General features: G+C 44.0%; 6 protein-coding genes, 4 long non-coding RNA genes and 1 other non-coding gene across 20 annotated transcripts; 5 read left to right on the top strand and 6 right to left on the bottom strand.

Annotated features, from left to right (window-relative positions):
- Positions 1-31,960: 31,960 nt before the first annotated feature.
- LOC143820801 (uncharacterized) lies at positions 31,961-46,752 on the bottom strand. The gene is made up of 3 exons (XR_013225519.1): positions 46,490-46,752; positions 43,543-43,588; positions 31,961-32,143 (listed from the first exon to the last, which is right to left on the bottom strand). It is a non-coding gene; the product is annotated as an uncharacterized LOC143820801 (long non-coding RNA).
- On the top strand, positions 45,128-45,233 carry LOC143821181 (U6 spliceosomal RNA). The gene has a single exon (XR_013225721.1). It is a non-coding gene; the product is annotated as a U6 spliceosomal RNA (small nuclear RNA).
- Positions 46,753-88,554: 41,802 nt separating the features above from the next.
- On the bottom strand, positions 88,555-102,632 carry KIAA1143 (KIAA1143 ortholog). Its single transcript, XM_077304260.1, has 3 exons — positions 102,456-102,632; positions 96,407-96,557; positions 88,555-89,454 (listed from the first exon to the last, which is right to left on the bottom strand). Exons 1-3 carry the CDS (start codon positions 102,561-102,563, stop codon positions 89,249-89,251), a joined length of 465 nt encoding a protein of 154 aa, XP_077160375.1. The 5' UTR covers positions 102,564-102,632; the 3' UTR covers positions 88,555-89,248.
- Positions 93,381-96,400, bottom strand: LOC143820900 (uncharacterized). Its single transcript, XR_013225588.1, has 2 exons — positions 95,589-96,400; positions 93,381-93,420 (listed from the first exon to the last, which is right to left on the bottom strand). It is a non-coding gene; the product is annotated as an uncharacterized LOC143820900 (long non-coding RNA).
- LOC143820899 (uncharacterized) lies at positions 98,058-102,402 on the bottom strand. The gene is made up of 3 exons (XR_013225587.1): positions 102,337-102,402; positions 101,236-101,416; positions 98,058-100,081 (listed from the first exon to the last, which is right to left on the bottom strand). It is a non-coding gene; the product is annotated as an uncharacterized LOC143820899 (long non-coding RNA).
- Positions 102,633-102,658: 26 nt separating the features above from the next.
- KIF15 (kinesin family member 15) lies at positions 102,659-150,188 on the top strand. 3 transcript variants are annotated; one of them, XM_077304257.1, is made up of 35 exons: positions 102,659-102,779; positions 105,715-105,748; positions 106,548-106,731; positions 108,369-108,445; positions 108,555-108,592; positions 108,947-109,044; positions 109,399-109,578; positions 111,234-111,443; positions 111,530-111,655; positions 116,860-116,982; positions 117,404-117,527; positions 118,276-118,367; positions 118,688-118,897; positions 120,985-121,162; positions 121,829-121,967; positions 123,777-123,918; positions 124,713-124,907; positions 126,610-126,717; positions 127,418-127,523; positions 128,659-128,824; positions 130,425-130,575; positions 132,477-132,562; positions 136,462-136,507; positions 136,803-136,889; positions 138,164-138,268; positions 139,292-139,414; positions 141,334-141,480; positions 142,652-142,753; positions 144,303-144,467; positions 144,787-144,896; positions 145,841-145,913; positions 146,418-146,455; positions 147,380-147,545; positions 147,808-147,939; positions 148,131-150,188. In XM_077304257.1, the coding sequence occupies exons 1-35, from the start codon at positions 102,761-102,763 to the stop codon at positions 148,203-148,205; spliced, it is 4,155 nt and encodes a 1,384-aa protein (XP_077160372.1). In that variant the 5' UTR covers positions 102,659-102,760; the 3' UTR covers positions 148,206-150,188. The 3 variants fall into 3 exon arrangements, with proteins under 3 accessions (XP_077160372.1, XP_077160373.1, XP_077160374.1); XM_077304258.1 differs by having other exon boundaries at positions 102,663-102,779; positions 106,551-106,731; XM_077304259.1 differs by lacking the exons at positions 102,659-102,779; positions 105,715-105,748; positions 106,548-106,731; positions 108,555-108,592 and having other exon boundaries at positions 108,412-108,445.
- LOC143820898 (uncharacterized) lies at positions 144,890-151,354 on the bottom strand. Its single transcript, XR_013225586.1, has 4 exons — positions 151,076-151,354; positions 150,586-150,623; positions 150,468-150,500; positions 144,890-145,868 (listed from the first exon to the last, which is right to left on the bottom strand). It is a non-coding gene; the product is annotated as an uncharacterized LOC143820898 (long non-coding RNA).
- On the top strand, positions 151,229-161,656 carry TMEM42 (transmembrane protein 42). Of its 2 annotated transcripts, XR_013225585.1 has the most exons (4): positions 151,229-151,439; positions 158,377-158,523; positions 159,298-160,183; positions 160,320-161,656. XR_013225585.1 is itself a non-coding variant. In XM_077304261.1 (3 exons), the coding sequence occupies exons 1-3, from the start codon at positions 151,290-151,292 to the stop codon at positions 159,442-159,444; spliced, it is 444 nt and encodes a 147-aa protein (XP_077160376.1). In that variant the 5' UTR covers positions 151,229-151,289; the 3' UTR covers positions 159,445-161,656. The 2 variants fall into 2 exon arrangements, 1 of the variants encoding a protein (XP_077160376.1); XM_077304261.1 differs by having other exon boundaries at positions 159,298-161,656.
- Positions 161,657-167,131: 5,475 nt separating this feature from the next.
- Positions 167,132-193,852, top strand: TGM4 (transglutaminase 4). Of its 2 annotated transcripts, none has more exons than XM_077303945.1 (14): positions 167,132-167,184; positions 175,255-175,434; positions 176,360-176,466; positions 177,199-177,328; positions 178,109-178,227; positions 180,694-180,801; positions 183,323-183,497; positions 184,337-184,475; positions 185,796-185,899; positions 189,580-189,831; positions 190,981-191,283; positions 191,723-191,892; positions 192,331-192,467; positions 193,169-193,852. In XM_077303945.1, exons 1-14 carry the CDS (start codon positions 167,169-167,171, stop codon positions 193,308-193,310), a joined length of 2,082 nt encoding a protein of 693 aa, XP_077160060.1. In that variant the 5' UTR covers positions 167,132-167,168; the 3' UTR covers positions 193,311-193,852. The 2 variants fall into 2 exon arrangements, with proteins under 2 accessions (XP_077160060.1, XP_077160061.1); XM_077303946.1 differs by lacking the exon at positions 167,132-167,184 and adding an exon at positions 173,661-173,679.
- Positions 193,853-196,538: 2,686 nt separating this feature from the next.
- ZDHHC3 (zDHHC palmitoyltransferase 3) lies at positions 196,539-242,464 on the bottom strand. 6 transcript variants are annotated; one of them, XM_077304391.1, is made up of 8 exons: positions 241,896-242,464; positions 236,729-236,913; positions 227,467-227,863; positions 223,232-223,356; positions 220,642-220,738; positions 217,643-217,724; positions 214,183-214,313; positions 196,539-200,078 (listed from the first exon to the last, which is right to left on the bottom strand). In XM_077304391.1, exons 3-8 carry the CDS (start codon positions 227,770-227,772, stop codon positions 199,845-199,847), a joined length of 975 nt encoding a protein of 324 aa, XP_077160506.1. In that variant the 5' UTR covers positions 227,773-227,863; positions 236,729-236,913; positions 241,896-242,464; the 3' UTR covers positions 196,539-199,844. The 6 variants fall into 6 exon arrangements, with proteins under 6 accessions (XP_077160506.1, XP_077160507.1, XP_077160505.1 ...); XM_077304392.1 differs by having other exon boundaries at positions 227,467-227,796; XM_077304390.1 differs by lacking the exon at positions 236,729-236,913.
- A 562-nt stretch (positions 242,465-243,026) lies between these two features.
- On the top strand, positions 243,027-265,830 carry EXOSC7 (exosome component 7). The gene is made up of 8 exons (XM_077304396.1): positions 243,027-245,092; positions 246,876-246,977; positions 249,623-249,717; positions 256,360-256,525; positions 258,427-258,497; positions 261,197-261,317; positions 263,577-263,732; positions 265,614-265,830. The coding sequence occupies exons 1-8, from the start codon at positions 245,036-245,038 to the stop codon at positions 265,716-265,718; spliced, it is 873 nt and encodes a 290-aa protein (XP_077160511.1). The 5' UTR covers positions 243,027-245,035; the 3' UTR covers positions 265,719-265,830.
- Positions 265,831-266,208: the final 378 nt, after the last annotated feature.

The raw sequence follows: 266,208 nt of genomic DNA, 5'->3' as shown, positions 1-266,208 counted from the left end.
TTGTGCACAGGACCACAAGAGCAGCATAAGCCAAGCAGGTTATCCACAGCAAGCCAATGAGACAATCAGGCTCCAAAAACAAGGGCTCAAATTGCCCACAAATAAGAACCAACCCTGTCAGCAAGAGATTCTGAAAGTCTGAGAGTGCACCAGAAGGTAAGGAAAGTGGATCTACTAAGTCTACAGCTGCCTGGAAGGGATACAAATGGACCAGGTAGGCCTGGGCTCCCACAATACAAAGGTCCCCTGCCTCAGCCCCCATATCTGCCATAGCTACCATTAGCCTCGCTACATTGCTCAGAAGAAATCTTGGTATTTTGGTTTAAAACATTCATGTATGAGAGTATAAGATGGCAGTGAAACAAGGGGACCTGTCCCCAGAGATGAGGTAAAGGTAAAGGTTTCCCCTGTGCAAGCACCAGGTCATGTCTGACCCTTGGGGTGACGCCCTCTAGCGTTTTCTTGGCAGACTCAGTATGGGGTGGTTTGCCAGTGCCTTCCCCAGTCATTACCATTTACCCCCCAGCAGCAGGCTGGGTACTCATTTTACCAACCTCGGAAGGATGGAAGGCTGAGTCAACCTTGAGCCGGCTGCTGGGATTGAACTCCCAGCCTCATGGGCAGAGCTTTCAGACTGCATGTCTTACCACTCTGCGCCACAAGAGGCTCTAGAGAGGTACATCAGCTAATTTAGAGTCCAGCGGCACCTTTAAGATCAACAAAGTTTTATTCAAGGTACTAGGCCACTGGACAGACAGGCAAACTGGTTGGAGGAGGAGGCATTCAGGGGTGGGACAACCGCCCTGAGTGGGTGTTAAGCACTGAGTGGCATTTAAGCCATGAGACGCGTGCCTCCTCCAAGGCTTTACCAGAAATATATAGTGGAACAGATGAGCTTTCATGTGCATGCACACTTCCTCAGATATAAAACACAAAAGCTCATACCTTGAATAAAACTTGGTTGGCTTTGAAGGTGCCCCTGGACTCTAAATTTGTTGTGCTGCTTCAGACCAACACAGCTACCTGCTTGAATATATCAGCTCATGTTGATTTTTAAGAGATTCTTTAAAGCACTGATATGTATCATCTAATTTCCTATGAAACAAGAAGAGGGTATTTATATCTGCTATCCTGAAAACATGACACATATAAAAATCAGCAGAAACATCCTCCTTCCCTGTCTTCTTTGTTTTCTTCACTTTCAAAATTGCCTTTAGACCAGATTGATGGAAGCAGCATATGAAACACGTCCCTTTCCTCTACGAGTGAGGAGCTAGTTTGATGCCGTAGCTAGAGCAGCCTTCCTCAACTTTTTTACCATTGAGAAACACCTAAAACATTCTTAGGGCTTTAAGGAAGCCCAGAAGTGGAACAATTGTGCAGAGAATGGTTGGGAAGCTTAGCTTTGTACATACCAACCCAGGGCCCCTCCCCTTCCCACCTCCAAGCCCACCATTGGCCATTTGGGGAGGAGGGCAGGTCAACATGACCATATTTGGCCATATCACCTGATAAACGTTTAACAATTTTTAAAAATATATATTATAAATTAATTAAATCACACCCATTCAGGAAACCCTTCCAGGGCCATCAAGAAACCCTAGTGTTTCACGAAACCCTGGTTGAGAAGGCCTGAGCTACAAAGTGGGTTCCATAAGAGTTGCAGACAGGCCCTGCTGGATTTGGTCAGTGATCCATCGAGCTGAGCACCCTTTGGAACAACGGTGATCAACCATTTGTCCTGGAGGACCAACCAACATAACTTAGAGGCTGAGAGCCTCCCCTACACTTCCCCTCCAGCACTGTGTTTCAGAGTTTTACAGCCTCTGAATATAGAATTATTCACAATAGCTAGAAGCCATGGATGAATTTGTCCAATCCCCCTTTATAATCCTCTATATTTGTTGTCATCACGACACATACTGGCAGTTAATTCCACGGTTTAATTACTTTTTGACTAATGAAGTATTTCCGTGTTCCTCTCCTGTACCTATTGCCCATCAACTTAATTGGGTGCCTCTGATCCTTGATGCTAATTTAAGATTTCCATATAAGATGTTTACAAAACAAACTCTTTCATACTTCCCATGTCTTCCCCATCACATCCCTTATGGTTAATTTGAAAGCTATTTAAGCATTCAGGGCCCTTTCCCCACCGCCAGCCTTCAGCACTGGGGTTACCTCAAAGACTTGAGATGCGGGCAACACCTGCAATTCACACACATAAACAGAATTATGCCCTACTTATACCATTTACTTCAGTGAAAGTGGAAGGATATAACTCAGAATAGCAGTATTAAAGAGCATGTGCCAGAATATATATAGATCTGGTTCTATACTGACTGCTCTTGGAAGGTGGCAAAGCCCCTTATGGATCAGAACAGAATCAACAACAACAAATAGCAAGAAATGGGTGACAATCTCACCATATACACACACATGATGACCTGGAAGTCTCCTAAGATGCATCAGACAACTAATGGGCAAAAATTGAGAGACAATCCTCAGAAGTATCAGGAAATAGTGCTGAGAATAATGGGGGGAAATGACTTGAAGGAATGAAAGTTCTTTTTGAAGAAAAGGCAATTTTACTAGCTAGTGCTGTAAGGTTTCATTGTGAATAGCAACATTCTGGCTAAAAGGACAGAAATTCTGGGCAAAAAGAAAGGTAACTTTTTTTGGCTTATTTTAATGCAGTTGAATGTGTTCTGTATGTGTTGCTTTCAATGTTGTGGTGCACATTATATTTTAATTTATAGAAGATTAATGGATTATATTTATTGTTACTCACTTGGCTCTTGGGCTATTACACACAAACAAATAATATGCTATGGACAGTTGTCTGTTTCTATGTACTACTAGGAGCCCATTTTACCACCACCAATCCTCTCAGGGTCCTGGGACAAGGGACCATCTGAAAGACATGACTCACATATACCGGCTGTAATTGAACTGAATGGCATTGTTTTAATTTTGTTTAACTAGGACCGATTCCGCATGAAGGCGTAAAACCCGCGCCACCTCCTGTTTCCAAACATGCAATAGGAAATCGAGTGTTTGTATACTTCCTCACAGGAGACTCCTCCCATGTTATCCCATTGTTTTATCGCAACTTTTTTCCTCCTGACGAGGTGGCAGAGAAGCAGGATCCTGAAGATGAAACTCAAATACTTTGGCCGCCTCATGAGAAGGAAGGACTCCTTGGAGAAGAGCCTAATGCTGGGAGCGATCGAGGACAAAAGAAGAAGGGGACAACAGAGAATGAGGTGGCTGGATGGAGGCACTAAAGCAGTCGGGGTGAACTTAAATGGACTCCAGGGAATGGTAGAGGACAGGAAACCTGGAGGATCATTGTCCATGGGGACGTGATGGGTCGGACACGACTTCGCACCTAACAACAACAACAACAACAACAACAACAACAACAACAACAACAACAACAACAACAACAACAACAACAACAAGTACTGCTTTATTTGCCTAGTACCTCCTCTTTCCTGGTGGTGGTGGTGGGTAATAGACTGTTAACTCCATGCCCTATAGACTCTAGGCTAACTAGCTAAACAAGTAAACAAGAGGAACCGTGGTGTCACTCTTTCATGACTGAAGGGCGTGGGTAGGTTGACATGACCATATCTGTAAATGTTTAGCAAATTTTTAAAATATATAACAAATTAACTCCCACCCATTTGGGAAACCCTTCCAGGGCCATCAAGAAAGCATGCACTATAATATTATATGGGAGTAGATTAAAGGTTCAGATTGGCCTTGAGGACAGCGATGTCAAAAAAGTATCTAGCAGAAAACAGAACAGAGATTGGCCATGGGATCCTGCATCATCCTTGGAGCTAGTACCAGCAAGATTCAAATTTCTCCCTGCAGGAAATGTTAGGCTAAATGGGTTGGGTTGTCTCTAGATATATTAAACGTTATTTAATCCACACCTAGCATGTAGCAAATTGATTGTCTCCTTTATGCATTTCTGCTCCTGTTTTTTCTTCTGTTTCAAGGACTTCGCAGGTCTATTGATTTTAATTTTACTGTATTTAAGCTTGCATAAAGTCACAGTTGAAATCTTTCCCTACAGTCTCGAGCATGATTGCTCTTCCAGTGTACCTTCCTAATTCCCTTTAAAAGCTTTTCCCTGCAAAAAAAAAATTTTTTTTCTTCTGAATACTTCATAAGTCTGTATTGAGATGGCGCACCATGAAACATTCCAATTACTCTTCTTTGATCCCTGTCTCCTGCATTGTGTTTAGCCAGTGAATATAAAAATTAGCTCCAATTTTAAGCAGTACATCCTTCCCCCAGTTTTACATATTCTGTTTAAAGGGATTGTGTGAATCCTATCATCAGTTTCCCCTTCTTAGGCGTCCTTAATGTATGCATAGAAGCCCAACTGTGATAGTCAACATTGAACTAAAATAAACATTTTCTTCTCGTAGACAAATCTAATTTGAATGACACCGTTATTCTATTTCTTCCATTCATGATTCAACCAGATACACTAATATTAGCTGTTTGAATACCTGTTGATTGAGCAGCAATTGGAATTGAAATGGTGGTTCGAGCCAGCACTTAATATGCATCTCTGTTCCTTGTGACAAACTGTTCCCATGGGCAAATATAAGATTTTGGTTGGATTTGGAAAGCACATGGAGACGGGGCCATTGCCGGTGCAGGACATACTTTGCGTATAGAAGGTCACGGTTTCATTCCCTGGCTAAGAATGCCTAGGAGCTCCTGTACTGATTCTTCTTTGCCCTGATGGCTGGGAAAAGAAGTTGGAATGCTTTATTTCTCAGCAGCCACAAGGAGGAAGAAAAAAAAGTATTCCAAAAAAGCCCAATAGCCTGTTCTGGATATATCATTGTGTTTCCTTGGCAGCAGACACGAGAATCAGCCATATAACACAAGAAGCTGGGCACTCTGTTTTGAACCCACTATACATCTACTAGAAAGTAAGCCCCCTTTTTTAAAAAGTCCTTCTTCCCGCAATTTTCCTTTAATTCCTTTATTTTGGACACATTTACTTCTGGTTCTTTCAAGGCACTTAATGGTAAAGCATCAATTTTTTTCCACTGGGAATGCATTTGTGTGTATGTGGTATGTTCAGGTTTTTGCTGTGTAGCCAACCATTGTCACTACTCCTAATTTTAAAAGCATAACTGCAAAGCAACAACCATCGAAGTATAGTGTGACACAGTGCAATGACCTGACTACAAAGTACCAAATGGTATATTTTGGTACACTGACTTCCCAAACAAGAGCTGGTAATTTACACAAATGTCAGAAGACAAATGGGACCAAACTGTAATGAATTTAGATGGATGAGGGTGAAATGGAGAACACTGTAAAGCAGTGGTTCTCAACCTGGGGGTCGGGACCCCTTTGGGGGTCAAATGACCCTTTCACAGGGGTCACGGCAGGGCAAGCAACTTGGCTGGGGGGGGGCGCCATCTACACAACAGCCTTGAGGGGTGGATTGTAGAGCATTCATCTGTCTGGAGCAGCAGAAAAGACCGAGATCGGCATGGTGGGACAAGAGGCAGAACTGAACTGAGAAACCCTGGGGAGGGAAAGACAATTTATATATGGATCTTCACGCCATTGGTCAGTTTCGGTTTAATTTCTGTGAAAGAACTCTTGCATAATTTTATGGCTGGGGGCCACCACAACATGAGGAACTGTATTAAAGGGTCACAGCATTAGGAAGGTGAAGAACCACTGCTGTAAAGGGACAATAGTCCTTAATAGTGCTTTGACTGTCCACCACAACGGTGTCTGGATTCTACTTTAAAATGGTGTGGGGAAAGTGGCGGTTCCAGTCCTATGCTAAACCGCAGGTTGTACAATGACAGTGCTCAACAATGACAACCAACCAAATCTCAATGCACTATCAAAATGAAAAGCCGCTCCGCAAATGATAGCTGTAGCCATATTTGTCTTCTGCCCGGGAGCGATAGTCTTTTAAATGAATAAAAACCCCTCTATGAATATTTACGACACACTGTGTACTGGCAGTGATAAACAAGAAGGAAGGTACCTGTGAAGTGAATTCATTTGCTACTTTTCTGTCAGTCTCAAGGCAATGCATTCGAAGGGGGTATACATTGTGTTAGCAGAATGTAATGAAACTGCAGCCTTTGTGCGTCTCTTGTTTTGCAGCTGAAGATTAATTTAAAGTGAGGAGGGAACCTGAAGTAGCAGGCCGTTGATGTATACATGAGAGGAGGCAGAAGTCTACAGCTGTAGCAACTTGTTTGGTAACCATTCAGAAGGCAAAAGGGGTATTCAGTAGATGGACTCAAATAGGGAATGGAAGTGGTTAGCATTTTATCTGACAAACCAATTGCCAATCCTTCCTGAAAGAACATTTGCATGGACTGAAGTCAAAACATTAAACAGCATTTTGAAAAGTAGCTAACTTTTTCACAGTGTACTCATTCATGGTACTGTTGTTTTCTCTCCTGGATTCAGCTTCCCCGGGCAACTCCTCCTTCTTTTTCCTTTCCTTTTATTTTTTGAACAGTTATCTGCACTTTACCTTCGCTTTAGTTCAAGGTTTTCTTCCATTCTTCGTGGGTTCTGGGCATGGCCTCCCTGGACCAATCTGTATTCATCTGCGTGTACAATTCCCACTACCACATTGAATCAAGAGTTCTACAAGTGTGTGTAAAAGGAAAAGGTATGGTGATCTTTGCCCAGAACATCGTAAATTAGAGGCCTTGACCAGAATAACACAAAACTACTTTCAATCTTGAGCTGTCAGATTTGATTTTCAAAAATCATGATTTCAAGGTAGAGCAGGGGGCAAAACCACAGAGAAGCAAAATAGAAAGATCCAGGCAGGAAAGGGCTTAGGGTTGTCTATATTGTCTCAGCAAATGCTGGGAGATTTGAGGGCAGAGTTTAGAAAGGATAAGATGTCACTAACAAAAACCATAGAGATATCAGGATTTCCCTAGAACACTACTATGGAAGCTGTTTTCTAGCTGTTTTTTTCTTCTGTGTCTTAACTCTTCAGGGATGGGCTTGTTTTGGTTCATGGAGGGCCTGGTTCATGAGCCTTGAACTATCACAAACTTTTAGGTGCCAAACAAACCAGTTGAGCTAGTGAGGGTTGTGATGTCGTAGAAGGGGGCACCTGGCATGCTAGAGACATCAAATTTGCAGAGCACCTCCCCCTAATGCTCCTCTAAATGCCTTCCAATTTATATGCAGTTTGGGTTTAGGAGGTCCAAGTTATGCCCCCAGAAAAATGCTTTTAGGGGGAAAGTCAGGTGCAAAGTCAAAAGTGTGTAGAATGGACTACCAGCAAACTACATATGCCAAATGCATGGGCTGTAGAATTCTGCCCTTTCAATTGCTTTGAAGTTTGGGAAACATTTTCATTAAGCCAAGACTGTATCCATTCACAAGCTACCACAAACTGATTCATAGGAAGTTCATCCCAGTTGACCTGTCACAAACTTCAGTTCACAAACCATAAACTGTCCAAAATCTGTATCTTTTTCCTGTTTCCTGTAAACTGTCCTGACCCTTTGGGTAAATAAATAAATAAATAAATAAATAAATAAATAAATAAATAAATAAATAAATAAATAAATAAATAAATAAATAAATAAATAAATAAATAAATAAATAAAATTTGTGAGCCAGTTCATGCCCATACCTAGTAGCCTGTCTGATGGACTGTGCTTTTTCAAAGCTCAGAAGTACTGTACAAACAGAGAAAAGGATTGTGAAGGGTTAATTCTTCACAGAAACAGAGTCTTGAGTGACAAGCTGCTCAAAGCAATTTGATTGGTTAGCATCAGCTGAGCAGAGAAAGACTTATATGCTGAGGAGAGGGTCAGTCAGACTGAAGAGGGTCTGATTTCAATGTTAGCTGAGAGTGTTTTAACACAGACAGAGAACTGGGCGGGGAGGGGAGTGGAATTAGCAAGGAAGTTTGGGAAGTAGATGCCCATTGGGGCCAAAGAAAGGGGATATATCTTTTTAAAAGAGGCAGAAATTCCCTACCCAGTCAAACAGGGAGTTAGTTCTGAAGAGCGCAGTGATCCCTGGTCTGGCATGGTTGGAAATTGCCTTTAGAGACCTTGAAAATTAGTTAAAAACTCAAGCAGAATATTGGCGTTTGAAGAGAAGGGGGTTGGTTTGAAGAGAAGGGGGTTGGAATGAGCATACCAGCCTTCCGGAAACCAAAAGAGAAAATACTCCAAGGAAACATAGTTAAGTGTTCGGGAATGACACTGGAAAAACAACTTTTCAGTATAAAGATTTAAGTCATTGTGCAAAGCTTAAGAACTAAAATTTGCCCATGTATTGTTTGACCCAGAAATTTCCATCCCTAGTTATGCCTGACCTTTCCCCTCTATGTTAAATAAAAAATAATTATTATTTTTAAATTTTAAATGCCTCGGGTACCATTTAAGTTGTTTGAGTTAAAGTGGGCTCCTGATTCTTCCCTCAGGTTCCCCGGCTGAGGCAACAGGCAAAATGTCATGCTGTGACACGGTGGGACAGCCAGAGGTGTTCAGAAAGGAAGAAAACACATTGAAACGATAGCTCAGTCACAGAAGGAAAATAATAAAACATAGAGAAAATCTTGCCTCTAAGGGAGAGAAGTAGATGGGGCCATCACAGCCTGCATCAGATCAACATAAAGATTAAAACCAACAAAACTAAATGTTTTCTGAAAAGATAAGTTATCAAGTGCTGATGTATGGACAGTTTTACTCAACCCAAGAAATTTTACTCAGTTTACATAGTCCTTCCCGTCTCCAGTTTATCCACACAACAATCCTGAGAATTAGTTTAGGCTGAAAGTCATGGGCTGACTTTAATTGCAGACTCCCCCAAACTAATATGACTAAGATTATCAGCACTACTTTTACAAATGCTGGGAGATTTTAAAGGCAGGACTTGGGGAAGGAGGATATGACATCACCTCTGAGGGATGCTCTAGGAATCTTTATGTTAACTATCATGGCAATATGGGGAAATTCCTATGGAGGCTGTTTTCCAGCCATTTTCCCCCTGTTCCTCAATTTCTTAAGGACGGTGGATTGGGGCAATGGGTGAGAGTTTACCTGTGATGGGAAGACAAATGGCAAGTCTAAATATGACCCTGTAATCACTACACAAAGTTGACTTGCTTTTATTGGCTTAGGCTTGCATCATAGGAGACTTAGTGACAATTGTACTGCAATTTCTCATCTGTTACACAAATTAGACAAAAATTCCAGTGGACCACAACTTGCAAAGGAGAAGTCCGACAGGTCAAGCAAGAGTTCCAAATGGTGCCCTCATCTTCTTGCACAAATCCCAGCTAACATTCCTAGACTGTATAAGTCTAGGAGGATGGCATTGGAGGGCTATTAACTCAAGAGGGTGGTACTCAGGAGACAGTGCATATGCTTGAGAGGAGTCTATGAAAACCAGAAAGGAATTACTCAACAATGGGGAGAATTTCTGGCTATACTGGCATTTCTGAAGCATTGTTGACATTCCCTCCTGTGGAAAGAATTACTAAGGACAGATTACAATTTTCTCAGAAAGCTTCAAAAGTTTCATGAGCCCCGAAGACAGTTGGCACATTGGCTTAAACACCTAGCTGAGTGCCGATATCAAATTGGACCTCATCCAGGAAAATAGCACACAAGTGCTATTCTCTCCAGACAATCTGGCCTAAGTGGTGCAGCCGCCATGGCTGGGGCACAGATGCTGCTGGCAGTGGCCCCCCAGTGGGTGGCAAGAAGTCAGGGGCACTGGTGGGGAAGCAAGTGGAGCAGGGGCTCAGGCAGCAGCAATGTCCCTCAGCAAAAGACTACCTCCCCCCCCAGGCCTCAGTAAAATTGTCAAGCGTTGACCGGTCCCCGGTGATAGAAAGGTTGGGGACCACTGTGCTAGAGGTCACTTTCGGTTTAAGCTGACTGGATCCTGCAGTCAGGATCTAGCTGCGCATTGGCTGACACAACTGCAGAGTTCCAAGCCTGCCTTAGACCTCAAGATTGGTCCTCGGCAGGTCTCCAGACACAACTAATCCAGGGCAAAACTCACAAGCAAGCCAGGAATCAGCACAGCTCCCTGGCACAACTACCTGATCCAGATAGGCTAGACTCACCCCACCCTGGGATGAAGGGTCAACTCTCTCCAAGAGCAATCTCACAGCTGCTCAGCTTTGGGAAAAGAACACCTCCTTTTGCACTTCTCTTCTCATGCCCTTGTATGCTCTGCTTCCCTGCCAGCGGTTGGTGCCTATTTTCAGTGAAACCTTTCAGCATGAACAGTAGCCAGAGCAGCAAAAAGATTCAAGCATCAGGATCTCTGGGCCATATCTATTCTCAAGCCCATTGCTTGAAAAACCATGACCAGCAAGAAGCATCTCAAAGTAGCCTCCTGAGTTTAAAGAAGCCCACCTGCCCGTCGACCTCCCTAGCCTGTTTTTGCCCATAGTAACAGAAGCCTAACTACCTTCTATATCTATAGCCCTCCATGTGACACATTTGATGCCATCTGCAAATATGCTTGGTGACTCCTAAAAATAATAAATTTTAATCTGTTAAAATACACATTCCAGCTGAGACCCAACATTTCATCTTGGGTGGATTGGCAGATTCCCCACCCTCCTAGGATTTTTCCCCCCACAAGAACCTGGATGTTCATGTGAATTTCACTACTGGGTAGTTCCTTATCTCAGCCCACTGGGAATCCAGCCAGAGATGCAGGAAGATGGGGCTGGTGGGGCTGGGGGGGGGGGGGGGAGAGAGAAACACAGGAATAAATGGAACCTGTCAGTCTCACACAATTTCGTGTTTGATGGCTACAGTCCTAAAGGCATTTTCCTGAGAGTAAATCCCACTCAATTATTGGGGAATTACTTCTCAGTGTAACTCCTTTGGGTTGCTGACAAAATGTGCTTTCTTTTTCAATATATATATATATATGTGCTGGGGAGAACTTGGGAGGGAATGAAAAAAGTGAGCATGTGCATATATGTTTTCTGATTGATGTTTGTTGATGGGGTAAATGCTTTCTAAAGACAGAGGTGTGGGGGATTTAAACTGGGTGGGAATTAAATCGCTGCTCTACAAACCCAGCTTCTTAATTCTCTAGAAGTAGAGGAAGAAGAGACCATAGTTGTTCAGTGTTGAGGGTAAAACACTCTGTGTATGAGCAGAGGTTCTTTCCTCCTTAGTCTTGCTATTCCTTTACTGAAGGATTCTGAGTCACAAATGCATGGACCTGTGTTGTGCTGATCCTTTCATCATGTGTTTCAGTGTTCCTCAAAAGTCCTAAATGGGAGGGCAGTTTCAAAATCAGGGTACATACATTTTGGGGGGAACCAGGCCTCAGAGTCTTTCTTCAATCCAGGCAGCTGCATGGAAGCACTGAACGCCAAGCATGAAACAGGAAGATCTATGATGTATGACGGGAAGAGGAGCAGACCGAGGCTACCTGGGGTAAAAAGGAATCTCCTCTGCTGCTAAGTAGAGAAATAAAAACCTGGAAGGAAAAACTGGAAATGAACTAGTTGTTTACCTCTCACCCACCCTGAGATAGAGCAAAATATAAATCCTATTCTATAATAAATAAAAGACATAGAAGAAGAAGAAGAAGAAGAAGAAGAAGAAGAAGAAGAAGAAGAAGAGGAGGAGGAGGAGGAGGAGGAGGAGGAGGAGGAGGAGGAGGAGGAGGAGGAGGAGGAATTGGTTCTTATATGCCACTTTTCTCTACCCAAAGGAGGCTCAAAGCAGCTTACAGTCACCTTCCCTTTCTTCTCCCCACAACAGACACCCTGTGAGGTGGGTGAGGCTGAGAGAGTTCTGATATCACTGCTTGGTCAGAACAGTTTTATCAGTGCTGTGGCGAGCCCAAGGTCATCCAGCTGGCTGCATGTGGGGGAGTGCAAAATTGAACCCGGCACACCAGATTAGAAGTCCGCACTCCTAACCACTACACCAAACTGGCTGTCATCTCACAGTCACATACAAATTAAAGTTGTGTTCCATTAAAATGTTGGGGTATACAGCATTTTTAAGGGGGTTCTCTTACATTCCTTCTACGTAAATACAGTATGTTCAACTGAGAGACGGAGACACAGTGAACGGTCCACAGTCAGCCACTGGGCTTCATTGCAAAACGAAGACATGAACCAGGATCTGCCAGTCATGGCGGTCTGATGAACTAACCACTGTGGGCGCTGGATGATCAGGGCTGAAACTATCTGGGCTTTAAAGATCAAAGCAAGAACCTCAAATCCAGCTCTGAAGCCATTCGGTAGCCAATGAACATGTTTGGATATAGTTGTAAAATGTCAACTCTCACTTACAACAATTGGTCAGCTGCCTTCTGACCTACCTCCAAAGTTTCCAGACCCTCTGCCAGAGCCACCAAACCCCCAGCGCATTACAAGGATCTAATGTAGATTTCACCAAAGCGTGAATGACAGTAGTCAGGTTTCCAATACCCAACTTGTTTGTCCATATCCCATAATACGCATGCAGATGTGCACAGTGATACTCAACAAAGCCCTCCTTCCTTTCTTTTGAAACCACAGGCTGGGCATATATTAAAGCCACTTAAGCAGCACAAACAACAAACCATGAATATCTGAGGACAGGAAACAATTATTGTACAGTACCCCATATGTATTATTCAGCCTCCTTTAGCAGCAGGGACAACAATAGAACAAACGATTCCTAATAAAATTAATTTTAATTAAAACACCAAAGAGTCACGGGAACATTTCCCTTAATCCTAAAAGACAGTAACGCAAATGACTTCCCGATTTCCCTCTTTCAGCCCAAAGATCTGAGCCTTATTTTCATCGTCCTTCATTAGCACTATTCTGACTGTATTTTGTTAATTGTGCTTATATTGGGATGAATTTTGATTCAACATTGAGATCATCATCTGACCAGTCATAAACCGGTTGATAACAAATTTGGGGGCTGATACAACATGCACTTTGCTTGCAGAAGGTCCCACGTTCAGTCCTGCCATCTCCAATTCAAGAGTCTGTGGTTACAAGTGCTAGAAGAGGCCTTCCCTTCCTCAGACTCTGGAGATCCACGAATGGTCAGAAAAATCACTTCTAAGGTATATAGACCAATGGCCTGAATCAGTCTGTGCAAACTTCCTATGTTGTCTACTTTTAGATCATATCAGCCATGACCAATGCTGGAGTTGGTTAAGGATCTCCTCCCTGAATCTAGCATGGAGTATATCTAGGTGTGCATAACCCCTTTATTTACAGCAGAAAGCACTGTATGAATTGGCTACATATGTTTATGCCCCATACCTGTGCCATGATGCTATCGTGTCTGCATAGTGACAGATGTATCCACTCCAGCACCACCTGGACATCTTTCCCCAATGGAAGAGTCTCTGGACTAGTTGTTACATGTTAAACTACATGGCTTCAGCCCTGTGCGGTTGTCTTTAGAACAGGAGGTAGCAATTTCAGTCAATTCCCCATCCTACTGCAGATCCCCTAAGCTGTTTCTGAGGGTCAACTAATCCCTCCCGCCCCAAGAACAAAATTCAAATGGGTTACAATTGGAGGGAGTATGTACCACTCTGTAGTCACTGGATATATGCCTGTGAATTTCTATTTATCCTAGATAGCATTCCCAAAATGGGATGGAGAGGGTGCAAGAGGTGCCGAGTCTACACCAGGCTTTCTCAAAATAAGAATTGGTTCTTATATGCTGCTTTTCTCTACCCGAAGGAGACTCAAAGCGGCTTACGGTCGCCTTCCCTTTCCTCTCCTACAACAGACACATTGTGAGGCTGAGAGCGTCCCGATATCACTGCTCAGTCAGAACAGCTTTATCTATGCTGTGGCGAGCCCAGCTGGCTGCATGTGGGGGAGTGCAGAATTGAACCTGGCTTGATAGATAGATAGATAGATAGATAGATAGATAGATAGATAGATAGATAGATAGATAGATAGATAGATAGATAGATAGATAGATAGATAGATAGATAGATAGATAGATAGATAGATAGATAGATAGATAGATAGATAGATAGATAGATAGATAGATAGATAGATAGATGGGCTTGGAAGGGGTGGGAAGGGGAGGGGCCCTGTTCATAAAGATCCTTTCTGACTGAGGTTCATTGCAACTGGCATCCAGAGAGGTAAGTGTCAGTGCTCTCATTTTACTATAACTGTATTGGGGAGGAGGTGATGGAGCAACAGATGTCTGCCCCAGCCCTGTTCTCAACCCAGCGGAGTAGACTGCTGGGCTGTTTCTAGTGTTGGGGAGGAGGGGGGAATGATGCCACATCTGGTGGGAGTGTCTGGGTGATGTCACTTCTGGTGACATGTGACTTCCAGGGTGGGCCAGGGAGGTGTGGCCTGCTGACATCACTTCTGGGGTTTCTCAAAGCCTGAAGAATGTTCCAGGGGTTTCTCAATGGTCAAAAGGTTGAGAATGGCTGGTTAACACCGATACTCTTTAGGGTTGCTGCTGACATTTTCAGGGGGCCCTGTAGGTAAACCACTATTTAATTTGAGTGATTTACTAAATAAATACATTTTAACACCCTGTTTTTCTTCCCAGTGGAGAAAACAACCCTCCTTGCAACATTGGTCCGTTATCCCCACAACCATGTGAGATCAGTTAGATGGGGAGAAAGTGACTGGCCCAAGGTCTCACAGTTAGCTTCAGTAAAAAACTCATTGCTCCCTCTGTATGAGACAGCATGCTGGACAAGAAGAACCATTGGCCTAATCTAGCAAGGCTTTCCTTGTGTTCTTATGACAAAATGGAGATCTGATCTTAGCCTCTCAGTTCCTAGTTCGACACTCTATATTGTTTATCTCCAAGTCTTTTAGAGACTCACCTGCTGATTTCTATACATCATACCTTTATTACAGGAAGAAAAGCAATGGGCAATGTTGTTTTTTTTTATAGTCAGTTGACTCCCTTTAAAAAACACACCCCTACTATTTTTTAAAGTAGCCAATCTTATACATGTTTGGAAGGAGTCATTAGCAAGCCTAGGAGGACTTGCTTTTGAGGGCCAAAAGAAATGGGACACTGAGACACCAATTATCAGGGCTTCCAAAGGATTTCTATAGGCAGCTCCCCAATTTGGATTGGGGCTGTGCCAATGGTGCTGGAGTTTAAACATTCCATCACTACCGCCTGTACCCTTCTGTTAGCCTTGCCCCATGCCTAGTATCTCAATCAGTGGCTGGTCATGGAACCCGTCAGCTCCAGCAGAGTCAGGTAATGAAGTGGACTTCTCAGAGGAAAGGGCAACCAGCAGACCTCATCAAACCCACTGCCATAAACAGGTACACTGAAGGAGGCTGCAGTCTGTGAGGAGCCAGCCTTGAATCCACAACCAGGCCCCAGCACAATGGCCTTGCAACCTCTTTGCCTTGCAGCCAGTTCACCTCCCCAGTCAGTAGGAGAAAGATAAGAAAGGAGTTGCAGGACGGGAGGCTCAGTGCCAAATTGGCTGCGCAGCACCAGTGCTCTATCATCACCGAGGCTAAGTGGTTGCAAGAGCAGGGCTGAGATGTCTGGCAGGTGCTGAGCGTTTTGTTAAAAGCAGCTAGCAATGGAGTGGCTGCATGGAATCACCGTGTCCCTTAGTTACTGACCTTTGCAGCCTGCATCGTGAACGGTTTCTCCTGTCTTGGACTTCGGCCTGTGTTTTGGATCTCTTCTTTGGATGGATGGATGGATGGATGGATGGATGGATGGATGGATGGATGGATGGATGGATGGATGGATGGATGGATGGATGGATGGATGGATTTCCCGCCACCCTTGACATGTGGCTTATGGCGGGATACAAAATTTATTACAATAAATCCCCATAAAACCCCATTCAAACAACACACAATATATAAATCATCTCAGGGGATTTCCCCTTAGATTCGATGCTCCGAGTTTGGAATAACCGGTATTTGGACTTTGGACTGGCCTCTTGATCAACTCTGATGGCTAGCTGCTCCCTTTGTGTCTGCCGCAGGGCAGCTGGTTGCATGGGAGTGAGCTCTACTAAACGGAATTGTTTTTTTTTCTTTTTCACAAGAGAAAGATCAATTGATCAAGTCCAAAAATTCTTGTTTGATCAGCAATGTTTGCAATTCCCCCCTCCCCACTGATTTGACCGTGGTGACAGCCCTTCGAATCAAGGCCTGTGCTACAGTTCAGCAAGCCTTGTACTTAAGAAAAACTGAGTTACAACCTCTGTTGTGGGGCAGGAACATATGAACACTCCCACTTTTTGACTGTGCAACTTTGAAAATTGCACTGAAATAAATATTAAGACAAGAGCAGCCAGCACTGTTCTCTCTACTGGCTTGTGTCAGGAGAAAAGAGAAAAATCTTTTGGGCCCAGCAATGACTGTATTCACCTGGAAATGTCCAACTTCATTTATCATGACTTAATCCCCAGTACAGACAAATAAAATCATGATTTCAGTTGTGTTCGTGAAGAATAGCTTCACAGAGTAGTCCTTACCATGTTATCAGTGAACTAACCTTCGATCTATTGGCTTGGATTCCGAGAACATCCCCCACCCCCTGCTTCAGCATCTGTCCTTTCTTCTGATGCCCAGAGTGATCCACAACACATCATGTATCAAGGCCATCTCTTGAACTACTTCTTATCACCTCTGCAGAAGACTGGCATTGTGTGCTGTCTGTCATGGTTTATAAAGCTGTGCTTGTAATTGGATGAGGAAAAAATCAAACAAGAGAAGAATCGAATCATTTGATCTCTGGTGCTGGAGAAGGCTTCTGTGGGTTCCATGGACAGCAAAAGTCACAGACAAGGAAATATTACAGTGCATCAAGTCTGATAGATCACTGGTAGGCAAAATCTTGAAACTCTGGCTCACTTACTTTGGCCAGATCATGTGATCCAACTCAGTGGAGAAAGGAATTATGTTAGGATTGGTCAGTGGAAAAAGGAATTATGCTAGGATTGGTCAGTGGAAAAACGACACCAGGCCGACAAAGAACACAGTGGTTAGACACGATCAAAATGGACACTAGCCAGAACATTGCACGACTGAGGGAAGTGGTGGTGACAGCTGAGCCATGGGATTGCCAAGAGTCAGACATGACTGAATGGCTGACGACACCAACTTTTAATTACCTTGTGGTCCCCAGAAAGATAATCTGTTCCCAGAATACCGAGCAAAAGAGACACACCATTGTTAGAAACAAAACGAAAACACTAGTCTTCCAATTTAGTCATTTCTTTTAAATGTAGTTCAAGTCCCCAAATTGATGGACCAGTGATCTTGTCAAAGATGTGGAAGAAAACAGGGAATTATGTAAAGTTAGTAGTGTATGAGGAAAATTCTCAAAGTGTGTGGCGAGCAACTTTATTATGAGAATCTGTTAAAATAATATGAGTGAGCTGAGCAATAGGGATGAGCACAAACTGTTTCATGAGCCAAACTTTGGCACTAACTTGCCCAGTTTGTAGCCCGCAAACCAACGTTTAAGGAATGTGCCTTCCCCAAACACTTGCTGGACCTTTGCCCAATTTGGTTGTCTGTGCCATTTAACTCTAACAGCTGAGCAAGGTGGGTCTGTCCTCCATTCCTAGCAGGGGGAAGCAAAATGGACCAGTGAAATGGCTTGGAGACATTTCAGCCTAACAGCTGATGCATGCACATCCATTTAAATCTAACTACAGGGTGGGTCTACCCATCAACTGTTAGGTTTAAATGGTGTAAGTCCCCCTGCTGTTTTGAAGTGTGTGGGAGGAAGTGAAATAGACAGATTAAATGGCTGGCAGCCATTAAATCCTTCCTGGGCAATCCTTCCCTTTTTCCTGGCCATAGCAAGCCATGGCCGATTGAAAAGGGAATCCAAACTCATCAGATCTGGTAGGAGAAATTCCAACTTGGTCAAAGATTTGGTTTGGGGGCTGCTCCAAACCAGATTCATTTTACTCCATGCCTATCATTATTCACCGACTATCCGTTATACAACTTAAGACTTAAATGATCCCTGTGCTTGTGAAAGCTGAACATTTTCCAGTAAAGTTCCAAAGAGATAGCAGCAAGGATATACATCTCCATTCATCCTGAAGCACTATTGATGGTTAACTGGCCCATTAATTTTTGGTTTGGATTGGAGGGTTTCACTTTTTGTTGTTATGCCTTCTTTGGCATTCCTTTTAAAGTTCATCCAAAATGTCAGTCCATGAGTCTTTCTTAATTAACATATGGAAATAAGCAAGCAGTAAATTCACTTCTTCTGGAACAGAAACATAAAATACATGCAATTAGTTGGCCTAGTATGGCAAGTTATTTTACACTCTTCATCCTCCCAAAATGCTGCAGCATAGATTTGCTGACGAAATATTGAATTAACAACCAAGGTTATCTCATTTCTATCCACACCTATTTATTGGCTCTTGATTGTACTTTCTGAATATGAAGTTGACTTAAATCATGCTAGACCATTGGCCAATTTATCTCGTTACTTTCTACTCTGACTGGTGGTGGTTCTCCATGATCTCAGGCTGAAAATGGCAGTTCCCAACATGTTTTACATGAGAACCTTTAACTGGAAACCCTCGGGCTCAACATCTGGGACCATCTGCATGTAACACACATTCTCTCCTACTGAGTCCAAGATTGCTGCCATCTCATAGCTTTGTTGAGATCCTGATGGGTCACCTACAATCTCCTCTGGTGCCCCATATAGGATATTCTTCGTATGAGCTATCGAATCATGCACGCTATGGATCTTGATTATTCCAGCAAAAACTTCCCTATATTAGCATATATCCTTTGTCCTGTATTTTATAAGCCAGTCAGGTGTCCTCAAGTGAAAGGGCCCTCAGGCCTGGACAGCGAGTTCTGAGTGTCAACTGGAAGCAAGACCAGGCATACAAGCTTATGTCTAGTGGACTATTTACCCAGAAAGCTTTCCCTTCCAGCCCAAGGCTTAAATAGGCTGAGATGACAGCATCTCCACCTGCTCTGGAAGCAGCACTGGGGACTCATCTTTCCAGGCTTAATCGAAGCCAGAGTCCTGCAAAGGATTACATCCACCATGATCTGGCCCAGGAGTTAGAACATGAGTTGCCAGCCCGGCAGTGTACTTTCCCTGGTTGATCTCAGTGTGAGCTCTCTTCCTCTGCCACTCTCACTGGGTGAAGGCAGATCCTGGTGGATTTGTGGTCTGAGTCCTGGATGACAGTTGCCTGAAAGGACAGAAGGAAGGTCTGTCAGAGGAGTTCCTTCTGCAGGCACCTTAAGGGCAAGAGCTGGAGGATCTCTCCCTGCAGTTCTTCAGTTCTGGAGCAGACACACTGGGATCATCTGCCCTGCAGAGGGCTTCCAAAGGTTCCTGCTGTCCTCCAGGCCATGTCTGTGCCTCCTCAGAGGCTTTCGAGTTGGGATGACAGCCTCCAGGTGGGACTTGGGGATCCTCTGGAATTGCAGCTCATCTCCAGATTACAGAGATGGAGGAAATGGATGCTTTGGAGGGTGGATTCTGTGGCATTGTACCTGTTCTCTCCAAGCTCCATCCCCAAATCTCCAGTAGTTGCTAGTCCTGCATTGAAATCCACACTCCTCCTCGAAACTCATTGAATGACCTTGGCTTGGGCCAGCCACCACCCTCAGCCTAACTCCCCCGCAGCCCTGCTTCAAGGGAAATGAAGAAGGCTCTTTGTTTCTTGAAAGAATGTCAGAATGAAAATCTAATCAATTAAACCATTAAATGTCAAGTAACGCTCAGCTAAGTACTCTAGGTGTAGTGTGGGGCAGCCTACAGCAATATTGCCCCCAAGGGCTCACGACTGGTCTTGCAGCCCTCTGCAGAGGGGCATGCAGTTCGCATTAATTGCTTCCCATCCAAATGGTTTTCTGCTTTTCTACCTAAACTTCTCATAAATACTACGGCACTCCTTCAAAGGCTTCCCTATCAGGCCACAGCAGAGAAGCAGGAATCGAAGCATAAGAGCAGTGCAAATGAAAAAAAAAATCCCATTCTGAAATTTCTGTTTCATCTTTTGAAAAAGTAAAGTTTTGTTTACAAAGTTTCCCCTTCAAAGAAAGAGAAAACCCAAGTGTCTTCAAAGGGATCGTCACTGCAATCTTTAGGCATCTGCAGCTCCGACAGGAGTGAATAGCAACCGGCTCGTATCCATATCCTCATTCTATTACCATTTTGGAACACCTCCAAGAACTAATCTTCTATATTTCGTGATTTCTGTTCTGTGGGCTTGTCAGCAGCTCTTTATCACCTGGCACATGCTTTGCCTTCCAAAACAGAATGGTTGTCTTAGGTCACAGCGCCGTTGCAAGATGGGCACCACGGCAGTGCCGCAGACCCCTGTGTTTTGCAATAGCACTGCACCAGCCCCAGTTTGGAATGAGTCCTTGCAGTTACTGAGATTGTTCCTTAAATTTACAGCAACTAAGGGGGAAACTCCACATTTTGTTTATAGAAGAGGCCTGAAATCCCATTCAGTTCCTCTATAACAATTACCCAACTCCTGGGGGGGGGGGGATATACCCAGAGCCTCTTCCCCTCTCAACAAAAAACTAGATATACGTTACCCATGAATCCAGCCTAGAACTGTCCAAAAAGCCTTTCATGGCTGGGTGGGGAAATCGCAGCAGAGATAAGGGACAGGATGGCCAGAGGGATGTTTCTTTCTGCCTGCAAATGGGTAAAAACCAAAGAGCTCTCAATCTTTTGGCACTTGTCCCATGCTTCACAGCTATTGCCCATGAATGAAGGAGAAGGAGAAGAGTTGGTGTTTATACCCTGCTTTTCACTGCTTGAAGGAGTCTCAGAGTGGCTTACAACCGCCTTCTCTTCCTCTCCCCACAGCCGACATTCTGTGAGGTAGGTGGGGCTGAGAGAGCTCTGACAGGATTGTGATGAACCCAAGGTCACCCAACTGGTGGGGAATCAAACCCAGCTCTCCAGATTGGAGCCTGCTGCTTTTAACAACTACACCAAGCTGGCTCTTGCTAATGAATCCTGACCAGCCCAGGATATATTGCTGTATTTGTTGGCTGAATTTTTGTACTTGTTTGTAAACTGCTTCATATACCTTGGAGGAGAAAAGTGGGGCATGAATCCTTTAAATAGTTAACTAAACAAACTAAATAGTTAACTAAACAAATAGCTCATTAGTATAAAAACTGTATCAGTGCTGTGTCTATCCTGCCAGGCCTTAGTTCTGACAAGGTATTATTGGGTTAGCTTGCTTGCTCTCAATAAACCCAGTCTTTTGCACCAAGTCAAGGATTCATGTTTTTGAGCAATCTGAAGAAACCTCACCGTTTGTAATCTTGGCTGCACCTTCCATTCTTTTCTAATAACACAATCACCTGTGTACAATAGGTAATTCTGCAGGAACATGAGTGGAATTCAGCCCTGATGCCCCCAGGTTATGAAGAGAAACGTTGTATTAAACATTCTAACAACCTGCAACGTTAAAGTTTGAAATGGATGGCAATATATGGTGAAGTATCTTAAATAATATAAAATGACCCTTTGGCTGAAAAGAGCCAGCAGTTGATAAGTTGTAAATTACCGCCTATGGCTGACTGCCTACCTTCAGAATGTACAGACTGATAAGACTGCACATGATTCTTAGTACACAGAGTGGAACTGTTTCCAAAAGAAGCTGATTTTACGAACGAGAAGTTATTTATCATGATTAAAAAGATTGCATTTGCACTTCTGCATGTCTGGCCACTGAGCCAGTTTTGAATATCCCGATTCAAAGGACCCTGTAATTCTTTAAAATAATGAATTTGCTGCTTCCCAGGGAGAAAATTGGTTATCGTTTTTTTTAAAACATACCAGAGGTTTGCAGTACTCAACAGAACAGACAAATGAGGCATGGTCCATTCTGCCTATCCCCTTTCTCCAGTGCCTCCGCCCCACTGAAATCTGCCTTCTGATTGCCTGAGTCTGGATTGTGGGCATGCCACCATTAATTTCAGCAGTCAGAGCAGAGGAATGTGTACATCAGGGGTGGCCAAACTGAGGCTCTCCAAATGTCCATGGACTACAATTACCATGAGCCCCTGCCAGCCAGCCCTGGTGTACAGGAATATGGGAAATAATGTTGTGATTAAGGCAACCCCAATAATTAAGGCGACCTCTATACCAGGGGTAGTCAAACTGCGGCCCTCCAGATGTCCATGGACTACAAATCCCAGGAGCCCCTGCCAGCATTCGCTGGCAGGGGCTCCTGGGAATTGTAGTCCATGGACACCTGGTGGGCCGCAGTTTGACTACCCCTGCTCTATACAGCCCAGGCAAGCTCAACCTTGTCAGCTAAACAGGATCAGCCCTGATTAGTATTTGGATGGGATTTCTCCAAGGAATACCAGTGCTGTGACACGGAGGCACCACTGCTGAACATCTCTTGTAGGGGTGGCCAAGCTGTAGCTCTCCAAATGTCCATAGACTGGCAGGGGCTCATGGGAATTGTAGTCCATGGACATCTGGAAAGCCACAGTTTGGCCCCCTCTGCCCAATGGGTTGCCATAAGTCAGCTGCGACTCAAAGAAAGCTGCGGCTTTCTACCACCACAATCGATGCCAAAGGGATATTGAGCTAAACCACATGGCATCACATTGCACATGAACTGGGGTTTAAGAAGGCATCCTAAGTAGACTGGTCCTCTTCTAAGCTCCTTGACTCCAATAGGCTCAGAAGGATCTAATTCTGGTTAGGACTGCACTGTCAGTTGGGTTTCATCAGATTCTACACACTATTTAAAAAAAAAAATCGCCCTCCCCTTCTTTCCCCCACCTCCCAACATCCTTTTAAATATTTGGAAGCTGTCATCTTGACTCTTTTTAATCTTCTGTTCTCAGGTTAAATGCACCATGCGCCATCCGCTTTCCCTGCTTTGACGGGCCTTCTGCAGCTTTTATCGCCTCTGCTGTTCTCGCAATGATTGTCATCCACTTTCTGGAACTGTAAATACACCCCCTGCACCACATAGCGAATTATCAGTGCTGGGTAGGCAGGTGTTGATCGAACTATATTGATCGCACTATTGCAAGATTGCTCTACAATTACAAATAAGAATATCCACTAATGTCTATCTCTGGATCAAAGTCATTTTATTCAGTGTTGGCTTTTCCAAGGAATAATGTTTATGCACTTGATGCCCGTGGTTCTTAACTGATTACATGTAACAATCAACTGCTTAGTCCATTGACTCTGGGACATAAAGGAACCTCCCCCTTCTGTGCCTTTCAAGGGATGTGTAATATTTTTTGGACTATGTTACTTGACATACTCTATCCAATTCAAAAATATGTTTTAAAGTTGTGTAAAACCAGTCATAAGAAGGAGAATATGGCCAGGAAAGTGTTAGAGCTCAGATGAACCAAGAAAACAGAGAAGCAGGCACAGTCCAAATGCAGAATTGCTCTTTTCATTTAAAAGAAAAAAGGAATCCAAATCTGTCAGATTTGTACAAATTAAATTCCTCTCCAGACAGATGTATCAGTATATGGCTGGTATATGTGCAGCAGGGAGGCCCAAAATTTAATTTAAACTGTATGGTGTATTGGTTAAGAGCAGCAGAGTCTAGTCTATGTTCTGTAGGTTATTTTTCTTTTTGACGATGTGTCAAACTTTCAATAAAAATTCAAAAGCAAAAAAAAAAGAGTGGCAGAGTAAAATCTGGAGAACCGCATTTGTTTCCCCATTCATTCAGAGGCAGGCAGCTAGACACCGTTCTCTCAGGGCTGTTCTCGTGGAGCAGCCCTGTTAGAGTTCTCTCAGCCCCACCTACCTCATGGGGTGTCTGTTGTGAGGGGAGGAAGGGAAAGGTGTTAGTAAGCCGATTTACAGTTCCTCCGGCTAGCGAAAAGTGGGATATAAAAAACCAGTTCTTCTTATCATCTACTTCTAGTTTTAGTGCTAATGGACAGAAAATGGGGGGGGGGGGAGGTTACCATTCTCCATTTATATCTTCATTCTCCTCTGTCTCTCATGCAGTACCCTGGGGCAGTGATGTGATGGAGTACTGAATCTTACTCAATAACTATGTCAGTTTTATAGGATTTTCTCTTTCAAGGCTCCAATGTAATAGAGTAACTCTTTTGTGGTCCGTTGGGACCATGAATCTGGCCAGACTGAGGTGGAGAAGGTCAAGGAGGAAGTTGTATTTGTATATATTATGCTTTTTAAAAAAGTGTGGCTAGCCACCTGGCATTTTTTGGGATGGGGGTGACTCCTGTCTGTGCCAGCATTTGGTTTGCAGGCATGTATGTAACACAAGTTGGAAAATGGGAGGGAATGACCCACTCTTTAAGGTTGCTTCCACAAAGTATTGCCGAAGTGAAAGCAGAGGCATTTGCCATGGCAACCAAGCATCAGGTTTCCTTTGTTTTCTCTGACCCAGTCTTCTTCAGCAGCCATTTCTCCCTTGCACCGTTTTTGGATGTGAAGGGGATCCTGGTGGGTGACTGACACATTGCTGTATTGTAATGCTATAGCATTATGTCAGTTACCAATTTTTTAAAAAGAAAGTCCTCATGTGGAACTGGGGATGGGGAGGGGGGGGAATGGTGGCCCCAGGAGAAAAGTGGAATAATTGAGGGTAGAACCAGGACAGATCTGGCCTTTTGCATCCACAGGTCTGCCACCCTGTTTTCCAAGAATGCCTACTTCAGCCCTTCCCACTGCTGCTCAGCTGGGCAGGAACACGACAGAACGGGGAGTAATCAGCGTCACTCTGATGTAAGGTGAAGCGGGACACCATTGACCGGGAGGGTTCTTGATTAAAATTTGGTCTATATGGAGAAGCAAAAAGTTTCATAGAATGCATAGAACGTAAAAATAGTATTGTAATATATATTTTTAAATTTCAACATTGGTACAATTTGCCAGGTGCCCCCAGATGTCCCTCCAAAAGTGGGACAATCTGGTCACCTTACATTCCCTCCAGCATGACATCATCACCATCGGAACATGCAAGATTTGCAGGGTGCATGTCTGAGCAGAATATACAGAGTGTCCTGCAGAGGGTGTCGGAATAGATCTGTATTTAGCATAGTTAGATCAGGAACTTCCTGATATTTTTCAAATTATCTTCTCCAGTCTCCTGATTGGCTTAACAGGAGGTTTCCTGCTCCTTTGAACATAGTGCCTCCCTGATTGCCCCCTCGACAGACAGAATTGCTACAGACATCAGTTAGGTTTCCCTCTCAAATTTTGTCAGCATTCACGTCAAGCAGTTCTCTGCCGTTCATCAATGTACTGGCAATGCACCAAGTGGGGCTGGAAGTGACATCATCAATTCAACCATAAAGGCCTTCCCTGGATAGCGAGATTCCTACCATCTTTCCCATTAGCACCAAAGCTGGACCTCATCCCTACTGTGGGAGCAACATAAATGTTTCACATATCTCTACGGTAATGTGCTGAAACACACGATTACCAATAAGATTCATCCCAAATTTTTGTGATATCATAGAAATACTGAGGTGACAATACCAGTGCATTGTTACTCGCTTTTCTTTGGGCCTCTGGAAACAAACCAAAGCTTCATCAGCTGCCCTTGCTAACTGCCTTTCAGGTATAAATTTTGGTCTTGTCGAGTCACAAGACTCTTTTCTTCCTTCATCTGACAGCAAGGGCAATTGAGACGTCTTGCTGCTGTGTTTTTATTTGTTCACTCTTTGGTAGAAATTGAATGATAAACTACAACTTTGCCCAGGGTTGCATGCAGGGAAATAAAGAAAGAGGCCATTGCCAGAATAAGCCAAAGACAGCCATTATGTTTTGCAAACAGGATTTTCTCTCTGTTGGGACTAACATTGAAAAGGCTATTTCTTAGACGCTGGCTGTAAAGAGCGAAGGCCGAGTTGCCATATTACTAAGAAATATGGGCATTATCTGTATTCCAGATAATCTACCCAGAGACTGTGGAGCGCAAAACATGACAAGGCTTACATTTTAATTTAAAGTGCCAAGCCTTTGAAACTGTGGGAGAAACGAGGGAAAGGGGAAGGTAAAGAAAGAAATTAAGAGCAGTCATGCAAGATCCAATTACTGGCATATCGAACACGGCCTCTGGTTTCACAGTATCTAACCACGTGACCCCCAAAAGGTATATTGAAATCAGAGTCCAGTAGCACCTTGAAGAAGAAGAAGAAGAAGAAGAAGAAGAAGAAGAAGAAGAAGAAGAAGAAGAAGAAGAAGAAGAGTTGGTTCTTATATGCCGTTTTTCTTAATCCGAAGGAGGCTCAAAGTGGCTTCCAATTGCTTTCCCTTTCCTCTCCCCACAACAGACACCCTGTGAGGTGGGTGGGGCTGAGAGAGCCCTGAGATTACTGAAGAAGAAGAAGAAGAAGAAGAAGAAGAAGAAGAAGAAGAAGAAGAAGAAGAAGAAGAAGAAGAAGAAGAAGAAGAAGAAGAAGAAGAAGAAGAGTTGGTTCTTATATGCCGCTTTTCTCTACCCGAAGGAGGCTCAAAGCGGCTTACAGTCGCCTTCCCTTTCCTGTCCCCACAACAGACATCCTGTGAGGTGGGTGAGGCTGAGAAAGCCCTGATATCACTGCTCAGTCAGAACAGCTTTATCAGTGCTGTGGCAAGCCCAAGGTCACCCAGCTGGTTGCATGTGGGGGAGTGCAGAATCGAACTTGGCTTGCCAGATTAGAAGTCCGCACTCCTAACCACTCCACCAAACTGGCTTGCACTCAAAAGCTCACACCTTGAATAAATCTTTGTTGGTCTTAAAGGTGCTACTGGACTCTGATTTTATCGTGCTACTTCAGACCAACGCGGCTACTCATTTGAATCTACACACATATTGGTGCTTCGTCATCATGGAAATGTTGTTTAGTCATTGTGGCTACGACCCACTGGTGGATTTTGCTTGTTAAAACCATGTAAATTAGTAACATTGGATCACGTGAGTCAATTACTTTATGAGAGTAGAGAAACATTTTGTTCTGACATGTATCTACCGCCCATCAACTTCATTGGGTGTCTGAGTTAACAGTGCTATGGAAGGGAAAATCCTTGCTGTTTGCTTTCCTCATCGTGTGCACAATTTTATAAACCTCTATCAAGCCCCCCGCCGCATGTCATCTTGTCAGTGAACTAAAAAGCCCAGATTTCCTTAGCCTTTCTTGGGAGACAAGATGCCTCAACCCTTTGATCGTTTTGGCTCTTTTCTCCAGTATCCCTTTTGAGATGCAGCAACCAGGACTGAATGTAGCATTTCAAATATGACTGGAATTCCATACAATACTATAGAATGATATGGCAAAACCATCTGGTTTGTAATCAGTTTTTCTGATAATTTCTAGCACAGAATTTGTCTACATTGCTGCCGACAGAACTGACATTTTTCTTAAGCCATCTCTCAGGATTCTAAGACGCCAGTCTGTCCTGGCCAGTCCCCACCCGTTCAGATCCCATCAGCAGATGTGTAAAGCCATCAAGGGTTGGCCCTTTTGTTGCCCACTCACCCAGTTAGAGAGATTGCTTGGGAGCTTCGCGCAATTCTCCTTGGTTCTCCCCATCCTGAATAAACTGGTGACTTCTGCAAACTTTATTGCTTGCTGATCACTCATAAACAAATTAGGTTGCTTTGGTCCAATATCAGCCCATGGGGAACTCTGCAGCTCTCCATTGCAAGAACTATCCATTGACTTGCCCTGTTGTTTAACAAGCTTCTAATCCACGAGGACCCCTCCTCTTATCTCATGACAGCTACGAGGACTCGGGACCTTTTGGTGAGAAGCTTTGTCAAAAATAAACACATAGCACGGCTTCTTCCTCCCACTTTCAGGGGCGTGTACTTCAAAGGAAGAAAATACCCATTATTTTAGGTTCGGGGGGGGGACGAATGCAAGAAAAAGAATCGAATACCCAGTTGACCAGCAACATTACCAGTCTAAACGATAAGCTACTTTTGCTGCCTTAGTGTGGAGATTAGAATTATTTTGTCTGGTATACAAACAATACAGAGCCTCTTGTGGCGCAGAGTGGTAAGGCAGCAGACATGCAGTCTGAAGCTCTGCCCATGAGTCTGGGAGTTCGATCCCAGCAGCCGGCTCAAGGTTGACTCAGCTTTCCATCCTTCCAAGGTCGGTAAAATGAGTACCCAGCTTGCTGGGGGGTAAACGGTAATGACTGGGGAAGGCACTGGCAAACCACCCTGTATTGAGTCTGCCAAGAAAACGCTAGAGGGCGTCACCCCAAGGATCAGACATGACCCAGTGCTTGCACAGGGGATACCTTTACCTTTCCTTTTTTACGAACAATACAGATGAAACGTAGGCTGGGGAGCATACGAAATCAGGAAGCAGCCTTGGCCTCTTCCCTGTCTCTATCTCATGAGATCAACTCATCTCACATAGATCATCAACCGTACCTCTGCTTTAAAAGGGTTCCCCGCTGTCCCCTGCCAATCGACACAGTGGAATGTCTCCCAGGGTCTGCCAGTCAGTGTTTTCGTACACCTTGAGCAGGAGTGGTCAAACTGTGGCCTTCCAGATGTCCATGGACTACAATTTCCATGAGCCCCTGCCAGCGAATGCTGGCAGGGGCTCAAGGGAACTGTAGTCCATGGACATCTGAGGGGCCACAGTTTGACTACCCCTGACCTTGAGCATCTGGGAAGTCCACAACCTTTCAGCCTTTTGAATCCTCAGTAGTCTGCATCGTAGCCTATGATAGGCTGACCGAATCAAAAGCAAACTTGCATCACTGAAGAGTCATTTTCCAATTCCAGACCTTCCAACAACACAATTTCACAGCTGATTTCAAGTATGCTTAGCTGTTATTCTTTCTGGGTTTTCCTTTATAAAATTTTGCGTGCCGGCCAATGACCAAAACCAAAAGACTTTGTCTAAAAAAATAAAAAAGCACCCTGAAACCAGCCTACAGGCTCTTCCCTCACAAACCTCTGTTCACGTGACCTGCAATTCTATAGTTTTATTGACCTTATGCAGAAACAGTCTCTAAAGTGTAGCCGGCAGGACAAATTGTTAAAGTGGACCATCCGTCTTTGTCTGACAAACTGTGATAATTGGATTGTCTGGGAAGGGGGGGAGGGAATAACAATTGGAGGCAAACCTCAGCACAGAATTAAAAGCCAGCCTGGCTCCTGGTTAATAGCGTTGTATAAAAATGCAAAGTGGCTAATGATAAGGAAAGGAAGTTCCATTAAGCCATATGCCTGATACAGAAGGGCATTACTGACCCCCTAGAAAGATATTCAGCAGGAATGGTCAAGCAGAAGAAACAGGTGCGGAATTAAAGGCAAAGCGACAGGCCTGATTTTTCTAAGCCCCTCCATCTGCAGGTTTAATGACTTTGGGTGCCCGAGAGCCAGGGATGGCTGCTGTGTTTTGTTTCTGCAAAGGTCATGCGGAGATAAAGGAAAGAGATCCACAACCCACTGGACAGTTTTGGACAGGCCCGTGTGGCATATTCTTTTATGACGTTTAACCTTCAGAAGTTTGATTTGGTGCGTTGAGGGACAGACACTAAATATAGCCCCATTAGCTGAGATGGAAGAGAGCCGGTGGGTTGAGAAGGGCAGGAGGGATGCTGTGGGCACTGCTCCTCAGTTTGATAATGAGACATCAACATTAGAAGATTAGCTGGCAGAATGAACGAACAACACCCTCTTAATAATGCACACATCGCTATGACAACCAGAGAATTTGATACCCTGGAACAAGTTTATTGTGCCGTATCCAAAATTGGGCATGGGCAGCAACATCTTCATGTGGGTGCCTGTCGCTTGGAGCTGATTTGGTTCCTCGCAGTCCGCAGCCTGGAAATTGGCTCAAAGACAAGTACTTAAGGGCTTGGTGGTTCCGAGGTGTAGTTCACAGGCTGAGCTCTCCTGTCATCTCCTTCCCCCCCCCCTTCCCCTTGTTTACATGGCAAAATTGGCCGGTGGGTTAATGTGTCCCTCCTAAGATTGCTAAATTGCTGTCAAGTATTAATGCTGGTGCATGCTGACACAATTATCCCACTGTACCCCATATAATTAGCAGAGCTAAGCCCAGGCTGCATTAATACCCTGATTAATTATGGTGGAAGGCATAAACAAGGGTATTAATGCTCAGAAAGTATCAGGGATAGCTATTTGACAGCCCATACGCTTGTCTGCAGGACCACTAGGGATTGTGTCGAATCGGGAACTGTGCGGTGCCCCTGACTGTAATGAGAAATGAGAAAACTGCTGAAAAATTGATGCCGCCTGCAGATTGCACAATCCGCTGAACAGCAGGGGGTCGGCTTCTTACATCTCCTGCTCTCGGTACCATATGCTAATTTCCCCATGCAGACCGGAGTGTTAAAAAAGGGAAAGAAGAAAAGATTTCACAAAAAAGGGGGGAGAATGCAAATGACAACACAAAGATCACTGCAGAGAAATCCATGAGCTTTATATGGATTAACTGTGTTGGAGCGCCTGCTCTCGCTTGAGCTTAACCCCTTCAGGCCCACCACCACTGGCTACATTGTCCTTTCCTAGGGCTAAGAAATTTCTAAGACTCCGGGAAAGAAGCTGGAGGCGTCAAGCGGATGGAATGCCTGAGCCTTCCCCAAAGTTCTGTTCTCTTTTTTACACCACCGAAAATCCTGCATGGCCCATTGGGCCCTTGAATGGCCAACCAAAAGCACGGGGTGTCGAAAAAGACATCTCAGGTTGTGTGTAGCCGTCCTTCAGTGAATTGTGTCCCCAACAAGATTGCCCTAGTCTGTCTTGTTGACTAGAGAGCTGCTACATGACTGTCAGGAAACCGGCATGTTGATTCACTGACTGTGAAAAGGGTAGGCCTGTTACTAGGGTTGGGAGAAGTTGGTGTGCCCACTATGGCAGCCAATTTCTTCCCTCTATCCTGTTGCTGATCTAGGGGGTAGCAGCAGCAAAGGGGGGCAGGGGGAGAAAAGGCATCATGCAATGCAGTAGTACCTTTATGGTAGAAACCACCAGGGAATTCCTAGAGTGCCCTGTTATTCTGATTTCCGCTATCCCTGTTCCCCCTGTTCTTCTGGAGATTGCTAGTTGAGCTCCGGCCACCCAATCTATTATGCAGCATTCCTATGCGGAGTCAGTCTAAGACTGTTCAGCACAGGACTGCACTTAGTTTGATATATGTATTTTATTACACTGCTGCATTGTTTGCATGGTTCACCTATTAATGACTGATGTACTAGGGGGTTTCAATATACAGTGCATTTACTACTGAACTCATCTCGTTATAAATTAGACTTGTTTTGAGAAGTTCTGTCAATCTCTGCACCCTTCATACTAATCAATCTTCACTCTTTCCATTCTGTTGTGAACTCAGGTTGCCAGACATCTTTTGTCTGCAATGTTGTATCTCACTTTAAAGTTCATCCTTCCTCTCCATTGTGACAGCCCCGCAGAACATAATTGAGGGTCATTATTGCAGACACAATGGCATTGAGACTGCTCTTAGCTTTTGAAATTTCGATCTGGCCATTCGACTGTATGCAGAAAAGACTCTCTTCTCACAGTGCAAGGCTACATTAAAAGGATTTGAAACCCTTCAACAGAAGAGAAAGAGAGAGAGAGAGACAGACAGACAGACAGACTTTCTATTTTCCTGTTTCAAACCAAACAGGCAGTGACAAGAGGCTTCCATGCCCTACACCTGCCTTGAGGTTAGATGGAGGGAGCCTTTTCTCATAGACTATATGGCCTTTATGCATGGGTGTTTTCCTGCGCTTTCGCTGTGCATGTTCATTGGGTTTTCTTTTTCATTCTGTATCTTCCCTCACTTTCACTGTGCATGTCCATTGGGTTTTCTTTTTCATTCTGCATTGATTTCCTTCCCTTCATTGCTCCGTTTATTCTCCAGTCACTGTTTCCCTGGTTTTTCTGAGAGTGGTTTTGTGCCATTTTCCCCCTTGCTTTGCTCCCAAACTGAAGGTAATTCAAAAGGATACAGATTCCCCCCCCCCCTGCCATCGCCCTTTCTTACCCCTTGGAGGCCATTCCATCTGCCACATTGAGGATATTCCTCCCACTCTGCACCACCCTCCCCCCTTCATTGTGAGTTTGTTAGTGGAGAGAGGTGATTGGTTGGAAAGCAGCTGGTACTTTCTCTCCATTTTAGTCTTCTCCTCTCCTTGTTCTCTTCCTCCTGTAAAGGAAAGAAGTTTTGGCAAGTAGTTTGCAAACAGAGAACTGTGAAATAGGGCTTTTGGAAATAAACTGGGAGTAGAGATTAGCGGTATGCTGGAAAGAGAATGATTCACAGGAGCTGAGTGGGGGAGAAATGACATTCTCACTGTTCTGGGGGTTGTTGGGCTGTCAGTAGAAAGAGAGAAAGCACCATGCAAGTGAAGAGAGCTGGCACAGGGCTTGTGCCGCACATGCCTGGTTGAAAAGTTGCTGTTTCTGGGAACTCAAAATAATGAACTGGGAGGGGTGGGTCCCAGTGAAGAAACAAATTAGAAAAATATAGATGCACTGGGAAACCAATATGGTAATAAAATATCCAAATTGGACTTATATAGAGTGTTCTCTTTGTCTGGAGCGCCACAAGCGAAGTTTAGTTATTATGAGCATGACCTGATACTCCATCAAGAGATTCCTTAATAAGTTGAAGTTGGTCCTTAAATGTAAAAATCATTGTCCCTTGAAAAAGCTGTAAGGCGAAACGCATCGGGACTTGTGTGAAATAATAAGAATAAAGAATCACCGAAGAGAGAAGACTCTATAGAAGTCCAATTTGGATATTTTATTGCCATATTGGTTTCCCAGTGCGTCTATAAGCTTCTGGGAACCCGCATGTATTGAGCCAATCCAAGCTACAGCCACTGCCGCTTTCTTTTCTCCACCTTGAGTTTTTGATGAAGGGGCCTCATCAAAGTGTTCTTCACTGTCAGTCTGCACCAAGGTGAAGGTGAGCATTTCAACCATTTTTAGCCCTCCATTCCTCTGGAGTGACTTCCCAGTGCATTGGCTCTAGCCAAGAAGAAAGGAAACTTCCTTTTGGTTGGGGACAGTTAGTCCTTGCAATATAGTGGTGGCTTCTTTATGCACTCAGTTATTGTCTGTCCACAGGCTCTTTTAGAAGAGGAGTGCCTGTTGTGAATATATAGTAACAATAGACTATGTGCAGTGTCTTTGCTGATCAATAAGCAGATTAATGCCTGCTTAAAGAAAACAGAGGTCATGAAAAGATGGAAATCACCTTAGGAAACATCATTTATCTGACCACTAGCATCTCTAAGCCCACATTTAGATGTTTCTGCAGCAGCTGATCTATCTGACCTTGGGAACTTGTGGAAAAATACTGACCTTAGAAGAGATTAGCTCTTCTAGAGACAAAGGATGGCCTTGTAGTCCAACCATGTGCTTGAATGTTTACTCATAAGAGAGTCTCACCGAGTTTGGAGGAGCTTTACCCCAAGTGGGTGTGCATTAGATTGTAGCCTGTGTGTTGGATGTGTATTGTGTATCTCTGTTACATGAGCAGCGTAAATGTGCATTTGATCCTTTAATTATATTGCAAAAGACATAGTTTAACACCCCCCCTCCCAATTGATTATTAACATGCCAAGAGATGGGAGGGGGAGTCAGAGGATAGGTGGACTGGCCATGGGGTGAGTCCCAGAAGATCTGGGAAACAAACTTGGAGAAGCTAACCATGATATTGCCATCCTGCCAGTCTTCCACAATAAAGGTAGCCTTGCATACTGTGCAGTGAGAATCTGTGTCATTCAGCAAAAGGGGGCAGTCAGTGTGCTCCTCCCTTCAGGGGGACAATTAAGTCACAATGACACGGGCTTCTGACCAATCACACCCTTGTAGGGTTGTCAGGTGCCCACTGGGAATGGGACATGTTCCACCCCCAGCAGGTCTTGACCACAGGCACTCTAGCAGCTGGTGGGAGTTTTTGAGATGTACAAATGGTCTTCTGCCGCCCAGATCATAAGCATCAGAATAGAAATGCTCCCATCCTCTTCCTGAATATATTTGTGGCTGATGGATCAGGGTTCATTCTCCATAGTGCTATCACACCCAGAGGAAAACAAAAATCTCATGTCTGGGCGTGGCTGAATCCAGCTCTGAAATCTCAGAGGGTGAAAGGAAATGTGTACACAGCATGCCATTTTTGCAAAAGTGCAATGCTTCCTAATCAAGAACAAATTCTGTCGCTGTGCGCAGTTCTCCGTGCGGCGCAGCCTAAAGCAATTAAGGCTCAATCAAGAGTTGCTGGCAACAGCCCAGCAAAGCACCAGCTGATGGCAAGGAGATTGTTCTCCTGCTGGCTCCTGTGCCGTGACACGACCATTGATTCAGCTGCATCTGCTCGTTTTCTGCAGGGCAGGCTCATATTCCCTGCCTCCAGGGTTCCCCCCACCACTTCCCTTCAGGCAATGGTTTCTTTGAAAGGGAATTTGTGACCAGACAGATTTCTGCCTATTACTGTAGTCTCCAAGCTCATATTTCTCAAGTGTTCATGACATATTGTTCACCTTAACATCCCCTAGACCTGGTGGCAACTTGAACTTAGTGGAATGGCAAGTCCTTATTCCGCACGGGGAAGTAGAAGCAGAAGCAGAAGCAGAAGCAGAAGCAGAAGCAGAAGCAGAAGCAGAAGCAGAAGCAGAAGAAGAAGAAGAAGAAGAAGAAGAAGAAGAAGAAGAAGAAGAGTTGGTTCTTATATGCCGCTTTTCTCTACCCAAAGCTGTTTACAATCGCCTTCCCTTTCCTCTCCCCACAACAGACACCCTGTGAGGTGGGTGAGGCTGAGAGAGCCCTGATATTACTGCTCGGTCAGAACAGCTTTATCAGTACCTTGGTGAGCCCAAGGTCACCCAGCTGGCTGCATGTGGGGGAGTGCAGAATCAAACCCGGCATGCCAGATTAGAAGTCTGCACTCCTAACCACTACAAACTACCAAACTGGAGAAACCATCCTCCCATAAGTTCATTGCATGGACTTCCATGGGCAGCATCACCTTACCTGTCAAACACACACAAACATGAAGCTGCCTTATGCAGACCATTGGTCTCTCATGATCAGTAAGCATTGCCTGCTCTGGATGGCAGCAGTTTCTCCTGCTTCACAGAGAAAGGTCTTTTACATCACCTCCTGCCTGAGCCCTGTCATAGGATATCCCAGGGACTGAACCTGAGATTTTCTGCATGTATAGCAGATGCTCCACCCCTGAATGGTAAACCTCCCAGGTACCCTGAAGGACTAATGAATTAACAATTGCATTATTTATTCATTTATTTTGCAAATTGTATTCTGCCCTGTCTTCAAAATCTCGGGGGGGGTACAGAATTGTCAAATTCCCATATATAAATTTAGAACAAAACAGTTAAATTAACTAAACCTTAAATATAAAGCTAACAATTAAATATCAAAGTGATGATGATGAGGATGTTAGCCATTCAGTCAAGTCCAGCTCCTGGCAATCCTACGGCTCAACTGTCGCCACAATTTTGGATCTTGCACCATTTATTTTAGTTGTCGAATATTCTGGCTGGTGTCCATTTTGATCATGTCTAACCACCCTGTTTATTGTCAGCTTGGTGTCCTTATTCCACTGCCCAATCCTAGCATAATCGCTTTCTCCACTGAGTCGGGTCACATGATCTGGCCAAAGTAAGTGAGCTGGAGTTTTGTGATTTTGCCTATCAGAGATAGATCAGGCTTTTTGCTCTGTAGCATTTCCTTGCTGGTGACTTTTGCTGTCCATGGAACCCACAGAAGCCTTCTCCACACCAGAGTTCAAACAAACTTATTCTCCTCTTAATATTACATTATTAAATATTAAAATATTAAAATCTCATGTCAGAGTTGTGTTATGAATGAATTTGATGTGTTTGGGCTTTTTCCAAATGACATAATTTGCAGGGTAGAAGGGTCTGGCTTGTATCCAGTAGACAGATTTCCACCAATGGAAGAAGTTATGTTCTCCTGTTTCCCGCTTCAGCTGTAGACCTCTGATTGCCCCCTTCTTCCTCAGCTGTCCCTGGGCATCCCTTTTCCTCAAGAGCAGCTTTTGGAAGCCATTTTGTGATGCAGCAAGAGTGGAAGGCAATTCTGTGTGTGGATGGAAAGTTCAAGGTCATCCAGTCCTCTGAATGTTCACATACACCAATAAAATGTCCAAACCATACATACGCTAAGCTGGGGATGGTGGTGGGGAGAGCTTTCCAAGCTGTGATAACAAGGGGACTCCAAGCATGCTAGATCCAACCATATGATCCATTTCCATGTGGAGGTTCTTGCATAATACTCTACCCTGGATCTGAGGAAAGTTAAATGGACTGAAATCAATGGGGCTTAAGTTAGTAAGACGCAGCATCTCTCACTGATCTCAGTGGTATTTAAATCTCTCTAGATCGTGGTCCATCACTGATTAATTAATTAATTAATTGAATTTGTTCCCCACGACTCTCAGCAGGCTAGCTCGTGGCAGGTTACAGAATAAAACCCCCATAATACAATAAAATTCTCATTAAAACCCCAATTAAAATTACAAATTACATTAACACAACCACAAGCATGGTGGCAAAAAGCAAGCCCTTCCCTGTCCCCTGCCAGGGCAACAGGGAAGCATCTGCTGGCTACCACTGATGGAACAAAAATGTGGCGGTGATGTATCTTCCTTGGGGGAGCCCATGAGATCTACGCCCTGCGCTGGTCTCATCCATCGACCTGCTGCATCATGATACATATCCATCCACTAGGAGTTCTACATAACCACTGACTTTTAAGATTAAAAACCCTCCAGAAAATACCCAGGATGTGGCTGCTCACTCACGTCCACATTATCTATTTATTTTAACATTTATACTCCACTCTTCCATAGCTGCTCAAAGAAGCTTACAAAATTTTAAAATATGCAACCATTGTTAAATAGGCTTTAAAACTGTAACATTCATAATGTAGATTACAATCGATCCCATTTACTCAACCTTCAGGCCTCCTCGTCTTTATGGGAGCTCGATGGTTGCAATGTCTTAGAGGGATTGTTTGGGATGGACTTTCAAGCAGGGATGCCGGCATCTCGATGTTATTTCTAGGCCTCGACCATTAAATATGGGGATGTGAACAAGTTCCTTAAGACTACCCAATGCTTTTAGTGAAAGAGCCTCAGGGAACCTAGCAATCACGTTCATAAAGCCATAAAGTTAGAGTCTGGGAAAACAAACAGCCCAGATTCACTATTAACCATATGCATTCAAAGAAATCCAGGAAAGCAATCAAATGAAATTCATCACATTATCAAAAGGCTCTCCCCTTGCTGGAGAGGCAGCATGTTTAGATAGATTCATTTAATTGCCAAAGCCTGTTCCATTACAGAACAACTGAAATGGCCTTTTTGCAAAGCATGAATGAACTCCAAATCAAAGAGCATCTGTTGCGCCACAGGAGATTAGCGGAATAGTAATGGGGATGGAGCTGGCCAGTTGTCAGTCCCTTTTGCCACATGCATTGAATACGCAGTCATCTGCTTGGGACCCAGCACAGTCAATAGGGCTTTCAGCGCATTTAATTCCCGATGAATTATACCTGGTTTCCATTTGAAATGCATTGATCAGAAGTTCTCATTGTCAGGATCTTCTTATGTGCTTACAGACCAAGGCCAAAGCCTTGGGAAGAGACAGGTCCTATCGCTGGTGAGGACATCTCTTCAAACTCACCTTTTTGGAGCCCTCTTCATTGACAAGTCTAACACATGATTGACGGACCAGCCCGAAAATCCATCAGCTGCTTGGATCGCAGAATAAACAGTTCCCTACTGTGCTGCTCTGGGAAAGATGAGTGTGGTTTGCATTTCCTCCACTCTGGGCAAGCCTCTTCGTTGTCTGTTTCTGGTCCACTTGCTGAACAACAAACTGCCTTGACTGCATTGTCATTGATGTGATTCAGATTCAGTTTATTAGTCAGCCATTGGCCATTTCAAACAAATTAACAATATACAAAATCAGTTAAAATTAAGACATAAAACTGAGAAGAGCATGAGGAGTTTAAAAGCTGTCATTTGAGTTCCTGAAGGTAAAGGTATCCCCTGTGCAAGCACCGAGCTTGCATGGCAGACTTAATACAGGGTGGCCTTGCCAGTGCCTTCCCCAGTCATTACCGTTTTACCCCCCCAGCAGCAAGCTGAGTACATAAAAGATTGCACAGATAAAAACTCAATAATGATTGGATTTTAATCCTGATTGCACAATTTGGACCATGCACGGGACTGTTTCAAGAGTGTGGCAGATTGTGTACGACGTCGTGCATAACTGCATATTAGTAGCAATTAAAATTTGCAACCCTTCTGCTACATTAAACTTGTGCGGAATGGACCTGAGGCATGTTCCTGTGTGTACACCAGGCATCCTGTGTGTACCCCCGCCACCCTGCTCCGCTTTCGAATCTTGCGGGGGTATTAGGCAGACTGAGGTCATCTGCCCCCATCCATCCCGAGGTTAGTGTTGGTAGGAAGGGAATCCTCCCCCTGTTTTTACCCCTGTGCTTGGATCGCTGTGCTAGAGTAATTGTTGGTTTTTATAAGTTTTATTGGGGCTTCCCAACCAGGGGTCTGTGCACCCGGGGGGGGGGGGGTCCATAGGAGCTCTGGAAATGTCCGTGGCCTTTATCCTCCTGCCTTAAAGGACTCGGCCACAAGCTAGAGAACCAGCCGCTGCCATTCCACTCCCTCCAAAGCATGAGTGAGTTCTTTTGTAGTTTATGCGCCTACATACCTACTCCTGCCTTAAACCTGCCTTAAACCATCTCCTGTCTCTCCCCCACTCAGTCTTCCTTGAGCTTGCCTGTTAATGCAGGTGGCAATGTAACTTCCGGTGACATGTCACTTCTGGGGGTGTGGCAGGGAGTCATGGCCAGCTGACACCACTTCCAGGGCTTCTTGAAGCCTGAAAAATTATTTCAGGGGCTCCTCCACAGTCAAAAGGTTGAAAAACACTGATGTGCACCTGGGATCAAGTGCTTCTCATGCTTTTTTGCAAAACGACCACAGAGGACTCCACATTGAACCAGGGCAGTGGTGCAGAGGGAGAGTTTTATTTCACACTAGAAATTAAGCCCACTGTATAGAAAATACAGCGGGCGCTAGTGGGCAGTGGGTGGAGGGAGGAAAGGAAGGTAGGCAGGCAGCCAGGCATAGAGAAAGGGAGAGAGAGAGACAGAGACAGAGACAGAGAAGGGGAGATAGGAGAGTAAGCATTGGAAGAAAGAATGGAAGAAAGAAAAGCAGAAGAGAAATGGATGGATGGGAGCAAGAAAGGAGATTAAGGGTTGGATGGATAGATGGGTAGAAGGGAGGAAAAGAAAGAAAGAAAGAAAGAAAGAAAGAAAGAAAGAAAGAAAGAAAGAAAGAAAGAAAGAAAGAAAGAAAGAAAGAAAGAAAGAAAGAAAGAAAGAAAGAAAGAAAGAAAGAAAGAAAGAAAGAAAGAAAGAAAGAAAGAAAGAAAGAAAGAAAGAGAAAAAGAGGCAGAGAGAGAGAATGGAAGGAAGGAAGGAAGGAAGGAAGGAAGGAAGGAAGGAAGGAAGGAAGGAAGGAAGGAAGGAAGGAAGGAAGGAAGGAAGGAAGGAAGGAAGGAAGGGAGAGGGAGGGAGGCAGGTAGGCAGGTAGGCAGGCAGGCAGGCAGGCAGGCAGGCAGGCAGATAGGTGCAATGGAAGGGGATGCGGCAGGAGTGGAAAGAAGGGGCCGCTGGGCAGGTGTGGGGGGTGAGTAGTGAGGGGGGAAGAGCTAGGGGTAGAGAAGGGTGGGGGCAAGGTGTTTGGGGGTGGGGAACCAGCAGTAGAGTGCAGGGGTGAGTTGTGGGGCGGGGGAAGCATGTGGGGTCAAGAGGGGTGGCTGCCTACCAGTGTCGGCATCGACTCCCACGTTTGTGTGTTGTTTGGGGTCAGTGGCGAGTCTTGCAGCTGGCTGGCGGGCACCTGCGGGTGTTTGGGGTATGCAAAGAGACAGGGCTGCTGTGTCAGTGATGTGGCAGGGCTGTCCCTGTGGCGGGGCCGGGCTGCTGCCAGACAGCTGCAGGGCTTCAGGGTAGGAACGGGACAGGGCCACGGCATCAGCGACACGTCAGGCCTGTCCCCTTGGTGGGGGGCAAAGCCCCCCCGCCACCTCTAGCAGGTGTCCTCGCGGTAAGCAGCCTGGTCATGGCTGCCTGGGGGGAAGGTGGTAGATGTGGGGGGGGGTGGGCGGGTTGGGAGGCTCTTCAAGCCTCCTGACTCATCAGGCCGAGGCCAAGGGTCCAATCACCAACCGTGCTGCGCTCAGCTGGTGATTGGTGCCTTCTCCCTGGAATGATAAGCAGAGGGCTCAATCGGCAGGTGCAATGTGCCTGCCAATTGAGCTCTCCGCTTGTCATTCTGGGGGGGAAGGGGCCAATGGGCTCCCTTCCCCCATCACAGACAGGTTCCACCCCAAGGGCCCTTAGCATTTTATTTATACTGCTTCCACAGAGCAGTTACAGATGTTGTATGCCACCCCAAGATGACAGGCTCAATAGGGGCAACTTATAAGTACCAATCAACCAATTAACCAATTAACCAATTAGCTAATCAACCAATCAACCAATCAACCAATCAACCAATCAACCAATCAACCAATCAACCAATTAACCAATTAGTCAAACCAACCAAATCACCAATTAACCAATTAACCAATTAACCAAAGCAACCAAATCAACCAATTAACCAAATCGATCAATTAACCAATTAACCAATTAACTAACAAATAAATTTGGGCCTAATACATTTTGATCTATAAGATGTGATGAAAACCTTATAGATTGAAACATGTTAGATTCAAGGTTTTTGTATTTGTAGTGTGCATGTTTGAGTGAGGCATGTGTGACCTTTAGGGAAAAGAAATGTTCCTTTTTTATGGTTCTGCAATTACCTTGAGCTCTGTTTAATAAACTGCTTCTTTAATATATTTTTCCAAGAATACAACGGGTGCTAGAGCTTGGCAGTGGGAAGAGGAAGGGGAGGAGTTGTCCAGTCTGTAAGAGCATGGGGTGGAATGTGTGTGTTGTGTGGGAGGTTGTGGTGGCATGGTGGCAAATGAGGGTATGGATATGGAGATATGGGTGTCAAGAACCTGTGGTGTGGAATGTTCATTGAGTGTGGGAGAGGACTGACCTTTGGGAATTTTGGCATAGTGGTTACAGATGAGCTTTCCAGAGCCATGTCCTCAGATATGTGAAGGGACAATCAGACTGGAGACTCTTCTTAGGGGAAGATTACATGGCAACCAATTCCTCCCAGTTTTGCGTCATTTCCCTTCTTGTGTGAATTAGGCCACATTCACCGAAATGCCCCTCTGCCCTAATACACATGGGGTAGTCACAGTACACAGGTGTCCACCCTGTTCCTTCTTTTCTATTTTTTCAGTGTTGATAAAATGTTATGTGCCCACATGCTTCTTTCATGGTTGTTCCTTAGAAGAACGGATTTTTGTACCCTATTGCTTACTACCCAAAGGAGTCTCAAAGCGGTTTACAAACACCTTTTCCAGTTGTCTCTCTACAACAGTCAACCTGTGAGGTATGTGGGGTTGTGAGAGATCTGAGAGAACTGGGAATGGGCCGCAGTGACTCAGCAGGCCTCAGGTGTTTCAAAGCATTTTCCAATTGTCTGCCCTTTCTCTACCCATAGCAGAATCCCCATGAGGGAGGTGGGGTAGCGAGCCTCACAGGGAAGCTGGCAACCCTAAGAGGAAGACTCTCTGTGCACAGCAGTCTTGACCTTAGTAAGGTTTTTTATACTGTTTTTTTATTTGCCAGGCCAAGGTTATTTGCCAGGCCAATAAGACATTACAGTTACCATGTATCTCCAGACATTTACTTGTTCTCTATTTACTGTTTCAGGCTGTAAATATTTATTTAGAACTTCCTGCACTTTCCAAGCTCATAGGACTGATGCTGGTCTGCCTGTCTGCACCCCAGAATACAAACAGTTGCTTGTAAGGGCTGGCCATAACCCATAGGCCAGAAGGGACACTCCTGCACCACTCCCTCCCAACTGCTGGCAAAAATGTCTCCTCTGAAGGCTGGACTCTGAGGCATTGTATGATTTTGAAGTCCCACCTCCAAACCTCCAGGAATATTTCCAACCCAGGGGTAGCCAACCTCCAGGTGGGGCCTGGAGAGCTCCTGGGATTACAGCTCACCTGCAGAGTATAAAGATCAGCTTCCCAGGCAGAAAGGACTACTTTGGACAGGGTTGTGGTAGAGAAGAAATATTTAAGGCCTCCCACACAGGTTGTTGTTGAATTGAAAGACTTGAGGTCTACTGCACAGGGTTGTTGTGCAGATGAAACAGGAGACAAAAGAGCCAGTTTCTTCTGCAGAATAATGCTGTGCAGTGACTTCAAATCTGCAGAGAGTTGCAAAGAAGAAAGACACATGGCTTGGCTGTGTCTAACCTCTGGGCAGAGCAGTATTTTAAGTGAGAAGGGGCTTTTCTGTGGCCTCCCTGTCAGGCAACTGTTTGGCAGAAGGGGAACGTTCCCCCCCCCCTCAAAAGGAAGGCCCTCAGGCTCCCCTGCATTGCTCTCTAAAGGAAAATGCCTCCCTCCCCTCAGTTAGGGCCTGTCAGAGGCTCCTTCGCAGCATGCCTGAAGGGGGGGGAGGGGAGCACTCTGCAGCCTCCGGCCAGCTCTGTCAGGGTTCTGAGGCAATTTGCTGTTAGACATAACAGTTTGGACAGCCTTGGGGCAAAAAGGGCTGGCGCAGCCTCTGTTCTCATCCCCCTTGGCAGCCCTGCTGACCTCCTCTCCCTGCAGTGGTCAGGAGCAGACTGGCAGCCAGACTGGGCTGGGTGAATGGAATTTTGGTCTGTCCTGGTGAGGGGCCAATGGGGAAGGCACTTCGCGCACCTCCCCATTGGCCGCTTGGCCTTTGAGTGGCCTGTGAGTGGCACTTGGAGGGGCGAATCAGGAGCCGCTTTGCGGCTCCTGATTTGCCCCTCTGAGTTTTTATCATGGACAGAGCCCTCCCTAACTCCTCCCCAATAGCCCTTAGGGCTTTATTTAACCGCAGGGGCAGTTAAAGATAATCATACATCTTTTCCTTGAAACTGCAGTTTGCCTTGTGGGGGAACTAAGAGGGCATCCATAGGTTTCCCTTCCCAGGACAAATATCTTTTTCAAGGGGAGGGTTGGGTTGCTTCCACAACAACATGGATTTGGTGGTGAATCTGAAGCTCCCCACCCCAGCCCAGCCCCATCTCTTGCTCCCACCATCTGACCTCATGAACAGAAGGCTGGTCTCAGGAAGTACGATTTCAGCGTATCATATCCACTACCCTGTGAGGCACCTGCTCCAATCCACTGCAGAAAGAATAAGATGGCAGCTACAGGAGCAGCAAAAACCTAATTTATTCTGCCCCCAGTTAGAACCTAGCAGTTAGAAGCCAGATGTTTCAAATGAATTTTATCATCAGGAGAATTTCACTGAAAATATATTGCTGATTTTTTTCCACAAAAGAACAACTGGAAGGTTTGCAAAAACTGCTGGCAAATAATCCTTTTATTTGAGGAAAGTTACCTTTTGGACTGTTGGTTGTAGATCCAATTCCTTTTCATCAATCAGCCTGCATGGTGCAATGGTTAGAGAGTGTCAGATAAGGTAGCGATCCCCAACCTGTGGTCCTTCAACTAATTGGAGGTGGGCCCCGAAGGACGCCTTGTCCCCCCCCCCCGGCCCTTTACTTCATCCCCCCAGCCATTTACAACACACTTCATTGTTGTGGCATGTCTGTATCTTATTTTGAAGGGATGTTTAAACATTACCATAGCGATCAGAGAGCGCTAGGGCAGTAGTTGAGAGTAGAGGAGTAAACTACCCCCCCCCACTGGGCCTCAGTAAAAGGCGTTGAGTGGTCTCCGGTGAGTGGTCCCCGGCTTTGAGTGGTTCCCGGTGATAAAAAGGTTGGGGACCACTGAAAGGAGACCCAGGTTCGAATCGCTCTACCACAGAAGCTCACTGGGTGACCTCAGAGTCTTAAAACAGAGGAGGGAAGATGGATGCCAACCACCTCAGGCTCCTTTTAGGAATGGTAGGATAAAAAATATGGGGAAGCACTACTCCGAGATGAGGATGCCCTGTATTGTAGGATGAGCCCCAGCTCAACAACACAGCATACCTCTAATTCTAGAAACACAACTAGCAGGTGATCAGATCAGATTGGAATACCATTATTGGCATAATGACTACATTCAGTAGTAAAACAGTGGAATATATACAGAGGGTTGCTATAAGAACATTCCCCTTCCACTGAGACAATGTTTTTGTGGGAGTGGCGAAATTGATGCAAGAGAGCATATATTGTTCCACTGCCCTGCTTATGTAGACATTCATAGCAACTTGATTGAACCACTCCTTAAAAAGTTGCCAGAACATCATGAGGTAGATCGAGCAAAGAGGCTGCTAAGTGATGAGTCCCCCCCAGATGACAACTCAGCTGGCTAAGTTTTGTGCCGCCGCCATAAAAATCCGATGGTCTAAAGTAGCATAATTTTAAGTTCTATTTTATGATCTGTTTTAAATTGTATTATATTAAATGACCATATTCTTTGGGTCTTTTATGTATTAACTTCATATAACTTGGTCTGAATGACTGTAATAAAGTTTGAATCTGAATACAGAGAGATAGCAAAATACAGAGTACCAGCTTTTGAATCAACTACACTTCTAAATTATTTGGTCACTATTTGATTCATATGCAAAAAAAAATCTCTAGAAACTTCTAACAGAAAATTAGCTATCCTAACAACAGGGGTTGAATTCTCCTCACTCACTCAACCCCTCGCATACAGCAAGTTTCTTATTTACACCCCATTTACATTTCTTGAAATAGTCCGTGAGGGGCTGGCGATATTTTCAGAATTTTACACAGTCAAATAGAACGTGGGCCAGAATATCCGACACTCTACATCCCTGAAAGCACCGTCTTTCCTCTAAGGGAATTTGTAAGAATCGACCTTTCAGTACATTCGAGGGAAAGATGTTAAATCGTGCCTTGAGGTAGGCCCTTTTAGTTGATGGATCATCTAATATCTGTAAATATGGAGGCATACATTTGTATTTTGGCAATGCACCATGGAGTGCCATGGAGAGAATACACTTCTAATTGTTGAGGCCAAGCACATATACTAAACTTGGAATGATACAGAGAAGATTAGCGTAGCCCCTGCACAAGGATGACTAAAAGGTGTTGCGAAAGACCAGGACCTTTGAGAGCTGCCAGACAAATGAAATAATATTGAACTAGGCGGTCCAGTGGCGCGATGCCAGGCGAAGCAGCTTCATGAGGCTACTCCATGCCATTGTTTTCATATACCTCCTGATAACAGCAAAAGTACAGCTGCCATTTTGCTGTCTGTTTCCCAGCTTGCAGTGGCTCTTCCCTCTAGCCATTATAGAAGGTGCTGCAGGGAGAAGCCAGATGTGACTTTGGGGGTCCATGTTCAAATGCCCAGATGTGTGACAGCACTGCCCAAACAGCTGCTGGAAAGGCAAGGGAATGGAACTCAGGGCTGTAAGCACTTGGGCGGGTGGCAGGATTGAATTCTTTATCTCACACACTCTGTTTCCTTCACCTGGGCTGCTTTAAACCCCGATGGGGAAAAAGACTGCCTTCTGGAATATGGCTGTCTTTTTCCCTCTAAAGTGGAAGGGCTTTTCCATGTGGGACAATGGCAGACAGCTAAACTCTTCTTCCCAAATTCCATGGTTCTGTCTGTAGCCCTGTTGTCTAGCTGCAGTTTGCAGCTGCATTGTGCTTAAAAGAAGAGAGGAGGAGAAAAGCTGGATTTTATAACCTGCTTTTCACAACCCGAAGGAGTCCCAAAGAGCTTTCCCCTCCTCTCCCCACAACAGACACCCTGTGAGGTAAGTCGGGCTGAGAGAGTTCTAAGAGAACTGCTCTGCAAGAACAAATGTAAACGAACTATGACTAGCCCAAGGTCACCCAGCTGGCTGCATGTGGAGGAGTAGGGAATCAAACCCAATTATCTAGATTAGAGTGTACCACTACAACAAGCTGACTCTCTTAAAAGAAACGAACCATCCGTTTAAGCTATCCATCCAAGTTGGTGCTCAAATGTCCCCTTACTGTTTCCTTCTGGGTCACGTATTTATGTGGGCAATTATTTTGAACTGGAAACCACCTTAAACGCCATAGCTGAACTGTCTCATAGGCATAAACAAGTATCCTTCTCAAACTGTGAACTCTCCTACACAAGGAAAGCTAGCATTTCAGGAAAATTAGCTTTAGACTAGCTTTCTCCCTGATGCAGCTGCTTGAACATTCTTCTGTGACAGAGCATTCAAGCAAATGACCATCTCCCTAGACACCAAAGTGGTCCCGTCCAGGATGGACCATGTTTTTTTGCTCTGCAACAGGGCAGCTTTTTGCTCCGCCCCCCTTCCATAGCTTGACAGAATGAGACGAGGCACTCTTATTTCTGCTTGGACACAAGTCCGGACTTACATTTCAACAGAGGAAACCATCAAACAGATGGGACTCTGGAATCCTGGACGGCAGCTGACCCCCATCTTATGTTGCCTCGGTCTGGCGGCCCTTTTTCCTCGTGCTTGCCCCGCCGCTCTTCCCCAATGCTGCAAAGAAATGCTTCCCTCTACAGCCTCTCAACCTGCTAAGTTGCGCCGGCGATGAGAAGCAGGTGACAGCACATTTGGCCGCCCTCCTTTGGTCTGGCTGGCCAGCACATGTGACGGACTCAGCAGAGATCTCGGCAGGGCTGTATCGATATCACCAGAGAGCTGCATGTGGTCCGTTGGCTGCACTTTAGCCGCCCCCGGCTGCAGTCTGTGTTGAAAGGAAACGTCAACTGTGCCGTTTTATCGCGGACTCAAGAACACCCCCTGTGAAATCTCAAGCTTGTGTTTCATCCAGACAGGCCACTTATGCTATAGCAGATGCTCCGGGCATCACCCGACGACACTGACGTAAACCCAGAGGCATCTGCCTGTAAACAGGGACCTGAACTATTCCATGTCCAGCTCGGCAACTCACAAAGTGATTCAGCAGCTACTTGGTTAGCATCTTTGAGTGTGGAGGTGGAATAGAGCCAGTTTGGTGTAGTGGTTAGGAGTGCGGACGTCTAATCTGTCATGCCTGGTTCGATTCTGTGCTCCCCCACATGCAGCCAGCTGGGTGACCTTGGGCTCGCCACAGCACTGATAAAACTGTTCTGACCGAGCAGTGATATCAGGGCTCTCTCAGCCTCACCCACCTCACAGGGTGTCTGTTGTGGGGAGCGGAAAGGGAAGGCGACTGTAAGCTGCTTTGAGGCTCCTTCAGGTAGGGGAAAGCAGCATATAAGAACCAACTCTTCTTCTTCTTCAAACTGCAGTTTCAAGGAAAAGATGTATGATTATGTGAAATAAAACTCTCCCTCTGCACCACTGCCCTCGGTCAATGTGGAGTCCTCTGTGATTGTTTTGCAAAAAAGCATGAGAAACACTTGATCCCGGGTGCACATCAGTGTTTTTCAACCTTTTGACAGTGGAGGAGCCCCTGAAATAATTTTTCAAGCTTCAAGAAGCTCTGGAAGTGGTGTCAGCTGGCCATGACTCCCTGCCACACCCCCAGAAGGGAAAAGCTGCATATAAGAACCAACTCTTCTTCTACATGCAATTGACCCTGCAGGTTCGGTTTGGCCCTTCAAATGCTTAGAATCATAAAATCATAGCATCATAGAAACATAGAATAATGGAGTTGGAAGGAACCTCATGGGTCATCTAGTCCAACCCCCTGCGCTATGCAGGACACTCACATCCCTATCTCTCACCCACTGTAACCTGCCACCCCCTTGAGCCTTCACAGAATCAGCCTCTCCATCAGATGGCTATCCAAATTTCAGAGATGGAGAACCCACCGCTTCCCGAGGAAGCCTGTTCCACTGAGAAACAGTTGAGCCCAGGGCGGGGCCCGCTATTCAATCTGAGATCCCCCATGTCCTTCTGTCCATCTGTCAATAAACAGATCTGTCTCCCCACTCTCACCAGCAAGGCAGTCAGAAGGCTGGCCCTGGCTGGTCAAGAGGGTGACTTTAGCTAGTTTTTTTGCTTGCCGTCTTATCACCTTTAGAAATTGTAATTATGGGTTTTAATGGGTTTTATTGTGTTTTTATTCTTTTATTATGTAAACCGCCGTGAGCCCAATCAGGAACAGCGGTATATAAATTTAAATAATTATAATAATAAATAAACCACTCTGTCAGGAACTTCTTCCTGATATTTAGATGGTATTTCCTTTGAATTAATTTCATCCCACATCCCAGTGCTTCACAGGTGATTGGTTTGCACACTCTTGCATTGAGTTTTGGGAACTGAGCTTTCCTATGCTTTTATGGTTCTGGGTGCTATTGGCTGGTTTTTAATGTTTGTTAAAAATAGATCCCACACTATCCCTGATGTACATATGATTGTATGGAAGTTCTTTAGGATTGTATAAAAGCAAGATATTTTACTGACGCTCATGCCTGGTTGCACATACTGATAAACACAGCAAAAAAATAATAATAATCTTGAAGTGCTTGTACAACTGGCTGTATCAAGATTCTTTTTGTGTGGCCAATCAACAGGACTCCATGTATGTATCAGTGAAGCATCACTGGATCTTGGTGCACATCTGTATGTTCACACCGAGCTTGCATTTTGCAGTGTGCTTTATGTGCAAATGCACATAATCACATGGAGAGGATGTGAGCCAACTAAAGAGAATGAAAACTGGAGCAAATGGTGCCTGATCCAATTCTGGAAGCCATTTTAGAAGCTCTCTTAAGAGGAGTACACTGCAAGACAGAACAGACCCATGAAGTCCGGAAGGGAATGGGAAAAATGTATTCATCTCTTCTACCTATGTTTCTATTTACAGGTTGCAAGTGGTCCTTCAATTCCAAATCACAATGCTTTAAAGCATGTAAGCCACAGGCTCAGTCCTGCAAATATTGTATTGAATTGCTGATGTGCAGTAAATGGATTGCAATTGCTCAGTGGCAGAAAAAAAATCAGTCTGTATTTTCTTAAAGGCGCTTCCTCGTTTATCATGGTTTCCCCTGTCCTATGACTGAGTCTAAGCATCAGCAACACTTTCTGGAGCCAAGCTTGTTTTATCTGGCAAAAATGAAGACCAAGATCGCAGATGTTTGTTTAGTTGTAGGAAGGCAGAATCAGTGTGGTGAACTGGATAGGACAACATTAGTGGCTTGAGAGCCCCACGTAGTTCTTGGACCTGCAATCAGTACCTTGTCAGATCACCACTCCCCAATGCAGGACTCACTCCATGTTCCCAAAACTGGCCAAGGCCATTGCTTAGGGGGCGTGTGGGTGGCAGATGGTTCCCACCTTGAATCAGCTGCTGACAGAAGGACTTGAGGGTGGATAAGCTACTAACTTCCATGGGCTGTAGGCCTCATGTCAAGGATGGAAGAAACCTGCCAGTCCTGACTAGCAATCCCCAGGCACCTCTGCCGCCTCTAGTTATGGTTATACATTTAAGATAAATAGTTATATTGATATTATTGTATCAGTGTATGTGAGTGCTAGGTGAGATGATGCACAGGGTGCACATGGCTCATTTGCCTGATGGTAACTATGAATGGTAACTATGAATGTGCCCTAACATGGATGGCCCAGAAATCTCACCAAATCTTATAAGCTAAACAGGGATGGCCCAGAGATCTCACCAAATCTTATAAGCTAAACAGGGATGGCCCTGGTTAGTGCATGGATGGGATACCACCAAGGAAGGCCATGGTTGCTATGCAATGGAAAAGCACAGCAAACCAGTTCTGTTCATCTCTTGCCTTGAAAGCCCTCTGCGTTGGCAGTTTCTGTGCATGTGGCTCATCACCAACTGTTAAACGAGCACCACTAAGTTAGCGTATCAGACTAGGACTTGGGAAATTGAGGTATAACTTGCCAGTCAACCAGGAAGCTCACTGGATTGCCTGAGGTTAGTTGTAGGGGCAAAATTAAGGGAGGAGAACCATGTAGGTCACCATAATTTTCTTGGAAGGATGGAATGAAACTGCCTTTGACCTGCTGTAAACATAGATAGACAGGATGAAATGTGATTGTAAATCAACCTTGGTCACCAACTGATTCAGAAACAAATTAGAGGTGCCTTTCTGTCTCTCAAATGTGCACCCTGCTGGTAGAAGAGTCACAACAGTATAAGTGGCATGCGTGAATTCGGCTTCAGACTTGATTACAAGGTTTTTCTTTCTCCCCCCTCCCTCCAAATTTAATGTTCTTGTAGGAAGAGGAAAGTGCGAAGCAGTTTGACAGGTGCAGTCTGGCAGCTTTTAGGTGGTATTGCAACTTTCTCCACTTCTAAAGGTGTAAAGGAAAACACCTCCACTGCAATTCTTTTTAGGTATTGCAACTTTCTCCACTTCTAAAGGTGTAAAGGAAAAGATTTTTAACAAATGAGCCTCAAAAGTTCTCCTGGTTTTCTTGCTGCTTGGAAAAGTACAGCATGCAAAAGGGAATCAGGCAAGATTTATTAGCACTGCAACTAAGTCTAGAGATCTTAAGCAGTAAATTTAATCAAGATTTACTATTATTTTCTGATGGATGTGGGGCTTGTTTATGTGAAAAAGAAAACTTCTAAACTGGTTTTGAGATAATCATAATAAAAATATGTCTATATAGGGCTGATCGTCCTATGAATGCCTGTGTGAATTAAGGTCAGGCTGGATTATGATGCTTGAAGAGCCATTAATGGATCTTTACAAATTTGAAGAAGAAGAAGAAGAAGAAGAAGAAGAGTTGGTTCTTATATGCCGCTTTTATGTTTCTTCAACTTGATGACTTTCCCTCCACATTTTTGGCCACATGGAGTCCAGGTGGAGCTGGCTTATCTCTTCCACTTGCTTCAAAAATAGCAAGGATTTCCCACCACAAGCAGATGTCATTATTGATGGGATCACACCACCAATTCCTTAGCAATTGTTCAGGTGGCATTGTGTTACATCAAAGTTATACTGACAGATGGCCATCTTGCTTACATATAGAGAGGTCATTCATTCCATGTGGTGGGCAGTGTGAGTGCCTGAAAGAGTTCTCTCCACTCTGCAAGTATAGCAGTCCACATGCAGAAGTATCTCAACTAGGGGTGAGTGCTTCGGCACGGTTCAGCCACCTTGGCGTTCACTGAAGCCCGAGGCAGCCAGCACTGCCATGGGGAGGGGAGGGGCAGCACCAGTGGAGACATTCTAGCAGGCACCCACACACAGGCACAGATTTCTGCACCTGCGTGTAGCTGCCAGCTGGTGCACCAACACCACCCCTTCCCTCCATGCCACAGTGCTGGCCGCCTTGGGCTTTGGTGAGTGCTGAGGCGGCCAAACCAAGCCAAAGTGCTTACCCCTAATCTTGACTGAAGAATGCCAGTCTTCCCTCAAGTAATGGAATGAAGACTTGTCACAAGGTGATTTTCTGATTGGTTGAAGATGTATGCTCAAGAATCACCATTTGCATCCATCCACAGGAAACAGGAAAAGAAAGAACCCAGGAAAAGTCACCATTACAGCAATTCCGGAATAGAAACTTCCCAGAACAAAATGGTGCCCCAGAAGCGGCAGCATACTGTCATAGAAATATAGAATCATCGAGTTGGAAGGGACCTCCAGGGTCTTCTAGTCCAACCCCAGCAGAATGCAGGAGATTCACAACTACCTGACCACCCACATTGAACCCAATTTCATGCTCAGATGATTAAGGGGGTGGCAGGTTACAGTGGATGAGTAATAGGGTTGTGGGTGTCCTGCATAGTTCAGGGGGTTGGACTAGATGACCCAGGAGATCCCTTCCAACTCTATTATTCTATGATTCTATGATATCCTCCCCCAAAATAACCCAGAATCCCTGGCCAGTTTGACCTGGAGGAAATTTGCCTCCCGTCCCCAAAGTAGTGATCAGCATTTCCCTGGATGTGTCCTTTGAGGCTGTTGTACAAATGCTATTAAAGTGTCCCTTTCTGGGAAAAAAATGTTTTCTTAATAGTCACTATACATGTTCATAGTGATACACAGATCAGCACTACTGCAACCTAAACATTTTTAAAATCCCCCAGCAAATTAGGGAGTGACATTCGGAGAAAGCTGACAATAAACAGGACTGTGACATCCAGATCTTATGCCCCAAAGATAAACATGCCATGCATAATAGCTAATTGGCAATGATTGGGATGGAACAGTTTTGATCATAAAAAATAGGAAAGAGAAGTCCGCATAGCAATCAAAACCACATTAAGAGGCACCACAACACCAAGAACACAATCTTGGCCAATGTAGTGGCCAAACAGCGCAGCAAAAGTCCCAGTGCTGCAGTATCCCAGTGATAGATTGCTACTAAAATGACATTTAAAAAAATTACTTGTGGCTGTACTCCAAGCAATATAATGCTGTTAACATTATGTTTATAAAAAACGAATGACTGGGCACAGGGAAGGCAGGGGGAGGAGGGCTGGTTGGAGGGAAGGGAGTTGTGCTTCCTTGAAAATGGCAGGCCGCAAAAATCTCTAATGTAGCATCCTTCATCAGCAAGAAAAATATGACTCCTAATTGGTTCAAGAAAAAGATTGCAGTAAAAGTAGTGCCCCCCAAAAAGAAGGAAAAACCACAGAAAAATTGAACCGACTGCCGGAGGCACCCAAACATGGCGGAAAATACCAAAATAATCCCAAAAAAACAAAGCAATATGGAGTCAAAGCTCACATGTATGGAAAAGGTAAGGGTGAGAATCAAAAATAAGAGCAGCAGGAAACATAAGCTGATGATATACTGATTATAGTTAATATGTCTACTTGGAAAACTAAATATTTTATGTTATCTAATATAAATTTTATGTTATCTAATATAGGGGTAGTCAACCTGTGGTCCTCCAGATGTTCATGGACTACAATTCCCATGAGCCCCTGCCAGCAAATGCTGGCAGGGGCTCATGGGAATTGTAGTCCATGAACATCTGGAGGACCACAGGTTGACTACCCCTGATCTAATACATTTTGATCTCACCTTTTCTCCAGGGTGCTCAGAGTGGCACATGTGATCCCTCCCCATCTTCCACTTGACCTAGGCTTGCCATGTCCCACTGGCCAACAACAGGGGATGCGAGAGCAAGGTTGCCAGATCCAGGCTGGGAAACTCCTAGAGATTTGGGGATGGAACTGGGGAGGACAGAGATCTCGGGATGGAACTGGGGAGGACAGAGATCTCGGGATGGTCCAGTGCACAGAACCTACCCTCTAAAGTTACTTTTCTCCAGGGCAACTTATTTCCATAGCCTGGAGGTAAGCTAGAATTCTGAGGGATCCTCAGTTCCCAGTTGGACTCTGGCATTCCTAATTTTGCCCTGAGAGAAAGTGATTGCCACAAGGTTACTGGGGAAACATCATGGTGAGTGAGGATCAGAACCGAGATCAGCCAGGGATTTGTCGTACGCCGTAGGCCACATGCCACACAATAATAGCAACATCTATGCATTCTGCTTGACTTCAGTGCAAAACCTGTACATTTTCTACCAAGCAAACCACGTGCAACCTGTGATCAGCTTCTGAGAAACGCAATCAAAATGCAGTTGATGAATTCGGGGCGGGTGGGGAGCATTTATTTGAGCATAACCTTGGCAACTTCACGGAATCAACTTGAGTCCCAGCGCTTTCCCATTGTACAGATGCAGAACATCTCAGACATACCAAAAGAAATGGATTTCAATAAAAGGTTTCATCTTACCAATTTGGTATCTTTTCTTTTCCTTTGAGGCCCACAAAGCGACTGCTGTCTCTGCCTAGCCACAACAATGACATGCTAGTTCCTGATGCCACATACTTAACAAAGGCGAGTGTGGGAAAGGAAGCTGAAAATCTCGCTGAGCTAGAGGCACATTAAATTGCTTCCAACCGAGTGTAAAGAGCTTAGTAACTGAAGTGCAGTAATGGGCCAGTTTGATTTCTGCAGTGTACAATATGAGTTGCAATCCTGCTCCATTAAAGTCAAGGGGAGCTTTGACATCTACAGTGGGGGCTGCACCTCTAATAAGCCCCTTTTCTTATTAGGTTCTTATAAGAATGTGGTAAAGATTCCCTAGGAAAACATTTAAGGAAGCAGTCCAGGTATTTTGTTAAAGATATCCTATCCATTTATACCTCCTATTTCATCTGCGCCCAGGTGACCAAGGAACTGGTGGTATTGGCCATTACGCTGTTTCCCTGGGAGAAAACATTTAATATCGAGAATAACAGCTCCCATTTCTTTGTTCATAGTTTATGCTCCTTTCTGCTTGGAGAGAAAACGAGAGAGGGACCTGTCTGACATAGAAACTAAGGCCCATAAAATCTTCACCGTTATTGGCAGACCTCAAGAAAAGAGAAGATTGCTTTTGTCAGAAAGGCAAAAAGTGGGACTTGGAGAGGCCAGGACTGAGAGGAGAGTAATGATCGGTTTGTGTGGTCCAGTTCTGCTTTTCAGGTTGTCAGGTGCCATCTTTGCTCCAGGAGGAGCAAAATAATCTGGTAGGACTTGGAGCCTTGGGGGCAGAAGCTTGTCTCCTGCCCCAGGGCAACTGTCCTTCCTATCTGCTTGGCATAGCATTGACTCCAGGAGCAGCTTGCAAGGTAGGTCACAGGAGGTCATCACAGTCCTCACCTTTACCAGGGAAGACAGCAAGAGTGCCAGGACTGTGGCTGCAGGACCAGGCAAATGCATAGCAAAAGATTGGTTAGCAGAACCAGACATGGACGCATATGACAGAATCACTGGTTGGATTTGTTTCCCGGAGTATGTGTGAATTTGGAGCTGTAGCTCTGCTCCATTCCAGTGCCCTTTGATAGAAGCACCGTTGTCCACCTCTTCTTCAGGGGCACAGCAGTGGGAGCTGAGATGCTTCTTGTTCGCCATCCGATGAGATGCCACTCGTTGTGTCCCTACTGACTTACAGGAGAACCTTTGCTACTATCTGGCATGGCAGCATTGGTTTGTATTTGGCACCCCAGGAAAACGGCCAGAAGAGTCCTCCCATGCCGATGAACCAGCAATGATTGATACAAATATTGCAGAAAGACCTCATATGTCTGTATGTAAGCGCCATTGAGCAGCAAGTGATTTATGGCAACCCCAGCAAGATCCTTTCAAGGCAAATGAGAAGCACAGGTGGTTGGCCATTGCTTCCCTCTGCAGTCTCCCTTCCTAGTTCCAATCCTGCTTAGCTTCCAAAATCCTAAACATTAGTGGCTCCTAATATTTCTAAAGAGCCACTATGGGTGCAGTGCTGCCCGGGACAAGTCTGGTATCCATCCTTCGCTTCCGCCCGCACAGGCCAATCCAAGCATGGCTGGCAAAGCAGGCCACACCTGGATTGGGCCAGCCCTTGGAGCAACTTGAAGTGAGTCTCATGGTGTTTGAAGTGAGACTCATGGGTCTTGCTGCAGGTTGTCTCGCCACCCCTCATTCTCCGAACTCGTTCTGTTCCCAGCACTCAGTAATCAACTTATCCCACTTGGACACATTTTGGGGTTGTTAAATCCTTCCTGGTAACCTGCAATTAAATGACTCTGGCTGTAAGAATCGCATCATAACACCTGAGAGATTTATGTTCATTCCCAGCAATATTTTGTTTATTCTAAATAGCACCGTTCCATAACTCATTCCCAAGTAGATGAAATCTTACATCCATATAAATAGATGTTAATCTCAAGAAAATTACTGAAGAGCCTTAATTAAGCAGTATCACCTGTCAGGCTGATTAATGGTCCACTCTGAGCATGAGTTCAGCCATCGAGAAAAGCCAGACATAGAATCCTGTGCGCTGAGGAAGTACAGTTAATCACAATTAAAAGCAAACCCTAGCCTTCAGTCCACTGAAGAGACACTTGGGAATGAGGATAATGATATTTGTTTACCGCCAGGGGAGGAGGAGCTTCCAGTGGTCAGTGTCTGGTCAAACTCCTTCCAAGTGTTCCACCATCTGCATTCTACTCACTGTCACATCAGATTCATGGCTTTGAGCCTGATACAGCTGTTGTCAAGGGGAAAGGATTCCTAGCAGCATTCATAATGACTGAATTGCTTTGATAGGTACTATAGACCAGCATGGCCAAACTGTGGCTCTCCAGATGTCCATGGACTACAATCCCCATGAGCTCCTGCAAGCACATGCATCACTGGAAGTCCACTGACTGGAAGTCCACAGAGAGCAGTAGTTTGGCCAGCCCTGCTATAGACTATCTAAGGCAGGGGTAGTCAAACTGCGGCCCTCCAGATGTCCATGGACTACAATTCCCAGGAGCCCCCTGCCAGCATTTGCTGGCAGGGGGCTCCTGGGAATTGTAGTCCATGGACATCTGGAGGGCCGCAGTTTGACTACCCCTGATCTAAGGCAATGAGAGGGCACCAACGACGTTGACAAGAAATATACTCAATGCCCCCTTTAAACTCTTTGGATTCACTATAAAAGGCAGACTGCCCTAATTCAGTGATTCAGTCTCCATTTGCTGAGGAGCAGTAGGAAATTCAAACATCTAAGATTCAAACCCTGTCTGGGTTCTTTGTTCTGGCAACAGCAAAAATGGAGGCTGGGGTGGAAAGAGACAGTGCTCAGTGCCATGATGTCACTTCCAGTAGTATCAGGAAGTGATGCAGCAGTGCTCTACGAATTGCTAGCACATCATGGTATCACTTCCAGGTAGAAGTGGAAGTGACATCATGGCATTGTGCAACATCGCTCCTTTCATTTTTGCTTCTGTGGAAGCCAAGACAGTTCCTGGCAATGCAGTCTTACCCAGAACAGCAAAACAAATAGACCCTAATACAGGCATGAATGCTCCCTGGGTGCTGTGGCTGCTAGGAAGTCCTAAGCTACTCCTACCAAGGCAGCAATGCCCATCATTTCCAAAGAACTGAATCTTTGAAAATTATTGCTTTTTATAACAGCAAGGCTTTTCCTGACCCCTTATATTACTCTCTCTAACTGGCAATCAGCAAGCAGGAGGAAAACACCAATGAAAATTGTCTATTTTGCCAACAAGTTTTTCACCCTTCCCTTCTCTTTTTCCCCTTCCAGTATTTCATTCACTACAAGCAGTTGAGATTGTCTGGAAATACAGAAAAGAAACCTTTAAAAACTATTCTGTGTCTCGTTATGTACAGAGTCTGTGAATTCCAAGAATATTAGGGGATTATTTTAAAGATATTCCCCTGTTGTACATAAGGCTCCAAATGAAAGAGGAGGAAGCAACTTAAGAGGATTTTTCAGGCAGCATATTTGTTATTCATTTTGTTGTTGCCACAGCATGTGGGATTTGTGTGCGTTTAAGATATCAACTTAACTGTGTTCCCGTCACTTTCTCCCTGCAGTTGCCTGTTGATGATGTGCCAAAGTGAAGCTGCAGAATCAAAAATGATTAGGAGGAAACTCTGTTTTGTATACAGGCCAGATATGGATGCAGAAATGAAGAGGACAGGATGTTGTGTGCTGCCTTTTGAAGCAGGAGGGCCTGCTTTCCCAATGAATGGGAATAGGGGGAATTGGTACCCATCAAGATACCAATTTGTTGTTCCTGGCCCAAGAGAAACTCGCCTGGCTTCAACCAGGGCCATAGACTTTTTGGTCCTGGCCCCCACCTGGTGGACTGAGTTCCCAGGAGAGCTGTGGGCCCTGCAGGAGGTTTCTGTGTTCTGCAGGGCCTGCAGGATGGAGCTCTTCTGCCAGGTTTATGGTTGAGGCCACGGTCCAAGAGGAAGATCTGGTGCTCTCCCCCCTGGCATTAAAGGCAGCAGTATGCTAGGGTCACCTACTGGCATTGGGTTGTGGCTCCCTCTCACCATTCCCCTTATTGGATGTTTACCGGGGGATGGATAGTTGATTTATACCGCCATGTTTTCTATTCATATATTGTAATTTTTAGGTCCTGTTTTTAATTTTTAATGGGGTTTTATTGGGGGGTTTTTATTAATGGACTATTGTAACCCACCATGAGCCAGTTCCAGAAGTGGTGGGGAATAAAAATCTAAACAACAACTACAACAACAATAACAACTCATCACACTGACCTGAAAATGCTGGAATTGCCTGTTTACATTTCTGTTAGGTATGCTACATACCACTGTTTTTGCATTGCTAGTTGTGCATTATTCCTTAGCTTCTGAACCTGATTTGGGGGTTCAGGCTATAACCTTTGAAGTTCCAAACATCTTGGACTCATTGTAATACCTTGAGGAGTTCCTTTGCCTACATGAACTTTTTGCCTGGCATCCTGAAATCATTTGGGGACACTCTGCTCTAAATTTTGTACCAGTCAGTGGAACAAATTAATTAATTTATTACATTTTCCCATTTGTATGTCACCTTTCCCCAGAGGGCAAGGATGCCTCAAAACAGTCATTATAAATTACATAAAATCACATAAAAGCAATGAAATCATCAGCCTTAAAAATTACTAATATGAGAAGCATATCTCAACATTTCAGACAAGCCACTCCTTTCTCTTTGGAGAACGTGAAGTGCATCCATATCAGTAGTGGTAGATGTTATTTTATAAGATGGGCTCTTTAGGTAGGGAGGGCAGACTTTTGATGTTATTTCCTGGCCTCAACTGTAAGCCTGGCAGAACAGGTCTGCCTTACAATCCCTGTTGAACTTTTGACGGTTCTGCAGGCCCCTGAGTGTTCCACCAAGCCAAGCCCTGGACTGAAAAAGCCCTGACCGTGGTTGAGGCCAGTTTGACCTCTTTGGAGCCAGGAATCTTGAGCAAGTTTTGCTCCCTGGATCTCAAATGTCTTGGGAGGACATAATGGAGGAGGCAGTCTAGCAGATACGAAGATCCCAGTGTCAGGGATCAGGCTCAGCCAGGCTAGTAGGTCCATGATAAAGGAGAGTCCAGGATTCCAAGGCAGTTGAAAATCCAAAAGACAGATTTATTAAACAGATGGTACAAAGCACAACAGTGTGCCAAGACCCATTGAGCAAAGGTCTTGGCAGATACAAAGGTACAATAGGCTTTAGGTGATTCTTATAGGAGTAACCCCATAAGGGGGGGGGGGCTTTGGGGTTAGGTGGGAGAACAAGAGATACCAAGAGGTGCAAGGTTTCCCAGCCTGGGGCAGATGATCCAGCTTTGATCCTAACAGTTACATTTCTGTTTCGTCTCTGCCAGCTAGACAAGGCCATAGGACGAGATAGTGGCCGAGGCCCTGCTGGGAACTTCAATGGAATGCAGAAGAGGCTAGGAACCAGGGAAGGATTTATGGTTTTATAGTGCTTGGCCTGAGGGACCTTACGGATAGCATGCCATCGCAGGGGGGCATGAATCGGGGTTCATGACACCAAGTCCATAAGAATACAGAGCAGGATCTGTACTATAGGGGCTTCACAACTGTGGAATAACCAATTATAGTTATAATTGCATATCCATCAACTAAAGGTAAAGGTAAAGGTATCCCCTGTGCAAGCACCGAGTCATGTCTGACCCTTGGGGTGACGCCCTCTAGCGTTTTCATGGCAGACTCAATACGGGGTGGTTTGCCAGTGCCTTCCCCAGTCATGACCGTTTACCCCCCAGCAAGCTGGGTACTCATTTTACCGACCTCGGAAGGATGGAAGGCTGAGTCAACCTTGAGCCGGCTGCTGGGATTGAACTCCCAGCCTTATGGGCAAAGCTTTCAGACGGCTGCCTTACCACTCTGCGCCACAAGAGGCACATATCCATCAACTATGGGATAGCTAATGAAGCTTATGGTGCTCTGTAATTTTCTGCTCTGAGTCAGAACTATAAGTCTGCCAGGATGTTATACTTACATTATTTATTTCTGCTCAGATTTAGGGTGTGGAGTGTGTGTTTTAGTTTTTAATGTCAGTATTGTTTGTAGCATCATCTATTGCTAGGCACCTTGGTCTAGTTGTTCCTGATGGTTTCTATGTTTTATTATTATTATTATTATTATTATTATTATTATTATTATTATTATTATTATTATTATTATTATTATATTTGTTACTTGCCTCTCCCCGGAGAGTTACAGCAGATAAAAACCCCGATAAAAACCCCATACAATAAAAGCACAAAATATATAAACATAATTAACAAAACCAAGATAAATCAAGATGTGGCAAAACTCATAAACCTAAACTAACCCAGCCCTGATACCCGTCCTATTCTTGCTTTTTATCACTGAATGCCACCTTGGGCAAAAGGGTTGAAAAGGCAAGTCTGGGTGGCATGAACAAATGCCCTTCTGCACATGGAGAAAAAGTCCTTCAGTGAGTGGAAGGATACCCTTGGATCCAACGCATAATATATATTTTGGAAAGAAATGCAAAGAACTATTCTTCTTACTATTAGTAGTGGTAACACCTTCTGTAAGGTATGTTGTCCTTCCCTTGACCACATTAACAGGGCTATTGACAGGATAGAATCATAGAATAATAGAGTTGGAAGGGAACTCATGGGTCATCTAGTCCAACCCCCTGCACTATGCAAGACACTCACAACCCTATCACTCATCCATTGTAACCTGCCACCCCCTTGAACCTTCACAGAATCAGCCTCTCTGTCAGATGGCTATCCAGCCTCTGCTTAAAAATTTAAAAATGAGAAACCGCTCTGACAGGAACTTCTTCCGGATGTTTAGACGGAATTTCCTTTGGATTAATTTCATCCCACTGGTTCTGACCTGTCTCTCCAGGGCAAGAGAAAACAACACTGCTCCATCCTCTATATGGCATCCTTTTAAACACTTGAAGATGGCTATCAGATCCCCTTAGGAGCCCTGATTTTTGTGGCACTTCCACACACACAAAAATAGCATTATGCCAGCATAATGGTATAGTGCTAAATATTATCATGCCTCCGGCCATTCCTCACCTTCTTACTGACTCACTGTAGTCTGCTGCCTTCTCACGCTTCTTACACTCCTCAAACATTGCTGGAAATGGCGGAAGAGAGCAATGTGGTTTATACGCAACTCTCTTCCGCCTGTCAATCAAGCCAGGCAGCCAATCCCCTTTCTCCTTTTTTTAAAGGTCCTGTGATGCCCACCAATTTTTTAAAATCAATAGTTCTCCCTTGAAACGCCTCTGCATCTAATCATAGATGCATAGTGCTTTTTATAATGCCACCCCTTATGGAATCATGAGTCTTGAATGGTTAAAAAATCCATCTCGTTCCTGATATTTTTTTGGGGGGGGGGACTGTAGAGAGGCACATTTTGTATAACAACTTTGGAAGAAAAATCTTTTTGGCTTTGCCTGTACGCTTGAATTCATTGCTCTAGGCTGTTTGCTTAAAAAAAAAAAAAAAACTTGCATCCCCGGGAGAAGAGAGAAGGAGGTGAGTGCAAGGGTGGGATACTGGAGGTGGAGATAGCGCTTCTTTGCCCCCATATATTTCTTTGGCATGTAGTGTGCTAGTTGTCTGCTGGGGGAAAGTGCTTTTAGTTTGGAGAATCCACTTTATGCAATTCCCCAACTAGCACTTTAAAATGGAGGATGTAGCCAGCCATTTGCTGCCTGCATGCTGGATGTTGATGACTTCATGTGGAGCGGCCAGAATATAACGACTAGCTAAGGTAAGCATTTCAATATATTTAACAAGTGCGGAAAGGCCCTTGTTTTATTCAGACTTCTCTGAAGGAAAGAGGTACAATTGACCATTGGTCTATCAAAGTCAGCATTGTCTACTGCAAGTGGATGTAGCTGTCCAGAGCCTGAAACTGAGATCTTTCACATCATCTGCTAGCTGCTTTTTAAAATTAGAGATGCCAGGGATTGAATCTGGGACCTTCTGCACATAGGCGCTCTACCACTGAGCCGTATCTCCCCCTGGCCATATGGTTGCCCTTCAGAGATCCGAAGGTCCCCATCAGAGCTCATTACTCAGACTGTAAACTGGAGAACTAGATTTGATCCCCACTCCTTCATGTGTGGCCAGCTGGGTCACCTTGGGCTGGTTTCAGAGTTCTCTCAGCCCCACCTACCTCACAGGGTGTCTATTGTGGGGAGAGGAAGCTGGCAATTGTAAGCTACTTTGAGACTCCACAGATGAGAAGAAGGAAACAAAACAAGGGGTAGCTGAAGGTAGCAGCCAACAATACAGAATTTCCCAACTTCAGTGTGACATCTTTTACTTCTTCAATATCTCCACAGCAGACAATATTTGTCTGTGTTCGTTGTAACTTCAATATGGGAGGATAATAGGTGGTTAGAGCCTCTTGTGGCGCAGAGTGGTAAGTGGCAGAAATGCTGTCTGTCCATGAGGTTGGGAGTTCGATCCCAGCAGCCGGCTCAAGGTTGACTCAGCCTTCCATTCTTCCATTCTTCCAAAATGAGTACCCAGCTTGCTGCTGGGGGGTAAAACGGTAATGCCTGGTAATTTTGCAGGAATATTGGGGGCCATTCCGCACAAGGACCAATGTTGCCAAATGTTCACAGAATGCAGAAACACTATATTAAATAGTGGAATTTTGTCATTCCGCATACCTTTATTTTTAGTGGAATATAGACGTCCCAGTAGCGTTTCATTCATTCCCCACAGGTTTCCGGTCCCGCTGGAATCGCAACAAAGGAAGCAATTTTTTTCTGCACTTCTTCCTGCCCCTGGCCGTCAATCAAATAGAACAGCCAATGGGCTGTTGTGTTCATGCTCCTGAAAAGCCCCTTTCCCTTTAAGAACTGTGTTTTTTTTAACCAAACACACCCGTTGCAACAAATATGCGTTCGATCGTTGCATCGGTAAGACCTTTTTGCTGGCGTAGGAGCTGGCAATTAATCGTTTACACGCTCAAGTAGAAAAAAAACCCCCCTCCCACGGGCGTGATTTGTGGCCGAAATTACGAGCAGTGCTGAACAGGGGGCTGTGTTGTGCTTGGGAACTTAGGGAGCTTTGTTTTATTTAAATCACTTCTGAGGAGGGACTTTAGCCTGAGAAGCCTTGCTCGTTCATTGCTTTCCCCAGGGGAAAAAATGGCGATCACTTCTCTGGAAGTTCGGGGCAAGAGTGGGAGGGACTTTCTTTCTACCGCTACATTGAGAACGCACATGTCTTTCACTGGTTTGCTGCAGCTTGTGCGCAGAAGTTTAGCATTTTTTTCAGAGGGAATCCACTTTTCCTGATTCCCCAAAAATCGCTACAATGAAGCACTTTTTGCGGGAGTGTTGCAGATTGTGTGCGACGTCATGCAGAACATTGAATTTGTAGCATTTACCAAAGGTAAGACTTCTGCTATATTTAAGTCGTGCGGAATGGCCCTGGAGTTTGGTGAGGAATGAGGCAGAGTAGAACTGTGGCCTTCCATGGAAATCCTTCAGGGCCAAACTCTGTTAAATTATTGAGGCTCTGTGCACAACAGAGCTGATGTGCCCCAGAAGAAAGGGTGCAGCCCACTCAGCAGCTTTTTAAATGAAAAGGACAGCATATAAAGCTCAGGACTAATGACTGTGTTTCCTCTCTGTTTACACTCCATCTCCTGGGGTGTTTTTTTATGCATAAGTGTGTGCTTTATAAACATAGATAAGCATTTTGTGTAGTTGCAGGAGACTAAATCTTAACGTTGTTTCCCACTTTTGTTGCTACTCCTGTGCATTGGTTCATATAGTGCTAATTTTGTTTGGTACCGAAAACTGAAGCCTCTCATATTTTAATTGTTCCCTTTCTCCCAGGAGTGTTTTCCTAGTAGTAAGCCTCATTTTAACCATTTTGAACTAGGGCTGCAAAACTACACTGTAATCATGCACGAAAGTGGTCAACATGCCAATGGATACATCTGTTAATCTTTGTGTCCGCTGGCTGGCTTGCCGTAGCATGTTCCAATTCTCTCATTTTGCCCCTGCCTTCGGATGTACTGCACAAGCCAGGAATGAATTGACTAAAACTCCTGCGAACTAGAAATGCTACAAACTTCAACAGGAACATCAGCGAACTTAACTTTCTTGACTCGCTCAGCTCAGTTGAGGTGAGCTCTTGATTGCTGGTGACGTTTATCTCATGCAACTTTGTGCAGTAGCCACTCTTTCAACATACCCAGCTGGGTAGCTGCATTTGCCCCACCTGAGAGCTAGATTTTCGTCATTGACAGTTGACTCACATTTCCCCCTGAATCATGGCCAGGTCATTAAAGAGACGGCTCTTGTATTTCAAAGCAGGGATCCGCTGCAGTTCATCACCTTTTGGCACCAGCACAGTTGGATGCATCCTTTGAGGATACTGGCAAGATTGCATCACCCACTTTGTGTGCCACGGCAACCAGTGAAATGTGTCAAGAAGCGAACAGAAGAAATGATCACAAGGTTTGCAGGGTTCGTGGGTAGATGCAGAAGGCACAGAGACACTAGTAGTAAGCCTCAGTCGAAAAAATCTGAATGTCCATCACATCTGGATGTCCATCACATCTGAATGTCCATCACATCTGCCTAGGGTGGTGGTGGGGGAAATCCTAGCAATTCCAATAGGCCATGTTGTTTTTTCCCCTGTAAGCATGCTGCAATGTGATAATCAAATCTCCTTTTATCAAATGCCTGGTGGTTAGCAATTTAACTTTGTAATTTTACAAATATTGATTAATTGATCCACAGCTCTTTCTGATATATACTATACACTGCATTTTATTGAGCCGATGCTTATGGCATTACTAAGAGCCCTCCCATCAATATTTTAAATATTTAACTCTCCTTGGTGTTGCTTGCTTGGCGCTGAGTGGCAGTCTGCTCATAAAGAATACTCTGCCCAGAGAATTAAGGTCATTAACACAAATAGAAGCCATCGAATGATCCAAGGTTTTTGCTTGCCATGGGTATCCAACCTATTATTGGGTCCTGTTTGGTGAATTCAGCTGCAGATCTTTCTCACTCGTTCGTCCTTTGTGTATCAGGAATATTCTAAAGCAGCGTGTGTGTCCTTTGAACTAAGCAATTGCACAAGCTTTGGGGAGGAAGAATGTTTGCCACCTCTCAGACTATTTTATATATATAATAGTTATATTTTAAAACCCCACTTAGGCCTCAGTTGAAGCAGCTGAGATACAAGCCAGCATAACACAGCTACCTGAAAGCTGAGCCAAAGGCTACCCCAAGTTAAGTCTTTTTAAAGCCTTATTGATTTCTGTGACAGACTTTTTCTCAAGTGTTTGACTCCCTTTTGGAAATGAATGGCTAGATTACAAGGCGATAACTTTGGCCAGATCAACGTGGTACAGTGATTAAGAGCAGTGGACTCTAATCTGGAGTATCGAGTTCGATTCTCCACTCCTGTACCTGAAGCCTGCTGGGTGACCTGGGGCCAGTCATGGTTCTCTCAGCCCTGCCTGCCTCACAAGTTGCCAGTTGTGGGGAGTGGAAGGGAAGGCAATTGTAAGCTGCTTTGAAAGTCTTGAAAGTAGAAAACAGCAGGGTATAGAAACCTTTTCTTCTAGATCCCACCTAAATTCTTAGCCATAGGCTCAGTCCAGATCCAATCTAGTCAACAGAACTGTACATAGTAATTCCAAAACACACCAGAATTCAGTTTGAGTGATTATTTGTAGTTCTTGGTGTGCCTTCTCTGTCTTATCCAGCATACAAATAGCAATTCCAGAAGAACATTTAAGTCAGTCTTGGAGAACAAAGATTTGAGTCCAGCAGCACCTTCAAGGCCCACCAAGTTTCATTCAAGGTATGAGCTTTCATGTGTGTGCACACCTCCTCAGATCCAATGTCATGGAATGGAAGTAATCAGTTCAAACTTACAGGTAGAATGCGAGAGTAATTTAACATACAGCATAATGAGAATGGTTAGCAGGGTCCAGAGATAAATAGCAATCCAGCAATTGGGATTTGTTTGTTTCCACTGCACAGGAAACGTTTGGCCACAATAAAAATGTAAATGAATGCATTCAGAGAATAATAGGCAAACAGATAAGTCAGTTGCTGACGGCAGTAGCAAAGATCTGGCCCCTGGACTCTGAATTTGTTCTGCTGCTTCAGACCAACAGGGCTACCCACCTGAGTCAGTCTTGGAGGTTTCAATGGTATTTCAGCAACATAGCAGTATGCCACAATTCCTGGTGATCAGAACTCAGCCCTGAGCACAAAATCCCATGTCCTTACATGGCTCTGTCCCGTGGCCACTGAGTAGCAGGATGTCACAGCTGCTATCACTTTCCACGTCTTTGCATAAATGAAGACAGTTGAGTTCTTATATCATACTCTTCCTCCCTGTGATGTGTCATATCATTTACCTCACAGTGAGATGTAATGATGATGTACTTTTCCCTGCCTCTTCCTCAAGCAGCTAATGATGCCCAGCAGAGAAGGGAAGAAATACATAAAGTTGGGACACCACAAAGAGAAGACAATAAGGGGCAGAAGACTGTGAGGGGCAGATGTAGCCCAGGAATGCCAGTCTCCATGGCTGCCCCATGTCCTCTGCAATGTGCATTTCTTCCTTGTTACCAAGGCTTCATATAGGCTTTCAGCCTTTGCTGTTGCGGGCACCTGGATCCTTTAACAATATCTGCAGCTTGGTTTTGCTGTGTGCAGACAGAGGTTTAATCTACCACAGGCCCTCAATTAACTCAGAAGCTCCCAGCTGTCTGGCTCAGGGTGAGAATCAATTAAACAGCTCTCGGATTGTGTTGTGCCTATCCAACAACACAAGGGCGGTGGTCGAACTACGGCAAAGCCATCTTGTCTGCTTTTGCAAGCTCCCTCACCGTTGGGCAGGCCAGAGCACAGCCGATCTCGCCATGTCCCTCTCTTAAATTCTTCTGTGTGTCTTGGCAGGAAAGAAACCACTACCTTGACCCCCCATATGGCCTACAACTTGCAGAACCATATGTCGGTGTTTAAGAACAATCTGACGGGAAAAGAACACAGCAGGCCTCCTTGAGGTACAAGAAATTCCGTTGTCAAATCTGAATTGGGGGGAGGGGGGCAGAGAGAAGTAATAAGACTAATACAAAATCCACATAAAGCTGACATTTTTATCTTGCTGCTTTCCATAGTTTATTCCATGTGACTCTAAAACATAATAAAAAAACCCTAAGCAGCAGGTGCTACCGTCGATAGGGGGGGGGGAGTGGGGAAAAAATTACGCACCATGCAATTCTTGGGCTGAAAAACCACATGAAAAACACACTGCATTTCCAGAAGCCTCTTTCTTGTCAGACCCCCTGCTAAGATGAAAGGTCATGGAAAGAAAGAGAGGGAGGGGGAGAGAGAGAGGAGGGGGAGACGGTAGGTATTTGACTGAGAAGACAAACGGGAATTTAATACAAGCCAACACCGGCAATGATAGACCAGGGTGATTATATTCTTTGAATGCCAGATGTTAGGCGCTTTCATAAAAGAAGCCTAGATATAATCCATTTAAAAATAAATAGAGCCTAGATAGATTTCCCTGGCTGCAGAGAAGTTTTGGGGGTTTTACAGGGGAGAATTCTTTTTTTAGTGGAAATTGAGGCATGGGGGGGGGGCGCGTGTTCTGAGTGCTCCATCCTCTGGTGACGTATTGCTGCCCCCTGCAGTTTCTCAGCATCACAGCAAGAAGGTTTCTGTGTGTGTGCCTGGGGAGGGGGAACCAAACAAAAAGGACGGCTGGAAAAGCAATCCAGGCTCCAGCTGTGAGCGCTGTAACACCTCAAAGAAAAGAATCCTAAAGACTTTACCTCATGAGACCCACCCCAGAACTGTTCTTGTTCTGCACCTTCAGAAAGGCCCCGTTCTCTGTATTTTCACGTGGGTGTCCCCACTGAAATGGCTATCAATTCTCGTCATCAATTTGGCATAGTTCCCCGGGCTCTGAGGAGGTTCAGCATCGCTGAGAGCCAGTATGGTGTAGTGGTTAGGAGTGCGGACTTCTAATCTGGCATGCCGGGTTCGATTCTGCGCTCCCCCACTTGCAACCAGCTGGGTGACCTTGGGCTCGCCACGGCACTGTTAAAACTGTTCTGACTGAGCAGTGATATCAGGGCTCTCTCAGCCTCACCCACCCCACAGGGTGTCTGTTGTGGGGAGAGGAATGGGAAGGCGACTGTAAGCCGCTTTGAGCCTCCTTCGGGTAGGGAAAAGCGGCATATAAGAACCAACTCTTCTTCTTCTTCTTCTTCTTCCTGGAGTTGTGCTGCCAATCAGGTCTAAGACAGGCACTTTTCAGCATTATCGCTGGCATTGGACCTTGCCAGGGGTGGCCCAAGGCCCAGGAAGCATTCTATCTTGTTTAGAGCAATAAGGTTTCATCTGAGAAGAATTGACTGGAGAATCGGTCCATCATTACCGCTTTATTGCGCTGCATGCAACTGAGTGATAGCATTACAAAATAAGTGGGAGATGATAAAGCATAATGCAACAGTATTGTATGATGGCTGGTATGGGGGAGATAGTCTGATCTGCTATGGTTCATGGTCGGCACAATAAAGCCTCAATAGAAGGAGGAGGAGGAGGAGGAGGAGGAGGAGGAGGAGGAGGAGGAGGAGTTGGTTTTTATACCCTGCTTTTCACTACCTGAAGGAGTCTCAAAGCAGCTTACAACCACCTTCCCTTCCACTCCCCACAACAGACACCCTGTGAGGTAAGTGGGGCTGAAAGAATTCTGACAGGACAGCTCTGTGAGAACAGCTTCTAACAGGACTGTGACTAGCTCAGGGTCACCCAGCTAGCTGCATGTGGAGGAGAGGGGAGTCAAACCCTGCCGCTCTTAATCACTATACCAACCTGGCTAGGACCAGCCTGGAGAATTCTAGCATCCTTTCTTTCTACTCCTCCCACTTGACAATTTTATTCATATTCAGTTATTCTCTGATTAGGAAACTCAGGCCAGAGTAGATGAGGCTCCCAGGAAACATTCCATCCAGGTCTTGACCAGACCAAATCTTACTTAGCAGTATTAAGGTTACTCTGTTGTGTGCCTTCTAAACCTTGGTCCTCAGTGGGCCTTGCCTAACTTCCTGTAGCTAAAACCCTGGTCCTAAGTCTGCACCTCATCCTGTGGCAATTGGTATTTACACATTAATTTCATGTACCAGTTTAGGTATGTGAAATTTACTCTTACACATATTTTCTCTGAAAAAGAAACAATATCTGGGTAGCAACTTGTGTTGGGTTCAAGAGACACTTCAATGGATCTGTCCGCAGCTCCCAAAATGCCTTTCTTTTAAGAGGCAGAGCTTCCTTGAGCAATTAATTGCCCTGTTTTCAACACAGAACAGCAGAAATTAACAGCATTCATTTAAAACCAGAGATGAAGTGCTTTTCATGATGAAGGTAGACACCTGCCATTGTTGTAACACTTCGTTAAAATCAGGGTTTCTTTTCCTTCAGAACGTCCCCTGACAGCTCTTGTGACTTCATTGGCTATAAGGAGAATGTGAATCTGTTTCCAGATTAAGGTATTATGTAAAAGAACAGTACATTCACACAATGTCTGTGTTGAAACTAATTTAGCTGTATTTTTATGAGAAGCAGTGTCATGAGAGTGTAGGAGAAGGGGGAACAATACGTAATTCTCTCTGTACCACTCAGCCACACTTTACATGCATTCATAGTGTAGAACTCATTACATTTGGTTGGTAACACATAAATCTTATCCTGGCTACCAAATAGATCAAACAGAGTTGCCGTGGAGTTTTCTTTCCCCAAATCTCACCAAATGTTGCTGCTGCCTTATGCAGAAAGGATGTCTGTTATAATTATGTTCCGCACCTTTGGCTTTTTTTGTCTCTTGTGTACATCATTTTATTTGTTTTTCAGTGACCAACTCTGTCAGGCTTTTTAGCATTCAGGCAAACGTACAATCCAGCATCCAGTTCAAGCATCTCAGCAGTATGCCAGGAGGAGATGCAAGGGGAAGACTCCTTTCCTTACACAACAGGGCACTGGGTAACACATCTTGTGCAATTGCATCTGTGGGGCTCCCTGGCCCCTGGAATCTGAATTTGTTCTGCTGCTTCAGACCAACACGGCTACCCACCTGAGTCAATCTTGGAGGTTTCCCCAGAGAAACAGACTATGCAGAGCTAAAAGTGCTTGTTCCCTCAATGATGATTCCTGGCCTGCTCCAGGCCAACAATGACTTTTAAGGATAATTTAGGAGAATTTACAACCCAGTAGACATGCAGATGTGCCTCCAGATTAACTTGCAGATATGCTTGTGTGACCGGTGCTCAAAATAATCAATGGGATGTGCGTTTTAACAGGAAAATAATCACATACACTAAAGGGAAATCTGCATGCAGCTCCTATCAGCCCAGGAGTCAGTCGGATTAAGCCCAGGAGTCAGTCTGAGGCACAAAACCGAGCCTTGTCCCAGCATTCTGTTAGCTGTCGGCAATTTATACTCTGCTTCCAGAAAAACAGTAGACAGTTTCCCCATGATAAATGTGAGCAACAGACTAGGAGGCAATCTACCCGGTTCAGTTGTGTGGATCTCATCCATCACCACCCGGGCCTTGTTTGATAAACTGAACCGAGGAGGCAATCGGCTGAAATAGAAGTAGCGACAAATTCTGTTCTAACTTAACTCGGACGTGTTTGAAGGTGAATCTGAGCCTTGTTCAAAGAGAAGAAAATTCTCCTCGAGACCTCTGGGTCACATCCAGAAAACTCGTGTCGTGCTAATAGTGGGGGAACTTACTTCCGTGTGTGCAAAGTGAAAGCCCGGCAGCAGAGAGGAGAGAAAGTCCCTGTTTTATTTTAAAAACCGGCCGTTCTGTGCCTGATTCCCTCTTCTGTACCCTCCACGCATAAATGACTGACATTGCCTGAACATCGGATTAGGAAGGCTTTAATAGACATCTGTCATTCGTATCCAGAAATACATAATCTCTTCTGCAGGAGGTTCTGATCCAGAGCTTACAGCTATCTTTGTTTCAGCTGTGCAATCTGTGTGAGTGACTCCTATGAGCGTCTGAGGCAGATCTTGCCACAGTGAACTGATCTTACCCTAGTGACCGAGGGACTTGGGATGTGTGTGTGTGTGTGTGTGTGTGTGCATGTGTGTGGGAGGATAGATGGGCTTCCGGACGTGCTTCTCAGTTGCCAGCGGCTCATTTAGAAAGCAGCCACACAGTTGCTTTACGGGCTAGGCGACCCCGATCATATTACGCCCACCCTGTGTTCTTGACATGGGTTAGTTTGTAGAGTGAGGGCTTGGATGTAAGGCAGCCGTGTTTGTATGGAGGACCCTAAATAGGACTGCCTGTATTCAAGGCCTGCTCCTGGAATCTTGCCGCAATGGCACAGAGGCTCCCGGACACCACCTGCTCTCTGGGAATCCCACTGTCGCGCCTGAAGCCAGCAGGTGATCGGGGCTCTGCTGGGGCATCCGTTCATCGCCCCTCCCCCAGCGTGTAGCTCTCCCTTCCAATTTGCCTCTGTTCCTACTTTCTCCTCCTTTAAAAATTGGTTTCTACATTCCATAATCCTTACAAGATAGCACAATGTCTCAATCCCTTGCTTTCTCCTTTTCCCTTTCATTAAAAAAATATTTTTTAAGATAGCTTGACTGTGCTTTGCTATTATTAAAACAGAGTTGCGAACATCGTGTTGGATCCAGCCAACTTTTACAATCGTTCTCACTCAATTCCCCTCCAGCCCCATCAAGGGTTGCCAACTTCTGGAGACGTAGGACAGAGGAGGTGGGTAGAAGAGAGACCTCGTTGGGTTATAATGCCTTAGGGCTGCTATTCTCAATGGGTCCATGTGGCCCCCTGGGGGGCCCTGGCACATTTGAAGGGAGCCAAGACTGAAAAATGTCAGCAGGGGAGCCCAAAGGGTTTATGTGGGGCCCTGGTAACTGAATGCTTTTTGTCATGTATGACATCATTAATTGCTAGAAAGTTCAACCTTGGTCAAGGGAAAGAAAAAGAAGCCATGTAATCCATTCCTTTGTGCATGCTTGAATTAATGCATTTGAGGGGGGGGTGGAACCCAAACAACAGACTTCTCTTGGTCGAATTGTCACACATATATGTAAAAGAGGAGATGAACCAATCCTAACGGCGTTCGCAATAAAGAAATATTTTTTAAAACTTGCAATGTCCTTATTCAATGTCCTGTCACCAGTCGCCTGCCGATTGGGCCCTCCACTTGTCAGTCCAGGGCCAATGGGCTCTGTCCCCCATCCCGGACTCAGCCCAACCCCCTTGCCCTTATTGTTTTATTTATATTGCTCCTGCGGAGTGGTTACAGATAATGGCTGAGTCCATTATATATTTTGCTGTATTTACAAATCTTCCCGCCTTCTGTTTTTCACATATATGTAAGGCAAGGTACACCAAGTAAAGGAATGGTAACCTGTCTTAAAGCCTGCATATATTCCACTCAATTGGACTTAATGGTTAGGGATGGGCATGTACCAGGAAAATGCTGTTCGGTATGTGGTTTTTGGGTTGTGGTGTGGCCCAGTTTACAAACCACAAACCATCATGTACTTTTAGTGAGGCCTTTTTTTGCTGAGGCCTTTTCTAGCCTACCTGATTGGCCAGCCTACTTCAGGGGACCCTGGAGCCCGAGAAGAGCTCCTTAAAGGAGGGTTGTGACCAAAAAAGGTTTGAAAATAGCTCCCTTAGACCCCGCCCTCCAAAGCAGCCATTTTCTCCTGGGGGAATGACCTGCATATTCTGGAGATCAGCTGTATTGCCAGTACATGGCCAGGCTCCCCATCCCAAGCAGACCCAAGATTTTTCAGAAAAGCCTTTTTGACTAGTCTATGAGGATGCCTCATTCCTTTTTCACAGCAGCAAACTAGGTCGGGGGCAACCTATTATTATCAAATATTATATTCACTTCAGGATATTTATTAATATTGTTAAAGTCGCGATCCAAATGAATTAAGCACATTTTACATTTAATTGACTTCCAGGGCATCTGAGTGCTGGAGGGAGGCCCAGCTTAGCCACGCTTGTTAACAGTTGCTGCGTTTAATAATTTCCTCCAGAACAGGTGTGTGATTGCGAAGGATTACTACAATGTCGTAATTGTTACGCACAAAAGCCCAAGCTCAGCATTTAAAAAAAACAAAACAACTCCTGTTGATTTCCGTAAGGGGATGTGAACTCATTTTCATTTTAACCATATAAATGAAAACCTTTCCCAGAGTCATGCCCAGTATTGTGATAACAAATGATAACTACAAAACTGAGTACAAGGAAAACAAGGGCGTCAGCACATCACCATCCTGGAGGAACCCTTTTTCCTGGGGAAATCTGCCAGTTTTTCAGAGTAGAGTTGGGGCAGGAATGCAGTGAAGGCAGAGCGATGGGTTTGATGATGTCACTTCCAAAGTTGCCACCATGTTTAGGCTTCCCCTGAAAATGGAATCCCTATGCTGGCCATGCTGCCGAGTCCCCCCATCATGTCTCCCTCCACTCCTGCTGATTGGGATGGCCTTGGCGTCAGAGGTTCAATGTTCAGTTCATGGTGACAGGTCCTTCTCTGTGGTGTTACCCTTCCAACAGAAAATCCTCCTCTTGAGACATCCTTTGCTACTGACTTTATTGTTCCTTTAGGCATCAGGTAAAGGTATTTTTAGTCTCCTGAGCTGTTGATGTTTTACTGCTGTTTGTGGTGCTCCTAGATGAAGTAATACATAGAATTTTTGTTTTGGGTATTGTGTTGGATTCTTATTTTCCCCCAAATTATTGTTAGTTGCCCTGGAAATATGGTTGACAACTCTGAGATGGGAACATTCTTGGAGATTTGGGGGTGGAGTCAGGGAAGGGAAGACTCTTGTCTAACTGGGCCTTCTAGCCCTTGCCCAAAGTTCCTTGGAACAATCAGAGTCCATGACAAAAGGAATGGTAACCTGTCTTAAGGCCTGCAGATATTCCATTCAATTGGCCTTAATGGTTAGGGATGGGCATGAACCAGGAAAATGCTGTTCCGTATGTGGTTTGTGGTTTGAGGTGTCCCAGTTTACAAACCACAAACCATCATGAACTTTTAGCTGCCATCAGTTTTCTTCATTGTCTCACATCCATACATAGAAATGAGAACTATTATGGCATGAATTAACTTTAGCTTGGTCGCAAGCAACACATCCTTACACTCAGGAATCTTTTCTCACTCCTTCATGTCTGCCCTTCCCAGTTTCAATCTCCTTCTGATTTCTTGGTTGCAGTCTCCCTTTTGGTTGACCAATCTGTGAGTAGATGGAACATTTACTGTGAGTCCTAGTGGAACATCTGTGAGCTGGCATTTGGATGTTCCATTTGCTCATAAAAGTATGAAAAATGTAAGTGAAAAAGATATAATGTACATTTAAAATGTAGGTATAAAAGTCCTAAAGGTATACATCTGTGATCTCGTAATCAGATAGCAAACATGAAAGGCACATTGCATATGGCTTATTCTTTAGGTTCCATATCAATTCTAGGAAGATGTATTTCATGTGACTTTCATGTTTACTTGAATTGTGCAAAACATGGCACTATTTCATTCCATGTATTTTGGATGTTATTTGTAGACTACTTGCCTGTTTGGTTACGTCGTAGCTGCTACAGTATTGTTCGCCCATGATATATCATCCACAACCTTGTTTGGAAGATAGTTCTATATTGTCACATAATTGTTGGGAAATGCAAGCAAAGGAATTATGCTAGCAATTTATAAGATAGTAACATTTATGGAGTTGGACTGAATGAGCAAGTCGTAAATAAAGTGACCACGTTGCTCTCACCCAGATTCTCTTGGCTTGGTTGCTTAGCACTGAGTAAATCTCATCTTTATTGGGCCAATTACTGTAGCTTAGGGATATGGAATGGTATGGCATAGCCCAGCCTTGTCAGATCTTGGAATGTAAGCAGGCTCAGAGGGACCACCATAGAAGACACTGCAGAGGAAGACTCTGGCCAACTACCTCTGCTCATCTCTTGCCTGGAAAGCCCCTTGCTGGGATTGCCATAAAAGTGGTTGCAACTTGGCAGCACATACATAAATTCACTATTGCTTAACGATGGCCCATTTGAAATGATACAACAGAAATATAAATATTTATGACCCAGTCCCTTGCAAAAGTTCTTTGGCAAAAGTGCAGACTCCACTTTTGTGGGAGTGGTGGGCTAGAAATCTTAATAATAATAATAATAATAATAATAATAATAATAAGAAGAAGAAGAAGAAGAAGAAGAAGAAGAAGAAGAAGAAGAAGAAGAAGAAGAAGAAGAAGAAGAAGCAGCAGCAGCAGCAGCAGCAGCAGCAGCAGCAGCAGCACATAGAACTTCACACACAAATCTTTCTAGACCAGGCTTTCTCAACCAGGGTTTTGGGAAGGCCCTGGAAGAGTTTCTCAAATGGATGGGAGTTAATTAATTTTAAATATATCTTTTAAATTTTTTCAACATGTATCATGATATGACCATATATGTTGATGTCAACCCACTCACCCCCATCCCAAAATGGCCAGTGTTGGACCTGCAGGGGGTCGGAAGGGGAGGGGGGTGAACATGTATACAGCTATGCTTCCCAACTATATTCTGCACAATAACACCACTTCTAGGGTTCCTCGAAGGTTCAAGAATCTTCAGGGGTTTCTCAATGGTAAAAAAGTAGAGAAAAGCTGTTCTAAACCACTGTAATGTTCTAAACAACAATGCCTGCATTATTTACTTGCTGCCTTTATATGCCACTTTTCTTCACTGTGAATCTCGAGGCAGTGTACTTATGTTTCTCAGCTAGTAACTAACCAAACAGAAACCCTGATTAGTTTCAACAGTGTTTGAGTGTCCTGTGTTCTCCAACCATACATCCTATTGAAATTAGTATTATTATGGGGAAGAAAATTTCTTTTGTTCAAATTTGTTCCTCTTACATTCTTTGAAAATAAGGATTTCTCTTTGATGGGAAATCAGTGCACATTTTTGTAACTTTAGCTTGAGCATCTAGAATCATAGAATATTAGCATTGGAAGGGGCCATATAGGCCATCTAGTCCAACTCTCTGCTCAACGTCAGATCAGTTTAAAGTATTCACGATAAGTAACTGTCCAGCCGTTGCTTAAAGACTGCCAGTGAGGGGGAGCTCACTACCTCCTTAAGTAGCCGATTCCACTGCTGAACTACTCCAAAATTCTGAAATTTTGCAGTCCTCTCTTCGAATTTCTGTTTGATCAAAATAGGATGAACAGAAACACACTCAGCATTCCTAAAAAGACAAAATCGTTGGATTTCAGGGAGAAACTCGGTAAAGAGTTATTAAGAGAATAGCTCATAACCATGCTAACTGAAATCAATACAATATGCATGAATATTTCACCCTAAATCCACTGTAATTACTTTCAGTGTGGTTAAAAATTACTAGTACATTAAAAGTGACCTGTATTCATTGTTTGTGCATGTACTTAAGATATGTTCATATAGGTTAGCTTCTTAGAACCAAGGGCGAAACTACATGCAGCCTCCAAAAGCAAGAAACCCCACCAGGGCCATTTTGGGTTGAAAAAAATGATACAAGGATAATAATAATGATGATGATGATGATGATGATGATGATGATGATAAGAAGAAGAAGGAAAAGAAGAAGGAGAAGGAGAAGGAGAAGGAGAAGAAGAATTGGTTCTTATATGCTGCTTTTCTCTACCTGAAGAAGGCTCAAAGTGGCTTACTATCACCTTCCCTTTCCTCTCCTCTCCCCACAACAGACACCCTGTGAGGGAGGTGAGGCTGAGAGAGACCTGATATTACTGCTTGGTCAGAACAGCTTTATCAGTACTGTGGCAAGCCCAAGGTCACCCAGCTGGCTGCATATGGGGGAGCGTGGAATCAAACCCAGTTCACCAGATTAGAAGTCCTAACCACTACACCAAGTTGTAATGAAGCCCTGTAACTTTGTAACAATCTGAACCGGTGTCCTGTAGTATGTGGGAACTTTGTTCATAGATCCATCCATCTGACTGAGGCAACTGAGAATTGGGTCAGGAAAACAGTGATCCAACTTGTTAAAAATGTGGTATTTAGTTGGGCCTAAGATTCCTTCAAGTAAACCTCAGAGGCATCACTTTGTTACCTTTATATGAAGGATAATTCATTTGTTCTTGTTCAGCCAACTTGCAGATGGTGTGACTGGTTCCTCCAATTTCTGTTGATCTTCCAGACTGTATTTTTTAAGTAGTTGTTTGATTGTTGGATGAACATTTTAAATACTCTGACTTGCCACCCAACGATTGTCTGTAGCTATTTATTGAGACCATAAAACTGATTTAAGTTTTTCATATGACTCCATAAATTTGATGTAGGACTTATAATATAAAATTGGCATGAGTATGACTTTAAGTTCTTCATTGTAGACAGTTGGCACGTCAAAGGAAGAAAGCATGGGGGGAAATTGGCAGCAGACCCTCTGCTTTGATTTCATCAGACAGCATAAATCAAAACAGATTCCTATTTATTTACACTGTGAGTGACTCCCTGGCTAGTATTTACTAGAAACAGTCGGTATAAAGGGGCTCCCAAGATGCTATTTGCTTCTGCTGTGTTCAGTTATCCATTGCATAAAAATGAGAATGTTCAACACATCATATAAATCCTTTGCAGACCCACTGTGTAGAAAAGAAAAAAGAAATGTTTTAAATGGACATTTCAAATCCCACTCAATTATTGCCTTGAATTGGATCCATAGGTGACATGACTTTGGGGGGACATTTCCAGATATCATGTATCCTAAAGAATCAGAACTCTTCTTTTCTCCCTTGCTCATTATATGCTAGTCAATCAATCAATCAGTCGCTTTATTGCAATCCAAGGTCAGCATACAAACACACCCCAAGAAACCCAGCTGTCATTCACACAACAAATGATAAAACTATTAATATCATATAAATCTATACATAAAAACAATAAGTTTACCGGGAGTTGGTCAGTTTCTTCTGCCTTATTGAGCAAGCCGCTGCACAATAATTTGCTACGTTCAAAGTAATTTTGGTAGAACTATCAGCCAGGAGAAGACGAGTATAGAAGTGGTCAGTTCTGCCTAGGAATTTAGGCAAGATTGGCAAAATATATTGGTTGAGAATATCCTGGTAAAATGCTAGTCATGTCATCATAGTGTCGGAAAGGTGATGGCTTGTGCATACTTTCATGAGTGTAAAGACCAGCTATGGTGAATTCTGTCTATTTTACTGAGTTTATGGAATGTCGCTTTTGTTTTCTCTGCCTTGTGTTGCACTTCCTCTCTGCCTGCACATAAGTCGATACCTCCAGAAGGTCTCTCTACTACTGGAAGACCCACAGTTAGTTAAAGCTTTCTGGAAACCTTGTGATAATTTCACGCAACTCTGCATGTGTGAGTTGAGATGACACGTACCCGCTGCTTCTAGCAGGAGACCTTCTGCCAATCCTTTTTGGTCTTCACCACTGCTCAAATAAGCAGCATGGGAAAATGGGGAGGGGGAAATGGAGTCATGTGATTTCATTTCTGGTTGAAAACCAGACATGATGTCACCATGATGGGATGCCCTCAAAGCCTGCCAGTTCTCTATGGCAGGGGTAGTCAACCTGTGGTCCTCCAGATGTTCATGGACTTCAATTCCCATGAGCCCCTGCCATGTTGACTACCACTGCTCTATGGTCAAGCCACAAAGATCAGTGGGGTTCCTAAAATGTCACTTCTGGGGGTTGGGGCTAGAAATGACTAGATGTTGTGGTGATGCCTTTTCAATCCATCTTCACTGTCAGAGCCTCCTACTGCCAGGCCTTCAATTTTAGCCCAATGTTCAGGAAATACATTGGCTGAAGCAGTCTGTGGACAGTGAGAAAAATCCTCTGCTTTTGGATAGCACAAAAGAAATTCCATGGGAAAGGAGAGGCAGGAAGGCTTCCATTCTACTAACATGGTTCATTTTCAGTGTAAAAAAAACAGCATGTCACTATATCAAACATCTATGGGTCCTCCCATCAACACCCCGCTGCCAAGACATCCAGCCTGGAAAAGATCTACGGGTCTACCAGTCTCTGGGTAGTAGGACAAATTGAGCCAGTTTGGTGTAGTGGTTAAGAGTGCGGACTTCTAATCTGGCATGCCAGGTTCGATTCTGTGTTCCCCCACATGCAACCAGCTGGGTGACCTTGGGCTCGCCACAGCACTGATCAAGCTGTTCTGACCGAGCAGTAATATCAGGGCTCTCTCAGCCTCACCTACCCCACAGGGTCTCTGTTGTGGGGAGAGGAAAGGGAAGGTAACTAAGCCGTTTTGAGCCTCCTTCGGGTAGGGAAAAGCAGCATATAAGAACCAACTCTTCTTCTTCTTCTACTACTACTAGTAGTAGTAGTAGTAGTAGTAGTAGTAGCAGTAGTAGTAGTAGTAGTAGTAGTACTGTTTCTAAATGCTGCTAATTTGCTAATATGTTTTATTGTTTAATATTGTATTGGCATAATGTTCACTGCCCTGAACTGTTTTTTGGGAGGGTGATACAGAATTTCAGTAAATAATGACACAAATAGTTTCTTCACTTTCTGTAACAATGACAAACAACTGCATGTGTAAATCACAGGGGAAAAGGAATTGCAGGCCATCTAATCAAACCCCCTACTCAGTACAGGAAACTGAGAACTAAAGCATTTCCAAAAGTCTTTTCAATCTAGTCTTGCATTCTGGAGAAGAGAACATATCTTTGCTCTTCCAGCTGGCAGGCCTTTGAGTATTTGAAGAGTGATACGATAACATTACAAAGCCCAATCAAAACAATGAAGTACAAATACAAATAAGACAATATTTCTCCAATGTTGGGTACATAAAATTGTAAACATGGTCTACTGAGTTACAATAAGAAAAGAAATGGTGTATCAAGGTGGAGACTCCTGTAAAAATGCTTTGGCTCGGATCTTCCTGGAGGCGAAAATATTTGAAGAGTGAAACTGACTCTTCCTACAGGGCCAAATCGTTTCTTCGACCTTTCCTTACAGGACTTCTTTACCTGACCCTTTTGTTACCCTCCTCTTAATTCATTCCAAGTGTGAAACCCAGAAACGGACACAGTACAGAGGAAGTCTGACTGGTGCAGAACGGAACGGAGATGTCCCATTTTGTGACTAGATCATTTTGTTCTGATTGCTACATCAAAGAGCTGGTTCAAGAAATGGGATGTGCCTTTTTGATGTCTCTGGAGACTGGCCAGTACATGAAAAAGAGGCAGGCCTCCAGGACAACATGATTAGTCACAGTGGCTCTGAAGTGGACAAGAGGGTGTGTGATGAACCCTACTGAAGAAGGATAGGCAATTGTGAGTAGATGCATTTTCTATCCACCTATATTTCAGCAAGATCAAAAGGTGGCTAATTGCATGCTTGGTGCACCAGTACCTGACATTTATCATTGGCAGACTCAGGTGATTCTTTTCCTCATATTCAGGATCAACCACCAACTTGAAGCCTGGGGGAACTGTACAGGTATTGTACTGACACAGCCATTATCTATTGAGATGGGGTACCACACAAACACAGCAACCATCTGGCAATCTGTGTGCACAAATCTATGTTTCCATTAAGCGCTGCATTCTTCTCAATTATGCTCCTTCAGTCTACATTTCTCTGTTTCCCTGTAATACAACTCAGCTTTTTAAGCATTATTTTTCTCCCCTCAGACGGCCCTCCACCATCTGTGCCTCCCATACAATATTCCTAAATAGTCGTCAGACAAAGCTCTGTGGGTCTAAACATGCTGGGTTTTTCTTCTTCTTCTGCCTGCTGCTATCTATTTCCCCCCATGGTTTTCTGTTCTGTTCCCTTCCGTTTATTTATACCCTTTTCTCCCTAGAGAAATACTTCGCAATTTGATGTAAAAACTGAAATTAGGCAATAATCCCTTAATCTCTATGGAGTTTCTACAATGATATACTTAAGCATTACTCATTATAGAATAGCAGCTTATTAGAACAGCATTTATTATTTTAAAATCCAGATCTGGATGTGGCAAAACCCATTTTTGGGGGGCCAGACGGCCACTGCTTTAACGAAATGTGAATTCAAATGTGACCCGTTATGGCATACCAGGATAGGTTTGAAAAATGAGACAGAAATGCCCTCAGTGGGTTGGGAGATTATGAAAGATTTTGTGTGGTTGGCCGCACCAAAGATCATTATGATTTAATAATGTCACACCATCTGCTCATAAATTGTACCTCGGTGGGTCCTGACCCCCAGGGATGGCTTGTGGGGCAACAGGCCATTTTCATAACGGGGTGGCGGCTCAAAGGAGAGTTCTGCCGATGGGCATCCCTGCCTTTAATCCTTATCCTAATTCGGATCACTCTCCTCTGAGAGCAGCATTTCCAATTCACATTAGTTTAATTTGCCTTAATTGAATTCACTTCAATTCAATCCAGACTTCCATAATTCACTTTGTGTTTACTGTGACTTCATGAAAATGAAACAAATCATTGGGGAGTGGGGGGATGGAGAGTCACTCCTAGCAGCAGTAAACTCACCTTTATACAATGATTCCATAAAATAAGAAGGTAGAATGTAAAGCATATGAAGTTAGAAGTTCCTATGCTCATTAGGAGAATTGTTGCAGGTTCATGTATTGTACATTATCCTGTTTGCTCCTACTCAGGCAGTTGATTAACGGTGGGGGAGATGTCCACACCCACTCTGACTGGATCGTGTATCTAGGTAGAGTTGCCTTTCTGTTGGGAAATTTCCAGAGATTTGTGAGCAGTCTTGGGACAGTGGTGTTTTGAGGAGGGGGAGGAGCTCATTGGGGATGCAGTGGAGGGATCCACCCTCCACATTTGCCATTTTCTCTGGAGTAACTGATCTCTGAAGCCTGGATGTCAGCTATAATTCCAGAAGAACAAGTTCCACCTGGAGATTGGCAATCCTAGATCTAGGAAACTGCATTTTCTGGCCTTTGTGACAGAAGTTGGTTTATATATCCCACTTTTCACTATCCAAAGGAGTCTCCAAGTGGCTTACAATCACCTTCCCTTCCTGTCCCGAGACCCTCTGAGGTAGGTGTGGCTGAAAGAGCTCTGAGAGAACTGTGACTGGTCACCAAGAAAGCCTCATGTGTTTCAAAGCAGCTTACAGTCACCTGCCCTTCCTCTCCCCACAACAGACACCCTGTGAAGCAGGTGAGGCAGAGAGAGTTCTGAGAGATCTGTGATTGGCCCAAGGTCACCCACCTGGCTGCATGTGGAGGCATGGGGAATCAAACTCAGTTCTCCAGAGTAGAGTCCTCCACTCATAGCCACTGCACAAGCTGGCTCAATACACCACTCTTACCCTGGCTGATAGCTCTTGTGTGCTCCCACTGTACTGAATAACCTTCTGCTGTCCATAACCCTGCATATAGGTCTGAACATTGTTGGCAGCTACAGATTTGCCTGCCCTAGCTGGAATCTAGGAACTCTACCTACCTGTTAGACTAGAGACTGGAGATCTTCCACTTGCAGCTCCTGCTGCTGCTCCAGCTGCCAGCAGGGGAGAGGGAACTAAAAGTTGCCCTCAATACATCACTCCCAAAGAAAATCTGGAAGCAGAATCCTGCTTCCTCTAGGAATCCCTGGATAGAAATCTCTCCAGTATTACCATATACCTGGCATTTCCAGAAATCACATGCCACTGCACCAGCACTGCCCACTATGTCCTTACCCTTCTCGGACTCCCAGCCGAATGGTGGCTTCTTCAAGCCCGGGAGGATGTGATGTGGAAGAAACTGCGGTGTGAATCTTCCACAGTGAATGCCTCTGCATTTGAGTCTGTGGGAGCAACTCCTGCTGTTACCTGGCTGGTTATTATCAGTTCATGAAAACAGGAAATCCTGAACATCAACGACATTCATGAATGCTCAGCCAGAAGCAGAATGGGGGAATAGCAGAAGACATTCATGTCAGATAAAGCCCATGAGGCATAGCTCTGCAGAAATCCCTTGTGTACCCCCCCAGCCCATTTAAGCAGCAAGATAAGTGGCTTTCTGCTAGTGAATTCAAGATTAAATACCAAAAGAACAGCATCGACAGGGCTTATTATGAAACATGGTGCCATTTGCAGGGGTCAGTGAAGGTGTTTGTAAAAGGCTACATGGAAAGAGCTCCAAATGCTCGAGATGCTGCCGTATGAAAAGAGCCACATCTGTTCAATGTCTCCATGGATATCGCTGCTGTTCTAACTGGTATGAGGATGTCGATTGCAAATGAGCTTACCCGACTGATTTACATTAGGATACGATAGCTGGATCCATAGCTATGTCTTCTGAATCATTTCACATGGGCAATAGAATCATAGAATTGGAAGGGACCTCATGAGTCATCTAGTCCAACCCCCTGCACTATGCAGGACACTAATAACCCTATCGCTCATCCACTGTAACCTGCCACCCCTTTGCCTTCACAGAATCAGCCTCTATGACAGATGGCTATCTAGCCTCTAAATTTCCAAAGATGGAGAACCCATCACCTCTCGAGGAAGCCTGTAGCTGCCCTGGCCTCTGCCATTCCACTAAGACAGTGGTTCTCAACGTGGGGGTCATGACCCCTTGAGGGGTCATTCAGTCTCTTCCCGGTGGCAATAGCTGCGGCAGCACCAGAGCTCATAGAAGCTGTGGAGGAGGCCAGCGCCTCAGTGAGTGCTAAGGCAAGCATGTGCACGCATATGTGTGCTTGCGCCACCACCGCCCCTGCTGTAGGGGTCGCGGCATTAGGGCAGTTGAGAACTGCTGCACTAAGACCACATGGGGAAGAGATCCACTTTGGAGGTGCCAGTCTTCCCCCTGCGGTAGGCTGCATCTGTGGTCAATTGCCTACTTAAAGGGATAGCCTAACTGTGACTGAGATGTCAATGGACTACAATTCCCCTGCTGGCAGGGGCTCATGGTAATTGTAGTCTATGGATATCTGAAGAGCCGCAGTTTGGCCACCCCTGTTCTAGAAAAGGTGGATAATCTGCAAGATAAATGGGCTCTTCAAATATGTTACTTTGCCGTGAGATTAGGAAAAGGCCAGCGTGGGGACACTGTAGCAGATGCGCTCTTTGCTTTGCGTGTGCGTGTTTATGTAGTGGTGCGGAAGTTAATGAAGTCTTTTGCCTCCCTACCCAAACCTGAGAGCAGGTAACTGTCATCAGCCCTGGAGTTATTACCTGGCTCCATTTCAAAACACTCCGTGAGACTGCAATATCATCTCTCTTGCGCTGTGCCAAAGGCATGCCTCGTGTCCTTGAAAGTAAAATTGTCTGCAGATCGCATAGTGAAGCACTGCTTTGTTAATACAGTGTGACACAAGAGAAATAATCAACTCAAACAACTGTCAAGGCTGGCTCATTGCAAATCATAACAGGATTATCCATTAAAAGGAGACCCTGTCGGTGTGGCATGTTTTTCATTAAGCAATCCGTATAAGCATTTAAATCACAGCTCGGTAGCAGTTTTGTGCTCCAAACGCTGCCCATACAGACAGACGCGGAAGGCTTTCAGGATATCCACAGAGCGCTTTGTTTTGGACTAGGCACCTGCCATGGATTGTGGTTTCCCAAAGGTAAGGCTCCACATTGAAGAACAGGATTGGTTACAGATGTAGTTGAAACAAAAGAAACAGGCTTCTTCTCATTTTTCTTTGCAATCAGACCTATTAGATAGTTCCAGTAAGTCATAGAATCCTAGAGTTGGACTGGACCTCCTGGGTCATCTAGTCCAACCCCCTGCACTATGCAGGACACTCATAACCCTATCACTCATACACTGTAACCTGCCACCCCCTTGAGCCTTCATGGCCTTCTGTTCACATATGCAATTACAGCAGAATGTAGGATAGCAGCAGAGACAGGAGCAGAGAGGCACTTGCAACGTGAGTGAAATTTGGTTGATCTGACAGGTTTAATGGATACATTTTTGTGTGTGTAGTATAATCAGTCCTAGGGACACATCATACCTATGGCACTGTGGGTACACAGCAGCATGCAGGGGAAGAGACTGGAATGCATTCCGATCACAGATCCAAACTCTGAGCCAATGCCTAACCTGTAGAAGTATGCTTTCTTTCCCCACAATTTTTCCTATGGACACAGCAGGCTCCTGAAGATGTAAACAAGTCCTTTGCCTGTATGTGCGAATGGGAACAGTTCCATGGCTAGGAATTCTGCAAGCAACAGTCAGAAGGAACTTCATAGATTTTAGGCATCTTTATTGTTTTGGGCAAGGGAGACCTAATGGTTACCAAGAACTGCCCTGGTGGACTGGACTAATAAGTCATTTCGTTCAGCATTGTTTCCCACCAGATACCCCTTCTAAAGAGGGTTCTGGAGACAAAGTGGTCAGAGGTACACTGCCTTTGAAAAACAAAGGCCAACAGTGATAGATCATTAATGGTTCGATATGTTGGTATCTCTTTGAAAGGCTAACAGAATGGCCATCTCTACATCTTATGGCAGGGACAGGAGCTTCTGGAAGTTGATTAGGCAAGGACATAATTCCTGTCCTCTCCCCATCTACTTTGTTGGGTGTCTTGAGCTCTGACTATATAACTGAAGGAAAGGGAAGAAAAGCTATCCACTTTCTCCATACCATGCGCTTTATAAACCTTCCTGTCCTCCCCTGACAACTGAACTCAAAAGCCCAAAAAGTCTGTAAAAAATGCTCCAGCCCCATGACTGTTCTGATTGCCCTTTTCTGCATCTTCTCCAGCTCAGTTGTTTCAAAGAGGAGGTGACGACTGAGACAGTATTCTAAAGCAGGGTTGTCCTAATCGGCGTATTCACCCTGACCTGCATGGTCCAGGCTAGCCCCATCTTGCCAGAGTGCAGAAGCTTAGTTAGTACTAAGATGGGAGACTTCCAAAGAAGTTTAGAGTTGTTCTGCAGAGGCAGACAATGGCAAACCACCTCTGCTGAACTCTTGCCTTGAACTCTCTAGTCAACCTGTGGTCCTCCAGATGTTCATGGACTACAATTCCCAGGGAATTGTAGTCCATGAACATCTGGAGGACCACAGGTTGACTACCCCTGCTCTAAAGGGGTCAAGCGGCAGCCTCACAGCCCTCTCTACCACCAATAGGTAAATTGAAACTACCCCAGTTCCTACCATCTTTTGACAGGTGTTCTTGTTTCTACCTATGGTGCCTTTTTCAGCCGTGTCATTTCTTTGCATGCCTGAGGCTCCCCATCCTCAGGGCTTGATGCAGATATGTGCCTTGGGACAGCAGGTTGGGCTTCAGGGTCCATTACGGCATTTGCCGCAGTTTTGAGTGCTTTTTTGTTGCTCCTGCATGTTGTTCAGCACCATGAAGAAATGCCACTCACCTTGGGCAGAGAGCACAAAGGACCAAAGGGTCCAACAAGCACCGCTGGCTCTATTTCGAGAACGAAAGTGGCATGCTCAAAGCGACCACGTTTAAATACATTTGCTTACTAGGCTTGTAACAACCGATTCTGCCTAGGCAGGATCAGCTTGACAGCTTCACTCCCCCTCCCGCTCTCCTTTCAAGGTAAATTTAATTCCCTTTGATCTCTTGGCCATCATTCACCCACCTTGATAAACACTGCGCTGGCATTGCTGTTCAGTTAATGTGAGCTACTTTGCAGGCTGCGTGGGAAAGATGCATGCAGAGCATTTTGTGCTGGGGAGGGGGGGGGGAGAAACAACCCCCAGCACACAGAATTTCTGACAAACTCCCAGTTTTTTTTGGAGAGTACTTTTTATTCATTGGTTAAACGGGCAAAGAGTCAGGCAATATATTGTGGGCTATAATCATAAACAATATTTCTACAGTCACATTCCAAAAAATAGAAGTCTCGTTGGCATTTTTAAAAATCTCCATCTTCTGGAGTTCTAAGCAAGCAGGGACCCTCGGACAAGATGCGCCAACCTCCTTAGCCTTGCAGCCAATGATGCTGAACTCCAGGGTCCCCCTCGTCTTCCGCCTGCTCTTTCCAGATTTCCCTCTTTTGCTCCACCCATTGCTTTACGTGCTGAGCAGGCCAATGCTGGGTTAGAAACTGGGCCTGGATCTTAAAGTGCCTTAGAGTCTTTCATGGTGGAACCACAGGAGGCCTCCTTGCACTGGAAGCAGGCCCCACCACTAATGGAAAGGGAACCCTGTTAGTTCTGTGTGCTAAGCAGGCATGGTTGATGGAAAAGGATTCTCCCCATTTGATGAACTTTAACTTTATTCCTAGTATAACCTCTCAGTCCCCTTCCTTATCCTGAAATCAACCATCCTTTTTTTCTGATAAAATTTCCCAAGCCACATTTTCAAGTATGGGCTTCCTTTTATGTACAGCACACCACCCTCTCCTCAATCTGTCTCCCCACTTGCCCCTTGTATCTGCCAGCTCCAAACTGGGACTCTGCTTGATCTCCAGGTCACCTTTGGAGCCGAAACTGCTGCATGTGCAGTTTTCCCCAATATCCCCTCTCCCTCAGCCCTGGGAAGAAGGCAGAGCTACATCTGAACTACTCAGGTGCTGCCTGTGTCTTACAAACGTTAGAATGGCCAACTGTAGTGGCTGCTCATGCACATACCTGGTGCTTACTATTTTCCCACATCTATTTGCAATTTCTGTGATCACAGTGGGGTAGCGAAGCAGCATTTCCGGTATTAGGATTAGGATGTTTTCCAAGCAAGCATTAATCGTTTTCAACAGAAATTCCTTTCAGAGGCCTCTCCCCCTGTATGTGGTTGAGGAATCTACCCTGTCAGGATATGCCAGGTGGTCAAGTGGAAGATTTCAACATAGTTGTGCATTTGTTTCATAATGTCAAGTTTAGAGAGCCAGCTTGGTGTAGTGGTTAGGAGCGGCGGCTTTTAATCTGCTAAACTGGGTTTAATTCCCCGCTCCTCCACGTGCAGCCAGCTGGCTGACCTTGGGCTTGTTACAGCTCTGATAGAGCTGATCTCACAGAGCAGTAATATCAGAGCTCTCTCAGCCTCCCCCTACCTCAAAGGGTGTCTGTTGTAGGAAGAGGAAAGGAAAGGTGATTGTAAGCCGCCTTGAGACTCCTTTGGGTAGAGAAAAGCAGCATATAAGAACCAACTCTTCTTCTTCTAACTTCAGTCATACAACAGATCTAGCGAAGTGGCCAGTCCATGCAAGGGGAAAAAAGAGGGGCAGGAAGAGGCCAAGTAGATTTAGCAACTGTCTTGGGACACTTTGGAAACAGGATTTCTTTTTTCAGGACCAAGTATCAGGATGGGTTTGGGGGACCCTGTTTGGGTAGGAAGGTGGCAAACATTTTTAAATAACCAAAATAATGGGGAGACCAGCCTACATTGTCCTGCTCTCCTCGATTTTAACCTCAAAGCAACCTTGTGAGGGAGGTTATGTTGAGAGCGTGCAACTGGCCCAAGATCGCCCAGCAAGCTTCCACTACAGAACGGGAATTCAAACTCGGGATTGCAAAACCCACTACAACACACCGGCTCGATCTTTTCACTGGGATCTTTTCAAACTTGTTTGGGGTGTGCTACAGCAGGGGTGGTCAAACTGTGGCCCTCCTGATGTCCATGGACTGCAATTCCCATGAGCCCCTGCCAGCAAATGCCAGTTTGACCACCCCGTGCTACAGTTTAGAATAAAAGAATCATCATTCAGAATCTGAGACATTGTGTGAACCTGTTAAAACAACCACCCTGAACAGACAGACTGAGAACACCGTGTTTATTTTCTTAAGAACACTGGACCAAAACTGGAATAAATAGGAAATGACTTTGCCCTCCTTTAACGGTGGTATTAAAATACCAACTAAACTAAAAACAGCTGTTGCACACAGCAACTTTGTACCAGCTCCCTAATGAAGCTTTATATGGGTAACCCTGCCATATGCTTCATAGCGTGGCTACAGAACACACGGCCCTTATCCAAGCACTTTTCCACTTAAGGACATGCTGCCGCACAGTTTTCTGTACTGAAAAATCAATACAGTGGGATCAGCAGCATCTCAGCAGTTCTTTCTGTCCTCAGAGATACAACAGAAAACTTTTACCAGAGCAAAATTTTACATTTTCCAGGGCGATTAGGTATAACTGGGGGGAAAATGAACATCCAAATGTCCATATTTGACAACAATGAAGTTGTTGAAAGGGGGGGGGGGATGGAATACTTAACAAAAATCAGTTTGCACATATATAGCATGTGCACTAGCAAAAGATTTCATGCTTGACATCAAATGGATGGAAAACTAGATGGAATTTTAATTTTGGAAAAAGCTTCCAGAGCTGTACTCCCAACTTTTGCGGAATTCACACAGACACACACGCACAAAGAGAGAGCGGCATGACTAAGAGTCAAGCACTCCTTCTCTCTGCTTCCATTATGCATCCAGATTAATTTTTTATCTAATCGTCACTTTCTTCCTCATCAAATGAGAGCAAACTGCTATTTTTCACTTGCTTGGATGTATTTTGGGAAGTTGGAGAAATCATCTTTGTCTCTTTTTTCTTCTTACTTGAGCTGGCTGTCAAACCGGAATATTTCTCTCCTGATGGACGCTTGGAAGGCTTTCGAAAAACAATTTTTGCATCTGCAGGATCAGGTTCATCATCTAAAGCAAAAACAAATAACTTTTTAATACAAAGCAAACCTTCTCCTCTTTCCTTTTTTCCCCTGAGATAACACAAATCAGCAGAAACTCTCAAGTATAAAAAAATTAATCTATAAATACACCCTCAGTCCCATTTCATTGTTAAGTAATAATCAACCACAGAACTATGCAAGCCATCATAGGGTCAAGATGCCTTACTGTTTTGCTCCCACTGTTGCATGTTGACTTGAGTAATCCTGTTCTCAAGAAATTTCTGAAATGTTTCTAGCTGCCTGCCCTTGGCCCACCATATTTAACTAAGAGAAAGAAACAAATGGTGCAAAAGGAAAAGGATCTTTAATGGCTGAAAAACCCCTATGCGTTTCATGTTCAGCTTCATCAGAAGGAATTTACTTTTCGATTCCTTTTCAACTCCTTTCACTGTTTCAAGGGTACATGAGAAGGAACTGAAAAGAAACCTAAAAGTAAACTCCCCCTCCTAACGAAACTCAATACAAAACACGTATGGGTTATTCAAGCCTTAAAGATCCTTTTGCTTCTGCAACATTTGCTTCTTTCTCTTTGTCTTGCCTTAGTGCAGCTCCCCCTTTCTTTTCACCATAGTTCACTCCAAGCAAAAGCAGAATGTCATTTAATATGACAGTTGATATGGTTCACAGCAGGAGTTCATGAACATAAGACACCCAAGATGGAAATCCTAAAGGCATTTAATAGGAAGTAAGTTCTATTGAATTCACTAGGACTTATTTTCAGTACGCATGCTTAAAATCGTGCTGTAATCCACTTGGGAAATACTTTTAGAGGGAGCAAAGACTATAATTACTTTAAATAAAATCATATCTAGGGATGCAAATAGCTATACACTTGATTGCAGCATTTAGATTAATTTTAGAGTGAACTGTATCTCCAGCTGGTATAGTCTGACGGCATAAAACAGTGATAAGAACAGGACGATTTTTGCATTCTGCATTGCTGCACCCATTTGTATGATGGGCCAAGGAGGGCACTTTTTACGCTTCCTCCTTTTGCAAGAGTGGTTCATCAGGGATATGGTTAGGTTTCCATATGGTGTTGATATTCTGTGGAGTATTTGCGGCAGGGATGGAGATAGACAGACAGACATAAAAGGAAACATTTCTGAAGGAAGGAACCAGTGAATTTAAGAAACGTTCTAGAATTTTTTGATCCAACGTCTTACTGTGAAATCAATTTGTTAAACTCCTCCTCTGACATAAGCCCTGGCTGTAACAAGTCCATAGCTAAAGGCAATAAAAGCATCTTGGCTTGAAGTAGCCAATGGTTCATATTGCTTCCTCAGAAGCAACATTCCACGGGTCACCTTGTTCTAGCCAATGAGAGCAGTCTACTAACACCGTGGCACCAGGTTCCATTCACCAAAATGCCCCCAATGAAACAGAGGCTGGCTACAGTGCAAAGGGTGGTTGTTCAAACCTAATGATAGTAGAGACAAGGTCATCAATAATTTAAGTGAAACTGAAATATATTAGTCATTTGCCAGTGGAAGTTTGCAGAGACAAATTCTTGAGACTGGACGCCTGGGATAGGAAAACCCTGCTGAGAGACTGAAGCCCCTCCAAAACTGTTCTGCTCGGTACAAAGATCCACTGCCGCATGCCGAAATGTCTTGCAATTTAGATGATTTATAGACGACAGAGCATTAACGCATCCAAGCTTCTCCCGGGCAACTCATTTTTCTTAACTAAGTAACAGAATGTTTTAAAAATCAATTGTGTAATAGAAACTTGCCAAAAACACTGCCGCTGATTGATCCTTATTTAATAATGCACTCTATGCCCTTAACACCACTATTATCCTGAGGTTTATAATAAACCGCGGCTGTAATGGAACATGCTACCTTTTTCATCTAGGGCTGTCAGGGAAAGCTGTGAAAAAGCTGATTAAACGTGAACAAGGCAAGGTACAGAGAATACTTTTACTCATAATAGTTAGAGCATTCTAAAAGCAGTTCTGGGATCTGCCACACATTTTCAAGGAGAACAGAATTTGGTCCTAAGCTGCTTGTATTGCATTCCTGCTCTAAATTATTACTATTATTATTGATGATATCGGTGTGGGGGGTGGGGGAGAACCAGAGCAGTGTGATCTGGACTCTCATTATTCCTTTTCTCCCTCCTACCCAAGTTTCTGGTGGACTGCAATGAGATGCCAAAGTAGAAGAAGAGTTGGTTCTTATATGCCGCTTTTCTCTACCTGAAGGAATTTCAAAGTGGCTTACAGTCACCTCTCCTTTTCTCTCCCCACAACAGACACCCTGGGAGGCGAGGCTGAGAGAGCCCTGGTATTATTGATGAAGAGTTGGTTCTTATATGCTGCTTTTCTCTACTTGAAGGAGTCTCAAAGTGACTTACATTCGCCTTCCCTTTCCATTTCCCACAACAGACACCCTTATGAGGGAGATGAGGCTGAGAGAGCCCTGAGATTACTGCTCGGTCAGAACAGCTTTATCAGTGCCATGGCTAGCCCAAGGTCACCCAGCTGGCTGCATGTGGGAGAGCGGAGAATCACTCAGCTTGCCAGATTAGAAGTCTGCATTCCTAACCACTACAACAAACTGGTGTAAGGTAGCTCATGGCTGTGGGAGAAGCACAGCAGCTGGGCTATGGCCATTGAAAGTATCAAATATCATTTTGGATTTTTTGGATTGGCCATGGACTGCACAATCAGAGCAGAGGGGAAAAAATCCCAAGGGGGACAAGCTCTAAGGGGCTATAAAAATCTCTTTAATGTGCCTCCCAACACATACAAGAAGTCTATTCTTTTATGCGACAACAGCAGCAAGACTGGTGGAAAATGCAGGAGCTACCATCAATAGAAGACTGGTTGAGCAAATTGGCGGATCTCGCCAAGAAGGCTAAATTGACATTAATTGTTAATGGAAAATCAGAAGGAGCCTTTCAAGAACAGTGGGGGGTCCCTACTTGAACTATTTAAGAAAGTAAAACATACGGGGAAAGGAGGGGGTTCTAATATGCTTAGATTATAAATAATTGATTCACAAATGTTTATTATATGTATCTATTATGTTTCTATCATTTTTGGAAACAATAAAAAATTATATTTTAAAAATCTCTTTAATGAAACACTGGGGGGGGGGGGTAGATCAGACCCCGAAGTACAAAGAAAAGACTGCCAGCAGACCAAGCAATCTTCCAGTTTGGAAGACTAGGAACACGTCATGAGTTTGAATGCTCCTCCCACCCTTGTGCCCTGTAATTCCTTTCCTTCTTTCAATGACAGTTTGAAATGGTACATCAGCTGGCAAGCTACACTATGCTTTCGAGAGCCCGGTTTGCCTGTCAAGCAGAACCATAAGCCGCAATCAAAGGGAGCACTGCAACTGCAGACAAACTACAGTTTACACCCGCCTTAGCATCATGTGTAATGACAAATTGTGATTGGCTAAGAAAGAACGAGAGAGAGAGAAGGAGTCTAAGCATTTGCCCCACTGGACGTGAGCCAAGCCAAAGAGAAAGGAGCTACAAAGGATGTGCTGGCTCTTGAAGCTCCTTAAACCTTTCAATTGGAAACAGCAACCAATTCTAGGGAACACTTTCCTCACTCCACATCTGTCAGCACTGGTGAGCAAAGAAATAAATCAGTGAGGAATGACTACAGGTAAAGGCTTATGCAAGCAGTTTACAGAAGGAATGAAAAAGAGAAGATGAGATCCTAAATCAACTCAGCTAACATGTTGAAGGAAAGCAACTTTGATTTGTGAGTGCTTGCCAAAAAAAAAAGAAAAAAAGAAACCTTCCTTTCTCCCAGGAATAAAATATCTCTCACCCATTTTCCAGATAGAAGAAGAGTGATGTTTCTGCGACACCCTATACTTGAGCCAATGACCTCCAAAAACTGATGAGTTCTCAATAAAAGTCTGGAGTAGAATTTGTGGAAACAACAAATGCAGCATGAAGCATGAGAAGCCTAGCAAAAAAAAAAAAATCCGAGCCAGGATTTCAAAGGGGGAAATTTCCATACAAAGTGAGCTGACAGCTGCATTTAATGCATAGAAATGGTTGGCTTCAGAAGAGAAACAGACATCGACTTCAGGGTTTTTGTTTTTTTAAGAAAGAACATTACGAAAAATAAGACAGTCTGGGCAGGGGGGAATCTGATAAAAATTAATGCATTTAAAATAAATGCCAATGTTCCTTGGGGAAAACAGAAAATAAGTGAGATGTACAAATCCTTTTAACAAGGATAACCTTGTCCATCTGGATTTGCCATGTGTCATTCAAGTTTCCTTAACATGCACAGTGGAAGAACTCAGATTGACAATGTCCCATTGCAATGAAATGACTACTGGAGGTCATCCCTTCCTCTATGCTAGGAAGGGGACTTGGAACACGCAACATCTTGTGCGTCATAAGCCCTCCCTGGGCCTATGCGTGTTTACATACATGCAGTGTGTTTGTGTGCATGTAAACTGTGTTCTCCTCCTCCATGCCACTATCTCAAATTAGAATTCAGCCTCCTGAGTTACTTGCACTCGAAAGCTCACGCCTTGAATAAATCTTTGTTGGTCTTAAAGGTGCTACTGGACTCCGATATTATTGGACTACTAGGAAAGTCAGCCTCTGAGCAAGTCCAAAAGACAGAGTTTCCCCGGTTACTTTAGCCCTCCCACTGTGCATGCATATTTGAGCATAAGCGAAAGCTTAAAACACACATGGAGGAGTCTGAATCACATTCAGCTCAAACAGGAAAACTTTTATGGCTGCAAGTTGAGCAAGAGCAGGACAGCTATTCCTATCTACATGGTCTGGGCTGCTGTCGCATTGCGAAGGAATGTGAGGCTCTCTAGGGCTCAACTACTAAAGTGCACGGAGAATGGGACTCAGTCACCAGGGAGCAACCCTATATTAAATAGGGTAGAAGGCTGGATTTCTGGGCTCCTAACCAGTAGCTCTTTGAGGAGCAAGACATGCCTCATATTGGAGCAAATTTTGGTAGTCTTTGAAGTGTCCCTGGATCCTGATTTTATTTTACTGCTACAGACTAACATCTGGAATCTATCCCTGCAACAGTAGAGCTCACCAAGACTAGCATCACATAAAGCTATGGTGAGGCCTCATTTGTGGGCAGTTCTGGCCACTGTATTCCCAAAAGGATATTGTAAAGGTAGAAAGTGTATACTGGAGGGCACCTCAGATGATCAAGGGGGTCTGGAGCACCTTTCCCACGAGGAACAGCTGCTGGCCTGTGGTTTTTCAGTCTACCAAAAAGTCAACTAAAGGGAGACATGATCAAGGTTTATAAAAATATGAATGGGGTGGAGAAAGGGGACCGAGGGAGATTTTTCTTCTTCTCCCATAATAAGCAGGGGCAGCCAACGAAATTACTGGGAAGCAGGTTCAGGACACACAAAAGGAGATGTGAAAGCCGTAATGGCCATGAGCAAAGATGGCTTTAAAAAGAGTTAGAGTTGTGAAGGAGAGGTCTATCAATGGCTACTAGCCATGGTGACTGAAAGGAGCCTCCATCTACAGAGGGAGAAAACTTCCGAATACCAGGTGGTGGGCGGTAGCAGCAGGGGAGGGCCTCTGCCTCTATGCCCTGTTTGTCACCCCCCCTCCGAGCAGTTGGTTGGTTGCTGTGTCAAACAGTATGCCTGATTAAATAGACCAGTGGCCTTTTTAAGTGGGTAGCTGCAAGCAGCTTCCTATAATTCCCTCCCTTACCATCTCCATGTGGTTACTTAGTCCCTTATTCAGAATGCCCTCCCAACCATGCTTTCCCCTTACTATGCTGGGACAGTGACCCTAGTCTGCTTACAGATCTCTGAACTGAAAAGTAGATACTGCAGTAGAGAGAACTACATGCTGGTTTCCCCAAAGTCAAAAGTAAACTAGCATGCAGCTGCAATGGCTCACCAAGGCTGCCCATCACTAAATGTCGTCATAAACTCTTTAAGTGCTAAAGCAGCAGTCAGGGTCACAGGAAATGTATTTCGATGCCCTAGCAGATAATGAGTGGCATATGGTTTAAAAAGAGAGAGGGGAAAACCCCAAGCAAACTGAACAAGACCAGAATAATAATATAATTTGAATGAGTAAGGACACTTGCTGCCAAGTTTTTGGACTTATACATACATTACAATCTCCCAGGGGCCAAATGTACTGGAACAGCAACAGAGGGAAAAAGCAGTTCTTCTAGAGATTATAATGAATATCTGAAAAAAGGCATTATATACCAATTACCATTCTTCTCCTTCCATGAAATTGTATATTTTAAGAATTACCTTTGACAGCCCAGTTATTCTCTCTAGAATTTAAATGGAAGCATAAACGTATTTCATAAACGTATTTCAGCGCCTTATTTAATACACTCAGACTCTTAACTTCAACAAGCGAGCTACCCTTACAGTGCCACAGCAGTAACATTAATAAAGTTAGCTCCATAAAGGGAAGGCTGTTCAGATTCTTCTTCCCCAACAGGAAAGATGTAACCATGTCAAACTGGTGCGTGTTCTTCACACAAATGGCTCTAGAGAAGATATTGCTATTCATGGAGTCACACCACTGGTACATACAGCCGTCTGCCCAGATGTCACTACCATCTCTTCTGTTTACTGTTGCTATGCTCCCTCCTTCCACCCATCCCATGACTTGTCATCACAAGGCGTTGGGGGGGCTGAGAGAAGGCACGCCCATGCAAATTCCCTAGAGAGCTGAAATGGCTACAGCAGCTGCAACTTGGACATGAGAGAGAGGTAGTGAGTTCAACAGCAACCGGAAGGGACAAGGAATCTAGATACGTAGGGATGGACATACGCCCCCATATAAAGTTACTGCCAAATTAGAGCACCAGTTGTTTTGCTGAGCACTCTGAATGAGAACTTACATGATCAAAGTCCACACCTCTCTCTGCTTGCTGTTTAGGGGAGAAAAGTGAGCATTTCCAAATATACCTGTAGCTTTGGAAGCCTCTTTTATCTCTCTCTTAATCTTCGTTGCTTCTTCGGCAGTCAGATCTCCTTTCTTTAGTACAATCACCTGTGGCTGTTCATCTTCCTTGTCACTGTCAGCGTCATCCTCTTCAGGTACTGGGAGCTGCTCCTTCTGCAGGGAACACAGAAAGGCGTATTATTCAGACAGTCATCCCAGATACAGAGCTCTTAAGGAAGAAGGACAAAGAAATTGAGAGAAGGAGCCAGGGTTAATATAGCTAAAGGAAAGCCTCAACAGTTGGCAAAATCAGCTCGGAGCATAAATTACAAAATGGCAGGGAAAAGCCTGGGCTAGAAGTTTATGGCAGTAGTGGAGAGTGCTGCCAAATTGCAGCTAGCTTATAGCAACCATAGGTCAGCCTTTCTCAACTTTTTTATCCCTGAGAAACACCTGAAACATTCTTCATGCTCTGAGAAACCCCAGAAGCGGCACGATCATGTAGAATAGGGTTGGGAAGCAGAGCTGTGGGCATTCCCACCCAGGGTCCCTCCCATTCCCACTTCCTCCAGGCCATCACTGGGCATTTTGGGAGGGAGGGGCAGATCGATATGACCATATTTTCTCATATCACCCAATAAATGTTTAGCAATTTTTAAAATATATATATATAAATAAATTAACTCCCTCTCGTTCGGGAAGCCCTTCCAGGGCCGTCAGGAAACCCTGGTTTGAGAAAGCCTGCCATAGGGTATTCAAGGCAAGAGACGTTCAGAGGTGGTTTGCCATTGCCTGCCTCTGTGTTGCCATCTTGGACTTCCTTGGTGACTTCTCATCCAAATAATAACCAAGGCTGACCTGGCGTGGCTTCAAAGATTTGACATGTTCAGGTGTGGCTGGACTATACATTATTCTTTTATGAGCAATGTACTTTTTTTTAATGGGAGGGGGGTCTCTTAAGAAAGATTAAACCTCCTGTAATAATCGTAAATGGACACAATATTTTGCTAATAGCCAAGGAAAAGTATTTGCAGGTATCAGACATACAGAGGCAAAGAACATTTGGTGTCCGGCTGACAGCATCTCACACTTCATTCCTGCCATGGACTCACTTTGCAGCCTTGGATAAATCACACTGACAAGGCCCTACCTTATTTCATTTTGTGGAACACGATCCTAACACAGTAAAAAAAGCAATTTAAAACATCTTCATAGGCCTTTTACAGCCCAGTCTTAATGGGCCATCTAGAACCCTCAACCAATATCAATCCTACTTATTTCCAAAAAAAATACAATTAGATTGCAATGTTAAATTGAGAAGCAGTAGTTCAAATACGTAATCTCACACAGCTTGTTTATAGAGATATATTCCAAAAACTTTAGCTTCAGTGTAGTTCTAATTACTAGAAGAAGGAAAGTTGGTTCTTATATGCTGCTTTTCTCTGCCTGAAGGAGCCTCAAAGCAGCTTACAATCCTCTTCCCTTTCCTCTCCTCACAACAGACACCCTGTGAGGGGGGTGAGGCTGAGAGAGCCCTGATATCACTGCTTGGTCAGAACAGCTTTATCAGTGCTGTGACGATCCCAAGGTCACCCAGCTGGCTGATTGTGGGGGAGTGCAGAATTGAACCTGGCTTGCCAGATTAGAAGTCTGCACTCCTAACCACTACACCAAGCTGGATTGTAAGAAATTAGAGTCCATTTGATATTTTGGAACCTTTTAAAGTTAGCTCTATTTAAAACAAATCTATTTGGCTGGGAAGATCCTGCTACCTCCTCTCTTCCTTTTTCTAGCATGAGAGAAACTACACAATGGATGACTGAATTTTGGGTTTAGGTTTAATTGTACTTTATTTTATAGTTTTATATTTTACTATGATTTAATCTACCCTGAGTTGCACGAGACAGGGTGGAAAATAAGTATAATGATCATTTCAGTCTTCTGTAAACTGCCACCAACCAGTTTGCCTCTAAATGGACAATACTGACAATTTTATTTATTGTATAGTAAATAAACAAGCGAACAATACTGACAATGATGAAGCCTATGCAATCCGGCTTGGATATTTGTGCCCTTTGATGTTTTTGCACCTTCAGAACATTCACCAGCACCCGCAGTACAGAAAAAAGGTGAGCCCCCATGATATCAAGTGCAGGCCTACAAATTGCTTTTTATCACACTGCATAGCACTGTCAGAGAAGTGTCAATATCAAGGCAAATGTAAATCTTCTTCCCCTTTCTAATTCTGTTTGGTATTTTTCAAAGGGGAGGGGGGATTGAATTCGAAATGAGCTTCTCTCTAACCCACTGGTTGCCAATCTTTCCGTGTCTGAGGACCCTTATTTAAAGTAAAAAAATGTTGTGGACCACCCCACATAACTCTAGTTGTGGTATTTTTCTATGGCAATTGAGAAAAATACATAATGACAAAAAGCTACGATGAATTCTCTAGCACCTTTAGATTAATTTGTAGTTTAGCAAAACAGCACCTACAAATATTTAAAAAATAGCATATACGTGTCAGACATATTAAGGTTCACTCAGATGCCTGGAACAAAGGGTTTCTTGTTTTAATTACCTCCTATCGACATAGATAGTACAGACCATGGACTTAGAATCATAGAATCATAGAATAATAGAGTTGGAAGGAACCTCCTGGGTCATCTAGTCCAGCCCCCTGCACTATGCAGGACACTCACATCCCAATGGCTCATCTACTGTAACCTGCTACCCCCTTTGCCTTCACAGAATCAGCCTCTCTGTCAGATGGCTATCTAGCCTCTGTTTAAAAATTTCTGTCCCTCTGGGGCAAGAGAGAATAATTCTGCTCCATCCTCCATATGACACCCTTTTAAATACTTGAAGATGGTTATCAGATCCCCTTGACTTGACACAGTCAAAGAAAGCTTTGTATTTATGTATAGTTTGGCGTTATTGGAGCACCTTCCTAGATTGATCTCTTTACTAACAGTTGGCTGTGATTCTACTTACAGGAATTTGCCCAGATACTCAATGAGCTTTCAGTCCTTGAATGAGTAATCGGCGGATTTTTTAAATCTTTGATTTTAACCCCATTTTTTAAAGTGGTAAGGCAAACAGGATTCACTGGGCAGGTGCCCACTGGGGGCTGCACTCTTAAGGTTGGGCCCATCCTGCCTGTGTGGAAGAGGGGTTCAGGGTGGGTGAACCCAGTTGGGGAGGCATGGCTGCAGCGTAGCAAGTCAGCTGGCCAATGAAGCCCAACACACGGGAAGTGAGGGGAGACAGGGCCACTGTGGAGGCAAACCTGGGGAGAAGGTAGAAACCTACCCAAACTGGATGGATTCGCACATCCCATGCAATAACTCTACTGCCCCAGGCTTTCCTAAACCTCACTTGCAGAAGTTTGTCTCGGAAATCCCCAAGGAACTGAAATCTCACAACCTCTTTCAGCCCACCAACTACAGAGGCATCTTGCATCTCAGGGAACCTTGCAGCTTACCTGCCCTTCTGGAGACAGTTGTTACAAATTGGGAATCACCTGACAACACAAGCTGGTGTTGTATACTGGTTAAGACGGTGGTCTCTAATCTGGAGAACAGGCTTGATTCCCCACTCCTCCACATGCAGCAAGCCGGGTGAACCTGGTCTAGTCACAGTTCTCTCAGGGCAGGTCAATTAGAATTCTCTCAGGGCCCACCTACCTCACAGGGTGGTGTCTGTTGTGGAGAAAGGATGGGAAAGGCATTTGTAAGCTGCTTTGGGTTTCCTTTGTACAGTGAAAAGTAGGGCATAAATAAACAGCTCTTTTTCTCTAAAGGCCTTCTGGACAAGGACCCAATTTCCTGAAACCCTGGGGAACATGGCTCAGAAGAGACCAAAGCAAAGAACCACATACAGGTCCTGAGACACTTGGTATCAGTGATTTGATGGAATTTATCCTGCATAACAGGTTGCACATCTAAAGACAAACTGCAGAATAAATTTTGCATTGTGCCCACATTCCCTGCTTTTGTTTTGAAGAAGAATTCTGGGGAACTCAAAACATTATTTCTGACCAGTCCTAGTATAAGACACATCACTCTTCTTAATTTTGGAATTTGTTCTCTCTATGCTTGGCCCTTCACTTCAGAAAGCTAGCTCTACCTGCACTGGCGATACCTTTGCTATGTTGCAAACCTAGGAAAGCAGCTTGTCATCATTTTGAAACTAGTTGTACACTTTCCCGTGTATAAACAGAACCAAAACTGAGACATTAGTGCTTAATAATAACATTTACAATTTATGTATGGCTGAGAGAGAGAGAAAATCATTATCTATCTCCATCACAAGTACAGAATCAGAGAGCAGCAGTCATTCTGGATTAATTAATGAGAGATACATGGTTTAGATCTTAGAGCACACACTCAAGACAGCTTAATGTGCATTGATTACCCCTTAAACTAACAATCCTTAACTTACAGTCAGAATAGCTGAAAGCTAAATTTCCACCACTCTTTAAATGCATGTACATAAATGACTCTAACAGACTTAAAAAAAATAAACCACAGAACCATGTACTAATTATTAAAGTTTAATTGCCCCAAAATAATGATATATGAGATCTTCAGCATCTGCTCAGGGTTACATGCCTTCTTCTTTCACATTTTGGATGGCTGACCACTTACAGCAAGCTTTCTCAACCAGGGTTCCATGCTGACCCCCCCCCCAAATGGCCGATTATGGGTCTGGAGGGGGTAGGAAGGGGAGGGGCCCCGGGTGGGCAGGTACATAGCTTTGCTTCCCAACCTTATTTTGCAGTATCATGCCGCTTCCAGGTTTCTGGAAACCTGAAGTATGTTTTAGGAGGTTAAAAAGTTGAGAAAGGCTTTACCCTGTGCCTTAAATAGCTTCAAAAACTCAGCATTCTGTTTCCTCAATATGCCAGTGATGGGGAAAGCTACTCATGTTGGATTTCTCCAGAAGTCCATCAGTCACTGTAGGTCTGAAGAGGATGCTTTCTGAACATAAATCAGTTTACTGTGGCAGGTCTTGCAATGCTAGGCATTGTCCACCTAAAAACAATTTTCACTTAATTCAGTAAGATACTCTTCCAAGTACACACATGTAATATTGGGACCACCCTCATATTTCTACTATTTACTGATAACCTCAGTAGTGTACTGACTAGAACAAGAGTCCCCAACCTGAGGCCCACGGGCCGCACGCATCCCCCAACCTCTTTCCGTGTGGCCCTCCAACCTGCTTGCCTGCTGTTATCACCCTCAGACCCATCCTGTTCTTCCTGCTTCAAGAGGCACCCTCTACTGCTGTTCATCCTGTCCCTTTCTTGCAAAAAGGACAATGGCAACATTGTTTGTTTTGGTCTCCATGGTTCCATCTGTTTATTTTTGATCTAAATAAGTAGGTTAATAATTTTGTTGCATTTTGGTTTAAGATGCGGCCCTCTTTAAGCACTGGGCATGCAAATGTGCCAATGTGCCAAAAAGTTGGACTAGAATATAGGACTAAAACGGGGAGGCCTGTGTTCAAACATCCACAGCGAAGCTTCCCAGGTGACAGATGGTCACTGGTCTATCTTGGCTGGCTGCACATCTTGGTGCTTTCTTTCATCCCCTGCAGCATTATCCTTTTACCTGCGGAGGGTACAAATCAAACCTGGGCCTCTGGGCTGTAAGCAAAGCTGATCCCAGACCAACCAGATCTCCTGGTTAGCAATCTTTCATATCACACCCAACGCAGTCCATTTTTAAACAAGACATTGCACTTTCTACGGGTGACCCGGAGATCCCCTGAAATCAGAGCGAACCTCCAGGAGACAAAGATCAGCCCTCCCTGGAAGAAATGGCTGCTTGGGAAGACGGACTCCCTTCGCATGAGCCTCCACGAAGGTCTCCAGGTATTTCCCAGCCCTAAGCTGGCAACCCTAAGCCCTTACACCAACCAGCAACACGGCGCCTGACTTCAGGCCTACCTCGCAGGGCTGTTGCAACAGCACAGCGGAGGAATGGCGCGCCCCGCACGCCGCCCTAGGCCGGGATACAAACAGTCTGCCGTTAGCCGGGGTGGGCGAGCGCAAGGCGGCCCCGTTACCTTGGTGTCCACCGTGGGGCCCTCCCGGTAGCCGACCTGCTCCTTGAAGCGGCTGAGGAAGGCGGGCTCGGCCGGCTTCACGTACGACACTTGGCTCCTCTTGCTCATGGCGGCGCCGACCGGAGGCCCACGGCAAGCAGGCCCGCCCCTCTGCCCGGCCGCCGCTCCGCCTCCATGGCGTCAAAAGGGGGAGGGGGGGAGGGAAGGAGGGCTCTTCACGCCGCGCCAAATTCAAACCGCCGCCATTTTGAGCGGGGGCCGCGGCCTCCGGCGGAGGGCCAGAGAGAGGGAGGCAGGGAGCGAGGATGGCTCCCGGGATGAGAGGTAAGGCCGCTTCCCGCTTCTCAGGCAGCCCGCGGCGGACGGGGGCTTCGGCGCCTCCTCTCCCTTTTATAAAAGGCCCCTCCGTTCAGGTCCGCCCTGTTTAATTAGGAAATAGGAAATGGCGATAGGTCTTCTTCCCACCTTTGCAGGCTCTTTTTGAAAAAGGGGGTGAGCGCGAAATCCTGCCGCCCTCCCGCGCGCATCCCATCCCATGCACCTGAGCTCAAAAGGAATGGCTGGCTGTTTTAGCAAAGAACTGATTCGCCTGAGGAGCCGTGTTGGTCTGAAGAAGCACAATGAAGTCCGAGTCCAGTGGTACCTTTAAGACCAGCAAAGATTTATTCAAGGCGTGAGCTTTCGAGTGCAAGTCTGAGGAAGAGGGCTTGCACTCGAAAACTCACGCCTTGAATAAATCTTTGTTGGTCTTAAAGGTGCTACTAGACTCTGATTTTATTTAGCAAACAACTGTCATGCTGCATGATTGGGGTATTGTGACACAGTTTGCTCATTTGCTACTCATTTACTTGCTCCTTCTATCTGTACTGGTGTGATCCCCATTGTATGAGGAAGAAGAGTGCCTGTGCAGGGAAGCTCACGCCTTGCATAAATCTGTGTGGGTCTTAAAGGTGCGCCTGGACCCAAATGTTGTGGTGCTGCTTCGGACCAACACAGCTACCCACCTGAATGGCCCTTGCAGTAAGGCTCTCGCTTCCGAGGAAACCCTCATGTCGGTCTCTGTGATTTTGCTGGTAGGTGAGGATTGATGCCCAGAGATCATTTCCAATGGGTAGCCCTGTTGTTGTTGTTTTTAGGATTATTTATTTAATTATTGTTTATTGGCTGCTGAGTTGCAGCTGACTTTTGGCAACACCTCCTCCTCCGGTTTTCAAAGCAAGAGGCATTCAGGGGTAATTGGCCATTGAGTGGTCTCCCCTCCAGATACTGACCACAGAGCACCCTGCTTAGTTTTTGAGATCTGACAAGATCAGGTTTGCTTGGGCCATCGTCCACATCAGGGCCATGTTACTCCGCTGTGCAAAATGAGACGGGAGTCCTGTGTCACCACAAAAGCTGATACAGTTGGTTAATTTGCTCAGCTTTGCTCTAAAGCGTGATGGGAATAGATCTGGCAAAGTGTGCATGCACATGAAAGCTTAGATCCTGGAGAGAACTTTGTTAGCCTTGAGCCACTGGGCTCCAACTTTGTTCTGCTGGATGCCACTGGATGCTTACTTTATTCTACTGTATAAGCCTTGATCAGCCAGGTGCATGAATTCCCATCCAGAACTCACTGGTGGTAACCATGGAGCAAACAAAACAAAATATTAATATTTCTGTAACTAACAAGTCTGCATCTTTTAAAGTCCTGTTAATAGGTCTGATCTGGTATTCATACAGTGTTTGTTGTGTGTAATGTGTTTAAAGTAAGTGAGTGATCTGGGTTAGTCCAATCTCATTGACCATCCATCCAGATGACAGCTAACAGGATTTGCTCCTTTTACCCCTTCACTTCTCTCCTGTGAGTTTACTTGGAAGTAATGTACATAATATTGTATGCTTGATGTACTCAAAACTGCTGCACTGAGCAAAGATGAAATTTAAAAAATAATTTTTTTTTGCTTCTTATTGCTTTTGTGCTCTGGACATTTTAAATTGGCCTTGTGCTGCATTTTAGAATCCCTTTACAATGGAGGTGGCATCTTCATAGCCACAATGAAGCTGTCACATCTAGTCAAGCACCCAAGAGACACTACCATAAGAACCCTGCTGAAAAAGAGTAATTATTGCAATGACATTTCTAGACTCCATATAAACCAGATGCCAGGAATTTGTGAAGCTCTGTCATAAGTATATATATTATTCTGACTGACGTTCAGATGTAACAAATTCCAAGATGGTTTACAGTAAACACAAGCCAAAGCACTTTGTAGTCAATACACTTGAAGTCTCCAAATAACAGAAACAGAACATGTGTTAGAATAACATGTATTAAATAAAATATACCACTTGTAGGGCATAGCTTGACTTTACATCAGTCATTCTTAATCAAGGTTACTAGTAACCCCGGGGTTACTCCAGTTGGAGGGGAATTTAATATATATATATATGGCTGACGGTAGGCTATTGTAAGCAAAGGGATTCAGATATTCAGAGAAGAGAGGACTGTGTCCAATGCCAGAGAGTCTATCCTCCAATGCAGTCATTTTCTCCAGGGAAACTGAACTTTATAGTCTGGAGATGAGCTATAATTCAGGGGATCCCCAGGTCCCACCTGGAGGCTGGCATCCATAGCAAAGAGCTACTACACCTGGATCCAGTGCAGTCTACACAAGGATTCCTTTCTTCCCAGGTTTCCCCGTGTCCTTGCCACCATTTCTGACCTGGGAAAATATATTCTAAGTCCTTTCTAGGATTGTCAACCTCCTGGGGATGCCTAGAGATCTCCCAGAGTTATCAGTGATCTCCAAATCACACAGATCAATTCCCCTGAGGAGAATTGCTGCTTTGCCTGGTGGGCTTTATGACAGATGAGATGAATGAATGCTTCTCGTTTTTGCTCAAGTAAGGTACTGCACACAAAATGATTTATTTAACAAGCATTTTATTTTATTAGTGATGATGATGCCGTGTACACTGTAAACATGCTACTTCTAGGGGCATGGCACAGAGGTGTGGCTAGATCGCATCACTTCTGGGTTACTCGAAGCCTGCAGAATATTAAGTTCTGAAATTAAATTATTCGTCCATTTTTACACAATGCACATTTTGCATTGAATCCAGGATGGACAAGCCTAGTTTACCAGACATCTCTCTCTCTCTCTCTCTCTCTCTCTCTGTTTGTGTGTCACACACACACACACAGAGCAAGATTAGCAAGTAACAAATGTTTGTCCTTTTTACTTGCACCCCCCCTTTTTTTGTTTTTGTTTTCTAGGTGATTCACGTGATGCGGCATTATCTCCTTCTAGGTAAGCATTAATTTTTGTGTGCACAAGCATGACTAACTTTGCAAAATCAATGTAGGATCCAAACGTAAATATACATAAGGTAAAGGTAAAGGTATCCCCTGTGCAAGCACTGGGTCATGTCTGACCCTTGGGGTGACGCCCTCTAGCGTTTTCATGGCAGACTCAATACGGGGTGGTTTGCCAGTGCCTTCCCCAGTCATTACCGTTTACCCCCCAGCAAGCTGGGTACTCATTTTACCGACCTCGGAAGGATGGAAGGCTGAGTCAACCTTGAGCCGGCTGCTGGGATTGAACTCCCAGCCTCATGGGCAAAGCTTTCAGACAGCTGCCTTACCACTCTGCGCCACAAGAGGCTCTTAAAATATACATAGTTCCAAGTAAATAAGCAGGAGGTTTCTACCTCCCTTGCCAGGAACTGGTTCCCATTTTAATGTGTGATGGCACAAGTTGTTTCTTAGATTGTGGCAGTAAATTTGAAGGGCTACCTGTGGTTATATTGTTTTAAGTTGGATAGCCACTTATTTCCATAATAGTTGCATATATGGGTAGAACTTCTACGATGTTTTATGTAAAGCCCAACAACATTTCATTTAAACCGCCCTAAGCTGTACGGGATAGTGGTATAAAAATCTAAGAAATAAAATAAATAAATAAAATAACTTCAGAGTAAAATAAAACTTCAGAGTCAGTTTACCTACTTTTGTCTGCTTTCAGGGTCAGAATAATTTGATGGAAGTTCAATGTTATAAGTAGTATACCTGCTCTACAATCATGCTAATGCACATATTTCTTTCTTTAGCAGTGAAGGAGATGCTATCAAAGTTTACGTGAGGGTGCGTCCTCCTCCAGAAGGATCTGTCCTTGCTGATGGGGATCATGGCTTGTGTTTATCTGTTCTTTCATCAAGCACTATCCGTCTGCATTCAAAGCCTGAACCTAAGGTCTTCACCTTTGATCATGTGGCCAATGTCGACACAACTCAGGTATATTTGCTAAAATTTGCCTGTCTGAAAATGATTTGCACTAAGAGTACCTAAGAGGCTAACCAAATTTCTAAAAACTTAGAACAGATACAACATAGCAAAGTATTTCTATTCACAAAGTTCTGAGTTTAAGACCAACTGAAAAATCATGACAAACAGTTTACCAGAACTTGTCTTTGGGCTACATCTGAAGAGTTGATAGGGGTGGGTAGAAATTCAGATACTGCTGAATATAATACTCTTGGAAGAGTATTATATTGGAATGGAAGAGGTATTAAATAAGTCTATGCTATGCTTGGTGTGTTAAGGACTCAGACTGGACCAGAACCTATCTAAATAACTCAAAGTAACTGTTGGATGACTAGATTTCTGAACTTTGTCATTGGGTTTAAAGTTGACAATACCAAGTTTATAATGTGGAATATGGGATGGACAGTTATTTTTAATTTGTTGCCTTTTTAACCTTATTAAACTTTACTGGACAGTTCAGATCCAGTGACGGAATGTTATATTTTTGACATACAAACACATACAACATGCAGCTTTTTATACTAAATAGATAACCATAACCTTTTAAATTACCATGGTGCCACTGAGCTTGTCAGGTTGCCTCTCCATACCACAGCCAGCCCTTATGCATCACTCTGCTAAACATGAGGCACAGTAGCTCAGGTGAGACAGGGACTCTCTCACTGCAGGAGAGAAAGCTCACTGTGGAGAAAGAGGAATAAAATTCTCATCAACAGCCCACATTGGCCAGGTTGCTTTTTTCCTGGATGGTTACAATGGTGGTAGTTTTACTCTCTGTTCTGTGCAGCCAGTTTACTCTCCCAACAGCTGCCCAGGTGCTGTGATGACAGTACAGAGCCTGTGGAGAACGGGGTGTTAGAGAGAATGGTCCTTAAATCCCTTGCATGGGCCCTGCAGAGGCTTGAACTTCTTGCAACATACCTACCCTCTAGTCCTTCAGATGTTACAGGGTAGGAACCACTGACCACCCAGTTTCTCAGAACAGGGAGCAGGTGCCAGATAGAGAAACAGTGTTCAGAAGAGCCACAGGCCACAATATCAGTGCTATCAATGGAAAGACCGATGTTATGCCTGCTGTATTTTTACTACTATAACATAAACTAATAATTTTCAAATGCCTAAAATAGCTAAATGCTATAAAAATAGAGTCCATCCCTCACATTTTAAAATGTATTTGTTAAAGAGAGACAAAAGTAGAGGGGTGGGGGGAAATTAAGTGAAGGAATCTGACATGACAGCTGAAGGGAACAGTGGTTGGAAGTAAGGAGATCTGATTGTACTCTATTAGTAAGATTTATGATATGTTAATTGCTATTGTTTTGGTAATGGCCAAGTTCATTAAGTACATTCGCATAATGACTCCAACCTATTACTTGCATACCATTACTTGGAAGCACATCTCATTGATTTCATTATCCCGTGTGTAATAAAAATTCTTTTATGTCAGAAGAATTGCTCATATTTTATGAAAAGGGTTTCTGAATATGGGCATATATATTTTGTTTAATGAAGAGTCTTCTATGCTATGGTATGTATCAGCATTCTATTAAGTCAAGCTACTTTAATCAATATAAAATATTAACACCTATTTGAACTTTTCTGCTTAGGAATCAGTTTTCTCGAGTGTGGCCAGAAATATAGTGGAATCATGCATGAATGGCTACAATGGAACCATTTTTGCATAGTAAGTTTTAAAGCTTTTATTCTCTGTGTATTTGCAATACTTGAACTGATCTGTGGCAGGTTATCAAGTCATTTTTATTCTTCTCTTTTCTTTTCTTTTCTTTTCGAAGTGGCCAGACCGGTTCAGGGAAAACATTTACCATGATGGGTAAGAACTAACAAATTCACTTATACTTATGCTTAAACTGTATTTCTATTTGGACATTGGAGAACCTCCATAATACGATAAGATTATAACTACCTTCATACTGCATAGAGGATGTGTTTAACTTCTCAGCCAGTTCATATGTTGACATTTTAGCAGTGTTACTAGTTCTTCTGATCTTTCATCCAGGAAAACCATCCTCAGGTCCAAACTGGATATGATGTCATTCACATGGGGATAATGGTGCCATTTTGAAGCCTACTGTGGTCAATTTCAGGCCTGCAGTGCGGCAGTATGAGGTGCTTTTGTCTCTCCTTAAAAGCATTAAGAAGATTTGTGAAACTTTTTTTTGTTTAGGACCACCTGATTCCGATAATTTCACTCATAATCTTAGAGGAGTAATTCCCCGGAGCTTTGAATATCTGTTTTTTCTCATTGACAGAGAGAAAGAAAAGGTAAGCCTTCTTTTAAAAAAAATGACAGAAAATTCTTAATTGCCAGCTGGTTAGTGATCTGTTTGAATTAGTAGAAATACAATACCTTTCACCCATACTTGAATGCCTGCAATTGGGGGCAGGGGGGGAATGCCTAGGTTGCCTGTGATATCTAGGGTGTTACCTATTTACTGATGGAGGCAAGTGGTCATACAGCTTGTTACTTTCTCATAGTCAGAATGAGTGGCTGTCTGCTGAGCAAGAAGGTGACAAACCTTCTTATACATCCATTTGTTGCTTCTCTTGGTTTGAGACCAGCTAATATTAAGTACCTGTTTTCTGTAATCAAACACTCCCCCCCCCCCCCCCCCACAGGCTGGTACTGGAAAGAGTTTTCTGTGCAAGTCTTCATTTATTGAAATCTACAATGAACAGATATTTGACTTGCTGGATTCTGCTTCATCTGGATTATTACTCAGAGAGCACATCACAAAAGGGATATTTGTTGACGGTGCAGTGGAACAAGTGCTGACTTCAGCTGCTGAAGCATATCAAGTAAGCCCTGTTTTATTAGGGAGATGTAGATATGGAGTACCTCTGTGCTGTGTTTAGAACGACACTAGTTTAACGTGGCAATAATGTCTAAAGACTGTGGTGATTACAAAGATGGAAGGAATCTTATACGACTTGAGTTTCTTACACTTCTATATCTTGTCTTTTAGGCTCCTGCTGTTTGGAATTGTCTGTGATTTAACATAAGCACAGATTCTTTCATACAACTTTCCCCCCCTCATCCTAGAGGTTTTAACCAGCCAGGATCCAAAGGGCTGCTTATTGTTTACCATTTTCAGCTTTCTGCTTACAGTAATGATCACCTGAATTTCTTTGAAAAGACAACCCTGGAACTCTCCAGAAAAATACATCCTGATGCTCAAGGGGTTGGCAGTGACTAGAAATGACAGTTAGCATTTATTTATTTGTTATTTGTTTGTTTGTTTATTATTGGGCTTGTATACTGCCCCTCCTGGCCAGCAAGCTCAGGGCAGTTAACAATGGATAAAATACAATTTAAAACTGGAACGGACTAACCCCATTCAACCCAGCCCAGCCCACCCCACCATGCAATGGCTGGAAGTGCTACCTCCCACCATAAGGTGGTGTGGTTCAAGAGGGGGGACCCAACAATGTTCTGCCACCCAGCTTCAACCAAATACCTGGTGGAAGAGCTCCATCTTGCAGGCCCTGCAGAACTGTGAGAGCTCAATCAGGGCCCTTAGCTCTTCCAGGATCCCATTCTACCAGGTTGGAGCCAGGACTGGAAAGGCCCTGACCCAGGCCAGGCAGACCTCTCTTGGGCCAGGGACCACTAGCCTATTTAAACTCACAGAACATAATGCCCTGCTTAGGGGCATAAGGAGTTAAGCAGTCCCTCAGATATACTGGACCCAGACCGTGAATGGCTGTAAAGGTCAAAAACAGAACCTTAAACTTTATCCGGAACACAACTGGAAACCAATGCAGCTGCCACAGCACAGGTTGGATATGGGCCCTCCATGATGTTCCAGTGAGGACCCTCGCAGCCACATTTTGAACCAGCTGCAGCTTCTGGGTCAAGGATAAGGCCAGGCCAGCATAGAATGAGTTACAGAAGTCCAGTCTGGATGTGGCTGCTGCATGGATCACTGTGGCTAGGTGTTCTGGGGGCAGGTAGAGTGTTAATAGCTTCACTTGGCACAGGTGGAAAAACGCCAGCTTGGCTACCTTTGTGACCTGAGCCTCCATGGAGATACTTAGTATGTCTATGGAGGTCTTTTAAAAATCTTTTCTAACAGAAGTGCTTCCAGTAAAGTACTGTCACGGGACCCTAAACTGAAGGTTCCAGCTTAGTTTTTGTTGATAGTTGGTGGAAGAAACTGATATAAAACCTATGTAAAAAAGAACTTTTTAAAAAAAGTGGGAACTGTAGGAAGGCTATTTCTTAGATTGCCTTTTAGGCACAGAGGTGGAGAATATGGGTCATTAAATATTGATCCATGGTTTATTAGTCAAATAATTAACATTGTTTGGCTTGCTTCTAGACCACATTTAAGACCAAATAGGAGCACATTAAGATTAGTACAATAGTATCTCCAGACATTTAGATATAGCTAATTACTGAGGTTGGTTTAGAAATGGATTGTACCATATCGTTTCTGTCTTCTCTTGACAAGGTGCTAACAATGGGCTGGCGAAATCGTCGTGTAGCATCTACCTCAATGAACAGGGAGTCCTCAAGGTCGCATGCTGTTTTTACTATCACAGTGGAGTCGGTGGAAAAGAGCAAAGAAGTTGTGAACATTCGATCCTCTCAGCTCAATTTGGTAGATCTGGCTGGGTCTGAGAGGCAAAAGGATACTCACACGGAAGGAGTTAGGTTAAAGGTCCGTGGGACAAGCATACAACTTTGGGGCTTTTGTTGTTTTTTTTTAAAGATCTCTTTGAATCCCCTCTTTCTTTCTCCCTCTAGGAGGCAGGTAACATAAACCGATCATTAAGCTGCTTGGGCAAAGTGATCACAGCCCTTGTTGACATAGGCAACGGGAAGCAGAGACACATCTGCTACAGGGACTCTAAACTCACTTTTTTACTACGGGTAATGTATGCCATTATCTTTTGCACAGCTGGTTTCAAAAGAAGAAAAGCTAGTGATGGTTAGATCATTCTTTTATGAAATGGGCAGGTGTGCGTGAAGTCTGCTGCTTGTGGCTATTCCTCTTGGAAGTCGATGAGGCAATCAGAAATATTAACTGATTCTATACATATGGAAAGCCATGGAATGATAACAGGAGGCTTATTGTCTCCCTTGTCTGTTTAATTGTTTGGATTACCCTACCTAAACCCACAAGAGCCTAACAACTACAGGCCCGTGTCTCACTTAGCGTTTCTGGGCAAGATGATAGAAAGGGCAGTCGCAAACCAACTGACAGAATACCTGGAAGAAGCTTCGGTCCTAGACCCATCCCAGTCTGGCTTCCGGCCTGGCCATGGGGTAGAGACAGCGCTAGTCGCCCTGACGGACGACCTCCGTCGCCAGTTGGATCGAGGCGGGTCGGCACTGCTGATATTATTAGATCTCTCAGCAGCGTTCGACACAGTCGATCACGAGCTTCTAGCTCGCCGCCTCATCGATGCTGGAATACAAGGGACAGCCCTTCAATGGCTGATCTCCTTCCTCCAGGATCGTGGACAGAGGGTTGCAATAGGAGAGAAAACATCAGGCCGCCGGCAACTTACTTGTGGAGTCCCACAAGGAGCGGTCCTCTCTCCTATCCTATTCAACATCTTCATGCGCCCTCTCGCACAGCTGGTACGGATGTTTGGGCTGGGTTGCCATCAATATGCAGATGACACCCAGCTCTTCCTCCTGATGGATGGCCGCCCTGACTCTCCCCCAGAAGCATTAGCCAGCTGCCTGGAAGCAGTGACGAGATGGCTCAAGCAGAGTCGTCTGAAGCTCAATCCTTCAAAGACGGAGGTCCTGTGGCTAGGTAGGAAGGGCCCATGCGAGGAAGCGCGCCTGCCTACCCTGGATGGCGTGCAGCTCTCTACGGCTCACTCTGCCAGGAACCTAGGCGTGATTCTGGACGCCTCCCTGACAATGGAGGCCCAGATCACAAAGGTAGCGCGGCTGGCATTCTATCATCTCCGCCAAGCCAAACTACTAGCGCCCTACCTGGCCCCGGAACACCTAGCCACAGTGATCCATGCGACGGTCACCTCTAGACTGGACTTTTGTAACTCGCTCTACGCAGGCCTGCCCTTAGCCCTGACCCGGAAACTACAACTAGTTCAAAATGCAGCAGCCAGGATCCTCACGGCAACACCGTGGAGGTCCCATATCCGGCCTATTCTCCATCAGCTGCAATGGTTACCAGTTGAATTCCGGATCAGACTAAAGGTTCTGGTAATTACCTTCAAGGCCATACGCGGTCAGGGCCCAGTGTACCTGAGGGACCGCCTCCCCGCCTATGCCCCCAAAAGAGCTCTGCGCTCTACTGCCTCCAATCAGCTAAGGATCCCTGGCCCTAAAGAAGTCCGTCTGGTCTCGACCAGGGCCAGAGCATTCTCTGTTCTGGCCCCTAACTGGTGGAACGAGCTCCCAGAGGAGATCAGGGCCCTGACGGAGCTTAAACAGTTCCGCAGGGCCTGCAAAAAGGAGCTCCTCCACCAGGCATTTGGCCGAGACCAGATGTAATCTACAGCGACCAAGGGCCCCTGCTCCCCCCCCCCCACCCCCCTCAGAATTCAATCAATAAGCCACCCCCCTCAGAATCCCATCAACAAGCCCTGGACCTGTTTGTGTTATGATTGTTTATTGTTATACTGTGTTGTGTTTGGTTGCAATTGTTGGTTATTGGTGTACATGTTCTACAGACTGTTTTATGTATGGTTCTCTGTTATAATGTAAACCGCCCTGAGCCTCCGGGGAGGGCGGTATAAAAGTATGATAAATAAATAAATAAATAAATAAATAAAATGCAAAAGTATGTTGCAATCCAAACTAAAGAAACTTTTAGACTCTGTTGCATAGGAGAGTGCTGCCCGTTTAGTCTCCAAAGTTCAGTTATAAACATGTCCTGATTGTAGACACACAGCAGACAGACAGAAGTTTCTCAACATCAGAGTTTGTCAGAATACAGTTCTAAGGGTCAGATACCAGTTAGACGTAGCTTCAAGTCCAAAGAAGAAGAAGAAGAAGAAGAGTTGGTTCTTATATGCCGCTTTTCCCTACCCGAAGGAGGCTCCGAGCGGCTTACAGTCGCCTTCCCATTCCTCTCCCCACAACAGACACCCTGTGGGGTGGGTGAGGCTGAGAGAGCGCTGATATCCCTGCTCGGTCAGAACAGTTTTATCAGTGCCGTGGCGAGCCCAAGGTCACCCAGCTGGTTGCGTGTGGGGGAGCGCAGAATCGAACCTGGCATGCCAGATTAGAAGTCTGCACTCCTAACCACTACACCAAACTGGCTCTCCCAAGAAGAATCCCAAAGCAGAGGGCCTACAACAGGGGTAGTCAAACTGCAGCTCTCAAGATGTCCATGGACTACAATTCCCATGAGCCCCTGGAAACCAGTCCAGATCACAAGCGGCCAGTTGGCAGACATGTCGCTTCCACACATCCCACTCCTTTGTTGGCTGCTTTTAAACATCATACTAAGCAGCTAGCAGCCATTTCAACCCTGCTCCTGCAAATACTCCTCCTCCTCACTGATGTGGAGCCAGTCCTGTGCTGCCAGTCTGGCACTGCACCTTCTGTCTTACAGTTCCCCCCCCTCCCCCATCTTCCTCCTGCGCTGTTCCCAAGACTCTGGAGAAAGGGGAGGTAAACCAGCCGGTAGGTGACTCTGTTGCCAACTCAGGGCTGAGGGACTATTGCACAGGTACTTGGCTGCGGATTTGTGTCTGGCTCCTCAGATAGGGTCTCTCTCGCTGGCTGTGGGTCAGGTCTGCTAATTACCTCGTCCTCAGGAGAGTCCTCTGTATCATTCTGCTCTGTTGGACAAAGCATATTTATCATTGTGGCAGCATTGTTGTTCATCAAGTACAGAATTGTTGGTTGTCAAGCTGAGTATGTTTTTAGGTGGGTTTGTGTATTGTCAAGAGAGTGGTGCGTCACATTTGGGGATCTTCAAGAATAAATGCAAAATAAGTAGTGTGTGTTAAAACAGATGGCATTTCTTTATTTTGTAATTGCTGCTTAGTAAGAGGAACGTTGAATTCATCATGGGAAGCAGTCAGGCTTGTAACCAGTGCAAGGTTTATAGAAGCTCGACAGGTTTTATGCTGTTGAAAGTTCAGTCGCTTTGAGAGAACTAGAAATCCAAATCTAGCCTTGGAGTGAATCCAGAATTCTGCAATTAATCAGAAGGTATTCATAATAAGTAAAAATATTTTTTTTCTGATTTATGAGACTCGGTGTAACTTTCATCATTAAAAACCCAGATAACAGAAATAAAAAAACCAAGATACAGAAATAGTACAGATAAAAAAGGTAGACAAAGCAAATAGAGCCAGTTTGGTGTAGTGCTTAAGAGTGCAGACTTCTAATCGGGTGAGCCGGATTCAATTCTGTACTCCCCCACATGCAGCCAGCTGGGTGGCCTTGGGCTCACCACAGCACTGATAAAACTGTTCTGACCGAGCAGTGATATCAGGGCTCTCTCAGCCTCACAGGAAAGGGAAGGCGAATGTAAGTTGCTTTGAGACTCCTTCGGGTAGAGAAAAGCAGCATATGGGAACCAACTCTTCTTCTTCAGTAATATCAGGGCTCTCTCAGCCTCACCTCCCTCACAGGGTGTCTGTTGTGGGGAGAGGAAAGGGAAGGCGACTGTAAGCTGATTTGAGCCTCTTTCAGGTAGAGAAAAGCGACATATAAGAACCAACTCTTCTTCATTACAATGTTTGATTCTACTCAAGGGTTACTAAGAGCTCATAGGAAAAGCTCTGCATTAAAGAGGTTCTGGATCCTTTTCAAGGTTGGAGAGGGGCTTTCCTCTTATCCCCAGACAGTCTGTACCATAAAACAGGAGGTACTACCAAGAAGGCCCAGGCAGAGGTAGTTCTTACTGCTCTGAGTGAAGGAACGGATGATAATCCCTCATGTGACTAAAGTTGCCCTACAGGCACATAGGAATCATCCTTTGCCACTGTAAGATGCAGCGAGCAACCCTTGTTCAACTGGTGATAGGCTTTAGAGCTTCCCCCACTCCCCTTTCAGAGGACTCTGTGCATCAGTGGTCCTCACTCCGCAACTCAGGCAGCCATAATTGCCATCTACTAAAACAGCCCACGTTTACTTTGATTCCTGGTATGAAGTCTGCACTCAAGGAAGGCTCTCGGTTTACCTGTTCTTCAGGAGATGACTGTTACAACGTGGGAGCCGCCTACCAAGCACAGGGGTAATACATAGAACATTGCAGGGGTTAGAACATCCAGAACAATTTAGAACAATTTAGAACATCCAACAGTGGTTCTAAATTAACAGAATTTCAGTGGCTTTGGTTAATGATAATATAATAAGAATGACAACTTAGACAAAACCCCCAGGGAGGTCAGGCTGGTTTAGGTCATGGAAGTGGGTGTCTGAGAGGGGACCAATGGATGTTGTTGGGGTCGGTCAGACTCAAGCAATTGCCTGGTGGAACAAGCTCTAAAAGTTGACTTGCACTTATTATGTTGCCACAATAATCAAGGCAATGGAAAATTATCCAGTGTGGCAGCTTTGAGCCTATGCTGCAGCATAAGGTCTGGGATTTTTCTTTTTAAATAAACATTTTGATAATTAGAGATCCAGTTAAGTGTTCACATACGGCTACATGAAGTGGTTTAAATGTGGTGGGAGATCAGTTGTCTATGCCTCTTTAATCTTCTGATATTCCATATGGTTAGTGGGCAGGTGACCTTTTTGATGCTTTTTACAGTCTTGCCGCAGCACAGAGTTAAGTGTGCGCTATTTAACTATAAAGCTTGGCATTTATTTTTGTTACAGAAACCAACTTTTATTTCGTAGCGGTGGGCTCCATAGTGTGTTCAGCAGTTGACTTCTATGTTTGCGTTATCAGGTACCAATGGGAAAACGGCTCATCGTAGCTAAATATTTTCCCAGTAATGCACAGTGACAAAGCAGTTGTTTCCCGCTTTGAAGCATTTTGTCACTGAAGACACTCTGTCCCCTTCTCCTTCTCTCATCTCCACAGCAGAATGCTGAATTTATAAAAGAGGGAAAAACAAATCTGCAGAATGTATTTCAGGCTGTATTGGGGGAGGGAAGTTGAAATCAACTTTCATGTCTTCAAACAGGATTCCCTTGGAGGTAATGCAAAAACTTGCATCATAGCAAATGTTCATCCAGGATCCAGATGTTTTGGTGAAACCTTGTCCACTCTTAATTTTGCTCAGAGAGCAAAACTAATTAAAAACAAGGTATGTTGGATGATATGATGTAGTTCGAGAATTTTGTAATATTTTCACCATTCAGTCACCTTTTGGTTTGCAAATATATGTGTACATACAAACCTTTAAGTTTGCAAATAATTTACAAATAAGAAAAATAACCAGTCATACACCCCCATGGCGGCAAGAACACATTCAAATGTCTGCCCCATCAACTCAGTTGTACCATCTGTTCCTACCACGAGGACCACAAGTATTTGTTTGTTTGTTTCATTGTTTATTTGTTTGTTCGATTTATTTCCCGCCGCTCCCTGAGGGCTCGTGGCGGTTACAAATTTGTTAAGACCCCATAAACAATAAAAACCTCTATATAAAACCAGCAAGATATCGAAGAAACTCAGCGGAAAATCTTGTCCCAATATGATCAATTTTTTTAAAATTTCTGCTTAAGGCGGTAGTAAACGAAGACACCCAAGGAAATGTAAAACAGCTCCAATCTGAACTGAAGAAACTAAAGGAGCAGCTGGCACTGCTAACTTCAGAGAAATATTTGCATGATGCTTCCATTTCTATAGGTAAATCATCTCTTTTCAAGAATTAGAATAAGCTGTTAAAATAATACTCCATTTTTTGGTGGTGTGTGGTTTTTCTTGACAATGCCCCCTTCGCTAACTAAAAAAACAAAACAGCTTGAGATGTAAAATGTTAACGGAACTATTGGCATGCAGTGAGTGTCACAGAACTAGGATACAAGTTGGCAGGTATTTCTTAGGGGTTTTTTTATAGTTGCTGTTTTATTTCACTTTCACAAAGTCAAGGATGCAATCTCTGTCGCTATTAATTGCTGATCTCAGACAGTAGTGCAGTTCTGAGAGCACTGAGGAACAAAACACAGTCCTTGGAAGTGCTTCTTACGATGTTTAATGAAACATACTCCCATCATAAATGTGCATATTCTTCACTGCCAGAAATTGGCGTGCTTATGTACTATATAAGAATCTGTGCCTAATTCTACATGTGATTGGGGTGCAAATTGAATTTAATAAAGCGGGGCTGGGCTGATTCTTGAATGAATATGGTTAAGACTGTGCTTGGTTTCATGAGATCTAAGCAATTGGCAGTCCTTTTGTAGCTGTGGATTAGGGAGGTATGAAGCTCCCCTTATTGTAGTCATCTGTTCTTTATCATCTTAAACATATTGACTGTGTTGTCAGGAACAGCTTAAGTTTATTTTTAAAAATCACAATCTCAGAGCAAGTGTTAGAAAGTTAATTCCCTCCAAGAGATCACTGTATTTAATATCTCTTTAACCTTCTCTTTAAGCTACCATTCCCCATGATGTGGAAAATATGGATTTTATGAACAGGTTCCTTGAAGCTATGCTATTCTTGGAAAAATCTGAAAGTGAAAGGAAGGTAAGAATAGGAATGATACCCACACCATCTGACGAAGGTAGGGCTAAGCAACGAAGCCCTCTGGGCCCTGGCACAAAACATTCCTGTTCTGGGGAAAGAATGAAGCTTTAAAAGCTATAGCTTTCTTTTAGATTATCATATTTTATTCATAAAATAAGCTTAGGTCACCTGGGGGGAAATGGAAGGATCATTTTAAAAGGGTGGTGCTTTTTATTTCATCAGGTCTTCCAGTGATCAGTACCTAACCTTGTTTGGCGGGATGGATGTATGATTCACATGTTTCTGTTGTGTCTTTCTAAATCAGCTGTCTTTATTTTAAGGTGCTGTTAGGTAAAGTTTCCCAGCTAGAAGATCTGTGTGCTAGAAAGGAGAAGTTCATTCAGTCCAATAAGATGATAATTAAATTTAGAGAAGATCACATAACTCGCCTGGAAAAACTACACAAAGAAGCTCATGGCAGCTTTCTGCCCCAAGAGCAAGAAGCAATCTTCAGGGAGCTGAAGGAGGAACTGAGGACTCTCAGAGAACAGGTAGTCATTTATTGTTAATTTCTGCATTGCCTTTTGGCACACATGTACCTCAAGGTGGCTTGCAGTATGTATTAAGCATCAGTGCAAAATACAATTAGAAATGTGTGGGGAGGGGGCATCCCATTCACCCTGCCTTTCCTTTCCCCCCCTTCATTCCCCTTGTTTCCGTCTCCCCCCTTTGCCATGCTCCACTCTATCCTTCCCCCTTCTAACCCAGAAGCAGAACAAACATTTAGTTACCCCCCTGGCTTGTTTTTGGCTAGTGGAAGCACGTTATTTGCTGGGAAGCTATGGAGGAGATTTTTTTGTTCCATTGATGTCAGGGGGCAGTTGGAAGAAGCAGTGTTTTCTCCTTCTTCACTTGCCTGAACTCTGTGCTGATGGAGTACAGCTGCAGTGCATCATTGTCACCTGGGGGGGTGAGCCACCATGCCTGCTTCTCTCCCCCCCAAACACACCCCAAGTGGAGGCAAGCCAAAACTCTTCTTCACCTGTCTGATGGGCAGATCCCCTGCTGCCCTCTTCCTTCGTGCCTGACTGTATTCAAAGAATAGTTCCCTGCACTTGCACAGTCAACTGTTCTCTGTTTAGGGCATTTTCTATCCTCTCCTCCACCCTTAGTAGCTTTAGGACCTTTCTTCAAGACTCTGGCTTACCCCAAGTTTGGAGAAACGTCTATGTTCTGTCAGTGTGGCCCTGATCTGCAGAGAGAGAGGGGCACATTTGGAAAGCAGTATATAGACAGGACTGAAAATGACAGAATGACAATAAGGAAGTGGAGCTCAACATTAAAACTTGCAGAGCCAACCTTAAAACAAACATAGACAAAATTAATTTTATGGCCTTCGTAAGAGCTGCCAGAGGAGCAGCATTCCGTAGCTTGGAACAGACTGTCCAGTATCCCCACCCCTCAAAAAGTGACACGCCAAGTAAGTGCTCAGTTCAAGCTTGGGGAAAAATGGCCCTTCGAGCATCTTGCTCCATCTGTTTGGGGCTTTAAAGATCACAGCAAGCACTTTGAATTGCTCCTGAGAACAAATCTGAATCAAAACAGGTATAACATGGTCCCTGCATGGTATGTACCTGTGCAGTTACATTTTGGAATAACTGAAGTCTCTGAGAACTCAAAAGATATCCCTGTGTAGGGCGCATATAATAGTCTGCTCTGGCTGCTGCCAGAGTAGCTAGTAGGCACTTTAGCTGCTGTCATCACCTGATCACTCAGGAACATGGAAGAGTTCAAAAATTCCCCAATGCAGTTCTGGGAAAGGAACCATCCTGTTGTATTAGAACAGTGATCTATGTAGTTCAGCATTCTGTCTCAAACCAGGGCCAGCTGGTTGCCCCAGGAAAGGCACAAGCAGGCAACATTCTTTCTCCACTTGGCCACATCAGATGGTTCTCGAGAGTTATGGTCTTTCTAAACAGGCTAATAGCTGTAGAAAAGCGCATGAGTCCAGTAGCACTTTGAAGACTAATAAAATTTGTGACACAGTATGAGCTTTTGTGAGTGTCTGAAGAAAGGGAGTAATGACACATGAAAGCTCGTACTCTGCCACAAGCGCTGCTACCCATCTTAACCAATCTCCATGGAAGGCTATAATAGCTATTGGCCTTTGTGACTAGTAGCTATTAAACGTTATCGTTCTGCACTTAGATAATGAACAGTACTAAGGATTGATTAAATGTATTTCCTTCTCATCTCCATTACATTAGGGATGAAAAGTGTATTATGAACACAGCTCTGTGGTATTATTGAGATGTGGTTTTAAAATCCAGCCAATTTTCGCCTGAGCTATATGTACAAAAGTTAGTTTTGATCTTTGTGTTTATTTATTTATTTTACTTATTACATTTGTATACCACCCACCCCTGAGGCTCAGGGCAGTTCACATGGAACATAAAGCCACAATACATTGAACTCAGTTTTGTTAGTATCAAGCAGACTCTTTCAAAAGTCCAATTAATTAGTGAGTCGCTTCTCTTTCTTTAATTTACAAGGTGACTGTAAATGAACCTTATGTACTGTACAGGTGGAGCATGTAGTATAAACAGATATCTGAATGTTTTAACCTGTGAATATACAGGTGGAGCATCATCCACGAGTAGCAAAATATGCCATGGAGAATCACAGCCTCCGAGAAGAGAACAAACGACTTCGTTCCTTACAGTCAGTAAAAAGAGTCCATGAAATGGATGCTCAGGCCATGGCAGAACTTGAGAAAGCTTTCTCCGAAGCTTCAAGGAAAGAGAGCCAGCATGGAGGTATGGAAATGAAATCAAGTATTTTATACATGAAATTTCATTTTTAGAAGTGTCAAACTAGCACGGTGTTACTCATGAGTTCATTTTCTCAAATCAGTGCCCACGAAATGCATTGGTACTTTATTTGTTTTCAGCCAAGTGGGCCTTTGCCTGAATTCAGTTTCATCTTGTTCCCATCACATCCTCTTGATCACAGAATGTTTCAGAAAGGAGAACTTTTTTTTGAGGGCTTGGCCAAGCACCCTGAGGACTCTGAAGCTCATGTCAGTGTGGGAGATGGGCCTGAAACTTCCCATAGAATTCAGAAATGTCTGGTACAGAATCTGGCATCCAAAGAGGATTGGATAGAGCTTTTTTATTGGTAAAAGAATTCTGCAGAATTTTCAGAGCAAAAAAAAAAAAGCAAACTTGAGGTCACTCTAGATGTTGATAAATTATACCTAAATGTTGAGAAATATATACCTATATTCTAGATATTGTTTAATTATACCTAGTTTGAATCATTGTATCCAAGCAGGTTCTTTTCCTGTGATGACAGAAAAAAAATGCATAGCTTTTGATTCTCCAGGTTTTAAATTGAATGAAAATGTAAATATAATATACGTTCATCTTTAAAATGCCTAAAGAGAGCAGTAATCTTATAGTATATTTTTTGGTCCCTAACAGGCCAGCAGTTATGTCCTTCCACCATGTCAGCAGGTAATTCTGCAGCATCCGTTGAAAAGCTAAAGGAGCGTCTGCTGCACACGCAGAGTGAATTGACAAATTCCCAACAAGAATATGAAGAATTTAAAGCTCTAACAAAGTAAGCTGAACCAGTATCTGAGATTTTCTCAGGATTTCTTTTTTTTTTTTGGGGGGGGGTAGGTATTTCTTGAGAAAACCCCAATATGTTTGGGGAGCTGAAATATGCCTGGAAAATACAAATAGGGTGTAGTTTCAGCTTGGGTAGATCCAAGTGCATATTCCTTGTGATAAGGTCCCTACAATCTACTCCAACATCTCAGCTGCAGCATTCTGTGTAAATTGCCACTTCCAAACACTTCTAGGGCAGCTCCATATTAGACCACCTTTCATGGACTAAAATTAGGTGTCACCAAGGTATTCATTGTGAAGGCCAGATTTTCTCTGCCCAGGTAAGGATGCAGTTGGTTCACCAGTCAAAGTTGGTGAAAGGCACTTCTGGATACCTGTTTATTCGACAGTAGGCCTGGGCCCAAGAGTACCTCCAAGTATTAAATATACCACGTGGAGCACACAGGTTTCTTCATCTTTCAGTTCCTACCGTAAACCCCATCCTGGCTTGGGTCTATAGACTTTTTAGTGGTCTGTAGACAACAGACCTCCCAGAAATGGAAACCAGGACCATTTCATTATTGTGTTAGGCACCGACAGTGAGCAAAATGGAGGCACGTTGCCACTCAGTACTGATTAGGAGAAGGGGGAAAAGAAAGCTGAGGCACAAGCTGATTACTGACCCTAACAGCAAACCTCATAACAAACTTGGCTGTAGAGAGGGGACTTTTGTACTCTTGGACACAGGCCTACTGTTGAATAACCAGCTATCCAGGAGGTACAAGGAAGAATCCTCAGGAATGGATCCAGACATTGCAGGAAAGGTGACTTGACATGGACCGTGGCTTGTCTCTTGCGGGTGGAGTGGCCAAGATGCTAGGAGAAAGTGATATGATGGAATTTCTGCTGTGTGTGTGCATATAGCGTCCCCTTCTGCTGTCTCGGTAGGTGCCACAGTGAAAAGTGACAGCTCCAGGAGGCTGGCTGTCCAACAGCTTGGGTTGTCATTGCCTCTATTAGGTGGGACTCTTTTCCAGATGGGAAGTGGTTCCTGCTTGTGGCCTGGGAAACAAACTCTGGGAATGCACAGTCTTAGCCTTGACTTGGCTCTCGTGCTCGTATCCTTCCAACAGCATCAGTGATTGGAGCTCACTTGCATAGTTCGCTCTTGACCTAAAGCATCCTTTTCTTCTGGGAGCCACAGCTGAGTTACTACTTCATTTGACTGCCTTCCAAAAGTGAATTCAAATTTATTTAAGATAGCATATAGCCAGATGCAAGCTTAAATGGACTCTGGGGAAATGGTAGAGGACAGGAAGGCCATGGGGTTGCGATGGGTCAGACACGACGTCGCAACTAACAATAACAAATAGCCAGAAAGTAATATACGTGCATATATTAATGGAATAAAAGTGTAAAAATCAATATTGATACATTGAAGTTAGTTTTAAATAATGGAATTCCATTTTTGACCACTAATTATCTTTGAGCATGCTCTATATGCAATGGCGCAAAATTTCTAGGTAAGAGAAGTATTCAGCTGAGACTTGAATATATCTCAAGCTTGGAAGTGCTAAATACTCTGGGGTGCACAAAAGGTCCATTTGACTCTCTATGTCCTCAATCCTTTGTTAATTACAACTCTTTGCCTTCCAAAAGTGAAAAATACTGGACTCCCTGAGTGATCATACTCTTTGGAAGTAAGAAACCCAGTAACCACAAAGATTTAGTCTCTAAGGTGCTGCTGAAGTTGAATCTAGCTGATTTACTGCAGATCCAAGTAGCTAGCCTCTGAAATTGTATTCCTTTTTGTAAATAGGAAAAAAATCAGGGAACTGGAGTTGGAAGCTCAGTCTCTGCAGACGGCAAACCAGCATCTTGAGAGAATTTTGGAAGCAACCAAAGCTTGCCAACGCCAGGAGGTTTCTCATCTTAACAAAATGCACAGAGAAACTTTAAAGGTATGCAATTATGTTAATGACAATGAGATGCTGCTAATTTATGGTATATGAATAAATAGAGGAAAGCCAGACAAGTTAAGCTATGTCTCTGGAAATTAATCTCTTAAAAATAATCTATACAAGATTCTGTCATAAAGGAATTGTGCATGGTAAATATTCATTTTTGGAATATTGGCACTGTCACCAAAATTAGGTATGGGATGAGAGGTTTGTAGGTCATATGTACCCTATATACTAGTGTATAAGCCTAGTTTTTCAGCACCTTTTTTCACACTGAAAAAGCCCTCCTCTGCTTATACGCGGGTATATATGGTGATTGAAATAAAAGCCTACTCCAGCCAGCCAATCGTTGCTCTGGCATCATGTAGGACATCAACGGTTTGACTGAGGGACTCTGATCTTCTTTTCCTTTTGCCTTCACTTCTTCCTCTTCTTAATCATTTTTTCCAAACTATTCTTTTGGTTTCTGTGGGTGAAATGCGGGGTACAAAACCCAGCATCTATTCATCCTCTTGACTTTTCTGTATTTGTTGGGGGGAGGGGGGCTGGATGGGAGAGCCTGTGATGATGGAGCATTTCCCACCCTAGGCTTATATGCGAGTCAATAAGTTTGCCCAGATTTTGTGGTCAAATTAGGTGTCTCTGCTTATATGTGGGTCTACTTATATGTGAGTTTATGCGGTATGTCCTTATAGGAGTGGCAGGCTTGAAATCGAATAAATAATAATATATACAATTATTCCTATAGCTGTTTTATATTTGTGTAAATAGGCATAATTTTATACGTTTTACAGAACATAACTACTCCAACTAAAGCTTATCAGCTAAGATCTCGGCTGGTGACACGACTAACACCTGAAATGTTGAGCCAGGAATCTATTGATATTCAAAGCCCAGGAGAGGTGGATGATATTTTGAATGAACCGATGCCTCCTGAGATGAATGAGCAGGCATATGAAGCTGTTTCAGAAGAGCTCAGATTGGTGCAGGTAAAGGGTCAGAAAATAAAACACAGTCTCTTCAAAACTGAGAAGCTGTAGATCAGATCCCAGCAGTTTTACACAGGCAGAAGACCCCCCCCCAAAAAAATAAATAAATTATGCCAGGAATCATGGAACCTTTTTGGCCAAAATCTTAATGGGGTGCAGGGAATGCAGTGAGGATGGAATTTGGATGAGATAAACTGGAGAATCTGGTAGGATCCAGCCCAGAATTACTAAATTGGTTTGGTGCTATAAGTTAAAATTAAAATCGGAACAGGTAGGGTTAGATCAGCTTCTCAGCATCTCTCTCGGGCTTTTCTGAAGTTCTTTTTGGGAAATGATGACCAAAGATAATCCAAAGGAACTGGTGACATGCAATTGTTAATCCTCTGCCAAAAAAAAATCTAAATGATGAATTTATGTGCATTAAATTATTGCTAGCTGTTTTTCTCTGAGACCTTTTACATTATTATTCTGTCAGATCCCAGCTAGATTCACAGCACTCTTGGACAGTTATTTTAAAATGTGATTTGAATCTCCCTGGGGGCTGGGTACTAGAAGGCTTTCTCAGGGGTACCTGGTAGTGCTCATTCTGACTATGGGATCTGCCTAAAGCCTGACTGAGTAACCATCCAGTTTTTGAGGGAAATTTTTTGTATGTCTGAGTTGTCCCTGAATGTGCTTCTAGATAAGGGAGTAAGTATCCCTCACTTGCTTGTTCTTTTTTGTTAGAATCACATATCTGGCCTGTTCAAAACTGATACGGCAGAGGGGTGAGAAGCACTTGGCCCTTCTGATGCTTTTGAACTGTTTCCTCTGGGCTTGAAGGAGTCCCCTGGAGCGGACAATTCAATTGGATGATGCTGAGTCTGGAGGATGTTTAATTTGGATTTGCTCTGGCTGCTGATCCAGGCCAGAGTTCTAGAGAACCTTGTTGGAGTCTTATCAGATTCTGCATGGAGTTGCTATTTGGATTGGGTATGGGGTGGCCATGACAGAGCTGCATGTGTGTTTGAAGTATCCAGGCTCATGTGAAAAGATGTCCAGACATTTGCTGCCTTTCCCCACCGCTTTACTTTGCAAGCTGGGATTTCCATTGCTCATAGGCATTAATACCAGGAAAAGAAATCCCATTGATATGGAGCCAGATCTCAGCAGACTTCCTCCTTTGGCTTTCTGAATAAATGACTCAGAAAAGTACCATTCCTGATACTTGTTTCCTTAAGTTGACTTGCTTCACTATCATTGTTACAAGCTGATATTTTGGCAAAGAAACAGCACTAAGTATTTGTTTGAGCCATATTAGTTCTTAGATCTAATCCCGATGACCCTCAGTTTCAAAAATGAAGAAAACTGTTTTTGGGGTGAGGTGTTGGGGCACTTGCAACTGTTTGTAGTCTTGGTAGAGTTTACAACCTATCGGTGTATGTATGCCACAGCATTCTGTGCATTGTCTAGGTCAGGGGTAGTCAAACTGCGGCCCCCCAGATGCCCATGGACTACAATTCCCATGAGCCCCTGCCAGAAAATGCTGGCAGGGGTCATGGGAATTGTAGTCCATGGACATCTGGAGGGCCACAGTTTTACTACCCCTGGCTAGGTAAACATACACATGACTGTAAGGAGTGAACAAAGTTGTGTTAAGATAAGTTAGACTGTTCTTGAATTATAATTACACTTTAACTTTTTCCAATTTCCCCTGTTACAGGAACAGTTAAACACACTTCAGATCAAGTTAGATGAGGAAGAAAGTAAAAATATAAAACTTCAGCAGCTTGTATATAAGCTGGAGAGCCGATATACACAGATACAAGAGGTGAGAGACCCATTGAATGGGCTTAGAAGAAGGACCGGCATTGGGGTTAATGGTTCACCGATTTGACAGAAAGCTCTGCTGTTTAAGCCACCTTTTTGCATGAAGACTCGGTCCAGTTTCTTGATGTTCGCTTATTTCCTTGCAACCCTGAGAGCCGGTTTGGTGTAGTGGTTAGGAGTGCGAACTTCTAATCTGGCATGCGAGGTTCGATTCTGCACTCTCCCACATGCAGCCAGCTGGGTGACCTTGGGCTCACCACAGCACTGATAAAGCTGTTCTGACCGAGCAGTGATATCAGGGCTCTCTCAGCATCATTTATTTCACAGGGCGTCAGTTGTGGGGAGAGGAAAGGGAAGCAGAATCTAAGCCGCTTTGAGACTCCTTCGGGTAGAGAAAAGCGACATATAAGAACCAACTCTTCTTCAGTAATATCAGGGCTCTCTCAGCCTCACCTACTCCACAGGGTGTCTGTTGTGGGGAGAGGAAAGGGAAGGCGATTGTAAGCCGCGTTGAGCCTCCTTTGGGTAGAGAAAAGCAGCATATAAAAACCAACTCTCCTCCTCCTCCTTCTCCTTCTCAACCAGCTGTTTTCAGCTGACATATACTAGGCTATGCTCTCTGTCTATAGATTTTCTGACTTACACATTCCTACACTGCGTTGTCCATTACTGACTTCCCTTTTTTTTTTTCTTACCTGAAGCTTTTGTCATCTGAAAGAAATGAATGGCAAGCTGAAAAGCAAGGGCTTCTTGAAAAGACAGCCACTCTTGAAAAGCAGTATCAGGACTCTCAGGGCCAGGCTGACAGTAAGTCTGTATGGTGATATTAATGTTTCCAGTTTCACTGTTTTTAGAGTTGCAATACAGCCTCATGGTGCGCTGATTTGGATAGTAGTCTTAAGGGGAGAAGGTCATCTAATGGCAGGCAGTGCTCCAGTTCTTGAATCCTGGCTGTGTATAATTAGAACATTCACCGTTTTCCTGTTAAATAGTTTTAAAGTTTTGTCCTATTTGATTACATTTGTTGCTGAAGAAGTGTAATATGAAACAGGGGTCACATTCAGATTCCAGTATTGGCTCTGCATGCAAGATTTTCTCTTAATTTGAATTTCTGTTATGTGGTCCTTGGCTTGTAATATAATACAGTGGATTATCTTTGGGCAAGATTTGTAATATAAATGAATTATTACTCTTTCAGTCACAGCATGTGCTTTGGCATTTTTTCTTTCAGCTCTTTTACACTGTGGCTCCCTGTTTTTTTACTAATTTTGCTCCTTTTGTCGGCCCGAATGTATTTCTGATGTCGGGAAGTGGTGTTTGAGATTAGAGTTGATAAAAAGTGGCGTTTGAGATTAGAGTTGCTTTAGGATGCTTAGGGCTAATCCTGCGTTGAGCAGGGGCTTGGACTAGATGGCCTGTATGCCCCCTTCCAACTCTATGATTCTATGATTCTAAAATTGCAGCCCACAGTCCCAAACACACCGGTTGCAACTTGTTACAAATATCTGGGGGAAAGACAGGCTTTACTTTCCAGAATGGGGCAGGCGGGCTTTGAATTCAGCATAGTTTTTTTTTAAGTGAAATATAGATAAAAGCTACTGAGCTAGATGGAGTTCCATAGACAATTTCTCTTGCTGCAGAGAGAGGCCTTTAATGGCAGCAGAGCTGATTACGCTTGCAGAACAAAAGCTGAGTTCTGTAATTTTGTAATACAACAGCACTCACATTTTGAAGTGCATGCAATCTTCACTATTCTGCCGAGGCAGTCTTTTGCATCTTCCACAAGGTTATTATTTTACTTCTATTAGACTAATGTTGCTTGAACCTGCACATATATTGCCTCCGTTTTTCAGGGAGGTGTTGCATCAAAGTACTATTAATAGCTAGCTACTTGGCAACTTTTACAGTACATGGATTTTAGAGGATTTTGTATGTTTAACAGTACTGAAGAGCGAAGTGTGCGACTTGCAGATTGTTCTGCAGTCCGCAGATAAGGAGCTGTCTTCTGTGAAAATGGAGTATGGGGCTTTCCGACTAAAGCAAGAAAAAGAAATTAGTGAACTTTCTATGCGCCACATGAATGTGCAACTTCAGCTTGACAGCGTCAGGTAGGTTAACATCATAACTGAAATCTGCTACAGCACAAGCTCCTCACTTCTGATTTAGTTGGGAGTACATCTCAGTGAAGTGTGCATAAGATGGTAACCTTCCCCTTCCATGTGAGAATACCGAGAGCCCAACTGAATACTGGCCTGGCCTAGCTTCATCTCACTGTTGGCAACTTTATTCTGCTTATGCTGGGCTGATCTGGAGACTGTTGGCAACCTTATTCTGCTTATGCAAGGCCGGTCTGGAGACTGGCATTTGCCAGATTGCTGGTCTCCCTAATAGAATCCAAAGCAGATTGCAAATACAGTAACATCTTGGTGTAATGGTTAAGAGTGGCAGCCTCTAATCTAGAGAGCCAGGTTTGATTCCTCACTCTTCCACATGCACCCAGCTTGGTGACCTTGGGCTAGTCACAGTCCTGTTAGAGCTGATTTCACAGAGCAGTTCTGTCAGAGCTCTCTCAGCCCTACCTACCTTGCAGGGTGTATGTTGTGGGGAGAGGAGGGGGACACTTTAAGATTCCATTGGGCAGTGAAAGGCGGGATATAAAAACCAACTCTTCTTCAACATATTGATACGCTATATTAAATTTTTCTTAGACTGGAATTCTGTTTAAGATCAGTGTACTGGGATATGAGCATTAATGTATTATTAATTAAAAGATACATGTTTGCTGCAACAATATGTGGTGTTATCAATGAAACACGAATGGCAGAGAAGAATGCTAGAACAGTACCATGGTATTATGTCTAAGCCCTGGTATTGTAAATACCCAAGCGGTGATGTTTATATATATATATATTTTAAACTCTTTCCTGGTGAAGAACTCTAATATTTGAATAAAATCCCATCCTGCTAATATTGTTAAAGGCACTATTTAACCAAAATCAAGAATCCTGTTTCTGTCTAACATGACTTTAATAGCATCAATTGTGTTTAAATACTGTAAAGAGCAAGAAGCCATGGCTACTATCCAAAAAGATTTAGCAGCTAGATAAGAGGCTTTCGGATTGTGCTCCAGAGCTTGGAGCGACTTGGAATGTTAGGAACTTGTCAGTAACAGCTGAAAAGCTGCTTTGAAAGACAGGTTGCCTGCTGCTACTGAGCTTTCATTGCCCTGTGCGGCCACAAGAAAGTGTTGTCTGTATTCTGTGGTATGTCAGCTATGACGTTGATGGTGCTATCGGAAGCAGTGTTGTGCCTTTCTATGCCCATTAGTTCCCGTTAACTTAGAAATCCACAACTGCTTTGGATGGCGCTGTATGATGCCTAGCTCTTGTTTTGCTTTATTTATTATTTAAATTTATTACTTGCCTCCCCCCGAAGGCTCGAGGCAAGTTACATCTTTGATGTATGCAGTTGATTCACTCGTGCCACAGAAGCCTTTGCAACCGAAATGGTTTCTTCAACAAATTGATATGGAAAATGGAGAAGGACAGATTGACACATTACATGGCATTGTGGAAAGTCCTTTTTTAAAAAAAATTGAATGAGGTTTTTAAAGAATGGGGAGCTTGACTGCCCATGTAAGATAACTGAAAGTCCTGTACAAGAGCACATAGCCTGATGACTAACAATGTAAAAATTCCTTCACTGAAGACTGGAATATGAAAAAGTTCTTGAAGGAAAAACAAGCCTGCAAGATGACTATGACAATCTCCAGGAAATATTGAAGTTTGAGACTGACCAATTGACTCAACAGCTCTTTGAAAGCAAGCAGGAAAGTGAAGCGCAGAAAAGTGCATTTCAAGTAAGTGCGGGATAGTATACAGAATTAACCTTCAGTTCTCTGATCTGTATACTATAAACTTACAGATGGGATTTGTCACAGTGGTAGAAAAAGGGGTAGAGGAGTGGTCCTGTTCTGGTCCCTTCCATCCACTAGGACAGCGGTCCCCAACCTTTTTACGGTTGAGGACCGCCTCTGGGGGTGGGGAAGAGCCAGTGGCCCGGGCGCCATGCATGAGCATTTTCGCCACTATGGGGTGCTAATACGCATGTGCAGAATTGCCGTGCATGTGTGTTTTCGCCAGCAGGGGGGTGCTAATGCACATGCACAGCAGCTCCACACATGCACATTTGTGTCTGCCGGCATGCCGGCAGCTGCGCCTGCCTCTTCCCCCCCCCCCCCTCTCGAATCAAGAAGCTAGCTGGGCCGCAAGCGAAGCGCCCGCATTGGCGGCAGCTTCCCTCGCGGCCTGGTGAACTTCTTGCTGCGGGGGGGGGGAGGTAGGTGTGGCCGCCGGCAGCCTGTTACTGAGGCCTTGATGGCCCGGCACCGGGCCGCGGACCGGGGGTTGATGACCCCCACACTAGGAGAGAGAGCTAATGTGCACCAAGACTGTGTGTGCGTACTCTCTCACTCACTTTGTTGGTGGGTGGATGGGACAAAGGAAACCGCCTCTCTTGTCATTTACTGCAGTGGTCCCCAACCCCCGGGCCGTGGCCCGGCACTTCAGCAGCGGGCTGCTGCTTCCTCTCTCCATCCCCCACCCCCCACCACCCGCAGCTAGAAGCTCGCCAGGCCACGAGCAAATCGGCCGTCGAAGCCGCTGATTAGCTTGCGGCCCAGCAAGCTTCTTGCTGCGGTAGGTCCGCGTGTGCACGTTTGCGCAGGGCTGCCATGCATGCGTGGGCCCCCGGGTCGCCCTCTCCCCCCACCCCTTGGCAACGGGCCGCAACCTGAAAAAGGTTGCTGATTTACTGTGTGTGATATCACTCCCTTTCCATGTGAACACTGCTGCAGAGACTTAACTTATGTGTTGAAATTGAGGCATCTTTATAGTTTGGTGCAAAATAATTTGTACAGAAGCCAACAAATTCCAGGAAGAAAAGAATTTTTCTGTGCTGCTTGTCTGTTGCATCGCATAAATATAGAGAGTTCTGTCTGTATTAAGGAAGATCTACCACCATATTGGTGACCAGCTTGACACCCGGCTGACAGTCAGCCGTGGTGGGGTGAGGGTTGATTTTTTACCACCATGATTTATATATTGTATGTATTTTGATGGGATTTTATGGGGGGTATTGTACTTGGGGGTCAATTTTTGTAACCCACCACGAGCTGCATGTCGAGAGTGGTGGGAAATCAATCAATAAAATTTTTTGAAAATGCTTAGGAAGCAAGGAAAGGTAACTTAGATGGAACAGTCCCAGCACACACATAATGTTGCCTGTGCCCTCAAATATTTTGAACACAGACTTCAGCTGCAGGAAAAACTGGGTCAATTCATAAGGGAGCTGCCTCATTCCAAAAGGGCTGATTTGAAGCAATTACGGATGGAGCAAAATCCAGCACAGGATTCAGTAGCTTGCTTCTCTGTGTCCTAGGGACAGTCAGCTTCTTACTAAAACAAAAATTCTTGCCTATATCAGCTGTTGCTGGTAAAATGTGAGGAAAAGCTGTAGGATGAGACTAAGATAATCCCAAATATTTGTGGTTCCATTTGCTTTAACACCTGACTTTATTTAATAACGTTCTTGTGTCCCATCTTTCAGTACCAAAGGTGGCATGCAATACTTAAAGCAAACGGATGCTAAAAAAAAATTGCTAGTCACGTGCTTATGAGCCTTAAAGGGAGAACTAATTATTTATTTATTTATTTATTTATTTATTTATTTATTTATTTATTTATTTATTTATTTATTTAGAATATCTTAGCCCTGCTGGAAAATGAAAAGGAACATAATTTGAAATTGACAATGCAGTTACAAGAAGATAAAGAACTTAATTCCAAGTAAGTATTTGCTGACTTCATTTCCATTTGACCTTATTTCCATCGTTGGCTAACGTTTAAATTAGTAGTTTTCCATGCGTGACACTTTGTGAAGGAAATCCCTGAAATATGCTGTGGCATTAGACCACCTTCTGTGGGTGCTTCCCTGCAAATGGGCAAGGTGCGACTGCCCTGTACACATGCTTTCTCTGTTGTGGTCATCACCTTGTCAGTGTTCTGACTGAGGAGATCAGGAGAACTCCTATGCTTCTTTGATTCCAGAAACTATATGAAGTGGAGCTGTTCAGGAAGGTTCTTTTACAGAGGTAATAGGGCTATACTGGAATTGAATGGTTCCGGAAGGCACTTGGGAATGGAAAAGGGATTGTGGACCATCTGCTTGCCACATATATTATCCCGCGTTGTTTTGTACAGATGTGGTACTCTTTTTTTGCTTTGTCTGCACTGATACCATAACTAATACGCTACCTTTAATCAGATTTGTGTAATCCTAGTGCATTGCCTATTACATTGTCTCATCATATTGATTGTATGGGTGTAACACTTGAGCCTCCGTGAGAGAGGGGGGACTGCTATGAATTTGAAATTTCCCCTCATTTAATTATTCTGTATTTTAATGCCTCCCCCCCCCCCCTTTCTCCATCCTGACATATCAGGCTGGGCTGATGTGTGACCTATACTAAAGTAAAAATAGGGATGACCTGTTAAATTGCTTTGGCTGCAAACTGCGTCACTGAGACTTTGCATGTAAATGAGCATTTTGAACCTCTGCACAAAACCTGTTTTAGGTGAAAGGAAAGACTGGACTCAAACCCCTTTAAAATAGAGACTGTGGGTTGTACCACACATGACAATCGTCCATGTGTTAAGGCAAAAGTAAATGATGGGGAGCGATTGGGATGGGTGGGATTAATCAACCCAGGTATTAATCAAGAAGTCAGCTCTGCAAGGTGGGGCACTTGAAAGCTGAGTTCCAAAAGCAATTACACTGACAGAGGTAGCCAATGAATGCCCAAAGCACAAAGAACAGCACAGGATAAAGGTATTAATAGAAATGTGCCGGAATATAAAAATATAAATGCAGCAAGCAGCAAGGAGAAAATAGCTAAACTGAGAAGCTTTGGTTCTCTACTCCAGATGTCACCTGACCAGACTGAGTCACAGAGGGCAAACAGAGTTTCAAAGTCCAAGAGCAGGCGTTCTGGCCAGCAAGGCAGCAAGCTGGTCCAGAGTCAAGAAGTAACTCAAAGACCCCAACCAGAACAAGGTTGTAAGACAAGGAAAGGGTCCAAAGCAATATGACCCAAGAGATGCCAAACTGCCAGCCATGACCTGATTCTAGTTGGCCAGTTAGATGTGTTGCTAAGCATCCAACTTGGCAAAAAAGATGCGTTGCTAGGCATGGGACTTGGCCAATCAGGTGTGTTGCTAGACATGTTACCATGTCCTATATGGCTGTATATAGTCACAATTAAGCAAGCCACTTTCCTTGTGCCAATGAGGTAGAACGTGAGGGCAGACTTCTTTCCTAGATCTGGCCTTGAAGTTGGTCAGCTTTAGTGATCTCATCTGCATCCGTGACACACTCTCCCGCCCAAAAAACTGCAAGTCATTAAGCTCCCAGAGAGAAGCATCTATGATTTTAGTAAGCCTAAAGCCTGAAGCCAGAAAGCTAACTTTGAAAGGCCAAGAAGCTGCTGGAAAGCAAAGTTTCCGGATGTTCCCCTGAGGGCACATAGCAGCCGTGGAAGGGGCTATTTGCAAAATAGGAAAGAATTAACCCCACCATCCTCATGTGTCACACCCCGAGTCTAAATGTTTATCTTTTTTCTCAATATCACACCCACCCCTGTGACTGCTTTCAGAGGGGAAATAGCCCATTAAAGATCCTGCTGCAGATCCTACTGCATAGTACATGTTTTGACTTTGGTAAGGTCATGCGTGCACTGTAGCCGGTGGTTTATGAGGCAACCAAATGTGTTTCTACTTATTTGATATGGGAGAGTCTGGACCAGCCCGTTTCACCATGCTGTTGCCTGTAAAGCAAACAGAACCAAAGTTTGACTTGAACCAACATACTTTGCAGGTCCTGGTGGTTTTAGCTAGATTAATGCTGACAACAGCACTGGAGAGCAGAGCTTGATACTCTTGGGAGGAAGAGGGAGAGGGGACAAGGTTTACAGAAAAAGATAACCTAAACTTGCCGAGAGCAGAAATTGGTGTGATTTTTAGTACCCAAGATATCGATTCACATGAAATATTTCTTTTCTAGAAATATAAAGGAATATAATATAAATATAAGGACATGTAAAAGTTGTCCTGAAGATTGTTAAAGATATTTCATTAATGCATGGTGGGTTGTATCCAAAGATTCCATCCCTCTTATGAAGGAGCTTTCCTTCAGCAGAAGAAGTGTGTTCCACTGGAGGAATGATTCAAGTGGGTTGGTCTGAATCAGCAGAACAAATTTGGAGTCTAGTGGCACCTTTTAGATCAACAAAGTTTTATTCAAGGCATGAACTTTCGTGTGCACGCACACTTCCTCAGATACAATGTCATTCCATGTGCATGCACACGAAAGCTCATACCTTGAATAAAACTGTCTCACACATTTTGTTAGATTGCCCCTTATATGAGCAGTGTCGGGATGACAGCTTTGTTGCTTTGCTGGGAAACAAGCCTTCTGTAAGTAAATCTATGTATGACCTTGCAATTTCTGCTCTCTGACAAAGACCCAGAGGTAACCATTTTAGTTGCCGAGTTTTAACCTAGATGCTTTTATAATATGCTGCCTACCTTGTATTTTATCTTTCATAGTTTATTTAATCATTTTAAGATCTGTTTGGTTATGTAACCCCATGGCCTATTTTATTATTTTGTTGAAATTTTAAACCCTATTTTTACATGTCTTATATATATTTTATATAACTCAAAATTTGTTCCACTGGAAAAATGTCTCTTCCACCAGAGGAAAATGCCACCCATAGTATGGAACGGAACCTAAATCCAGCTGTGTATAAGCAAAAGCTTTTAAAAGATTGTGGGCTATCCATCAGTGAGAGAATTTCTAGTTGGCCAGTTAGAAGACTAATCCATTTTAAAGGTGCATATTATGAAGCCATCCCTATATCCAGTTTCTTGAGATACTGAAGACAGTATAAGGGACCTAATTTATTAATAAGCAAACTGTTGTTGGAAAGAAAAGCCAACTGTAATTTTTGTCCTCTATTCTAGTGACTCATCAGAACTAAAATAGCTTCAGAAATAAACAGCTCTGCCCTTAAGCTTGCAGCCCTACTGATTAAACAACTACAGCTTTGGTTGAGAGCTTCCCGTTCTGCAGCTCTATTAACAAGATAAATTGTTTTTATTATAAAACGGCTTCCCTTTGTGGAAGACGCTTGGTTGCTTCAAGGAGCAAGGATAACTAAGTGCCTCTACGATGGCTTGGGCTGCAAAAGCACGAGGTTGCTGCTTCTCTGGAAAATAAGAACAGCTATATTTTAATAGCAGTCATAAACCCTGCCATCCAGCAATCTTAATTCCTTATTTGAGCATTCATTTCTGTTTGTTAGGAGCCTCTTGTGGCGCAGAGTGGTAAGGCAGCAGACATGCAGTCTGAAAGCTCTGCCCGTGAGGCTGGGAGTTCAATCCCAGCAGCCGGCTCAAGGTTGACTCAGCCTTCCATCCTTCCGAGGTCGGTAAAATGAGTACCCAGCTTGCTGGGGGGTAAAACGGTAATGACTGGGGAAGGCACTGGCAAACCTCCCCGTATTGAGTCTGCCATGAAAATGCTAGAGGGTGTCAGACCTGACACGGTGGTTGCACAGGGGATACCTTTACCTTCTGTTTGTTATGAATGACATTTCCTAAGAAAAGCTGATTCCCTTCTCTTGTAGGGAGTTGCTGAAAGCTCCTGAGGCGGTGCCAAGATGTGACCAACAGGTACAATGGTGCTTATTCACAATTTGAATACTGAAAACCTGAATCACAAATAATGGCATATGGTGGCTGTCTGCAAATCTAGTTTGTTTCTTCCGCCATCTTAATGTTACGTAATGCAAAGTTCACGAGAACAAATGAAAGATTATATGGTTGGGCGCTTTGGCGTCTGAAGCGGCCATTCGCGCCCGAAGCAGTGCGGGGAAGGCAGGCGTGGGATCTGGCTGCTTCAGGCATGGACGGCCACTTCTGACGCCGAAGCACCCAACCCTAATTGCAAATACCTTTTATTTTTAAGGAAGTCAAGCTGCAGAGACTAGAGCAAGACTTGATTGCTGCTGAAGATGTTATTGCTTCCCTGCGCAAGACAAATGATGCTGAGAAGGTAGGCCCGTAATTTGTGCATACTCTTCCTCCTCCACCCTCCAGAGCTAGAGGTCGTTCTACCAAGAAAAGGTTTGTGCAGGTCCAACTGCAAAGGTTTCACATTTAAAATAAAATATAGAATTTTGCTTGCTATATTAAGTATAAGTACCGAGGGTCAAGCAAAACTATTTCATTTCTTGAAGTGTGCTTCCTATCAGCTTTATCTGCTCTAAAAAGAGAGAGAGAGAGAGGAAAGGGAACCAAACTTGGAAATAGTTCAGTATTTATTCAATTAAATTAAGAGTTTTAAAACTTCATCAAAATTGAATCTTCCTCAATTGAGGGGGGCGGGATTAGATCCTATTTTTTCCGAGTATGTTCTTAACCTTTCCATCGCTGGATCTCAGATTTCCCTTTTGTTTGGTTAAGGGAGTAGAGATGGGAGGAACATGGTCAAATCTTACTTGACAGGTTAGCTGTTTGGCATCTCATAGACTATAAAGACTAGCTTGTCACTACCTCTCCATATAGCCTTTTAGATTGCATTAATTAAGAAACAGAAATGGAACGGAAAGACATCAGAGATGAGCTAATCCAAACAGAGAATCTCAGTACGGTCTCAGAGAAACTTTCTTTCTAATGGTGACCAATAGAGTTAAATTTAGGGCTCCACTTAACTTTGGCTAACTTTTAAAACTTCTGAAGTGAGTAGCATCCATTTGCGGTGTGAGATGTGATAAACCCATGTAGCACATCTCAGTATAGGCCAGTGGGACATACCAGTAACAGAAATGTTATAGCTCTGGTGTAAGAACTATAGTTCAGTCACCTGGCTGTTAAAATAATTGGTGCTGGGATGACAATTTTATTCCCTATTTTAAAAACTTGCTTCACCATCAGATTGGAAAGTGCCTGATGCAGAATATTTTCTGTCAACATAATTCCACTTTTTGACATTGTTAATGTATGTAGTATTTATACTTTGTTTCTGACTCCTAGTCTTGTTTCTTATCAGATCTCTTATTCTTTCTGTGGCACTCCCTTTATGCTGTGTGATCTTCTCTGAGTCTCAATGAGGAAGGCAGACACGAAATGAAACAAACTCTGTTCTCACACCACGATTACTGTTTTGAAGCTGTGTGGTATTTTTAGCCAGTTTGCCTATCATGTGTCATCCGGATGCTGATCCAAGGAGATGGGAGCAAGTATCTGGAATGACTCCGTTACAGACATCTGGACGTGTGTACGCCATAACAAAATTAAAACTAATACTATGATTTTTCTGTTTCTTAGGAAGTCGTGACTGACCTGATGAGCCAGATCCAGAAGATGAGGATGTCTGTCAGTCAGAAGACAGAGTGCATAGAAGGGCTGACGAGAGAGCTGGAGGATCTGAATGTACGTTCCGTCCTTTCCCAAAGGGCCTAAAGAGCAGGGGGCACAGCAGCAACAACAGAAATTTTAACATTTCAGGAGCCATTGATACCAAAGGCTTTTGATCCCTTGAGTATTTTGGGGGAGCGAACTGTGTTTTGATGCACCTCTGTAGACTAGGAGGCTGTCTTACTGGCTCTGAATAGTCCATTTTAGAGTAGATACCTGTTCAGTGTTTCCTCTATTTTCCTCCCTACTGAGTGAAGAAGTTCACAACCAGATCAGAATCTAACTGCTGTCATCTGAAAATGGACAGTGGGCAGTGCAGGACTCTGCACGGCTCCAATTTCCTACTGAGCGGAGCTTCCTGTGTTAATACTGCATGGCCACTCACATGTACAGCTTAGAGCAGGCTTTCTCAACCAGGGTTTTGTGAAACCCTGGGGTTTCTGGGCAGCCCTGGAAGGGTTTCCTGAATGGGTGGGAGTTAATGTTTTATATTTTTAAAAATGTACTCAACATGGTGAAATGACCATGTATGGTCAGGTCGACTGCCCCCCCCCCAAAAAAAAGCCAACGATGTGCCTGGAAGGGGAGAGGCTGTGGGCAGGCATGCTTCCCTATCGTATTCTGGATAATTGCTCCACTTCTGGGGTTTCTCGAAGCCAGAAGAATGTTTCAGGGGTTTCTCAACGGTAAAAAAAGTTGAGAAAAGCTGGCTTAGAAGGGAACAAAGAGTAAAAAAAAACCTTGGATAATTGCTTCCTCATGAATAGATAAACTTATGGGTAGTCGCCTGCATTTTAGAACATATTTGCTGTCTGTTCCTCTTGCATCATAGCTAGTGACATGATGAGTTTCTTTTCCAAACGGTTGTGCTTATTCTTCCTGACTATGGTGAACGTAGTTTCTTCTAATTAGTTTGGCTTGATGATGTGGTACGTGTTTGAAGGACTACATTCAGCAGATTATTTACCAGTTTACAATGTCTCAGGTCTAATACATGAGTTTTTCTATTCTCCTAATTTTACGTTCTTATTTCCTTAGAATAAGTATAGCTCTGCTTTAGCTATGAGAGAAGAAAGCAAAGCAATTATAGAACTCCAGGAAAGACAGATTGAAGAGTTGAGAGAGACTGCAGAGAGGGTGCAGATTGCTGACAAGATTGAGGTAAGATCGGTGTCCTTTCACTCCATGCGTACCTTGAATGGTTGATTGAAAAAAAAATTGCATCAGATGTCTCGTACAAGAATCATGTAGCTCATCTGGAAATCACGTAGCTGGTGTTCTTTCTGATGTATCAGTGCTTCACCTCCACTGTCTTAAAAATCAGATTTCAAATCCTTGTGGTTTTAGTGAAGGTACTTAGTTGGGGACAGTGGCAGCACTAATGAAAAGACCACTAGGCTCTCTTTGTGCCTTCTGAAATTCCCCTGGCTTCTTAGCTCCTGCTCATCATCACGTGCATAGAATATTCTTATTCTTACTTTGTGAGAGAGATCCTTATTCCAATTTTCCAGAAAAAGGTGATTTGGGATTAGCTTCTGCAACATTCCTGATGTTATCTACTGAAAAGTATGTCCCATATTATTCAGTAGGACTTGCTCTAAGCCAGGTGTCCTTAGGATTGTAGCCTTGGTCTATCCAGAGGAAGCACAGCTGGACTGGATCCTGAAGCAAAATGCACACTATGCTCAACTCCCACCTCTCTCTTTGTCTCTCTCTCTGTCTCTCTCTCTCTCGCATTGCAGAACAAATTTGGGTCTTACCAAACAAAAAGAGTACTTAGTAGGGTTGGGCGCTTCGGCGTCTGAAGCAGCCATTTGAGCCTGAAGCTGCCAGCATCACGGCGCTGGCTGCTTCAGGCGCGAACAGCCACTTCAGATGGCAAAGCGCCCAGAACTTAGGGCTGGCAGTAGTGAGGTCTGACTGCTGTCATCGCTATGAGTTCTGCAAAGCCTAGCTCTAGACTAGTGGTCCCAACAGATAGCTCCTGACCTACCAGTAGGTCTCTGGCTCCTGCAGAGTAATTCATGCATCTCCTAGGACAGGGGTAGTCAACCTGTGGTCCTTCAGATGTCCATGGACTACAATTCCCATGATCCCTTGCCAGCGTTTGTTGGCAGGGGCTCATGGTAATTGTAGTCCATGGACATCTGGAGGACCACAGGTTGACTACCCCTTTCCTAGGAGACCCCCAAAAGATTTTTTTTCCATTATTGAGAAGTAGCTCTTGTTGGAGAAAAGGCTGGTGAGTGTTAGATTAACTATGTGAATTTTATGAGGAAAACGGCTTCCAGAGATTTCAGAAACAGTGACTGACTACCAGGTCAATTCTATTCAGGGCTGTTTAGCTGTATTCTTACTTGTCTCCTGGGAAATTATTATTTAAAGTAGTGTTTGCAGATTTATTCCAATGACAAGGATACTTGATTTCCTTTCCACCTTAAAAAATAGTCCGCATTTATTGGAGCCACAAAGCGGTGACTTCTGTTGCTGTAACACCAAGACATGGTAGTGCTTTTCAACTCTGGACCAAGGGAGATAAATGTTCCCTTGCTAGTCTTTGGTTACCTTGTACCCGTTCCATGGTACTGCTCTAGCAGTAATTAGGCAAGTGAGCACCTCTTTGTGCACGGTCTGGATGATCGACTGTATAGAATTAGGACTTCCGTGAACTGTTAAACTATTCCATATTGTGTCAACAAAGGCAGCTGAAGTATATAAACATGTGACATTCTGAACTGAAATAGGCTTGTTTTTGTTCTTTCAAGACCAGTTCGTTTTCTTGTGCAAGAGTTTTACTTCCATTGACTTAAAGGGTATAGCTCTGCATAGGAGGGCACTGTTGTGGATGCAGAATTCTCTTGACATGACTAAATGTTGTCCCCACTTAGTTAGTAATAGATAGTTTAGATAATGTCCATTGTGTACAAAATGCTATAGCAAAATTAACCTTTGTGACTCTCTAGGCCCTGTAACTGTGCATTTTGAAGGGTAACAAGAAACATGGGAGGACAGTGTGGGCTATTTCCAGCTACTGGGTTATTTATTTCTTTGCTGCTGTTTGGCCTTCTGTTTATGTATAGAGAGAGCTTCTTTGTGAAGATTTGAACCACACATCTGAGCAGCTGAGCAAGTTGACAGAAGCTTCCAAGAAACATGCAGCACTTCTTCAGTGTGCCCAAGAAGATCTGAACAGAAAAGAAGCAATAATCCAAGAACTTCAGGAACAGGTAAGTTGTTGGTGGTGTTTTGTTGTTGTTTTTGTTTTAAAGACGAGGAACATACATTGTTGATTGGCATGCATCCCTTACTAAATAGTATTCGCTACATGGGAAATCCTAAGCAGAGTTGCTACTCTGAGAAGTCTCTTACAGTCGCCTTCCCTTCCTCTCCCCACAACAGACACCTGTGAAGTAGATGAGGCTGAGACAGCTCTGACAAGACTGCTCTGTGAAAACAGCACTATCAGGGCTATGACTAGCTCAAGGTCATCCAGCTGGCTGCATGTGGAGAAGCAGAGAATCAAACCCAGCTCGCCATATGCTCTTAACTACTACGCCAAGCTGGCACTCTATCTTTCTGATATCCAGCACTGCTAATTCCAGCTGTTGATACTTACATGTAATGATAGCTGTTGACAAATATTTAGAATAAGCAAAACTGGTGTTTGGGAATCTGCCGTCTGTGTGTGAGTGCGTCTGTGTCTGTGCGCGCGTTTTAAAATGAGAGACCAAAGTATTTAGTTTCATGGAAACCTTACTTTGACCTTACTTTGTTTGAACAGTCCACAAACCATTAAGTCACAGTAATGTATAGTGTGAGAATGCTTCCTCTGACCTTCAATACGTACAGGAACCAGTCTTCCGACTTAAGGGAAAATGAGATGTTTGTTGATTTATCTCAGATCAGTATGAAAACCTTGTTTCCCCAGTCAATAATCACTCGCTGTTTTAGTTAACAACTTTTAAAAAACAGTAATCTAACTAAACATGAGGCTATAACCTCACACATCACACTGACACACCTAAAAGCTATTGTAAGTGGCAGTACATGGCAATTCTAGTCTTACCTGAATTAAATCTAATAAATCCAAGTTCCAGGTCTTTTTAACAAAGGCATGTGAGTAAAACTGTATCTCAACAGAATCCAGATCTGAGAGTTCACACATCACACAGTGTTGGGAGCACGTTTAGAGCGTGTGGAGAAACATATTCTGCTGAACTGGATGTTTCATCATGCTCCTCTGGGTATACTAGTGATACCTTTTGCAAACGGAAAGTTTAGCATAACAATACGAGGCACTGGCTTCACTAAACGAGCTGTGACTATTTAACCAGTCAAATATCTCAAAAGATGCAACTTCAGAATACTAGTTATTCAAACTTTTTTTTTTTTTGGTAGCTATCAAAGACGTCAGAAGAGTTAGCAAGCTGGAAGAGTGAATATGAATTTAAAGTACACCCAACAGAATGTTTCATGAACTCTGTTGTAGCCAAGTCACAGGTATGCTATTGGCTTTTATTGATATTTATATACATGTGTGCATATTTAGCTAAATATTATTTGTTTGTTTGTTTATTTATTATATTTATATACCACCCTCCCCGGGGACTCAGGGAGAGATACTGGCATAACAAGAGAAAGCATTAGTGCTAGCGATCCTCCTGTATCTCGAATACGACCTTGCTGTGGGACAACTGCCCTGGTCACTCTACTTGAACTTATGCCAGTGTACTCACAAGGCAAATGTGTCCCTTGTTGCTCTGCACCTCTCAGCTCCTTTTGATACTTCCAACCATAGAATCCTTCTGGGTCACGTGGTAAGGATGTTATTGGGAACAGACTTAACGACAGCTCTATTTGTTTCTGTCGGGCAGTAATGAAGAAACTGCTAGGGGAAGAAATCGGCTAATTTTTAGGGTACCACAGGGCTCTGTGTTGCCTGCCATGATTTTAGCACCTCTACATGGAAACCATTCTAGAGATCTGAATGGAGGCATCCTCAGCAGGTAGATGATGCCCAGTTCTCCCCACACCTTTCCCAATCTAATTATTGGAAAATGGTGGGTTCAGTGAAAGGCTTGCTGTGGGTGAATAAACAGAAAGGTAAGGTAGGTGGTGGTTAGAAACAGGGTCTCTTCTGTGGTGGCACCCTCCCCTTAAGACTTGCCCAGCACCTACTTTACTTTCTTGCAAATCTTTTTTACCTGGGGTTTTATCTTAGCATCTTTTCCATGGTCTCCTCTGTTTACGGACAGTCTTTATGCTGCTTATGTCTTTTTTTCATAAACCGCCTCAAGCCAGAACTCTGAAGAGGTAGCAAAGCTGTACTCTAAATAAAGTGGATCTGGGAATATTTCATTTGTTCTAAACGGGGCTCTATTTCTGCGGAAAGATCAGGTTCTGCAGTTTCTGGATGTTCTTAGGTTCACCGAAGCCTCTGCACGGGCGAGTAGCAGAGACAGCCACAAATCTTTTCTGCCGGCTTAGACTGCTTCGATTCCCAGAGAAATGGGGCCTGACCCCACAAGTTACTCATGCCTCAGTAACATCCAGCTTGGACTAATGTTACATGCTATATGTGTGGCTGCCCCTGAAGATGGTCCATAGGTTTCTATTGGCACAAAATACAGAAGCCAGAATGTTAGACGTTGGCAAAGACACCTTAGAAGCCTGAGACACCCTGTTTATCGACTACACTGGTCACCAATTTATTTTCACACTCCATTCCAGTTGCCGGTAGTATTGGAATTACTTTATGTACCTGCTAGAATTAGTGTCACAGATACATTTTCAATGGTTGTTGATCTATCTTCTCTTGGTAAGTCACCTTTCCTAGGAGAGTAGAATATATTAAGTACATATGTAAAATTTAAAGAAAATCAATAATTGAAGCTAAAACCATACTCTAAGACTAGCTCAAGCTGTGGAACCGAAATTTTTAAAGTTTTGTCTTGCTTTATGTGAGATCTGCATTTCTTTAATTATAAACAAGTTGCAGTGTTCAGAAGCAGTATCCATCTCAACAGGATTGTTCTTGTTTATTTGCTAGAGCCCGAAAACTCCACCAAACTTTGACACAGATCTGGCAAAACATTTAGAGACACAAGAGCAGGAGATAGCAGACCGAAGACTCTCTGCAGTTACCTTGGAACATCTTGTATCTGAATTAAATGAAGAAAGGGATGTTAAAAATAATGAAATCTTGAGGCTGAAGGTATATACTCTGTGCTAATAATAATAATAATAATAATAATTTGTCATTCACTGTAATGTCCTGTATTTTAAATGCACTTTCCTGCCATCCCAAATATGGAATCATCTTGCAGAGTCTAAGGCTTTTCTTTAATAATCAAACTGCTTGACAAATGCCTAATAATAATTGGGTTCTATCTTGGCCTTGAAAGTACTTTTAATGTTTCTGTTGGGCAAAGCATGCCCTTTCAATAACTGACTTCAAGAGTACTTAGGAAAACAGTTTTAAAATACTTTTTTCAAATCTACTAGATCCTTTTCTTCCCCCCTCTTTGGTTTAGGCTCAGTTATGCGAATTGGAAAACACCCGTCTGGAAATACAGGTACTAATGGAAAACAATAGAAATCTACAAAGCCAGCTTGAAGAGGCGAGAAGAGGAAAGAAGACTGGGTAAATACCCGTTCGAGATTTTTGAATCCTAGCCTTTCTGTTCCTAGCTTTGATGCTACACCAGATCTGCTTGTATATAGTAGTCCATTCTAAGTATTCTTAGTAGGTTGACTGGATTGTTCTTATATGGATCATAATACACATAGATCCATGGCTAACCGAGGAGTTGGGGGACATGAAACAGTGGGATGAGGGCTAGAGTGGTGGTGTCAAAAAGGAACATGCCAATTCTGGTTGATTACAGCCTAGAGCCCATTTTTAAGACTCTCACAGTAATGGCAGCAAATCCTGCCATGGTTTCATCAGCACAATGTAGTCTAGCTAAGTTCTTTGGTTCTTATCAGTGGCCCTTGTGGAGAGAGGGGACTTGACAGCCAGATGTGACCTTTTTGCAAAGTGTTTTTTCGGTAAGCCTGCTGTCGCCTAATTATACCATGCTTCTACCGCTTGTGCCCAAAGCTACGTGGTGTTAGGAGATCACTGCATTTGTTCCTATTCCTCTAGCTTGTTGGGATCTGCAAGGTTCCTTCTTTTCAAAAGCTTGATAAATCTGCTGGGTGGGAGGTCTTTGGGAGGTTTAGGCCATATTGTTACCAGGTACCACATCTAGCTCTGCCTCTCCTTTCATCTGTTCCCAAGGAGTCATTCGATTGTCTGGACCAGCACTTGAAGGCAATGCTGGGGAAAACAAACTGAAATTTAATAAGAGATGTGCCTTTGCTTAGGGATTCCCTTGGTCCAGGTACGACCTGGCTACAGTTAGGTATTTTCTGGTAATATCCAGATTAGACTATTGTACTGCAGTCCCCATGGGGTGACCTTTGAAAAGTAATGCAGGCCTACCTTACAGAGCTGAAGCAAGCTAATGGGACTAGGAAAGGCTTTGAACTCACAGAGTATCACTAATATAATGCAATTATTTCTCATTCTTGGGTATTTTACAGTAGTCCCAGGCACCCAGATCTTCAAGCTCTGCATGAGAAAGAGAAGGAAATTAACAAAGAGAGGACAGCAAAGGTATTGTGTACTTTTGTACAACTGTAGTAAGCTCATGTATATGAATTTCATGCCAAAATCAATCAGGTATGGTGTACTTTTGTACAACTAGTAAGCTCATGTATGTGGCTTTGGCCATGTATATGAATTTCATGTTAAAATCAGTCGTTTGTAGTTCATACAGCTTTATTATATTAATATTTTCATAAATTATGAAGAGTTAAGAGACTTAAGATTCAACTTGTATTTTCGATAATCACCACCCAAGCAGCACACTGCTTCACTGGCAGATATTGCAGCATTGCACATTTGTGTTTGCAAGTGAAATGAGTGTGTCCCCATCCCACATAGTGCAAGTCACATTTCTTCTGTCTAATCCAAGCCACAATTTCCAGTAGATGCACATTACATCATTGACTACTACAGAAAACTCAACAGTGCTACTGTGAATGTTCATGTGTCCTGTGCTCAGAATGTCACTAAAGATCCCAGTCACACATATATGGGGCTTATCTTCTTTTCCAGACTAAAGCCATGGAAGATATGCTGGCAATCAGTTCAGAGTAAGTTAAATATTTATGATTACAAGTAAAATGTTAAATAACTAGTACACAAGTGTTAACAGTTCATTTGCAGCTAAGCAGAGTCTGTACAACAGAACACTTTTTTTTTAATGGATGTGCCAAAGCACAGTAAAACTGCTTTCTGAGATATTTGCTTTCAGCCAGCAGAGAGCAGCAAAAATGTCAATATTTGCTAGAGGGCAACTTTCTTTAATGTATTTGATATATACATGTTATAAAGTTTGGCCATTGTGAAGGTGACATGAAACAGAAAATTGTATAGAAATAGGTGCACAATTCTATTGCGATCTCCAGATTACAGCAATCAGCTCACCTGGAGGAAATGGCAGCTTTGGAGGGCAAACATAATGGTATATCATAGATTCAGGTGCATATCCGTGTTGGTCTGAAATACCAGAACCCAATTTGAGTCCAATGGCACCTTTAAGACCAACAAAGCTTGTCACTTGTGGGGATGCTTCCATGCTTGGGTGGAGACAGATGGGGCTAGCAACAGGTCTCTTTTAATTATTTCTTTGTTATTCTTAAAGATGCCATTGGGCTCAAATTTTGTTCTGGTATATCATAGATTCTAGAAATCTCTCCCCACCTCCCAGCATTGTCCCTGGGAATTTCCCAGCCCAACATTAGCAACCCTTAATGCTACTTTAATTTTAAATGTTAGAGGAAACCACATAAGCAATACAAATTAATACTATCAGCAGTGTCTGTGGAGCTGTGAACTTTTAACAAATATGCAGCCTCATTGCACACTTTGCTGCAAAGTAAATTCAACCAGGTTCAGTGGCAATCCTGTCCCTACAACTTTGCTGTCATGTCAAGTGAGAAATCTCTTCAGTGTGACAGATGAGTTCCCAATTAATGCTTTCAATTACAAACTTCTAATTGCAAACGTTTCCACAGATTGGAAAAGGCTAGACGGGAAATTGCAAGCAAGGACACCGCCTGTCAGGAGATGATTCTGGAGGTGGAACGGACAAGAGCTTTGGAGCTGAGAACTTTCCAAGAGAAAGAAGAAATGAGATCAAACCTGGAAGAGATGTATGAAGAGAGAGTAAAAATGGAAAAGGTTTGTTATTAGCGCGTTTGGGTAGCAAACTATTATAATTTGTTTGTCTTGAGATCATTTGGTGATGATATATAGAGGACTGGCCGCCAGTTAAGATGCTGAAAAAAAGCTTTTATGCTGTGAATGAAAGGGACCTCAAGTACAATTGGAGAGTGTTAAAAGTACAAGTGGAGAGTTGTACACAGTATCAAATAAGCTACTGCAAACGTGATGACTTCGACAACTACATTATGATTTCCTTGTGCCAATCTTTGAAACACAGGAGATGTCCTTGCTGAAGAAGCAAGTTGAGTTCCTCGCTGAGGAGAACGGGAAGCTGGTGGGTCACCAAAACTTAAATCAGAAGATACAATATCTCGTCAAGCTAAAGAAAGATTATGCTAAACTGATGGAGGTAGGATTAAAAAAGACTCAAATTCTTTGTGATTTTTTTTTTAATTGAGTTTGGCACTGCTTCTTCCAGGAAACTCCTGGAAAAGCTAATGTACATTTGTTTAGCCCCAAGTTTTTAAAATGTAAGTGGTTTTGTTCATAGCATGGATTCTAGTTGAATACTGTTGTCTCTTTTTCATTCTGTTACAATAGGAAGCTGATGCCCTCCGTGCTGAAAATGCATTTTTGAAGGAAAAAGGTGAATGTTGCAAGAATCACCCAGATTAACTGTATCAAGAAATGAAAACCCTTCCCGTTAACAATAAGAAAAACAAGGCACGAAGCTTGGCTTTCTTCACAGTGGCCAAAAGTTCCTTGACTCAGAAGGGAATTGTTGCAATCTGTGCCACATACCAGGTGGTAGCTCTGATGAAAGTATAATTACTCCGGATGATCTGCCAGTTTTTAAACAGAAATGTTATTCTTACTTGAGCCATTTTATACTGTTCCATTAAAATGCTGGAGATGCTGGGAAATGTCACCTTATAGCTTTGCTTGTTGCTGTTAGAATTTTTAGGCTTCCTCTTCCAAAAAGCACAGTGGAAATATCTCACATGGAATTCGTTTTCTATTTTTTTTAATCCCTGTATTTCAAAATGTTGTATATATTGAGAAACTTTGTCTCATTACTGTGGTGTGATGATGCTTTGAGCAAATGTGTTGTTTTTATTTTTAGTAAAGCAAAAATATTAGTTGAATATGATGCTGATCTTTAATACTGTGGGCAGTATAAACTTGATATTGTACTATATATGTTCTTTCTTGTAGCCTGTCCTTTTCTCTGGAATTCTCTTTTCCAACAGCACACTGCCTCCCCGTCAATGTAAAATAACTACTTCCCAACCCTCATCAAGAATAAATGGCCACATTGTCCTCCAGCCAGGAGACTGTCTCGGCTGTTAAAATTGCTCTCACGTTCGTGTTAATGGAATGCAGTAAGGCTTTACTGGAGATTTTTTAGAGTCTGTAAAGAAGGCACAGACCACGGAGGCAATAAAGCTATTGATCTTGTGAAATATCATTGAATTCACTCTTTAGTATTGACCTAACTTGGTCCTGCAAAGTTTCACTAAAAAGTGCATACTTAAATATGGAATATGGGGTGTAAATAGTAGGGGGATTTCCTATTGGATTAGAAAGTGTTGAGGATGGATGGTGATCTTTCCAAACCATGGCTTTGAGAGCAGGGATGTCCCTGTGGGCTTGTTCTCTTCCCCACTTTGCCTTGCACACAGATCTCTTCTAAATCAGGGTTTGAAGATGAGCAGCAGCTATAGTCTGCCAGATTTGGACCTGTAAGCAAGCGATAAAGGAAAGGAAGCTGATTCATGCATGGCAAGGATAGGCAGAGACTAAAAGGAGCAGGCAAGCCCTTGACATGCTCCTGACCTTCCACTGTTGGTGGACTATCTTGTCTGAATGAGGCCTACGTTGAATTCAACGATTTAATAATGAACTTTATGAATGGAAAGACGTTATCACAGGTTGCAGCTTCTCAGATTGCTTATTTTTTATTTTGTACTCAAACATCGCATGTAGCAGTTCAGATTAGCAATATACATGACTAACCCTACAACTACACAAAAGAGAGGGTATTCTCAGGCAATTCTGCTTTTGAATAGATATTCTGGGCCAGAATTTAAAGCAAATAGCAGCCTAAAGAAAATATTGATAGGTCTGTTTCAGCCAAGAGGCTTCATGAAATTTTGCAAGGCAGTCACCATTCCTCCTTGTGGGACTATTCATTTATGGCCTGAAGGCTTGTAGATTGGCAGCCTGTAGCACTACACAATTAACATTGCCTTTTCTATACTTGGCCAAGGTGGGGAGGTGGTTGGTTTTTAGTTTAAACCAAGAATGGCTGAGGTTCTCTTTTGCTAGCTTGTTCAGGCAACAGGAGAAAATTACCTTTCTCATTGGAAGATGGTCATTGCTTGAACTCTGCTGATGCAGAAATTCTACATTTCTCATTCAATGAATGAAGCTTCCCATTCTGGAGAATTGTGACACTCTAAAGACAGACAGACTTAATATGAAAAAAAAAATGAAAGCTGTTGCAGTGCCACAAGGCTCTATTTTGTTTCTTACAACAGATCAGAGCTTAATTCACAAGATTCCATGGCAGCTATGGCAGTATTGTAAAATTCTGTAAATGTTTTCTATGTTTGATATGGGTTGTTGTAATGCTAAAAATTAAACCTTTGAAGTAAATGCCTCTTGAGTGATTTTTTTGCTGTTAAGATTTGAAAAGCGAGATTTGAATTTTAATATATTTTGTTTCTCCTTTGTATCTGTGGCTTTAGGGTTGCACGCTCCAATGCACTTAGGCGAGCACCAAGGCGGCCAGCGGCACAGAGGGGAGGAGTGGCTGTGGCACATCAGCAGTGCTTCAGTGCTCACCAAAGCGCGCAACCCTACTTGGCTTTAGGGATTCCATGCACATTCTCAGAAGTACTTTTTTGCCATAGTTATTTAAAAATATTTATATACCTGGCGTTCTCAGAACCAAAGATCGCTCTCCTCCTGAAAATGGAAAGTATAAATGTAAGAAATAGGGAACACCTACTAGCTCTGCACTCCTTCCAGTCTTTCCCAACCAACCACATACCTTGTTTGCTCCCTGTTTCCTTCCTCAGGATATCAAACCTAGAAATTGAAAAGATCATTAGTCATTCCTTTCACTGGGAAGTTAAGCTTGATGCTTTTACCAACAGAATGTGAGGCTAAATAAATCCTTCAGCAGCTTTGGACAGGGTCTCCATTGACTAAGAGGAACTATTTGTGAGCTAAAGTAACTCCTCATTTTCTTTGCTCCTCTCTTCCTTCTAGAAGAGGGAGGGGTAGGCTCACACTGACCCCCCTTTTTTTTTCCCCTTACTGACAGTTTGGCTCTACCCTAGGCTGTCTACCCGTGCTGCAACTCCTGAACAGGACAGCCTGCTCTCCCCCTAAATTGTCCAACACCCACCAGTTTCCACCCCACAATTTCATGGGAATAGTCCAGGAAACAAAAAGCGAATGCCCCCAAAACATGACATTTATGTAAACATCACCGGGGGGGGGGGAATGGTAGAATTTTTAGGTGTTGCCTGCTACACCTTCAAGAAGAAAATAAGCAGAGAAGGGCTGGCAAGCCAAAGCTGGTAGAGAAGGGTTTTAATTGCAGCTTGCCCTAGCTGTAAAGCGAGGCAAGGCAGCCCAGCGCCCTCTTCCGCCTTCAAAGCCTGGCCGCTTTCAACTCCGCTCTCACGTGATCCAGCCAGACCCGGAAGCTCGAGCACGTGACCTGGGGCGCTCCCCCAGGAGCCGGCGATGGCGGGCGGGCGGGGGTCCGCGTGTGCTGCCCTGGCCGGCCTGTGGGGGGCGCTGGCGGCCTGCTCCGCCAAGCTCGCCCTGGGCGCGGGTTACCTGCGCGGAGTCTGCGAGGCGGGGCTGGGGGCGGCGGCCGGCCCCTGCGAGTGGGTAAGAGGCGGGACGGGGCCGTTTCCTGGTCGCCCCCGAGGCAGGATTGCTTTCTGCCCCCCTTTGGCGGGGATCCAGCCTTTCTGGGCCGCGCAAGAGTGGGCCCCTTTTGCAGAGGGGTGGGAGGGCACACCTGGGCCCTGCATGGCAGGCAGCAAGCAGCGGTGCGCTGGGAGAGGGCTTGGCATTTCGTAGCCCTAAAAGAGCTCGGTAATAGCTGATCTTTATAAGGGACCCGGACATCACTGTCCTTTGGGTTAGGATCAGCCAAAATTTTAGGGAGCAGCGTGCAAGGCGATTCAGAATTCTTTATTAAACTGGATAAAGGGTGTGGGAGAGAAAATAACACCAGGCAGCTTTTATATGCCTCCTCTGGCTTTTATATGGCCAAAAGGCAAGAGTTAAGCTCTACACATGCGCACACACCTCTCTTCCCACTGGCCTTTGGTACATCTTATTATGTTAGTGCATGTTTTTCCCACTCATTCCCCAAAGAGCTCAGAGTAAACATACATAATTTGGCCCCCCTCCTCTATTTTATCCTTACAACAGCCATGTCAGGTGGGTTTGATGGACAGAAACTTGGTTGGAAGGTGATGTGCACAAATGGAAGTGCAGGTAATGTCAGGAGGACAGCGGTTTTCTGTGCCTAAACCCCCCCCCCCCCCAAAAAAAACCCAGCACATTTTTCTGACTGGAGGAGAAAATCAGCACCACTGTAGTCCACACAGACTGTACTAGTGCTGTGGGGTTTTTTTGTTCCAGTATCGAATAAATAGAAATGAACTCTTGAAAGAAACAGAATAAGGGCAGGGAAAACAGAAAAGCAACTGGAACTGGTCAGGACAAAAATATCCAGGCTTGCGAGTAATAATTGATCCAGCCAAGCATTGTGATACCAACCCTTGTATAGACTGCCCCTCTTTCCTTCTTCTACTGAGCTTGGTCTACACTCCTTTTTGAAGCTGGGTGTATTAGGAAAATGATTAGCAACCCCTTCCCACTCTGAGGACCAAATTACATGAGGCAGAATCCTGGGATTTGTCCAATATTTTGCAGAGTGAGGTCACCACCCAGCAGCTCTGTTTTCCATTAAAAGAAATGACACAGGGCAGAGACATGAGCCCCTTCTCTCTCTGCACCATGGCCAATCAGACTCAGCCCCCCTCAGTGCTGATAAAAGGAGTCCCCCGTCATGGCAGGGTAAACTGCGGGACTCTAATTCTCATTTTGGCCCTGTGGTTTAATTTGTAAGGACCTGAGATAGCAGAAACCTGAGGGACAGCCATTCTAGAGTGTGCATTTTAAGACTTTATTTTAAAACAGATTTTGAAATGCACTCTCAAAAGGCATCTTAGCATCTGTCACCATCTGGGGTTATCATTCGTCCGTTTTGTCAAGTCTGTGATTATAAGTGGAGATCTTTAACGTTGTCAACCCTTCTAGGCTGACCCTGGTTAGTTTCCCAGATCTTACAAGATCTGGCTAACCTGGGCTGCCCAGGTTAGGGCAAATAAGCAATTGCCACTGCTTCATTCATATGATGATGTCAGCCATTCACTTGAGTCCGAGTCTTGGCGATCCTATGACTTCTTTGAGTTGTGCAATGTTCTGGCCAGTGTCCATTTTGATCGTGTCTAACCACCGTGTTCTTTGCCGGCCTGGTTTCCTTTTACCACTGACCAGTCCTAGCACAACTGCTCTTTCCATCGAGTCAGATTGCACGGTATGGCCAAAGTAAGTGAGCCAGAGTTTCGTGATTTTGCCCACCAGTGATGTATCAGGATTTGTGCGCTGTAGTATTTCCTTGTTTGTGACTTTTGCTGTCCTTGGAATCCACAGAAGCCTTGTCCAACACCAGAGCTCAAACATACTGATAAATGAATTTAAGTAAAACTCAAAAAATAGTTTGCTCTCTAGGCAACACACGCTTCCATACAGCAAAAGAAAATAAGAAAATCCAGCATAACTATCTAAAAGGTAAAGGTAAAGGTATCCCCTGTGCAAGCACCGAGTCATGTCTGATCCTTGGGGTGATGCCCTCCAGCGTTTTCATAGCAGACTCGATACGGGGTGGTTTGCCAGTGCCTTCCTCAGTCATTACCGTTTGCCCCCCAGCAAGCTGGGTACTCATTTTACCGACCTCAGAAGGATGGAAGGCTGAGTCAACCTTGAGCCGGCTGCTGGGATTGAACTCAGCTGCCTTACCACTCTGCGCCACAAGAGGCTCTTATAACTATCTAACACCTTTCAAACAAAACGACCAACTTTCACAACCATAAGTGGCTACTGAAAATACGAGAGATTGAACTAATCTACATTTTGTAGTCAGGCTTATGTCCTTGCTTTTTCGTGTTCTGTTCAAGCTCATCCTTGCTAAGCAACCCAGAGCAATTCTACATTTTATTTCCATACTGCAATTGCCACTCTGATCAAATGGTGATTCAAGAAATATGAATTATTTTGGTTTTACCTTTCTCTTTGGTTGTCATACCTTAGCAAGTGATGATGGTGAAAAGCTTTACCTGTTTGGTTCCTGCAGATTACGTACTGTCATTTGGTTTCTTAGTAGAAATGTACCCCAAAGCCATCCTGAGAAGCACTATTCAAGATGTAGCCAAAAAAGAGCCTCATTATATACCAAAGCAGAGACTGAGCCCTATAGTAACTTACTGGAAGCAAATGGTCTAGAACTAATTGAGCACTTGGAATAACCCACATCAGCACCAGTCTGTTTTCCCAGCTGGGTAATGAGTAACTTGTGGAACTGTTTCAGGCTGAGGGGAAAGTTGCAATTCGAATGAGCCCCGAGTGAACACGTAAAACTGGCTTATACTCGGGAATAGTTAAAGAAATTGGGGGACCTTTAGCACCAGAGCCAGTTTAAGCATTGCATTGTCATCATCACATAAGGTCAGTTGGCCAAATACTATAAATGAGCTAAGAGCTGAGAGAAGAAGGCTAGCTTGGATTCTGGTGGACTAAAGAGAGCCCGTTTGATGTAGTGGTTAGGAGTGCAGACTTCTAGTCTGGCATGCCAGGTTCGATTCTGCACTCTCCCACATGCATTCAGCTGGGTGACCTTGGGCTCGCCACAGCACTGATAAAACTGTTCTGACTGAGCAGTGATATCAGGGCTCTCTCAGCCTCACCCACCCCACTGGGTGTCTGTTGTGGGGAGGAAAGGGAAGGCAACTGTAAACCGCTTTGAGCCTCCTTTGGGTAGAGAAAAGCGGCATATAAGAACCAACTCTTCTCCTTCTCCTTCTCCTTCTCCTTCTCCTTCTTCAGGCCTGGACTATGCTTCCATTGCAATGGACAGCAACATAGAGAATACTTGAGCCATTAACTTTAGGCCTGTAAAGTTGTGCTATCTAATGCAGGTTTTAAATGTGTTAGATAGTTACGCTAGCTTTTCTTGTTTTCTTTGCTGCATGGAATAGTGTATTGCCTAGCGATCAAGCAATTATTGAGTATTATTTAAATAAATCCCATAAATTTTACAAGGGTTGATTTCTTGTGTGCACTGGCCCTGGGAACCCCTGGGGTTCGGGCTAGGAATCCCTGACAGAAGTCCAACAGCAAATCTTTCATACGATGTATGCTTAGCTTCTCTCCTCCCTTCCCTGACTTGTACTTGAAACTGATTTGAACTTCAGGCACAAAAGCGTGATGGCCGCCCCCCTTCGACCGAAAGGCATCCGAAGGTGTGGCCCAGGGCGTTTAATCCTTTTGCAGAAGCAACACCTAGCTGTTATATTTATTTAAAGGACCGTTTGTTTGTGTCCATTTCATGATTGATTCTCCCACTCCCTTTCTTTCTCATCTGGTGTTTTGTTGAGTCCACCTTATGTAAGCTTGCTTTTAGGCATACCTGTGAGGTTACCCCTCACATGAAAAGAAATGACAAGGCCTGAGCTATTCACAGGGATTTTCAAGGTCATCGGTGTTTGCAGGTTCATCTCTTCTACTACCTTGGGGATATGGCAAGTAATTTGGGGGACAGAGATGGGATAGCTATTGAGGGGGGAGTCAATCACTGGGAAATTCCTTTCCAACCCACACCACGATTGTGGGATACTATAGCCAATGGAGACTTGAGCCCACCAATTTCCCTCTTCCTTTTAATTGGTTTTGTTTCCTTGTGTTGACTCTCAACTGCCCTCAACATGTTGTGTTTCCTAAGGTTGCTGGCTTCAGACTGGAAGATTTTGGGGGTGGAGCCTGAAGAGGGTGGAGTTTAGGGGAAGGAGGGACCTCAATGGGGTATAATGCCATAGAGTCCACCTTCCAACGCCGCCATTTTCTCCTGGTGAGCTGATTTCTGTCGCCTAGAGATCTCCTGGGATTACAGCTGATTTCCTAAAATAATGTAAAAATGGTAATTATTTATTATAGTGCACAATTAAAAACAGAATAAAAACTACATAAAAACTGTACAGAACTAACAGCGCATAAGACCAAATGCATTTTTAGCAACATGTTCATGTCACTTCTGTTAAAAGCCTGAAATTGGTCCTGGTCACTTGAAACGGCAAAAAAACAAACAAAAAAACAGCTCCTAGGATGCCAAGCACAATTTACTTAGTGCTATTGGCCCTTGTTCAAAATAAGTACAACAGTATTTGTCAATCAGAGTTTCTCCATAGAAGGATTTTGTTGGAACGTCGTATTAGAATTGAGGTGGGATTAGCCATTTTTGGAGAAAATGTTATTTAGCAAAGCTGTTTCCTGAACTCTACAAGAAAAACCCTGCTAAGAATTAGGCTAAAGATTAGGCCACTCCTTCACTTGTAAAGCATCCAGAGTATGCTGTTTACATTACTTGTGAATAGTACATATTCTGCTCTAAGGTGTTTGAGGTCAACTTTTGGGGGGGACCCAGCTGAATCTAGGCCAGGCTTTCTCAACCAGGGTTTTATGAAACCCTGGATTTTCTTGACCGACCTGGAAGGGTTTCCCAAATGGGTGGAAGTTAATAAATTTTAAAATATATATATTTTAAATTTGTTAAATACTTATCTTGTGATACAACCATATGGTAATATCAACCCACCTCCAGGCCCCTATTAGCCAAAATGGCCAATGATGGGCCTGGAGAGGTGCCCTGGGTGGGCATGTACACAGCTATGCTTCCCAACCATATTCTACATGATCGCGCCACTTCTGGGGTTTCTTGAAGCTCGAAGAATGTTTTGAAAAAGCTGGGGATTCAGAGATCATGGAATACATATTGTGACCGTGGTATACTGATATAACTGCCAACTGTTTGGAAAAAGTCCCAACTCCCCAGTGGCAGGTGTGGAAAATGACTGCTGGTGATAGATACAGAGAAAATTGCTGCCTTGTGGGTGGGAAAATCAACTTTCCCACCTACATGGTAGCCATCTGGGCTTACTGTGCAGCAATGAGGATTTGAGGAAGATCAGAGAGGTGCTGGGGGAAACCCCAAGAGGTACACGAATGCAGCAGTCTGCTGTTGGGAAACCAGGGGGAGGCAGAATGATTGCCAGCAGCATGAAACTCAGGAGAAATAACCTGTGTGAAAATGGGCTGTTAGAAATAATCCAGGCAGAACTTGATTGTGTTTTGCATGCTTAATGAAAATGTGTTCTTTCGTGAGCAAGTACTCTGGTTGTAGCTCAGATTGTACTGGCCTTAAGAGCTTAAAAATACCCCCTTGTTCTCAACAGGCCCAACTCCAGGTGTCCTGATTGTAATGGCACAGGATCAGTAGTCTCTTACTTGGTCCTTCTCTTCCTTCCTTTGGAACAAAATACATAACCTGACTGAATCTGTTGGGGCTTAACTGGCAATGCAAATTCCAGATTCAATCTGTCCCTTTCACAAGGCTCTGCACCATCACAGTGCCTTCCTCTCCGATTTATTTTTCAAACACATTTCAACCTGCCCTTTCTCCAGGGACTTCAGGGCAGCACATAACGGTCTGCCATTTTACTCTGGTAACAGCTCTGTGAGGTCCATTGAACAGAGAGAGTAACTGACCCAAGATCACCCAGAAAGCTCCCATGGCAAAACAGAACCTGGATCTCCCAGGTCTTCGTCCAACACTTTGATCACCACATGAATCTTATTTCATGAATGACTGAAACATTTTAAGAAACTAAGGGCTTATACTTTGTTGACCTTGTGCGGATCATTCTTGAAAGGGGTGGGAAGAATCATAGAGTTGGAAGGGACCTCATGGGCCATCTAGTCCAACCCCATGCACTATGCAGGACACTCACAAACCTATCGCTCATCCACTGTAACCGGCCACCCACTTAAGCCTTCACAGAATCAGCCTCTTCGTCAGATGGCTATCCAGCCTCTGTTTAAAAATTTCCAAAGATGGAGAACTACCACCTCCAGCCTGTTCCACTGAGAAACTGCTCTAACCGTCAGGAACTTCTTCCGGATGTTTAGTCGGAATTTCTTTTGAATTAATTTCATCCCATTCATTCTGGTCCGTTCCTCCGGGACAAGAGGGAACAGCTCTGCTCCGTCCTATATGGCAGCCTTTTAAATACTTGAAGATGGTTATCAGATCCCCTCTTATTCGTCTCCTCACCAGGCTAAACTGACCAAGCTCCCCCAACCTTTTCTCATATGTCTAGGTCTCCAAACCCCTCACCATCTTTGTCACCCTCCTCTGGACACGCTCCAGTTTGTCTACATCCATCTTCAACTGTGGTGACCAAAACTGAACACAGGACTCCAAGTGAGGCCAAACCAGAGCAGAGTACAGCGATACCATCACCTCCCGTGATCTGGACATGGTAGTCCATTAGATACAGCCCAAAATCCCACTTGCCTTTTTAGCCACCAGGTCACACTGTTGACTCACGTTCAATGTATGGTCTATTAAGACTCCTAGATCCTTTTTGCAATAATATGGTGAAAATATATCTTCCCTCCCCACTCCATTGTTCTCCAGTTACCCATCATACTTCGAGCTGGATGTGGTGGTCTGGTGATTGCGTGCAATGCTGTAATGTGGACATTCTTTGCCAAAGCCTTAAAATACTCCACCTCTTCAGCAACAGCGACAGTAACGTCAACTGCTTCCAACTTCATCTCTTCCGTAAGTACCTGCTGCTCACATGATTAGTGAGAACATGCGCCAACGGCATGCATGTGAATCCAGACTAAATTTTCCAGTGTCAGAATGACCCTTTCCTATTCCTGCACACATACATTGCGGCCCACTGAGAAATGCTGCTTCTGGGGGTTAGAGTATCCTGGGGAATAACACCAGGAACGGTATCTGGCTGTAGAAATTGCCAGTTCAGTGATGATCCAACCCAAACTGTCTAAAAACATTTTTGGAAAGGAAACATGAATATTAAAACCGCTCTTTTTATGAACAGCTAATATTACAACCGCCGTAGTGGTTTAGAAGGAAGTAACTGTAAGGCTGGGCAGGGCTCACTATATTGTATTCTGTTATTGTAATTAACTTGTTCTTCAAGAGCATAATAAGTGTTTCAGATTTCTAGATCCCAGAATTAAAATTAAAATAGAAGCATTAAATGTTTCTGGTCAATTTGTGAGGGCTGTGAAAATTCCCAGGTTCCAGAATCAAGAGAGTTTTTCCCAGCTTTATTTCCTTCAAAGTAAGCCAACCTTTTAGCTGTCAGGAAGCATCCAAGTATGCGAAAAAATATATCATCTGGGCCTGAAGGGCCCATTTGTTTTGGTTTACAACAAATGCCATGCATGGTTGGAAATTCCAGATTAAAGGTGTTTAACTGAGCATAGTGCGAATCACAATTTATTATGTCCGGCCATGCAAGCTGGAAATAAGAGGCTGGGTTTTAGCCTTCGATGCCACTGCCAGATTTTCCCTTTCTTTCAGGCTGCTCTTGGCTATTTGCTGTTTGAGGAGACTCATGCCCTATTATGGTGGATAGGGATCTCCATTACACTCTTCGGCCTTCTGCTTCTCCACACAGCCCCGCCTCCACCACAAGAACAAAGGCATCCAAAGGAAAAGAAAATCTAGAAACCTAAAAGGACCAGACCAGTGATCCATCTTGTCCAGCACACAGGACCCAACCAGTTGTCCAGGACAACCAAACAACAGAGCATAGAGCCAAGTTCTTCCCCTGATGTTGCCTCCTAAGGGGGTTTACTGCCTCTGGATGTGGATACTCCCTTTGATCTTCTTGGCTGGTAGCCATTGATGAACCTCTCATCAGTCTGATTCCCTTTCAAATCCATCTGTACGACCCACCTTCACTACGTGCACCAACATGGAATTCCACAGTTCAGTTACCTGTTGAGTGAAGGGGCACTTCCTTGAATAAAAAGAGCTTCAAAGGACTTTTTGTTGATGTCACGAACATGAAATCACACCAGAACAAAAGCAAGACTTCCGGATTTCTCTAGCAATGGTATCTCTGGTTTCGTTTACATTAATGGATTTACTGCTGATATTAGGAGGCTGAGTGCTGCTGAGGCCAAGTCATGGTTGTGGTAAACTCCAGCGCACCCATCCATGAAGAAAGAGGGTTGTTGTCAGCTCTCAGGTATGCTTTGGGGGTTTGGGCAAACAATGAGATTTAACCCAGAACTAGAAGACTTGGAGCTTTGCGAGGCTCATCAGACCAAAGTTTCTTTCTCAGTTTAGGGCACCATTCTGTCTTGCAGAATCCCTTGGCTGGGCTGCCCTTTTCAAGTTTTTAAGAGACATACAACTAATGCTGTACATTCTGTTCATGACTGAGAGGACTTGTGTGTATGTTGTACTCAAGAGCAGGGGTAGTCAACCTGTGGTCCTCCAGATGTTCATGGACTACAATTCCCATGAGCCCCTGCCAGCATTTGCTGGCAGGGGCTCATGGAAATTGTAGTCCACGAACATCTGGAGGACCACAGGTTGACTACCCCTGCTCAAGAGACTTGCACATGGGACGTGAGCTGGGATCGGTTCTTCTGTTCCAGTGCACCGCATTACCAATTAAAAGAAATGAACTATCCTTGAAAGAATTTGGGTAGATGCTTCTTGGAACACTGTTTTGGTATTGTCATGCAGTTTCTGTTAAGCGGCATCTGTAGCTAACTAAGCCACAAACCTTTACCTGTAGTTGTGATTTTACCGCCATCTTGGTTTTGTATGGGTGTTATTTTATGGGTTTTTAAAGATTTTATGTAAACCGCCACAAGCCGGTTGAGTCCAGGGCCCATTCTGCACACATAGGTTAATGCACTTTCAATGTGCTTTCACAGCTGGATTTTCCTGTGCAGAACAGGAAAATCTACTTCTAAAGTGCGGTGGAAGTTGACTAAAACTTAACAGACCCTGAGAACAATTAGAACAATTTCCTATATTTCCATTTAATTCTAATTTATATTTTAGCAGACTCATAGTCCAAGTGTTTAACATAATGTTATTTTATGAGTAAAACTCTGTTTTAGCCATATATCTAACTGTGCAGAACAGGAAAATCTACTTCTAAAGTGCATTGAAAGTGCATTATCTATTGTGTGCAGACTAGGCCCAGGAGTGGCCGTCTAAAAAATTAAATATAAATATAAATAAATTAGTATAACTTTTTAAGGCATTACGTTGAGATACTGTCAGGTTACGCGGCCTGCACTGCACGTGACAGGCTTGGTAACATCACTGGCATTAACAAATTGTGCACAAAAGGCTGTATCTTGAGGTTGTAAACTCTTACAGGAAGGGCAACACCTCTGTTGACGTGTGCATCCTCAGCTTGGCAGCCTGGCATGGTATTGTGACCAGGGTGTCAAAAATGCCAAGTGCTTTAATCCCGAGGCTTCCACGGGCACTTGACATCGTCTTTTGTCTTGCATTCAAAAAGGCGGCCATCTCTGTTCTCCGGTGATACTGACCCCGATTTGCTCCCCCATCCCCTTTTGTGGCCACGCATTGGAGCATGAAACGTAAACCAGAAAGTCCAGTGTGTGGTGCATTCTGTTGGTATAATATACCAAGTGACAGCTAACAGCGTGAAGTTGATCAAACTGATCTAACTGACAGGTGCTGATCATGTGAGAAGTGTCAGGTGGACAGGAATGACACAGCACAAATGCTTCTATTGGCTGGATAGAAAGCTGATGCAATACTAGAGAAGGTTGCATGTACATAGGTTGTGTATATAAGGAGTGATGGGGAAGCTGTCTCTCTCTCTCTGAAATGCCATTGTGCGCGCAGCACTCTGCTGGATAACATGTAAATATTCTGTACATAAAAGGTTAAGAAACCTACAAACCTGTGTTGCTTGTGTTCATCTGTCACATCACAGTGACAAACCACTACAACGGCTTCCGCTTCACAGCAACGCCAACACATTCCACTAGGCAGAGTGGTAGTGAAAGACAAATCAGGAAAACCTCTCCAAGAGCTCACCTTGTGGATGCAGTCCAAGCAAGGCCTACAGAAAGGCAATGCTAGGGGGCTTTCACATTGCCTTAAAAATGTACTTGCGTCAACTGATGTAAACATGTGTTTTTTCCCTCATGTCCTTCATGTTCACACACAACTTCATGAACATCCCAGTGCCAGAGACCCTGCCCTTCCTACTCCTTCCAAGTCCATCATTGGCTACTTGAGGTGGCAGGTCAACCTGCCCAATTAAGAGTTGGTTTGGGTTTTTTCTTTAATTAAAAATGTTTATTTCCTCTTCGCTCAGGGCCAGAAACAGCAGGCAGAGGGTGAGAGAGCTCTCCCCAGCCACCATTTTGGGGGGAAACCATGTCACGGTACTCTAGTTGGGAAACCCTGCTGAAGAAGAAGAAGAAGAAGAAGAAGAAGAAGAAGAAGAAGAAGAAGAAGAAGAAGAAGAATGCAAAGCGTTAATGCAAAGCTTTTCTTATGTGCTCTTAGTAACCTTTGAGTAGAATCAAACATTGTAATGAAGAAGAAGAGTTGGTTCTTATATGCCGCTTTTCTCTACCGGAAGGAGGCTCAAAGCGGCTTACAGTCGCCTTCCCTTTCCTCTCCCCACAACTGTGAGGGAGGTGAGGCTGAGAGAGCTCTGATATTACTGCTCGGTCAAAACAGCTTTATCAGTGCTGTGGTGAGCCCAAGGTCACCCAGCTGGTTGCACGTGGGGGAGCGTAGAATCAAACCCAGTTTGCCGGATTAGAAGTCCACATTCCTAACCGCTACACCAAGCTGGCTCTTTTTCGGTAGAGAAAGGCTTGGTCATACTGAGTGTGTAACAAAATTTACGGAAAAACAAGTTATTATGCAATGTATATAGCATTTACCTCTAGCAGAAAAAGAAGCATCTCTAAGCCAGGTGGGAAATCTCATTAAGATAAAATCAACAGAGCTTCGTATCAAAAGTAAAAACAAACTTGCTTCATCTATGCCAACAATTTCCAGACTTCTTCAAATATGCCCCCTGATGTACTTTAATCGCATTTGCACACGGAAGTGAGGGATCTGGAAATTCCTAGGCTGACTTGAGGATGAGCCCTTTAGCAGCTGATCAAAGGCTGCAATAATCCAGGTTGCCTCTTTGGAATTTCCACTAAGACACTGCAAGTCCTGTGCCTGCATAGTTGGAAGTGAGTTTATTCCATTCTGCACAAAGTAAATATTGGGTCATCTCCTCTTAAAGGCGAAGAGTTTGAAAATTTCAGGCACTGCAGAAACCTGGATTTGCTCCACTCAAGGCACAAGAAGATTCTGCTGTCTCCTTATGTGATGGAGAGCATATAATTTTTTTCACATAGCTCTTGAGGTACTTGTAAGACCGGCCCTGTGCTGACATATTTGAAATGTTCTCCTGAGGCCAGTCTTTGGACACTTGTTAACTTTTTCACTATGTACACTTATCTTTATCTTCCTGATTTATTGCAATATGAGTTTTAAGTCTTGGCAGTGTCTTGCTTTGTTCGATACCTGAAGTTCAAGGAAATAAGGTGGGATACAAATGCTTTCAATAAAAAGCATTTATTTTTAAATAATTTTTTTATTTTTAATTTTAATAAATTAAATTTAAATAATTTTTTTTAATTTTTAATTTAATTTATTTTTAAATAAATATTTTTAAATAAAAGTCATAAAGAAGAGCTGGCTTTTATACCCCACTTTTCACTGTCCAAAGGAGTCTCAAAGCAGTTTACAGTCGTCTTCCTCGCAACAGACACCCCATGAGGTAGGTGAAACTGAGAAAACTCTGACAGGACTGCTCTGTGAGAACAGCATTATCAAGGCTGTGGAGAGCCCAAGGTCACCCACCTGGCTGTGTATGGAGGAGCAGGGAAGCAAAAGGGGCTTACCACATTAAAAGCCGCTTCTCTTAACCACTATGCCGCATTGGCTCTCTATGTTCTTTCCATGGGTTGGATTTCATAGAGGTGCCATCCTTCAGTTGAAGAAGTCTCCACTGGATAAAAAATGCCTGCCTTTCTTTCTAATTCTCTGTGTTTCTAATTCTCACTTTAAAAACTATTTAAAATTTACGAATTAACCTCAGAACCTACTGTGCTTCTTGGTGGCATCCCAAAAGAGAGCTGGCATCCTGTGCCTAAATACCCACTAACACCTTTTTGCTTCTGTAGCACTGGCTCTCAACAAATGTTGTCCCTGAGAACCCGCAAGCCTTTTCTGTAATCATATGCCAAAGGTGGGGAGGTGTTTGGTCAATAACTTTTCTTGCTCCCCTGCCAAATCGTGCAATAAACTTTGTTCCCAATCAATATTTGCTCAAGTCATTAGCAACATAGTTATCATCGACACTTTTCTGATTGCTAGGACATTATTATTTGCACTAGGAGTTGTCGGTTTCTAACTATGCCACTGCAATCTTGACTGTCTAAAGAGATCTATAAATAAGGCTGTTGAAAAATCAGCCACCTGTAGGAAACCACAAGAGAGGCATCCACCACCATTTGTCCTTGTAAAGGTGTATAAGCCAACTATGAGGCAGAACCCTCTGTGAAGGATCTCTCTGATGGGCAGGACCAGCCTTAGCAGAGTTCTACCCTTCTCAGGTCATCACAGTCCATGTGAAAAGTTGGAAAGGGTGTAACTCTGCTCAGCAATGCACTTTGGGTCTTTAAAGGGGTGGGAGGGGAGCAAATTAGATTGATGCAACATGACTGGTGGTGATTTTTACTTCCTCTCTCCCAAATCTTATTCCTGATCTCCTGATCTTGCTATTTGCCTCTGAAGGAAAAAACCATGCAAGTGGGGATTGTACATCTGGATGTTAACTTATCAAAATCCAAACTGGGGAGGGTGTGGGGGGAAATGTTACCAAAAACACACATGTATCGAAGACGTGTGTATATTGCAGTGTGGAACTGCTTTGTGAGAGGTTGGTAATATAGTGAATGGATTGTTTGCCAATGTTTACGAAGTAATTGAACGCTTTAGAACTCAAGGCAGACAACAAGTAGTTTTAGTAAAATAATGAACAATCTTTATTAGAAAGAAAATAATTAAAAGAAATAGACAAACAGATATCTGGCACAGTAACAATCAAATGGATAGGAAAATAAAAGGAGGGGAAAGATTGCAATCAGTATGTTTACCAGTCCTGGAGAGGGTAGAGGCAGAGGGGGAACACGACCAGCCAACAGTATGAAGGGTGTTCTGAATGGGTCCCAGATAAGAAGCACATTTTGGCTTGCCAAAGCCAGAGTTTATATAGGTGTTTGGGAGAGGGGGTTATACTGAGCTCATGATGGGGGCATGATAGGGGCAAGGTGAGTGCATGATGGCATTTTCCATGGATAGGAAGTTGGGAAATGGCCTGGCTGGGACCAGATGAGCTCAAAGAAAGGGAACCATCAAATTTCAATGGGTCTAGCTATGGAGGTGGGGGAACCAATTTCCCCTGACAGATTGTCTTAGAGTGAGTCAGAGGTGAGAGACATAGTTGATTGCCTAGAATCCTCTAGGCAAACTTGACTCTGCCAGCCATTAAATCAGCAATTCAATGGGGTAGGGGTGGAGGGAGAGAGGAAGGCAAGATGTGTCTTGGTCTGTGGCTTGGAACAAGCTAAGAGTGACGATGGATTCTAGCCCAGCTGGGTCTTGCCAGACCTTAGCAGTGTCTGGCTTTCTACTGGATAGTTGAGGGGTGCCACTGATTGTTGGGGACAGCATGCCAGTCTATTGAGTGGGTTCCAGCCATACATAACAGAAACCACTGTTTTGTTCAAGTAGTTAACTCATCCAAGCTGGGGGGAAAAAGCAGTAAATGATTTTCAGATTTGGCCTTTATTTTAGCATGCACACTTTATCTGATACCCAATGAAACAAAATATCCTCAACCGTTACATATAGGTAGAGGGGAGGGCATTTATTGTCAGGAAGTGAAGATGCATAAGAGATAATAGGTGAGACTGGGTTAAGGCAGGAATCAAATTCAAATGTATTTGTAATGCAGCTCCAAGCCACCTGTAAAACCTGCAATCTAATAAACTGTGACAATGAATGAATGCTTAACAGTAAATAAATACTTGGAAATGAAACGTTTAATACAGAATTAAACTAAAAACATATCAGGGTTAGTATACCTAAGACACGACAGATTCCAGTAACATGCTTTTGGCATAATTTGCATGTTATGGCACAATATTTGGGAAATGTCAGTGTTTCCTCTGGAAAGGACGCTCTTAATTTCTCCTTCCTCAGAGTCAACAGTAATCCGGAGCAAGGGGTGGGTGGGTGATGATCTTACTGCAAACTCCCACATAAAGTGAAAGTCTGAAAAGAATGTGTCCGAAGGACTCCAGTTCCCCACGTACTCGTATACAGATTCTCTTTGCTTTCGGAATCTTTTTATAGTGCCCCTAAAGCAAAAGCAGTAATCAAGATCTGTGAGTTGCCAAAAATAAGCATAGAAATACTCGAGTCAACAAGCTCTTATGCATCTTCTCTCTAGCCAGCCCTTCCTGACAATTAACCACCATCATCACCACCACCTCCGTCCCTCTCTCTCTACCTACATGTAATGGCTGAGATATTCTGGGTCACTGTATCTGATGAAGGCTATCCCCTGAATCAAACTTGGCTGGTCTTAAAGGTGTCACTGGACTCAAATTTTGTTCTGCTGCTTCGGACCAACACAACTACACACCTGAATCTATCTGGGGAAAGTGAGGTTGTAGATATGTCACTGATAGGGATGCTTCTCAGTTGGGCAGCACAATGCCATCCTTGAGTCCAGAGGCCAACCATAAAGCTATGTTGGTCTTAAAGCAATCACTGGACTCAAACTTCGTTCTGCTGCTTTCAACCAAAATGACAACCCATCTGGATTTGGACCGACCGGCCTTGACTCTGAAGGGGATTTTTCTGATGGGTCCCTCCTTCTGAAGCGTTTCATGGCTGACTGACACGGGTATGTGTGTGTGTGGGTGAGAGAGAGAGAGATTCTGTAATTTCTGCCATTAAAGCCCTTCGGAGTGTCTGCATTCCGCTCTGCGGGTAATCCGTTTATTTGTAAGGGGAAACAAATGTTTGTGGCTTTCAGTTGTTTGGGGGATAAGTCGCCTGTCAGAGCTACACCTGATTTGTGTCTTGTAGCCACTTAAGGGCTTTTTAAAATGTCCAAGGTAAAGCTTAAGCCATTCCTTTGCACCAACTCCCTCTTGCCAAACACCACCCACCCCTTTGACATTGTATACTTTGACACCTCCAAGAATCTGATAAAAGGGGCAGGTTCCTTCAGCAGAACATTCTCCACGCCACTGTTGCCTTTGCCATTGGTACAAGAACAAAGCCCAGGAAGGACCATGAGTCAGGCACCTGGTAAGTTCAGGAAAGAGCTCCGGGGATTTGAGGTTTTGTCATTGAGCACCTCAGTGGGTGATCAACCCAAGAAACACGCTTTGTAAAAGCTGTTGGGGGGAGTATCTCACCCATCAAATTAAATGGGCAGTTGATTTTGTGGGTTTGTACTCATTTCTGAATAAAACTTGGGATCTTGGTTCTTCTGATGGGCATAAGAACCTGCTTTCTTTATTGTTTAAAAGATTGCTGCAGAAGCTGAGAGAGAGAAAACCGCAGAAAGGACAGTAGAGTTTGCCTATTGGCATGGCAAACACTTCCTAACTAGTTTAATTTGCATTTAAATTATTGTGCTAGACCAATGAAAGGTCAAAAGAGAAAGCTAACTTTTTAGTCATCATGATTTCATTGGTTAAGGCTTTTAACCCCATGCCCACTTGCACATAAACCTAATAGGGACACTTCTGTATAGATGTCTTTAGTATTATGTTGGGTCAGTGCAATTCCTATGCAGAGCAACTCTAGACTAAACCCATTGGTCCCTACTCTGGTCTAAACCTCCCCCCCCCCTGAGGTTTTCCTTTTATGTGTCTTCTGCATCATATTAACAGTTGCAAGTAATCCGCAGCCTTCTACCTGAGAGATCCTAACAATATTAGGCCTCCTGTATCCTTAACAGTATTTGTAGGATAAACCATTTCAACAGGGAAGTAAGATGTCAAAGACCTTCAAGGACCTGGGAAATTTCCTTATTTGCCTCAAAAGGTTTTATGAGCAAAGATGTGAAAGAGGGGTATTATTCCATAATTGTTAGAGCATCGGACTTCAATCTGGAACAACTGGGTTTTAATTCGTCCCTTAGCCATAGAAGCCTGCTGAGTGACCAGGGGCTCATCACAAGCACATGCAGCCAGCTGGGTGACCTTGGGCTCTTCACAGCCTTGATAGTGCTGTTCTTACAGAGTAGTCCTGTCAGAAGCTCTCTCAACCCCACCTACCTCACAGGGTGTCTGTTGTGGAGAGAGCAAAGAGATTGTAAGCTGTTTTGGGACTTCTTTGGGCAATTAAAACTGAGGTATAATAAACAACTCTTCTTTTTTTTGACCTACCCTCACCAGGCTGTTGTGAGGATTATGTGGAGAAGGTGTGATGATGATGTGAAAAGCTGATTTGGTTACACAGTCAGGGAGAAAAGCAAGATATTGCTTACAAAACTCTCCTAATGTCACTTAAATCGTGACATATGATTCAAAGGAGGGGGCAGCTGGATCAAGGCAGTGGTACGGGATCAGAGGAGTTCTACTTTCTCCTCTTGCAGTATTTTCTGGGTAGAAAAGGTCCTTCTAAGAAGTTGATAGCCCCACAAGGGAGAAAAGGGGGGATGCCGTAATGTGGAAAGCTGGGTGATTTGCCCAACGTTCATTACTGATGTTACTATTAAATGCTATTAAGTTAGCATGTGGGCAAGGAGTAGAAAAAGTACTGGAGGCCAAAACACAAAAGTGATGTTAATAATAAGAATGTTGTTAGTAGGGCAGCACTGATGTTAAGTGGACGCACACTGTCCAGTATCTGTTCCACTTAATATTTCTGGTAAGGCCTTGGAGGAGGAGCGAGTCTCATGGGTTAAATGCCACTCAGTGCTTAACACCCACTCAGGGCGGCTGTCCCACCCCTGAGTACCTCCTCCTCCAACCGGCTTGCCTGTCTGTCCAGTGGCCATCCAATCACCTTCCATCCCCCACCCCTGACCACCCCCTCCCCCTTCCACTTCCCTCTGAAGCTCGGAGGCTGCAAATCCCTGCCGCATGAGAGCTGCCCCTGCTGGTGAGTTCCATAACAGCTGCCTGCAGCCTTTCCAGCTCCTGGAAGGAGGCCATCCAGAGAGTGCTTCCCCACTTCACCTCCCTAATCTAGCACCCATTGCATTCCCGAATGCAACGGGCTTGGCCCCTAGTCAACAATAAGAATGAACATAGTGGAAAGTAGCAATGGACAAATAACCAATATCAAATACAAGCTGTGAGAATGAACGGCATCTCAGACTAAAGAAAAACCCATTACTAAGAAAAGTGCTACTTCCTAAGAATAAACCATGCATCCCAGAGAGCCGGCCCAGATTTGTTTCAGTCTCTCTTCCTTAGAGTTGAAAGCTATGATGTACATGTTAAAGATTTCCTGGAGCAAACACCATGTATACAATATGCCCTAAATGTTCAAATATTGAACCTGAAAGGATCCTTTGCCCCAACAACGATCCGAGGCCTGGGGACCAAGCCCTGTGAGGAAAGGCTGAGGGACATGGGAGTGTTCAGGCTGGAGAAGAGGAAGTAGACAGGGGACATGACTGCTGTCTTTAAGTGTCTGAAAAGTTGTCACTTAGAGGAGGGCATGGAGCGGTTCCTGATGACAGCAGAGGATAGGACCCGCATTTATGGATTTAAACTACATGTAGAACGTTACCAGCTAGATATCAGGGGAACAAAAATTGACATAGTAGTTTAGCAGTGGAATAGGCTGCCTAAAGAGGTGGTGAGCTCCCCCTCACTAGTGGTCATTGAGCAGCGGCTGGACAGGTACTTATCCTGGGGGATTTAGGCTGATCATGCACTGAGCAGGGGGTTGGACTAGATGGCCTGTATGGCCCCTTCCAACTCAGAGATACTATTCTATTCTCACTCCATAGGTCAGATTCTGATAGATGTGTTTTTAAAAAAATCTTTAATACCATGCCAAGGAGAGCTGGGTCACTCTTCACTCTTCCAAAACCAGAGCCCAACTGGCCGCAAAGGCATTAGCAGATTATGGGTGGCATCTTGGCCACATTGATGCTTCTCTTTTTACCCATTGGGTGTCTTTGAATGAATAGAACATAAGGCTGACTTTTGCATCTATGCACCTCTATGGACCATCCATGCATCTTTGTCTCTATGCACCTCTGAACCTGCAAGTAATTTTGATTCAGGGAGCCTATTCTACACACAATAGATAATGCACTTCCAATGCACTTTAGAAGTAGATTTTCCTGTTCTGCACAGGAAAAATCAAGCTGCCAAAGCACATTGAAAGTGCATTATCCTATGTGTGCGGAATGGGCCCAGGTCACCGGAAAGTGAGATCTCTCTTCGGCAAAAGGCATCACCTTGGCTATGGATGTTTGTTCAGGGTTTAGTGGCGAGTAATCTAAACAAGTTCGTGCAGGAATGAAGAGTGACAAGATGCATTTACTGTGGTTGGTCTCATGGAATCCAGAAAATATGCTGACCTTGTAGCTTGTTTCGTAAATGCAGAAGTTTGTGGAGAAAATATTTGAAGGGACTGCCGTCACGAGATCTCTAAATAGGCGTTTTCAAGATCTTCCGCCCCCAAATTGTTAAACTAACCCTAATTCAAGGTGAGAACCATCGGTTTCAAACAATCCTTAAAGGTTACTTCAGGGATTATTTTCAATTTCTTCGGTCACCTTGCTTTGTTTTGCCCAAAATGAATGGTAAGCAGTTGTCTGAAACTACGTTTAACATAGTCGGACATCATGGAGTAGACAGGTTGGGTATGGGAGTCCTTGCCCTGCGTCAAAGATGTGAGTTGTCAGTTTTCATTCCTGTGCGTACAATAGCCAGTTTCGATCAGAACTGCGGCATGGGTAGTGTAGGGATTCAGCTCCTCTGTACTGTTTTCCCAGCCCATTTAGTAGTACAGTAAAAACTGATCCACACATGCAGGTGGATGGCTTGATAGTCTCCAGTTTATCCAAAAAAATCCACATAGAATGGAAATGTTGAGACACAGCGCCAGTGGCAATCCCCCACATGCAGCCAGCTGGGTGACCTTGGCCTCGCCACAGCCCTGATAGAGCTGTTCTGACTGAGCAGGAATATCAGGGCTCTCTCAGCCTCACCCACCTCACAGGGTGTCTGTTGTGGGGAGAGGAAAGGGAAGGCGACTGTAAGCCGCTTTGAGCCTCCTTCGGGTAGAGAAAAGCGGCATATAAGAACCAACTCTTCTTCTCCTTCAGTAATATCAGGGCTCTCTCAGCCTCACCTCCCTCACAGGGTGTCTGTTGTGGTGAGAGGAAAGGGAAGGTGAATGTAAGCTGCTTTGCAACTCCTGGTAGAGAAAAGCGGCATATAAGAACCAACTCTTCTTCCTGAATGAATGAATGAATGAATGAATGAATGAATGAATGAATGAATGAATGAATGAATGAATGACATCACCATGGCCAGGCTCCACACACAGCTGAACTTAGTGAACATGTACAAGTGAGATGGCTCCAAGCAGCTGGGGCATAGCGGGAAGCTAATGCACAAACCTAAAACATGTTCCCAAGCTGCTTATCAGAGGGGGAAGCATTCTGTCTGACATTGCACTCACATAAGCAACACGTAAAGGGGCATAATGAGTCTGTCAAAGGGAATTAGGATCCCTGCAAAAGATGTGTGCGGTCGGAATGAACTGCAGTCCTCATGTCAACGTGTTTCTGTTTCTTGCAATGCCTCCGGCTAAATCATAGCTCTGTTTAATTTACGAAGAGGAGTGCCAGTGATTAAACTTGCATGTAGGTAATGCCTTGGAAACTATGCTGTCCAGTCCCAGGTGCCTTTGTGTAGTAGTTAAGGGCAATGGCTTCAATTCAGGTTCAATTCTGTGCTCCCCCAAATGCAACCAACTGGGTGGCCTTGGGCTCGCCACAGCACTGATAAAGCTGTTCTGACTGAGCAGTGATATCAGGGCTCTCTCAGCCTCACCCACCTCACAGGGTGTCTTTTGTGAGGAGAGGAAAGGGAAGGCAATAGAAAGCCGCTTTGAGATGCCTTTGGGTAGAGAAAAGCTGCATATAAAAACCAACTCTTCTTTTTCTTCTTCTTTAGCGACTCAGTTACGGGGAGGAGGGAAATGTTCTTGTGCTAACTAGCCGAGGTGTTGGGAATCCTGCATGGGATGAGATGCCTGTCTCTTTTCTTTTGCATATAGGTGCTTAAAGTGAGCAGGGACTCTCAAGCTTCAATCACTGGTACAATGTTAGGGCAAAGAAGTCCCCTTCCACAGCACCACAGCCACAATCCTAATTCTTTCCCTGAAACTTTTTTTTTTTTTGGCTAAATGACACATGTGAGCATAGATCTCCAGCAGCACATGTCATTTGACCCTCAGCGCTTTGGCCATCCAAGTCTCAGGTATGGCATCATAGAGAGCAGTGGTCTCCAGCCTTTCTAGACCCATGATCCCCACTAAGCTGTGAACACATCAGAGCCCCGTGTCATAAAGAGGACAGATTTATGACCTCATTGGCAGCCTCATGGCAGAGAGCCTGGACAGCCAATCAAGGGAGTTGGGGAAAGGAAATGGAAGCCAAGATCTAGACAGCAGGCTGTAATTAATGAAGCACCTCTTCCCCTCTGAGTCTCCTTGTCTCAACATCTTCCCAGCATGGAAGCAAGCAAACAAAGGCCAGACAGAGGGCACTGTGGCTCACCACATAAGTGCACTAACAGCATGTCCTCCTGGAGGGCAGTAAAAAAATGACTCTGGATGGGCTCATGAACCATTTAATGGCCCCAGATACAAGAAACATTAGATTCCCAATATATCAATTGTGAGGTCAGGTATGGCCACAACACACTGTGAGGTACAGTTACGACCATGACATACCAGACAATGTATTTTAGGAATGCCCAAATGTGAACAAGTTCTGTGCTGCCCTTAATGCATTTGCCATGTTTGTAGCAAAGAGACCTTAAATGTGGCCCAGGTTCTTAGAGCAGCTGGCTCTTTCTGGACATGAGGATGCATCTTAAGGGCAGTGTCACTTTAAGAAAAACCCAGCTGTCTCTGGAGCCGCAGAGGAGGAAGAAGAGTTTAAACAGAGGCTGGAGAGCCATCTGACAGAGAGGCTGATCCTGTGAAATTCCAAGGGGGTGGCTGATTACAGTGGATGAACGATAGGGATGTGAGTGTCCTGCATAGTGCAGGGGGTTGGACTAGATGACCCAGGATGTCCTTTCCAGCTCTATGATTCTATGATTCTATAAGAGTGGGTGGCTAGCCAGTGCTGGCAAAAGAGACAGAATGGAGGGGGCAACTGACTTAACATTGCCGTGGGACATCAAAAGGCCATGCTTGCCTCTGTGCTGATTTCCCAAACAGATTCTAGAACTCGGCAAGAGAGAGTTTTAACCTCTGTCATATGAAACCAAAAGCCCTTCATACAATTTGAGCTTTCCCCCTAGTTAGAGCAGAGCCTCGCTGTGATTCCATTGCCTGGCAATTGACGCGCATTCTAATTTGCTTGGTTGCAAGTGCTTCCTGGAGTCTTTCATTAATGATTTGTTTAATCACAATCCTCTATTGTGAGATGGAGAGTTTGTTTTGTTAACGTTTGAAGGCATTATAAAGGCAGCACATTAAGTCATCAAGCTGTCCTTTGTGACTCCTAATGTAGAATTGTCTGTACATGCTGTGGCTCAAGTAGGCTCCTTACTATAGATAAACTTTACTGTGGCCTACTATGCATGGGTATTTCCCCTCACTTTCACTGTGCATGTCTGTCGGGTTTTCTTTGTCATGCAGATTTTTCTCCTTTTAGTGCTCAGTTTCCGGTTGTTGTTTCTCTGGGTTTTCTAAGAGTGCAGTTGTATCAATTTCCCCTCTAGATTTCCCCTCGAGAGCCAGTTTGCTGTAGTGGTTAGGAGTGCGGACTTCTAATCTGGCATGCCGGGTTTGATTCTGCGCTCCCCCACATGCAACCAGCTGGGTGACCTTGGGCTCGCCACGGCACTGATAAAACTGTTCTGACCGAGCAGTGATATCAGGGCTCTCTCAGGCTCACCCACCTCACAGGGTGTCTGTTGTGGGGAGAGGAATGGGAAGTGACTGTAAGCCGCTTTGAGCCTCCTTCGGGTAGGGGAAAGCGGCATATAAGAACAAACTCTTCTTCTTCTTCTTCTTCTTCTTCTTCTTCTTCTTCTTCTTCTTCTTCTTCTTCTTCTTCTTCTTCTAGATTCACTTTCAAGCTAAAGGTAATTCAAAAGTATACAATTTCCCTTGGATTTCCCCCCACCCTTTTACTGTCCCTTGAAGGTCATTCCCCAACTCTTTAACTCATTAACTGTTTACGCACTGGGAACTTCACTGCCCCAGCTCTCGTGCAGGAGCACAAATTGGGGGCAGATGAGGTACATCGGACCAAATGCTCCACTGTATGGATACAGGAAGAGGTGGGGCAACCTACCACAACTTAAACTCCAGCCTGCAGCCCAGCATGAATCCTCCAGTGTGTAAACGGTTATTGAGTCACCCGCTCTGTACCTTCCATCATCCTCCCTCCATTGGTGTACAAGCTTCATTTTTCCATCATTGTTATAAATTTTCACAAATGTTTTGACAAGCTGTATAGTCTAGTGATATGTAACTATGCTAATCTTGGTTTGCTGAATTAAAAAATTAAATGACGGGGGCGGGGGGTTAAAAGGAGCTTTACAAAGTTTTGTTCCCTGCCGCTATTGACTTGTAAAGGGGATTGAACAGGAGGCAAACAGCAGCATTCCCAGTGCAGAAAAAAAAAAAAGATTCCAATGCTATATGCAAACAAAATCAAGGTGGGGATCATCAGAACAGAATGAAGTTGACATGAGATATAATGAGAGAGAGAAATTGGCATGAGAAGCCTAAAGCTTTGAAAACATTTTTCCTTTTAATGCTTTAGTGAACAAATTTTGAGAGAAGCATTTTGGAAGCCTAACAATGAAGCTATAGTCCCAAGAATGAGGGAGGAATGTCTTCCATTGAAGACAATGGGAAATAATAATGAAATAAAATTATTAAAACAAAAGAATGGTAACAAGAGAAACAGGAATGAAACAAAGCCATACAAAACAACCCAATATAACAAAACAGTTATTTTGGGGATTAATAATAATAAATACATTAAATTAAATGGAGGGAGGGAGGGAGGGAGGGGAAGAATGATTGTAAGCAGTTTTGGGTCCCTTTTGGAAAGCAAACAGGGTATAAATGAATGAATGAACAAATAAATAATTTAAAAATCTCTCATTGTGTCTCTCCCCCTCTCTTCTTTGTCATCACTTCCAGGAGCTCCTCTGAAGGCCGTTGGGATTGATTTCCTTAGAAAACACAACTCCTGTCTCCACCACACCAGTGATTACAGTAACTCCAGTCTGATTGTGCGGCGTGGGCAGGAGTTTCAGTTGAAGCTGACCTTCAACAGAGAGCTGAAAGACCAGGACAAAATCACTCTGCAGCTCAGAATTGGTAAGGAGACCATGTTTTTTGGTTCACTATAACATCTCAAGGTGGGTATCAAGAGTTCTGTTCCTAATGGGTTCCATATTCCATTACATGGACTGGACCAAACAAGTGCAATCAAATTTACACACACACCCTAAATTAGAAAATCCGATTTTTAAAAATCTTCTGTAATTTACATATTGCAGATAGGTTTATTGGAATCTGAACATTTTTCACAGGGCTCAGGTGGTAGGGAAAGAAAAATGAGGGGCCACTATGGAACAGAAAATTGGAATCAGGGGATATATTCCAGGAGTTTATTGTTCGTAACCCCGTTATGTACATCAAGACACAGGCTAAGGTGGTGGTAATGGGGATAGTAGTACTTGTAGTATTTATTAATACTTCTTATTATGGTGGGGCTTGCAGATAGTTTATCAACTGGGCACAGGATAAGGAAACGCTGTCTAACAATGTGTCAGTACTCCATTCCTCAGACTATCCCATTCTTTCTTTCCAAGGAGGCAACTCAACAAATCCCCCTTTGATATCTCAATGAATTCTTCTTCTCCACTGCCACCACCACCAACATAAGGAATAAAAGGTTGATTTTCCCCACCATAGTTTTACTGAGAGTCTTGTGACTTTGACATCAGATGCTAGTTTTTCTGCTCAACAAACAACTGAATATATTGTATGGCGATACTTGTAGCCTTTCAGTAGCTGAGTGTTTGTAATACAGAAGAATAATGTAACCAGGCAGATCACTGTTCTCTGCCCTCCACACACACATTCACAGGGACATCCTGTTTCTATCCAGTGGGAAGCAGTTGCTGGTAACCTGTGCATTCGAATACCCATCAAAAATAGACAGTGCAGAGCAAGGCGGCTCCCATGCCATTTGCTGGCATGCTGTAACATTACCCTTTATGAACTTGAATTCTTCCAGGTGAAAAACCAAAGCAATCCAGTGGGACTCTTTTATCCCTGAATGCAAGGTCAGGACAGGAGGTCAACCGCTGGTGTGCCACCATCCGTCAAGCCAACGGGAAGGAGGTATGTCGTCTCGGAGGTCATCTGGCACCAGGGTGGTGTCGCAGCTAGGATCTTGGAAAACCAGGCTCAGGTCTCCACCCTGCCCTGCAAGGTCTCTAGGTGACTTTGGGCCAGTCCCTCTCTCTCAGCCAGACCTACCTCACAGGGTTGTCAGGAGGATAAATTGTTGGAGGGGAGAATGATGTGCGTTGCCCTGACAGAGGCGATAACACCAGCTTGGTGGAGTAGTTAACCAGTTTAGTGTAGTGGTTAGGAGTGCGGACTTTTAATCTGGTATACCAGGTTCGATTTCAGTCAGAGTAGAAGAATATATCCATCTTGTTGTACTGAGAGCCAGTTTGGTGTAGTGGTTAGGAGTACAGACTTCTAATCTGGCAAACTGGGTTTGATTCTGCACTCCCCCACATGCAGCCAGCTGGGTGACCTTGGGCTCACCACAGCACTGATAAAGCTGTTCTGACCGAGCAGGAATATCAGGGCTCTCTTAGCCTCACCTCCCTTGCAGGGTGTCTGTTGTGGGGAGAGGAAAGGGAAGGCGACTGTAAGCTGCTTTGAGCCTCCTTCGGGTAGAGAGAAGCGGCATATAAGAACCAACTCTTCTTCTTCCGATGCTGTGCTATAGATCATAAATGAAATGTGATCAATGCTCTATTGAAGCCCAACTCAGACCTGTCTGTGAGAGTCGGGTAACCAACTGCAGGTGCTACGTTACGACTCTTGTCTTTCCCACAGTGCCTGGTTGTTGTGACCAGCCCAGCAGATGCAATTGTTGGGAAATACCAGCTGTGTGTGAAAACGGGGCCTAATGTCTATCAACCTGAGAAGAGCTTTATCTATGTTTTGTTCAACCCTTGGTGTAAAGGTAATCAACCCAGTCTAAAGACATTTCATTTCTGCTACATTCTAAGATGGTGTGAGATGATCTCTCAAGCCACATAATGCTATTCACTCCTGGGCTGAGACTCCCTTGGGTTTTGATGCTGCTCACCATTTAAGTGTAAGGAAATATGTCTTTTGACAGAAAATTACACTTCTAGAAAACAGGTTTCCTATCCGGAACCCTGGCTCAAATTAAACCAAGCCTGGTAGGTTTTCATAAAAGACCTTTGGGATGTCTCACTGCTTTCCTTTCTCTGGAAATGGCTGAACTAGGACAAATCCACCTCCTGATGCTGAATACCTTGAACACAGCTGTTTTGTATTCCAAGATCAGCTGCTCCCATTGGAATTGCAGCAATGACCTGCTTGAAAGCACCAGTGTAAACGGCCCAGAAATGAGTCATTGAGAACTGTGCGCTGGATTTGCCTAAGCTGAATAATAACGGCTCTGTTCCCAGAGGCTGTGTATAATACAGGGTTCCCAATGCCAATCTCCAGGTGGGCCTTAGAATTCTCCTGGAATTACAATTGATTTCTAGACTACAGAGAGCCCATGTTCTGGACAAAATAGCAGCTTCAGAGGCTGGACTTGATGGCATAACATCTCTGAGGAGGTCCTCCCCATAGAAACCCCACAGTCCCCAGTATCCACCCCAAATCTCCAGATATCTCCCTATCCAGAGTGTAAGAATGTCTCTCCCCAGCCAGTCTAGCTGTCAATTGACTGACAAAGCTAGCGGTATTCTCATACCTTTGCTTTTAGCCGACTCAGTTTTCATGCCGGATGATGCTGAAAGAACCGAATATGTGCTCCTTGATACTGGCTATATCTACGTTGGATCACCCAAAAATATATACGAGAGGCCTTGGAATTTTGGGCAGGTAAAGAAAACCCCACTTATTTCTCATCCATTCATTGTAAACAAGCGTTGTTATTCTGTTTTGTGAAATAAATCTGACTCTTAGATGGATTAATAGGGTCGAGTGATAGAATCTGCTTCATCCACTGTTGAAACAGAATGGAACCATTCAGCACCATGTCTGGAGAATTGAGAGTCCCAAGTCACTTCTGCACGGGAACAATTCCTTGCTTCCCTCTCACTGCCCCTATGAATGCAAAGGCTTCTGCTGCACAGGGTCCCTGCCCCGTCCCTGTGCTTCCCTAATGCACCTGCCGCTCCCTTCCACCTGCACCACCAGCAGGCTTTTTGCCTTTAAAGAAAATCATAGATTGCTACTGTGTTTTAAGGCTATAACAACAGACCTACTGACAATTTTCTCGTAACTAGCAGAAATTCCACAGGAGGTGAGAAAGAATAGCAGGCAAATGGGGGAAAGTGCCAGGTGGTGCTGGGGGGGGGGGGACTTAGCCATTTTCATCTAGGCAATTACAAAGCACATAAAATATTTCACCGCATGGCCCATAGGCTGTTATATTATAGGGAAGGGAAGGATATCAGCCCATCATTGGCCATTGGGGGGGGGAATTGACATGACCGCATATGGTCATAACGCGGATTAATGTTTAACACATTAAAAAATATTTTACAATTCCAGGATCATCAAAGAAAGCCTGATGTAAGGAAATACAGATCTTCCCAGCTGCACTTTCTCCTAACTGACTTTATGATACAGTCTTTCCTGAAACTTTGTACTAAATGTCGGGTTGGAGAAAGTGTGGATGGGCAAGGTAAGATTTCCTGAAAGCTGTAGAAGATTTCCATAAAGATCATACCAATACAAGTTTAGGGAAACCCTCAGCACAGCCAGGGAAAGCACAGGAGGCTGGCAGAAGCACAATGAATGAATGAATGAATGAATGAATGAATGAATGAATGAAGGAAGGAAGGAAGGAAGGAAGGAAGGAAGGAAGGAAGGAAGGAAGGAAGGAAGGAAGGAAGGAAGGAAGGAAGGAAGGAAGGACCAAAGCCAAAATGCAGCCTGCTGTGGTTTGAAGGAGCAGGTGGAGCAGCTGTGCAGTGTACAAGCAATTGAGCTAGGACCTAAGATTTGTTGTCACCATGAAGTGGCTTTGGATAATTAGGTAGCCCTCTTCTTCTTCTCTTGCCATAGATCATAGATTATTAAGGTTGCTTATGAGACATCAAAGGTTACCATCAATGAAAAGAATTGCTCCCTTATCCATAAAGCATTGTTCCTTGACTAACAGCGATGTTATGGTAGCAGCACAGTGATGCATGCAGTCACAAATATCTTGTGAGCAAACTATTAGCTTTGCTCTCCAATGCTCCAGGGCGTCTGTCCGATCAAATATGGCAATGAGGTGAAAAGAAAATGTTCCAAGATCCTGCCACCAGGTGGCAGTAGATCACTGGCACATAGTTGTCTATTGCCAGAGCAAAATGGTCGAATGTTCCTATTTTTATTATGTATACAAATTTTATGTATAAAAAGGGAGCTCTGGTCACAGCCAAGGAATTTGTTGTCTGCACAACCTGTAACCACCAGCATCGGCCTTAGAGATAGTTGTGTTTAAAAGCAACAAAACGCTTCCAAATAAGAGTTTAATGGGTGTATCTTAATAGGGAGAATTTAAACCTCCACAGCCCCTTACCAATAGAATCAAAGTCCAGTAGCACCTTTAAGACGCACAAAGATTTATTCAGGGCATGAGCTTTCGAGTGCAAGCACTCTTCCTCACACTATGATCTCCTTTCATGACTGTGGGAATATAGAACAAAAATTATTTCTGTTACATTAGTAAACTGTGTCACACATCCAAATACAGCCAATGATAATTCTTTACCAAAACAGCCAATCAATTACAAGATAATTGCCGGTAACTATCTTATCCCAAGGCCAGGGAGTAAATTCAACATACCATAACATTACCATTACTTTACAGTCACATTATCACAGTATCACAAATAAAATAAGTTGTGAGGAATATGGATACTCAAGTTGGGATAAAATAGTTACCTGCAATTACCTTGTAAGAATGTTTCACACTGGCATGGGCACAGATGGGGCAAGCAACATATGGTGATGTGATAGCCCCTGATCACTTTCACAGACCAGTTTTATTTCTCCCATGTTTGTGTGAACGACAACTGAATTTCAAGGGGATTGATTGGCTGACGAAGTACTTGCACTCGAAAGCTCACGCCCTGAATAAATCTTTGCTGGTCTCAAAGGTGCTACTGGACTCTGATTCTATTGTGCTACTTCAGACCAACACGGCTACCCATTTGAATCTATCGTTATGGAAGGCACCTCATTTAGCCCCTTACCGATGTTCACGTACCAATGAAATAAGTAAACTCATCTTTAAAAACGATCAAACTTTGCTTCCTACTAATTCTGCTTCCCCCACCCAACTGTACACAGTTTGAAGAAAATGTCTTGGACTGCTGCATCTACCTTCTGGACAAAAGCCAACTCAAGCCGACTGTTCGAAAGGACCCCGCTGTCATCTCCAGGAGCATGTCTGCTTTGGTAGGTGCTTCAGGCAACGGCTGGCCTCAAGTCGGTCTCTGTTAGTTCATGGAGAAGGCAACTCTTACGACCCCTACCCACGCACGACTCTCTGGTTACGGCTGCCATGGAAAATCACATCTCACTGTAGACCAGGGGTAGTCAAACTGCGGCCCTCCAGATGTCCATGGACTACAATTCCCAGGAGCTCCTGCCAGCATTCGCTGGCAGGGGCTCCTGGGAATTGTAGTCCATGGACATCTGGAGGACCGCAGTTTGACTACCCCTGCTGTAGACATTCCATGCCCAGGAAGTCATGTTTAAATGCATCAGTGTGTGTTTGCACACCATGTGCTGTAATTTCCTGCATGCTTCATGTGCCGAGACACCTCGATGCCCCTCCTTGAGCACTGAAATATCACTGAGAAGAGGACGAGCCAGAATGGTGGCAGGGCCGAGGAATGTACTTGCTGCCTAGCAAGAGCACCATTTCTCTTCTCCTACAATCATGGGGATGATTTAAAACGCCATTCATTTATGCCACAGCAGCTTTCATTGAAGGAACATAATAAAGCTGGGGTTTAGGTAGAACAAGAAATATTCTAAGAACACCAACAATGACAAAAAAGCCCACTTAAATTATGAAAATGGCCAAGTGCTGAAAACGGGAAGGGGTGACCTGCTTAATCAGCCTGAGTCCTGCTTATGACATAGCTCCCCGCTCCCCATTGGCTAGGGAGAATCAAGGCGTATTTGGAAATGCTGCAGCCCCACCTAGTGGGGAAGCCTAGCTACTGCCCTGAGTTTGGCCCACAAGTCCAAGACCGGTTCCGCATGGAGGCGCAAATCTTGTGCTGCCTCCTGCTTGCAAATGCATGGTTGTAAGCTGCGTGTTTGCACACCCCTTCATGGGAAACCCCCTTCCATGTTTTCCCTCTGCCTTGTTGTGGCTTTTTGCCTCCTGACAAGGCTGCAAGGGTAAACAAGCCAAACTTCTCCCCCCGCCCTCCCCCCTTGGCTTGTTAATCACAGCAAGCCACCTATCACAGCACAGCAGTTCTCTCGCGGACTGAACCTTCCTCCCCCCCCAACCCGAGCCCTGAAATTATTGTTATTATTTTTAAAAGGCACTTCTGCGTTGCTATACTTGATCATCCTTTCCCTGTTCATTCCCCATCTCCAGAAAGCACAAACGGGGCTGCATTTTGCCTGCCTGATTTGTGAGAGGCTGCACGTGGTAACTGGAGCCCAAAGAGTCATTTTGTGTAAACAATTGGCTTAAAAACAAAGTGCACACTCACCTGGATGATTGGGAGATGGCTGCTTAATTACCCCCCCTTTCCCCATACATTCCCCCATTCATTCCCCCACCTCCAGAAAACACAAACGGGACTGTGTTTTGCCTGCCTGATTCCAAAAAGACTGTGGACACATTAAAGAAGATTTTATTTTACCTTTGACAATGTAGCTTTGTGGTCGTGCTGCAACGCAGACCACCCCATTAAAAAATAAAACTCAGAGCAGGAAATGGAGAAAGGAGGATGGGTGTAAGAGCAGGACAATGTTACAGAGACTATTGCACCTTCCCCCCTCCATACAGGCTTGCCTCTGGTTGCTCACTGTTGGGATGTGAGATAAAAAGTGGCAAATCCATTTTTTGCAGTTTGCCTCATCCGGAGGCAAATCTGAGCAAAACTCGAGCCAGCTCCTGGAATGCAGGTGACATCGTGTAGAGGGGGCTCTAAAACCTGCCAGCAACCAGAGGCTGTCCAGGGGCAGATTCCTTGTGTGGAAACAGTCTCAGTCATGATCAGAAGACTGCAATTTTTCTCATCATTTGTGAAGCATATTTTAGAATGAGCGCTGGATTTCCTCTCTTCTCTTGCTGCTGATCAGGCAATGATAGGACAAATCAAACTCTTGTTGAGATGTGCAGAAGGGCTTCCCAAGCGTTCCCAATTCTTTTGAGGACACAGTCCCAAACATCAAGGCCACAGAATAGCAATTTTCCACTTCTCACCAATTGCCTCTCCCTTGTCCTATACACGGTCAAATACAGAGGAAAAAACTAAGAATGGACAGCTAATTTATCTGCGGGTAGTTGTGATTAGAGGTATCTACTTGTTCTGCAATTGCGAGGCAATTTGTATGCAGGATGTCAATCAAATTATTACGTGCAGGACGGATGGATACTTGTGAAACTAGAACGCTGATCCATGGCTATGGTGTCAATTCATCATTACCCCAGCCGCTCTCATTATACAGAAATGTTTTCTGATCTTGACCTTTCGAATTCAGAATTGTAACTCCCCAAATTGCAATTTACTTCCCAGCTTATTTAAATAATAAAAATGTGCTCTTTTTTGTGTTGGGAATGGAAGGCCCAGTGTGATGTCAGATGGGGAGGCTGAGAAGCATCCATCAACTGATGTTCCAGCCATGGTACAGTTGTTCTGGAAGGCTGCCCAAAAGACAAAGACGAGGGAAGGGGTCAAGTTTTGTTTTCTTTGGCTTTGTTCTTTTGACGAGTGTGTGTTTTTAGGTGAATGCCAATGATGATAAAGGAGTGCTTTTCGGCAACTGGTCAGGACGCTATTCGGGTGGTACTTCTCCACTGGCCTGGACTGGAAGTGCCCCAATTCTGCAGCAGTATTACAAAACCAAAAAATCTGTCAACTTTGGTCAGTGTTGGGTTTTCTCCGGAGTGCTTACTACAGGTAGGACATGCATTTCAGAGATATCCTACCTGTTCTGTGAGTTAAACAGACCTACGGTGAGAGCCAGTGTCCCTCTGAATACATCCAAGAGGGTAAGGCCTTCTGGGCCTTCTTGCCTCAGAGGGACAGACCAGAATGAATGAGATGAAATTAATGCAAAAGAAATTCCATCTAAACATCAGGAAGAAGTCCTGACAGTTAGAGCGGTTTCTTAGTGGAATAGGCTTCCTCTGGAGGTGGTGGGTTCTCCATCTTTGGAAATTTGTAAACAGAGCCTGGATAGCCATCTGACGGAGAGGCTGATTCTGCGAAGGCTCAAGGGAGTGGCAGGTGACAGTGGATGAGAGATAGGGTTGTGAGTGTCCTGCATAATGCAGGGGGTTGGACTATATGACCCATGAGGTCCCTTCCAACTCTATTATTCTATGATTCTACCTGGTTGGCTATTAAGTGCAACGGGATGCTCATTCAGCAGTTGCTCTGTTGTGAGTTCACTTAACCTCAAGGACAGGTCCATCAGTTGGTATTAGCCAATCAATGATTCCACGGTCAGAGGCAGTAAGTCTCTGAATTCCATAGCTCGTATAATCCTCTCAGAGGATGGGGTTCTCAACTGTGAAAAAGGGTACTAGGCTAGATGTACCATTGGTCTAATCCACCATGGCAGCTCTCATGTTCATACATTCATGGTAACTGGGCAACAAACCCAGTCCCTTTCATACCATGTCTCATCCCTGATGCAGCCTCATCATGGAATTGTAGGCTGTCATGAACAATGGGCATAAAGCGATCTGGGAAAGTGAATGATTGAAAGTGGATACCTTATATCTGTATTTCAGTGATGCGAAGTTTAGGGATCCCAGCCAGAAGTGTGAGCAACTTTGCTTCCGCTCATGATACAGAGGAAAACCTGAAGGTTGACATCTACTTGAATGAAAGGGGAGAAAAAGTAGAGGACTTAACGTCAGACTCTATCTGGTAATCACAATAAGCAATTGAAGTAATCTTTTTCTTGCATTCTTATTCATGGGGAAATATAATTGCTTGGAACCCACTTGGAATTTTCACAGGTGGGGAATTTTGCCAAATCCCACTCACAAATCCTGCTCAAAGAACCCTCTGCAACCATGTGGGGGAAGAGTTGGAGGTCTCTGGTATGAAGGGGGAACTTGTGAAAATCACTCCCTACCCCTGTGCTTGTGTCAGTTCCAGGCTTGATCCAAGCCAGTGGTTGAGGTTGTGAGATAGACATCTTTTTATAAGGTTGACATCTCCAGGTGGAGAAATATCTGGAGGTTTTCATGATGGAGCCTGGGGAGGGCAGAATTTAGGGAGGGGAAGAAATTCAGCAGGGGATAATGCCTCCAAAACAGCCATTTTCTCCGGAAGAACTGATCTCTGTCAGCTGGAGGTCTGGGGTGATTCCAGGTGGATGGCAGCCCTATATTTTTGGCAATGCACTTAATACAAACATCTGCACCCCTTTCTCTTTTGTTCTGTGCAGGAACTTAGTGAAGTGAGGTCATAATAACTAATTGGATATTTCTGTGCCAGGAAAAGACTGTGCCCCAGTCCTTCCAGGGTATTTTTAAATCGAAAGTGACAATCCCAGTTCTACATTCTCACAATGCTACATTTTCGTCCTGACCTCCCAAGAGTCCTTGGGGCTTCTCAGAGCTTCTCTTCCTTTCTCTTTTCCTTACAAAACCACTCCTAAAGGGCTCTAGACGTGTACAGACTGGGAGGGAAAATCATCTGCTTGCCCTGACGTATGCGGGGAAACTTTAACTGGTTTACGCATTCAGACATTTTGGAAAACCTTTAACTTCAAACAGCATGGAAGTTGGGCAGCACACAGTACCCAGGCTCCACCAAGCAGCAAACAAGGCATGGCTTCTTCCTTCAGTCAGTCGAAAGGAGAAACTGCCCTTCTCTTCTCAGTCCCGAGGCATCCCTTCTCAGCTGCTGATCACAAATGGCTTTACTTGTCCCCATATTGTAGCTGCAGCCCAGAAGGGAAGTCAGGCCTCCTCGTGCTTCTTCTCTGCAGGACAATATCTCTGCAGCAAGCTCTTTGAAATCTTTTGTGGAAGGGGGTGGGAGACCTGGCTTAGTGACAGAGCTGGTGCTTCCCCTGGGAAAGATTCCCAACAACAGCCCTCTCCACGTGGTTTGTACTGCAAAGTCAAATTCAAGACCAGTTATTCTTTGGAACTGGTTGTATGGTCTAATCTGTATGAGGACAATGTGGCATCGCAATAGAGATGACCTTTCTTCATTTGCAATACCTGTGCACAGGAACTTTCATGTCTGGAATGAGACTTGGATGAAAAGGCCAGATTTGCCCAAAGGCTTTGACGGTTGGCAGGCAATTGATGCCACTCCTCAAGAACTGAGCCAAGGTAAGACTGAAACAGGAAACATAGAAATGCATGTAGTTAAATTGGTCGAGGTAGGAAAGTAATCGAGTCGTGTACTGATTGATCTGATCATCTGTGCTGCGGACACACACATTTGATGAATTGCTGAAACCCAACTCGTTCTGTCACTTTACTGAATGCACAGGCCAAATTCTTCCCATTGGGAATAGCCCTTAGGGGATTTAGAGTGTTGTGCCAGCGGGAGGTCCGGGCGTAAAATAGTGGCTTGCAGCTGAAATTCTGAGGGAAAGCTCTACTCTGTCCCCATGTGTCTATGCGTGCTGTAGCACTAAACCCACCAACCCCAATAGGATAAATGGGGATGAGTTCCCAGGAACGACACTCATGTTCCCAGGAAGTACACTCCCTTGTAATCTAGTAAACCTCATGGCTGGTTGCACGAACTCATGGGCCAATAGCTACAGCTGAACAATATGAGTTGAAGAGGTGAAAGGGAGAAGCCAACCCTGTTTAGAGCCATGCACACAGAGTCACAAGCACTCATGCATACAAACTCCTAACATGAGTTCCATTGCGGAATTCCCGTTACATCTGCACTCTAAGACACATGTTTCCATGGTACTTAGAGATACAAGATGGTGCCTATGTGAGCTACCAGAAATCTGTTACCCAAATTGGAGGTCTGCTGAATTTTAGATGGGAGACTTAGCAAGTCTCAAAGTAGAGATTTAGAAGAGGTGGAATGTCACCAGTGTATATCAGGGTTATTCCCTTAGAAACTCTCAATGAACCAGACTGCAATAAATGAAAGTGCTTATTATTAAAAGGTGATTAAAGCAACTAACAAACTTGCACACCAAATCAAAGTAATGCATGCAAGATTAGATAAGCAGGGTTGAGAGGGTTTGATAGGAAAATATGAAGGGAGAAAATATAAAGTATAGCTACCTTCTCGATGTGATGAAGTCTTTGGAAATGATAGTGAAGCCTACAAGAGTGTAGGGCTGTGCATATTGGATCCAAGAAAAAACACAGAGATAAAAGTTCTGGTGTATGACTTAAATAGCAAGATGTGGATTTTGAAGCTAACGTTTGGTGCTGTAGCTCCTGAAAAAATATCCTTGAAGTTTTTATGTGTGTACGGCAAAGGAACTGGAAGCATGTCTTCATGTGCATCTCAGCTTATATGGAGTTTGTTGTCATGTAGCCAGGACAAGTACACTAACCTCCATTTTAGATGAAGTGAGACCAAATCAGCTCAGTCTACACAAAGGAATGCTATTTAGTATTCCTTGCAACATAATAGTTGTTTCATGTCGATGGCTTCTCGACAATCAAAAGTTCCAGAAAGCAGTGTAGGATGTGTCACCGTTGGCAGAGCATGCTCAGCATGTCTTTGCTGACTGTGGAATAAGATTCTCCTCCCGCTGCTTCTGTTTGCCCAAATGCCTGTCTGCAATGTCAGTTTCTATAGAGATGGAAGCAGGATCCCTGACAGCATCTCCTAGACTGAGAATTGCAACCATAGCTACCAGGAGCGAACATGCAAAAGAAGTGTGTTTTTTTTTTGATCATCTGAGAGACTGAGGGGAGGTAGAAGGAGAAAACTTATTGTTTTTATGGTTTTGTATGTGTATTTTAGCTTTGATTTTAATCATTTCATTGATTTTTCATTTTATTTTTTTAATAATTACATTTATAGTCCACCTGTCTGGGTCCTGCCATCTCGGGGCGGGGTACATCACATGACAATAAGAGTACAGTATAAAACATGCAATAAATAGCTTAACATTTTGTAAAGATGCATCCCAATATCTTCAGCAGTTAAACTGACAGCTCACCATCATTAATTAGTATTTATGGAGAGCTGATTAACTGGTAGGTCTCTGCATCAAGAGAGGGATCAGTGGGAGATGACATACAGCAAAGGAAGCCTATATGATACTGGATTGTTTCCTGTGTGCTGGCCTCAACCATAAGGCTGGCAGAAGAGCTCCATATTACAGGCCCTGCAGAACTGTACTAGTTCTGTCAGGGCCCCTGTGTTCTCCAGGAGCTCATTCCACCAGGCAGGGACCAGGGCCAGATGCACTTCTTTGGGTCTGGGAGTCACAAGTTGGTTAGCTGTAGCTGATCAGAGCATTCTCCAGGTATGCAGGTCCCAGACTGCAAGTAGCCTTGAAGATTAACACCAAAACCTTGAACCAGACCTGGAACTCGACTGGCAACCAATGCAGCTGCTCCAATACTGGTCTTATATGGGTCCTCCATGGTGTCCTTGCGAGGACCCCATCAGCCGCATTTTTAAACATTTGTAACTTTCGGATTAGAGTCAAGGGTAGGCCTGCATAGAGTGAGTTATAATAATCCAGTCTACAGGTGACTGTTGCATGGATCACTGTGGCTAGGTGTTCCGGAGACTTATAGGGTGCTAGTAGTTTAGCTTGGCAAAGATGGTAGAATGCTAGCTTTGCTACTCTAGTGATTTGAGCCTCCATTGACAAGGTGATTTTTATTTGGTTTTAAAGGCATGGTTTTATTAGGTATATTAGCTATTCTGGGGGTCATGATGAGGGCAGAAAGGTGGAGTATAAATTTTGTAAATAAGTAAACAAATTTGAATTTAACCCAAAATGTCAGGGAACCAAAGAAAGGGGCAAGGTGAAAAGGAAATGTGAGGAAGAGAATGTCAGAGCATTACCAAAGTTGACCCCTCCGACAAGAGCTCTTCCCTTGAATTCAGAGCAGTATCAAGGCCCATAACGGAATTGAATTGTACTGTATTTTTAACTGTCCAGTTGGTTTTATTTGTTTTAATGTTTATATGTTTTTAAGCAGTGCTGTAAGCCACACTGAGCCTATCATACAACTATTATAAACAAAAGCAAACAAACAAATAAAATTAATATCCCCCATAACGCAATTAATAAACTGTAGCATCCAGCATACAAGGATACAGGCAATCCATAATTCCATGCTGTACTATGTTAAGACATGAAATCTGGAACCACTGAACGTTTTTACCACCATAGACAGAGCATTGGTTGGGGTTCCATCCTTGCTCTCTGGTCCCTTTGGACTCAAGCAGTTGATTAGTCATAAATTTTGAGATTAGTCGTAGATCTAGGCTCTGGGACGGCTTCTTTTCACACCCATCTTTTGTATATTAATAGGAGAACTGCTGGACAGTTTTTCTGACATGTTCGAACTTGGGTGGACAAGGATGAAGATGGGGATGGGGAATATGGATGTCTGACCCTAAATTTGCACCTGTTTGTCATGTCCAACATCGGAGTTCAGTCGCCATTAATTATTATTACCAGTCTTTAGGTGGGAACTGGTGATCTCCTGGGATTGCAACTGAACTCCATTTACAGAGATCAGTTCACCTGAAGAAAATGGCCAAGGTAAACTCTATGGCATTGTACCCCATTGAAGTCCATTCCCTCCTTCAGTCTCCAGGCCCAAAATCTCCAGGTATTTCCCAACCTGGAGCTGGCAACCCTATCATTAATCCATGTCTACACCTAGTCTACTTTGCTATCCAGCTAGGACTTCCTTGTTAAAAGGTGTACATTCCAGGTATTTCTATGAACACAAAAATTTACTGGTCACAAAGATGTTCCCGTGAAGACCACACCGTGGGCCAATGCGCTGTTCTGATAATAAGAACGAAAATTAACATTTAATCTTCTCCACAGGGATTTTTCAGTGTGGCCCTTGTCCTGTAAATGCAATCAAAAACGGAGAAGTCTATCTTCCCTATGACTCCAAGTTTTTGTTTGCTGAGGTGAATGCAGACAGGGTCTTTTGGCTTGTAAAGGATGTGGATGGTGAAAGCCAATTGGTCAAGCTGCGTGAAGAGACCAAAGTGATTGGGAAGAGCATCAGCACCAAAGCAGTTGGCAAGAACACCCGCGAAGACATCACAGTTCAATACAAATTCCCAGAAGGTGACCATTACATTGAATGATTTCCCTCATATGGTAGAAAAACAAGGCAAGCTTTCGTGGTCATGTGACTCTTCCAGATTTGACAGGGAAGTCACCTGACAGTTGAATTAGCATAGGCATTTGTAGGAGCCACAAGCTTCTATTGCTTTCCATTTGAAAATTGTATGGATCTTTTCTTAAAAGGTAATGATATGGCAGTTGGAACTCTTTCCCACCTCCCTGCTCTTCCGATCTACATTTTAGTTTGGTGTTAGGGGTGAAGAATCTAGAGCTTATCTGATATTGCTTGATATTTATGAAGTTGTGATTTTCTTCTTCTGTGAATAAGACTGCCAGCTCTTGATGTGCAGGAGAATAATTGCTATGATCCAGTCCGTGGGGTCTATGGACCACCTTCCCCTTGCTGATTGGTCATGCTGGGACTCACAACTTTTGGGTTTTCCAGCTTTCAAGGACAGAAATGGGAGAGGTCACGAAAGAATGAATACCTGCCCTGACATGATGTGTCATACATCTCCTGTGACTTTTTTGAAAATATTTTTTGTTTGACAAGCAGAAATGTTGGTATCTGTGCTGTAGATCTGAACTGTTTAAGGCCCATAGTCTCTGTTTCCCATATCAACTAATAAGATGGGGGACTTCAAATGGGAACTTCTCCAAGGGGACTTTTATTATCTGAAAGACTAAAAATTTTCCTTCAGAAACCTTGAGTAGCCTTAAGTCAACTGGTCAATGTCAACTCAGTAGTAGCTATAATATATTAAGCCCAGGCGTTACATTGTTTTTGGTGTACCTTTCAGATTTATTAGACTGCGCACCTCAAATATTATTTGTGAATTAGACAATCAGTCATGTACTATACTGGTACACTCATCAGAAAGCCAGCTTGGCTGCAGCTCCTGTTGATTGTACAGAACAGCAACTGCAGCTCTGCTGCCAAGTACTGTGTAATGGAGTCTGAAATTTTAATTACTGATCATATTCTTTGAATGGAATACAATATTTTGCATAGCCTGCTGGAGATTCAGTTGGCATTCCTCCATCTTGAGATACAGTGGCTGGCCATACTATCTACATTTGGTAGACAACGGATGGGTAGCTGTCATAAAGCTGAATGTTGACATCAGGATCTTCTGGTATTTCTTTCAGATTCTCTGGAGGAAAGGAAAGCAGTCGAAACTGCTTGCTCTTATCTAAACTCTAACAATCTGGGTTCCTGTGAAGTTACACCTCCCCTAGAGCCTCTTAAGGCTAACCTCCAACTTGGGATGGAAGGCGAGACAACCTTGTGGCCAGGGAATCCCATCGATCTGAATATTGTTGTAAAGAACGAATCCGCAGGCACGTGGACCGTGGACCTTGTTGCCTCTTGTCAACTGGAGTCCTACATTGGAAAAGTGGAGGCCAGCCTTGCAACCATCAAGCAGACTATCCAAACAGAAGGCAAGCCTGGTATGTACAGTAAAACAGCATCCATGTGCTCTTTCTTATGATGTTGCTATCTACATTAGAAGAGGATGTCTTCATACATTGTCACAGAGAGTCTTTCTTTGATAGGAACACAGTTCTTTGAGCCACAGATAAGGTTGTCTACACAAGGGCCTTTCCCTTTATTCCACTTCCTGGTAGGTATACCTTTTCCAATTGGAAATGGAACACATCAGAGAAGGGAGGAAACATAGGTTTCCTCCACTATTAGGAGATGTCTGATCCATGAATGACTTGTACAGGTCCATACCCTTTGCTTTGTGGTCCTCTCCCCAGTTTTCCTGGCATCTTCCCCTTGCAAGAAAGGGGCACCATCCCAAACTGTTTGTAAGCCAGGCACCATGTTTCATTCTTGCCTTGCATGTTTCTCTTGCTAGCTGACTCTGCTTTGTCTTTGGCACAGCTATTCAGATCCCTCTGAAAGTAGCAACTGAGTCTTACCTAAAAGCACTGATGGCAGTAGAAGATGAACTTTTGGTCAAAGTCAACATCATTGCGGAAATTCGGGAAACCGACGAGAAGCTCACAGAAGAGCTGACTTTGACCTTCCAGTATCCGCCTCTCAAAGTGGAGGTAAGGCATTAAAACTGGCAGTCACTGCTGAGATCCCATATAGTTGGAAAAACTAAAGGTAGAAGAAATGGAGATCTAAATAAAAGTCTGGAAAGAAGCACCAGGGAAGACGCCACAACACATGACCTGAGCCATCAGGTCAAAGGTTTGCACATGTGCCCTACTATCTGCCAGGGATATTCCTGGACCAGCAGGAGAGAAGCAAACATGGGCAATGCTCATCCAGACCTGGGTGGGGGGTTTCATTTGTAAGTGGGGGGGGGGGGAAAGGTTCTTTCCTATCCTGCTCAGTCCGGCAACGTTTTGAAGGTGCAAAACATCCATGCATGGACACCAAAGGTTATTAAACAATCTTATTCATTCCATTTAGAGGCTACATGTTTTCTGTACATTCTTTAATCCTATCTCATTTTCTGTTGCTTTGTCTTTGTTCTGCAGATGCCAGAAACTGCCAAGGTTAATGAAGATTTTAAGTGTGCATTCATTTTCAAGAATACACTCTCCATTCCCTTGGAAAACTGCAAATTGCATGTAGAAGGCCTGGGCATCTTTAGAATGGAAACATTTGATCAAGGGTATGAACCTAAAAGGAACTGCTTTAGGCTGAATCTGACCCAGAGTTCCAGTACAGTGAGAGCAGTTTAGGGATAGGTCAAGTTGTTCTCTTCTTGGCTTCATAGTTAATATGTGTATGTGTTACGTGCTGTCCACTCACAGCCGTCTAATGGCAACTCTATAGGGTTCTCAAGGCAAGTGGTTAAGAAAAGATGGTTTGCCATTGCCTGCAGCTGCCAACTATTCCTTGGTGATGTCCCATTCACATAACAACACTGGTTCACTTCCAAAATCTGACAAGATCGACCTAGGCTATATGGTTACATCCAGCTAATGGCAGCTAACGATTCTATAGTAAAGACTTTCTATATTACAGAGAACCTTGTCTCCCTCCTCTGTATCACTCCAGTCCACCAGTGAAGTTGATAAGCAGTAGAATCATAGAGTTGGAAGGGGCCATACAGGCCACCTAGTCCAACCCCCTGCTCAATGTAGGATCAGCTTAAAGCATCCACGATGAGCATCTGTCCAGCCGATGCTTGAAGTCCACAGTGAAGGGGAGCACACTACCTCCTTAGGGAGACGATTCCTCTGCTGAACTACTCTGACTGTGAAAAATTTTCTTCTGCTGTCTAGCCAGTACTATTCTACATGACTGTGGGTCCTGTATAAATAATATGCATCTTTTTTTTTTTGTTTTGCTTTCCCTTTTCCTTCTTAGGGATGTGGCTCCGGGCAACATCTTTAAATCCAAAATCATCTGTGCTCCGAGGAGAACAGGGACCAAAAAGATTGTGGCCAAGCTCAACTCCACCCAAGTGAAAGGGATCACTGTGGAAAAGCTGATTACCATCACGGAATAGGAGCAGTTCCCAAAGCCAACGTGTGGGGGGGCCAGAGGCTTCCACTCAGCCTTATTGACACCGCCTACAGCTCAGATGGCGAACCCAAACAAGAGAGAGAAAGAAACGCTAAGAGAATTTAAGTGGCTTAAGGGTATAGCTGTTTTGATTCTAGCTAATGGGGACTTAATCGAGATTATTCAAATCTGCTCTTAGATGTGTATAGGATGAGTAAGAACATGTTCTGTGGAATTTGGAATGGGCATTATATCCGGGGCTTTGGCAGGGGCGGGAGGAGTTGGCTCTGTTTTCCTTTAGCAAACAATTTATGGCTTTGTCTGTGGCTAACAACATTAGCTCCTTCTTGTCCTTTGGGCTGACGTAATGGCCTTGCCAGCTGCTCGTTCTGCTGTTAGCATTTGGGTCCGCAAAACGCTGTGTTATTACGAAGCTGCCTGTCGCCTGCTTTGCTTCATTGTTTGGTTGTGAAGTTTACCCAGAGCTGTTTCTATTCTGTGATCCTAAATAGAGCTCTAGCTATTAAATGCAACATTAAAAAAAAATGGAATGGTGTCGTCTCTTTTCTCGGGCTTGCTGTTTCCCCACTGCCCTTCGCCTGACAAGCAGGCAGCCCAACTCACAAGCTGGTTCCTTTTACCCACTGTGGGAGACTCCTATATAAATGCATTGCCCTGAGGCTGAACTTTCAAGAAGAGAGACCATGACCCACCCGTCTATCTGAACTTTGTCTCTTGCCAAAAACACAGGCTATGCCTATTGAGATCTCAAGAAGCCAGATATGAGCTAAGCTGAATTCCCCGATCGCTTTGGTCTTTACCCTTTCCACTGATTAGCAGAAGCTGAGGGAAGCATGTATATTTGCATAGTCTTCAGGTTACATAATTCTGCCTAACTTGGTAGAGCATTAGTAGCCCAGGCACACTGGAATCAAACACATTTTCACCAGTAACCATTCACACAGGTCTTCAGAGTCCTTTGTATGTGTGCTGTCAGAGCTTGCAAGCTGGCATTTATAAACGCTACATATACCTGCATTCCTTTCTTGGTTTGTACATCTAAGAGCCAGCATGGTATTGTGGTTAAAGAGCAGTGGACTCCTGTCTGGAGAACCAAGTTTGATTCCCCACTCCTCCACACATAGTCAGCTAAGTGACCTTGGGCTAGTCACAGTTCTCTCAGAGCTGTTCTCTTAGAGCTCTCTGAACTCCACCTACCTCACAGGGTGTCTGCTGTGGGGAGAGGAAGATGTTTGTAAGCTACTTTGGGACTCCTCCAGGGAGTGAAAAGTGGCGTATATAAAACCAGCTCTTCTTCTTCATCATCATGTTTCCAAATTTTAAGGAGAAGCAGTGGCAGGGAGGGATAATTTTATGTCTTATTAGGGATACCATATAGCTGGCTTTCTCAACCAGGGTTTCCTGAAATCCTGGGGTTTCTTGATGGCCCAGGAAGGGTTTCCTGAATGGGTGGGAGTTTCATATACATACATACATACATACATACATACATACATACATACATACATACATACATACATACATACATACATACATACATTACATAACCAGGTGATATGACCATATGAGGTCATGTCAAATGGCCAGTGATGGGCCTAGACATGGTAGGAAGGGGAGGGGCCCCAGGTGGGCATGTACACAGCTGTGCTTCCCAACCATATTCTGCACGATTGTGCCATTTCTGGGGTTTCTCAGAACCTAAAGAACGTGTTAGGGGTTTCTCAATGGTAAAAGAGTTGAGAAGGGCTGCCATATAGTCATATGGACTTTAACCCCAATACATGTTTGGATTCCACTTCCATGGAAGCAAAAGTGTGTGTGGGGGGGGAGTTCAGTGATCCCCATCTCCTGCGGCAACCACAAAAAACCACAATAAAGGTTGGCAGTGAACTGCTCCTGCCGTCAGGTTGACTTAGGACGAGGTACTTGCCCTTCCAGGTAGGGATTTAGTCTGGCATGTTTGCTCAGGTTATCACTAGCTAAAAGGTCCTCCTGTGTTGCCCTTCTTTCATGTCTGGATTGCAGGAGCAGATCTGCAGCATGTCAAGGAGCAGATGACCCACTCTGCAAGATCTATTTATCGTATGGTGTGTGTGTAGTGTAGCCAGGAGATCCAAGGATTGCTTGGCAGCCAGGCCAGGGACATTTGGATGTGGTTTGCCATTACCTCCCTCCGTGTCATGACCCTTAGCGTCCCTTGGAGAGGCTACCACCCTAATCCTTGCAGGTCCCCCATCCAAATACTCACCAGCCCTACTTAGCTGCCAAGCTCTAATGGGACTGGACTTGCTTAACAAGAGCCACAGCCTGAATCAGAGGGCCTTTTAGATCAGCGCAACTTCTGTGAGGTACATGCAGAGTATACAAAGGCTGAGCGAAGATGCGGCATTAACATGAATTGATCTTGAAAGACTCGGCAAGAAGAATCAACGCAACCATCGGGAACATACGAGAAGGCAAGACTGAGATGAAAATATTGATTCTTTTAATAAGTAGTTACTCACTGGAAATCAGAAAATAAGATACAAAGAGCCAAAACAGAAACCAAGAGCCGTAAATACATACACTCTTTTTAATTGCATAGTAGGAGGAACGCTCCAATAAATGGCTCGCTGAAACACAAGAACGCCTGTCTTCCTATACGCTGGGTCCCAGCCCACTGTTTATTCAAGCCTTTGAGCTCACGGTTCCAGAATAGCTGCGTCTCGTGTTTAAGACACCCCGTTTTATTAGAATGCAGCACATTAACGCCCAGGCTGGATGCAAAACAGCAGAAGCATGCAGGACAACGCTGCCTTCCCTCCCCCAAGCGAGCAGGTGAGGACCTGCAGTTAGGCAAATACTCCTAAATGAAACGTGTGGCTTTGGAAGGCAGGCGGTTCTGTTGGGTTCAATGAGGTTTCCCACAGTCGTAACCGGTACACCTAGAAATGTAAACACTGCATCCCAGACACAGGCTATTTTGGTCTGAAGTACCTTAAGCACCAGCCTGCAAGGTTTTCTGTCCGAGGACAAAAAGCAGCAATAGTCAGAAGCGGCACAAACAGAAGTTTTGGTTAATATCAGGTTCATTTTGGTATTTTTTTTAAAAAAATAAAGCCTTTAAAACAGGGGTAGTCAACCTGTGGTCCTCCAGATGTCCATGGAATACAATTCCCATGAGCCCCTGCCAGCATTTGCTGGCAGGGGCTCATGGGAATTGTATTCCATGAACATCTGGAGGACCACAGGTTGACTACCCCTGCTTTAAAAGAATAGCCTAGCCCCAGATAAGGCACTTTCATTTAAGCAGAGGAAGATACATCTAGCAATGATGTTCCGTCAGAACCTCAGTTGATGCTTCTTCCTTGGCTGTTTTGCTTCCACTTCACTGCCTTTATGTCCCAAAAGTGCATAGGAAAGAAAGTAACAGAGAAGAGAGCCAACAGCAAGCAGAGAACTGAAGGATCTTCGAGCCACCTCTGCCAATCATAACCATAAGGCCACAAAGCTACAAGGAAAACCAGTCTCTTTTTTTGCCTCCCCCCAAAATAGGCAACATCATAGGAGAAATCTGTCAATTGTCAGATATCCCTCTCTTTGTTTAAAGGGGAATTATGCTCCTTGACAATATATCCTAATATTGTCGCATAATGTTATTTATAGACTTCGAAAACACTGTGACAATTATGAAGTGCTGTGTTCTCCTGACTAAGCATATAATAACTGCAGAAATATTTCCAACAGGGAAATTCCAAAAGGCCATTTTGAGGTAACCAAACACAACAATAAATCAGCATTTCTCACAGGAATAATAATTTGTTTTAAAAAAACAGAGGGGGGTAATTAGCATTTGTGTTGCTATTTGTGTTACATAATGAGCAATAATAATTCATCTTACTCTGAACTGCTTGTCTGCCCAGTGGCTACAGCAATACAATTCAACGCCTGATCTGCACCAGGCGAGGGCAGATTTCTGAAACCGATGTGATTTTACCCCTCAGTCGCCCAGAGGACATTAGTGACAATCGCAATCAGGAGTCTGCATATTCCACAACATGGGAGCTGTCCAACTTCACAAAGATTAGTGCACTGTTTGTAAACAATTCGGATAAATAGCTTCTTTCACAAATGCTAATGTTATAAAAATACCCAAGACCCAAATATAAGCACAAAGTGTAGTGGTTTCAACTTTGCCACACAACAGGGATAGTTAAGAATACTTATGGACAATCGCTCAACTCTCTTTGGCCCTAGAAGAGTACGATAACTAAGTTGTCCGAGTAACGTTAATTAAGTAGGGATGGGGCATTCATAATTTTCAGAGGCATTACACTGGGCCATCACCTTTCTCCCTGTAATTTGAATCAAGTACTGACTTCTACAGTACCTGCAGAGTTACCTTTTATAATTATTACCTTTCTTTCCTTTATTTATTCCCTTAAAAAACCCCAGAAAATGTCACTTTCTCCCCTTTCCTAGCTACACCACCTCTCTTTCTTATCCCTTATATCATCACAATCATGCTTTAGAGCCAAACAAGTGCTGAGCAGCTCAAGTTTTACAGAGGTTGGGTCCAGGGTTCCCATCCTGTGTGACAATGAGACGGAGTTGCGGGTTTTCCTCCCCATGTTCACAGCGCCTAATTCAGACTGTGAGTGTGGGGTGTGTGGAGAAGGTTTCCAACCTTCCCCTCACACACCATTCTCTGGACCTGGAACAGTCTGAGGAATTGCTAGTTGGCCTGTTGGAGAAATCCACCAGTGTTACCTTGAAGGACTGCACTAAAGCAGGAGACAGGGGAAGAAGCCCAGCCCTCCACCAGTTCTTTGGTCAGTCCACTCTGCAACAGGACAAAGAAGAATCCTCCACACTGCTGGGATGGGACAAGGAATGAAAGGACGGAAGCAGCAACAGTCCCTTCCTGCTTTATTGGAGACTTGACAAAGGTAAGCACACTGGATTAGTGCTTAATTTGATTTCAGGCTAGTGGTATTTCTCCCTTCTGAGAAAACATGCAATGTTTGCAAAAGTCTCTTCGTCTTCAGACTGAGCACCTTTGGTAGCTTTTTAGCTTCTTCCATGAAAGAAAAATTTAAAAGTAGCCTTCAGCCTTTCGAGAGGCTATGGTTCCATATTCTAATTAAACAAAATTTCAAATTTTTATAAGTTTAAGTGCTTTAGGCAATATTTAGGCGAAAATAGGAAAGAGTTCTGCAGGAGGACCCAGGGGAATTGTTATCAGATGCACCCCCACAGAAGTTAGCATGTGGCTGGAGGCAGTATTGCCCAGACTGTTTCTGACGCTCTCTTCAGTTAGCCAAGTAAGAAGGGGGAGAGAGAAGAGAGGCTGGTGTTTGAGAAAATCAAGCACAAGGCTTCCTAGTACCAAAACACAGGCCTGTCAATCCTGGCCTGTCTCTCGGGTATAGCAGCTAAAGTGCTAAATAGGCCAACTGGTGAACACCCATCTGCTAAGCAGCTTAAGTAACAAATACATCGTCTTGGACAGAGAACAGAAGAAGCTGAAAAATCCACTCAACCAAAATGAGATATCCTTATTTTCCAAGAATTTATTGTCCTTGGTACTGAGATGAATTGGTCCCCTTTGGAGGAGCGTTTGGTCATGGCCATGCCATGCCAATGTTCATCAGCCAAGCGACAGACATAAACATATTTTCCACTAGATAGCCCTCTTTCAAAAAGCTGCACAGCAACTTTCAAGCTTATTCTAAGGCTACAGCTACTGGTGACGAAAGCACCATCTGAATTCTGCAAACTGTACCAAACAGGATACGAACCTGTAAGATGCGGAAATCACGGATTGACCTTTCAAAGATCAGCAGCCCAGGACTTTTACACACCATTACCAGAACATTATAGAATATATCACCATTACTATCTATCTATAATGAACAATCACCGATATTCATAATGCTGCTTTGGCTAAAAAGTGGCCATTGCACCTCATCTTTATTGTTCTTCTGATCAAAACTGGTCCGTTATTAGCAAGAAAATCAATTATTTCTAGCAAATGAATATTTTGTTCCTTCTTTATGGGTTTGTTTCCTGCCCTGTCTTTGGAAACTCAGGGGACCGTTCGGAAAACCAAAAAGGATTTCCATGGTCTCTCAGAATCACGCTGAACCTGAAGTTTTGCACTTGCCTTGGGTTTCTTGGCCAATCTCCCCCTGCCATGAGATCCACACAAAGCCCCAAATGAACTAGTGAGAGAGCTACCAAACTCAATAGTTCTCCTGGGAAATAATAGTTATTGCCTACCTTTAGAAAAAAATCATTAAATTTGCAAATGCTTTATGTTGCATAGGAGGGTTACAGTAGTTGAGTTAAATGGTTGTCATCAGTAGATGGACATCATGGGAACCTGGTTGCACGGCTTCATTTTAGTACGGTCCTTGGCTACAGGGAACACTGTTGCCTCAGCGGCTTCATGCATCCCGGTCCCTTACAGCTAAGTCTCAAGTGCACAGATTTCAAAAGCATGCCAACACCATCAAGGGCACTTGCCATTACTCCGTTAACACACTTGCACAACGAACTCTTGATCAGAAAGCTGCTCAAAGGCTTCCTGGGCTGCCCGGTCAGTTGGCGCAACAGTTGCTGTGCCCGATGGCGGGGCCGGCTCGCAACCCAGGTCTGCACAAGGACTGCACCACCGCAGGGAAAATTCGCCCCCGAAAGCCAGTTTCATCCCTTCCCAGCCGACGACTCTTTCCCACGTGGGCTCCTGTTTTTTCAGTCGCTCAATGCCCTGGGGGAGACAAAAACAGGTTGATTTGTTATACTTAATACTCTAGAGCAGGGGCTTCTGGGAATTGTAGTCCATGGACATCTGGAGGGCCGCAGTTTGACTACCCCTGCTCTAGAATTTGGCATGTATGTGCCATGTTATCCTGAGGGACTATCAGGAACATGAGCTTCCACAAAACAAGAACAGTCTTGAATCATAAAGAAAGAGAACAGTAATGGCTTGGTCAAGAAAATATTTTGGCGGTAAAACCTCTCAAATGGTATGCAGAAGATTACCTTATATCATTCCAGTTCAGGTCTACTTAAACTTGCCTACAGACATTTTAGGGCTACACCTGGACTCATGTTGGTATGATCTGCTAGCAGCTGCAGAATAAAAAGGCAGCAGAATCAATTCTATATCCCACGATCTGCCAACATTGTGCCTTTTCAGTGCTTTGTTTCCAGGTTCTCTGACAGAAGAGTTTGCTCTAGGACTGTCAGTCAGCTCCAGAAAAGCAATTTATCATATAACTTTTAATCGAGCTGCTTAAATTTGTACACTGGTAGGAGTTCTGAACCAAAAAAGGGCTCTCTTGGCTGCTCATGAAAGATGTATAAGTTACAAGAGGCAATACCTTAGAAGAGCTACTTCCTCTTCTGTAAGATAGAAGATGGTGTCCATAGCCCATAGTTTTTGGTGTAATGGTTAGGGATGCAGACTTGTAATTTGGCATGCCGGGTTCGATTCTGCTCTCCCCCACATGCAGCCAGCTGGGTGACTTTGGACTCGCCACGACGCTGATAAAACTGTTCTCACTGAGCAGTGATATCAGGGCTCTCTCAGTCTCACCTACCTCACAGGGTGTCTGTTGTGGGGGGAGGAATGGGAAGGCGACTGTAAGCCGCTTTGAGCCTCCTTTAGGTAGGGAAAAGTGGCATATAAGAACAAACTCTTCATCTTCTTCTTTTGTAAGAATTTCCAGTTAAGAATCTGGGGAGAGAAGAAATCTGCCACCTGTTTGATCAGGGGCCTTTTAATATCAATTAATCCAACAATATTTGCAGCCCAAACTGCTATCCTAATAAAAAAGATGTTTAAAAATACTTCCCCATGATCAATAGACAAAAGGTGTATACAATCTCCCTCTACTACTGGAGCTTTAAAAAAACAACACTGATTTTGCACCACTTTCTTCTGCTGATACATTTGGTTGACTTTGTATTTCATGCCCCCAGAAACCGAATCTCAAAGGGTTCTGCCATACTCCCCAAACCAACCACTTTTCACAGCATCTCACTTATAGAAGAACAGGAAACACAGCCATTCAGACACAAACACAATAGAGACAACCAAGACACAAACATGACATGATAAACAGCTAGGTCTCTAGTCTAGACACACCTTTTCTCTTCTTAATGGCCACACCTCCTGTAAAATGCCAATATTTGAACATCAGTACAAAGGTTTGGATTGAATGAGACAGGCCTTCTTGGAGTTATACATGTTCTTTTAACACAAGCTTTCTACAAAATGTTAAACTTCTGTTCCCATCAAAACAACCAGAAACTAAAGTCTGATAGGAATTTCTGAAGTAGGACAGTATACCCAGATTTTATGTTCAAAAACCTCTTACTCCTGGGTGGAGTCACAGAATACAAACATGGCCCCAAGAAGCAGATCAAGGTGATTGTTAAAAAAAATCTAATGTATAAAGGTAAAGGTATCCCCTGTGCAAGCACCGGGTCATGTCTGACCCTTGGGGTGACGCCCTCTAGCGTTTTCATGGCAGACTCAATACGGGGTGGTTTGCCATAGAGCAGCCTTTTAAAAACTTTAGAATGTGGAGGAGCCCCTGAAATAATTTTTCAGACTTCAAGGACCCCTGAAAGTGATGACAGCTGTCTGCACCCTAAGCCCCCCTTTTGCTCCTTCCCCCCCAACCTTTACTACTACTACGTCACTTCTGCCTCTTGTAGGCCAGAAATAACAGTAGGAGCCGAGAAGACAGCCCAGACACTGCTCCCACGGACCACCAGGGGTCCAGAGACCCCTGGTTGGATATCCCTGGTGCAGAGGGTGGAAACAACAGTCATTCACAGAGCTTTTTTTTGTCCCTGGAAAAAGTAGTGTATGAAAACAAGGCTTCATGTTGCTGAAGGTTACCAATGACTCTTCACCAGATGGTTAACTGATAACAGCCAGCCAGTGTGGAGTGCTAGTAGAATCTGGAAAACCCCAGTTTAAGCCCCCATTGTGCTACAGAAGAATCCTGGGTCACCTTCAGCCAGTCACAAATGCAGGATAAAAATGGAAAAGTAAAAACTGCTTTGGGTCTCCACTGTGTAAGTAAGCAAGTGAATTAATTTGAGCACAGGGATGTCAGCCTCCAGGAGGGATTTAGGGATTCCTGGGATTACAGCTCATTTCCAGACTACAGAGATCAATTCCCTTGAAGAAAGTGGATCCTTTGAAGGGTGGACTCCATAGCATTGTACCCCATCAAGGTCCTGTCCTCCCCAGGCTCCAACACCAAATCTCCAGAAGTTTCCCAATGTGGATCCTGCACCCCTATGAGGACATACTACTTACAGAAGGGTTCCATTACCCAATTGGAAAGAACTTACCTCGTGCCAGTATATGGAGTTCAGGGCAGCGTAGATTGCTCTCCCCTTTTCAGTTTATGTCTACAAGTCAGTGAAGTACAAGAGGCTGTCAAGCCCAAAGGGACATTGTGGGACAGCAGAGATCTTGCCAAGGTCACAGTCTCAAACTAGCTATTATAGCACACTACCTCAGATATTCAACACTATGGAACAGGTGCTATCACAAATAATTGTTATTTCAAATATTTTTTTAAAGGGAGTTGGCAGAATATGCCACAGGCTCCCTTTGCCTCTGGGGTCTTCATGTGCTGTTTTCTTGGCCCATAAAACTTGTCAACTACACATAGAGTGGATTTTAGATTCAGGTGGGTCGCCATTTTGGTCTGAAGCAGCAGGACAAAGTTCGAGTCCTGTGGCAGCTTTAAGACTAACAAAGTTTGGTTTAAAGTATAAGCTTTCTTCGGTTGTGCACACTTCTTCGGTTAGTGGGTTTTAACTCCAGGCGGAAGGGATAAGCTACCAAGATGATATCTCTGGATGCAAAATGGTGCTTAGGTCAAAGAAACACAGGAATTTCTAGGCTGTGATTTGATGACCTAGGGCAGGGGTGGTCAACCTGTGGTCCTCCGGATGTCCATGGACTACAATTCCCATAAGCCCCTGCCAGCATTTGGGAATTGTAGTCCATGACCATCTGGAGGACCACAGGTTGACTACCCCTGCCTTAGGGCACATTATAATTCAATATTGTTGAACACAAGACATGATCCTAATAACAAAGATCATGTAGGGTTTAAAAAAAAAAGAATCCAGGATAGATTATCATATTTTGGTCCCGGTTTCAAGTTCCGGCTAGTAGGTAAACTATAGTGCACTAGCACTAGTGTGGGAAGGTTACTAGGAGAAGAGGGAAGCCAGCAAACACCATGCTTAGGCACACCGAGGCAAACTAGTCTACTGTTATTCTGAACGACAGACGCCAATCGGGACTTTGTAAGGCAGCTCCCACACAAGCTGTTTGGGCTGAAATGGTCACCGTACATTTTTGTGGACAGTACAACTGTTGCAGCGGCCAAATCCTTTTTTTCAGACATAGCTTACAGTGTTATTTTTGGCATCTGCCTGCCCAGTGGGAACTGGCAAAGGGCAACTGAGGTCCGGATTGGGGAGTGGTCAGATTTAGTGACTTAATTGTCAAGGCCCTGCCCCTTTACGCAGCTACTTCAAAAATGACTTGTAACAGGGTCCTTTCCCTGATTCCTTCTAAACAGGGGAGGATTGCAAAGAAGAAATAAGATGAAGAAATGATTAATTAAAGGACTCATTACGCTAATAGCTAAAACAGTGAGCTTGGGTGCGGGTGGGGACACATTGCTTGCAAGTGTGCATTTAAAAATGGTTCGTTCTTTTACTGTACAGCAGTGAGACGGCATGACTGACAGAACAATGAAAGCCCGTAGAGGCTTGTTGGGGTTTCAAAGACCAGGAAATGAATAGAGGGCTGCTTACTTTAATGGTGTGGTGGGAGGGAGAGATGCAAGAACTTCAATTATTGAGGGATTTGTTGCTTCTAAGGGTCAGTTCTATTAGCATGTAAAAATGCAACTCGCAGATCAATTAAGGAAAAAAACCTCTCTGAGCAGCGCTGGACGAATTTGGCTCAAAGTGATTACAGTGCTGAACCTCTCACACTTGGAGAAGTGGGTTTTGTTTGCATAGCTCGTTTCCCAAAGTTGGGAAAGCTCTCCTGCAGCAAAGGGGGCAGGAGTCCTTCCCTGGAGACAATTGAACAGGGTTTCCATAATGTACGTCCACATGTATTTTCTATAACGATGGCTATTGCAGGCTTGTAATGGGACTATTAAAGGTAAAGGTATCCCCTGTGCAAGCATCAAGTCATGTCTGGCCCTTGGGGTGACGCCCTCTAGCGTCTTCATGGCAGACTCAATACAGGGTGGTTTGCCAGTGCCTTCCCCAATCATTACCGTTTACTCCCCAGCAAGCAAGCTGGGTACTCATTTTACCGACCTCGGAAGGATGGAAGGCTGAGTCAACCTTGAGCCGGCTGCTGGGATCGAACCCCCAGCCTCATGGGCAGAGCTTTCAGACTGCACATCTGCTGCCTTACCACTCTGCGCCACAAGAGGCTCTAATGGGACTATTAAGTGTGGATAATTCCACTTCCATTGGAGACCAGATTAATACAATCGTTGAATGATCCCAATGAAGAAACTACAAACATTGGTAGTGTCCATATTGATTCAGTGGGTTACTCTAATTGAAGGACAGATAGCTGCTGAAACTCTTGCAAATGCCAACTAGCTCCCAAAATGTGCTAAGGCAAGCCATGACAAGACATAAACACAAGTAGTAAACTGGAATTCTGCTAGCTGGAGTAACACCAGAGGCTTTTAAGCAGAGACTACATGGCCATTTGACAGCAATGCTGATTCTACGACTCGCTATGAAATTAGCTGAGGGAGGGCAAGAAGTGACAATCTGGAACTCAGCTCTTGTGGCCCTTTCTTATATGACCAAGGAAAGGCCAGTCACCACTTTGGGTCAAGAAGGAATTTTCCTTCAGGCCGGATTTAACCCAGGTATTCCTCCTGAAGGTTTTTTTCCCCCTTAGTCTGGCCACAGAGGAGAGGTCAGTGGGGGAGTATGGGTAAATTTCCTGCATTGTGCACTGTAAACTAAACATGAGCAGGCAGTATGATGCAGCGGTAAAAAAGGCAAATGCCATTTTGGGCTGTATCAACAGAGGCATCACATCAAAATCACAAGATGTCATAGTCCCATTGTATACGGCACTGGTCAGACCACACCTGGAGTACTGTGTGCAGTTCTGGAGGCCTCACTTCAAGGACGTAGATAAAATTGAAAGGGTACAGAGGAGAGCGACGAAGATGATCTGGGGCCAAGGGACCAAGCCCTATGAAGATAGGTTGAAGGACTTGGGAATGTTCAGCCTGGAGAAAAGGAGGTTGAGAGGGGACATGATAGCCCTCTTTAAGTATTTAAAAGGTTGTCACTTGGAGGAGGGCAGGATGTTGTTTCTGCTGGCTGCAGAGGAAAGGACACGCAGTAATGGGTTTAAACTTCAAGTACAACGATATAGGCTAGATATCAGGAAAAAAATTTCACAGTCAGAGTAGTTCAGCAGTGGAAGAGGCTGCCTAAGGAGGTGGTGAGCTCCCCCTCCCTGGCAGTCTTCAAGCAAAGGTTGGATACACACTTTTCTTGGATGCTTTAGGATGCTTTGGGCTGATCCTGCGTTGAGCAGGGGGTTGGACTAGATGGCCTGTATGGCCCCTTCCAACTCTATGATTCTGTGATTCTATGATTGAACTATAATACTTGGGCAACCCCCCAGTTCTTGTGGCTGTGTTTTTAGGTAGTGAAACATGTTCACCAGCCTTGCTCCACAATGAATCAGTCACATTTCACTTAACTTTTTGTAACTTTTTCACAATGTGCTAGCCAATTGAGACTTGGGGCCCTAACTGAACTATCGAAGTTCCACCCGGCCTGTAAAACGGCGCTCTCCCACCAGCCTTAAAGTTGAGGCCAAAGTAAGCTAATACAGCCAACAAAATCTAAGGGCCTCTCCCCATTCATTGCCATGGTATTCCCACCAGTAAACCAAAAGGTGAGTTCAAAGGGGAAAACCAGGGCACTGCAAGATTTTAATTATTGTTTTAATTGTAATTTTACTAGCACACGTATGTATGTTGTGTGATACGAAAGCCCCCCCCCCCAGTCTGCTTGCAGTTTCACCTTCCTTTAATGTTATTGTTGTTATGACCTTACTGTTACTTGAATGATGTTACCTGTACTATTTTATTGTTTCATGTAAACCTCCCTGAGCCTTCGGGGAGGGCGTTATATAAATACAATAAATAAATAAATATAAATAAATTTTCTGAGGGTTTTTGTTTTTGTAAATGGAACTAACTTGTGAATATTTCAGCTTTTTATAATCACTACTCCTGTATCTTGGGAAATTTCCAAGGGTTTGTTTTTACTTTTCCCAACACAGATTAATTGTGGGGGAAGGGGGACTATTTTACAAGGGTGGCCTACATGTTCCTTTCCACCACCAAGTCAAGTTGATTTTTTTGCTCTGCGTGTGTAAAAGGTCCTGTACCACAACAGAAATCTTTGATAAAGTCCTACTAACACACCATCCTATGTTTAAATACCTCTGCTCTGCGATTCATAATACTGTAGCTTCCAATTTGTCCAGCTCGGAATTCTGTCACCCCCCCCAAAGGATACAAAACCATTTTCAAAAATGATTTTCAAAGAGCTTCAAAGGAAAAAATTTAAAATTAAATATTACTTTGATTTAAAAAGTGTAAAAAAGGATAGGTTCATAGGAAGCCCAATGCATACATTAACACACAATACACTTTGTTTGGACTAAATTTACATACAAAATAATGCAGAGATGAACAGAGTAAAACATAGATCCAGTTGCAAAATAGTAAATCCAGGGTAAAATAATATATACACACAAAAATGTATATAATTTGGCTGTGTTAATAATTCATGCAGTTGACAGAACAGGCTCTGGCTTATACCACAACTCATAAGTACCCCCTCCCCCCAAAAAAGACTCTTGATTTAACAGCAGAATTTGTCCAGATTAAAATCCACAGAAGGCTATTTAATATTATCCTGAAGATTGGACCATCCTGTCCCACCAGCCATACCCAAGTGCTTGCCAGAATGCATCTCCAAGGCTGCACATCATGTATTTATTTATTGCTTGATTTATATCACGCCCCTCACTTACGTCCCAGAACAGCTAACGACATTCTAGTTTCGATACAATAAGAACACTAGAAGTAATATAACAGTTCCCATTAAATACGAAAAATAAACAATAAAGCGTTCAGCACCTGGTAGAAACCAATGACCATCCTCCTTAGATATTGATTATAGACAATGGCCAATGACTTTACACCCAAGTTCTAAGTATTTAGTCTTGTCCTTCTATTACCCTGGGCTGGAATCACCCCCTCCCCAAAAAAGACAGAGAAACGGTGTTCAGAAAAGGTTTATTGCATTTGTGGTTTTTCCCCCCCAAATGGAAGCATTGACAGAATTGAAAAGATGCAGCATTCACATTACTTTCAAAATGAGACAGATCCACCCTTTTCCTCCAGTGGCTTCCCTCCCACCCCATGACTTTGATTCTATTGAAAGAATAAATTCAAGAGCATAGCTTATTTTGTAGTTCTGTTTCGGGGGCTTTTTCCCCCACAAATTACTCTGATGCTTTCCCATCCCACCCACGCATACACCTGTGATTTGAAATATGCAGCAAAACCCCTGCCCAAATACAAAAGCATTATAGACTCAGTCAATCTGGGTGTGATCAGTTTTACCCGTTTTTAAAGGAATGCCCTCCCTACACTTCCAGCTCTCGGGTTCATGGTATGCATGACGTTTGCCAGCCAGAGTCATGGCAGAAGGCATGCATGAACCTTTAATACTTGACATTTTCCCCAATGTAAAATATATAATATGTATAAATATAAAGGAGAATAAACATTTACAGAGCTATAAAAGACTGGGAATGCTAGAGATGGGCGGTGGGGGGGGGGGTGAGGGGTGAGACACAACACTGACACATCTACCAAAACTTTCTGTGCTTGGGTTTTAAATCTGGGCCTGAAAGTTACTTCCACGTGTGAACACCATTCATTAGACTCTCTAATCTTTTGTTTGGATTAAACCAATAGATGTTATCTGGATACTCCAGGGGTAGTCAAACTGCGGCCCTCCAGATGTCCATGGGCTTCAATTCCCATGAGCCCCTGCCAGCGTTCGCTGTGTGTCCATGGACTACAATTTTGCATTCACTGGCAAGGGCTCATGGGAATTGTAGTCCATGGACATCTGGGGGGCCGCAGTATGACTACCCCTGCTCCACACATTTAACTCAAGGTTCCTTCCTCCATCCTCAACAGTAAGGCATTAAAATCCAACCATACAAAACACCTCTATGGTTTAACCTAGGAAGATAACATTTCCTGCTAAACAGGAAAAGCTATGATGCCAAACTATGCATGGGAGACACAAACCATTTGCTGGAACCAGGAGCATTCAAAATAAGATGGTTTTAACCATTTGTGAAAAGCAAGATCAATATTAACTGGGACCCTTGCCACATGGCCCCGCCTTCCATCTTTCCGTTGTTAGCACGTGATGCTTAAATGCAAGCGAGGGGGAAATACCATAAAGAAAGAGACCCACTGATGGAAGCATCATCTGTCTTCAAGAAATACGTGTTTATTAAGGAAGATGGGGCTGTTGGCTTAGGCGGTCTCAGTTGCCGACTGTGGTGGAAGACGACTCAGTCAATATCGGTGAGTTCAGAGGAGAGATTCCCCTTTACATTAGTTATGCCATACAGAAAGTAGACGAGGGGGGGAGGGGGAACAAACAAACAGGCCAGTGAAGTTAACAAGTTAAAAAATTAAAGAGCTTCAGCCACCGGAGAGAGAGAAAGAGAGAGAAAGAAAGAAAGAATTACTGAAATTTTTCAGAATACAGGGTTGCTGGCTGTTTTTCTTTTCGCTGCAGTGTTCAGCCGTTTAATAGGCTTTTTTAATATAAAAAAAGATTTTGCCTTTTCCTTTGAAACATTCATGTAAAATGACCGTAGTGCTGTAAAATGTGGTTTTTGTTTTAATGGAAATGTTGTTCAGGAATTCTTAGACCACATACTGATATGGGTCTGCTTTGCCTTGGTCTGGAGTAGCAAATGGGCTAACCCAAACTATAGAGAACGGGTGGCCAAATACTGCTTTCATGTTCATCCATTTTGTTTTTTTAGCCCATCTTCTCTCTTCTTTTTTCAATTGTTCTATTCCCTGAAAACAGAAATATGACATTTTCAGTCAGGAACTCGATTCTGAAGTTCTGGTTTCGGGGAAAAGGACCCCTTTTAAAGCTACCCTGGTTGGACCAGGAAACAAACAGATTCATTTCCTGAAAGTCTCCCTCATTTTTTTAAAAACTGTTAAAAATAAGAAAAATTCCCCCCACCACAATCCATAAATAAAGCTGAGCGAACAATCAACACAAGTGTTCATGATATTTCAGGGGAAAGGGACAACGCCTTCATCCCAATAACAGCTTTTGAAGGCAGTTTTACATTTGTATGAAGAGACCTCCTTATTTTCCCCCTCCTTCAAGAGTTGCCAGTTTCTGCACTAGCATTTGAAAAAAACAGCCCAGTTTTAGGTATGACTTTTGAAGCTCCTAAACTTCAGACTGGGTAAACAGGCTGACAGCAGAGAAAAGAACTGAAGGATAAAGTATGAGCATATTAAATGGTGAGAAAAGGATCACACAGTGTTAGTGAAGGCTAAAATACAGGGCTTTTGAGCAACATATTGTTAGTAAATTCCTTCAGCGTTGTTCACATTCAAAGACGTATTCACACATGCAGAGCTCTTATAACTACAAATGGGGTGGGAGGGGAGATGCAAGAAGTGTTGATAATGGTATTTTCCACACAGGCTAGCTTGGGAGAAACCTCCATATCTTCCCTCACCCAACCACAGTAAAGTAAGAAATCAGAGTCACAGTCAAAAGATGACACTCATGAGATATCAAGATATAAACCACCTAAGAACAGTGACCATGACCCTAATTAATTGAACATATAAGGTGCCTAGAATTTCCAAGAGGGTTGGATTTTAATTTGAAAGAAAGGATTGTGAAAAATGAGGGGACAAGTCAAAAAGGAAGCCCAATGAGGAAGTCAGGAAAATCGATACCCTTCTGGAACATTGGAAATTACTTAAAACTACTATCAGGCCTTAGATAAAACATGTCCCTCAAATTAGAATGGGTAAGGACACGCCCAAGAGGATGCCACTATGAGTAAACAGCAGTGGCAAAGGGAATTCCTTTGAATAGTGCCAATTTTGTCCAGATCAAATTGAAGCAATGCATGAATGAATGAATGCTAGCAAAAAACAGTACAAATCAATAAAGGAAGCCACAAAGGAAGCTGAGATGCAAAGTGTTAAGATATAAGCAAAGGCAACTAATGTTCCTTTGCACATATCATGAGAAAGAAACCAAAAAATAAACAGTGCAATCCTAAATAGATTTAGACCCTTCTAAATCCGCACAGTTTGTTTAGAAAGGTGTGACCCTGTTTAGGATCGAACTGGCTGTTGTAAAAGGATTACTGAAGGAAGGCAGAGAGGCTGCAAAGAAATGAAATTAAATTTGTACTGGTCATCAAAAAGAAGAGTTGGTTCTTATATGCTGCTTTTCTGTACCCGAAGGAGTCTCCAAGCGGCTTACAGTCGCCTTCCCTTTCCTATCCCAACAACAGACACCCTGTGAGGTGGGTGAGGCTGAGAGAGCCCTGATATTATTGAAGAAGAAGAGTTGGTTCTTATATGCTACTTTCCTCTCCCCAAAGGATTCTCCAAGCAGCTTACAGTCACCTTCCCTTTCCTCTCCCCACAACAGACACCCTGTGAGGGAGGTGAGGCTGAGAGAGCCCTGATATTACTGAAGAAGAGAGTTGGTTCTTATATGCCGCTTTTTTCTACATGGAGTCTCACTGACCGATTATGCACGGGCTGGAATGGCTATGATGGCAACAACAGAGCTGTAAAGAATGAGCAGTATAAGAATCCAAATAAATAAATAAAAACAAAATAAATCCACGGGCCTGGGAGCACCACAGGTGCAGGTGAGGGCTTGGTTGGGCTAGCCATGTGCATAATCAGAGGAGCCAGGCTTTCGGGCCCAGCTCCTCCCCCGACCTACGGTGTCCCTGTAGGGACACTTCTCTCGCCTGCCAACTCCGTGGAGCCATGGGGCTGACAGAACTGTCCCCCCACCCCAACCATGGTGGGAGAGCAGCATGCTGCTCCCCACCATCGTGCAGTGGGGACCCCGTGCCCCCGATTCCCCCCGTAGCTGCTGCCATGGCAGTGGAGCACTCCCGGCGCTTCCGGCCCTGCGTTGTGTTTTGGTCTTTTACAAAACCATCCTGCATAAGGAGCCATGAGCTAAGACACCTATTCCTGTTACGGATTCCTAACAGTGAGCTGCATTTGTTTTACAATGTTAGGACCAGTGCTCTTTAACTGAAGTGATCTGAAGTCAAGGGAGCAGTAGCAAATTCTCCATGGTTTCAGAAGGCACAAAATTATTCAAGAAAGTGAAATCCAAAGCAGATCATGGAGAACTTCAAAAGATAACCCTATGGACAGCTTGGTGGCAAAAGAGCAAACACAATTCAAGTGTATGTAGCACACCATGTCATATGGTGGCAAAAAATTCCAGCTTGGATCCACACTGGTGGTGGCTGAATTAGTTGTGAGTGTCATGGCGGACAGTTCCCTGACAGTGACAACGCAGCATGCAGCCAAAAGCAGAAAACTCATCAACGGAAATTATCCGGGAAAAGACTGAAATGAAAATGCCAGTATCACAACGTCTTTTGTGTAAGTATATGCTGCAGCCATACATGGAATGCCATATGCCGTTCAGGTGACCCCAGCTCTAAAAGGATTTAACAGCACTGGGAAAAAGAGCTACAAATTGTAGACACACCTCCCACATGAAGATTTTTTAAAATCTTATTCACGACAGTCAATAAAAGGAGAAGTTTTGTAAGATTATGATTTGTAGGGAGAGAATCTGCCCCCCCCCTTTCTGTGGTGGTTAGCAGAATAAACTGATCAGTAGCACGGTCCATAAAGACAAAAAGTAATATTATTTCACACTATGGACTTCAGTGTTACAGGGTATGGTGATAGCCATGTGATTTAGACAGATTTCTGACAAATAGGTATATCACCAGTTTATTTGGCTTCATCAGCTCAACAGAATCTCTATGTTGTCAGACAGTCCGTCCCCCCCCCCCCCCCCAAATTACAACATAATGCTATTGCCTTTATGTTCTGGCTACAGGTGCCCTTAGTCTGATCCAGTAGAGCTCCTCTTATATCCTTAGGCCAGTCCTGTCACACAGCACAATCAGCCCCAAGACGAAAAAGAAGAGCTGTTTTTTTGTACCCCGGAGAAAGAGAGGAAGGAAGAAGAAGAGCTGGGTTTTTTTATACCACGCTTTTTGCTACCCTAAGGAATCCCAAAGCAATTTTAAGCGCCTTTCCCTTCCTCTCCCTACAACAGTCACCCTGTGAGGTAGGTGAGGCTGAGAAAGCTCCAAGAGAACTGTGACTGAGTTCACAGGGCAGGGGTGGCCAAGCTTTGGCTCACCAGCATTCGCTGGCAGGGGCTTATGGGAATTGTAGTCCATGGACATTTGGAGAGCCACAGTTTGGCCACTCCTGGATGAGAACAACGTAAGTCGCTTTGGGCCCCCAAAGTGAAATAAGTAAAATAGAAATTAGTCATCTCAAACTACTACCCCTAAGCAGCATTGCACCATTTAAAAGTACACGGCTCAAGTCTGTTTCGGATTATACTGCTAGTGAGCTGAATTTAGGCAAATTAGCTTTGTGGGAAGAGATGGGATTCAACAGCTGCTATTACAGATTTAACCAAATACAAACTCACTGGCACAGAGCTGCTGGCTTTAGGGGGAAAATACACCCTCTCCTTCCCTCAATTATTTCACCTAAGGATGATGAGATAATTGATGATTGTTGCCAAGTTTCTAAAGGAATCTCCAGATGATCCCCTTGAAATCCACTTCTGAATTGCCACTCAGCAGTTATGCCCTGAAATGGTTTTCTGAAGTCAACAGATACGACCAGTTTGTTTTTGTTGGCCTGCTTTGATTTCCACTGCAGAACATTCTCCAGAAAACCATTCAAGACAAGCTGGATATGCTGCAAGAAGCGATGTCTTTCGACTGCAGCACGACCAAAGGTAGAAGAACAACCAATCCCAACTGCAGGCATTTCAAAACACTCCCTCTTCCTGTCACATATTAACAGAGTTTATTAACGGATGCTTGTCTCTCTTCCGTCTTTATCCAGTCGGACTCCTTGCAGGTGTTCTTAGCACCGCCTGCAAAAGTACCCCAAACACCACACCACTGCTTTCCTTTAGGTAATATCTCAAGAGTTGTAAGTACAGATTTCCTTTGCACCTGCATAAAAACGGCTGTGCCCCACGTTTCCCAAGTCATCTTCAGATAGCACCAGGTAAAGGTGTGAAGAACAACGTTCAAAAGTGCAAAATGGGACTTCAGAAGGGTAACCTTACTGGACATTTTTGAGGGTTTTCTAAAGTTTCTTTATTATATGGGATGAAAAAGCGCAAGGCAATCCCCACTTTCAAAAGAGCATGAGAGAGAATTTTTCCTACCTATCGGAAATACATTTGGTTACGTTTTACATTTCTCCTTAACCAAATGTTCAAAAATAAGCCTGGCTTCTTGGCACGGTATCTTTTTCCGGTTATTGTGTTTATAAAGGCCACTACTTGTCTCTGTGCCCAAGACCTTTTAAATATAAAATGAGGTGCAGAGAGAAAGCAAGAGACCAGGAAACACTCACCGTTTCGTCAGTGCAGATGGAATGCACCTGTGTTCCAAACATTACGGACGTGAAGATGAGAAAGAGGAGAGCCTCAAAACACAGGAGAATGAGGAGGATCACAGTTGTCGGCGGAGAGAAAGAACTGCACTCTGTGAAGACATGACATGGCAAAGGAATGAGTATGCTACAAGAAATGAATAAAGTATTTGGGAATAGTCAAGGTTGTGTGTGTAAAACATTAACACAAGGAACAGTATAATCCCTAAAACATAACTGGTGATGGAACTGGAATAAACAAGAGACAAAAGTTCTACTTTTGAGAGCCAGTTTGGTGTAATGGTTAGCAGTGTGGACTTCTAATCTGGCGAGCCGGTTCTGATTCCCCACTCCCCCACATGCAGTCAGCTGGGTGACCTTGGGCTCACCATAGCATTGATAAAGCTGTTCTGACCGAGCAGTAATATCAGGGCTCTCTCAGCCTCACCTACCTCACAGGGTGTCTGTTGTAGAGAGAGGAAAGGGAAGGTAAGCCGCTTTGAGACTCCTTCTGGGAGAGAAAAGTGCCATATAAGAACCAACTGTTCTTCTACTACTACTTATACGAAGGAAAGAGACCGCTATAATCAAATATGTTAATTCTGCATAACATATACAGGTTCCAGAAAGCGAGATTTTTTCTGGCGTGGAACTGTTTATTTTGTACAGAATTTGGGGGGGGGGGGAGCACAGGGAATGGATATGACCACATATATCATCCCCCCCCCCCCAAATCTAGTTGTTAAGACGGCACACCAAATAGGGGCATGATTGGAAAAGTGTCTACTGCAGCCTTTCTCAACTTTTTTATACTTGAGAGACCCCTGAAACGTTCTTCGGGCTCCTTTCCAGGGCTGTCAAGTTTCACAGAAACGTGATCTACGATTTAAAACAAACAGACAACCTTTGGGCTGCCACAGCTAGCACACACCATGCTAGCTTGGAGAGTTATTTCCAATGATGCAAAACACTAAGAGGTAATCATTGCCGCTACTGACCAGAATACAAATACATGCTGTGATGGTCCACAGGTTCCCATCCTAATTAAGTGCTCCCGTGAGCTTTGCCTTAAGTGTGCTTTCTAATCTCATGAGGCTTCATTAGCTCCATGCTATGAATCATTTAATACATTCTCTATCATCATAGACCGGGCTTTCTCAGCCAGGGTTCCATGAAGCCTTCTTGACGGCCTTGGAAGAGTTTCTCAGATGGGTGGGAGTTAATTAATTTTCATATTTTAAAAAATTTATTAAACATTGAAGGGGAGGAAAGTTAATATATCCATATGTGAGAATTCTCATTATGAGAATTTCCTTGGGAAACCTTCCCCCAGCCACCCTACAGCTCTAATCTTGTCCCTCCAGACTTCTTTTTGTTCCCCACGAGATGAGTTTCTGGAGGATGCCAAAACTTCTGTTTTGAAGTGGTATAAATCAGAGAGCTCAGGGTTCTTCATGGATAGCTTAGAGCAGTGGTTCTCAACCTTCCTAATGCCGTGACCCTTTAATGCAGTTCCTCATGTTGTGGTGACCCCCAACCATAAATTTATGCGGGTGTTCTTTCACAGAAATTAAACTGAAACTGACCAATGGCATAAAGTTCCATTGTTCATGATTGTATATAAATTGTTGTTGTTTTTTCAGGGTTGCTGCTGGAGCGACTGGCGGCCAAGCGCAGGCACCTGCAGGAGGAGCGGCAACAGTGGTGGTCCCCCCCCCCCCCGGCCAAGATCCTTGCCCAGATCTCCTGTGAAAGGATCGTTCAATCCCCCAAAGGGCTCCCGGCTCCCAGGTTAAGAACCACTGGCTTAGAGAAATGGAGACACTGCCTTCAGAAGTGTATAGAACTAGATGGAGGATACGTCGAGAAGCATTAGCTTCACATTTTGATATTTTTGTTTAATAAAGGTTTCTATTATTTTGTAAAAACAACTAAGCGAAATCTAGCCCCAATTTTGCTTGCCACTGTTCAAGATTTTGTTCTCAGCCTTCTGGAATTTTCATGATGAAGCAGGGATGGATCCTGCTTCTTCACAAGCACTTCCTCGTTTCTGCATGAAGAGTGAAAAGTTGACCTTTTCACTCCGTCTGCTCAATTTCCTTCCACCCTACAACCCTCATCCCATGCGGCTTTCATATCTGCGGGTCCTACAATTCTCAGCATAGCTTTTCTCAGTAGGGAAATGAACATCTTCCTTTATTACCAGCACAAATGTTACCAAACAGAAGAAGAGCCTTACTGGATTAGACCAGCAGCCCATTTAGTCCAGCATGGTGTCTCAGACAGTGAATTCCTCTAGAAGTCAAGCAACAAGGCACAGAGGTCATTTCCCTGCTGGTTGGATCCGACTCTATTAATAAATCTACCGTTTTATTCCATACAGTATGTCTACAGCTTTTTACTGCACCAGTTTAATTGTTTTTTGATAGTTATCTTTACAACAGATTTATGTAACGAACTAGACCAGTGATTCCCAAAGTGGGCGCTACCGCCCCCTGGTGGGTGCTGCAGAGATCCAGGGGGGTGGCGATGGGCCACAGGTGCATTTGGGGGCAATGAATAACTATTAAAATTTTAAAAAATTAATTTCCAGGGCGCTGAGTAATATTTTTTCTGGAAAGGGGGCGGTAGGCCAGATAAGTTTGGGAACCACTGAACTAGACTGACCACAAACTATAAAGGCCCATAATTTAACATGGGACTATTATGGGCTTTCATGACTAAACCCATGTTTCATCTATTAAGCTCAGTTCCTGTATTCAGAAGAACTTTTCACGGTTCTTCAAGAGCCAGTTTAGACAGGAAGAACAATATTCCACCGGACATTTGGTTGAAGCCGATCAACAACATCCACCGGGGCCCCAAGCACCCCCCTCATGATCTGAACCCAAACCTCAGCATATTTTGGAGAAAGGCTGGATCCTATAGGAAACACACTGGACACTGGAATTGATCATCTGGTCTAGGACCTGCTTTTGGAACATAAGAGGGCTCAAATAACTTTATCTGGCCTTGCGGTCCATAGAATCGATTAAGGTCCATAGTGTCCTACATAACATATTATATCATTGTATGTAATGGAGCAAACTGTATATTTTGGCTCATGGGAGGGCAGTATAGAAACATAAGAAATAAATAAAAATAAATACATTTACTATAGGTGGGAAGATAAAAATATTCTATGTCTTCTTAGGCAAAAGCCAGGTACTCAGATTTCCCAGAGTAATGACTGGACCCATATTGGAGGAAGAGGAAAGTGAAATCCCAAACACTTCTGGTTGTTGTGAGCCCATCTTAAACTGCACCTGGAAGAACAGATACATATGCCCTTGCAATAGCATTGGAGCCATTTCAATATGTACGGACCCCGTTCCAATTTACAAACATCTGCAGGAATCTGGAGTCCAATCAATTTGAAAGCATCATGTTTGTGCATACTCACTTGTCCAGTCTTCTTCAAAACAATACAGGAAGTGAAATCCAACCATGATTAGCGCATGCAGCGATATCAGTGCTATATACATCTGAAACACAATACATTATGAACAGTTGAGATGCAGGAAATGTCCCCTTTCTGTGCACAGTTCTATCATATCAGCAATACAGCTAGAGCAGGGGTGGTCAAACTGGCTCCCCAGATGTCCATGGACTATAATTACCATGCTGACAGGCGGCTCATGATGATTGTAGTCCATAGACATCTGGAAAGCCACAGTTTGGCCACTCCTGATATAGAGGAACACCAGCTAACAATGCATGTTTAGAAGTAACCGGCTTACAAGTTGGATCTTGATTAACCATAAGTGAAAGGATGCTCAGAGGGGCATATCTTTGCTGTTGTCTCTGACCACAGCACTCCCAGATTGTCCCGCCTTTCTCTTGTCCAGTGTGGTTGATCTAATAGACTTAAAATTAAGAAAGTCACTCCCAAGCCTGTTTATAATGAAAATATACAGTGGATCTTTCCAGTGAGTATTATATTGTTCCATAACAAAGTCAGCTGCATTATAATCATCCCCTCCCTTTGCCACCCCAATTCCTGGCAGGTTCCCCATGCTTCCTTCTTAGATCTGAGTACATTAAAAAGTTGCATACTTAAGGTGGAAAAAAAGCAATACTCTGAGAGTTCAATATACCCCTTTTTGCCCAGATGGTGTGCCAATTTTTAGCCGCAGCTGAAATCCAAGATGGCATTCAGGTCAGATAAACCTTCTTCCAGCCCTCATGATTAAAGACGCCCTTATCTTCAGCCTCATCTCCTAAATTACTTCAGCTAGAGAATGAATAGGCCTGTGCATACCCAGTGGGAAAATACCTGGAGTAAACTGACTGACTGAACAAGAGGTCCATTTTCCCTAACAATGCTGAATTATGTGATAAGAGCAGAGAGGGAGAAACTGCTACTCTTTCGCAATGAATATCATACTATTAAAGTAAATGAAGAGTTCCCCGTCATGCTCCAAGTCAGATGAGAGCCTTTTGAACATGGGCCATGTTTGCAATTACAGGTCAACTACCAACTCAGCAGTAATGTGGAGTAATGTTTGCAATTTATTGTACTCTTGAGGCAGAATCAGAAACGGAAAGGGTCAGAGCAATCCGGCCTGACTCTCTACCCCTAAGGCAGTGGTTCTCAACCTTCCTAATGCCCTGACCCTTTAATACAGTTCCTTATGTTGTGGTGACCCCCAACCATAAAATTAGGCAAGGGTTCTTTCACAGAAATTAAACCCAAACTGACCAATGGCGTGAAGATCCATTGTTCAGGATTGTATATAAATTGTTTTTTTTCAGGGGTTTCTCAGTTCAGTTCTGCCTCTTCTCCCACCATGCCGATCTCACTCTTTTCCACTGCTCCAGACAGACGAATACTCTGTCTCGATCTACCCTGCAAGGTTGTAGTGTGGCATCTGCAGGAGGAATGGCAACAGTGGCGGCGCCCCCTTGGCCAAGCTACTCACCCTGCCACGACCCTTGTGAAAGGGTCGTTCGACCCCCAGGTTGAGAACCGCTGCCCTAAGACCACTACCAGCCACCATGCCAATCCTTCTAAAACAAAAAAATTCTAAATGTCCATTTAGTTCTTTTCTACCCTACCTTTCTCCTCAGTGGAAACCCAAAGCAACTTGTATTGGTATCTTTTCCTCCATTTTATACAACAACCCTGTGAGGGAGGTTAGGCTCAGAGTGTGCAACGGACCCACGATCACCCAGCACACTTTTATGGCAGAGTGAGGATTTTAACCTGGGTCTCCCAATCCTTGCCTGACATTCTAACCACTCTACATTGTTTAATCAGCTAATCTTATTGCCCCAGCCTCAACCAAAGACCTGGCAGAAGAGCTCAGTTTTACTCTTGAGGCCTGACACTGTCATGTTTGGGATCTAGCAATGTAATGGGCTGGAACCCGGTCATCAGATCACAGCACTGGGAAACTGGGAAAGTTCTGTCAGGGCCCACAGTTCTCCTGGGAGCTTGTTCCACCTGGTCGGGGCCAGGACCAAAAAGGCCTTGGCCCTGGTTGAGGCCAGGTGCACTTCCCTTGGGCCGGGAACCTCCAACAGATTTGCGACCGCAGAATGAAGCGCTATGCAGGGGCATAAGGAGACAGGCGGTCCCTCAGATATGATGGACATAAAACTGGACATAAAACTAATGCCAGGTTCACTTTGACCCATGTGGCCAAAGCTGGAGTACTCAATAGGGTCTTTAGTTTTAAAACGTAAATAGTTCTTTGCAGTGTTTTTAATATTTCCTTTTTATATGCTTTTAATCGATGTTTGCCACCCTGAGCCTGTTGCCAGGGAGGGGCAGTCAATAAATATAATTAATAATGATGTAGTAGTAGTAGTAGTAGTAGTAGTAGTAGTAGTAGTAGTAGTAGTAGTAGTAGTAGTAGTAGTAGAGATTTAAGAAAGAGGTACAAACAACATACTAATTTGGAAGGAAAAAGCAAAAATCCACAGTCAACCAATCACGCCCAGGGTTTCCAGTCTCTTAGTATTTTCTTGACAAGTGATTGAAAATGAAAAGCCTGGTATAATCGGAACCCTTGTGTTCCTTTGCTGCTACACAATGAACGAACTGGGGAGGAGGGTTGCTTTACTGAAACAGCCTGGCCAATCTGGCAGACTTGGAGGTGGGGGGAAGAGACATTCTTTGTTAAAAACCAAAATGGTTCTCTATTATTGCAGTGTTTAAAATGTTTTACAATCAATAAAGTAAAGTTAGGCATGCTTCAGATGGCTTAATGTTATTCTTTAGCTGCATTACTCAAATGAGTAGCGGTTAACAAATCGTCACTCTTTCCACTAGCAAAAAATTCCACTGTAACCATTTTCAAAAACTCAACATCTTAAGCCATTGAGCAAGTCCCACTTGAAGTTTCATTGCTCCAGCATGAATGTGAAGGACAAAGAAATACTTTGTGAGACACTTACTGTAAACAGTACAAAGTACTTCTGGTTATTCTCTCCTACACAGTTGTTAACCCACGGACAGTGGTGATCCATTTTCCGAATACATCTCTTGCAAACACTAACAACAAAAAAGATAATTAAACTTCACAACCTGATCTGGAATCTCAGATGTTTAGAAAATTCAAGTATCTTACTAATACTTACTAAAGCACAAGGAAAATACAGATATCACCAAAAGCTACGGAGTTACCTAAACGAATGTAACATTTTTGGCACACATCATCATCCACAACTGAAGAAATATCAACTAGTTTTAAAGCAGCATTAAAAAGTGGGTGGGGGGGGGAAACTTGGATGCAATGCCTTTGAACGGCATTGCGTATTTTGCTTGCAACAGGCTGGGAGCGGTTCAGAATAATACTCCCATAGAGAATACCCAAAGCCTGGCCTCTGTTACCGATGAAATTCTCCCACAATCAGCTCTTCCCCTGGATTTGTGGTTCCGTACTAGTGTTATGAGAGGAGAATCAACAGTGTCTGAAACTGTTCCTTTGCAATCGATTTAATTCATTTCATTGCAGCCCATTCAACAACAAAAAAACACTCAACAAACTCCTTCAAAGAACAAACTGTCATACAGCAATGCAAGGATTTAAAAACACTGTTATAAATTTTAAGCTGCAAAAGAGTACGCAGCTGTACTCTTGTGCGACCCAGAAACAAAAAGAAATAACTCCTCTGTGTGTCCAAAATGTATTTAAAAAATGCACACAAGTTTGGGGGGTTTTTTTGCTATTGTCAAGTTGCAAAAGCATACAAGCTTCTCAACACTGAAGAAAAAACTGCAACAAAACGATTTACAATTAAATTTTTCACACTTCTGGCTGCTTGTACAGGAGTATTATCACTTCTGGGGAAAGCAAAAGCAAATAAAAATTCTCTTTCTGGAAAGTGGATATTTTATAAGTGTATTTAAAAATCCTCAACGGATAAACGTTTTTCTTGCACAAAATAGATTAATTTTCCTTTTGTGCCGGACAATAGCTATTGAACAACAAAGGTTGAGTCCAGTGACACCTTTAATCCCAACATTCTGGGTATACGTCTTCATGAAGTGTGCATGCACATGACAGCTTAACCTCAGAATTAAACTTTTTGGTCTTAAGGTGTCACTAGACTCAGACTTTGTTCTATTGCTTCAGGACAACGCTATCCAGCTGAATTGAACGATAACAGTCACTGAACCAATTGCATATAGCCTTTATTTTAGATATTTTGAAATAATATAATGCTTATTGTTCGCTACCTTGGGAGCCCAATTGGGATGAACACGTGGCACGGAAATATTTAAAATTAAAAAGCAAAATAAAATAATGGAATGGGGACACAATAAGAAAATCACATGACGGGAAGCCATTCCTCCAGAACCTTCACAAGCTGCAGAACAAGGGGACAGAAACTGAAGACCGTAGAGAGCCAGCTTGGTGTAGTGGTTAGGAGCGCTTCTAATCTTAATTTTTAATCTGGTGAGTCGAGTTTAATTCCTCACTCCTCCTCCACATGCAGCCAGCTGGGGGACCCTGGACTCAGCACTGATAAAGTTGCTCTGACTGAGCAATAATATCAGGGCTCTCTCAGCCTCACCCACCTCACAGGGTGTCTGTTGTGGAGAGAGGAAAGGGAAGGCAAATGTAAGCCATTTTGAGACTCCTTCTGGGAGAGAAAAGCGGCATATAAGAACCAACTCTTTGTCTTCTCCTAGAACAGGGGAATACTGGCAGGGGCTCATCCATGGACATCTGGAGAGTCACAGTTTGGCCACCCTGCAGTAGAATGAACCATCCAAGGTCGGGCTGCAAGGTGGGTGACAGATATAATTTTCAAAGAATCTTCTGTGGAAGTTGGCTGTGGAAGTTGAAAACAAGCACATTAGTGAGAGTGGCCTTTCCCCACAGTCCTGATTTTCTAGTGCCATTGAGTTTTTTGCTTCCTTTCCCCCCAAAGGCAAGTATCCACCTGGACTCAGACCAGATCAATATCATTCTGCCCTTTCATTTTACTTGCATCCGGTTGTACTTCGTTCATTCATCCTTGCTCCCATGCTCCTGCCTTTGTATTACACAGAAACACACATGAAAATCAGCACAGGAATCCGTAAAGGATGAACGGCGAGTATGTAAAGCAGGGCACAGGCTTCCTTCACAAACAGATCACTAACATCGAAAGTATCTAAACTACTATTTTTTTGGAGGGGAAGGAAAACTTCTCACCTGCCTGCTGTTTAGGCAGGCTTAAAGACCCTTGGAAAATTCGTTCATGTAAAGCAGGTGTAGTCAACCTGTGGTCCTCCAGATGTTCATGGATTACAATTCCCATGAGCCCCTGCCAGCACATGCTGGCAGGGGCTCATGGGGATTGTAGTCCATGGACATCTGGAGGACCACAGGTTGACTACCCCTGATGTAAAGCACAAAGGAAGGAAGGAAAGTGGTCTCCTGATAAAAATAAGCCACTATAGGCTGGGTCAGTGCAAAACCCATGATCAGCACGCAGAGTATAATAATCCCGATGTCATCAACATGACAGACGACAAGAGCAGATCTTTCCGTACCTGCAGTGATGTGCTCTATCAGGTTTGATGCTACAGCATTTGGGACACTTGTAAACCACTTGTCCTGGCTTCAGCTGTAAACTCTCTATGAACTCTTTCGTTGCATTACCTTTGGGCACTGCACCCTGGAAAAGAAAGCAGAAGACAACACTCTCTCGACATCAGAAGCTTCCACATTAGCGAACCACTACATACAAAGGGTCAGCACAGCCTCAGACTTCTCTACACAGCATCGAAGTTTTATACAAGTTTTACACACACATAATGAATCAGATCCTGGGTCTACCCTACAGTCTAGTATTGTGCTAGGCGAAGGCGGTCAATTGGCGGTCTTCCACATCCTTTGTTACCTGGTCTTTCTAGATACGCTGAGGATTGAACTTGGAACTTTCTGCAGGCCAAGGAGAGACTCTGCAATGGAAAGGACTCCAATAAAGAACTCGCATGGAAGACTTGGAATTCTCCAAAAGGGTTTTTTTTTTAATTGCTTGCATCACAACCGCAAACCTCTGTTACATGATGAAAGGAAGCTACCCACATGCAGTGTAGAGGTCTCTACATGCTTAGAGAGTATAGACTTCCCAAACATGCAAGGAAAAGGACTTTATCAAGTGATGCAGAAAAAATAAACTCCCCAAACGGTTTTAGGTGGACTTGAAACGGATCCAAAAGGGGAAAAAAATATTAGGAGTTGCTGAATTTAAAGGGGAAAATTAGGGGGGGGGGAGGTAATCTGATCTAACCCCTGACAGGAGAGACTTTGAGGGGATGAGATTTCCAAATTGCCCCTCCTCTTCCTGGCATTCCTCAAAGGACCTCAGTCTGTCATTTCTCCACAAACAGTACCAAACTATATGGGGCGTAACTCCAGAGGCCCAGACTTCAGGTAAACATTAGGAAGCTAAGGATTCTCAACTTAGCCTGGCGAGGAGGCAACTGAGAGGGGACCTGATAACCATCTTCAAGTATTTAAAAGGCTGCCATATAGAGGATGGAGCAGACTTGTTCTCTCTTGCCCCAAAGGGACGGACCAGAACCAATGGGATGAAATGAATCCAAAGGAAATTCCGTGTAAACATCCAGAAGACGTTCCTGACATTCTCAATGGAACAGGCTTCCTCAGGAGGTGGTGGGTTCTCCACCTTTGGAGATTCTTAAACAGAGGCTGGATAGCCATCTGATGGAGAGGCTGATTCTGTGAAGGCTTAAGGGGGTGGCAGGATACAGTGGATGAGCAATAGAGTTGTGAGTGTTCTGCACAGTGCAGGGGGTTTGACTAGATGACCCTGGAGGTCCCTTCCAACTCTAACTTTAATGGCAGTACATTCATTGCCCAAAGCGAGTGGGGAGGCTGAAGCAGTTCCCTGTCTGAAGGTCTTCCTTGCCCTTTGACCTTGTGCCTTGCTGAACTTCAGAAGTGCTGTACTTGCACATGGCCTTACAAGCAGCTTGGGGGAGGGGACCCTTGTACACAAAAACGGTATCGGTTTTACACAAAACACGGTTTCTAATTACTGGTGACACACTTTTCTCATTTAATGAGAAACCCCATTGTCTCGATTTCCATTTATTAACTGTCTTTTTCCAGCACATGGTTTATAGTTAAAGGGAACTATTTCACAATTAAATTATCTCCTACTCTGTAACTCCTACCTGGGAGATTGCAAAATATTCTTTCCCAAGACAGCGTCTCACAGGCAAGGCATTAACAGTACAGCGTTTACTGGGATTTACAGATATTCTTTTCGTATTCAGATAAAGAAACATGGTCGATTCACGTTAGAACCTCTTTCACATCCTGGATAACCAAAGAAACGATGACAGAAATCTTGCCAAACAACTAGTTCAGTGCCATTCTTAGTACATAGAAAGAGAAAGTGCACAACACTGCAGGGTTCTTCTCTGTATAGCTGAAGTTGAGGGGACCAGGAAAGTTAAGCACGTGGAAATCCGGCCATAAAGTGAAAAAGTGATCATGTGGCACTGCCTGAAAACAGCATGTGTTTTCCGTGGTCGTTTTAATGGCATCACAGAACAAGAAAAAAGCAGCACTGAAATGGGGAGGATGAAACTGCCATAAGCAAATAGGAACTGGTTGATATATATTGCTGCTCATGTGGATCTGAACCTATGCAGGTGCATTTTTAAACAGCAATTAAGGACGATTCAAGTACTTAAAATTACTTCACATAAAGCAACTCCATCTATATGAGGAGGAAACATCTGACCCAACACATCCCTAATTATCAGCCTCACTTTCTAAGAGCAATTTGTATGAATGCAGCAGTTATATACTGCCACCAGTAAACAGTACCTATAACTATAGGCATGGTGAAAAAAAAACATTTTAAGCACGTCAACACTGAATCTTCTTCAGGTCTATACAAGAGTGTACAATGTTCCTCCAACTGTACAGTCTAAAGCAGGGGTAGTCAACCTGTGGTCCTCCAGATGTCCATGAACTACAATTCCCATGAGCCCCTGCCAGCATTTGCTGGCAGGGGCTCATGGGAATTGTAGTCCATGGACATCTGGAGGACCACAGGTTGACTACCCCTGGTCTAAAGGAGCTCAGTATCCTCTGAATGAAACCTTCGCTCACACAAAACATAATGAGATTTGGAAACCTTTCAGAAAAACTGCTCTTTTCACAATAGTGAAGAACACACCCAGCATGAAATATGACAGGTCGAGGGGGGGGGGGTTTACAAATTTTGGACATAAATGACCCCTAAGAACTATATAGCAGAGGCACAGTATGCGTAGTGAAACGGGAAATTTCCATCGCCTTGACCCAATCGGGTTTCCCCCGTTCATTTTCTTCTCTAGCACTGTTTAAAATACTTGTGCCTCAGAATAACAGTGTTCAGAGGGAACAAAAACAGATTCCATAAATAAAGAACTCAAAGATAACATTAATAGGTGGAAAATTTGCTCATTTATTGAAGCTTGAAAACCACAGCCAGCTGAAAGATTTAAGGCTTGGGGGGAAAAACTCAACCCACAGCTGGTTAAAACTTCTGCACTATCAATAACAAATATCTAGTCTACTATGAACATGAAAAGCGAGGGTTTTTAAAGGGAACATTTTTATTCGCCATCCAATTCTGTTGCAATTCTACCTGTCTGCCGAGACAAGAACGCAAGGCTGGTTTTTCCAGCTTTTCGGTTTTCCAGGCCCTGACATGCAATTAATTTTATATGTTCTACTGATTAAGAGGGGGGGGAGGACTCTTACCTGCATGGTCCCTTTTTTCTTATTGCAAAGAAACTGCTCACTCAGCAAAAACTAAAACCCCGGGTCGTCCCTCTTTCTCTCAAACTTTGCAATTCCTTTTGACAACAAAGCATTTACTAACAATCGAAGCACAAATGTTGTTTGCTGTCTACAAAGCACCTGTGCCACGCTGACAAAGCAGAAATCAAAACATGTTCAACTCTGTAATGCCACCCTAAGATTTGGACTCATTTATAACTATCACAACAAGCTAACATACAAAATGTCTGGCAGCATCTGACTACCCTCCCTCCCGCAAGGGCAATTTCCAGTCAGATACAAAAGGAACAATTGCCTTACGGCAACCACGGTTTACCTTGTTTATTATTATTATTATTATTATTATTATTTATTGGACTTATAGCCTGCCGCTCCTGCAAGGCTTGCAGCGAGTTACATATCGTAAAAACACATAAAACCCCTAATACAATAAAATCCTCATAAAACAACAAGCCCAATCAAGCAACCCACCCGATCCAAGTGGCGGCGAAAAATACAACTTGACCCAACCAAGGGGAAGGAATAGCGACCGCCAGTGTAACCCTGGTGTGCCACAAGACATGGTTAAAAGAAAAGAAAAAGCAGTAGGGCTTTCAAAAATGTCACTCAAGGAAGTTATAGTCGCTGGAAACTCTACCACTTGGACACAGTTGATGCCCCTAAAATAACTTATTTGATGCTCAAAGACCATAAAAGAACAATTTATTTTTAACACAATAAAATCAGAGTCCAGCAGAACCTCATGCTTTGAATAAATCTTTGGTGGTCTTAAAGGCGCTACTGGACTCTGATTTTATTGTGCTACTTAGACCAACACGGCTACCCATTTGAATTTATTTTTAACAGTATGATCAGTTTTAAAACACATACAGCCACATACCTATACATAATTAAAATTACCCAAAAATACCAGATAAGAGAAATGGCAGCTGGCTAATGTAGCCAGCCGTACACTTACTGGGTCTGTTAGCATAGCTCGAAGATGCGAGGCCAGAGCCAGGAATGCCAACGTGTGGAATACTACGCCGTTGATAGCACTGTAAATATAGTCTCTTGACGGAATCAGCATAACAAAGAGGACTACAAAGTCAGCATAGAAGACCAGAAACCAGGTGATGACCGCGCAGGCGATACCACAGCCATCTCGAATAAACCACATTGTTCCCGAGGAACCGTGGGTAGGAGGCGGAACGCACTGGTCCGGCTGGAGGTATTCCGGTTTCCTCTCAATATCCCTGAAGCGGTGGACTGGAGAAATCATCATAGGCTATAATGTCCATTCTTGGATCTGAAAAAGAAGTAAAATAAAAATGGTCCTCCGCTTAGCAAACTCATCTCATTGGGGGGATTCCAGACTGCAGAAAAAGGGAGGTGGAGAAAAAAAAAAGGGAGGGGGACAAAGTTTAGTAAACAAGGAAAGAATGATAATGTCTATATGGCATTTCCCAGTCAAAACATTTCAGTATGTTGCATTAATCTTAAAATTAATACGGATAAAAATCATTAATCTACTGTGAAAATGAATCCTGTATCAACATAACCATATAGCTGTTTCAATCCATGGTTTGGAGGATGTCAAACAACCTCTAAATAGAGCATTCCCTCCTCTCATATGGTATTTTCTCCCTCTATTCCCATCCCTCAGAAACCACAGTTTGTCATTACACATTGAGAAATTACGGTTTGTTCACATCACAGACCACCAGGATATCGGACTTGCAAACCATAGTTTGCTCAGCTTGCATGTGAGTACACCATGAAAAAAGGACGGTTCGAAATGAGTATAATAACAGAAGAAAGAACCTATCCTAGGCTATAATAAACAACTCCACAATAAATGTAGCTAAAAATGTCTTTTCTTTTAATAGAACCACCAAAACGGCATCCAGATTATAACCGTTTTCAAGTGAGTTTTCATCAGTGGTTGTTTTTCAACTTAATGTTTGCTAGTGAAGTCTTTCAATAGGATCAATTCTTCTTGGCAGAATTTAAATAATATATATATGGCCTTTGGCTCACAGGTACAGGGAAGATTAGTCGAAAGAACAGAAGGAGAACTTTTTCTCCCACTCTCAAAATCCTAGAAGGCAAGGATACCCAAATGGAGTTGATCAACAATTGATTCAGGATGGACAAAAGGAAGTACTTCTTTATGAATGACAATAATGTGGAATTCACTGCCTGTGGGTGTAGTGGGCCATCACTACATCCTCTGGCAGCACATGCAAACCAACTGATGGAATACCTGGAAGAAGCTTCGGTCCTAGACCCATCCCAGTCAGGTTTCTGGCCTGGCCACAGGGTAAAGACACCGCTAGTCACCCTAACAGACGACCTCCGTCGCCAGTTGGACCGAGGCGGGTCGGCACTGCTGATATTATTAGACCTCTCAGCAGCGTTCGACACAGTCGATCATGAGCTTCTAGCTCACCACCTCATCGATGCCGGAATACGAGGGACAGCCCTTCAATGGCTGATCTCCTTCCTCCAGGATCGTGGACAGAGGGTTGCAATAGGAGGGAGAACATCAGACCGGCGACAACTTACTTGTGGAGTCCCTCTCTCCCATCCTATTCAAAATCTTCATGCACCCTCTCGCACAACTGGTATGGAGGCTGAGTTGCCAACAATATGCAGATGACACCCAGCTCTTCCTCCTGATGGATAGCTGCCCTGACTCTCCCCCAGAAGCATTAGCCAGCTGCCTGGAAGCAGTGACGAGATGGCTCAAGCAAAGTCATCTGAAGTTCAATCCTTCAAAGACAGAGGTCCTGTGGCTGGGTAGGAAGGGCCCATGCAAGAAAGCGTGTCTGCCTGCCCTGGATGGTGTGCAGCTCTCTATGGCTCACTGCGCCAGGAATCTAGCCGTGATTCTGGACACTTCCCTCACAATGGAAGCCCAGGTCACAAAGGTAGCGTGGCTGGCATTCAACCATCTCTGCCAAGCTAAGCTACTAGCGCCCTAACTGGCCCCAGAACACCTAGCCACAGTGATCCATGCGATGGTCACCTCTAGACTGGACTTTTGTAACTCGCTCTGTGCAGGCCTGCCCTTAGCCTTGACCCAGAAACTACAGCTGGTTCAAAATGCAATGGCCAGGATCCTCACTGCAACACCATGGAAGTCCCACATCCGGCCCATTCTCCACCAACTGCAATGGTTGCCAGTTGGATTCCGAATCAGACTACAAGTTCTGGTAATTACCTCCAAGGCCACACACGGTCAGGGCCCAGTGTACCTGAGGGACCGCCTCCCTGTGTACGCCCCTAAAAGAGCTCTGAGCTCCACCGCTACCAACCAGCTAAGGGTCCCTGGCCCCAAAGAAGTCTGCCTGGTCTCGACCAGGGCCACAGCATTCTCTGTTCTGGCCCCCACCTGGTGGAACAAGCTCCTGGAGGAGATCAGGGCCCTGACTGAGCTTAAACAGTTCCGCAGGGCCTGCAAAAAGGAGCTCTTCCGCCAGGCATTTGGTTGAGACCAGACATAACCAACAGCGACTGAAGGGCCCTTGCTCCCCCCACGCCCCCCCCCCCCAGAACTCAGAACTCCACCAGTATACTCTGGACCTGTTGCACTGTTTATACTGTTATATGGTTACAACTATTAGTTATTATTATTGTATGGTTACTCACATGTTATAATCTGTTTCATGTACTGTTCTTATGTAAACCGCCCTGAGCCTCCAGGGAGAGCGGTATATAAATATAATAAATAAAATAAATAATAAAAATAAATAAATGCGGCTTTAAAAGCAGACTAGATACAGTCATGGAAGACAGATCCATCACTGACAACTAGCCATGGTGATTATAGGGAACTTCCATGATCAGGGGCAGTAAATCTTTGAATACCAGTGCTAAGAGTAAACATCAGGAGAAGGTGTTGGCCTCTATGACCTCTTTTGGCCTTCCAGAATAACTTCAACTGGTTTTCTGTCTAAAGGGTTTTAAATATTCATTCCCTAAAAAAGCTTTGTTCTGCCTTACTCACTCTCTCCCCCTCAAAAAAGATTCTGTAGGATCTGAATATACTGGACACTTTGATTTTTAATATTCTCAAAGTTAACATGTATTTTTTTCATTCACTGCTTTGTAATTTGAATCTTCCTAGCCTAATCTTATAGCTAATTAAGATATCACCTGCTCTAAGCTCCTGCTCCTTTGTTGCATTCTTTAATACACTTAGTTGAGTAAACTTCAGCTTGTGTGTCTCAAATATTTCATTCCCCCCCCTAAAAATTCAGTTGATGTAATCTTGTACAAGTCACAAAACTCATTTTCATATTTAAGGATAACTGGTGCAATTAATTAACTCTGAAATCAATGCTGTGTTTAAATATTCTGAGAATAAAGCTACCTGCTAACTTCTTAATGGATCATATTTCCTTTTACTAAAAATGATGAGGAGTTAAAAGTAAGTCTATATTCCTTATTACACAATATTTTCAGAATCAGACTCAATAACGATTTCAAATTAAAGAAGGTGGTCTCCATAGTTCTGTAATTCAATCTACAGTCAACATTTAAGGAATATAGTAAACACAGAAATATATATATAGTGCTAGATGCAGTTCAGTTACATTGCTGCATATTTTATGAGAAATGCAAAAATCACTAGCACAAATATGTTGCTAACCAGGAATATAAAATCTAGAACCTGCTCTTGCTTTTAGAGAAGCAGGATATAAATTTTCTAAATAAATAAATAAGTTGTGTAAAGGCCCAAAACAGGATGGTTTTAACATAGCAGGCATACTGTTGATTACATGATCCTCAGACATAACAGAGACAGACAAGGATGATCCATCTTAGAGTTCAGCCAAGTGACACAAGAAATAGGTCAGTGCAGCAAGTTCAACAGCTCATTTGTCACTGGCGCAATGAAGGATTCTCATCACAAAGAAGCACTGCACAACCTCATAAAGCACTAGAAGAAGAAGAAGAAGAAGAGTTGGTTCTTATATACCGCTTTTCTCTACTAGAAGAATCTCCAAGCAGCTTACATTTGCCTTCCCTTTCCTTTCCCCACCACAGACACCCTGTGAGGGAGGTGAGGCTGAGAGAGCCCTGATATTACTGAAGAAGAAGAGCTGGTTCTTATATGCTGCTTTTCTCTACCTGAAGGAGTCTCAAAAGCGGCTTATAGTTGCCTTCCCTTTCCTCTCCCCACAACAGACTCCCTGTGAGGTGGGTGAGGCTGAGAGAGCCCTGATATTACTGCTGGGTCAGAACAGCTTTCTCAGTGCTGTGACTAGCCCAAGGTCACCCAGCTGGCTGCATGTGGCGGAGCGCAGAATCGAAGCTGGCATGCCAGATTAGAAGTCCGCACTCCTAACCACTACACCAAACTGGCTCTCTACAAAATAGGAAGGATGCCTCCATTAATGCTGAAGGAACATCCAACATGGAGTATCTTACTTGGGTGTAAACAACAGCACAAACATTTTATGACTTTTGTTCTTAATACTTTTTGTTCTTAAGACCCTCATGGATCTTCCATCCCAGGACAGGTGGCAGAACATCAACAGATTGTCAGTAAGGTGTGTTTAGGGTTGTGCGCTCTAGCGTGCTTCGGCGATCACTGAAGCTCAAAGCGGCCAGCACTGCAACACGGACGGGAGGGACAGTGCCAGTAGCAGCAGGCACCGGCTGGGCAGACGCTAGCACCCTTCCCCTCCATGCCGCTGGCCGCTTCGGGCTTCAGTGAGGCGGCCTATGCACACTGGAGCGCACAACCCTATGTAAGCATCACATATCAGTGGGGGGAACAGGGAGCACAACCACATTTCTGAGTGACAGCTAGGTGGGGGATAAAGGTATAGGAGCTGGAAGAGTCACTCTCTCAAATCTGCAGCAGAGCGCTTGTGGCCACATACTTATTAACGTCCTTCGGTGTCTTTTCGCTCTTCATAAGCCATGATCCAACAGGGGCAAAGTCAACGATGGGTGTCAGAATCCCCAGGTATTTCTGCCATGATGTTATTCTGTTTATTCAGATCAAAGTCTCACAATGGGCTTCATTTACTGCTCCCCTTGAAGGAGCATATGCAAAAGCATGACGGAATAAAATGTTTTTTACTTCGCCCTCCCCGTCTGCTATATTGGTTGTTTTGCTCTGTCTTTGGTGCAGCCATCCCTTTTCTCCTGTATATAGGGATCCATTCCTATTTGCTGCTTATTAATCTCAGCCAGCTCGGTGTAGAAGTTAAGAGTGGGGGCCTCTCATCTGAAGAACCGGGTTTGATTCCCCACTCCTCCACATGCATCTGGGTGACCTCCACATGCATCTGGGTGACCTTGGGCCAGTCACAGTTCTCTCAGAGCTCTCTCAGCCCCACCTACCTCACAGGTGCCTGTTGTAGGGAGAAGAAGAGGAAGTAATTGGGAGCGGGGTACAAAAAACAGCTCTGACTTCAATGTGGAATTGAGAGAAGGTTGAAAGGGTCCTTGACTGTCTGCACAACAGTGCAGGAGGCAAACTGATCAGGGTTCACAATCTACCCATTACCGCTGGTGCATGATTCACCAAAAAGCCAGAATGAAACTCATGAATGTAGCAAAGGGGTGGGCAGATGGAGAGATGCTAGCCAAAATGACTTGGGTTTGAGTCAACATCAAGGGTCCATTCCCAGTGATTGGGTGCAAGAGTGAATAATCTCCACTGCGCTTGGGACTTGTTCCATTGCTGCCTTATGCACAATTTGTGCCAGGAGCTCATGCATATTAAGCCTGTATTTTTCCACAGGGCTATACCCTTCTTGGCAGTCTTCGCCACTCAGCTGTATATGGTTGGCTTCAACAAGTGGGCCATTAGAGGATTCCATTTTCCTGCTTGCTCAGCTGGGCATGTGGTTCAAAATAGAGTCTGCAGTGAGTTCTTGCTTTCCTACTACTACTATTGTTCTACTATCAACTTTTTGCGGGTCCAAAGTTGCTCCCCAGATTCCCCCTTGGTGTGATCTGGATACCCTCACTTTCATTTTTCACCCAACGCTTTTCGGGTGTGGATGGGTGACAGGAACACCTTCTGTGCATGTTCTGCTACCTGTTCTGTTGCTGCTGTCCGAGTGCCAGAGTACCCCTTGCCTTGCAAAATGCTCCTCCATGTGTCATTCTTGACCTAGGACTTGAATTCTTGCCTGGAAGCAACCATGGTCTTCCTGTGAGGCTCTCTCTAACAAGCAAGCTTTGGAGGCATCTAGTTGACATATAGGGTTGGGTGCTTCGACGTCCAAAGCAGCCGCTAGTGCCCGAAGCAGCCAATGCCATGTCACGGGGGGAGGGGGGAGGCACGGGCATTGATGTGCTGGTTGGTACACACATGCAGGCACACAATGCCTACGCTTCCCCCCCCCCCCCCACGCTGGCTGCTTCAGGTGTGAGCGGCCGCTTTGGAAGCTGAGGCGCCCAACCAACATAACTGTTTCTTATTTATTTAGATTGTTATATCCTGGTTTTCTTCCCAATGGAGACCCACAGTGGTTTATGACCTCCTCCTCCTTTTCTCCATCTTACCCTCACAACAACCCTGTCAGTCGGGTAAGAGAGTGACTGACCCAAGATTCAGCAAATTGCCACGGCAGAGAGGGGATTCAAACTACATCTTCAGAGCCCCCAGGACTGCTATAGTTACAGAACTTCTAACAGGCAGGTCATGCCCTCTCTACGTTGGAAGGTGCTATTTCCTATGTTTGTTCCTTGTGAGTGTGGTTGACAACAAGTGACAGAGAGGTATACCAACATGACTGTGTTGGCCATCGACTAACATACATGGTGGGGAACAGGGATGTCATCAACGTGCTCCCCTGAAATTAGATTCCAGTGGAGCTGAATATTTTTTGCCATATTTCCCCTCTTTTAGGAGAGTACAGGACACCAGCTAACTATGCCACTGCATGAGCATCAGCCATACACATGACAACATTCAGGGTGTAGGATTGTTCTCCCTGCATTCTATGTATGACTCCTTTCGTAGCTATCAGGTTTGTGCAAAAATGTTTCTTATTGCAACTTAAAACTCAGTGATGAAATGCAACTGGTTCACAGGGTGGCAGCAGAACGGAATCTGTAAAAAGAATGAAAGGAGCCTTCACTGTGAAATTGTGCGTATCACTGGGATTCCTAACACGGTTTTACTAAATTACACAGCATTTTGAGGATCATTGTCAATGATGGTACGCTATAAGCAGTTGTATTTCAGTCGACTGCATCAAACTCAGAAATACCGCAGCAGAAAGGGTCAAATGTCAGTATTCAAATTTAGGGTTGATCTAGGTGTCTTCTCTTGGTTCTAAATCAAAAAGGAGACAGTGGATTACACCAAGTGTTCAAACAAATATGAACATGTCTCAAATTCTGTACCTTTGAAATGTGTGTATCTTAGAATTGTCTCCAGACACCTTGGAATCAGCTCCTCCCCAAAAAATCCAGGCAGCAAATTGAGTGATTAGAAAACTGACCGAATACATTGCTTATGTAACAAAGCTGAATAATTGTAATTTGAGTCATTGGGTAGAATAAGAGTAATTTAAAAAAACGCAGATTAACAGAATGATTGTTGCTTCTAAAAATATTTACAATAGATGCTAAAGTATTTTTCTTGCTAGCGACCAACCATGTGTCTTGTTTACTATTTGTGATCACTGCGTTATCTTCATTACTTTACCTGGTCCTATGGTAACATAGATACACAAAATCCATCCTCAGCAAACTATCTAGTGACAATCGCATTTGTACATAAAATCCATTCTCAGCAAATTGCCTAGTGACAACAGCAGAGGTATCTTATTACAAAGTGACTAGTCTAATCTAAGTAAACAATATATATTTCTGAAGTGCTCGAGCAGAAATAAGTGCAACTGTGTAAAGAAAAATTCAAAAGGTGGGAATCTTTGAAATTCAAAGCCAAGCTTTATTATGTCTCTCTCGCTCTCTACATAACAATTCTCTCCATGCAGATAGCATAAGACAAATGGCTATACATTTAACATCATAGGGGATTGTTGCACTGGGGGGGGGGGGAAATCACAAGCACTGCTTTTACAGCAGACAAATTTTGATGGACATCTAAAACAAGGACTAGTTTTGTGACCCAGCCCCAAATGCTTCATTTCTGGAATGTGCAGGATATAGCTGTATCCTTAAGTTCTGAGGCATCAGCAAAGTTACAAATGTAATGCTAGTACTTCAAGTACATTCAGATTTTCGGAGTACGATTGAATTTTATTTGTAGTCTATTTTCCCCTCTAAATGTCAGCCTGCCTGTGATTGTAGGTTGCATACACATGCAAGGAAGTCTGAAATGTACAACTAGTATCTTCAATATGCCCTGTGAATTACTCAGTTACCTTCCAAGAAAATGCAGGGAACAATACAAGTGATTAATCTCAAACTGGAGCTGTTTACCATGTCCCCCCATAACAAGATACTTCATTCTCAATCCGAGCAAAGTCTCTTGATACGAAGTACGTTCTTGCGCATGAGCAAACTACCATGTGGAGTGTCAAGATAAGTGCTAGCTAAGAGCTTCCCAAGCTAGGACTGTTCATACAACAACAAAAAAAGCATCAAAATAAAGGGCTGACATACAACAGTACACTACAGAGTGGGTAAATAATTGGGGAAAATCCATGCAATACCAACCCACTGGATAGATTGGAGCAGCTGGGGGCACCCTCTTTTGGAACCCCTGGACGTGGACCCCGTGGTCCAATCATTGTGAAATTCGGAGGGGGGCCAGGGAAGAGCCTCCCGGAGCTTCCCTAAAAGTCTGGAGGCTGGACTGGAATCCCCACCCACAGGCCCCGAGAAAGCTGGGAACGCTGGACTTCCCATTAAAGTCAATGGCACCATTGACTTTAATGGGTGCCGAAGACAAATCGGCCGGATTGGGCCCCTGGTAAATAAGCCTACTGGCCATCCACATTGATCCTTGAAGCCAGTCCTTTCCTTGAAATCCTGGGTGGAGCACAAAAAAAAGCACAGCACGCCTGCCTTCCAGATAGGTTATCCTGCAGTTTGCTATCAGTGGAGCAACCTGCCAACACAACCCAAAGCCCCCCTTGGTCAACCCTGTAAAGTGAGTATGTCAAAGAACAACTCTCTTCTGTCATCAGACTTCCCCCATTTGCCTATAGTTTGACTGGCATTTGACCAGTGTGAAGATGAAATAATCTGTTTACATCAACTGGCAAAAAAGATTATTAACAGACAATACTTACAATCCTGCCAGCTTGGTGTAGTGATTAAGAGCAGCTACCTCTAATCTGGAAAGCCGGGTTTGATTCGCCGCTCCCCCACATACAGCCAGCTGGGTGACCTTGTGCCAGCCACAGTCCTGTTAGAAGCTGTTCTCACAGAGCAGTCCTGTCTGAGCTCTCTCAGCCTCACGTACCTCAGAGGGTGTCTATTGTGGAGAAAGGGAAGGTGATTGTAAGCCGCTTTGAGACTCCTTCCGGTAGTGAAAAGCGGGGTATAAAAACCAACTTGATCGCACCAGCTTATTCTCAACATGGGTTCCACACTTAGATTCCCCCCTACTTTACTGTTTGCTCATTCATCATAGTACTGGGACTATTTTACCAATGCCAGAATGGGAGACTCTTTTTTAAAAATCAATTCTCCCTTGACCAATCTAAACACTACAACAGTATTGCTAATTTTTCCTTTACATATCTAGTTGTGGCACTCCAGGATAATTTACTGTAATTTTATAAAAACTTCCATAAACAGTGATATGTTCACCTGTGTCTGTAGAAGGAAAGTTTCAAGGTACCACAGAAACCACAGATTTATAATAGCACGAGTGTCCAAAAGCACTCCTGTTTTGCCTGACCAGAATGAGAAAATGCTAAGTAAATCTAATTACAAACTGAAGCACACTTAACAACAACAAAAAGCCACCCTAATTTAACAAAGTGAAAAATTAAAGATGATGAAAACATAAAGTATACTCAGTAACCTACGTGCTGATCATACATCTACGGCTACGCAACTCACAGCTAAATGGGAAACATCTACCCTTTGTAGTGAAAGGACAATCTATAATCCTTGAGATACCTTAATCTGTTCATTCCATTTCTGCAGCCTTTCAAAGCACTCTTTTAGGTGCATTGACTGCAAAACTAGAGCTGCCATGTCTAAGGAGGGTGGGAGCTTTCCTGGGATACAGCTTCTGCCTTCCCTGGTTCCATACTACAATGTTAAGCAAGGGCTAGGGAGTAGTGAGGCTATGCAAGGCCAAGGTAGACTCAACTGCGTGCTTTCTCAAGTTAATTTCATATACCAAGCCTGCTGCTCTCCAGTCTGGACTGACACAAAGATCTAGCTAGACTGATGGTGTGGAACTGGTGAAGATCGAGTATGCTGAAACAGAAGACCTAGCACCAACAAGTCCAGATGGGTAGTCCTACCAGCCTGGTTGCAGCAAAATTAAAACAGGGGCTGAGCAGCACCTTAAAAGATTAACAGTATTAATTCCAGGGTTTGTGTGCACGCACACATGTGTTAATTCACTGGATCAGACACAACCTAACGTATGAAGTACCCTCTGCCTCACACTGTGTTTCACGTTTTCTTTGGTTTTTTACTGCCAGTTTCCCTCATATTTCCTTATGGCTGCATGATACCAAATCACCAATGAATATCAGCAAGAGATGACATGTGTGATTGTCCGATTTAGAAAATTACAGCACTCCCTCTCCAAAGGACATGCTGAAGGTAGCTTACAAAGTAAACTGTGCAAACCCCACAGAGATATCATGACACAGAGAACCACTCATGGTTACGGTTCCCTTAACCCAGGGCTGCACCTTCAACAGACACCCAGGTCCTCTGATGAAGAGTTCAGTTTTGATGATTAATGAGTTACTATAACATTTCACAATGCCGTGGATGATTTTCATAACTATGAATGTCACTGAATAGTGAGTATTACTTCTATGCTGGAACATCAGGCGGACATAGTTTCAAGGTGAAAGGAAGAACTGGGAGAGAGGGAGGGGCAGGGCATATTAACAGCAAATACTTTGTGTAAAAAGTCAGATGTGAAAGGTAGTTGTGGTAAGCAGGCAGCAGGCCAATTCTTCCTGACTGGAGAGGGCCTCAGTCAGGGATGGAATGGAAAGCAAAAATGGCCCTGGGAAAGGATCCTGGACAAAAGTGAGTAGGGAAAGAAGAGGCCAGGTTCTACCACTTACAAGGCTGGAGCCACCTTGCAGACCTGAGGCAACTGCTTGCTTGGGACTGGGGTACTCTCATCAAGGGGGTGGCCCACCGGGTCCTCAGTGGCCGTAGTGCATGGATTCCAGGGACCCCTGGGGCTACGCAAGAGCCCCCCAGGGGTTATGCAGCCTTTCTCAGAAGTTCAGATGATCGCTGGCATCACTAGAAGTCACTGAAGCCCACTTCCTCTATTGCTCTACAAGCTTAGTCTCTTTTTCGATAATGGAAACGGTAAATAATCAATTGATTGGCTGACTCCTGCATCTTACGTTCACATCTCTGAAGGGGCATGTCACCACCGCCAAGGTTCCTCGAAGCCTGAGAAATATTTTGGGAGATAGTTTCTCCATGGTCAAAAGGCTGAAAAGGGCTGCCTTGGTGGCTGACCCATCCCTCTCTGCAGTTACAGAAGGTGTCTGCCCTTGAATCTATCTGGAGCAATGCATTCAAAAGCAAAATAACTTTTCAAACTGCCAATTCAGTGGAATGAACTAGGATGATACAATATCATGTGGAGGGCAGGCAACCTAGTGTTTCCGATTGCTACTGGGCGTGAATTCGAGTGCGTGCAAGTTACACGGGGGCCAATAATGCTGAGGTGACATTCCTGTCCCATGTTGGACAGGCACAGCGTAGGAGAACACACAATACTGGAGCACACTGCAAAAGCTGGCAAGTATAGCTTTGATAAAGGATCTCCTAGGCTAGGATGAGCAACCCATTAAGAGAGCCCATGAGCAAACAAAAGAACGTCAAAGCCAGACAAAACCCCCCCCAAAAAAAGGAAGTTTGTGGCACTTCAGAGATTAAAAAATTTATTGTAGGCAGGAGTTTGCGTACATCTGACAAAATGGGCTCTAGTTCACGAAAGCTGATGAATCTACCTTCACAATAAATGTTAGCCTTTAAGATGGCACCAGTTTCCTCTTTGTTCCTGCGTAACTAACACAGCTGCACATTTGGAATTCATAAGTAAACCGTTATTAACCATTCCCTGAATAGAGGAAACTTTTCTTGGTTGGGTTACAAAAGGACTGAACAGAATTCTATAAGACCGAAAAGAACGGGTGGAAAGTTCTCCATTTACAACTTGCACACTACAAATAAAACTGGCGCACTCATTGTTTTTGTATAAGCTTTATACAGCGACATCACACCTTACTCTGAACTTTTAAAGCATTTAGGTTAATTCTAACAATCAGATCGGCATTCTGTGCTTTTTGAAGAAGAGACTTCAGGATTGTTAAAACATGCTACTTAATACAAAAATATGCTTAAAGAAGATCATGATGACAACCTTTCACAGGATTTAATGATTAGTAAGCCATAAGTTTAGGAGCCTCTGAAAGCTCTGCTCATGAGGCTGGGAGTTTGATCCCAGCAGCTGGCTCAAGGTTGACTCAGCCTTCCATCCTTCCGAGGTCGGTAAAATGAGTACCCAGCTTGCTGGGGGGTAAAACGGTAATGACTGGGGAAGGCACTGGCAAACCACCCCGTATTGAGTCTGCCATGAAAACGCTAGAGGGCGTCACCCCCAAGGGTCAGATATGACCTGGTGCTTGCACAGGGGATACCTTTACCTTTAAACCATAAGTTTACAATTCAAAATCTGATTCCTGCTTCAGCATGAAAGAAGCAGGACTATGGCTCATTCTAAAAAGTATCATTTATCACAGCAAACATGTTCGGATTATGGAATCCTTTCTAACGCAATCAAAATACAGTCAGTAAGGGAAATAACTTAACATAGAAAACTCTTTTTTGAATGAAGTGGCATTTTAATCAGGCCCACTTCTATTGACTGAGTACCCATCTGCTGCTGGATCCATTAAATGGAATTAAACCTGTCACCTGCCATGTTAGTGGAGAGACTTTTTCCTGATTACAGTTAATTTCAACAGGATAAACTGAAATAAGGTCATGGTTGAGGACCCGCTGACTCCCTCTCAAAAATAACAGCCACTTCAATACTCTCACTTTCAGCAAGCGGCTTGTGTGGCAACTTCTCACACAGCGGAGCACAACGCTACACAACAAGGGTGTGACCGGATCAGAAATCTTGTTCCAGGTCAGCTTTGGCTTTGTTCTTCAGTGCTCCTTCTTATAGATTTCTGGTTCTCTTCCTGCCACTAAGAGCACACCTTGATTCTGCCCTGGCCTTCTGCTCTGCTCAAAGGCAGCATATAATGTTCCAAACATCACCCATGCCAAGTTTTTATCCCAGCCACAATCCTCTAACTGGGACACAGTGATGGGCCCCGTCACTCAATGAATGTAAGGGTTCAAGGGGAATTTGGATGCAGGTCGTTTGCACCACTTAAGTTGACTTGTCCCAGGGCCAGGATCATGAAATAAATACAAGCTTGGCTTCTGCAAAGGGAGATCTGAAAGGGGTGCAAGGCAGTCGGGTCACCAAGCTTCAACCCTGGCCAGTTCCCAAAGGGAACCTTTGAGGGATGCTCTCCTTAATTTTTTCCTTGTTGAGGCATGCTGAACAGGAGGAGCAGGCCATAGAGGAGCAGGAAACACCACATGCCCTGAGCGCACAAAAGCGGGCCCATCTTGAGACCCTCACAACTGGGACACACACCAGGTGAGGAGTTTGCCCCCCCCCTCCACCCACCTGCAAGAGGATCTGGGGTGTTCAGCATTGCCCCTCGCCTTGGCCAGATGAACATGGCCGGGCACTGCTTGGAGCAGGGATAGTCAAACTGCGGCCCTCCAGATGTCCGTGGACTACAATTCCCATGAGCCCCTGCCAGCGTTCGCTGGCAGGGGCTCATGGGAATTGTAGTCCACGGACATCTGGAGGGCCGCAGTTTGACTACCTTGGAGGCTCGTGGGATGCGCTTGCCTGGCACAGACGGAGGCGCCTTGCAAATCCAGCCTCCCGCACCGGTCCTGACTGCGCTTGTTCCGCCCAGCCCTGCCGCCGGGCTTGACGGGTTGGAGCCCCAAGGCCGGCCTCCCTGCCTCCCTCCCCGACTTCCCCTTGCCAGGCGCCCTGCCCCACGCCCCCGCGCCGCTTGCCTGGCACCCCACCGGCCCCAGCCCGCCTCCCAGCCCGCCTCTGCTACATGCCGGGGGGAAGGGCCTGGGGCCGGCTGCCGCTGCCTCGGGTCGCCCGGGCTCCGGCGTCCCAGCGCTGCCCTCCCTGCGACCTACCCAAGCTGGTGCTGCCGCAACACGCTGGCTGCCGTCGCCACCGCCGTCGCCTCCGCTCTGCCAGCGGCGCGCGCCTCCCGGGTCAGCCTCGCGACGCCCAGCGCCGCGTTCCATTCGCCCCGGGGGAGCCAGCGCGCGACGGCCCGGCCCGGCCGCGGAGGGAGGGAGGGAGAGATCCAGGGAGGACGGACGGAGGGAGGCTCCTTCCCGGGCAGGGCTCGACCTGCCCTCCCCCCCACCCGCGCTCTCGGAGAAGGGGCGGAGGAAGCAGGAAGTCCGCGGCGCGCCAGCCCCGGCCGCACCGGAACGCCGCCCTCCTCCCGCGGAGAGCCCGCGATGCGCGCCTGGGACGAGGCACTTGCAGGGCGCTTTGGCCGCTGCTGGTGTCTCCTGCGCGGAACAGTCACCTCGCCTGCCAAAGCGCACTAAAAGGGCTTGATCCGACGTGTGCATCCGACGCGTCCAAGCAAGCAGGCAGGGGACGGACACCGTCATGAGTGCTTCAAGGATTCGCGGGGCACGGAGCCCCAGAGCCAGGGGAAGGGATCGCAGAGCGCCACTGCCGCGGAAGCAGCCAGGCTGGGAGCCGAGGGGCCTTAAAGAGGGGGAGGAGGGAGGCCAGGGCCCTGATCTGTGGGGAGGAAGCACTGCAAGGGGCCCCTGGAAATGCGGCCCTTAGCACGTGCTGCATGTACTGTAGGGCAGGGGTAGTCAACCTGTAGTCCTCCAGATGTTCATGGACTACAATTCTCATGAGCCCCTGCCAGCATACGCTGGCTGGGGCTCATGGGGATTGTAGTCCATGTTCTTCTGGAGGACCACAGGTTGGCTCCCCCTGCTGTAGGGAGAAACTGGCCCTGGTGCCCCTTTCTCCCGCGTCATCAATACACCATCTTCAAATTAACCTGCCAGCGGGAAGGAAGTCTCTAAAAGAGGTGGTCTCATTAATGGATAATAGGATTTAATGTAATATAATGAATAACTTATTTTGAAAGTTTAATTGCAGTCTCAACTGTTAACAATGCAACTTTAATGCATGTACACACCTGTTGTTACCCGACCTGAGGCAACTGGGGAGGGTGGGCTATAAAAATAAAGTTATTACCAGGGGATACTATCCATCCCATGAGGCAGTGGCCTGGGACATTGCAGAGTGCTGGAGGGTGGTTTTATTGTTGCCAGGGTGGGATAGAGTATTTTACTAGGGGTTTATTGCGGGGTTTTAGATGTGTGACCCACCATGAGCCAGCTTGGCCAGGAGTGGCGGGCCATACATTAAAAAATCATAGAACTATAATTACTTAATGAACAAGCAAGCAAGCACAAAATGGCTCCATCACCTTCCCTAGGCTTATCCTGATTGATTGATTTGATAATAATGCCCATGTATTTCCTTGCAACATCCCGCCAGGTCGTGGCTGGCCATTGTCAGGAACCATCAGTGCAAGCCTAACCAGAGTGACACCCTTCTAAACTAGTTGGAGTCAATGGACCGCAAAGGGTATCATGCTGTTTAGGGCCGCATAGCAAAGCTGCAGCCTTATGAGCATGCTGACCTGGGAGTAAGGCACTGAACACAGACTTAACAAGTAAGACATAGAACAAAGTTTGGGTCCTTTAAGACCAGCCAAGTTTTATTCACATAGAAGTTTTTGTGTGCATGCCCACTTCCTCAGATGCAATGAAACAGAATTCTTCAACCCTTGGGGGAGGTTGCCAGGAAGGGCTAGTTAGAGTCAAGATGCATAAGTAACTGGGCGATTAGAGATGAGACTGGATTAAGGCCGTTGATAAGATCGGTGAATGGCAAGTTAATAGATGTTTGAGTCCAGCAGCATCTCCAAAACCAGCAGAGTTCAACGCTTGTCAAGAGAGACTTTGCATGTGTAGATACAAACCATCAGCCCTGACCTGAAAAACCCAGAATCCATATTTAAAATTCCAGTTCACTTAATGTAGTGTTTGGAATGCAACATCATCATATTTGGAAATAGTTTGTTTTATTACATTATAAAATTATTTTAAAAACTACACTTAATGAATGAGCATTGCAAGCATATTCAAAATCCTCTTGCACCATTAATTGGAAGGTTTATTTACAGTTTAGGAGTAAAGCATGAAAAGAATGTCATTAATCAGACATTAACATTGGCCTGTATATTCAGAGTTTCATGCTGTGTTGTCAAAGAGTATCAATATCCATCAAGTGTCGATGCATAAATTATTCATAGTTTGAAATAAGTGCTGGTTTACGCTTAACTGATATTCAACTGGCTTCCTTTCAAAGGCCCAAGATGCAAGACAATTGAACCTGATTTTGTTATTCTAGCAAGAATTATCTGATCTTCATTATCATGCTGCATATTTCTGCAAGTCCTTGTGATGCTGTTTACCAATATATACCTTATTGTATCTGTACTCTTATGATTCTGGTGCCATTGTCTGAGGAAGTGTGTATGCACATGAAAGCTCACACCTCAAATACAACTTTGTTGGTCTTAAAGATGCCTCTGGACTCAAATTTTGTTCTACTTCAGACCGACATGACTACCCACCTGAATCTATTCTCTACGACTGTTAAGACAGCCAGCCCGATTTAAGTTAATAATAAGTTATTTTTCCCCAGCCTACATCCGTATTAAACGTGACAACATTTTAACCTTAAAAACTGCCACCTAATAATTTTAGAGTCCAGGGGCACTTTTAAGACCCACCAAGTTTTATTCAAGGCATGAGCTTTCCTGTGCAGGCACAGTTCCTCAGCCAATAGAACTAGAATCATAAGAATACAGATATGAGCAGAGAGTAAATTAATAGTACACTAGTAAATCGCCCCGTTGAATCTGCCCTGATCATTTGAATCTTCCCGAAAGCTGGCCACAGCCTGGAGGGACTTCTTTTGGCAGATAGGTTCCCAAGCAGGAAAACTAACTTCTATAATGAACACAGAAGAATCATTCCGCCCACGCGCCTAGTAGGGGAAGGCGGGGGAATAAAAGGGAAGTGGATGATGCAATTAGAGCGCGCCGTCCAAACGGGTGGGGCTGGGGGAGCGCGCCGGACCTCGCAGTGTGGCTCGGGCTTCTTTTGTTGACGTCACCGGCGCCACGGACGGCTCTGCGCCTGCGCGGGTGGTGATCATGGCGTCCTTGGTGCTGAGCGAGGCGGAGAAGGTGTACATCATGCACGGCGTCCAGGTAAAGCGTCGCGAGAGAGGCCGGGCTGTTCCACGGGCCTGTTGGAGATTCTGCAAGGCGGGTTGTCCTTCCTAGAAGGAGCTTTACGGCTGAGATTCACTGCGGGAAGTCTTGAACGCCTTCAGGGTCCAGGGGTGCCTTTAAGACCCACCAAATTTCCTTCAAGGGAGGAGCTTTCGTGTGCACTTCCTCAGAGACAAGGTCATGGACTGAAAACAGTTCAGATTTAGAGATGGAGCGGGAGGGCAACTTAATACACGCCATAATGAAATGGCCCAGGTTCCAGAGGTACATGGGGAAAGAAAGCCGTTAGGATTTGTTTGCCTCCACCTGAGATTGAATTGTGGGAGGTCTTTTGAGACTTGATCCTGCACTAGGTGCATTTTCTTCACTGCTCAGAGCTGACTCACATGGTCTTTTCTTTTGCTGCTCCAGTGTTTGCTTATTTATTGCATTTGTATACCACCCTTCCCTGAGGCGCAGGGCAGTTCACATGAAACATAAAGAACAATACCGTGAACTCGGTTTTGTGTCCAGTAAAATACAGCAATTGTAATAATAATAATAACAACAACAACAGCAACAGAGAATAACTGTTTAACAGAACAACAATCGAACAGGTCCATGGTTCAGTTCAGATTCATGGATTCCTAGGAGGGAGGTTCAGGGGCCCAGTGGTGTTACTGGTTGTGGTTGACCTCAACCAAATGCTTGGCGGACGAAGTCCCTGCAAAAGTGTTTTAGTTCAGTTAGCTCATAAGAGTACAGATATGGTATAAAGAGAGAGTAAATTAGTAGTATGTTAGTAAATTGTCCCCTTGAATCTATCCTGATAATCTGAATCTCTCTGAGGGTTGGCCACTAGGGGTGGAACTTTTGGCATTGTCTCCTGTCACTTCAGATGCAGTGCTGCTCTCTCTGGAGAGATCACACATTCAGCTGCAAAGTGCCCCAAAATCATATATACTGGTGTATGTAAGCCAGCCTCCCTGTCTCTGAGATGGTGGGAATAAGATTTCCAGATGGGCTAGAGCCATAACAGTTGATGAACTAGCCATGACAAGCGGAGGGAGAGGTATAAATTGCTGTTTCTGGGAATAACTGCAATGATTCTGTATTATCTTTCTCAAACAGCTGCATGGGAAGCTTGATATCTTTGCAAAAGAAACTGCACTGTTTTGTATCTATTAAAGATATCTGAGTTTAGCTTACATTATTGTGTGACATCAAAGCAGCACAATCTTTTTCCCCTTTATTTTTTATGTTTTGGAAGGTTGTCTCTCTTACTGCCGTTCACTTGGGCTTTGCTTACGCCCCATTCTCACTGTCCCACTCTGAGGACCTCCTTTATTGTTGGCCTAGCTGCTGGGCCCCTGACAGCAGTCAGATGTGTGGACAAGAGCAGGTAAAGCTTTTCTGGGCTGGGGCAGAAGACTGACTAGCTTCATTTCCATAGCTAGACCACTGTAAAAGCTCAGAAAGTCAGCATAGTCTTGGGGCAACAGTGAAACCCCAGATTGCTCTCCTTGTGTAGCTTAGTTTCCCTTATCATATCTGTGCTTCCATTTGTAGAAGTGGGGGCATTTACAAGCTAGGCATTGAGAGAGGACAGAGTAACTGGTATAATTTGCAGGCTAGACTAAGTCAGTCATGACTAGATAATATTCAAGGGTGATTGTGACCACTTTATCTCCTTTGTACGCCACCCCGAAACAACTTGGAGAGGGGTGGCCTAAAAATCAACAAATACATTTTAAAAATCATTGGGATGTTTTTTGTTTAGGAGGATCTTCGGGTTGATGGTCGTGGCTGTGAAGATTATAGATGTATTGAAGTGGAAACAGATGTTGTATCCAATACAAGCGGTTCTGCTCATGTAAAACTAGTAAGTAGACTTGCTACTGGTTGTTATGAATTTCTTTTTTTTTTTTAATTCAGTTTTTATTGTTATTTGTTCTTATAAAAAGCATTTACAGAAAAGCAAAAAACAAAAACAGAAAAGCAAAAGACAAAAAAAAAGCGACCAGCTGATAAGTGTCATCAATACACGTATATCATACTTGATGTAGTCTGATATTATCTCAAGAGATATATAGTCAGTTCCCATTACATATTGGTCCTACTCTAACAGTTACTGCTGTCTTTCTTAAGAAAGTCCAAATAATCACTCCACTGTTCATCATATTCTTCCGGAGATCTCTTCTTAACCATGTTGGTGAGTCTTGCCATTTTTGCCAAGTCCGCTAATTTATCAAGCCATGTAGAAATAGTTGGAGTCTCAGTCGCCTTCCAGTGCTTCGCCCACACCAACCGTGCCACCGTAGTTGCATGGAAGAAGAAGATTCTAGAAGAAGTAGGTAAAGCACTTGGGTGGAAGCTTAGCAGCATAGATTCAGGCTTCATTGGGTATCGCATTTTAAATATTTCCTGTAACACCATATGTATTTTAACCCAATACTTTTTTGCTTTTTCACAATTCCACCACATGTGATAAAAAGAACCTACTGCTTTATGACATTTCCAACATTTATTATCAAACCTATCTGAGATTTTTGCAATGACCTTTGGAGTAATATACCATCTATAAAACATCTTATACCAATTTTCCCTTAAAATTTGGCTGTTGGTTTGTTTAGGAATTTTGATCCAAACTCGCTCCCATTCCTCCATACCAATTATGGAGCCCAGGTTTTGCATCCATTTAATCATACAATTCTTTACTTGTTCTGACTCAGTCTCGTATTTCAAAAGAAGTTTATAGATCTGGCCCTGTAGGTGTGGTTTTTTGAGCAATAACATGTTTTCAAAATCACTAAGAGGTGAGTTTTTGTCCACTCGAATCTCAAAGTCTGTTTTTAGTCTGGCTTTCAGTTGGTTATACTCCATCCATCGTAGCTCATATCCTTCTTTGTTTAATTCTTGCAGACTCTTGAGCTCACCTGTTCTCGTTAACAAGTCCTTGTACATTGGGCATGTTATTCTTCTTTGCTGTTGTCTGGAAAAATACGCCTCTATTGGCGATTTCAATAAATATGATGAGGAGCAAAGTCTTGTTTTGTATTTATTCCAGATCTTTAGTAGGGATCTTGTCCAAAAGCTGACCTTAGGTTTTTCCTTTCCTTTTGTTTTCAAAGAGGGCCAGAGCATTTCATGGAAGCTTTGCTTACTATCTGCCTTTTCCAACACCAAATCTCTTGTCATTGGATCAATTATCCAGTCTGCCACTGCTGTCAGTGTTGCCGCATGTAGGTATAATTTTAGATTTGGGACGCCCTGTCCCCCTCTCTTCTTGTCATCTTGTAGAATTCTAAAGGCAATTCTTGGCCTCTTATAGTTCCAAATGAACTTATTTATTTCAGACTGCCATTTATTTACCACAGAGTCATTAATATCTATTGGCAGAGTTTGAAAGAGGAAGTTAAATTTTGGTAATATTGACATTTTTACTGTGGCCATTCTTGCTGACCACGAAAGGTTCAAGCTGTTCCACTTCTTAATGTCCTGTTGGATTTGTGACCAGAGCTCCCCGTAGTTGTTAGCAAACAAGGTATCAGAGCGATTTCCAATTTGGACTCCTAGATATTTGACCTTTTTAGGGTTGATCTCACACGTTATGAATTTCTATTGGTAGTTTCTTATGTAAAGAGCAAATCGACTTTAAAATGTTATAAACTGACAGGCTTTGTTATTATTTCATGGATGTTTGCGTGTTTTCTAACTTCCTTGGGATCAAGGAACATTTAAACCACCGAGTTAAGACAAGCAATGTAGGTTCTTGGAAGGAAGTGAAAGGTCAGAGCACCTGGGATAAAAAAATGCAGTCTTAGGGACAAAGAAAGGGCTGAGTCATGGTGGGAGGTGAAGAAGTAGGAAGCTGAATGGGAGGAAGGAACCGGGGAGAGCAGATTGAAGCAGAGGACTCTAAAGGTGTGGGGAGGGGGGGAGAAAAGATGGAGAGCCTGGGAGAAACTGCAGTGCTGACAAGTAGCCATAGCTAGGTGTAGGAGCGCTATGACGTTGTACAAAATTGAAGGCATCAGAAAGGTAAAGGAAAATCTCGTAGATGCTTTTGGAGGACTGTGTATGCTGTTGGCCAGGAGGAAACAGTATTAAAAGTATTATTTAGCATGTGTTGTGTAGACTGGAGATGCAGTAGGATCTCCTTAAAAGCTGTATTAGGTCACTGTGCTGAACAGCTGGTATTTACCATGTTAATGTATCCTAGTCCATTGAATATAAGCAGCAAATTGACAGTGTTTATCTGTGCAGGATCTTGGTATTTATTTTTTTATTATTAATATTTTATTTTATTTTTCACATTTATATACCACATTAGTTGGACAGTGATTTCAGTGCTTTGAAATCAGTTAGTACAGTTTGACTGATAGTGCTTTGAAGGGACTTCAGAGTTTTATGTCACCTTTTGAAAGCTTTTGGCTTCTTTTTTCTGGAGATGAATACTAGAGGAACGTACCCTGGTGTGATCAAATTATTGGAGAATATTTCTAGTGGAATTTTGTATTTTACCAGGGACACACAGATATCCTGGTTGGTGTAAAAGCAGAAATGGGAACTCCCAAGCTGGACAGACCAAATGAAGGCTACTTGGAATTCTTTGTGGATTGGTGAGTAAAGATTAATTCTATTGGGATGTCTTCAATCATCTTCCAAGTAGCCTTCTGCTTGTTTCAGTAGCTCTTTCGCCATTGGAGAAGCCACCTAATTTAGAGGAAGGCTTCAGACTTGAGCACAAAGGAAAAGGTAGAGTAGAAATATTAGGGGGGGATGTTTTCTTTGAGCTATGTTAATTTTGCACTTTCCATTCAAATGCTTATTTTATTTCTGGATTTGAGGATCCCAATGAGCCATCAAAGTTACTCAGTGAGAATGTCAAGACCTTCTCCTTCCCTCATCTATTCATTATATTTATTTCTTTTAGTTGTGGCCAGCATCCTGCCTTTTCCCTCTTCTTTCTCTTCTTGTTCAGCCTTGTTGGGCTACCTGAGAGCCAGTAAGGGTGTATTGGTCAAGAGCAATTTGATTTCTCTACTTGAAACCTGCTGGGTTACCTTGGGCTAGTCACTGTTCTCTCAGAACTCTCTTGGCCCCACCTACCTCACAAGGCGACAATTACAGGGAAAGAAGGAGAAAAAATGGTTTTTATACTCCGTTCATCTCTACCTTAAAAAGTTTCAAAGTGGCTTACAATCACCTCCCCTTCCTCTCCCCTCAACAGGCAACTTGGGGCTGATAGTGTTCTGAGAGAACTGGGGCTGGTCCAAGGTCACCCAGCTGGCTGCATGTGGAGGAGTAGGGAAATTAAACACAGTACTCCAGAGTCCGCCACTCCTAAGCTCTACACCATGGTGGCTCTCAAGGAAGGTGAAAGCAAGCCACTCTGAGATTCCTTAGAGTAGAGAAAAGCACGGTATTAAAAACTCTTCCTCCTCTAGAATTTACATTCTTGCAAGGTTGATTCTTTATACCTTGGTGGTATTCAGGGTGGAATCACTTTCCTATTTTTTTTTTCCTGCAACCTCCTCTTTATAGGTGTGCTCTTTTGCCTTTATCAGAATTTTTCACGAGGGCAGTGTTTGACATTTGTTGCAGAAAACTAGATGCGTAAGGCTATCCTGATTCTCACAGCTTTTAGTTTGCAGAGACTTGTTGTCTGAACTTCTGTCTCCCTGCAGTGGGAGGAGATGTGCTGCCAATACTTGCCTAGGTCTTGGGAACTCATGGGCCAGAGATTTATATAAAGGGGATGATGATCACCTATGACATTTGTCTGGGTCATGAAGACATTGTTGTCCTTAAGAACCTCTCCAGATGCCTTCTTTTTCTTGCAGAATGGCTGGGGAGGGACATGGCTTGGGTAATACTCTTCCTAGTCAAATGAGGAGGCTTTAGGACTGTATTTGGTTTTGAAGCTGCACAACCTAATTTTTTTCCTCTGGACATTACCACACAACCACTAGATGGAGCTAATTAGATATTTTTCAGTATTAATGCAACTCCTTCCGCTTCAGTGTACACATTGAAGCGCCTGGTGATGTTTTTCCAGGTGCAGAAGTTTGTCAGATGACTCAGTTTGCTATTTGTAATATTTGTCTTTGAAAGGTAAGCAGAAGGGAAGGAAGCAGATCTTTTAGAATCTGTATTCTAAACTGTCGGCTGCATTGTTACTGCAATGAGGAATAACAAGGTGGCTTCTTTGACTCCTGAAAGATTAACAAGTGCCACAACAAATTTTGTGTGGGCTCAAATCCACATGATATGCCTCGATAAACCCATTGGTCTTTAATTGGCACAAGATTCTTTAACACTCTAACACATCTCTAAAATCCAGGGATGAACAGAAGGCCTAGCACTGGTCTTGTGAAACTATTTCACAGTTCTGTGACAAGGAATGCTCAGCTATGAAGGATGCAGGAACAGATTCTATTTGAGTGCCCACAATAAATGTTTTCAGTCTGCAGCATCTGATGCTTGGAGTTCAATCTCTCGTGCCTTCTTTCAGTTGAAAATTCCTTTGTTTGTAGCTAGCAGGTGGTCTTTCCCATGCTCACCTTGCAATGTGAAATTCACAAGTGAGGGTTTCCTGTTTGTATCTACAAGTCACATTGAAATCTACAACAACAAAGAAATCTAGTGCAGTGGTCCCCAACCTTTTTCATACTGGGGACCGGTCAACACTTGACAATTTTACTGAGGTCCGGGGGGGGGGTAGTCTTTTGCCGAGGGACATCGCCGCCTGAGCCCCTGCTCCACTTGCTTTCCCATTGGCGCCCCTGACTTCCCACCACCCGCTGGGGGGCGCTACCAGCAGGAGCTGTGCAGTACCACGCCAAGGGGGAGCCCCAGCCATGGCGGCCATTGGAGAGCACCAAAGGTGAAAGGGCAGCCCCCGAGGCAGCAGCTGGGGAGGAGGACGAGGAGGAGCCGCAGCTCGGTACAGGATGTCATGGTGCAAGAATTGTGGAATGTGGGATTACAAAGGTATAGGCAATAAAGTTCTGTCCCACTTTAGATCTTCCAATACAAAAATGTCTTCCTGGACATTTCTGCACATTTTGCAGAATGACTAGACTTACAGGAACCTTCCTCACTCATTCAGGCAGGCTGTTCTGCAAGGGGGAACCAGTAAAAGAAGAGAGTTGGTTTTTATACCCCGCTTTTCACTACCCAAAGGAGTCTCAGAGCAGCTTACAATCGCCTTCTCTTCCTCTTCCCACAACAGACACCCTGTGTGGTGGGTAGGGCTGAGAGAGCTCTGACAGGACAGCTTGGTTAGAGCAGCACAATCAGGACTGTGACTGGCCCAAGATCACCCAGGTGGTTGCATGTGGAGGAGGGGGGAATCGAATCTGGGTTTTCAGATGAGAGGCCACTGCTCTTAACCACAGCACCAAGCTGGCTCCCTTGATAGTGTTCCTCCCTTTCTCTGGAGGATCTTTGGTGAATATTGCAGGGCTAAGGGTGCATGTTTTGATGTACAGTCAGCCATATATTTCTCCTGTGTACTTAAGATAAATGCATAGTTAGAAGCAAGAGTTGTGAATTTATACCAAACAGAGGCTGTGCAAAGTGCGTCTAGACAGCTGCTTCAATTTATGCTGTGCAGAACAATCGCACATTTATTGTACTATAGAATATTAACAGCTCTTTCCATACATTAATCACGGCAACACACTGCTTTCCTTTGTAAGTGGGATGTAATCCTATAATAAAGCTCTAAAATGCAGAGGCCCCAAAGAGGTTTGTTTGTGTTGCTGTGGGAGCTATAAATCTGAATTCCTCTAATTGTGCATAACTCAAATCTCAGCCTTTACTGCATGAGAAAAGATGGCTTCCTTTCATGTTCATACAAATTGGCTCTTTAACTCTGGTACAGCTTACGAATCTGGTTTGGGTCTAATTACTCAGGCTAAAACGGCACAGTGCAGGTAAGCTAGATCCTTATTACGCTCCTTTCTGTATGTGTTTCCTCCCCCCAGGAAACTTTATGACATAAGCATGCAATTAAACAATGCAAGCGTTTTGCTTAATTGCTCAAAGTCTGATTCACAGAGTTGGGTTTCAGTAGCCAACATGTGTTGCATGCGGTCCCCGCTCTTTCTATACTGCTGTGGGAAGTTGTCCTTTACACATGGTGTTCAGCTGTATATTCTTAGGGAAATGGACAATGCAGGATGCTGGCAAAGCCTTCTTATGCTGACAAAAGAGTCCTTCTTAGGAAACATGCTTGCTGCTGTGCTAAGGAAGTGCCTGAGACTGTAGCAATACACTAACCCTATCTAACAACAGGACGTTTCTTGTGAGTCTTATTTTATTGTAAGCCGCCGCAAGCCGATATGGGAGTGGCGGGTTAGAAATGAAATAAAAGTTGTAAATAGTGAACCCCCCAAAAAAGCATAGATGAAATTTCACTATGCATAAAAGGCGATTTGTATCACAAATGCATAATTCTTATAACAAACACCCTTTGATTCCCACGAATGCTAAGTGCAAAATTCTTGCAACAAGAACCATCAGTTTATTTTATTTTTACACGCAAATACAACCAACGGTGAATGTGTAGAAAAAGGAATAAGTGCAATTAACACTTCCAAAGCCTTTGTGGATATAAAAGCCTCTTTTTTAGAACAATTTTTCATTTATGATATAATTTGCCTTTTCTACATAGCGAAATTGTGTCTATGCTTTTTAAAAATAATACACAGGCATGGAAAGAATGCTGTTGAGTCACTGCAAGGGAGGCACCGAGCCTGAGAGCCGAGAGTGCCTCCATAAAGCTCTGGCTGGAGGAACAAAAACCTGGCAGATCGGTATAGAAGTCTGAATGGCCAGAGAGGGCCATGTGGTAGGGGCTGGTACCAACCCCCCCCCCCCCCCCCCGGACACACCAGAGCTGTTTTCAGATCAGGCTTACTCAACAGCCTTAGCAACAAGGGACCTTTGCTAGTTTTGTTCACGCAACAGAATTTTATGTGTGCGCAGACATGTCACACCAGGCCTGATAAAATATCACACTGCCATGAAATGGAGCTCTCACACTGGTGTTTCAAGTTGTAAAATGAATGGCATGGAAATATGGAATTATAGAGTTAGAAGGGATCTCCAAGATCATCTAGTCTAACCCCCCTGCACAGTGCAGGAAATTCACAACTCCTGCCCACCACAGTGACCCCAGTTCCATGTCCAGGTGATGCCCCCTCACCCCAAAAAAAACAGAATTCCTGCCCAGCCTGGCCTGGAAGAAATTCGCTTTCTGATCCCAAAGTGGCAGTCGCCATTTACCTGGGCGTGCAGGAAAGGGCCAGAAGAGCCACGCCCTTGTGCCCACCCACTTACAATCTGCCTGAGTTCACAGAATCAGCATTTCTATTTGATGGCTATCTAGTCTCTGCTTTAAAACATCCAAAGGAGAACCCACCATCTCCCGAAGAAGCCTGTTCCACTGAGGAACCACTCTGTCAGGAAGTTCTTCTGGACTGTAGTACCTGACTGGGAAGGGAAAGACATGCTCCATGTTCTCAGAAACCTTCTCTGCTGTGATTTCATGCAGTTTGGCATGGAGGTCACATTCAGATTCAGCTGTGTGCCAATCATCTGACTGTGGCTTTGATCTCTTTATTAGCAAGTGCGTCTTGGGACAGACAAGCTGCATCTTTCAATGCTTGACACTCTCCTTTTCTCTCCACCCCCCCCCCCCATTATATAGACAGTTATAGACTGATACCTGCGTTGCTGGCTTATCATACATCATCATGGTTAATAATTATGGAAGCCATTTAATCTTGCCCTTGCTATCAAGGTTCCCTGGACTTACAGATGATCATCTAATTATCATCTTGCTTGCTGATAAAGATAATTCTGTTTCTTACATGGTGGCAAAGTTTTGCTGCACTGCCAGCAGAGTGCGGAAATCTTTGGTTACTGTTGATGCTGAGTGACCTGACTGTCAAAATGCTGTATTAATGTTTTGTGCCTTTGTTAACTCCCTGGTGCCAAGTGTCCTGTTAAAACGCTGTAATAATGTATGCGGTCTGTAGATACTTTGATGCTGGTGAATGACCGTAATAAAATAATCAGGTTAATAGTTATGTCTTCAAATTGCAACAGCAGGGTTTTTTCCTCCCTGCTGTTCAATATACTTGTCCTGTATGCATATTTACAGCCCGAGGTAAACTAAATCAAGGTCACCATGGAGAGGCAAGCAACAACAAGCTGCCTCTTATCCTCTCTTGCCTTGAAATGCTGCGGCATTGCCAAAAGTCAGCTGTGGCCTGCAAGTGCTTTGCAGGTAACATACGAGGACAGTGAAATCTTCCAGCCTAGACTGGCAGTCATGCACATAATGACCTAGAACAGGGGTAGTCAACCTGTGGTCCTCCAGATGTTCATGGACTACAATTCCCATGAGCCCCTGCCAGCAAATGCTGGCAGGGACTTATGAGAATTGTAGTCCATGAATATCTGGAGGACTGCAGGTTGACTACCCCTGACCTAGAAGACCAGGTTGTGCACATTGCCTGTGAGCATTTATTCCTTCCCACCGGTACCAGCTTACAGATCTGTGGCAAGCAGCCCTTTGTAGAAGAAGAGGGAAGGAAGCATCAGGAGCAAGTCTCAGCACTTGTCACGTACCTGGTAGCTCCTGGGTGCTAGAAGGGGGCAGCACAGAGCACAGGCCACAGGTGCAGGTTTGCTCCTTTAATAAAGCTGACGGTCAAGTGTGCTCCTCCTTTGGGGAGCCTTTAAAGCAGAAATGCTGTGCAGTGTTTCACCCTATACTTTTGAAATGTTGTTTTTCCTAATTAGGCTCTGCTGAAAGTTGAGCCTCTTGGCAGAGAGCTCTGTGATGCAACAGCGGCCTATTAAGAATATCAGAATTTGGTCTTTCTATTCTCACCCCCTGTCTTGGTCTCCTTGATCTGACATACGTTTGCATGCATCATTGCTAGCCTGGTGAAATTTGTTCTTGATCTTAACCTGAAGCTACCAATTTGCAGCCATGCCATTGCCATCAAATTGAGCTCCGGTATCTCTAACACGGAGCGGAATTGAAGATTCCCAGCTACGTGGCCTCACTCCCCCATTTTAGGCTTGGCTTCCAGTTGTTTTGGCTTCAGTTAATTTTTTTATGTGTTATATGCATGTCCCTTTAAAGCATGTGGTAGGATTGAATTGTGCCTCAAGTCCTTCAAACAAAAAGGATGCCAAGTCCTTTGCTTCTGTTTTGTTTTTGTTGTCATCCTCTTTAGTTCAGCAAATGCCACTCCTGAATTCGAAGGTCGTGGCGGAGAGGAGCTTGGCACAGAGATCGCGAACACCCTCTATCGAATATTTAACAACGAAAGCAGCATAGACTTGAAGCTGCTTTGTATTAACCCCAGAGAGCACTGCTGGGTGCTTTATGTAGATGTCTTGGTAAGTCAGATGACTCTAATTAACTTCAGAGTTTCAAAGAATTGTTCAAGGTGTTGACTGGCTGGCTATTAATACGCTGGTTTCCATTAAAAAAAAACAGCACTGAAACAGTTCCGCATGGCCTGCAAATGGGAGCTCCTCCACCAGGCATTTGGTTGCAGCCGACCGAAACTAAACATCTGCTGGGCGTCAAATCTCCCTCCCTTGAACCCAAGTGACAGATCTGACCAGTCCATGAGCCTGTTAGATTGTTCACTATGCTAGAATGTTATTTTCTCTGTTTATTGTTACTGTTACCTTTCATTCATTATTATCAGTGAGTTTGATGTATGGTTCTGTTACGTTCTATGTGAACCACCCTGAGCCTTAGGGAAAGAGCACTATACAAATGCAATAATTAAAATATAAATAAATAAATAAATGGTCTCTGGGTCAGCCATTTCTGCTGAGTTAGACTTTTTCCTCTTGGGGCAGGTCTCCCTTTAGCTGGTGGTAGCTGGAGTCCAGGGGCCCAGCTCCCGTCTCTGCCATGGCAGTAGGTGGTCGTTGACTAGCATTCCCCGCAGTACCCTAGAGTAGCGATCTCCAACCTGTGGGCCGCGGACCACATGTAGTCCTTCGACTAATTGGAGGTGGGCCCCGAAGGACGCCTTCTCCCCACACCCCCCGGCCCTTTACTTCATCCCCCCCCCCCGGCCCTTTACAACACACTTTGGGTGTCATTGTCTCCCATCACTCCCAGATGGGACTATTTCGTTGCAGAGAAACAAGCTCAGGGTTCCCATTGATTTGTCATTGTCATGAGTTAAAATTTCCATGAAAACAAAATGTTCCTTATGTTCATTGTTGTGGCGTGTCTGTATCTTATTTTGAAGGGATGTTTAAACATTACCATAGCGATCAGAGAGCGTTAGGGCAGTGGTTGAGAGTAGAGGAGTAAACTACCCCCCCTCACCGGGCCTCAGTAAAAGGCGTTGAGTGGTCCCTGGCGAGTAGTCCCCGGCGTTGAGTGGTCCCCAGTGATAAAAAGGTTGGGGACCACTGCCCTAGAGAGCCTATGGCTGATTGATACTAAAATATTAACAATAGTAATATCAGGAAAGGCGATAGGATTTTGCCACCTTTGATACTTCAAACTGTTTTTGGAGGATTGGAGGTTTCAACCACTGATGAAGCCAATGAAAACGGATTTGATCTAGAAGCCGTTATGGTTGTTCCTTCTGGTATATAAAAGATGTAAAAAGAAATTGTATTTACTCATTGTATATATCATTACAAACATATTGCCTTGGAAAGGTTCCCTTTCTCTTCTGTTGATTGTTCATTGTGAATCTTTTTTTTTTTTTTTACTGTAATTTCATGGCAGTAGGTCGAGCAGGCTGCTGGGCAGCTTTGAGGCTCACGATGGGTGGGAACGGGGCTTAATTCCTGCCACCAATGCCTGGATTTTCCTCATGCAGCGGGTGAAGCTGGCCACCACATGGAGTGGGGGTGGGTTTTTAAAAAACTCTAGGTGGGAGGGGGGGCCTAACCCAGCCTCAGGTTCTGCAGAACAGGCCGCTGGACCGTTTTTTTGGGGGGAGGGTATTGCATAGGGTTTCTTTTACTGTGAGTGGCTGAGGGGGAACCCTGGAGTCCCTGGGTGCTGTCATTTACAGTGACTTGTCACTTTCGGGGTTGTGGCACGGAGGTATGTCCCCCTGACATCACTTCAGGGTTACCTCAAAGCCTGCAAAATTTTTCAGAGATTACTCCACAGTCAAAAGGTTGGAAAAGGTTCAGCTAACGGCTTGTTTTTGAGAAGATTGTTTCTGGATCAGATCAGATGTCCAAACGTGATAGGAATATTGCGTCTGAAAGACTGTTTTTGTCAGGCTCATAACTTCTGCTGTTTATTTCAGCTGCTAGAGTGCGGCGGCAACTTGTTCGACGCTATCTCTGTTGCAGTCAAAGCCGCGCTGTTTAATACCAGGTAACTTGTCAATTCCAAGATCTAAATCTTGCTTTGAACTGAGGATGTATATGTTCCCTCGACAGGTATTTTCTATGACTGCGACTTGAAAGGCTCCTGACATGCTGACCTTCTCTCACCAAAGTAAAACTTGGCTCTGGATTCCGAAAAGGATTTAAGGTGGCACCTCCTTCTCTGGCTAGACCCGAGGGATTGGGACTGTGTCTGAACCAGTATTTCTCAGACTTAATTGGTGTTAACTAATACTTAGGCCAGCTTCTGAGCTCATCTCCCAGAGAAGTCGAAATGGTACACATGCACGTGAACCAGCCCTCTCCCTTTTAAAACAATTATTTTAACATGTTACTATCTTATTCACCTAATGAGCCTTTCTTCAAACAAACTACAATGAACACTTTGCAGTTGTTAATTCACTGTACAGGTTATATCCAGGATTATTATTTTCATCACGTTTTGTGCCCAAATGTAATATAAAAAGAATGTCGTCAACTGATATTGTGTTTCAGGGCATTCAAAGCACTTTTGCATGCCTTATTCTGCAATCTTTCTCATCTGGGTTAGATCAGAAGAATCATAACAAAATTGATAACTAGCAGGTTGAAAGTGGTTGACTTGTTTAGGACCACTCAGTTTGTGGCAGAGGTGAGATTTGAACCAGGGACTTCAGCATTTGGTGCTCAGTCTCTTATGCTGCAGATTCCAAAAACAGTTTTGTGAGTCAGCCCCACTTAATAGTAAATGGGGTTTACTCCTGAATGGATCTGCTTAGGATTTCTCCCTTGGCTGTTGTTCTATACCTTCAATACAGAATTATGGTAGCCAACTAGTATCGAAGCCCATTTTTAAAATGGGCTCCCTCCCAGCAGGAGCATACCTGCGGGTCGCAAAACCCTGTTGCTGCCTCTCTCCTCGTGGGCGCAAATGGAAGCTGCAGCCACAAGGCTTCTAGCAGGCAAGGAGGGAGGGTGGGAGCTGGAGGGGAAGGGCCAATCAGGGTGGGCCTGGATGGACAGGGCCCTGGACAGTCTCCTCCCAGGAGGCTGTTTCCCAAATATGTATGGGAGCAAAATGTTGTTAAGGATTTCTGTGTATATGCAGACTGGGGTGATCAGTTTCATTATTTCTCCTATTTTCCAGATTAGTCAGCTATTGAAGGTGATTCTGAATTGCAGTCATTACCTCCATTTGAGAAAGATGCATACAGAGAGAATAACAGTGCAGTTCTAAATCCAGGAAAGTCAGTGGATTTAGAGGGGGAATCATTGTTTAGGTTTTCACTGTAACACAGTTACAGTGAAACAGTAACTCTCAGCTTACGCCTCCAACTCTGCATTAGAGATGCTATAATTTTATTGGGCTTCCTCGCGTTGCCAGATAATCTAGTTGAAAACATCTTGTTTTGCGTCTGCTTTCCGCCGTATTATATAAAACTTACATAGCACTTTGGCAGGCAGTTTTTATGAAAGCCATACAAAACAGTTCTAGCCTGTTTATTTGAAAAGCCTTCAGCTTTGGAATGAACCAGATCTATTCTTGGAATGGGCCTCTTTTTATTCCTTACCAAAGGGAATGCTGTTTTAAATTACTTGCCGATACAGCTTTGTTTTAAAAGTTTAGATAAGAGAAGAAAAATTTTCTCTCAAAGGTTTTGTAAAACAGCTTTCCATTAGAAGATGAACTGTTTTTCTTGTTTTTTTATTTTTGTTAAACAGCTAACCAACAAACGCAAAGAAATCTTCAGCTCTAACCAGATGGAAATGCATTGTTATATACTTACTTAAAGAGCCTCTTGTGGCGCAGAGTGGTAAGGCAGCAGACATGCAGTCTGAAAGCTCTGCCCATGAGGCTGGGAGTTCAATCCCAGCAGCTGGCTCAAGGTTGACTCAGCCTTCCATCCTTCCAAGGTCGGTAAAATGAGTACCCAGCTTGCTGGGGGGTAAAACAGTAATGACTGGGTAAGGCACTGGCACACCACCCCGTAATGAGTCTGCCATGAAAACGCTAGAGGGCGTCACCCCAAGGGTCAGACATGACCCGGTGCTTGCACAGAGGATACCTTTACCTTTACCTTTATACTTACTTAAGATAAATAATGAAATACACAGACTATATGACTGTCAGTTACTGAAAAGATTGCTGGGAATCTTCATAGAAGCAACATAAAAACAGAAATCCTTTATGCCTGGGGTAGTCAACCTGTGGTCCTCCAGATGTTCATGGACTACAATTCCCATGAGCCCCTGCCAGCAAACGCTGGCAGGGGCTCATGGGAATTGCAGTCCATGAACATCTGGAGGACCATAGGTTGACTACCCCTGCTTTATGCAAATCCCAAAAAACACACTTTTGAAAGGGACTGAGGAATTGGATTCAGTGATTGTTTTACTACTGTCACAATTTATGGCAAAGTCCATATAAACAAACTCGGGATGTTCCCAGACGGGTAGCTGTGTTAGTCTGTCTGTAGCTCTAGAAAATAACAGGAGTCCAGTTGCACCTTCAAGACTTAGCAACATTTGTGGCCTGGAATGAGCCATCATGAGTTTGTGCTCACTTCTTCTGAGCAGTGACTCATGAAAGCCACAAATTTTGTTGGTCTTTCAGGCCCTGTGGGGCTCTTTATAGGATTTGAAACAATTCCACGTGATGACGTTCTTGTGAATGGCACCTTACTAGGCATTTCCTTCCATTTCTGTTAGGATACCCAAAGTGCGTGTTTTGGAGGAAGAAGGAGGGCGGGAAATTGAACTTTCCGATGATCCCTTTGACTGTATTCGACTGAATGTAGACAACGTGCCCTGCATTGTCACACTAAGCAAAGTAAGCCTTCAGCAGTGTTTCAGCTTCAACCTGTGTCCGCCTGTCACTTTCAGCCCATCCTTCCTCCAAGGAGCTTAGAGGCAATGCATATGATTCCCCCCCCCCCATCCTTACAACAACCCTGTGAAGTGGCTTAGGCATAGAGAGCAGAGCTGGCTCAAGGTCACTGACAGGTGAGTACAGTGTGAACCCTCCTCTTCCCAGTTCTCAGCTTGGCACTCTGACCACCATGCAACTCTTCAGAATGCTCAGGGCCTCTCCGGAACACTCGTAGTCATCTTAACAAGGCGAAACTGCTGTTATTTTATGACTCATCACTTCAGGAAGCTCTCATATGTGCATGTGAAAGGCTCACTGCTTTTCACTTTGAGGCAGGCAATGGGCAAGCAGCCTCTGAATAACTCTTGTCTCAACAGCCCCATGGGCTCACCATAAGTCGGCAGCCACTTGATGGCACTTTCTGCCACTCCTGCTAACAGTTTCAAGTGTTGGAGACTTGTGTTATTGCTTTTTTCAAAAGAAAACCAAAACTCTCTTCCTCTGTTACTGTCAGAATTCCAGACTTGAAGATAATAAACTTTTGGAAAGTTTCTTTGTTCTCAAGCAGACAGCATCTAACACAATTGAAGACAGAACTAAAGGCACAAGCAGGGGTTTGCATATATAAAACGCCAGAACATCCCCTCTCCCCTCCCTCCCATGGGAAGGAGACGACTCGGGTTTCAAAGAAGACAAAACAATTTTATTTATTTATTATATTTATATACCGCCCTCCCCGGGGGCTCAGGGAGGGCTTCTTAATTAAGGTACCATGTGCAAAAGGGAATTAAGCCAAAGGGAGTATGGCCTTAGTGTGGGGAGCAGTGTTAACTAGGGACTGCAGCCTTGAGGTGTGAAGGGAACCGGCACTGTGATACATCACGTCAGGCTAACCAGGCAGTTTCAATAATCGATTAGAGAAACCAATTAAAAGCACGTGAAAGAATACCCAGGATTCTGATAGTTACAAGAATAGAATTTGGCCCATTAACAACTCTTTATAAAAAGTCTGAAAACTATTTACCTGGAGTTTGAATAGCTTTGGGGAGAAATTCCCAGCCTGAAAATCTCTTGCTTTCATCTCAGTAAGTCTTTTGTGAATGAATGGTTTTGACAATTTTGGGGTAGATCTCCTTTCCATATTCTCTTCTCAACTTCTCAACATTCTTCAGGCTTTGAGAAAACCCAGAAGTGGCACAATCATGCAGAAAATGGCTGGGAAGCATAGCTGCATACGTACCCACCTGGGACCCTTCCCCTTCCAAAACCCTCCAGGCCCATCCTTGGCCATTTTTGGAAGTGGGGGACAGCAGGTTGACATGACCATATATTGTCATATCACCTGATATATTAAAAAATAACTCCCACGTTCCAGAAACCATTCTGGGGTCATCAATAGACCTCAAGATTTCATGAAACCCTGGTTGAGAAAGCCTGGGTTAGAATGTCAGATTAGGATCTGGAAAACCCAAGGTTCAAATTCTTCACCTTGCTAAAGGTGACTTTGGTCCAGTCACCCACTCACAGTGTAACTTACCTCACAGGAAGCAACTATGGGTTCCCATTAGGCAGGATTTAAACAGAGTAGAAAAAGAAAAGCTGTTTTTTTTATACCTTCCTTTTCACTACCTGAAAGAATCCCAAAGCAGCTTGCAGACAGCTTTCTCCTCCTCTTCCCAAAACAGACACATTGTGTCACCTACATGGGGCTGAGGGAGCTCTGAGAGAAACTGCAGCATTATCAGAACTGTGACTAGCCCAAGGTCACCCAGCTGGCTGCATGTGGAGGAATGGGGAATCAAACCTAGCTCTCCAGATTAGAGTCTGCTGTTGTTTAACCACTATACCATACTGGCTTTCAAATAAATAAAATGAAGACGACAAGGAGGAGTTGGTTCCTATATGCCACTTTTCACTGCCCGAAGGAATCCCAAAGAGGCTTACAATCACCTTCCATTCCTCTCCCCACAAAAGACACCCTGTGAGGTAGGTGAGACTGAGATCTCCGACAGGACTATTTTAAGATCTGTGCACAACTGCTCTGTGTGTTTTAACATGCGGTGTGCTCTTGTCTACCTGATGGGATATACTTGCTGTGCTGTCTCTGATGAAAAGAAGACGCTGGTTCTGCCAGGAGCTCTTTGTGTACACTGGAAGTCACCTGCGCATTGAGAGCAGCTTGGTAAAGGTCATTAAGGTATGTTTTGCATTGGATGACAGATTGGCTACAGGCACGTGGTGGATGCCAGCCTCCAGGAGGAAGCCTGCTGTTTGGCTAGCCTCCTCATTTCTGTGACCAGCGGAGGCGCTCTGACTTGTATGAAGAAAGTGGGAAGAGGTAGCCTTGATCCCGAAAGTATATTTGAGATGATGGAGGTAAGTGAGATTTGCTTTGACTCCCAATTGTACTGTGAATTTTAATTGTCTTAGTAAGTACCGCACAGCACTCGAGCTGTCAGCCTCCTTGGTTTAAAAAGAAGTAACTTCCAAAAGAAATTAGCAGCTGTCCTGAAATGTGTCCATGGGTGCAGATTTTGCCCTTGTTTATAGAACAAAGGCTAACTATTATGACTTCTACTATTAACAGATTCTGATTCCCAAGTGTAATATTATGGTTTCCCCTGGAAAATTCCTGTTGGACATTCTTCTTTGTCTGCTGTTGTGATGCAGCTAACTTGTTGCTGGAGTTTTTCTTGGGTAAAGGAAAGAATATTTTTGCCGAGTGCTAAGTCAAGGAGGATATTGAAAACCCAGGAGAAATCATAGAATCAGAGTTGGAAGGGACCTCCGGGATCATCTAGTCCACCCCCCTGCACCATGCAGGAACTCACAACTACCTGTCCACCCACAGTGACCCGAATTTCATGCCCAAGTGATCCTCCCCCCCCCCTCCCAAAAAAAAAGTCTTTGGAATCCAGGCTGGCTGGAGGAAATTCACCTACCATCCCACAGTGGCGATCAGCAATTCCCTGGGTATGCAAGGAAGGGCCATGAGAGACAAACACTGGCACATCCCTTCCTGCCCACCTACTCACAATCTGCTTAAATTCATAAATTTATTTATTTATTTTTATTTATATACCACCCTCCCCCGAAGGCTCAGGGTAGTTTACAGGGAACAGGAAGCAGATACAGATAACATGGTAACACATGTGATGACAGCAATGACATTATAACAACAATAACATGATAACAGCAATAAGAATATGATAGAACTGCAAAGGAGCCTCAGCTCAACTCTTACTGGGACTCAGTGGGTTAGGCAGATTAGTGGCAGTCATAGTGGGAGGGGGGGTTGATTGGCAGCGGTTTCATAACCCTTCTATTATAATCTATTGTTGTCCAGGCTGTTGCCTCCCAATCAGGAACTGTAGTTTTGTTGGCCTTAGGACACGCAGCAATTCCATCCAAACCATATCTGAACAAAAATGACAGACTGTTACTTTGGGGGGAAGTATAGCAAATTATGCTTCTGGCCAGCCTTTGTTCCCCTCATGTTTTGTGTTCCACTTATACCCTTTCTTGGATATATACAGAAGGGCAAATCATTTTCCTGGTGGTTCCATTAAATATAGCAACTAGCTTTTAGTTGCACATCGTAGCTTTTAGTTGCACACCATAATTACAGCGAAATTTGTTGAGATTATGGGGAAGTTTCATAATCTTGGGGAAGAGTGCTGAAGCACTCTTTTACTGTTTCTGCACTACAGGCTTCACGCCAGGATGCGGACTCCTGCTCCCGCACGGGGGAGCATTTGGTCCAGTGCCCCTTGTCTGCCCCAGATTTGTGCTCCTCTATGAGAGCTGGGGCACCAAAGTTCCCAGTGCAGAAACAGGCTAGCAGCACATTTTTGTCCCTGAGGTCCATAGGATATTAGACTGCTCAGTGATAACCTGCCTTTACCCATCATACCATTGGTCTGCCTAGCTCATAACTATCAATTCTGACTGGCAACAGTTCTCCAGGGTCTCGGGCAAGGCTTGTACTATCAAGCTGCAGCCTCTCCATTAAACATCTAATCCGTTTTTCAGGGAAACTGTTAACTTCAGACCTTCGTTGATAGGTCTCCAACGTAGTTCTCCTTGTTTTCTTTTACAATGATGTGATAAACTGGGGACATCTGCATGTGCAGGGAAGTGCATAAGGACCTGCCTGGCAGCCATTAACCGTTTAAGATAAATCTTTATGCAGGGATTTTCTTCTTCCAGGGAAATCATTTTGCTTCCTATATGCTTGTTCTTTCATTTGTATTCCAGACAGGAAAGAGAGTGGGCAAATTGTTACACACTGCCCTGCAAACCGTCTTAGATGAAGAAGAGCAACTTGGAACAACGCGCAAAAAAGTTGGGTTCTTGGGATGAGCTTGATTGTTGCCCCCCACTGGAGGGGAAATCTATTGAGAGTTTTTGTGATTTGTATTTTTTTACAAAGATTAATGTATATTTAAATAAAGACAAAGGGTGTTATTTTTTTCCTTTTTGTTCATGCAACTTGTGTTGAGATAGCCTCTCAGTATTAGTAACAAAATAGAAGAAGGGGGGGGGGATCTGAAAGAATGTGCTGAATGAGTGTGTGCGTTCAAATCTACCGGAGTCTATACACCTGAAAAATAACCTATACGTATCTGGGGGGCATCTAAAATGTGTCCAGGTTTTCTCATGGGGGGGGGGGGGATCACAAGAAAATCCCTGATTTATTTATGAAGTATCGTAGATCCAAAAAAGGCAGAAGCAGATTGCATCCACCTCTCAACTGTTTTCTGGGCTTCCTCAGTCCCACTTTAGAGTCTGCAAAAGACCTGCCCTTCCGGCTCAGCTTGGGGCCAAGCTGGCTTCCCCTGCAGCTTGGTTT

The sequence above is a fragment of the Paroedura picta genome, chromosome 11 (assembly GCF_049243985.1).
Source record: "Paroedura picta isolate Pp20150507F chromosome 11, Ppicta_v3.0, whole genome shotgun sequence".
In the NCBI taxonomy this organism is placed as follows: Eukaryota; Metazoa; Chordata; class Lepidosauria; order Squamata; family Gekkonidae; genus Paroedura; species Paroedura picta.
This window is presented reverse-complemented; position numbering and strand designations above follow the sequence as displayed.

Coding starts and splice junctions, on each gene's coding strand:
- KIAA1143 (XM_077304260.1), bottom strand. CDS start 102,563: ATGAGCAAGAGGAGCCAAGTGTCGTACGTGAAGCCGGCCGAGCCCGCC. Junction 96,558..102,455: donor GCCCCACGGTGGACACCAAG/GTAACGGGGCCG, acceptor TGTTCCCTGCAG/AAGGAGCAGCTCCCAGTACC. Junction 89,455..96,406: donor AGAGGCTTCCAAAGCTACAG/GTATATTTGGAA, acceptor TTTTTGCTTTAG/ATGATGAACCTGATCCTGCA.
- KIF15 (XM_077304257.1), top strand. Junction 109,579..111,233: donor CAGCTGCTGAAGCATATCAA/GTAAGCCCTGTT, acceptor TCTCTTGACAAG/GTGCTAACAATGGGCTGGCG. Junction 132,563..136,461: donor GATAAAGAACTTAATTCCAA/GTAAGTATTTGC, acceptor CTTCTCTTGTAG/GGAGTTGCTGAAAGCTCCTG.
- TMEM42 (XM_077304261.1), top strand. CDS start 151,290: ATGGCGGGCGGGCGGGGGTCCGCGTGTGCTGCCCTGGCCGGCCTGTGG. Junction 151,440..158,376: donor CGGCCGGCCCCTGCGAGTGG/GTAAGAGGCGGG, acceptor ATTGTTCTCCAG/TTACCCATCATACTTCGAGC. Junction 158,524..159,297: donor CTTCCAACTTCATCTCTTCC/GTAAGTACCTGC, acceptor CCTTTCTTTCAG/GCTGCTCTTGGCTATTTGCT.
- TGM4 (XM_077303945.1), top strand. Junction 177,329..178,108: donor GTTCAACCCTTGGTGTAAAG/GTAATCAACCCA, acceptor CTTTGCTTTTAG/CCGACTCAGTTTTCATGCCG. Junction 191,893..192,330: donor ATCCGCCTCTCAAAGTGGAG/GTAAGGCATTAA, acceptor TTTGTTCTGCAG/ATGCCAGAAACTGCCAAGGT.
- ZDHHC3 (XM_077304391.1), bottom strand. CDS start 227,772: ATGATGATTTCTCCAGTCCACCGCTTCAGGGATATTGAGAGGAAACCG. Junction 217,725..220,641: donor AGTACTTTGTACTGTTTACA/GTAAGTGTCTCA, acceptor ATTGTGTTTCAG/ATGTATATAGCACTGATATC. Junction 214,314..217,642: donor TTTTGAAGAAGACTGGACAA/GTGAGTATGCAC, acceptor ATGTCTTCACAG/AGTGCAGTTCTTTCTCTCCG.
- EXOSC7 (XM_077304396.1), top strand. CDS start 245,036: ATGGCGTCCTTGGTGCTGAGCGAGGCGGAGAAGGTGTACATCATGCAC. Junction 245,093..246,875: donor ACATCATGCACGGCGTCCAG/GTAAAGCGTCGC, acceptor TTTTTTGTTTAG/GAGGATCTTCGGGTTGATGG. Junction 249,718..256,359: donor TTGGAATTCTTTGTGGATTG/GTGAGTAAAGAT, acceptor CATCCTCTTTAG/TTCAGCAAATGCCACTCCTG.